Source organism: Camelus ferus, chromosome 24 (assembly GCF_009834535.1).
Source record: "Camelus ferus isolate YT-003-E chromosome 24, BCGSAC_Cfer_1.0, whole genome shotgun sequence".
NCBI lineage: Eukaryota > Metazoa > Chordata > Mammalia > Artiodactyla > Camelidae > Camelus > Camelus ferus.
Window position 1 is genome coordinate 13554266 of NC_045719.1, and position 288358 is coordinate 13842623.

Below are 288358 nucleotides of genomic sequence, written 5' to 3' on the forward strand. Positions count from 1 at the left end.
AGTGAAGGGAATCATTCAAAAATGTCAGCTGTACTCTTACTGCTCACCTAAGCCAGATGTTATTCTGGTCCATCTGTTCATACATTTTCTGCCACAATATGAAAAACAACTGGGGACTGTGAGGTGACGTAGTAATTAACCTTGTAAATGACATTAGCAGCACAAATGAATCCAACACTCGGTTTTGTGACTTTCATCAATTAGCAGCAATTAATCTTAGTTGTTTTGCATAATCTCCCTTTAATATTTTATAATTTGCTTAATGGTGGATGCTGTAAAATCACGGTTCTTGGCCCCACTTTTCCTGATATTTAGATTTCTCTTTGTGTTATAAGGAACGTTGCAAATATCACTCTTTGTTTGGAATTGTTTGGAACAATACTTTTTATTACCTTATGAATTATCTTTTGCTTAAAAAGCCATAATGGTTTCTGAGTATCCACTGAATAATAGTTATAAACAGTTAACTTTTTGCTAGCATTTTATTACTTTGAGTCCTTCATAAAAACCTAAAGAAAAAACTCTTTGAAAAGATTTTGAAACAATATTTAAGGGAAATTTTTTTAAGTTACAAAAGTAAAAAATTTGATAACTGAATAAAGACACAAACTGACAGATTTAAGAACAGATTAAACACAGAAGAAGAAAGAATTAGTGAATGAGAATTAGTAATTTGAATATGAATTAGTGAACTTGTGTGTGTTTAAAATATAGACAATAAAATATAAGTAAGATATGAAAAGAAGCATTTCAATTAACCTATAACAAGAAAAAAGAAAAAGAGAGACATTAAAAAATACTGAGAAACTTGTTAATGAGTAGAACATAAGAAAAATGTTAAAAGGTGTTCATACTGAATGAGATATATTTCAGATAAAGAAAGGAAGACATGAAAATATTTTGGAAGAAATAAATGTAAAACTTGAAACTTTGGTGAAAAATATTTATTTATAAATATAAGAGGATCAAGCATCTTAAATATAAAGAAAATGACACTTCAGCACATCAGAGACAAATAGTTGAAAAGAAAAACAGAAAATCTTGTACTGAATCAGAGAAAAAAAAAGATATGGAAATGGGAACAAATCTATAAATGCCGGTTAACTTTCCACTACAGAGAAAAAATACACCAGAATGTTAATTTTAAAAGCTGAAAGAAAATTTGAAAAAAGACCATAAATACATTATTGGGACTAAGATATTTATATTGAATAACCTAGAGATGAACACTTCAAGCTTTAGAGCAACCACTAATGAGAATAAGAGAGATAACCAGAAAAAGAAATGCAGGAGATAAAATGTATTACTAACACTATACAATTAACAAAAATGGAATTAGGAAAAGAGGTACAGAGGAACAAAATAGTCAATACCCAATGGCAACATTAAACCCAAACCTGTCAATAAATATAACAAAAATACATTTAATAAAAGCTCATTTAAGAGCTAGATAATCTCAGTTGTATAGAAAAGCAAGCACCTATTTTATGCTCTTTATAAGAAACCTAATAAAAATAAGTGAAAATAAATGTGTAGTACAGTATATAACTGAAACACTAAATAAAAAACAGTTACAGAGCCTACATCAATAAAAAGAAAGTATATTTCTACACAAAGATTTTAAGGAGATAAAAAGATATATGATTGTAACTATTTTAAAAACATAATAATATTACATGCATAAGCATTTAAAACATCATTTAAACACACGAAGACAACAACTGACTGAGCTAAAGATAAGAATAGGCAAACCCACACCGAAAATAGATTTTAATGTTTTTCTTCCAGGAATTGATGACAAGTGAATAAAGGCATCAGGAAAGATGCTAAATATCTGAACATAACTATCAAATAACTTTTTATTGATGATTGTATTTTTAGAATATTTCCCTCACTACATATAGAAACCAATTATTTTCAAGTGCACATGGAACTTTCCCCAAGATAGACCAGATGCTAGACCATAAAACTAGTTGCAGTAAAAATCAAATAATTAAATTTTTACAAAGCACATCTCCAAACACAAAGGTATTAAATTAGAAAACAATAGCAGTAAGAATTCAGAAAACTATAAACCATTTGAAATTAAGCAACACAAATTTAAATAAACAACAGCTAAAGAAATATTAATAGGAATTATAAAATACATTACATGGAATTACAATTTTTAAACATACTTAAATGTGTGATATAGCAAAAGTTATTCTTAGATGGAAATTTATAATTTTGTATGTATATATTAGAAACGAAGAAAGATCTTAAATCAGTAATCTAAGCTTTCCCCTTAGAATTCTGAAAAAATGAAGAGCAAACTAAACCAAATGCAAGCAAAAGGAAGGCTATAAAGGATTAGAGTAAAATTCAGTGACATTAAAAACAGAGAGAAAATAGATAAAATCAATTAAGCCAAAAGTTAATTTTTTTTATAAGATTAAACAGAACTTGCAAAGCTTTTCCTAGACATACAAAGAAAAGAAGATAGAAAAGACAGATCAATAACTGAACACTGGTATACACAATGACATGGATATACACAGTGACAAGGGTAAAACTGATACAAATGTTGATTGAAATTCAGACACAGGGGTTGGGAGTATAGCTCAGTGGTACAGCACATGCTTAGTATGCCTAAGGTCCTGGGTTCAATCCCCATTACCTCCAATAACAAAAACAAAAACAAAAAAAATCAGACACAGAAGAATATTTATGATTCCAAGTATATCCTTTTTAAAAAGTAAAGCTTTTTTGAGGATGTATATTTATTAAAAAAAACACAAGTGACAACAGTTGCTATCTTTGTGGGGAGGAGTGAGTAGTGACTAGGGGAGAATGAGAGTGGCATCTGTAGAGTTGATAATGTTCTAATTTTGTTTTGGGTTATGGTCATATTAATACTCACTTTTTAATAAATCAAAAGGTCCTGAGCTGCATATTTTTTATGCTTCTTATCTATATGTATAACATTTCACAATAATAAAAAAAATTTTAAAAAGAAAATTAATAGTTTATACTGAACAAGTACAAATTGTCTTCCAAAGTAAATACTTTCTCTACTTAGACTCTACAGCTGTAAAACCAATAACAGCTGTGTGTACATATTGACTCCAAATCATTAATCTCCTTTATATAGCCACATTTAAAATAACACCTTCAAGTCCAATGCTAACAAACACAAGGCATTCAATCAAAGTTAAGACATGTGTGCATGCATACGTTTTGAGAACACATTCTTGGTTCAATGTTCTTTTCTAAACTAATGACTATAAACCATTTGGCCATTTGAAGAATGTTTTAATGAATGAATTTGAACCTATAAATGTAATCATGTTCAAGTATTAACTGTAGAGAGATTTTTATGTGTTTGTTAATGAATAAATTACCTGTCAAAAACCCAACAAAGACTAGAGAGTCAAAGTCTGCTTCCAAACGGAAGTTCAGGGTTATAGGAGGAAAATTTTAAATAAATTAATCAAAATTAACTGTTTACATTAAGAATAAATATGATCAATATTGCTGGAAATGCCTGAACATTAGCTGAGTACATAAATTTCAGATCATTACAGAAAGCAAATCAGATTGAGTGAATAAATCTAGTGACTCCTATATGTTCTGAGGTTTAATAGCGTTCATATATTGAGAGTCAGACACTATTCTTGCTGTTTTATATACATTATTTCCCAAACTTAAAATTTCATGAGAGAATTTGGAATCTTCTATCATATCTAAGGCAACAAAGACTCATAGGGGAAAATCTGTCATTTACATACCCAGAGTGACAGGACTGAGATTTGAATCTAAGTCTACTTCAAAAGGCTTTCCACTGTCTAGTCCACCTTTATTATCACATTCCATAGTAATTTACATATATATATGTGTATGTGTGTGTATATATATACTTGAGGTACTTTCACCCTTGTAATTAATATTTTTAATATAAAATGGAAATTCACAGCAATCTCTAAGGTTCCAAATGTGCACTCAAGTTCTTCTCCTTCCACAAGGCAATTTCACTTGAACAAGTATTTACATTTTTCTCCTTCCTGAATATTCAATGAGGCAATTTATACCTGTATAGTTACACTAGAGGAGTTTAAGGCTAATTTTTTTCCCTAGTGGTAACTTGATAATACTTCACTTGTATACTCAAAGCCAACAGAGATTTGTGAATCTCTATGTCTGTTCTAGTACATTTTATTTCAAGGGCTGAATTGCCACTTGGGTAAATCACTCTTAGTCCTCAACAAGACAAAATAGAACAGTATTTGCTCAAAAACCTCACAGCCTCCTTTGTGGTTTATGAAGATGCTTTGCAGAATATAACACCTGCAGTGGAGAAAAAGTCAACTTAATTCACAATGAGCCTCCTCCATGTGAAAGAAGAACCTCAACAGGAAGGATGTCTGGTTTTTTTTTCTTTTTTTTCTCTTTATAAATCAATTTTGATTGAATCTAAGAAATAGACATTTAGCTAGATAGCATGTAGCTTATCACAAGTCTTATGTTCTAGTCATCTGAAATAGCCAATGACTATGATAATAGAAATTTCTATAATTCACTTAGTTATTCCTTCATTTTAGTAAAGACTCAGTGTTGAAACTGGATTATACTTTTACTGGTCATCTTTGATGATAGATTATAACTTACCACATTTAATATAGTAGGGATAGTTCTCCTAGGTTCTCTTTGGCTGCCTACCACATTTCTCTCCTAAAGGCAGCTCTTAGCTGAGAGGCAGCCCTGGGTAGGTTTTATACATTATTTCCTAATCTGGTCATGATTGTTTACATCAGAGAAAGGAAATTTGACCCAAAGGCATCCAACCAGACTCCATCAAGAAACCAGAGAAAAGGGTTATCTAAGAGCTTTGGCTCACAAGTCTGATTCCCTATCTTGGTGAATTTGAGTAAGAGATAAACTACATGTTATCAGGAAGAGAAACAGAAAGGCACTTAGAAACAAAGATAGAATTGACAACTGAGTCACATTAATGGTCAACTACTACAGTTGGAGGAAAGAAATAAAAATACTTCTGAAAGCTCTAATTCTGGAATTTTCTTTAAGCTACAATTACAACTTAAGCTTCAGTTACTTTTAAGATACATGGTTTGTCCAAAAGATTTACTAGACTTCATGATGTCTCTTTTTATAAACAGATGCAATAATGTCAGGTTATGTTTGGTGAGATGAAAGAAATACCAAGGGTAAAATGATGGAGAGTTAATAATTGGAGAGTTGGGTATTGGACTTATTTTAATATTATGGCCAGGGAAGATCTGAAGAGCTGATATTTGAGATTGTACTGATGGATGAGAAGCACTGAGATTATATGCAGGAGGAGGAGAAAACAAGTATAAAAGCTCTGGAATTTGAAAGGGCTTGGGTTATATAGGAAAAATAGAAGAGAGCAATATGTCTGCAGAGTGGTGATCAAAGGGCCCAGAGTATCAAAGGTGGCTGAAGAGGTAGTTGGAGGCTAGATAATACGGATCCTATTTAGGCCATGCTAATAGGTTTTTATTTTATTTTAAGAACAATGAGAAGCCACTGAATGATTTTAAGAGAAAAAAATAGCAAAAGCATGTCTAGCTGCTTTTTATATGGTTAAAGCATTTTTCATATTTATGTAACTTCATTTCTATACCTAAATTGACAATAAATATAAATACAGATATAAAATAACAGCATGGCTCTGACACTTAGTTAGAAGAGACTGTGGAAATACCTGTTTGGGTTCTGGGAAAGTTCTCCACTGTAGTCAAAACAGTTCTGAACTTCCATTGATCTGACTGATTGGCCCAAACCAAGTGCCACCATGACCACAGAATTTCACTGGCCATTTTCTTTCTAGGATTCTACTTGTGACAATTCCTCAATACGTCTATACATTTTCAAATTTTATTTTTTAAGTTCTAATCACTTTATTTCAAATGCTCTAAGTATTTATATTTTCATTTACCTTCTTGTGAAATTATGACAATCTGGGCATGTGATTATGGTCTAACTCAAGTGCCTTGTACTTCTATCCTCTGTAAATTCTAATGTTAAAAACTTTTAAAAATTGAATAAATTCAGAAATATACCACAAATTCCAATAAAAACCTCAGGGGATTTTTGTAATAATATAGAAAAAAACCATTTTTTAAGGTTATCTACATGAACAAACAAAGCTTGCAAAATTAAGCAAGAAGTTTATATTAACTTAACAACTGAAAGAATAATATATGCCTACAGTAAAGAAAGTACAGTTGAATATTTGTTAGATTCATAGATAGAGATATTCTATTGGTATATACAACAGAAGAAGTCACAAAACAAAAGGATTGAAACAAACAAAATTTAACATTCATTGAACAAATTTATTGATCAACAATTATGCATTGTTCTGAGTGCTTGAGATTCAACAAACGTCATAGATTGTGGGTATTGTAATGGATGACAATTAGATATTAATATTGAGAAAATAAGTACAAATAAAGCAAAGAAATCTGGGTCATATTTTTGGAAACAAATGTCCCAGCATTTTACTTCAGTCCACTCTTCTTGCTTACCCCTGAACTCATGGGTGTCTGCAGAATTCTGTCCATGGCTTTTATCTACCTTGGCTTTCCACTCTGCTGGTGTTCACTTGCGCTCAAAAAACCTCCCCAACGTGTTGCTGACGTGCAAATCTTCCTTTCCAAATCAATCCTCGCCTGAACTCAAGTGGTTTCGTTCTAAAAGCCTATTGGAAATCACTCTATAATCACAGATACCTTAAAGTCAATACATCAGACAGTTTCTCTTTAGGTCTCTCCTTCCTCAATAGCTACCTTTCATTTCTGTGCCTTCATTTTTACTAACAGTGTCATCATTCAACCATTTTATCGATCTAAAAATCAGAACGTTTTTTGAATTGTGCCTCTCCTTTATTATCTCCATAACTGATTCTTCTTTAACATTTGACAAATTAGCAGTTCTAAAGTCAACTATTCCATTCCTTAATTCATTTAATAAGTAGGTACCAATCACATACTAAGTTTTAGGCACTGTTCTAGGTTCTGGAGTTATAGCATCATGAGCCTATAATCTAGGGGGCAGAGAGACAATAACCAAAAAATAATATAATTCAGATCTATACTATGTTTGAAGATTATTTTTCATAGTATATTCTTAAGTGTTTTGTAAAATCCAACTTGAAGATGCCAACCATGATATTTTCTATAAAATTGATGGTGCTGTGAGAGCAAACAACAGGGAGACTGACATACTTTTGGGGGGTTCAGGAAGACGTGCCTAAAGAAGTGATGAAGAAATCAGGATGATAAAGAGGATTTAGAGAGATTTAAGATGAGTATAAGTTAAATTGTTTAAGATGGAAGGAATAAGCAAGATCATTACTCTACTTATCACTCAATTTCTTCATCTTTAAAATGGAAAAATAACAATAACTGCATACTGGTGAGTTAATATATATTAAGTACATGAAAAAAGTATGGCATGTGTATTAGCTTTGTTAATTTTTATTAATATTATTATTATTAAAATATAGTTTGAAAAAGCCACTATGCAGGATATCGTGAAAAAATTGTGTGTGTATAATTTCATTAATTGATCTTCTCTGAGGTAAATAAATCTATACATTTTTAATGCTTTTTGAGCCAATCATAAAAATGTTTTAATTGGACAAGTGGAAAACCCTATTAACCACAACAGCCTAAGAACAGGGCAAGAACAGATACTTTCTGAAAAATGTTTTTTAAAATTCTACATTGATATTTGTAAAGTTTCAAATTAAATCACACACACACACACACAGAGCAAATACATGTATATGTATTTTTTCCAATCTGGTATTACTTGCAATTCTGCTACAGAGATAAGAACTTGGCCTAAGGCTTTCTTTTTAAATAATAGTTATGTTCCTGGCCTGTCCATCCATTGGTCTGCCTGTCTATTGTATTAGAGGTCTGGATGAATTTATTTATAGCCATAATCTTTTCTTTGGATAATAGCTAAAGCTAATGGTTTATCATCTGTACAACCCCGACAGTCTATCTTTCCTGATTCCTTAGGGTAGCTATCCCCTGTACCTCATCACTCTGTTGGATCTCTGAACAGACATCATCCTTAAAATCCCATTTGTACCATTTGGATCAGGTCAGGAAGAGTAATAGCTCTAATCTTCTTGGAGTGATATTATTAATCTTTAGCAGGTGAGCTCCAAGGTACTTTCTCTAGCCTACACATTTAGAAAGCAGGAGCTTTAGGGCGGTAATGAATAACGCTAAAATGGAAGCCTGCAGCATGAGGGGAAATGATTGTAAGATTAAGCTGTCCTTTAGGTTTGTACTTAAACCCTGTTTACTCTGTTAAATCAAGAGCTTTGAGAAAACTAAAGAGAAGTATTAAGTGGTTCTCCATGTGAAGTCAGTCAGAATATTATTCTATTATTAATGCTATTCATTTTTTAACAGAGACTGCATGAAAATCATAGCTAAATAAAGTTAAGTAGGCTAATATGCTAAGACAATTACAATGACTTTTTTTTTCCTGCTTTTAATTTGTTCATAAGTCTGTTTCTATAACTAACCAATAAACAAATATATTTATAAGCCAAAAAAAATAAAAGTTAACTCTTATTTTCCTTCTACTCCCTTGCATTCAAAAACCTCATGCTTGCTGTTCTAAAGCCATTTCTTCTACATACAACAGAAAGCAGTGTGTCGTCTCTCTGTATATACCTGACTCTCACATAGGGGTCAATTCTCAATTGTTAATGCCTCAGATATTCTTTTTTATGTTATTTTTTATAGATTGTGTATGTTAAATATTTTGTCTTCAAATTACAGTTTTAGGCCTCTATCCCTACTAAGAAATCTTTATTTTCAATTTCCTCCATTCAGTGAGTCATCACAGCATATGATGCTGGAGCAAGTCCACATATATAGGGTGTGGTAGAAAAATGTCTGAAAGTTTCAAGGTACTTTTTTTTACTAGACTTGTAAATATTTGAAAGTAATTGAAAATAAATTGTCTTACCAAGCTATAATTCTTTCTGCCTAGTTAGTGAAATGATATAAAATCATTTTGCTCGTGGACAGAATTATATTTCTATAGTGTTCTCATGATTTGTTAATTCTGTAGTCAGATTTCCAGATTTATCAGCCATGATGGTTACATGTATTTTATAAACTATAAAAAACATCTTCAAGGCTAGACTCCTCCCTTTGTTAGGCATGAGTGAATAGTCTTAAAGAATGATAGAAAAATCCAATATATTACACATAATATCAGTTATAATGACCATGACTAGATTTAATTAGTGTCTCTGGGCCTTAGTTTTCTCATCTGTAAAATGGAGATAATAATACTTCTATCTTTCAAAAAACAATACATTTATTATACTGCAGACATTGCTCGTAGTGCTTTACATTAGTCCTCCTATCAACTCTACCAGCGCCATTTTACATATAAGGAAACCGAGACACAGACAAGTTAATTAATTTCTCTAAGCTTACGATAATAAACAGTGTTTTATAATCCAAAAGAAAAAAAACTGAAGCTCTTAGCTAACCACCCTCTTTGCAATTGGGCAGCAAATCCTTCCTGGAGAGGGATCTGAGCATTGCCTTTTCTTACCTATCGTACCCACATAGCCTTTCTCAAGTCTCCCTGACTTTCAAGTCTTTCCATCATCTAGTAAAGTACAGGTGTTCCTTAGAAAGAAGAGCAGTAGGAGTGATGATCTTGAACTCTTTATTCCAAGAACTACTTAAGAAAAATTGGGATACCCTAATTTCACTTTAAACAAGCAACATTTGGTTTTCCTCTGTAATAAAAATGAGATTCAAGACCTAAGCAATATGTAGTTAATCTTTGTACAACATTTCTTCTATTACAGCAATGCTTATTCTATATATTTTAAGTATTTAGAAACAAGAAAATTACATTACCCAGAATCATCTGTAATACTTGTTCTAGTCATAGATTTACAGATGCATTAAGTATAGAATTAGATTACTAGCTTTCAAAGGTGCATTAGTCAACCACTTACATGAATTCAGAATTCCCCTTTCAGTGGATTAGAAAGCTATATTCTAGAATAAATTTAAATAAACAGTAGTGTCTTAGCCTCTCAGTGCATCCTACTGAGTTATCTGAAAAAATTAGTGATAACTTCTAAAGGTGACTGTACCTGATGAAAGTAAATAGCAATGGCCTGAAATGCAATTAATTAAGCCCTTATAGGAAAGAAAAAAATTCAGATAAAAATACAGGGAATTCACTCAAGGGGAAAGAGATTTAGTAAAGAAAAACTTAAATAAGTGTAACAGGATTCTCATTGTCATTTCATTTTCTCAAATTTTTTCCAGATACTCCAAATCTAAGAGAAATACAGTAGGTGCCAAGTACCCTTATATTTTAAATTAGGTGTTAGGCTACCTCTGGAGATGTTTTAAGAGAATATCAAAGAAATTCTTCAAATAAGTGATCTCCTCCTTCCTGGTTTTAAGGAACAGAGAAGAATCATGATAAAGGTTCTTTTGCAAGGAGTTGACATGTTGTACATACTATTTTTATCTCCATGGAGGAGGCAAAAGGAGAGTGTTTCCCATAACCATAAGCCAGGGAGAAGGCCTTCAAGAAAGCCAACTACTTGAAGAGTTTTAGTTGGAGGAGTATTAAAGATAGGCATGAGAGATTGTGGCTAAATTGGACAGAGATACAAAGCAGAGATGAGAAGAGGTTCTATACTAGGAAAAAGCTTACAGACAAAGGAGATCATGAGGAACACGTAGTGGAAAACAGGTTGGAGCCACCGGAGAAGGAACATTTCTAAGAGCATCATCTGAGGTTTGTAAAAGAACACAATTACGAAAAGTCACTGAGTCCCAGGGAACAAAGTAGATTCGCAGGGAATAAAGAAAGCGTCTAAAGGAGCCATATTTGAGTCTGAAAAATCATAGTTGGAAGATACAAGAATATTTCCAGGAAAAACATCAATTGTCCATAAAAGAGAATTAGCTGTATGTACCAATACCAAATCACAAAAGTCACCAGCGAAAAAGACTGTTCGATTTTTTTTTTCTTTAATATTACCTCCCCATGAGCACGACACTAAAGGAATCAGAAGCAGGAGCTAGGTAACAGGTTAGGAGGTAATGGGCTAGGAAGTGAGCAAGGGAAATTGAGGAAGTCACTCCCATCTTTCACTGTGGCTTCTAAGACTTGAAGATACCCACTGTGAAGAATAGGACAACTTCAGTTAAGTTTAGTTTAGTGAAAGAGTTCTGATAATTATACTGAAGACAAATTTAAGAAAAAAAATTTAAAATATGTATTTGTTAAATGACAAGCATTATGAGGAAAGCCGGGGATCCTGCTCCAGCTTTTACCAATGAAAGTTAAATCAATAGCTCACAAAACAGATTAGAGGCTCTGTGGGAAAAAGAACAATGCTGAATTACAGTTTTGACTTACTGAGTTCCAATCATATAACAAGCTAGATTGAAAGTTTTAAATCAATTCATCAAAAAAGTCATTTAAATCAATAATAATCAGTTTTATCAAAGTTACAGTGGTAATGTTACTAACATTGATAGTTGGTTGCAATAAAAATTCAGACAAATTTCATGCAAAGCCATTTTGCAAAGCCTTTCAAAAATAATATGAAAACAGAAGAGTTCCATTTTTAGAAATGTAATCTGAGGAATAATCTAAGGAAATCTTTAAAAGTGCCAAATAATGTTCATCATGGTGTCATCTTTGAGAAGAAACAGATTGACCAGCTGGCTTGCAGTTTATTTACCAGCAGGTTATTCCCAGGAAAGAAAGAAGGCAGGTGACCTAGGTATAATCTCTTGGCATTACCTTAATGTGAAATAAACCATAGATTTATAAAGTAACTTCCAAAATATAACCAAGATTTGAATCAGTGGAAAAACACACATTGCTCTTGGATAGGAAAACTAATGTAAAATATCAATTCTTTCTAGGACAATGTATAAATCTCGTGTACATTTTTTATTTAAATTTCTTCCTGGCTTTTTTGATACAATTACTTTAATATTTATATCCTCCTTTTATCACACTGTTTAATATTTTTATAGTTTCTTCAGTATTGTAATATTCCTTTCAGTAGTCTCCTCTGATTCTTTACATAGTTTCAGGGATGGTGTTTCTAAAATGTAAATATTGTCATATTGATTCTTGTGCAAAATCCTTTAGTGCCTCTCCAATTTTTCCTAGGCAAAGCTTCCACTTCTGGCAAGAAATTCAGGTTCTCCAGGACTTAGTGCTGACTGCACCTCCCAGCCCATGTGTTGCCCTCACTCCTGCAGTGCATTTTGCTTCATGCACACGCTGTTCAATGTTTAAATGTGTTATGCTCTCTTTGACTATAATGAATATTCCTTACCCAATTATCTGCTCAGACAACCTCTCCTGCTCTTTTAACAATCTTCTCAAAGGTTATTTCTGTTATAAAACGTTACCAGATTCCACATCTACCTTATCTCTTATGTAGGATCAACACTTTTCCCTCACCATAAATTGATACATGCTTCTAACATAGTATAATGCTTTACTACACCTACATGTTTTCATGTCAGTCTTTTTTGACTAGACTGAATGGTCCTGTTTTGGTATTTGTTTCTTCAAGCAGGTGGTTTATATATATATATATCAGATTTGTGATAATTGTTGAGTGAGTGAATTTATTGTTGAAGTTTCAACCCCATGGTTACATTAATTCTCAAATAGAAAGTATATATCTGAAATTCCATTCTCAGATCTTTTGTTGCCATAATATAATTACATTTCATAATCATTTTTTAAAGTACTATATGCAGAATTCTGTAGTGGATACTACGATGTACTGTCCAGATCCCCTTCTAGAGTCCAGCTGCTGGCAAATAGCTCTAGGCTCTGAGACTTATTTACGAATTGCCACTGCTAAGAGAACCTTCTAACCCAAGGTTAGGTGCCCTTCCTGGGAGCACCCCAGGAAGGACCCAATTCCTTCTCCATTAACTCAGAACAACCCTGAAGGGCCAAACATGTTTCAGAGCTAACCTTGGGGTCAGCAGAAGTCTTGCAAGAGACATTGCCACCATTCCTTCTTTGACCAAATCTGACTTTTATCTCTTTCTTTCCAAAGATTTTGGTTTCAAGAAAAGAATGCTTACATTTCTCTCATGCTTTTGTCCTACTCAGAATCTGCTTTCAGAAAATCCCAATCTGAAATAGATGTGTAAATTGATCTTTTGAGTAGCAGAAAGAAATTATTAGCACAGGTATCTTAATTTCTTTTTTCGTGCAAAATATTGGAGGACATTACATTACACTGCTAAGATGCAGAGTGACACTGGTGTTCACACCCACACATGTGGCCATGCATCACACACAGAATGAGAGATACCTTCAGAGAAGAGTGAGAGTTCCAAACACCGAGAGATTTTTACTGAGAACTTCACTCATCGGTATCCTTTCAGGATACTGGACCTATTTCCACTTATGTGTACACGTGTTGAGTGGATTTTTGGATTAATTGTATAACTTCAGCTAAACTAGCACTTATAAAATGGAAAGATGGCTGATAAAGACACTTGTAAAGAAAGAAGTCTGATAGCAATTAATGATGCAAATAAAAGCTAGTAATATTGAAATCACAGAAATCTCTTGGCCCTTGGAAACAATTTACTTTGATGCTAACATGGTGAAAACAACATCAGTCTAAATAAATGTGTTAAGAAGTTAAGCAATTAAATAACACACTAAATAATCAACTAGGTCAAAAGATAAATCACCCTTAACGCATTATGAAAATCATTAATAATTTTTATGTATTATTAGAACACAACTGAATTCCAAAAGTTTAGTCTACTTTACGACCATAAGTTCTTAAGTCATTATTCCTAGAGTAGAGAGTTACACTCCCAGACTAGAGAGCCACACGGAAGCTGTGGCAAATTCAACGCAGAAGAAAAGACCTTCCTCATGGGATTCACCCCTGCTGATTGGCACTATATTATGCCAGCCTTAACAAAGCTTCATTTAAGCTCCACCTTTACCTTTCTTTCAAGAGCCTGTGTAGTTTACATGCAAGTAGTAGCAGATGACCTCAGAATCTCCATCAAGACTCGATTCTCATAACTTCTGCCATTATTTTTTGTGAACTTTTAATCATTACTCCCTTAAATATCATTTTCCTCATACTACTCAGGACACTGAAGTAAATGTTCAGATTAGCTTATATAAAATTCCCAGCCCACTCCACAAAGCTTCTCTGCTTTAATTACTTCCTATGCAATTTAAACATGCTTCTTTCAACTAAGCCAACCAACTGGCTTTTGCTTTACCCAAGGTAATCATCTTAATACCCAATGCTTGCTAGCTCTTTTCACAATATCAATGTGTTTCTTTTTATGTTATATACACTATTTCCTACGCCTTCATTATGAATATGGAACCATTGCCTTTTTTTTGCAAGTAAAAATGCCATTTCAAAACAATTATTCATAAAGTATTGAAAAAAGTCCTTAAACTATTTTTAATAATAAAATTGGCTTATTTTGGCCATCATTATGAATATGATAAATTTTTCAAGTTGTAACTTGTAATGGAAAAACAAAAAGAATGCAGCACAGTCAGCTGTGAGTTTAGGGAGAAATTTCATGACCATTTATTAGGCTTATATTGTTTCATAAATAGTCATTTGGAATGCTAAAGTTGAGGGATTCTATACTTAATGCCATATGATGTTTGTTACATAGATTTTCATTCCATTAATACTTATTAATATTTGTAATATTTGATATATAATTAAATATCATAATTTAAAAATATTTTGCTTTGGAACAAATATGACCTTAAATATATTATAAAACAAATTTTAAAATATATCTAAATAGGAATAATAAATGAAAGTGTTTATCTCTAGATTTTCTCATTTAGAAACAAATTAGCTGTGACTTTTTTTTCCTTTTGAACACTCACTTTTAAAACTAAGGGCTATATCCCACTTATTTTTGCAAGAAAATATATTTTAATATGATGAAATGTAAGCTAAAATATGATTCGAAAAAGAGAGGTCTCTGAACGTAGAGGTTAAACATTGGAGGGAGGCCTTCTAAGTGAGGGTGTTTTTTTATTGCCTTTAAGGCAGTTTAAAGCAGTATTTTGATATATATTTTTAATATTCCTTTTACTGAAGTAGGGGACAGTATAAGAAAGTAACATAGTTTCTTGAGAAAATGTTTCCCAGATTAGTCTGTGTATAGACATCCTTGTTTCTTTTAACATTCCTTCTACAACAGTAACCTTTTACTTTTAACCATAAAACAAATATTCAAAAGCATAGAGGACAGAAAATTCACAGGTTGATATTTTAACTAGTTAATGTGGTTACTGTTTATTTATTCCTGAAAATAGGAGTTATATGATTTAGCAATTCTGTAGAAACAGATTTGAAGTAAATCTTATATATTAACTAGAGTAAAATCTACATAAAATCAGATTGACAGTGAAAATATATTAACTTCTAATATATTATGATACTTAGGGCATTTTATTAGATACATATTGTCAAGTTGAACATAATTTAATAGTCTCTCCTAGGACATACAACTAACAATTAAAAAAAACCAAATTTATTGCCATTAGCCAATACTTCTTCTAAAGTTCCATCTGTATTATTTTCATTCTGATTATATCATCTTCTTTTTATTATTTTCCTAAACATCTCATTTTAAAGTTTTTATAACTTTGAGCTCACACTTAAAAATGTGTTTTACAGTATTTTGAATATATGAAAATATATTTTAATGTTAGCAAATACAAGCTTTAGTACTGACAACAAATAACATAAATGTTACCATTCTTGTTAAGGCCACTAAATGTTTTTATTCCTAATGTATGTTTATAGTTTGGTTAATGATATAAGTATCATTACCATTTTCTTCCAAATGTTTTCAAAATCATTTAGGGATATTTTTTCCAGATGGTGTTATACAGAGCTGTTACAACCATGATTCATCTTAACGTTAAAATTCCTATGAAGTAATAAGTTGGTTATAATGTTTCAGTAGTTTTGATGTGTTCAGGGCAAATTTTCTACTTAATCCCTAGCTAAGTATAATAAAAGAGAACAATTCACATCGCAACAATTATATAATGCTCTTTAATTTTAAAGTCTCACTCATATAGGTTTCAGGATCTTTTCTGGTGTCTATGTTAGATATTTGTAAGTATTTCATTAGAGTGGAGTTAGAGACAGAAAACCTAGAGAAATTAGAAGCATTTCAAGATCTGATCCCATAGTCACTGTTTTAACACAATTACATCAAATATAAGAAAATGATGTGCTTTTCCTTCTTAATGTTAAATTCAGCAGACACAGATGTCTGCAATTGTTTCTTTCCCTATGTAAGAACTGTTTATTCAAAAACATATTTAAATGTTTATATATAATAAACACTGGCTATAATCTTACACTCAGGATCTAAAAAGTCAAATCTCTATAGCTGATTTATACATTAACTTAGTAAAATGAAATGAGAAATACAAATCTTTAATCAGAGAATATACTTGATATATGCCAAAATCAAATAAAAATAAGGTGATTTTCCATTATCCAGGATAATCAGAAATCAACTGTAGTAAATAATGCAAAATGGTAAAACATTTGTTTAAATAACATACATGTAACACATTTGCTTAAATATCATTTGTAGTCCGGTAGTCTGAAACATTTAATCTTGCAAACTTTTTCCTCTCTGTTCCATTAGTGTTAAAATTCTTTTTTAATGGTCTGTATTTTCTCAACTGGTCCATGAAATTGGTCACTTTTCCAAAATAGCAGGCTTTTTCTTTTTCTTTTTTTAAATAGAATCTGACGCTAAAACATTTCTCTGTGACTCATCCACTAATAAACTATGTTAGGCATATAATCTTTCTTTGTATAGATATACAGATCCACAGTTTTCTAGCCAAACCCATTCTCCTGTTTCCTTTTCTTTTGTTAGCATTAACTTTGCTATTTGATTTTTTCCTGTAAACATAGTTGTCCTCAATTCCAGTCAACATTTCTCTGCATGCCGGAGACCCTGTCAGTGTTCACTTGTATCTCCAGGTTATTAACTCAGAAAATTATTTGGACAAATTTAGATCTCTACAGATTAGTTCACAAACCTCCTTTTGCTCAAACAACTTGTCCACTGTGAGTCATTTCTGGGGCTAAGATTTGTCTATGGCTTCAGTATTAAGAAACTATATATATCTGTATGTATACTTGACTATAGTCTGGAGCACCTCAGTGACATTTTTTTTTTCTTAGACTTTGTTAGTTTTAGAGAAAACACAATCCACTTCAGAGCACTTAAGAATGTCATCTTTAAAACAGAATGTTTTCCTTTAAAGTTAGCATTTGCTAAACACTGAATGTGATTCATCAAAATGATAAAATGTTAACTCTATTCATTTTGATGGGGATTTAGAAATGTCCTACTCCAATGCAGTGTAAAATTTAAGTATATCTATACACTTTGTATATTTTCCTTTGCACTCTTACTCTTATCATAATGCCAGCATCATAAAAAGACAATGAAAAAATATAACTGAACTCTTTTCAGAAAGAGATAGGGACACTGTCTAATACAAAGGTACTATTCTGGGAATGAAGGGAACCAAGTTTTAGTTCTCACTCCATCATTCATTAGCTCTGGTTCTTTGTAGAACTCAACATTTCCGAGTGTCAGAGTCCAGATCTGTAAAATTGGGGTCCTGGAGAAAGATGATCTCTGAGACTTTTCTAAACACACCATTCAATGTTTATGACTTTTAGAACAAGTGAATTTGCAAAAGGAAAAGGCCCAGCAGTAAAATAACTAGCTAAGACTCTAAACAAATATTTTAATCATATTCTAGTTTAGACTTTAATTTTCAACCATTTGAAGTTTCTCCGAAAGGTAAAGAATCTTTTCTATTTTTCTCTAAAAATGCTACCATGTCAAAAACCTAAACAAAAATTGTTTCTCTTAATTCTAGATTCTGTCTTCTTAGAATTTTTAAGCAAAAATAAAGTATTACAGGCTTGTGAAAATCTTTCTTTTATTATACATACTAATATGTGTGTCAGTTTTTACTTTTGTACTTAAGCTTGAAGTAATAATTTTTTAAACCAAATAGTATCTATTATGATTTTGGTCAAGCCTTCTTCACAACAATCAGTTTTGGGTCTTCTTGCTAATTGGCGAACTGGGTATTTACTTGAAATTTATAGATTTACTGATGTTCTAAGAAGAATGGGTTTTTATAATCATGACTTGAAAGAGTTTAAACGTTCAAAACCTAAAAATTCCTCTTAAAGCAATCAGCATATCTTACTAAAAAGATTTAATTCTTTCTCTGTCCTGAAGAGGAGTGAGTACACATTTGTATTAAACAACTGAGCAGATGCCATTATTGCTCTGCATATTAAAAAATCCTCAAAGGAATAATCTTTCCATTAATCCTATAATTTAATGCAACATAATACTGCAATAATTAAAATGCATTCTGTAAAAAATATTGTACATGTAATTCCTAGATTGATATTTTTAAAGGGAAAATATTGAAATAGGGGATATGGTATGATACATACAAAAAATATTCAAGAAAAATGACCTTCTCAGGTCTGAGAACAGCATTGTAGATCAGGATCCTTTCTAAATGTTTCAAACTTATTTTCTTATTCCTCAGTGAGGGATATTAATATATACTTATTTTAAAGTATACTGATTTTTTGAGAGAATATTTTTGGAAAAAAATTAAGCTAACATATTGATAACATTTCTCCTTGCACCCTGTCCCCTCACCAGTCTGTTGTAAGTGGAACAGAAAGGTATATTCTTTTCTTCTCTTTGGTTCATGACCAGGGTCTGGAGCAATCCAGGTAAAAGTTCATTGGCCAAGTTTTTCTGAACCTTCTCTAATTTGGAAATTAGCTGCCAAAATAACATTGTAGATGATTTACTCATCTATTTACAAAACTCAAGAGTTAATAAAGACACTAGTATAAATGTTTAAAAACTTTAAAGCAAAATAATAGATTAATACTAATTTTTATTTTATAATGTTACATCATATTTATCTGTTTTCTTTTTATTTTATATATTTTTGAATGTTTTATATTATGGATAACTTCAAACATACAAAAAAGTCAGACTGTAACAAACCCTTATTCTGCATCAGATCCAAGTCTATCCTGTACTACCTATAGTCCCACACTTTCTTCCCCCATATTATTCTGAGACAGTTTATCCACTCATCCATCAAATTTTGGTATGCACTTTAAAGAAGTACTCCCTTTCATTAGCTTAAATGTAAATAATATTATCATGTCTGAAAAAATACAATTCCTCAATAGACCAAAAATACAATTCCTCCCATGCTTACTGTTGTTCAAAATTTTCATTCTCATAGTTATTCAGAATCAGAAAATATTTCAAAGTCCTCTTTTCCATAATGAACATGATTTTTATATTTAACTTTAACCTTCTTTTTTTTCCTATATATTGTCATGTAAGTCTCTTGTTACTTAGATATCTTCCTCCACAAATCAGTTTACAAATTGTAACTTATTATTCAATATATAAAAAGGAATTGACTACAATAATATGTATAAAAATTATGGTAGACACTTTATGAAGAAAAAGATAGTAAGTCATATAACCTCTTAGAAATAATATATATTTTTAAAAAATTTCTTCCTATATATATTGAAATTTTTGTGTTAGGGCACCTAATTTTCACCTAATTACTGTCCTAATTCACAATTGTTTTGGCATCCATATAAATTCCTCTGAAACCTTTCCCAGGGGTTTTTGCTGCTCTTTATTCTAAAGTAATATAGACAAAATTTATTTTCCCAGAGGTAGAAATGTATTACTGTAACAGTGTAGTACAGCCAAATGTGACATTCAGAGAAAGAAGGAAGCTATGGTGGCAACGAGAGGTTTATATCTTGTGCTGATCTTTGGAGCATTTAAGATTTGAAAATACTCTTCCTTATGGTGTCCAATGATGTTAGATTTCAGATGCAGAAAACTGCAATATATAATGGGTCTTCTATTATGCTCTAGGCTGTAACTGATAGAGTTTAGTCTACCACCTTTTAAATAGTTTGAATTATATTTTCTAAGAGCATTTTTTTCTTATTTACTACTGTAGGCGAACCGTCTCTGAGTTGTTGGTTTCCCACTCCTGTGGATATAAGAATTGGACTTTATCTTCATTAAATTTGTACTGAATACAGATAATACATAAGGCATTTTAAAAATAAAACTCTATGGGACTCACAATATTGTTTGTGGCATAGGAGATACTTATAAAAATATAAAATAATACAGGGCTCTGCATAATATATGTATCCACACTGGTTTGAAATTCATAAAATTTAAAGAAGTTGGACATTATTTAAGAAATTGAAGAATTTATATTTAAACTTAATTTACAAATTTGAGACTTTATTTAATGAATTTTCAATCAATATTATTAAAACACTGGGATCTTTTTCACTGGATTTTAGCTTCTTTATAACCAGTTGACAAATTGCAGCTTTTGTTGCCCAAACTGACCATAATGTGCAGCATTCAGTAGATGAGTAAGTATCCACATACCAGTCATTCACTAAACATTTATTAGTGTCCACTTAGTACTATGAACTTAATCCTTATAAGAATTTTACAGTCCCATTGAGGAGTCAAACTGAACAAAGATAACTAATAATAAAAGTCAGTAAATGGTATATTCAAGATATATGTACTGGGTTTTGGGAGTGCACATACTTGAACCTGTTTCTAGGGCACATGGGACATAACCATAAGAACCAGAGGGTGTGAACAGTGATTCATCAAAGCCCAAGTGCCTCATAAAAATCTGAGTACATACATAATATTAGAGGTCAGAACAGTACAGAGTATCTAAAATGTACTCAAATATCCATAATCAGAACAAACAGAGGAGGCAAAAATTGATGGCTTTCTCAAGGAGGAAAGAAAAGGAAAATGGAATGCCATTAAAACCTCACACCAGTCAGAATGGCCATCATTTAAAAGTCCGCAAGTGACAAATGCTGGAGAGGCTGTGGAGAAAAGGGAAACCTCCTTCACTGCTGGTGGGAATGCAGTTTGGTGCAGCCACTGTAGAAAACAGTATGGAGATTCCTCAAAAGACTAGGAATAGACTTACCATATGACCCAGTAATCCTGCTCATGTGCATATATTCAGAAGGATCCCTAGTTCAAAAAGACACCTGCACCCCAATGTTCATAGCAGCACTATTTACAATAGCCAAGACATGGAAACAGAATAAATGTCCATCAACAGATGACTGGATAACGAAGATGTGGTATATTTATACAATGGAATACTATTTAGCCATAAAAATGACAACATAACGCCATTTGCAGCAACATGGATGTCCCTGGAGAATGTCTAAGTGAAGTAAGCCAGAAAGAGAAAGAAAAATACCATATGAGATCGCTCATATGTGGAATCTAAAAAAAAAAAAAAAAAAAAGAACATAAATACAAAACATAAACAGACTCATAGACATAGAATACAAACTTGTGGTTGCCAAGGGGGAGGGGAGTGGGAAGGGATAGACTGGGAGTTCAAAATTTGTAGATACTAACAGGCATATGTAGAATAGATAAACAAGATTATACTGTATAGCACAGGGAAATATATACAAGATCTTGTGGTAGCTCACAGTGAAAAAAATGTGACAATGAATATATGTATGTTCATGTATAACTGAAAAATTGTGCTCTACACTGGAATTTGACACAACATTGTAAAATGACTATAACTCAATAAAAAATGTTTAAAACAAAAAACAAAAATACAGCTATGTGGCAAGTTCCTTATGTACTGGATTTCATTGAAACTTCTCATCAATATTTGAGGCTAGGACTTGTAAATCATTTCCCCATGCTCATATAATTAATACTAGTCTACAGTATATAGGAGAGTAAATCTTAGATGTTTGACTAAAAAATAAATGCCATTTTCATGATGTCATTTTTCATCCAGTAATCATACAATTAGCTAGAAGGGAGTTCACTGGAATTAATACAGAAATAAGAGGAGAAGAATACAGAGAAAGCCATAGGCTAATCCTTGAACTCAATGCAGCTTTCTATCTCATCCTCAATTGCCTCATCTCTCTCCTTGGAGATCCAGTCTTGATCTCCTGTGTTTAATGATGGTAATTAAGAGCTGGCTGTCTTGAGAGTTATTTAAGATATGGAAGCATCATAGTTCTCTGCCAGAGAGACAAGTATTATTGGGAGGCTCAAATGAGGGAGTTTAAAAAAGGGAGTTGATAAGTGGGTGGTGGTGTCGGAAAGTTTTAAAGAAGAGAAGATCCATAAATTAATTCAAAAGAGAGAAAAAGATAAAGCTCGAAAGGGGAAATATACTAATTTCTCAAGCATATCTATGAATTAGAGACCTTCAAATTAATACATATCACATCGTCAGGTAATAACACAGGCCAAGTAAATCTTTTGAGCATATTCTTTTATTCCTACTCTTACTGAAAATCTGCTTTTCCTGTGGCAGAACTGTAATTCAATTCATGCTCTAGTGAATCCCCTCTCTAGGAATGTTATATAGTGACTTTCCCATAAAGGGCTCAAAACGTCTGTGGGAATTTTATCTTATTAGTTCTCACGTCCCTGTAAGGCAAGTGGAAAGAATTACTGTCCACATTAAATAAACTGTCAAGCTAGGACACTAAGTATTTAAATGGTTATGAAGACCACAAGGTTACAAAGATCTTTGAGAAGTACTGAAGATATCCAACTTGATTAATCCACTAAACACCCTACTTCTAACTTTATAAATTCATATTGACTTTTTTACTCCAACAAACATTTGTCAGTAAATATCTACTAAGTGATCAGATTTAAAACCACTGTTCTCTTCTTTCCCTATCTTCACTGATTCCACGATTTCTGTTTTATACTTGTAGCTTCACATAATTATTGTTTGTAACTTCTTTCACTCTTTAAAGTGGCCTTTTTTAAATGATAAATTACATAGCAATCTAGTTTTAGGGACTTGGCTTGATCAGTGATATATCAGAATTCTAGAAGGTTTCTACTGAAAATTAAATTCAGATTCAGGTTTAGTTCAAAATCATGGTGTCTTTACAAAGTTTGATTAAGCACAAAGAGATAGAATACTTTACACTAATGTACTATTATGAATATTTAATATTATAATCCACATTTGATTAAAGGATAAAAATATAAGTAGATAAACCTAATCTAGAATGATTTATTTCCTTTATTTCTATTTAAATCATTTCACAGCCTCTTCAATCTCCTCTGGTATCTAAAAGTCAATGAGCCAGGGATTCTACAGACCATTGGCAAGTGCCCATCATTCTTCACAATTTCTGAATAGGCGGAATGATTAATTCATTTAAATTTATTGCCCAGGAAATATCAGAGGTGGCAGATGCTTTTCTCAATTCACATTGAGAAAATCACATAAAAGATCTCTTAGCTTTTCAGAATCCTAGTTTACTTTCCTTATGTATGAAGGAGGGATATCTGTAAAGTCAAATATTGTAGCAAGAACAATACAATACAAGAAAATATGTGATACAGAGTAAGACTTGAAATCAGCAACTGCCATTTTATTAAAATATCAAAAAAAATGAGATAGGAGGCTTCAAGGGTGAATTCTTTGTCAGGTTCAAACTGGTTTTATACAGGGCTCACTGAATCTAATTTTAATATATTTACATCTTACCAATTAAAACTATTGACTTTTATTAAGTAGTAAACATTGTCCCCAAAGAATCCAAATGGGGACAAAATTTGCCTACATATGTAAAATTAAGAATGATGTGAAGCCAGCTGAGTTCTCCAGGAAGACATAGTCTATAACATTGGCAAGTCCATATATTTCATACATAGGAGGACTGTTTTAATCACACTGATGTTAAGAAATAAACATGACAATAGTTTCCCATTGTATATTTCACAATATGCATTATACTTTAAATTATACACATGAAAACATATTCCCTGCCTTTAGCAAATTTTAGCACATGGTATACTGGAGGATTTTACTTTATACACCTTGGACAAGGAAGAAAACTAGGCTACTGAAGTCTTTACGAATGTAAGAGTCAGACAGGAATATTCCATTTCATTCTTCAGTGGTAGTCTTCCTCTTGATGTGTGGCAGTAACATAGGTTAGGATAAAAAGGAAGACTCATGAGTTAGCCTTCCTCACAAGGTTCAAACTCCAATTATCAGAACTGATTCTGCAGAAATACAAACTCATTTCACATGGGCCACAAACAGTCATTGGGGTTAATGACTTTTTTCCATTACTAACCTTACTCAAATCTGTACTGGTAACCTAGAAGTAAACGGCTGTATATGCCAGTATAAATTCTCCAATAGGTTTCACTAGTTTATATTTTAAGCATATTATTTATAATAAAATATACCACCAAACTCTTGAAATTTTGATTTCAGTTTTAAGCTCTTTTAATTATTAGGTTTAATAGGTAGCTATTATTAATATACATTATTTCCCAGAATTATATATATGTGTGTGTATATATACATATCCATGAATTTTCCCAAAAGATATTTCAGATTCTCAATCTTTTTTTTTATGGTTCTGTAGAATTACAGTCACTAGAGTCTACAGCAGAAAGATAAATCCTCCACCTTCTTAAATAATACATAGGATGCAGATTGTATATAGTGATTAAGTCTGTTTTATTGCATTTTTAATGGTGGTGAAGCCATTTTCTTCATCAGATATATATTACAGATGTAAATTGTGTTTACTCCCACCAATGCTGTTAGTTACTAAATATAGCTAAGCGTCACTCTTAGTATTTCTTTCAAGTTAAAAAAAAACATAATTTTTAAATGTAGGTATCTTCTGAAGACAACAGAAAAGGCTATTTGGAATTGAGATTTAATTTGTTCGTGAAAAAACTTCTCCTCCTCCTCCTTTTCTTCTCTTCCTTCTCTGCATTTTGGTGAGTGAAGTGCAAGTACTACTCTCTTGTTAAAATTATTTGGGGTAAACAACTCAGGAACAGTCTCATTGTCATTAACTATGAGTTTAATCATTTCTGGGATTGAGGCATTTATTTATACAGAGGGTGGTGCATGTGTGTGTGTGTGTGTGTACTTAAATGTGTATCTTCCTAGATGTTGTAAACAGAAAAGGGTTCTACTAGAGATAAGTCTATTTTTCCAGCACCATCAATAAAAGCACATAATGGCAAACTGTAGGCAAAGAACATCCTTTCCATTCATAGACTAGCCTCTCTAAAAAGTTGTGATGTATTGTTAATTTTAAAATGTTTTAAGTTTCCTTCAAGATCATTAAGCTTCTGGAACACCTTAAAAAGCAACTACAGATATCTATAGTACGGAGCAACTCTATAAATGAGACCTCTCCCACTTGAAAACTTTAGGGCCACTATATCTTTATGACAGCACTAACTCAGAATAGCAAGGTTAAGAAGAGAAATTGTATCTTTTGGCATAACCCCAAGTTACATCTAGCTTTTAGAAAGATTGCTAGAGGGACCTATCAAAAAAACCAAACAAACAAACAAAAACCAAACCAAAAAGAAAACCCTCCAGAATTCTAAGAAAAATCATTGGATACTTCCTAACATGGCTTGATTACCTCATGTAAGATGGAAACAAATGAACAAACCAAAAGAACTATGGTCACAGCAATGACAAAACAAGTCAATGCAAATATCATACCTGCATATGCATATCTGTATGCTGGTGTACAGCAAAACGTAAAATTCGGAGTTAACAGCTTTTTATACCTCACATTTTGGTAATAGTTTACATTTATATCCTTATGTAAACTGAAAAATTATGTATCTGAAAGTTATAGGCTCCTTATGGAAATCACAGTTAGCCCACCTTTGTATATACTGTATTTAAAAACTGACAATTCTGTTTTATGTATACTGTTGTTGAAAATTCTTTACATAGTCTTGGTACTTAGAATAAGTTTTGCCTTCCTGGGGAAAAAAAAAAAAAAGATACGTGGAAGAAAAATATGGATGAGCTCAGAGAAAATTATAGCACTATTGTACTTGGCTACCTCAGCACTAAAGTTGACTAAAACAGATAAGAATATCATTAGTCTGATGAAAATAATAAATATTTAATTAGGTTGAAGGGAAGCAATAGCAATCAGCATAGCAGACTGACAATTGGGATTCTGTCAGAAGATTGTCTCTATTACTGGAGAGTGACATGGAATCTGGAACTGAATGACAGCAGATGGCAGAATATAATTTTGCAAGAAACATATCTTTAAATCTCTAATTAAGCATAATGGCAAGGATGAGTAAGGATAACCTGCTAAGAAACAAGGGATGTGTGCTCTTATTCCAACTTTATCTTTCTTTGGGATGTTTAAGTAAATTAATTGTACACCTTGAAATAAATTAGGTGTTTGTTTAAACTTGCATTTTGCTAAAGCCTTAAACTGACAGAATTCTCAGCTAACTCTGCCAATAATCAACTGTTTTACAATTAAGCTGTGTACACAATTGTTCAATCTTCAAACTGCAAGAAAGAAAAAAAATAGTATTCACTGGAGTCAAGCATATTTTATTGTAAAAATATTAAACGGAAACGTCATGAGGATAATAACAAAAAGGAATTAGTTTGTTAATTTACCTAAGAACTGATTTTTAAGAGAAAAGCAAAAAAAAAAAAATTAAAATGAGAGAAAATACAAGCACACAAAATTAGAAATTTCAAAGGTGAAAAAGAGAAAAGAAATGACAATAATCCCCATTTATGTAGACACTATAGTTCTTCACAAAGTAATAGGAAATTAAATTGAGCAATACATAAGGATGTTATACATCATAATCAAGTGTTCTTATCAAAATCACACAGGTTGATTTAAACAATAGATATAATTCACTAACTGTCAAAATAAAAGAAAATAGGTATGATGATTGAAATGTAAGAATAAAAAGCATTTGAAGAAATTCACTATCCAGTCATGATTTTAAAAACATACTCACACAAAGCCAAAATCTCAACAAATTGGAAATCAAAGGGAACTTTCTTGACCTTATTAAAGACATCTATATCCTTCCTTACAGATAATGCATAAAGCCTGAATATGTTATTCCTAATGGCAATAACAAGGCATGAATGTCTACTTTCACTACTTTTCTTCCCTATTACACTGGAGGGCATAGCCAGAAAAATAAAGTAAAATAATTAAATACTAAAAGATTTGAAAGGAGAAAATAAAACATTCATTATTCACAGATGGCATGAAGTATCCATAGAAATCCTAAGATATTGAAAGTTGTAAACAAATTCATCCAGTTTATATTATACAAGGTCAAAATACAAATATATCAATTAGACTTCTGTAAACTAGCAACAAATAATTGAAAATAAAATGTTAAATTATCATATATGATAACTTGACATGTGAAATACGAAGGCCAATATAACAAAATATGTTTGAGATTACTCCATTGAAAATTACAAAATGTTAGAAAGTTACTTATGAGATAATAAATAAATGAGCAAATATAATAATTTTATAGCACAGAAAGTTCTATATTTTTAATATGTTAATTTTACGAAAATTCATCTATAGATTTAACAAGATTCCTTCAAATTACCAGCAGGTAGTTTTGTTGAAATTAATATGGTGACCCATGTAAAGTGCCTTAACTCCCCAAAACAATTTTTAAAACAAGGAATAATGTTAGAAGACTTCTGCTATCTGATTAATGTGGGGCACATTCTACCATATGCAATTATAACTCAAAAGATGGTTTGACAATTGATGATGTGTAGTGGAGCAATAGTCACGTTTAGGGTTGTTATCTTGGGTAGGTGAAAGGCACTGAGATCCAAGTGGTGGATTGGCTTTAGAAAGAAGTAAATTTATCCATTATAAACACAAAGATATCAGAGTAGGTAGGTATGGGTTAAAAAGAAACTATTATAGGATTTTTAAAATGTCTTTATTTTAATGAAATGAGACTGACTTTGGTGAAGGGGTAAAGGAAGATTACCAAAAGGGGATATGGCACAGTAGAACTATGAATTAACAAGAGAAGTGTAGACTAGCTAACCAGAACCAATTGTCCACTTGAACTTCAGAGGTCATGGACTTAACATGAAATTTATCAGCTGGCTGCATCATAGCCACATCGAGACTGTAGGTACAGTTCTGGAGTAAGGAGACATTGAAAAGTAACCCAGGTTTAGCGTACAGTTTAGTTACTGTTTGTGTTCAGGTGAATAAACAGAGTACTGAGAGAACTGACTTTAGAAAGATGTACAATTTATCCATTAAAAGAAAAATTGAGGCTATAAACATGGGAATGATTATACTTGTGAACTACGAACTATACAGTTTAACTTGGCTAACAAAGGAAATAGTAACATAAATGAGGTCACTGGACAAGGAAAATTTGTTATGGTCAATAGGTGGTGCATCTTACTGCAGTTCAGCTGGAAAATTAGTAAAAGTAGTTTTGAAATATAGGCAATGAAATACAGTAGAATATTTGAATTTGAAAGCGATGAAAATGACAAAGTTAATTACAATTTGATCTGTGCAAGGTTATGGTTCCAAACTAACAAGTTGGATGAATAAGGAACTCATCTATCCCTTCTGTGCTTCCGTTTTTTCATCTTCCCATTTTCTCACATTCTCCTCTGTCCCTCAGTATCTTCATATTATTAGCATAATAATTCTGCTTAAATCTTAGCTCTTTTGTGATGATGAAACAAAATGTGGAATGTAGGACACTTTGCACGCTGTCAGGTATCTTGTCAATGTTCTTAAATGTTAACCATGTTTTTTAATCTTTCTTCTCCTCTATTTCCTCTCCATTCCACCTTCTTCCTTCTTCTTAGTATCAATACTAGTATTATTATATATTATGGTGCCATTGTTACTATTTTTTATCATAATTATGCTACTCTTCTGTATTGCTAAAAATTTGGCAAGGTTTTACTAAATTTATAGTATAAGCCAATGTCATTACACAGAACACATGTTTGGGATCAAGGAAATATATTTATTTTGCTTTAGTATACTACAACTGCTCATTTATTAGCATTGCCATATGTGCACTGCATTTCTATAATGAAGATTATTCTTATAACTAAGGGAAAATATTACATAATAATCAAGGACTACAAGTGATATGGACTTGATTATATTGAATATTAATGATTTTTTATTCATGTATAACAGTTAAAAATTATAGAAATATTAAAGGAACATTTGAAATGCATTGTAAATATTTGGAGTAATTAGAATTCTTGCTAACTCTTTCCAATATTATAATGTGAAGGACATCTTTTGGAGTGACTTCCATTCATGAACTAGATACTCATTGATAAGTGTTGGCAGAGGCAATATATTAATCAAGATATTAGCATAAAACAAAATGTATACTCAAAAGAAACTGATGCACTAAATTTAATGAGGTAGCAAGGATAAATTAATGTAGTAAATATTTCCATAAGTGTGGTCATGAATAGGTAAACTAACAAGGGGCAGTGGGATGCAACAACATGGAATCTTTAGAACTAACAGGACTGAAGTAGCAAAGAAAGGATAATAGTTACAGGAACCCAGTGAAAGGTGATGCCTCGTTAAATACTTCCAAATAGGAGCTATAACACTCGGGGAATGTAGCAACTGCCAGAAGTGTGTTGAGGTAGGTATAGGAAGGAGATGATAAAATCCCTGAGCTCTTCACTGCCCTCTGATTTCTTACTAATGTCTTCACTGGCCAACTCCAACAAGAAACCAACATTTGAGATAATCCAGGAGATGAAGCTCATAGCTGTCACTTCCAGCATAACAGAACAAGGCAAAGAAAGGCAGAGGGTGTTACTGGGGCAGGCAGACAAACAAGACACATTAAGACAATAATAATCTTTCATCATTCAAAAGCAGCATGCACAGAATTTTCCAAAGCAGGCCCATACCATTATCATGCTTTACCTTTGTTATTCTAGGAAGCACACTATCTTTATTTGACTAAACAATGTTATATGCTAATTATATCTCAATAAAATTAGAAAAAAGTACATATCAAAACTGATTTATAAATGTCTCTGCATTATAATCTTAATCTAGAAAGAGTGCCTGTGATGGACAATACCCAGTATACTATATACCTAACTGTTATTTGTTCTTTGTCAGTGGCTAAAGGACTGGCTACATGCAAAGGATATGCAAGATTAAAGATTGGTATCAGTATGTCAGGGGGAGGCTAATGTTGCACATTTCAGTATAAAGCCCAGCACATGAAAATACCCAAATCCATATAAATGCTCATCAAAAAGTTCTTTACTGAAAAAGAGTTCTGTTTAATCAGTTAGACAGGATGACCACTCTGTGGCTGGCAGTCCTCCACCTTCTGACTACAACCCAGTGTTACAGTGTGTTGCTTACTGTGGTCTGTATAAAGTGGGCATGGTGTAAGACCGGAGGCCATGCACAGTCTGGGCAGCACAGCTATACCCTAACCAAGTCCTCCATTTTGAGCATTAAATTCCCTTAAAATAGTAATTAACCGCATGCTTAGCTGTGGCACCATACAAAAAGGAAACCTGCTCTCCGGGGACAAATTAGTGCCATTATCTCATGTTTTGCCTAGCAATTTATTCTTACAGAATAATTACTTAATAAACTTTTGCATTTGGTTTCACTAACCTTTATGATTCTTTCAGAATCATCATTGATCAGTGCATTTCACACTAAATTAATTCCAGCCAAACAACTCATTACCAGCCAAAAAAGAGGAATCAATGGATTGATATTTATGGGGATTCATTAGTTCAATCTCAATACAGCTGCATTGATAAAATGAGTTATTGATCATTTTTATATGGTACTAGTAGAGAAACAATACATTTAAAGCCCGAGTTATTTGAAAAATGAGATACATGTTCCTAGCCAGGTATCTACATATTGAGCTTCCTTTCTCATGAGCCACATAAGTGCTGGGAAATCAAATTGTAAAGTGAGTACCTCGTATCAACTAATGATGTACTGAAATATATTGCTTCTTGTCCCTTTTATTCTAAGTTCTTCGGGTCTGGAAGTTTTCGTCTCTAAGAAGATACTTCCTATGCTTGCTCCTAGTTATTTCTGACTGATTCATGTGAGGAAATCAGACTCCAAAGCTGACACACGAATTCTCCACTCCAGAACTTGGAACCTGCACAAAGAAACCTGGAGACCGGGAATTGCTGAAGTTGCTTTAGGTCTATGGCTGTGCTCAAAAGGAAAGATGCATCAACTACTGATGTTGTTGAAGTTCTGGTACAGCTTATCATCTCCCCTTCCCAAAGCTAAAACTGCAATATATTTAATGAAGCACCTGATGATCTTTCAATAAATACATATTTTGCCTAAGGAAATCTTTCTTTTACCTACATCAAAAAGAGTCTTAATTGACAAATAAGGAGAATATATCTATATTTTTTTTCCATTTAAGGAGTTCTAAGTATTCTATCAGATGGAGAAAAAAAAAGATTTGCAAGGTAGAAAGTGTTTTGCAAAGTAGAAAAGTCTAATAAAATGCTGTTTATTACATTTGTTGTATTAAAGAGCTCATGTTTGATAATCAAAACAAAATAAACCACATTGGCGTTCCATATTGTTATGATAAGAGATAATTTAAGGAAATAACATATAAATCCCACTTAATCATATGCTAACAGAAGTAATCAAGTAAAAAGATAGCACATTTGATTTTTTGAAAAAATGATTTTATGTATCATGCTTAAATAACATCAGGGTAAAATTTAAATTGTTGAATTGTATGCTAAATGCAATTGCAGGATAGTTTTATCAAATAACAGCAGGAATAGATGTTACTTAATAATATTGACCAGAAGAAAAATGTTAAGGCTATGAATAAATATATGCACACATATGTACATAAATACGTACATGTAAATGTAAAATGTTCATGTACATGTTCAATTTCATTTAGTACTCAAAATAAATCTACCAAAGAATTTATTACCTACATCTTATAGACAAGAAAATATCACTGGAACAAAGACTTACTTGACTAAAACTTTTTCCCTTTAACACAAATGAGTTTTTGCAGCAAATAACAGAATAGGAAATATTAATAGTAGCTAATGGTGAATTTAATATAAATATAATAACAAAAAGTAAAATTGGGGATTACATTGCCATTAATTAATGTTGAGATTCAACTAAGAGACTTTGTTTTAGAAGTAAGTTGATAAAGATTTCAATACTGGTCTAAGTCTTCAGATATCAAGGAGACAGTTGGATGTGTGTTTAGTCATTTAATAGGGTTGACAGAGTTCAAGAGATATAGCCAAATATTGAAAGAAAAGGTTGTCACCAACATAGGCTATTATGCCCTATGATTGTTCATCTTTTCATTTATTAGCAAATGTGATTCTCTTGAAATCTTATCTTTTTCCTTCATTCACACAGCAAAATGTGATTTTAGAAATCTTTTTTTCTCCATCACTTCACCCAATAGCTCAAATTTACTAGAAAAAAAATCCATCAACACTACAGATTTCCCACACTAAAATTGTCCCCAGCTTTAGCTGATGACCTCAGGGCCACCCACTCTTTTGTTTATACTGTATGTGACTTTTCCATCCCTGACTCTTCATAATCTTCACTGTTCTCTTATGTCTCCGAACTATTTAATTCCTATCTCATTTTTAGTAACTAACATTAATTTCTATTTTTGCAATAAAATTGACACTATTTTTACTCTCTTTCTTTACTCCCTTGCATAAAATCTTATCTAAATTCCAAGTCCCTCCTTTCTCTGCATTTCAGAAGATAAGGGTGCCCCTTATGTTTCAGATGTGTTGGAAGTTAGGGAAGAAAACAAACAGAGCCTTAAAGGAAGATGGTCTGGGAAAGCATGACCAAATGGGGATTTGGAATGTTTGTAAGCATGAAAATAATGAGAAGAATAGGAGGAATTAATACTTTGCTAAAGTTTCTAGGTGAAACTCTTTGAAGTTATTTGTGCTTCTGAAAATCTGTGTTCCAGATGCTCATATAACATGGAAAGTGCATTAAAGGCAACAAATATTTATGTAAAATATATTATAACCAACCAGTATTATCAACTCTCAAAGTTCTCATGCCCTAAAAAAATTAATGAAAGAATTTATATTGAACAGAGCATTTGCTCTTGGAGAGACACATAGAAAGTTGTCCATTTAAATCCTTGCACTTCCAAGAATCCTCCCAGTGGAAGTCTTGGATCAATATCACTTGAAGCTACCAATTAATTCCAACTTGATTAAAATTTAAAATATGGGAGAGAACACAATTCTGGTGTGACATTAAAATCAATGTCTTTATTGATGTGAAAACAAAGAAAGTGAAGCTGGCATTATTTGTTCTTCCTTTGGGCTTTTTCTAGAACATGATGAGACATTCTCTATGAGTATATTATCTCCTCTGTCATCCACATATGTTGCAAATATGTTCTCCTAGATATCTCACTGTCTAGGATATAGTTTAAATCTTGAATTAGAAAAGCAACTTTGAGATTAAACAGTTCAGAAACTATTCAATATTTTACCTGCTTTTATTATATGCGATGCTATATGAGTCAGGGTCCAAAGAGAAAAACAGAAACTCTCCCAAGCATTTGAATCACAGATAATTAAAAACTTCAAATTGTTAACAAAACTTGGCATTTGTTTTTCTCTTCCACTCACATATAATCTTTGTTTAATACATTCATGTGTCTGCCTTCATAAAAATAATCTTAGTCTCTCCCCAAAAATGGATATACAAAGTCTCACTGGTCTTTGTGTTTATCTCAGATCCTGGATTCCCTGGGAATAAGAAATTCTGCCCATCAGATTTTAATGTGCCTCCTCGAGATTTGGTCAGGGTTCTTTAGATGTAGATTTACATTTTTAGGTTCCTTTATGTTTCTGCCATTAGTGGGTTCCTACAATCTTCTATTGTCCTTTATTATTGAACATTGAAATATAAAGGGACATAAAAGGATTTATATATAGTTCTCCTGCCCCTAATGATTAACAGAAACCTAATTTTCCACCTTGCGGTAATTACGGGATTTGATCTTTATAGTCAGAAGTGTTACTTCTATTTTTTTCTCTGACTATGGGTTCAGGAGCATAAGAGATACACAAAATAAGTAAAGGTGATGTTAAGTTCTATAAGATGAATCAAAGTCACTGGATCTATGTATAATGTGGGAATTAATAACTATGGAGATACTGCATGAAATTTAGTGGCACGGCTCCTGTAATTTCATAGAGAATTAGAAGAGTAAAAAAAAAGTTTTACTTTTAAAATCTTGTGGACTAGCCACAGAGGCATATGTCTTCATGGTTTTTAAAAGGTGGTCTTGGTAAGGCCCCTGCCTTTATTTAGGTAAGGAATTGTTCCCATTGAACAATGAGAGCAGGGAGGTTCCAGAAACTAAATGATTCACTCACAGCCTTGCTGTTAGTAAGTAACAAAGGAGACAAATAGACTTCCGCTTCCTAAAAAACTGCTCTGAATTTTATTTTTTTATCTTGTTAAAAATATACGACTTGTTTAAAATATAATTTTCCCTATGCTGAAAAATATATAAACACATATAAAGAAATAGATAATATAAAGGAATGTGTAAAATAAATTTAAATCATCTGCCCAGCAATAAACATGGTTACTATTCTGGTATAAATCCTATCAGTTATTTTGACTATACTGTGCTTTGGGTCTGGCACATGGATGGTTTCATACCAGCTTTTAGTGTTAAGTACATCATGAGCTCTGACTTAAGTAACTTAATAGTTTTCTAAAAATAATTTTAATAGGTGCATGTATTTGTGTAATTAATGTTAGCTGACACAACCAACAAACCCTTAAACCTTTGTGGCTTACCACAATAAAGACTCACCTGTTTGTCAGTTAGGTACAGTCTGATGGTATTTATCTGGCCCTCCTGCTTGGGGGCTGTATCATATGGAAGACTTGGCTATCATAGTGGGGATGAAAGCGATCAAGGGACATACTGTCTCTTACCTGCTTCAAACCAAAAAATTCCACACTTCTGCTCAAAGGAATTTGGCCAGAGCTTACATCACCCCAACTTCATTACACAAGAAGCTCATAAATATAAGGAAGTACATTAAACAGCTGATGAATACTAACAATGTCTGCTAGTACATGGCATTCAATTTTTGGCAATATAGATCCTACTCTTTTCTCTTTGCAAAGTGTATATATATATACACATATATATATATGGCCTCTTATCATCCTTTTTTTAAGTTGTCTCCTTCTCTTGCTCCCCTAAATTCCACTCCAAGATCAGCCAAAGTACATATTTTAAAGTTATAAATCAGATGTCACTCATCTGTTTGAAAATTATCTAAAGGTTTGTCATAGTACTTTAAAAACTCAATCCTTCTTTTTTTAAATGGTCAATAACCAAGACTGGAACCTCCTTATCTATGTGACTCCAACTCATATTCCTCTGCACATAGCCTTCCTGCTGTAGTCACATTGACTTTTATTCCCTTCTCACATACACCCTGCTAGCTACAGCCCTAAGGATTTATACTAGTTTTTCTCTTTATTCGACATGTTCACCTCTTGACTATTACATGGCTTGCTGTTTTTTGACACATCACACAGAGAATATATTTTTCTGCCAAAACTCTCTGTAATCTAATAAGAACACTTAACATAGACAATCACCTGCTATCACATCATCTTATTTGAATTCTCCATCAATTTGTTTTTAGATTTATGATTCTGGTTTTCTAAATTTCTTTTCTGTAGTGATTAACTGTAAAAAGCAGGCTCTTATTCTGTTTTTTTCAGGATGAATCTTTTGTTTTCTAATTCTGTAGTATTAGATTCAATGCAACATAGTTTTTATTATTATTATTATCTTATTGTCCTTGAAAATGTGAAAATTAGAAGCAAAAAAAAAAAAAATGTAAACTTTACAGATATAGGAACGAAGCTGTCCAGTCTCAGTAATGACTACTTTTCAAGAAACATAATGCAAGTCAAAAATAATTAAAAATGAAATTCCAACATATACTTTCTTTTCCTGAAAAATATTAAAATTAATATCATCTATAAATCTCAATAGTACTTCTATTAATACCACCTTTTCAATTTTCCCTAACTGTCCTTGCTCTGATTCTGTTTCTCATTTTTAATTCACCAAATATCTTTTTCTCCCTATTTATCTATATACTTCTTCCTTTGTTCTTACAACTTTTTATGTTCCTGTCTTCTCTGCTCTGATTCCAACTGTGTGCTTTGAAAAATCTAAGACACTGTCTGGAAAAGGAAAATCATTTTGAAAATGCAAAAAGAAATGTGTTCTGCAATTAGCATAAAATTCTTGGAGTAATCTTCAAATGTCATCTTTTGTTTCCTTATATCATACAGCAAATTCTTTGATGAATCCTGTTGGCATTACTTAAAACATCCTTTAAAATTTAGAATAATTTTAGATTTACATAGAAGTTGCAAAGACAGTTGAGAGAGTTCTTGTATACCCCTTCCCCTATTTTTCTAAATGTTAACATCTCATCATGGTACATTTATCAAAACCAAAAATCATTAAGACAAGACTGTTAATTAAACAACAGACTTTAATTGATTATACCAGATTTTGCACTAATGCCATTTTTCTCTCTCGGGATCCAATCCAAGATCTCACATTGCATTTGGTCATCATTTTTCCTCTATTTTCTAAGATCTGTAAAGGTTTCTTAGTCTTTTTGTGTTTTTCATTAATTTTGAGGAATACAAGTCAGATATTTTACAGCATATCCCTCAATTTGGGTTTGTCTGATTGGGTTGGTTTTCTCCTGGTTAGACTGGGGTTATAGGTTCTGGGGAAGAAAACCACAGAAGTGAGGTGCCCTTCTCATTAAATCATATTGGGATGCAGTAGGGTACCACAATCAGGATTTTGTCTGGGCTACTACCATCTTTCTCCTAAATCATTGTACTATCCTCCTAACGGTCTCCCTGCTTCCATCCTTGTCCATTATAATGTATAAACAAAATAGCAACAAAGAATCTCCATTTTAAAGGATTGTCAGATCATGTCACCCTTCTACTCGAAGTCCTCTTAGAATTTGCCATCTGACTCAGTAATATGTGTAGGTGTTACCTTAGTCAAAAATGTGCTCCAAATCCCTGCTCCTCAACCTCCTGACTCTCTGAATGTACGTTCTCATCCTTTCTTTTTCTCACTTTACATCAGCCACGTTGGCCTCCTTGCTTTTATAGTAAGCTTCCACTTCAAAAGTTTGAATTTGCTCTTTTTCTCAACTACAGATGCTCCTCTTTCAGAAATGCGCATGGTCTGTACGCTCACTAGTTTATGTCTCCGCTCAATGTCACCTTCTCAGTGATATCTTCCATGACTCCTCTATTTAAAACATCTCTCCCCGACACTCCTCTCTACTTTTTCTTGCTTTATCGTTTTATCATAAAACTTGGCACTTTCTGTGTTTACTTATTTGGTGTTTTCTATGTCTCTCCACTAAAACATAAGATTGCTGGAAGGGTGAATTTTCATTTGTGATATCTTCAGTGTACAAGAAAAATAAAGCTCAGAGAATATTTGCATGGACTGGGAGAGGAGATGTTGAGTTTTGCTTTATTTTGCTTTGTTTTGTTTGTTCTCTGCTCATTTAACTTCCCCTCATCTCTAAATCTGATTAATGGTTTCGTATGTATAGGTCCAAGTCCCAGTATCTCCCTTCATAGAGCACTCCTGCAATAATCTGAAAGTCTCCGAGCTTCTCTGCTTGACTCTCAAACATTCTATGACTAGAAATTATATAAAACTAAAAGTCCAACCATGCAGTGCTCATTTTGTTTTCCCAATCCATTTAAACCACCACACAACGCTACATTAAAGAAGTCCACATATTACAAAATGAAATGTGTCCCCTGCCATCCTCTCTTCTTCATTCACTATTGTTTCCTCAGAATAATAGTCCGAATAATTTTTAGAGTCAAGCAGAGGAGTATATTAGTTTATATCATGTCTTTGCATGCCTGTCTACATGGGCATATGCATCTGGGTGTGTTTTGTATTTACAAATATTTTCATGAACATTGGGGAAGTAATACTAAAGATGCTATTTTAATTTTGATGCCCAAGTATTTTTAATGAAAAGAATATAGTACATCCAGAAGTAAATCTAATATTTGCAAGCATCTAATCTGGTTTTAAATGATGCTCGGTAGACTGTAATTTAAAGTTTGAGCATTTTTAATGACATAAAAGATACTCCTCTTTCCTATAGGCACCAAGGTAAAATAAAGCCCAAAATATGTTATACTGAAAAATTGTTTTTAAGCAACAAAAATCTCCCCAATGAAATCATATTAGGTATATTGATACTGTATTGGAAAATACAGAAAGCAAAGGTGTTCTGTGTTAGGTAGGTTGTTCAAATGACTTGACTATTTAAATGACATTACAGATTAAAGCTAACTGACACTCAGAAAATGACACTATATTGAATATAATCATAATTTGATTGGTTTTTAATCCCAGAATAGTGTTCTGCAGGAAATCTGAGGAAATACTATAAAATAAATTTGAAACGGAAGCTGACGTATATGATGTAGAAAAAAAAAAGTGCAAAATAATAAGGACACAGTTGACCAGTTTGGATTGCTACTTAAAATCCTCATCCTCCCTTCTCCTTTTCCAGCACGTGCTGAAAGAGCAGCCTGCCAATGTCTAGTGCGGAGTCGTTTTCATCTGCTCATTTTATTCCTATTGCCAATTATCCTTAATTATTGAAAACTTTTTTTCAGAGTGTAATGGTGGCTGAAATGGTAGTATGCTCATTAAACTGAAACTTTGGATAGAGCAATAGATTCTGATAAGCACTGGTTTGTTATAGTTCTGAAATTTCAAGTATTCCTTACACTATTAACTTCAAATTCATACTCCACAAAACATTTACTCAGAATTAATAACTATTATTTTTAAGCCAAAGTGCCCTTGTAAAATGTCTTAAATGATAAAAATGTAACAATAATTTAAATTGGCATCCGTGAAGGACAATCAGACCCAGAGGGTACCATTAGCCCTCACGTGAAAGCAGCAGATCTTTCGATGGAAGCAAAATCCTTAACACGTTGCCACTAAATCCTTTGTTAGTATTCCCCTTACTATAGAAGTGTGTTCTGTCCATGTTCCAGTAGACTGCTATCAGCTCATAAAAGCTATGACAAATGATAAATCCATACACAGAGCATCCTGGAGGTTAACGATTACATTCTAGATGTGAATATTCATGTTTGCCTCCACTTACACTCAAAATACAACTAACTATTTCCAGAATTTCCTTATGGCTTCAGGTTAGTGTTAGCCAAAAGAGACATTCTGCATTAGATTTAGAAGGTCAAGTGCACGTGTGTCTCTATGGTAATGGGCAGCAAGTTTTCTTCTACGAACGATCCACAGCATCAAGGTATAAGACGATGGAAGGCAGTTCTAGTATGTCCTTGCATGTTCCAGTTTACCCTTGTTCTTCTGCACATTCGGCTTTGCTTCCTAACTGCCATTCCAGTGGGCCTTTAGTGTCTTCAGGCTCAATATTATATGCAGAAACGCAAGCTTGCAGTGGTTGCTCCACCATTTCCTACAATTGTGGAAGGTCCAAACTCTATAAAATTCTTTGTTAAATATCAATAGTAGTTTGGCTTCTCTGATCAAAGTTCGGCTGATTTGCCTGTCATCCTCCCTTTGTTGGGAAGCTACCAGAAGGTATGCCCTACCGGCACAAGAGAATAAACATAAGGAAGATATGGAATCCCTATTTTAGGGGATGCCTATAAAACCCTCTATTTTATCATTTTATAGGTCTCTATTTCACGAATGCCTTAAAACTAAAGCTCTTTCTAGAGGAAGACAGCATAACCAAGATAGTAAAAATCAGTCAACTATGATTCCAGGTCTATGACATATTTTGATCAAGTCATGCAGTTTCTCTCTCTCTCTCCATTTTATATATATATAAAGTTTTCCCATTTGCTCTTTTGCTATCAAAATAAAATTTTTAAAAAATTAGCTCTATAAGCATCTCTCCCATTTGAATTAAACACAGATTTTTTACTCTTGGGAGGTGGTGGGCATTTGGCAAATCAACCCAGACAATGTGATATGTCAGTATAAAAATTTATTTTTAAGCCAAAAACAGAGTAAGTTGATTTATCTGGTTATTCTTTGATTTCACAGAAACTTTAAAGGTGTTAATGAATGTTACCAGTGACTAATATCTTATTCCCAGAAGCACAAATTCCCCAAAGAAGATAAAATACAGTTTTTTGTTTTTTTTTTTTAGGTTGGAACTGAGAAGGCAGAAGTCCATTTCCCTCTCTTAAACATTAGGTTTTAAAGTTTTCAGAATTTAATTAATAAATTCTCCAGCAACACCTGAAGCTCACTTTTGAGATGGACGAGTGTTATGTCTTCATTTTTATTCCCCACCTTTATCTTGTTCTTTCCTTGCTTTTCATGCACTTTTCTTTCAGCACTTCCAAGTCTCTTCAGACACTTAGTGTTCAGCTTTGTGTCCTGCTGAGCTGAAACTTTATCCTAAGTTTATCTCTGCCTGCATTCCCTATACCCAACAAGATCAAATTTCACAGTATTTCATCTTCCAGGCTTTTCATGATGCTGAAATTTTCCAGCTCATGCTTAAGCCTCTCCAAAAAGCCAGATCCCTCAGTAATAGTTTCCTTTCTGCCTTCAGACTCTTTTAATAATTTTTTTCATTATAAGGGTGCACATAAAAGCTCAATAAAGTAAATCAGTCATTTAATAAACTTTGTTTTAGTAACTACTATTTGCTACGCACTGTTCTAAGTGATGGGAATACCAGAAACTCATTTTTGGACATGTGCTATAGCATTTATAAATGCTAACAAATGCACAAATATGAATACCTCTTTCCTTTCACATTTCCTTTTACTTTTTTCTTATTTTTATTAAATGTTTATTATTCTAGAAAGTAATTAAACCTTGCCTTTTTAAAATAATCTTCTAATTCAGACTGATATCTCACAACACTCCTTTCCAATAATTAGTCACAGTTATTCTGACTTTACAAGTAAGAATATGATATGAGAAAATTCAATTGGAATATTCCATCAAAATGTGAAATCAGAAATTGACATACTGTAACTGTCTATACTTCAAAAAAAGAAAAAATGTGAAACCGAATAAAGCAATTTTAGTGCTTTAGCAGATTTTGTTTGATATATAACTGGAAATATGAAACTAATTCTGCTCTTAAATAGCACATTGTCAAAGGGTTATTTAAGGAGACAGATGTCCCAAGAGAGACCATTCTTAAGAGTAATTTTAATCTCAGATCAGAAAACCAGTTTTTCCCCATGGTATTTAAATATCAGGTTTTTATATTCAAAAGTTTCTGATAATATAGAATAAAATGCTCAGAATTTCAGTTTTTTAAAGGAGTGTCTATTAATCCTTGTGACTTGACTAGCAATAAAAATTCAACATTTCTCACCTTTAAAAACCTCACAATAGTTTAAGTGTTTTAAATGTAATCTCTGTATAAACTCTTTCCAATTTCAGGTCACTCAGTATAACATAAGGAGATTGTGTCACAAAGTTGTCCCTGTTAATCAAAAGTAACTGAAAATAATATCTGACTAGCAAAAAAATGATAATTTTTTATGAAATCATTAGGAAATGATGGTTACATTTTAAAATTATGAACAAAATCTTAATTTGTATTCAAAATTATATCTCTAATTATTTTCATAATTCATTGAATGACCTCAGAAAACTCCTTTTATTGCTTTTGATATGCTATTTGTTGATCAAATAAATAATTGAAAATAATTAAGCATAGCTACTCTCCACGCATTGTTGTGATGATGTTAGACATTAAGCCTCTAGTTATACTCACACATTTATTGAAAGATACATACAATTATTGTATAATCAGATTCTTTCATTTTGAACACTTGATATATGTTCATTAAAATACATCAATTTCTTTTTCTAAGATCAACAGTGTTTATATGTGTGGCTAGTACTATGAATGTGTTCTTCTATTTCCTTTTTTTTTTCATTTTCGAACCATTATATTTGATCTTGCAGTCCTATTTTCAACTATTTAATGCTAGTGTTTGATTTGAATCCAGACTCACTGAGCTTCTTATTCTATTTAATTTGAACTCTTTGACCACTTATTTATTCATAAAAGCTTACTACACTCTGAAGCCAGCAATTTGCTCATTTCTTATAAAATATAAAATATATGAAAAGATTACAATTAGTTTAGTGTTTATATCCTGCTTATAAAATCAGTTTTAGCTTGAAAATTTCTGATTTAAAATATAACATCAGAAGTAGACATAATTGTATAGATATCTTAAAGATCAACATACAATTTGCATTTGAAGATCTGAAAAATTTAGGGCAATAAAATTAGCAAGAAAAATGATACTAGTAAATGTTTGTTCTTGATTTTTTTTTAAAGGAAAGAATACATTTCAAAATGGGAAAGAAAGACAATGAGAATAGTGGAAGAGGAACAGAAAACTTTTCTCTGTGGGTCATGGTTTTAAAGAATGGTAGGGTAAAAGGATAATGCAATGATGAGTTAATTGTAGTATAGTGAAAGGCAGAGCTAAGTTATGAAGAACTTTGAATAATTAAATTAAATCAGTTGGACTTAGTCTCCTATTTGAAGGGCAGACCATACCTTTCTTTGTCATCTACTTATTTGATTCTGTTCTTTATTTATATAAAAATACATAAATGTTTAATGTAAAATTTTTCACCAAAATGCAAAATGAAATAATGGACTTGGGAAAATCAATGAAAAATACGATAAATGCATGATTGATTGATATTCACAAATAAACAAAAGATAAACTGAAGAAATATTTGATGTCATAGGCCAGGAAACAGCAAACTCTTTTTTTGTAAATGGTCAAACAGTAAATATTTTAGCCTTTAAGGGCATTCTTGTCTTTAGTAGTCAACTCTGTCACTGTAGCAGGAATGCAGCCATGGACAGTATGTAAATGAATCAGCCTTACTGTATTTTATAAAACTTCATTAAAAAAAAAAAAAAAGGCGGGAGGCAAGTGGGATATGGTCTTTGTGTCAGAGTTTACACACCAGTATTTGTTGCAGGTAAAGAGATCATGCATTTTGGGAACACCAATGCTCATTAAGCACAATGAGGACAAAATCTACATCAGAAGTTTCTACCTTAGAAAAATTTAGTAGTTCTTACAGATCTCAGTGGCAACTTCTCAAAGTTCCAAAACATTTAAATTGAATGTGACTGAAAATTTACCTATTAAACAATGATTAAATTAGAAGAATTATGAACTGGTCTGGAAATTGGAGTTCACCTGAAAAAAAGGTCTAGTCGTTCTAATGACAGGATAAGAAGATACTGATAGGACAGTATGCTATCTCCCATGCCAGTGTGCTGAGGTGAAATTCTGGTAAAATGGACTGGGTATCCTGTGATCCTTTACCTGGTGATAAAACCACATGTTACTTAAGGGTAATGAAACTTCTTTAAGTACAATAATGTGGAAAAATATAAAATTGAAATTTTAAATCTTTAATTAGGTAGAGCTCCACTTAATGATATGTTTTAAATACAAGTTCAAAATGAAACTCAAGACAAAGTGATGTGAATCAATGATCTATTGCTACACTCATGGTCAGTAAATCATCCCAAAGCTCAGTGCCTCAAATCAATAAGCATTCATTTAGTTCACAAGTTTGTAGTTTGACAATTTAGGCTGCACTCATCTCATCATTAGATTTGTCTCCCCCATTTACTTCATTATTTAACAGGCTATCACTGTAAGATTCTCATGATGAAGGCAGAGGAACATGAAAACAAGTGGAAAGGCATATATGACAAACGACACAGATGTAGGAAAGGGCAAGGAATTAAGGCTTTTGATTTGTCCATTTGGTGTATTTTTCATAGGTTGATGTGTATTTTGAATTTTCTGCAAACATTATTGTCCAAGTAGACTGAGTAGCTTCAACTTCTGGAAATCAGTCTCTGAAATAAAACTAAAATAATCTCGTTCTGGCCTGAATTGCAGGTTTACTATAAGAATAAATTCAAAGTAATATAATGATTTTCAGTGAAAGTGATAATAAGTGATCTCTAGAAACAGAGGAAATGCATTTCAGGATTAAGCATTTACTTTGATATTTTAAAGCAAACTTGCATTTTTCATTTAGAATGAGGATACTTTGGAGATCCAACTGTTTTAGTATTTGTTCTGGTACTCTTAATACTCTCACTAAATTACTTCCTATGAAAAAGTTTTGTGTATACCAGACCACTGGAAACTTTCTGATCAAAGACAAACACTCTAGTGATGTTTTAATAATTCTATTATTAGCTTATACAGAGAAAAATCTAAGATTCCCTTTTTTGAAATGAGAATAAGATTGCAATTTAATTTAATATCCTACTCATCATCATCTTGGTCTAAGGTTCATTGTTAATGAAAGTCAAGAAAGAGACTGGTGGGATGTTTGAATGCTGTTAGAAAAATCAACACACAGTGCACCATATGCATTCACATTTATATTTGATCCTTTATACTGACAGCTAGAACAATCTGGGTTTTGTCAATAAAGTTAGCACATATGATTAAAGCACACGTGGGATAAATTTTCATGATGCTGCATGGGGTTTTAGCCTTGCATTTGTCATTAAAGTCATTAGAAGTGGAATTGCTAAAGCCTTTCGTTCCTCTGACAGTTTCCTCCCTATGAAGCATATAAAGGAAGCAACACACTGTTACTATTTTCTTTTTCAATTAAATAGTTTGTATGTGGGTTACATTTCAGCCTTGAAGATGACAGATCCTATTCTAACAGGTAACAGCATTCCAATTTGACTCATTATATACAAACATGCACATATACACACCAGATTCAAAATTATATGTCTTCAGAATAAAACCTCTTTTATGTAAATGTCCAATTTATAGACAGTCATTCAAGAATTCCAGACCACTTCCAATGCTTCCACTAGAATCAGAAGCACTTAGCATTTGTATACAAATTATGCTCTTTATATGCTTTGTTTTTAAAATGCCTGTGTAGATTGGATTTTAAATGAGTAACAGAATATTTAACAATGAAATTGCTTTTTTCATTCTAATGGTAATAGTAATTGGGCATATTACATTATTTCAGTGTCTAAATTATATCCTGAGAATACATGAGTTGTTTTGGATCAGTAAGGTATCAGTTATTTCATTAACCTTATGTTTTGTTACATTATTTAGAATCTGACAGAGCTCCAGGCACTCCAGTCTCTGTCTACAAGACCTCAACCATCTGAAGCTTCACTTTACTCATCAGTAAAATGGCAAACTCAGTTAGTGGGTAAATTAAAGGAATCAATATACAAATACTTTATCTTATGTCTATCACAGAGCTAGCACTCAATGCATAGTGATTAATATTAATATTTTTGTTAATTATAATATTCTGTTATTATCATATGTTAAGTCTAAAATTCACATAATCCCTGTTCCCTGAAATTTGAAGGATCCTATTGACACTGAGATGAGGAGGACAAAACAGGGAACTGTAGGAGAGGCGTCTTCCTGTATTATACTACAACTTGTTCCATGTGACCTAAGCCACATGATTAAATGAGTTTAGGGAATTTACAAAAATTGATCCTGTGTATCAATATGTTTTAGCAGAATTTAGATGTGAAGACTTTTTCTAACTAGCTTAGATAATTTGTCCATACAAAGCATAGTAAGAAAATTGTTACATTTCAGAATAAACTTTGGGTAATTATAACAATGCAAGAACAATTTAGAAAAAGCAAGTAATCCATTAAGGTCATAAGACTTAGTGCCATCTACAGTGTCTGGTTTAAAACCCCTCTGTGCCCCTTTTATAGTCTGTCTCTTTTAAACTTCTCCACCCTCATCTTTGGCTGATTTTAAGTTGTTTTCCTGCTTGTGTATATTCATTTATCTTTCTAAAATGACCATCTTCTGTTTTTCAACCTGGCAAAGAAAGGCAATTCTTAAAATCTCAGCTCAAATCTCATCTCTTTTTTCAGCTCTTCTTGGCTATAATGCAAGGAATAGTTATGACTAGGTCCTTAAGGTCTCCCATTGTTACCCAAATACAGGACTATCAAAGCACCTGATAAATTTAATCACAAATACTCATTTATAAATCTGTCTCCAGCTTGAATTTAGATTCTCTCAGATAATGGTTTTTGCCATATTTTGCCTGCTAACTTTCAAGGTGGAAAAAAAAAGTTTCATTAATGAATAATGAGTTCCCAAATAATGTATCTCTAATTTCATGACTGAGGGATAGTTCAGCTCAAAGTGTTATTAGTTGCAGCAGTCTAAATTTAAAAGGCACACAGTCAAATTACTATAACCTGACCAGGTTGTTGAGGTGGAGGGCATTCAACAAGGCATAGTACTGGTTACAAATAAAGAGGTATATCATAAAGATAACAAAATATGGAAGTACTCCTCTAAGGAGTTAAGGTATAAATCATCTTTAACAATTATTTAATTTAATTGAACACTGGAACATTCATTTGTCTCAGCGAGATCAGGGAGGTCAGATCCCTAGACTGTGTTGTAGATCTGCTGCTGGCATTTAATTTATTTCAACTAGTATTTACTTATCATACACTCCATGCCAAGCAGCGAGTGCTCTATAATCATGGACTTTTCTCCCTGAAGAAAGAGTCCCCAGCCCATATAAGAATATACCATAACTAGAAAGGGTCATAGCAGTCATCTTTCACCTGCAACCTTCCTTTTTTCTTTAAACCACTTGTCCAGATATACTGACATTCAAAAGAGTCCATGTATTTAGAATACACAATCTAGTAAGTGTTAGCAAATGTATACACCCATGAAGCCATTACCATAATAAAAATAATGAACATTTCTGTTACCTCCATAAGCTTCAGCATACCCTGTTATAATCCTGCCTTTCACTTCCCCCCGTTTACTCAGTGACTATTGGCTTTTTGTCACTACAGACTAGTTTACATTTTCTTGAGTTTTATATGAGTGTGCTCATACTTTACGAGATCATTTTCACTCTTTCACTCAGCACAATTATTATGAGATCCATCCATGTTTTGGTGTGATGGAGCTCTTTCCATACATTTTACTTGTAAGCATGTTATAAAACCCAGTGTACTGCAACTTTAATAATCAAGTATCATTTAAAGAGATTTAAATAATAAGAAAATAATTATACATTGATCAATGTGGTGACACTTTGGGGCTCTCTGTGTCTTTGTATAGATCCAAATTTCTGTCATGTGCCCTTTTGATTTTATGCAAAGAAGTTCCTTTAATATTTCTTGTAGTGTGGGACAGCTGGGGAAGAATTCTTTCAAAGTTTGCATAACTGAAAAAAAAAAAGTCTTGATTTTGTTCCTATACTCAAAATATATGTTAGCTGGGTATCGGATTCTAAATTCATTTCTTCTTTCATGTCAGAACTTTAAAGATGTTGCCCCACTGTCTTCTTTACTGCATTATTTCTAACAAGAAATATGCTATAATCCTTAAGTTTCTAAAGTATCATTTTTTTTCCTTTTAAGATTTTCTTTCCTTATGATTCATTTGGACAATTGGATTATAAGATGAATTCTTGTATTTTTCTTCATGGCCCTTGTGGATAGAATTCATTGAGCTTCTTGAATTGGTTTTATCAAATTGGAAACTTTTTCAGACATTATTTCTTAAAATACACTTTTTTCCTCTCTCCCTTTGGAAACTTCAATTACACATGCTGAAGTTAGGAAATAAATGTCTAAGACGAGCCTGTTCCAATCTTCGGGTAGCTTCCTGACGTACATGTGCTCATCAGTATGCAGATGAGTATTGGTGGAGATCCTTATTATATTTGTAGTTCTTTGAATAGCTCTCTTCTGCAGTTTTCTATAGTGCAAACTTGAGCTGGCTAAACTTTCTCCAGATTTTCAGTTCTGTTTCATTGATTTAGCAGTCTGCTTGGTTCCAGGTGAATTCCTTCTCAAAATGCCACATACTGTAAATACTCTTAAGGCAATAAACTGGAACAGTCACAGGACTCATCTCATTTCTTAGGAATTATTGTCCCTTGTTGCCTGATGCCCAGTGTGTTGAAAACCATTGTTTAAAATATTCTCTGTGTGTGTGTTTTGGTTTTTTAAGTGTGTGTGTATGAGAGGAGGTCAGGGGAAATAAAACTAGTCTGTGTTACTCTATCTTGGCTGGAAGAGGAAGTTCAAGCATAACTGTTAAACCAGCTCATCACATGTATACTCAAATTTGGTAAGACCAGTAGCAGACACATCAGTTGTGCTGTCGATAACCATTCAAATATAATTTATTTTATACAAACTTTGGCTTTACCTCTGATTTCTCATTTTAGGGCTTTTAGAATGATAGATAATGTTATTTTTTCTGCCTTGACAATCTAAACACTCTCAAACTTTAAATCTCATGAGCTCTTTCTGCTCCTGGCAACCTCAGTTATCTTGCCCCACAGGAGTACCCACATACTGCTCTCGTTATATAGCACTCTGACCACCTCCCAAGATTTCCCTGAAGAATGCTAGCACATAAACATTCCACTATTCTCATTTTACAGATAGAGAAATAGAGAGAGAGAGATAAAACAACAATAAGAAAAACAACTCAGAACCAATGGGTGGCTCCTTTCACCCTACAAAGACACTTTAGGTTTAAGGAATAATTGTTTTAATTCATTTGTCTTATTGCTGTTTATTTAAAATTACACCATGCTTAGTTTCCATTTGCCAAGACGCGACTCAAAGAATTTTGATTCTCTTTTTAAATGCAAGGCTCACAATGTCCAAAGAATTTGTCATGCTTCACTAAATATATTAAAGAGAAAAAAATTCAAACATTTAAAGATAGAACTAATGTTCCTCTTTGATAGTTCATTTTTAAGTGCTTAATTATTCACAAAGCAGAATCTGAGATAGGAATAAGATGATTATTATCTTTGGATAAAAGCTATGCCTATATAAAAATTCAACAGAGAAAGTATATTAGGGAAACCATTGTTCATTAAAAACCTACTCCAATCCTGGTATATTTCTACATAGTTTACATATGATTTTATGTTCACAAGAAACCTGATATCCAGTAATTACTTCTCACATTTTACTGGTGAGGTGGTTTAGAATTATTATGTATTCAACAAATACTCTTTGAATTTCTACCAAATTCAAGAAACTGTGCTAGACACAAGGAGATTTAGGTTACCTAATAGAATTTTCATGATGCATACGTAATTCCTGAATTTGAACTCATACTTAACTTTCTGTGTAAAGAGCCACATCACAGACATTCGCTCTAATGTTCATGAGCGATGGAGTCTCTCACAGCTACTTACCTCTGCCACTGTGCCATGAAAGCAGTCACAGGTAATAATATAATGGAATGAGTTGACCATTTCCAGTAAAACTATTTCAACAAAACCAAAACAGAAACAGGCAGTGGGCTAGATCTGTCCCTTAAACCATTGCTTGCTGAGCCATGTACTTGACCAAATTTAAACATGGCAATTTTTAAATGGACTTCAGGGACAAAATAGCTCACATAAATGTTTGAGACTATCACTACTAAGAATATTCAAAATAATTAAATGGGTTTTGTTTTGTAGTTTATAATGTTAAGAGCCAGTGAATAGTGTTTTAAATTAAAACCTTTTCTAATGAAGCTACTTTTATTTCTCCTCTGAATTTCATTTTAAAAACACTTATTTTGATACAGTTATCATTTTACATTGCCTAATAAAAACATGCGTTTTATATATATATATACACACATATTTATACGCATATATATACACACATATTTATATGCATATATATACATGTAAATATACAGACCTAGATATAGATACAGACTGATAGGGATACATGTATTTCCTAGACAAGAACCCAACTCAGAGATGACAGGAGAGAATTATAAAATTTTAAGGAAAGCTTAGAAACAGATAAAATGAAAAAAATTACTATATTTGAGAGCTCTGTTTAAGAGTCACTCCACCCACCACTGCACATAAAAGTTTCTCATTGCTGTATCTTGCCCCTAGCCTGACTTTTTCATTTCCGTATGTGTTTGAAAATTCCAAAAGTGATTTGAGAAAAATGTGGACAGTTTTCATTTCCCTAAATTATTTCTAAATGAAAGTTTGCCTCCCAGATCTTGCTATATTTTCCTTTAATCCCACTACATTTGGAAGAGCAAAATGTTTTATTAACATGTTTTCTTTTAAAAAATTATTGAAGCTCAATGTCTTGGTCAAAACCTCACAGAAATGTCAAATTATGCATTCACTCTTCCTCAAGATTTTGGTGCTGTTATTTGTCTCAACATTCTTTCTCTTTTTCTCCACACCGTTAATGAGGCATTAAACACAATGTTAGGGCACTGACATAATTCTACAAAATATGCAACTCTAATTGGCAGATTTAATTTTAATTGGAAGAACAAATGCATATTAGAAAATAAGCTGAAAACATTAAATGTTGGAAAATTGACCAGAAGTATATAAAATATTACTGGGCAGTTAAATTTAGAAAAGATGTTAAAATAGGTCCTCAATGTAGACCTATTAATATGGAATTTAAAAAATGGCATACTTCAATTATTAACAAGACATGAACATTTAACTACATTTGGTGTGTAGGCCTGAAAGGGCTGGTACTGAAAAATGGACATACTCATGATATTAGATAAATGTTACTAATATGCATTTAATAAAGTGGTGCTTATTATTAAATTATGAACAAAGAGCTTATTTAGAATCCAGGAATATTAGACAAGATCCTCAGCTAGAATGTGAGTCTGTGTGAGGGGCTGAATTAGTTTCCTATTGCTGTTTGAACAAATTACCACAATTGTGAATCAACACAACACAATTTTATTTCCTTACAGTTCTGTAGTATACAAGTCCGACGTAGGTGTCACTGGGCTAACATCAAGGTGTTGGTACTGTTGTGTTCTTTCTGGAGGCTCTAAAGGAAAATCCATCTCAGTGCTCTTTTTACCTAAATTTTAGAGGCTGTTCTCACTCCTTGGCTCCTGGCCCCCTTTCTCTTTTTTCAAAGCCAGTAACATTAAATCTCTCTGATGTTTCTTCCATAGTCACATTTCCCTCTGACTCTCTTGGCTGCCCTCTCTCACTTTTAAAGACCCTGTGATTGCATTGGACCTGCCTGGAAGTCTATGATAATCTCTTATGTTAAAGACAGGTTATTAGCTTCCTTAATTCCATTTGTAACTAATTCCCATTTGCCTTGTAATATACCATATCCACAGGTTCCAGAAATTAGGATATAGGCATCTTTGGGGGAACAATACCCTGACTACCACAGTGGAGGAGGGAGTTGCAAAGGAGCAGGGTGAGGAGTGGGGTGAAGAATAAAGGTAGTTTCTATTGCCAGAGGACATGACATTTTAAGACTGAGTTCCCTAAAAGACATAGGGGAAAGGTAGGAAGCGGGGAGATTGGTTGAAAAAGCAAAAGTGAAGACCCCATCATTGACACAGATCTTGAGAAGACTTCCAGAGTGGATTCTGGGCACAAATCGAGAAACTGAGTTTTAAAGAGTTTAAAGAGATAAACTTCATTCATATTATTTTTTTAAATAAAATATGGCATGGAAGGAGTACGGCATAACAATTCAGAGCATGGACTGAAACTATGTCACTTTTTGTACTGCTAACATGACTTAGTTTTGTCATCTTTAAAATGGTTCTTAAAAAAGTACATCTGCCATGGCTTTGGCGTGGAGATTGTATATGCCTAGGTCCAGGCATGATGCAGAACCCAAAGTAAGCACAACATATTCAACAAATGTTAGTAGTTTTTATTATTGTTTCTCAAAAGTATTAAGTCAAATATACTAGGTTGGTATCAGTGAATAATCTGGTGCTTTTGAGTGCTTATTTGAGTTTAGTTTCCAGGATTAAAAAAAAAAATCCTATCACTATATTTTCTTAATATTCTCCACCATCATTTAGCTAATGAGGTATAGATGCTGAATGAGTGGATGCTCTCATACAGTACGCTTTTTTTTTCTTTCCCAGGTAAATGAGATTTTAATGCAAGGGAGCCATGCAACTGCTGGAAAATGTAATATAGGCTAGATAAGTCGAAAGCCAATGATATTAATGCAATAATTGATAGTGAAAAAATGGTAGGGTTTAAAAATTGGAGGAATTGATGTGAAAAAAATGGCTGTTGTGAATGTATGAGATCTAGAGGAATATGATGTAGTGAGAGACGGGAATGTTGGTAGCAATGAAATTTTCGAGTAGTACAATCATTGTTGAGAGCATGACCATGGGAAAGTATGACTATGCAACTAGATTGTTGCAGGTGAGGAGGTTGATAATCTGAGGAGAAAATGTGTTAAACACATATGTGCATGTATTGAAACATCCATAAATCATGATAAGGCAAAAAGAGGGGAAATCATGATGCAGGTGCTCGAGGCATTAATAAATGAAGGGAAAGAATCTGTGGGGGAATATTAATAATGACAGTTATAAGTAAGGGTAGTAGTAGATAGAGGATGATGGTACAAATGTCGGAGAAATTGGCTGTTTCTGAGGAAGAGGGAAGATGGGTGCTTTAGAAGTCAAGTCTTTGGAGACAGACATAATTTCAGAGATAAAATAGAAATTCTGCTACTAGAAATGGAAAAAACAAACAAACAAACAAAAATCCAATGCCTTACCTAGTAACCAGACTAACTTAAGGCTGAGTCATCTAACTATTGAGATAGGTTTGTCACTTTTCTTGGAATTTTAGATTATGATGGCCCTAGGTAAGGATCTTATAAGTCCCATTATGAGGACTAACAAGAGTCCAGAAAAGAGAACCAACTACATAACATTCCATTCAAAAGTCCTCTATATTTTTTGCCCAAAACATAAGACTTTTAATAGTAAAATATGATATCAAAATACTTAAACTTATTATGCTATTATTAATCATTATTTGTTGACCATTTATTGAGACATATGTTTCATTATATTTCTAGACTTTTAAAATCATTCTGCTTGAAAACCCTATTCAAAAATAAAATTCTGTCTAAATAAAATATGTGATTTTGTATAAATTAGAAAAATTTTATATAGAGTTTTCAAATCTAATGCCCCCAAATAGTGGTTCTTTTTTTGACAGAATTAAGTTCTAAAACTTAATTTTAATTTAATGAATTGGGCTAGAAATAATAAACCACTATTGAAATTAACTTTACATAGAAACATTTGATGACAACGATGTAAAAATATCATCATTTAACTGTTTCTAAATAAAAATAAGAACTTGCTAAATAATCTATAAAACCATGGCTATTTTTAAGCTCATTAGTGAGGTAAGATTGCAAACTAATTTAGTGAATTTAAATCCAAAGGAAGCTTTATATCTATTTGGAGAGATGAAACCCACACTGCTTTTGTTTTTGGTACAGTAATAGAAAGACGTGGTTTAACATAAGGGCTATATGCTCTTTTTTTTCTTTCTTTCTTTTTTTTTTTTTTACATATATCTCTACTAAGTGCATACAAAACATTTAGTGGCAGGCAGGGGAGGAGTACCAAAAAATGCTCCCTCTGCATCACTGGATCTGCTGTAATCTGAAGTAGGAGTAGGAGACCTGGGAAAAATTTTTCTACACTCTAGCACTTACGCTGAGAATGAGGCAAAACTTCCTATCACTAAAGGAGTGGCAGAAGACTTGACAGAGATTCCTTCTGGGTCGCAAGCCTCCTACTCTGAATCCAGAAAGAAAGAGCCCAAAGAAAATCTCCAGAAAGAATATGTAATATTCTACATATACATAATTTAAACCACTATTTCATAGACTAGCAATATCTTTCCATTTAAATATTTAAATTGTTGGTGACTAAAATATTTATATCATTTCTGAGATTTTGTGTGTGTGTGTGTGTGTGTGTGTGTGTGTGTAAGACAATTTCCCAATGAAAAAGAAAAGTACCAGCAAAGCACATTATGCTCAGAGCACATGAGTGAGGATGAAAAGGATTATTTGAGTATCTGAGTGGTGAAAAGTACGTAAGAAACTCCACAAGATTGTTTTGCCTATAAACTTACAAAGCATGTCTATTTCCACAGACATTCTTGAATTTTGTTAATATTATAACTACTGATATTCTCATTTAAATTAAATACGTCTATCAACCTATCAGAATGAGTAAAGAATGACAGAATCATTTTCACTGTTAGTAAGACTGACTAGTTGACTTTATAGTTTTCATATCTTTTTGGTTAGTAATTATTCTCAGTTCTTAGTATGTAAATAACAATTTTCACATAATTGTTCTATATAACAGAACTTTGTATTTCACAGTATGATATGCACAATTGTTAAAAAAAGTCAAGAATATTATAAACATAATTACCCCTCAAATGAATATAATATTTACACAGTCCACATGCACATAATATTTATCAAAGGAAAATCAAATTACAATAATAATTGGAGCACTTCCTTTTGGGTTCTTGGCAATTCCACTTGTAATCAATGTGACATTAAATTATATTAACTTAGCAGAATTTTCCCAAAGAAACAGTCCAATTCTAATGCTGCATAGGCAGAAATCTGTTACCAGAACTTCAGAGAAATATTTTCCCTAGATTTTATTCAACTGTATTTAAGAAAAACTGAAAGCAACACTTCAGCCAGGAAATTATATATTAATATTTAGGTGAGCCATATAATATTAAGACATGCAAAATCAACACAAGAGAAGTTTGACAGGTTCCAATATTCAGAATTGATCCTAAAGCAAATGCCTATTGACAATTCTGTTAATGAAAATGGGTAAAACTAGAACTCCTCGTTAACTGCTGTGGAGAGAAGAGGTGGCATGAGCGCCATAAGGGAGGAGGGAAGTAGGGAAAAGTCCTGATAGACCATTAGCTCCCTCATTTTACCTGTTACTAATCTTCATGAGGGTAAGGACCCTGATCTTAGTGAAGGAGCACGTATGTTCTCCTCATTATAAGAGTAGGTGCTGGAGGATTCTACCAACTGGATTCTCCATTTTACCTGGGAAATAAATGGAGTAACAAAATAGAAAAAAGAGCCTGATGGTCAACTGGTTGGATTTCTGTGAGCGCAGACTGCTATGGGGCCATGATAAATCCCTTATTAATAGTCAATACATAGGTGATGATGCTCAGGCCACAGGTGGTCTGGCTGGATTGCCTGGCGGTTCCTGGACACCTTTCGGCATCCAGAAAGCAGCAGCATCAGGCCAGCTGGGAAGTGACTTTTACTGTTCTGCTGGGGTTATATGGATTCTGTAAAGAAGGGTGACAAGAAGAAAGGCTGGCTGCCATCAGTGAAGTGGTGAACAGAGAGTACACTAGCAACACTCACAACACATTCCTTGGCCTCAGCTTTAAGCAGTGTGCCCTTGGCACTTAAGGAGGTCCAACATTTGTTATGAAGCAGACGGAATGCCAGATGTGCAAAAGAGGTGAAAATAATCCCACATCAAATCACAACAAAGAACAATTTCAGAACACTGGGCAAAAGAAAAAGTGATACACATATCTGGAGAAAAAGATGTGTTATACGGAGGTTCAGCAACCCACACAGCTTCAACTTAAACTTCAGTAGCCCTGGAAACAAGGTATACTAGTAAATCCTTCAAAAATGCTGATGACAAATAGTTTCAAAAACCAAGTTATTTATTCAACCAAATAACCATGTCTTAAATATGTGCTTAAGAAAAACATTTTCTCTGGAGGATGTCTCCCACCATAAGTAAATAAGTGATCTAAGTGGAACTCATGACAGATCGAGAAAACAGATGATCCAACACAGGAGAGAGGTCCAGGAAATATCTGAATGATTGTTGAAAAAAGATCTCAGGAGAGTCTCTGTGCATCCCGTGTAAGTGGCAGCACTCTCATGGGGTGACGCACAAGGCTTTCATCAATTTCCCTTCTGACTTTACAAAATAGTTTAAGTTTTATGAAGCTACCAGAAAGCACGATCCACTAAAACAAGGGATAAACCAAAACAAACTGGAAGACATGAGGTTTAAAAACTCGGGAATCCAATCCAAGAAACAGACCAAGGAATATAAGGGTACATCAAAAGAATATTCTAAGATATTCATTGTTCATCAGACCAAGAGAGCAACCAAACTCAAAAGGAGTTTGCTTTGGGAGACCAAGGCTGAGGAGAGTGAGAAAGATCGGTAATAGGAAACAATGAATTTCTTTAAAAAAAAAAAAAAAGAAAAGATGAAAAAACTTAGTGTACATTTAACTTTATAAAAATAGGCATGATTATGTTTACTATATTAAATTTTAAATAAATTATGCAATTATGTATTAATCTGAAAATTGGAGAAAGCTTGGTAAACAGTTTAAACTTGATAGGAGAGGAAATTAGCACAGATAGCATTTTCATAATTTCATAATTTTAAATCAAAATGTTTCATTATGCTTTTTGAAAGTATTAATCTTAAAATTTGATTTAAAGCATTATACAATCTCCTTATATTATAATTAATAATTTCAATTCACATTTGTTTATATATATAGATTATATGTTATATATAAACTCAGTCTCAATTTTCCCCTGGTTTCATGTTAAATGTCTACTAACTACCTAAGTCCTATAAAATCAAAATCAGCATACCTAACATTAAACTCAGCTTCCCAGCTCCCAATTCAGATTCTATTTTACTATCATTATTATTTTATTTTTAAAAATCACTCAATTTTATTATTTTAATATTAATTTTATTTAAATCAGATATTCCATATTTATCAATAAGAACTTCTGTAACTGCCTCCAGAAATGCCATACTTGCTGTTAATTTTGAGCCTAGTTTTCCAACTTTTAATGTTGTTTATGAGTCCTTCAAACTTTCTAATAAATTCTCATTTTGCATCATGTTGGGAAGTCTCTGCTTCTTTTTTTTTAATGAAAGAATTTTCATAATCCTGACAGAGTTAATATTCTAAGGTCCGGTTTGTTCACTGAAATACATTGCATACCATGCCAGATGCTCTACTATTTGGTCTTAACTTGCCTCTTAGGTTATGTGTCCTATTCAGTTCTCGTTATACTCTGGGATACTCATAAATCCCTAAAGACACTATTTATTAATAGCTGCATTTCTAGATAGATAGATAGATACCTTGATATATATGTATTTATGCTGTAACAGTATGAATACCTCAACAAGCAATTCTCCAGTGAAGACATACAAATGGCCAATAGGCATAAGAAAAAATGCTAAATATCACTAATCATCAGAGAAATGCAAAACAAAACTACAATGAGGTATCACCTCACACCAATCAGAATGCCCATCATTCAAAAGTCCTGCAAACAATAAATGCTCGAGAGGGTATGGAGAAAAGGGAACCCTTCTGCACTGCTGGTGAGAATGCAGTTTGGTGCAGCCATTATGGAAAACAGTGCAGAGATTCCTCAAAAAATTAAAAATAGAATTACTATATGATCCAGCAATGCCACTTCTGGGTATATATCCAGAGGGAACTCTAATTCGAAAAGATACATGCACCCTGATGTTCACAGCAGCACTATATACAATAGCCAAGACATGGAGGCAATTAAACATCCATCAACAGATGACTGGATAAAAGAGTTGTGGTATATTTATACAATGGAATACTACTCAGCCATCAAAAAGAATAAAATAATGCCTTTTGCAGCAGCACGGATGGACCTAGAGGCCATCATTCTAAGTGAAGTAGTACAGAAAGAGAAAGGAAAATATCATATGATATCACTCATATATGCAATCTTAAAAAAAAAAGGAATAAAAGGACACTATGAACTCATCTACCAAACAGAAACAGACTCTCAGACATAGTAAACAATCTTCTTATGGTTATCTGAGAAAGAGGGTGGGAAGGGATAAACTTCAGAGATTGAGATTTGCAAATCTTAGCCAATATATATAAAAATAGATTTTAAAAAGTTTCTTCTGTATAGCACAGGGAACTATATTCAATATCTTATAATAACCTTTGATAAAAAGAATATGAAAATGAATGTATGTAGGTATATGCATGATGGGGACATTGTGCTGTACCAGGAACTGACACATTGTAACTAACTGTACTTGAATTAAAAAAAATACATAAATTTAAAACAACAACAAAAAAACAGTGCATTGCCAAATTCAATTCTTATTTTGGACTCAAAAGTTAACTTCTCCATAATACTTTCAAAAATCAAACCACATGAATTTCTGTAAATCCATATTTGTACCTGTAATATGTATTTTCTTATTTTGGGTTGTTTATAATTATTTCTACTTGAGTATTCTTTTACTCAGAACAGGGATAACATCTGTATAATTTTTTATCCCTTACAGTGGCTGCCATAATGCCTTCTAGAAAGTAGAGACTAAACGATTGTCCCTTGAATTGAACATTGAAATTACATAACTATGCTGAGGTTAGTTTCTATTTCTTTTCTTTCCTTTTTATGCAATATACATTATTAATAATAATTACTATTATTATAAGTGGAAAAACCCAAAAGCAGTTGTAAAATTAAAGAATGTGAAGACAGTGATTATTTTCATAGTTCTGCCAGTCAAATTCCAAGCAATATAATTGCCTCCCTTGGGTCCCCAATAACCCACAGGATGTAATGTTTATAATAATAATAATAGTATGTTTTAATAATGATTTAGAAACAACATAAAAGTGTGAAACTAGTGATTGGGGTTTGCATTCTAAAATTAAAGAGTGTTTTTATATAATTATTAACACTGGACAGGATTTATTTATTTTTCTACCAAATCAATCACAAACTGTTCAAGTTATTGCTTTTAAGATTAACTGCACCAGATTTTGAGATATGTTTTTACAAATACCTTCAGTATGTGCATAAGGGTTTATTGGGAAAGGAAATGTGTTTCTCATTTATGCATACTATAGAGATTTCAAAAATGGATGATTGCCAAAATTTCTCATTGGCTTAGAAAGCTCATAAAACTTTTGATGTAGAAGACACTGTAGAGATCATCCATCTCAACCTCCTTCCCTTATGAACCAAGGAACTAAACAGAAGGAAAGTGATGATTCTACTGTTCTCCTGGAGAGGAAGCTATCAGATTTCTATTTCAGAGATTAAGTTTATGAACATTCTTAATAGCATCTGTCTAGGTTGGACCTACATGAGGAAGAATAAATAATCAGGATTATAAGAGAAGGGGCATGCTCAGTAGTCCAAATCAGCACTTTCAAGAGGGAAGATTCCTGTCTGTGTTTGAATGAAATAGTAGCTGAGGAAAAGTGCAGGGTATATAGCAAAGGAATCTCTTCTTATAGTTGATTTGACTTGGGCTTCTGCAGTGGGGGGAAGTAAGGGGAGACACCACGGCAACAGTCCTCCTCCAGCTAGCTAAAGGCTTGGGAAAAGATGAGATATTTCATAAAATGAAGACACTGTTAATGCTGAGAAGCTTTCTTTTTTGTTTTCTTTGCTGAAGGGTTGCAGCACAATTATACAGGTTTTAATTTCACAGTAGAAGAGTCCCTAGTGCTCCCTATATTTGTCCAATAAAAGCAAGAATTTCTGCCCTTCTGGGACTGGCTTATTTCACTTAGCATAAGTCTCCCTGAGTTATCCATGTTGTCACGTATGGCAGGATTTCCTTCTCTTTTTTCAGGCTGAATAATATTCCAATATAGGTATATACCATATTTCCTTTATCCATTCACCTATTGATGGACCTCAAGACAGACGTCAAGTAGCAGATCTCACTGATACAAGAGCCTAGAAACAAAGTAGCCTCTGGCTATTAGGAAGATATTTTATGATTGCCATTCTGAACGTTTTCTTTTTTTTTTTGCTTGTATTTATATTAAATCATTGAATAAGTGTGTGTTTTTGGTGTTTGTGTATGTATGAGTCTTTACATGCATTTTCTACTTTTTCAGGTAAAATTTTTATATACATACAAATAATATGTTCTGTACCCATACAGTTTGCATTTTCACAGTTTGCATTTCTATAGTATATCATATAAATTACAATGATCTCACTGAATATCAGAATATAATGGCCTTTCCTTTCAGAAGCTACCTTTTAGCTTATAACACTTAAATAAAATAAAATTATAACATACCTCTTTTTCTGCATCCAGTAATATTTTTTCTGTTCAAGAGAAATTATGTGAAGACTTAAAACTCTAGAATCCTCATAGTTTCATACCAATGATTCTTTACTTCCTGTTATTATTATTATCATATATGATAATACAAAAATACTGTAATTTTAGATTATTTTTTCTCAGTCAGTGGTATTTGGATATCTCATGAGGGTTAAAAAGAGGAGAGGTGATGCTCTCTGATTCATAGAACTTTTCTCTTTCCCTCTATATTTTACAACTTGGATAATGATTACTTCTCTAGTGAACACTGAACAAAGTAAGTCAAATATTAAATTAGCCATAATTTAAATTTAAATTTTAGCATCTCACACAAATCATGACTATTTTGAAAGGACAGTGTTTTTAGTCACATTTTAGTATATACTTTATTTTTTTTCTACTTTGAGATTGCTTGAGGCTTCCTCAAATAAGGATAAAAAGACATGATTTGGACATTTCTCTTCATTTTAGAAAATAATAATCTAAATAAATAACATTTTGATTAACTATGGTATTGATTCTAATTTTCTGAAAAATTCTTAATAACTAAAAAGAACCTTTGTTACACGGTCACAGGAAAATGTGAATCCTTTGACATAAATTCTTCATATATTCGTTAATTTAATTAGACAGATTTGACGATGATGTGTGAAAAGAACAATGAATATGGAATGAGAATAAAATATGCAAACTACACTATGTTATATGCTAGCTTTGCAAGCTTTGAAAATTACCGAAGGTCAGTTTCTTCATATTTAAAATGTGACTAAAAATAATTGCTTCAGTAATTGTTGAAAGAATTGAATGAAATAACTGTAAAATCTCCAAGCACAATGATTGAGATGTAGTGAGTCTCAGTGGACTACTTTCCTTGAATTGGACTTTATAGAAGCTAGCTTTTGGGTCATTTTTGTGTCCTTGGAAGGATATTAAGTCTATGTATAAATTTGTGGTATAGGTAATTCATACAAGACTGTAATATTGAAAATAATATAGTCATTTGTTGTGAAATAAGCACTATTCTTTTTCTAATTCATGGAAAAATTGGCAGGAAAATAACAAACTTCAAGGGAAAATGTTTTTAAAATTAGTCAGTGTGATTTCAATGCTGTTATACTTATTTTAGAAACCAAAGAAATGTTTTATAAAAATGATTTAATACAAGTTACTAACGTATTTCTTATCAATTTAGATGCAAACTTTGTTAACAAAATTTTAGTAAGTACTTGGAAATATATTAAATTGATAATATGTTATGACCAAGTATGGTTTATCCAAGAAATGCAAGGTTGCTTAAACATTTTAAAATCAAGCAGTATAATTTTTCTTATCAACAAACTAATTAAAAACTGTTTCTATCCAGCTATCTATCATCATCATCTATCTAATATTAACATCACCATATATATAGAAAAAGCATTTGACAAAATTTGACATAGCAATCATTCAAAGAAATCTCTTCAAACTAGGAAATAAAGGGAAATAGTTCAGCCTGATAAAGTGCATCTGTGAAAAGCTGCAACTTCCAGTATTCTTAATGTTGAAACATCACATTCATTCTCCCCAGATTAGAAAAAAGGCAAGGACTCCATTCTATATACTTCTATTCAGCATTCACTGGAAGTCACAGTCAGCCCAATAAGACAAGAATATGAAATAAAATGCTTATTAATTGTGTTAATTCCTATGTAAAGGCCTTCCGATATTTAATCTGGATTTTATTCCATCTGTGTAGATGGTAATTCTCCATTTATTAGATATTTTAAAATTTTTCTTATTAATAGTTTGCATATGGAAGTACAAAGGACCTAGAATGGTTGAAAAAATTTTTTACAATGTAGTACAAATTTCGAGTGTACACACGATCCAATTTTAAAATTTACTGTATATCTAAAACTTATAAGACAATATAATATTAGCATAAGAATAGACATTTAGGTCATGAAACAGAATGCAGAGTCTAAAAATACACCCACACACTGAATTAATTTTCAAGAAAAGTTCCAAAGTAATTAAATCTTTTTAATAAATGGTGCTGGACAATCAGAAATCCATATCTAAAAACAAAATAAACTTTTACCCTGACCTCATATCATGTTAAAAAAAATTGGCTTGACATGGTTCATAAACCTAAATATAAAACCTGAAAAAATAAACTTTTGGAAGTAAATATCAGAGAAAATATTTTTTCCTCTTGAGTTAGGCAATGATTTTCACACATAACACCAAGCACATAAAATACAAAGGAGAACTGTGATAAATTGGTCTTCATCAATATTAAAAATGTACACTTTAAAAGACACTACTAAGAAAATGACTAGAAACATTTGCAAAGTACATATCTGATGATGAATTTATATCCAGAATATATAAATCATGTTTAAAATCCAATTTAAAAAAAAACCTTAGTTTGTGTTTATCTTTTTATGAGAAAAAGGTTTAAACAGATACTTAGCAACAAAGCATAAGATGCTCAATACCAATAATTATCAGGGGAAAAAAAGGAGATAATAGTACATATTCTTTTTACTGGGAGTGATTTTTTTAAATGGGGGAAAAACATCCCAAACACTGGCAAAACCAAGTTCTGGTGAATATGCAAAGTAACCAGAACATAAAGAAATTGCTGGCGGAAATGCAAGTTACAAGTACTTTGTAAAACATTTGGCAGTCTCTTACTATATCACACTAACAATTACCATATGACCCAACATTCTCACTTGTAGTCATTTAACAAGAGAAATGAATACATAAATCCACACAAAAACACATACAAAAATGTTTATAGCAATTTTATTCATAATTTACAAAAATGGGAAACAACCCAAATGCTCATCAACGGATTCACGGTAAACAAACTCTGGTAAAGCCATACAATTGAATATTATTCAGCAATAATAAGATTTACTACACTACAGTGATAAGGATTAAACACAAAAATATATTGCTAAATAAAAGAACCCACAGACAAGAAGTAAATTCTGAATTACACCATTTATACAGAATTCTAGAAGACAAAAATAATATCAGGGGATACCAGGGACTGGGGCAAGGAGAGGAACTTGACTGTAAGATGGAATTAGGGATGTTTAGGGAGTGATGAAAATGTACTATGTCTTGCTTATGGTACAGGTAGCCTGTCTCCATATATTTGTCAAAACTGATCAGAATGTACAGCTAAAAAAACCCCCAAATTTAACCATATATAAATGATCCTTCTATAAACCTGAATGATTAAAAGTAAAAATAAATTTTAAAGTATAAGCCATAGAAACACCAGTCAAAACAAATCTAAGAGATTACATTATATGAGATAAAGTGGACCTCAGAAAAGGATTACAGGCAGGCACAAAGAAGATGATTTTATAGTGAGAAAGCAGTCATTCAAGAGAACCAAAAAAAGGAGTAAAACAGAAATGAAAATACTAAATAGATAATAGAGCTTTAAAAAAAAATACGAAGCAAAAACTGACTGAACTGAAAGAAGAAACAATTATAGCTTGGGATCTCAAGGCCCTTTCTCAAGTCTTGGTAGATCAGTAAGAGTAAACAAGACTTCAACAGCACTATAAATCCAACTGACCTAACTGGCAGTCTACCTAACAAGAAGAGAAGACACATTGTTTTCAACTGTTCGTGAACATTCATCAGGATAGAAGTGATTTTTTCCTAATTTTTCTAATAATTTGGGGAAGTTCTTGAAAGCATCTTTTTGTTAATTATTTCTAATTTAATTAAATTTTGTTAGAAAGCATACTCTGTAAATTTAATTTGTTTAGACATTGAGTGAGACTTCATATTATATATGGTCCAGCATTTGCTCTACATTGATGAATATTCTGTGTACTTAAAAGGAATATAAGTATTTTGCAGTTTGGCATTTGATGGTGTTGATCACTCCTCTATATCTTTGTTTGTTTCTAGTGGTTCTGAGTGGCTTCTCAAAATTGTTTCAACTTATGTTTATGCTTTTGTCTATTAATCCCTTAATTTTGTCAGTTTTCTACCTTTATTGAAGATATTTTTGCTAGATGTAGAATTCTATGTTGACAATTTTTTCCCAGGACTTAAAGATAGCATCCATTGCTTTCTGGTCTCCATTGTTTGTGTTTTTTTTTTTTTTTTTTTTCTAAGTAAGCATATACTGACAAAGGCAAATCTCAGTAGTTTTATGTCTTCTAGGGTCCACTCTTCTTCAGCTTCTGCCTTTATGAGTCACTCTTTACTCTTTAACCTCCAAGCTGTTATTCTTATATAATTTTCCAGAGTTTATATTGGTTGTCTGCAGGTAGGTTAATCACATCACCTGATTCCATCACTACTGAATTGGATTCACACTATAGAAACTTTGAGTAAGCAACTTAAAATGTTTTAGTTTTTTAAAAGTGTAGATAAAATAATGATGAGACACAATTTCTCTGAATTAAGAGTCACTTTGGAGCATGCTGCTGTTTGTCAGTAAATTTTTAGTAAAATATCGTATGGCTTTTTACATGTTTGGGTGGTACTAATATTCACTAAGCATTCAGGCAGGTTTAAACATCTTGACTGTAGAAACAAAGTGTATGTTATAGCAGAATAGAAGCCAAAATTGTTGTGTTATAGTGTCTTCACAGTGGATTTTTGAATATGTCACTGTAGCAGAATTCTATGATGCATAATACGTTAAACCAGTAATTAGTAGTATATCAATTTATACTTCTCAGGATTCAAAACCTGGCCTTCGGAATGGAGGTCATGAATAGTGGGGAAGAACATCTCGATTTATGGTGTTTGGATACAACTAGGAAATGAACAAAATACTGCAGTTCGATGTGAACTGGTCAGTAGATGTCGTTGGAACTCATTTCGTGGTGTTTCATTGAGGAACACAAAGGAAGAATAAAATGTACGGATGACAAATATGCATCAAGTACAACATGAGATGGGTTCATACACATTGTATATTTATACAGACTGTGTATTTATTCCTATAATTTAAAAAAATTATAGATAAGAAATCCAGCATTTATTGAGGTCAACTATTTACCTCATGTGACAGAGTTTCTCAATGGTGGAACCAGAAAATGAGTCTAGGGACACCTATCTCAAGATTTCATACACGTTCAAGGCTGTATGCACTCTGGTGTCTTTTTTGCAGGGTCTATGCCCTTGAAAATAAGCATTCTCAAGAAAGGCATGCAGAAACTCAAATATAACAAATTGCCCTAAGTTTATAGATGGCAAAATAGTGAAGAATAATATTATAGCATGTGGTTCATGCTGGGTCCTACTGATAGGATCCACAAAGAGATGGCTAAAAGCAAAGTTTTTAAAAGACATCTATTTTCTTTTCTAGATGTGTCCAAGATTAAACACACACATTTAGCAATTTCAGAATTTTTGTGGATTTTCTTTGAGCTTTCAACCACTGTATTCCAACAAGAAGACTTTATTAGACAGTCCATCTGTAATTGATATTGCTATTTTTAAGTGCTAAAGAATTTTGTTTGAAAAACTTCTTTTATGTTATGTAAATACATAGTTATTTATTATGGGTATATTCTATGACTCACTAAGATGACAATACCATAGAGAACAGGGGCTAACTCTTGTTAACACATTAAACACTTAAAAGGTACTCCTTCAACATTTCCTAATTTTAATGATAAAATATTTTGTCGCAGTTTTAGTATGTAAATTATCCTACACGTTTAGGAGCCCAAAATTTATAGTTTAACTTTACTTTTTTCTTATTTTTGATATTAAGTTAAACAAAATATACCCTTTTAAGTTATTTCTGTTCCAAGGGTATTACTATGATATGGTTTGTACCTGGATTTTAAAATGCTGTGGTAGAATAATGGATTTCCTTTCAAGCATGTTCTTAAGAAGCAAAATCAATGTTGTGACTATAATCCATTAAATTAATACTGGGTCTCTTTTCTGACATTCCAGTCAGTATTTACATACGTTTACTACGTTACCACGTCTTCACAGGTTCATGTAATTGACTACCCAAACTGCAGCATTTAGGGAAGCTTTTTGCACTTGGCACCAGAACAAGTTTCTAAGCTCATTTCATTTGCCACTTTTGAGAGCTAGCAGTCAAATCATGTCTTTTCAGCATAAGACTCTAAGGAATTATACAGATAAAGAACTAAAAGGAAAAGCGAGTTGAAAAGAGTCCAAAGCGAGCCAGACTAGAAGGGGATACAAGCAGCATAGAAACAGCAGAAAGCAGAGCTTCAAAGTAGGACGTGTGGAATCTCACGGTACACACAGATATCAAAAGAAAAACAAAGGCTGAACATTTTGGTATTCACCTACCCTTCAAAAGGAAGCCTCCAGAGAAATTGGAAAAAGTATCTGAAGCAATTGTTATCTCTGAGATTGAATTTGTTGAAAAGATGTAGATCGAGATGAATAACAACATTCTTTCAGAATGTGATTCCACTCTCTACGAAAAATGCTTCATAAACAGATAGGCATATCGTTTTGTTTTCATGAAGGAAGCTGTGATTTTGAGGAGACTGGGGTAGGATTTTCAGATTAGAGACAGTGGCAGTGTTTCCTCACTTACATAAAAAGGCACCTGTTATAATGGGTTGCATTTAATGTATGGTTAATTAAAACTGTGTTTCGTTTTACACATAACACATAAAACTTTGCTTCACAAAGATCATCAATCCCACCATAAGTCATCATTTTCATTAGTTTGTTTTGTTCTTGTTTTTTTAATGGAGGCACTGGGATTGAACCTAGGACCTCATGCATGATAAACATGCATACTGCCGCTAAGCTATTTCCCTTCTACCTGTTTTCATTAGCTTTAATTATTATTTGTTAAAACAAGTTTTGAGATACTTAAGCCAATCTTCATACCAAATCCCCTTACCTGATAGATCTATAGATCTCAGTATAGAGGGCACTGTACTTTTCTTCTTGAATGGTAAGGCAGCCTTCATGTGTAGTTAGAGCAGTATTGAGACTTAGTATCAAAATGGATATTCTAACATAACTTTAATTTAGAATTTATTTGTATAGTTTTATGTTAGCCAGGGAGTTGGGTAAATGAGCCTGAATACAAAAAAAACAAAAACAAAAACAAAAAAACTCTTATTCAGGAATCAGAATAATGGTTTGTGTCTGCAGACAGATGTCATCTGATAAAATCACTTCTTTTAAGTGGAGTATGTTTGTCTTATAAATGAAGTGATCTATATACTTTTTAAAGTCATGGGTTACTCAAAATAAAACAGATATGTCTAATATGCTGGCATTTCTTTCTGACACAGTGGATTTCTTTATTAGCAGAATATGTATAAAAACCATATTAGGGCATTAAAGTAAATTACAGGAAGTTTTCTGAAAGAAATCATTTAATGGAAAGATCAGATCTTGTAGTATTTCCCTAATTAAACACAAATTTTTTTCATGTTAGTTGGGGCCAGCATGTTAATTTAAAAACAGAAGTGCCTCTCCTAGGTGGTTATATATCTTCTTCATTCAGCCTGAAAATTACACATTGGGAATTAAGAATAATGGAGTCTGCTGCAATTTTTCAATGATGAAAATATGTCTGAGACTCTGCCACTGGCCAAGGTGAATCTAACCTCCCACTTGAAACAATCCAAAAATGAACAAAATATCAGAAAAAGCGGTTTTGAAGACATCAGGCATCAGACAGGACATCAGAAAATGAAAGACAATCATCACTAACATATGAGAAACAAATAAGTCCTAAAATTGTATCAGCTCACTTCCTTGAGTTTCTGTCCATTGGTACACGAGAGGAATGCCAGATGAAGCCTGGTCGATATGCTACAAGTAGGAGATGGGCTGAGAGAACGTGGGCACCAAGACATCTAGACTAGGGACCAAGTCCCTCCCTGAGAGAAAAGAGCTGCACAGAGAGAAAACCCAGAGACCTGAAGATGGCCCCAGACTCCTTGAGTATACAGTTTAAGATTAATCAGTTAATCATGCTGTGGGGAAATAACCTAAGACAGGGGGAAAAAAAAAACACCTGGGAGGCGTGGAGGGGACAGTATCCTAGCACTCACACAGGACCCGATTCTCTTGGGCTTCATGATTCACAAGATGCTGAATGAATGATACAGAAAAGCTTAGTTAACAGTAGTGAGCTATGAGCTTCGGTCTAACCTAATAATATTAAAGTGATATATGAAAGGATCAAACTATTTCCAAATAGTATGCACAGGCAAAACTCAAAAATTGTGATAGGGATACAAAAAATATCCAACAACCAACAAAGTATTGATAACATTAGGCATATAAACAAAATAGCAGGCATGCAAAGAGGCAGAAAATGTAATTAATAATAAGAAAAACCAATCAAGACAGACCTAAAAGTGACAAATGTTAGAATTAGAAGGCCAATCGCATTAACCTAGTTTTTGTAACTAAAATTTTTAAGTTCAGAAACTTAAGTAGAGGCAGAAAAGATATTTTAAAAACACACAAATTGAACTCCTAAAAGATGAAAATTACAGGGGATCTGATGAAAATTACACTGTAGAAGGTTAACAGTAGACTGGACACTGTAGAGGAAAACAAAAGATTACAGAGCCAGAAAGTAAAGCAAAATAAACTATCCATGAACTATTGAAAAAACTAAAAGAATCAGCAGATTGACAACTACAAGAATGTTATAGAAAGTCTTTCAGGCTGAAAGGAAATGATACCAGGTCAAAATATAGATTTACAGAGAGAAGGATAGAGCAATGGAAATGTTAGTTTTATAAGTAAAGAATCAATGTTTTTATTAAGTAAATTTTATTAAAATATAATTGAATGCTTTAACAGAAATGGTAATTCAGTATGGCATTTACAACATACATAAAAATAAAATACATAACACCAGTAGCACAATGGGCAGGAGTGGTGAATTGGAAATATGCAATTTTAAGTTTCTTATGCTATACTTCACTTAAAGGTAGACTATGGTAAGTTATACATGTATACGAAATCAACTGCTGAAATGACAAAATTAAGCTATACTGACCAAGATGGTCTTAAGGTTTTCCTCAGTTTGGCTAAATTTTAGACAGTTCTCTTCCTTAATATAAGTCCCTCTCAAATGTAAATTCTTTTTCTGCCATTTCAAGATGTAAATATTCTGCCAGTATCTTGCCTAGTTTTTTCTCAACTGAACTATAATTGACTTACAATAATAAATTAGTTTCAGATGTACAACATAGTGATTTGATAACTTTATACATTATGAAATGATCACCATAAGTCTATTCACAGTGTGTCACCAAACAAAGTTATTACAGCATTATTGACTATGTTCCCTATGGTGTATATTACATCTCTGTGACTTAATTATTACATAACTGGAAGTCTGTACCTCTCAATTGCTTTCAGCTATTTTATCCATTCCCTCCCCCATCCTCTCCCTCTGGCAACCACTAATTCTCTGTATCTATGAGTCTATTTCTAGCTAAGCTATGTTTGTTCATTTGGTTTTTTTTTTAGATCCCATTTATCAGTGAAATCATATGATATTTGTCTTACCGTGACTTATTTCACCTACTCTCTAGGTTCATATATGTTGCTGCAAATGTCAAGAGATCATTATTTTTCATGAGTTAGTACTATTCAGTGGACACCATGTGACTCTGGGTTCTATTTATAATTTCTAAATAATGCTGATTTTTGTTCTTATTGTTGTAGCAGGCAGTCAGCCTGGCTAGGTTAACACCAAATGTCCCTACTAACAGTCTGCTGGCTATGCTTCTGAATACCCAGTTTGAAACCTGTATTTCTTCTTAAACTGTACTTCAGTGTTCAAAGCTTTTTCTATGCTGATTCAAGTCAGTTTCATATAACTTTTACATAAGTGAAACTATGAGGTGAACACAGGTCTTGACACACCTGGCTTTTAATTTAGAGCATCCTTTCTCCGGCACCTCCTTCTTGTGACTCTTCCTGCTCCTAGTCTATGTTTCCCAGTGGTCCCCTTCCCAAGATTCTGTCTATAACCATAGTGTTTTAGATTTCTTCATTCTTGCCAGAGTTCTATTCCCCAAGGTCTGTCACTATCCTATTGTTTAGAAATGAGCAGGTCTCCTTTTTGCCAGCATTTGTTTGGTATAAAAGCAAAACAAAACCCTATATCCTCACAATTCTGTAAGACTCATGGAAAGACGTGCTGGCTGCAAACCTCTATAGAACACTCCTTGAACTTCCTAGCAGTTAAAAATAAAAAAAGAAAAAATATGTAAGAGTCTAATTTGCAAATGTTCTGTTGATACTTAGCATCTATTCACTGAAATATATTATTGTTACAACCTGAGAGATGAGACAAGTTGCTCCCCTCTATTGTCTTAGTTTCTTATTTGTTAAACTTCAAACTATAAATATTGCTGTTGTATTGTGATCAGGTTCGGGGCAGGCCACGCAAAATATGACATTTTGGTATATTGATTATTTTGAATTAAAGTCACTTAAGAAACAGCCAGTGAAAGAAGGACTCTGACCTTTGTTCTCCTGAAAGCAAGAAATAAATTTTCCATGTGAAGGTATCCTCCCTATACAAAGAGGGTAGAAGGCATCCTTATCACCAGAGATAGAGAAGTCAAAGCCAAGAAGGCTATATAAACAAACTTTGTTACTTCTTCATTAATTTGCTATCTCAACAAACCCCTTTATTTTGCGAAATCCTCACAAATAATTGCTTTTTTGTCTAAAAAAGTATAAAAGCTTCCTGCTCTAGTCACTTCTTTGGGTCTCATATTCTTATGAGATTCCTGCACATACATAATTAAATTTGTTTTTTTTTTTCCCTCCTTTTAATCATTGTGTCAATTTAATGATTAGACTAGTAAGAAGAACCAAGAGGGGTTCCCCTCCTGAGCAATTGCTTTCCCTCTCTGCAATGGATTTGCTATATAAATTAGTAAAGTTTTAGGAGCAGGTGACAAGAAAACTACCAGCACAGAAATACTATTTTTCTACTCATTACAAACTATAAGAATATTCAGTCAACTAGCTTTTCTTCTCTGTTTCAGTTACAATATTATTTCTATTTTAAGGACAACAATATTGATCACTTGATAACCTCAGTCATGCTGGAGCAGTCAATAACTTGGTTGAAAACCCATTAATGTCTCACATATAATGATTTATATCAATACCACATGAAATAAGCAGGTAATTTTTTCTGATTTCTAAAACTTGAATCAAGAAAAGAACGTAACAACAACAACAATAATACATTCAAGACATTAAAGGTGCTCCCAAATCTCCTTCAGTAAATGTAAAAATGATTTCTTCCATCTCCTTATTCTCTTCTTATTAGGGTCTGCTAATCATTACATATCAGTATCAAGATAAATTTAAAATGAGTCCTTACAACATTTTATTGCTTTCTGTTTTGCCTAATTAGTAATATGGCATGAGGGTTTTTAAATTGTTTTATTACTGTGTTTTAGATTAAGTAATGATTTGGGAGATAGTTGGAGAACATGAATTCTCTTAATAAATTACTACTATAGATACATATATTCTACCTTCTAAAATCTATTTACCAAAGAACTATTGTGAAAGAAAAACACTTTAAATTTATGAGTGTGTAATATGTAGCAGACACTAACACACACATACAAAAAGACTTAATAACACATCATTTTGTAAAAGAGCTACTTACCTAATATTTCCCACAATGAACAGCTGAACAGTTTTGCTTGTCAGGGAGATGCAAGCATTCCATCTTGTCTAGCTGTTTATTCACCTCAAAAATCTTAAAGAAAAATTTTAAAAATTGAGGTTATTTAAATTTTTAATAAAGAACAAGAATTATACTAGATAATTAATCATAAATATATAAAACAATGAAACATCTTAGTTTCATACATCTACAATGAACTCTGTAGCAGGATTATGTTATTTCCTTTCTCTCCATACTAGAAATCAGAAAGAGCTCGTACATGTGGGTAAGAGAAGTCTCTGACCTGGACTGGTTTGTATTCCTCTTCATTATGTTTCTGTTGATATTCTCTCACGCCCTCACCATTTTCTGCCAAATTGTCTTCCCTTGAAATGATTTTCTGAGTGCGGTTAGTAAAAACATCAAGTTTTATACCCTAGCTCAATCAGATTACCAGCTGAGTGATCCTGAGTAAATTATTTAATCTCTCTTGACTTCAATGTATAGTATCAATGTATATCTCTCTTTGATTACTATGGTAAAGGATAAGAGAAGAATTAAGTACACCCTCTACTTTTCCTTGCTAATTATAATCTATATTTACCATACCTCCAGGATTTATCTACCTATTTTCACAACATGTTCTGAAAGATTGTCAAGGAAAACACAGTAAATTGAGAATGCATAGTGCGTATTCTAGATCAACTATTAAGTAAAGGCTCAAAGAGATACAGAATAAAACCAGTATATGAGAAAGAATGACATACTAAAATATATTAGATTGTCCCAAAGGAAGAAAAAATAGAGAACAAAAAAGTAAAAAAAAAAAAAAGAAAAGAATAAACAAAATATAGGGAACAAGTAACAGAATGGTCAATAAACTCAAACATATAATTTAAATGGAAAACACCATCTAAAAAGTGCTATTTTTTCAAATAGAACAAGAAAGCTTGACTTAAATATATGATGCTACTACAGATATACTTTAAATATGAAGCTGTACATATATCAGAAGTGAAACAATGGAAAATTATATTCTATACAAACATTGTGCATAAAAATAGTATGCTCATATTAATATCAGGCAACACAGGCTTAAAGAAAAAGATTATTTTGAATAAAAGGTGCATTTTGTAATCCTTAAAGGGTCAGTATTTCAGAAGGATATCATACTACTAAATTTGTACACAGCTAATTAGAGCTTCAGAATATCTTCAGAACTACAAGGAGAAATAGACAAAAACACAATTTTATATGGATATACCTTTCTCTAGAAATCATCATAACAAATAGACAAAATCCTCTGAAAATTAGGAATAGAAGGAAGCTTTCTGAATTCGATGAAGTATACCTTTGAAAAACATTAGCTAATACCACAATTGATAAAAAAATAGTAATACTTTCCTCCTATTATGTAATGATAACTTTTATATTTCCCCAAGAATATGAAAGCATATGTCCACACTTGTACATAAATTATCATAGAAGTTTGATTGCTAATAGTGAAACTCTGGAAATAACCCAAATATTTTTCAGCAGGCAATTGGGTTAAAAAAGTATGGTATATAAAAATAATTATGTTGAGTGAAAGAAGCTAGTTTTAAAAAGTATATACTATATGATTCTACTTATACAATTGTCAAAGAAATGTTCACTAATGCATAATAATAGAAAATCAGTTGCTGACTGGGGATGGGGGCATGAGATAGAGACATGTGGCAGGAAACTTTTGGAGATGACGGATATGTTCATTCTCTTGATTGTGGAGACAATTTCATGGATGTGTGTGTGTGCATGCTCAAAGTTTAATTGATAATAACCTTTAAATACATGCAGTGCATCATCTGTCAATTATACCTCAATAAATATTATAAAAAATAAGAATAGATTTACAAAGAGTGTGTAAGATCTATAATTATAAAATACAAAATATTTTAATATAATAAAAGACCTAAATAAATGGACACATATACAATGATGAAGGAATGGAAAACAATATTTTCATGATGGAAATCCCTTCCAATTGATCTCAATGAACACAGACATCTCAATGAAATACAGACTACTTTTTTTAAAACAGCACATTGTTTTTAAAATTTATATGATAATGCACACTCAAAACTAATATAATATTGTAAGTCAACTTTGTGTCGATAAAAATAATAAATAAAATTATTTTTAAAATATGAGTAATCATTGTTAATTAGATAGCTAGAAGCCTTTATAGATCTTTGTAGTTTAATGATAAACAGCCTATAGTTCTTAAACTCCACTATGTAGTTATTGGATAAACATCTATGAATCCAAATTTTACCTAATGACATTTTTTCATTTAAAAAACGTTGTCCAACTTGCTTTCAAGAAAAAAAAAACGTATTTTGAAAAAATTCCGTTTATTTTCAAATGCACTTTTTTTTTTTAAAAAATACATCTTTTTGCAGGAATAAAATATGTTTTCTACATAAAATAAGAGAAAATGTTCTTCCTTTAGTAGTAACATTATTAGCCAAGGAACACTTCAAAATAACAAATCACTGACACAAACATTTCTAAAAGAAACAAACAGAAGTATGTTTTGAATTTCATCAAGATTTTAAAAAACTGGAGTTAGGAACAAAACTCAGTATTAATTTTCTAATGTTCTTGTTTTTTAAATGAGACTATTACTTTTTGTGGCCATCTAAATCTCAGTAATTCTTTCTTTTAATCGTATTTCTTTTTCTCCTCAATAGCTGTATATACAAAAATATATGGAAAAGGTGTTAGAGTTTCGTATTTTTTATTCTATACTAGAAAGTTCTCAGAAAGGGTTGGAGGATTCAGGTCAGGGCAAAAGAGGTCCATCCATCTCCCTGCTCCTCCCACTTAACTACAACTATAAGCCCTGGAAAGAACACAGGAAAAAGCCGAAGGAGAATACTAAAAGGCAAGTGGCTTTTACTGAAAGTAAACTGGTTTTGTTAAGGAGATACCTGAGAACTGGCGAGACAGCAGAGCTCGAAGAAGGCAGCCCAGGCCTGGCATATCCCAGTCTCCAATCCGGCAACAGAAGACAGACCAGGTCCGCGGGCTCATTTCTCTCCGGGGTCAAATACGACTTCTGCTGACAACCAGGCGACTCTGCAGAACCAGCATGGCTGAATCTACCGGAATCCCTGCTCACCATCGAATACAGTAAGCGAAGGCAGAGTAGTTTACTGGATTTCTTTAAGAGGATTATTCTGAAAACTTTTTCAGACAATTCACAGATGCCCGTTTCTTCAGGCTCAGTCACTGGAGTTTTATCAGTTTCCTTTACTGGTTTCACGTTTCCTCCATAACCATGGTCCTTGTGCTTTTGTATTGTGTCTGCATGTTTGAGGATGTAGGCACCTCTTCCAGTCTTTACAGACTGGCTTCAGCAGGTAAACCGGTCAGCCTTCCGGAGATTCTGGTGGTGTCCATGGCTGGCTTGCTGCTGGAGTCCTTGGGCAGGTAAGCTTGGTGCCTCGGTCTGCAGGTGGGCTGGTCTCATTATTTCGCTCATAGGGACCAGTCTGGAGCTTGGGGTCACCGGGGCGGGCCTGGCACTTGAATTTGTTGTGATAGGCCTAGGATCTTAATTCGGCTCTACAGGGGCCAACCAGGCACCCGGGACCAGAGGACTGGGCCTGGCCTCTGAGTCCACACTGGTGCACACACAGGAGCCGCAGTAACCCAAAGGTGCCGTAGGGGATCCCGGCCTGGAAACTCCTGAGAGCCTGGTGCTGAGGAAGCCGCCTGGGGCCACAGAAGCATCTGTCACTACAGGAGCCAGGGGCCCCGAGTGAGCTGGGGGCTCTCCTAGAGCCTGGAAATGAGGAAGCCACCGGTGCCGTGGGAGCCACCTGGGGCCGCAGGAGCTGGCAGGTGCCGGGGCGAGCGGAGCCCCAGTCCACGGGAACCCGCGAGAACCGGGTGCAGAGGAAGCCGCCCGAGGCCTCGGGAGCCGGGAGGTGCGCGGGAAGCCGCAAGCCTGCGTTCGTGGCAGCTGTGGAACTTGGTGACATAGGAACAGCCCGAGGCCGCGGAACCCACCTGAGGCCACTGGAGCCGGCGACGCCGAGGTGAGTGGGGCCTGGATTCGCTGGAGCCCACTGAGGGCCTGGTGTCAAGGACACTGGAGCGGGCGGGCGCCCGGGTGGGCTGAGGGCCGGGCTCCCGGGAGCCCGGGAAGCCGCCTGGGGCCTGGGGGCCGAAGGCGCTGAGGAAGCGGGAGCCGAGGGATAGGATGCCGCCTGGGGCCACTGGAGCGGGCGGGCGCGGGGCGAGCCCGGGGCCTGGGTTCCGGAGGGCGCGCACGGAGCTACGTGGAGCCGCGGGGTTGGGCCTGGTGCTGGGGCGGGCGGGCCTGGCGTCCGCCTGCGGCCGTGGAGCGCTTGCTTTGCTCTCCTCCCTCAGGGAGCGCGTCTCTCCGCGCGGGAGACCAGGTTGGGGAGGGGCTGGGACCCCCCCGCCCCATCCCGTCCTCAGTGAGGCCTTTGTGTTTCTGATCTTCACCAGGTGCGAAGCCCCTCACCTGGAATTCTTCTCTCTTGTGAAGGTATTTCATTTTCACGTCCTGATAGTTGTTGGACGCTTCTGGGGGGAGGATTGAAGCCTCAAAACTCCTGTGCGGCTATTTTGGTCCATTTATTTGTAGGTCTTTTATTTTTGAGGAAAAATTTTCGATTTTATCTAAGTTATGTTGGCAAAAATGTGTGCAGACGAGTCATGAATTATCTAGTGAATCGTTGCTTGATGTAGATTACATCACCTGTTTCATCCCTAATTTCGCTTATTTTAACTAAATCTCTGTTTTTTCGTCAATCTGATAAAAACTAAGAATTGTATTGGGTTATTTAAAGCTACTTTGGTGTGGTTGTTTCTGTCTTTTTAGTTCATTTGAGTTTTGATCTTTATCTTATTGTGTCTGCTTTCTTTGGATTTATTTTGTTGTTCTTTCCCCAGCGTTTTAAAATGTGCCTCTTAATTATGACTCTGCAAGGTTGGGCCTGAACAGCCCCTACAAAAGCCAGTCATCTCAGTCTAAGTGGGAATTTCTGTCAACAACAGGCATCGAGTTCATTAGCATGACTCCCTCTAAACCAATTACCTGCAGTCTTCTCCCTCTACATTCCCAAATCTCATGATTCGGGACATGAAAGTTTGGGTGTTTTCTTTGAATGGGGCATAGAAAAATATTTACAGAGAAAATATTTGTCTATTTTTACCTTTCACTGAAACCTCTGTTCTTAACGTAGCTTTTTTTTTTTTTTTAAATTAAGGATAAACATTTGAAATTACCAATTAAATTTTGTGCAAAACTGATACGATTTTTTTTAACGGATTTATGATTATAATCAATTCTGTATTAAACTTCAGACCTTTAGTTTCTTGAATAATATATCATTTGGATATGTTGTATTCTTCTTAGTCTCAAATTGGTAATATTTATTTAAAATTATTCCTTTACATGTGTAAGAGAGACATGTTTCTCTTGTAACTCAAGCATGATATATCGTTTTTTGTTTTCTTTTTGCTTTAACTGGGCATTATCTTTCATGAAAATAAGCCTGTGTTTATATGATAATGAGTGTAGTAGTATATATTCACCCTTCCCCTTTTAAATAAGGAGAGGAAATTTTTCCAGACAAATACATGTATAGATGTTCATCACAGTGTATATTCTGGTTTGTATTTGCATTTTCCTTGTAAATCTTATTAAAATACATTTTGTATTTATTCCATAACTTTATTATGTTTTAACCACATAGGAATATTTGCTTAGTATTAGCAGATCAATTACTTTATTTAGAGCTTCTAAGACTTTTATCTTTCTAGTGATCGTTTTGTTTGCTCATACTTACTAAGAGAAGTCTGTGTTTATTCAGTTTTGATTGTTGACATGGGGGCTTTTAATGGAGTAAGTTATTCCTATTTAAATTTTTCTGGCTCAGAATAAAATGAGAAGGGAAGTCTGCATATTGCTATTGATATAATTTTTCATGGTTTAGAGGGAAAGCTAAATGCAGCCTGAGTTAAAATAGAACAAATATTTTGCCCGTAAGTGCCTTTCATGTATATTGAAAATTAGGGCAGTGCCCTGTTTATTTACAGGGATGAATATTGTCATTTAAAGTTATAACAGTTTCACTCTCCATATTATGTGGTCTGTAGCAAGTGCAGCTAGGAATGAACACCATGAACTGCCATTTTATGTTTTATGTATATAACTGGGAAGACCCAATAGAACCGAGATTTGGTCTCATCTAAGAAATTAAATCTAGTTTTTGCATCTTTTGTGTCTCTAAATCATAAACCATCAGTATATGCTTCTTAAGTTTGATTATTTATTCTTTAGTTCATTCACTCCTTACATATTTATTTAGTTCCTTCTATAGTGCAGGCACTATTTTAGGAAATGAGTATATAATAGAGAACAAAAGAGACATGATTATAGAAGAAGTTCACTGTCTGGTTGTACAAACAAAAATTTAACATGTACAATCAAACCAACAAACATACACAATAAAGCTATGAAAAGGTGTAAGAATTACAAGAATAAGGTGTTAAATAATAGACAGTTGGGAGTCATCAGGCAGCGTCTTTCATTATAGATTAAATTTCTATTCCTAGAAATAAGGTTAATAAGAATGTTCTTCTTTCCTCTCCAAATGACTGAGTCTTTATAAAGAAACTTCATGGAAAAGAATTATGAATAAGATATAAGTTAACTTTAACATTTTCTCAATTATTCTGAAGATCATACAAAGAAGAGAGGGTAAAAATCTTAGCAAAAAAAGAAGTAAAATTGTTAATGTCTCTAATCTGTCTAGTTAAGGTGTGGTGGTGAAGGGAATTAAAATTGTTTTGATAGTCTCTGCATCCTACAGAAAACTGAGCTTTTAGCCTTTCCATTCAATTAAAAAAAAAAAAACTTACTTCCTTGAATGTCTTGGCGTTATGACAATTTCAGCACAACCCAGTGCACACTCTGTTGTCTAAGGCTGTCTTGGACAGATGGCCATCAGGCTTCTCAGACTACTCGAATGTGGTCTTAATGGCCATTAAGAGTGGCCAGACATTCCAGGACTAGCCTGGCCAGGCTCAGGTAATTAAGCAGTCTTCTGTAAATATATTACTAAGCATAACTGCTCTTTTCAATTTCATCCACAGTTTTGATGCCTAAATTCAAACTACTTATTTATCATCAGATTGCTCCTGATTATAATATAATATGTAATAAATGGTATATATTCATATAATATGATATGAAATAATAATAAAATCTAATGCTTTAAGTCCTTAGATAATTTAGAGTCTTATTAAATTTGAAATGTTATTGGAGGGGTTAAGATACTAAAAAGGATTATTTCAGAAATCTCGACCAAGAGTTCAGCTGTGTCCTTATTTTTGATGGATAACAAGTGATCAAGCTTGCAAAGGAATGGAAGAGAAAATATTCTAGGCAAAGGGAATGGTAGCAAAGAAAGTCCTGTTAACAAAATAACTTGGCAGATTTTATTTACCACATTCTCTTCTAAACTAGTCATATAAATTCAAGTCTCTCATCAACTGAATTTTGTTGATTCACTTTTATTTTTCTCCAGAATCGATGCAGAATTGTACCCTATGTTTATATTCTTTGAATGTTGCTGTGAGAATTTTGAGGGTGAATTAAATGGTATGTTTACACATAATGCTTGTGATTACTTTTCTAGGTGGAAGCAGTATTACCTCTTTTAATGTTAGACTCTAGAGGGAACCAGAGAGCATATAACCTTTACTTTTCCTACGAGAATAACTCAGCAACAAGGCCGTGAAATATCACAGTGATGAATAGAGAATTTTCTGAGACTAGAGAGATGGCTCTTCTCTGTCAAAGTGTTCTTATACAGGCTGAGGGGCTGCTTGCACTTGAAAGCAGTCACATTAGACTTCCACTTCTTCCAGGCCTCACAAAGACCAACTTTCCCTGGGTTTGTTTTTTGTTTCATTTTGTTTTGTTTTGTTTTCCCTTGGACTGATCATTTATCACCAACAAAATAGAAAGTGAGTGAGGGCTTAGGAAGGAACTAAGAAAGTTGCTGTTCAACTTTTTTCTGTACTAGACTTTTAGTGTGGCATTCAAGGGCAAATTAAGACTTCCACGTTGTTCAGCCCAAATTGCAAGAGTATTTATTTATTTTTTAAGACAAAATTATCACAGTAAGCGAAAGCAAACCTTTGTTTAGTCTTGTTCTCTGTAGAACATTTCTTTCAGTCTGTTGGTAGCAGTTGGTAATACAAAGTCAGTTGTTATTAATTTTCTCAAAGATGAGTTAAAACTATTTATGTATCTCCTTATGTGTTTGCTGTGTGTTCCCCATCCTTCTCCCCAATTTAGTTACGCACCATATTCCCTCTGCACTCTTCCCTTTAAAATTACTATCTGTTACACATCTTTAAATATTTCTTCTATTTGAATCGTAACTACATTTTTTATTACTCTTGGAAACTGACTTGGTTACACAGGTAAAATTTCAAATGGTATGAAAGTTGTAGTCATGACTTTTTTTCTTTTTTGATAGGCTAGGTAAATCTGTAACATAGATAGTTCATTTGAGAGCTACCCCCAGACATGCTAAGCATACTCAGAGACTGGCAGGGGGCCAAACAAATTACGTCTTGGTGACTCTGTCCTGTGAAACGTGTGTGTTTGGTTTGGACAGCATGATTTAAGTTGGGGATTAGGAGGGAAGATCAAAGGTGGCTCAGCATGGTCCGTCTCGCCTACCAGAGTTTTGTATTGAGTCTTGTGTCTAATTTCTTGGGGAAAAAAAAAGAAAATTATTACTTTCCTTCTATTTTCCATGAATTGTTCTGTGCATTTATTTGTTTTGGGGACTTCAAGGGAAAGAATGGGACGTGAATGAGTATTTCTAGGTTAAATGCTATATTATAACCTCCTAATTAAATTGAATCTATAATATGCTATCTTTAGCCAAACTAAATTATTTCTTCCTGGGATGTATTGTGAGACACTTCACTGTATATTTCCTCTTATTTTTTTATATCAGAATAATTTGTCTAATTTTTCTTTTAAAATCCTATCCATCCTTAAATGTATACCTAAAGTTACATCACTTGTGTTACAATATTTTATAGTTTATAAACAGTTTCTTATGAAGATCTCATTTGGGACGGACATTCAATGCATAGGGTAATTGGAAGAACTTTGATTGGGGACGGACATTCAATGCATAGGGTAATTGGAAAAACTTTGAATATGGGTTCAGAAAGCAAGATTGACTAGATATGCCATTTAAAACAGTATGACCTTAGGAAAGTAATTTATAACCCTCTTATATTCATCTTTGTTCAGCTGTATATTTAGCTATACAGTAACTCATTTTACTAGGTAATTAAGTGAGATAATTTATGTGTAAGCTTTATCATCAATAAAATATGTTTTATAATATATATAAGTGTATATAAATTTATATGAATATTTATATAAATACTATTCAATTATTAAGTAGAGCTGATATTATTCTCACTTTACAAATGAGAAAATAGTGATTAATTTGTCCAATATATGATAGTATTTAGGTGCTACTGCTAAAAACCAAGTTAAATCTTCTTAGTATCCGTTATGCCCAAGCCCTTAAGCAGAAAGCATGACACAACTTTGAATCCCCATTTTTCTATATATCTAATAATCTTTCTTGATTTGTAAGGTTTTTTTTTATAGTTTGTTAAATACAAATAATTTTATAGTTACTCCTTTGTCTATCTATACCAGATTGTAAGCTCCCTTAAGTATTTATGAAATCTTTATGTTACAAATACTATGTGCCAAGCTGAGGCAGCACAGAAAACTGAGGCAAAGCATTAAATAACTTATATGAAGTCACAAAGCCAGTGAATGGTAGACTTGGGGATTTAATTCCAGTAGTTCATGTGTTCTTTATACATGTTTATACTGCCTTTCCAATAACAGCTCACTCATCTTTGAATTTTCTAAGGTCGTCAATCAGTGACTGTAATTGAAATGGATGGAATATAAGGTTAAATATATATTTGTTAACAATGATCGTCATTAGAGACCCAATATTAAGAATTATCTCTATAGCATATTATAAGATTAAATTACTCCTTTAGGAAAACGTATATTCAACATAAATACTTAGTATAACTGTGCTATATCTAATTTTTTTATAATGTAATAATCCAGTTGGTTTATGGCAAATTTTGTTCAATTTACTATAATATTTGATTTACTAGAACAAGTTTTCAAAACATGATAGAAGAGAGATACCTGTAATAACGCAGAGATTTTCTAACCACTTAGTTTTATGGCTGAAATCAACAATACTGAATTATTTGCTGGCACTAGGAAGGGAAAGGAAAAGGAAGTCTTAAAAGAAAATATCATTAGTCAAATTGAGCATAGGTAGTCACTGACTTATTTTTAACTATTCAGAAAAAAAAGTACAGAAAAATGTAAATATAAATACTTATTTTGATAAATAATTATGCAGAATAATTTTAAATGTCTTAATATAATTTATTTTAGCATGAGAACATCTCCTAATTCTTGAAGCTCAAACAAACATTCAGTGACTGTATATGCTCCAACCTAAAACTAACACTGAAGACTTGCATTTAAATGCCCAAAGCCCCATGATCACTTAAAACTCTAATTGCCCAAATCTGAATTCAGCTTCTTTTCCACAAAATTATTACTTCTATTTTCTTCTCCCCAGCCTCCATTTACCCCTGGGCATCTACTGAGTATTCAGTTATGAATATCAGAAGCCCTGAAGAATCAGTCCAAATTCCTTTCTGTTTTTTTATTCACCTTTTTTTGATTTTTTTTTTAAACCTGGTCTTTTGGAATTTTGTTTCTGAATTTGGCTTCAGTCCACTCTAGTATTCTATCTCTGTTTATATGACCACTTAGCTCAGCCCCTTATTTATCTATCATCTCAATCTTTCTAATCTATTCCTAAATGATCTCCCTTTATCCAGTCTTGTCATTTTTAAAATGATCTTCCAGGTTGCATTAAGATTCATCCTTCTTAAATAAAATATGGCTATGTTATTCACTCCCTTGTTTAAAAATTCTTAATTGCTCCCTAACTACTAAAGGGAAATGTTTAATCTTTGTTGTTTGGCATGAGAGCCATTAATGAAGCGACCTCAGACTGCCTCTAATTCAACATCTGCTGCTTTATATCCTACACTTTAAATTGTAGTTTTCAGCACATATCATGATAGGTTCATAATTTATTTACAGTGCTTCTTTGATTGAAAAAGATCTTATCGCTGTTTTCATCTGGTTAATTCCCCTCAACCCTTTATAATAATGGTCATCTGTTATTTTCACCACAAAAGTTTTCCTGAACAGTAATGGCTAGAATAATTTTTCTTTTCAATTATCTTGAAGTACCTTGAATGTAAGCATAGCGTAACATTGGCCAGAATTTAATGATGTTATCTTTTCTTTTAAAATGTTAAATAATGTTGTCTTACCCACTTTATTGGGTTCCTCTAAGAGACAAATAGTATCCCTTTAAAGACAAGACCTTGGACAGTGCCTGAGTATAAGTGATACGCAGTAAACATTGGTTGAACTAAAAGATAATCGCATACTTCTGTTTTCCTATATGAACAGGATATTCTACTTGGGCCTATGCAGTAATTTAATACCAAGCTAAATTTTTAGTGAAGAATTTCCTGTCACTGATACACAAATTAAGATTTCTGATATTTCATTTGTATTAATCTGTATTTTAGAAAAAGATTATGAGAATAATGGACTACATGTGATATACTTACAAAATATATAAAGTTTATTTTTAAATATCAAGAAATGTAGTCAATGTGCGCATACCATATATGATACATATATCATAAATATTTGATATATACAAAAACACTTGTTGGAAATACAGTAAGTATTTTTAACAAAAGAACATAAAATGAGGGGGAACATGCCACAGGGTTTATTACTTCTCAAAAATAGCACCCCGGGCCAGAGCCATTGAGAGAATTTGTGTTAACTGTAACATTTTAAGTAGAGATAGTTAACTTCACAGCTTTTTCTTTTTTTTTTTTCGATCTTAAATAAGTTACTTTTTGAAAGATACATTCCTCCCTTGAGGATAGGATGTAGAATACTTTAAACTGTACCTGATTCTATTAAAAATAAAAAATATATTAAAACATGTTTCATTTTTCTCTTGTTATGAAAAAAAAATTCCAAGCATGAAGGTCACTTGCAAACCAAATATTTGCAGGAATGACCCATCTAACCACTAAGGACTCTGTCTTGATATAAATGAGCACCTTAAACCATAAATTGATGTTTTGCAGAGAGGTATTGAAAAATAAACTGTTATAAAATTGTCAGCAGCTGACAAGCAGAGAACTGATTCTGTAATTTAGTGAGAAACTAAAAAGATCAGAATCACATTTCTGCCTTTTAACAGGCCTTTGGCTGTTGCACAGAACCTGCTAATAACATCGTAGACGGGAAGGAAGAAGCAGAGGTCATAAGGCCTACCTTATAGTGCTGGGGAAATGGATGTGCCTATTCTTAGGCTGCTGTAAGTCCTAAGAACAGAAAACTTAAACATGTACTGGCCTTACTCTGAGAGAATTAATCAGATGAATTCAGACAAAGCATCTTGCTGTGTGTAGAATAATTAGTTTAGCTGCTAAGAATTGCACGGTGTTTTGTTTACCTAACTTTTTATACGGAAGCACAAAACAACACATATTCTCTAGCTTACTATTAGAACTGGATTGAGAAGAATTAAACAATCATTTGGTTTTTACATATTTTTTTACTGTAGCCTATTTATGAAGGCATCTCCTACATGTGTTGGATATCATATTTTTTGTATTTTTTATATTCATGTATATATTCAATATTCCAATAAGCTTCAGCTGGCTCCAGATCTTAGATTCTAATTCTCATCCTGACACATGATAGTTAAGTAAGTACTTTTTATCTTTTTTGACCTAAAGAAACACCAGACTCCTGATGTTGTTAGTTAGCATAGAAACACTATCAGTGCTGAAGAAAAACATGTAATTATGGACATTTAAAGAACTAGAATACTCTATATGAAATACACAACAACACATATGATTCTCCGAGGGAGATGAGTATCTGTCAATTTAGTGGCCTTCCTCAAAGAAGATGACAATAAATAATCATAGTAGTAAGATTTAGTAGGTTATATATCTACCTACAAAGGAATGATTAATCTCTTATGGTCATGTTCTCAAAGTACAGCCTCGAGATTATGGCGTGGAGACACTGTAAATGCTGCTGATTCCTATTTTGCTTTAATTATGATTGTTGTTCATTTTAGGTTGACAGCTCTCCTCTCCCAGTTAAACTTATTGCTCAACATGTCCTGTTTCCTTTGACTCACTTTCCTTTAATACATTTTTTAAAAAAATTCAGAGCCCCTTCTGAATTTCTAATACTGCACACATTACTGGGAACTATCTTTCAAACAATAGCCATGAAGTTTTCTTTTCTCTGGTGGTTGAGATCTTCCCAGATGTAAATTAATATTTTAGAGGCAGGAACTATAACTCATAGAATACCAGCCAGTAGAACCAAAGGTTGAAATGTTGGGCTTGAAAAATAGTGGTAATATAGTTTTAAAATGTGAAAGTTTTATCTAAGCATTCAAATTAAATTGTACAGATTTAACACTAAGTTGACTTGTATTGCTGGCTTCACAGCATTTATTCACATTGTGGCTAAAGGATGTTTTCCCAAAAGTTAGGTGCATATCAATCTTTTGTAATTTGCATTATATTTTTAAGGGACTATTTTGTTTGTTTGTTTGTTTTTGACTGCATCTTTTTTATTTTGCGTATTTCATTTCAGAACAAAACAAACAAAAAACCTCCATGATACACAATATCCAAACCCGATGTCAAATTTAGGAAGAGATAGAGCTTGAGGCCCTTGTATCCTGCCTTTGGCAGAAAGACAGAAGTAAAACCACTAGACATCAGAGGAGGGAACCAGGTGGGTTGGGGCCACTCGGACTGCTGCTGGGGGAGCCATGGGGACACTATACGGAGGGGACAAAGTCTGCAGGTAGAAACTCCTCCTCCTTCCATGCGAGAGGCATCCTCATCACCCTGAATGTGGGCGGGGGATGGATCTCACTTGGAGGTGCAGCCCTGGGCTTCTCTGCTGTCACTTCATCGGTGCCCAGGGCTAGCTTGATCACGCGGTAGATGCGGTTTGGGTAGGACTGGGGCTCCTCACGTGAGAAGCTGGAAGCCAGCAGAGAGGTTTCAAACAGCAGCACCACTAGGTGCATACAGAAATAAAAATAATTATATGGGAATATTGGACACAATTGACTTCTAACAAGTAAGAAAACCAAGGAAAATTTACAAATTCCTAGAAAGAGAATCTACTTAAACTGACTCAAAAATTAGAAAATCTAAGCAGAGCTAAAAATGTAATTGAATATGTAATAAAAAGAAAACTCTCCACAAAGAAAAGCCTAGGAGCAGATGGCTACACTGGTGAATTCTATCAAGTATTCAAAGAAGACTTTTTTTTTTTGGCTGTTGCCTCATGAATATTTTTAATTAAAGTATAGTTGATATATGATATTATATAAGTTACAGGTGTCCAATATAGTGATTCATAATTTTTAAAGGTTCTACTCCATTTATAGTTACTATAAAATAGTGGCTATATTCCTCGTTTTGTACAACATATTCTTGTAGCTTATTTTATACATGGTATTTTCAACCTCTTAATACCCTATCCCTGTATTGCCTTCCCAATTTCCCTCTCCTGACAGGTAGCCAATAGTTTGTTCTCTGTACCTGTGAGCTTGCTTCTTTTTTGTTATATTCACTGCAAGTAGAAACTCCTAATCTACTTCTCTTTTCTCCACATCCTCACCGACATTTGTTACTTACATTCTTTTTGATGATAGCCATTCTAACAGATGCGACGTGATATCTCATTGTGGATATGATTTGCATTTCTCTGATAATTAGTGATGTTGAGCATCTTTTAATGTGCCTGTTGGCTGTTTGCACGTTCTCTTTGGAATATTGTCTATTCAGTTCTTCTGCCTATTTTTAACCAGTTGTTTGTTCTTTTGATGTTGAGTTGTATGAGCTGTTTGTGTATTTTGGATATTAACTCTGTGTTGGTCATATCATTTGCAAATATTTTCTCCCATTCAGTAGGTTGTCTTTTCATTTTGTTTATGTTTTCTTTGCTGTGCAAAAGCTTTTAAGTTTAATTAAATCCCATTATTTTATTTTTTACTTTTATTTCCTTTGCTTTAGGAGAAAGATCCAAAAAATTATTGCTATGATTTCTGTCAAAGAGTGGTCTTTGTTTTCCCCTAGGATTTTTGTGTTTTCCAGTCTTATATTTAAATATTTAATACATTTTGAGTTTATTTTTGTATATGGTGTTATAAATGTTCTAATTAGAAGATGTAACTCCAGTCCATCAGAAACTTTTCAAACAATTAAAGTTAGAGAGACTAGTCCCAATTCATTCTATGAGACTTAGTTTTAGCCAGATACCAAAACCCATCAAAAGAAAATATAGACCAATTTCCCTTATAAGTATAGACACAAAAATCTTTAATAGAACACTAGCAAACCAAATTCAGCAACACATAAACTATATTTCACACCATGGTAAGTGGGATTTATCCCAAGGATGTAAGATTGGCTCAAAGTGTGATATTCAATCAATGTAATATACCATATTAATAAAATAAAGGACAAAACCACACAATTATCTCTATAGGCATAGAAAAAATTGACAAATGCCAGCATCCTTTTGTGATTAAAAACTTTCAACCAGGAATAGAAGGGAATTTCCTCACCCTGATAAAAACTATATATAAAAAACTCACACCATCAATATATAAAATGGTAAAAGGCTAGATGTGTACCTTGGAAGATCAAGAACAAGAAGGGGTGTTGACAACTGCCACTTTAATCAACATTTTATCATCTCTCCTTCCTAGCTTTACACTTTTGAAAAGGCCTAGAAATAACCACCCATCAAGTAGCAGTGACCAATCCTAGGGATCAGATTTTGGTCTTGCCAAAAAGCCTTGTTTCTAAAGCTAACTTTGCAGCTGTAAAACAGACTGCTGTTCCTTCACTTTCGGTTTCTAAATCTTAAGCAAAATGCCTCATGAGGCTAATGCTAACTCATAACTATGCAGGGAACAGAAAAATGATGTAAAATAGCTCTAGTCTCACTAAATTGACATGATATAAACCCACCACATACAATGTCTGTTGTTGCACATGTGGGCTATGAAGAATCATAAGGGAAATTCAGATAAAAGTCAGAATAAGGGTTATGTGTGGAAAGCAGGAGGATGGTGTGATTTAAACAGGGTAAATAAAGGAGATTCTGAAGTGGATAGCAAAATTCTGTCTTGAATTAAGTTGTCATTACAAAGTGTTCACCTCATAATATTATTCAGTAATCTGTACTGTTGTTTCAAATGGTTTTGTATATCTATGTTTTATTTTGCAATAAAATATTAAAAAAGAAGAGAAAAGATTAATTTTTTTGAAGTACCAGTGGAATATTCAAGGAGGCATCACGTATAACTAACTTTACATATGTTTGGAGTTCTAGTGTGACGTTAGAGTTAGAAATACAGATTTTTTAAGAGTACGGAGTCATAGGAGAGTGAGAAATGCAAAAAAGAAACTAGAACTAAGACCAAAGCCATGGGGCAGGCAAATGAAGATACTGAATATAATACTGAAAAAAGAAGGAAAGAAAAAAAATAGCTGAAGGTACTATTTATGGTGATCTATATACCAATTAGTTATTGTTACATGAAAATTTATACAAAAGTGTTTTCTGAAATAATTGTCTCATTGTGAGTACATGTGGTAAAGAAACAGACACATGCGAGCAGGTTATATGCTTTCTAGCAGCCAACAAGCTCTTCTTGCTCTAAACATTCACAACAAATGTCAAGTTTGTAGAAAAATTATTGGAAATGATCTTTAGTTTCCCATAATATGTCAAATTTGACATTTTGGTACACCTTTCATTTTACTCATCATTTGCCTGTTTTTTTTATTAACCATCACTTTCTTGTTTTATGCATCTACTAAGGATCAGAAGCTGTGGCATGAGAATTTGATCAGTTTTTGTTACATTTTTAAGCCCAGGAGAGCATTTATTTTAAAATGAATGTTTTGAAGTTTCAATTTATTCACTCTTAAACAATTTCTTTTTACTATTTTAGGCTTTTTTGTTGGTCTCTTTTAGTGTCCATGGCAATAATTCCATTTGATTCTCTGAAAAGCAACACAAAATTTTAATTGGCATAAACTGTACTTTGAATATTTATACTTTACTCTCTTCAAAGTTGAGCAATTCGTTTTATTATAATCAAATGTTTAGTTTAAAAAGCTGAATATCATCACTGTTAACTAAAACATCTATCCTAAGAATAATTTTCACTTAGCAAAATTTCATAGGTTTGATGACTCTAAGAATGATGAATAGGGTATAGACTATAGCATTAGACAAAGCCAGAGCCTAGCCTGTTTATTGCAGCCCTGATAGCCCAGTGGAAATATCTGCATCTTAATTCAGGTGGGTATTTCCTTATTATCATGGACTATAATCAAAAACAATGATGAAACTTTAAATGCATATTAAGTGTTCATTAAAACACAAAACAAAAATAAGAGCTGCCTTCCTGAGTGGATCAATTTAAATCATAGTAATTGCAGTAAACATTGGTCTTGCACGTGAGAAAGCAGGACTAAAGGCATTGTTTTTTGTATATAATCATCAATGTTGCTATGCTCAAAAACAGAGCAAAAGAAAAAGAAGCCTGTCATCAAACCATTTTTGGAAGGATTTCTTCAGTCTTCTATATTTTAACAGCTAATCATCAAAGCCAAGTATATCTTTTCTCATCCATGGAAAAGGCATGACAGGGACAGGAAGAGGTGCTGTCCTACCCAGCACCACCTGAAATCTGCCATTCAGTATAGACTCATAAGCAATGTGAACTCATCTTACTATCTCCATACCTCATCTAAAGCATGAGCTTCAAAGTAATACAATAGTCATACATTTTGGTCATAAAAATGGTAAGATTCCAAGTTGCTCACTGCTTACCAGGTTTTACTAAAATGAATAATGTCACATTAAAACTCAAAGTTATATATAAAAGTTTTCTAATTAAAAAAAATCTGTAATTTTCAGAGGACGCTAATGAGGCACTCAAGTATAAACACTTGTCTAAAGCCGCTCGGTGGTTCATTTTGGAACTGATTTGTCCTAGTATATCTTTCTCCTCCCTTTATGTTTAATGGCTCTGTGTCTTTGTATTAAAAGTGTATTTCTTATAGGCAGCATATACCTGGGAATTGCATTTTTGTATAATGTGAAAATCTCTGTCTCTTAACAGGTATATTTAGAACATTCTCAGTTAAAATAAATTTTAATTTAGATGGATTAAAATATACCATCTTGCTAGACATTTTTAAACCTGTTTAAAGGTGTTACTTTATTATCTTCTTGCTTGCATGAATCTTGAAGAGGTCAACTGTAATTCTTATGCTTACTTTTCTGTCAGTAATAATTTTTTTTTTCCTTTATCTGCCTTTAATGTTTTCTCTGACTTAGGTTATCAGCTGATTGACTATGGCATGAGTAATTTTTTTTTAATTTATGTTTTTGTTTTGATGTTTTCTCCCTTTGGTGTTCTGTAAGATACTTGGACATATGATTTAGAATATATCAATTATTTTTTAAAAATCCTTAGCCATTATTTCTTCAGATATTTCTTCTGACTTTTTCCCTCTTTGTTTTCCTTCCAAGTTTCCAAGTACGCATATGTTTTATATTGTTGTACATTTTTTAATACACTATTCTCTCTTTTTTCTCCACTCTCATATCAACCCATAATTGATGTTTAGCACTTTTTAAATCATCCTTGCCTGAATTTTCTTGTTCAGTGGCATCTGTCAGTGTTCTGATTCTGTTTCTAATTACAGGTACCTGTCTTTCGATTTGAACCTAGTTGTTTGCTGTCTACAACTTCAGTTCTCTCATGTGTTCAGAAATATCATTATTTCTCAGTTTGTTCAGCCATTGTCTTATAAATAAGGTTAGAAGGAACTCTCTTTTCAGTTCTCCATAAATGTTAACAGAAACTGAAAATATTTAACAGGTGGAAAATTATATGATGATTTAAAAATAGAACTAAAAAGAGAAAACTGAAACACTATGGCAAAACAGAAGTAATAACTTCAGAAAATAGCTCCCACATCTAAGGCTGGAGGAACAAAAGGAAGAGGTCAGAGTCATTAGAACCTAAAATCTTGGAAAAGTGGCCCCAGGGATACAGGGCTCAGCTCAAGGGGTAGAGGGCACTGCTTGGCAAGTGCTGTTGTCTGAGGAGCTCAGAAGTACCTCTGTGGTGCTTGGACTCAGACAATTTAGGATGAAGCCCCAGCTGACTAACGCTTACAGGAAATTGAAAACAACTGCTGCCATTTTAACTACCTATCCATGGGGAGTGAGAACTGTTGCTAGGGTGACTCTGAGAAGAACAGTGAGCAAATTAGATGTATTATGACCACTCAAACTCCTTCAGATTTTCAGTGTCTCTCTTTCTAGTGTTTGCTGTTACTGAACGAAGCTTATAATGAAGCTAGCAAAAAAAACCAAAAAAAAAAAAAAAATGCCTCACCCCAGCACCACTAGTGTATTGAAAGTTAGGTATGACATTGAGAGAAAATAGCCCAATAATCAGTACAAAAATACCTTTGTATTATATTAAAAAGTAGATTTATGCTGTTCTAAATTATTATATGACAATATAGATTTTATTTGTGTAAAAATATATGTTAAAATATTTTACCTTGTTATAAAATACTTTTTTTTTTTAGTGGCAGGAGTACTTGGGAGATTAAAACACACACACACACACACACACACACACACAAAGAAAAACTGAGAAATTACTAGTTGTATTTTACATTTTGATTCTTCTCTTCTTGCTGTTTAGTTTGATTTCATTGTTTGTTAGTTCACCTTGATAAAGGAGATGTGTAAACCCTAGAATCTACAGATTTGAAATTTTAAGGCTATTAGAATGACCTATCCACTTCAACAGATGCAATTTCAAAGGGCAGGATTCTCCATGGTGTGATAAAGACAGCTTTGGAAAGCATATCATTGTAAAGGAGTAAGAATCTTGGGGGGAATAGGGTGAATAGGGATCCTGGGTTTCTCGTGGTGCCTGACAAAATGAGGAATGGAGGACAGATGAGATTAGTATTGATGGTCACAAGATACCAGCGGGGTGAGGTAAGAGTGGCGTGAAAGGCAGGGTGCTCTTCCAAGTAATAATTAGTTTTGCCCATGGAGTCATGGAGGCAACAGGAGGATGATCTTAAATGGAGCATCCAGAACTCTCAGGCTCTTTTCTTATTACAAAACTATGCAAAATCACACCTGCTGATAGCAAACATAAAAGATGAAGGAGAAACTGATCAAACAAGCAATGCATAGACACCATAATCTGAGGAGCATAACTAAACCAACCTCAGGGTCTGAGTTTAAAAAGGGGAATTCAATGGCTCTGTGAATTTTGGGAGAAAAGAGTTTGCTGAAGCATGTTACATAGAGGCTTATAAGAAGAACCAGGAATGATAGATACTAAAATTTATGTTAGATGCATCTGTTTGAATTTAGGAGAGAAAAAGGATCATGAGGTATTGCGTACAATAATTATATGAAGTGATAATAGCAATGAAGATCTACGGCTATTCCTCTCCGTATCGGGAACCAGGACTTTGTGTAGGGATTTAGCTGTTGCACATTGAACTTCGGAAATGCTTGATTTTTATGTGTAGTTTTATGAGGCAAATTGCTAAGTAATATGGCTCACTCAAATAAAAGATTGCATTCAAAGAGCTTTAAGTAAAAGAGAGCAATGCATGCAAGTAAAATTGCACTTTCAACAGTAGTGATGGAAAAAGAAAAACCATATCTGATAATGCCTTTTATTCTTTCCTTTTGAAAAATGAATGCCTAATTTTACTGCATGCTTTTAGTACAATATGTTAGTCCATGAATTTTGTAGAAGATGAATCCATAGGAAATTATCAGAGCAGCAATTTAAGTCCCAAAGCCTAAATTCAATAGCAGTTGTACATGTATTATTTCAGCAAGCAGTACCAGATTTTCACAAACATGCTGACTTATGATGACCAAAATGAGAAATGAATAACCAGCAATGGAGCCTGGATAGCAATAAGTGGAAGTCGGCAGATGGTGTGTGAATATCATACTGGCACTGGAAAATAACAGAACAGACAGCCATGCTTATTCTGATGACAGATTGACTGCCTAGAAAAACCTTGAATGCACTTGTGGTGTTTTCCCTAATGTTTTAATTGGAGGCATAAAAGTTCATATTAAGCTCCGTACCAGTTAGAAGTGATAAGTCAAATTCAACTTATTGAAGGCTTTGTGTAACTATTTAATATGTGTGTGTGTGTGTGAGACAGAGAGAGAGAGAGAGAAAGAAGGGAATCTACAAACTGAGTAATTAGCATAGAAAATAATCTATTTTTACATCATTTAACAAATACTAATGGTTTAGTGGATGCCCTTTGTAATAAAACTAAGTGACCTCAGAAGAGCATGAATATTATACTATTAACTTCATATTATATACTGCTTATGATAAAATGTGAAGTTTAATTATTTTCAAAGAAAATATAGCCACTGCAGTGATATAAGCAGAAGCATTGTTCATCTCTACCTTACTTCAAAAGGTTGTATTAAATCACTGAAACAATAGCTATTTTTATACTGTAATGATGTGTCAGTGTGTCTATATATTTGTAGATGAGTCAGAGGCAAATTAAGAAATACAGTCTCCCCAGATAAGTAGACATCATAATGCTTGGATTAAATGATCAATAACAAGGAAAAATATAGTAGGAACATGAGAAATTTACCATGTAAGCAACATGTCAATAATATAATTTGAAGATATGATGCACAGAGGTATCTCTCAAATTTTTAAAACATTGTCATTTTTTTTCAAAAGGATTGTTCAAATAATTATGCAAGAAATTCTTGACTTTATACATTTATTGTATAAGGTCTCTTCTGACTTGTGCAGGTAGACTATAAATAAATGAGGGAAGAAAACAGATCTTCAAATGTGATCAAACCATGATAGACTGTCAGTATTATATAAAATGTGTGGTTGGCAATGTATGAGTTTGCCTACTTGAAAAGCAGTAAATACCCTTAGTTTCAGTTTATTGATCCACTCACAGTTCACAGAAATTGTTTGTGAAAAAGTCTAATTCACTTTCCTATATGGATGTTTAGTGGAAATTTTAAAAGATTTTGAATAAAAATTATATATTCAAAGTCTGAGTCAGTTTTAAGAAATATTTGCCTTAAAATAAGTGGATAATCTAGTATGTTTATTACTTTGATGAATTACATAATACTTAAATTTCAGCAACAAATATGTTTTTTAGTGTCTTACTGGGAAAAATATGGTTGTGAAATGTTTAGAGATGTTTTGGCAGAATTCTCCTCTTTCAAGGTGAAAATTGTGAAATCTAGTCTGTGATCCCAAGAAATATATATTTGAGTAATTCATTTGACTAATGTGTTAATGCTTTTTTGATCCTGTACATGGAATTATATGCATATCAGCCTGGTCGGCTCTACAAAGCCAATTTGGAGATAGAATGAGGATGCTCAATAGTTGACCATAAACTCCTTTCTCAGTGTTTCTTTTTATGTACAATCTGTAGATAGCATCCAATACACTTGAATCTTATATGCAAGAACTGCCTTTTGGGGAGTTTATTTAGACAAAGTCCAAAACGGCAAATTAAAAGTAAATAAATAAGACAGTTTATTTTCTAGAGCAAGAATAATCATAGTATTCATTGTTCACTATGTACTACTGGAGAGATAAAGTTATTAGCAAATGCTGTTATCATGTTATCACTCTCACAGTTTAATAAAGAAATGAATATTTTGCAAACAATATCTAATTTTGAATCCAGCTGTCTAATTGCCTTCATATCAGTTATAATTTCTGAATGATAATCTATGTCACTTTTACTGACTATTGCCATAATTGAGTCAACAGCCACATGTATTTTACTTAATTTCAAATTAATCTCAGATGTCACTTAGCTTTGATATACTTGACACATTTCTTATAGGAATTGATGAAACAGAATAGTCAATCCTTTTCCTGTTATTGAGGAAAAGTGAAAAGTGATCTGTAGAAAGTTCAGTCATATGAATTACTGTGGAGATGTGCTAAAAAGAAGGTCAAACAAAAGAATATTCTTTTGATTATTAGAATTTTAAAGTAGTGATGGGATCAAGGGAATAGCCTCCAAACTGAAATCAAGTGACTAAATTCTGCGAGTAACAGAAAGGCCCTAAAGGAAATAAATTAACCCCAGGATTGACCTTTCAATCAATTCTCAATCAGGAATAACATCTATCTTTTTTAAGTGGGAAAAATAATTTTTTAAAGAGGAAAAAGAGGAAATGGAATCGGCAATTAAGAGGTAATAATGCTACATCAGATATTTTGGTCAAATTATTTATCCTATGGATAAAAATAAAGCTTAGTATTAAAAATGAAATGTATAGGGCCACATTTTGATTATATATATGATTATAACTGTATATATTATATAAATATTATATATAAATACATATATATAGTTGTTTACCCTCATGATCGTGTGGCTGACCAAGAGTTGCAGCTCCCTGCTGTTGCCCAGCACCATGAGAGTTTCGTACTGCATATAGCTAGCCCAGGAAAAGATCAGTAAGTTGGGCCCATCTGAACTTCCATGCTATTTGATAAGCAACCATCATCCTGCTCACTTCAGATACTCACCTCCCAAACATTCCAGTTGCCCAGAATGCTGTGTCCCCTAGCCTAGGAATTTCTGAATATTTTTATTTTTATCTTAACACCTCTCATCAGAGACAGATTTTCAGTGAAGCAAATGAAATTTGTTTCATAGTCCTTTACTTTCAGTGGCCTCTTCCTGCGAGTACCACTTTGTGCTTACATTGAGAGAGATTCTCCTTCTCCCCACCAGCTGCATCCCAAATTGTAATAGCTCAGTCCCAGTAATATTTGAATGCACTCATGCCTGGCACAAATGGGGTCTCCAGGACCCTATTCCAATGCTACTCAGCAACATCTATTCTGGTTATTTAGTGCTTGATTTTGAATATTTTGAGGTCGTCCATTTGTCACACAAAAAATAAAAGCAAAGTAATAACACCACCAAATTCAACATAATAAGTACCTCTAGGGACAAGGGAGGAGGATTGAATTCAGGAGGGATTGTGGGTTCTTCAGAAGTTCAGATAATATTATCTGTCTTTATATAAATTGTTGGCACCTTAGCATTTGTTTCATTACTCTTGAAATTATGTTTGTCTATTACATATTATCTTTTGTATAATATATTTCATGATTAAACATACATAAAAATATAAGGTAAGGTTGGAATCCTCTGATAAGAATTAAGCGGTCCAAACAAGAAGTGTCTAGAGATACGTCTGTGCATGAATATATGAATTTGAACTGCTTATGATTCAAGTATCAAAGCATCAAATTATCTGCAAAAGATATACAAATTATAACAAATTTTTGTTATGAATAAGGTTCCTATTTTCTCTGAGTATGGTCACCTATCCTCTTATAAATGAGGCATTTTTAAGCTGTTGCAACTTAGTTTTGCTTTGAGAAGAGGCAAATTTCCATAAGCAAGATCATGGATCACTTTCTTAAAAATACAAATTCTAAGCTAGTTCCAAGGCCAAATATATAAGAATATCTTAACTGGCCATGTAGGAATCAATATTTGACAAGATTTTTACTTGATTCTGATGGACACTCAGGTTTTAGAGTCAGTCTATGTTATTTTTGTGAAAGATTACATTTTTCTTCCTTATTACATCGTTATAATACTTTCAGTTTATTTACATAATAGTACGTCCTGGCTCTTATAGAGTTGTATGTTAATCCAAAGGACTGACAGTTAAGATGTCTGTTATATAAACTCTGTTATATAAGCCATTATATTAAACTCTGAAAAGGCTTAAACATTTTATACTGGTCATAGTATAATGCAACTATATTTTAGATTTCTGAACTGTTTAGAGACTATTAAGATTGCAGTGAAACATTTAACAGTAGTCATATTATTCTAGCTTTTTAAAAATTTTACACCATATTGTGCTACATATTATTTACACAACAGCATTGAAATTGATGATGTGCTTGTTTTATTTCAACAAAATCTCCTAAATGAAAATAATTTATAATAAAAATATTATGTGAAGTAATTGCCTCCAAAATTACTCATTATTGCCTTTATCACATTACATGCATCAGAAGCCATAATCATTATCTCCATTTTCATTACAGAAATATATTCAGTTTATACCTTGGCATTATTCTGATTACACAAAGTCCCATTAAAATTGGTAATGAGTAAAACTGAAAAGGTACAAATATTCAAGCTGTATGCATGTGGTAGCTTTCTTTAATGGAAGTGTGTTCAAAATGTGTAGCTCTTGGGCCTGGGATGTTTGTACATGTGTTCTGATTTGAGAGCTAGTGTTTTTGTGTTTCCATTTGGCTTGAGACTTGGCTGATATTTTATATGAAATTAGATTATTGATAAATAAGAAATTACTGTAGATGTTAAGGGAAGAGATATACATTGATTTCCCTCATTTTCCCCCCAAAATTGTAAACCACCAGACCTATAGGTAATACAGATAGATAGGTTTAAGAATCATTAAGAAGACACTCTGCCTTCTGAGAACTCCAGAAATTTCTGAGAAAATGGATTTGCATTCAGAAATGTTAGAGCTACATATACCATGTCAAATATGAAGAGAAGTTTAAAAAGATGGCTTTAGTTCTTTATATAATTTATGTTTAAGGAAAAATGATGATGATTTTATACCAGCATAAAATATACGAACTTTACCTTTGAATTTAAAAATATCTTGAATATACATATTTGTAGTTTTTATCATTTACAGTTTTTTAGGTAAAGAGAGTGAATAGTTTAGTGTATATTTTACCAGAGTTCCACAGTATTGGACTAAACACATTTCCTCTGAAATACAATAAATACTGAACAATAGCTTGCAAAATGAATAGACAAGTTCATGCACTCTAACTCTCGAAAATATTTTAGGGTAGTTCTCCAAGATCTATTATATTGACTGTTTACAAGTTTATCTTCGAGCAATCAATTAACTTGCAAATGAGCTAGGTGATTTATGCCAGTTACACTGCATAGATAACTTCTAGTTGAATCAGACATCAAACATGTGGTTTAATATGTGAATATTATGATAGATGAGCTAACCAGTTTGACATGCAGACTGTCCAACCAACACCCATATCATGACTATGTAGTTATCTAGGTACATAGCTCTATGTTTATATAGTTTACAAAATGCTCACATCTATTTCCTGACTTTTTCAAAATAAGGGACCCAAAGTTAAGCAGTTTTGACTTAGACTACATCAAGTTCATAAGAATTAGCAGACTTAGAACTAGGAACTGGGATTTTTGTCTTTAAATCCAATGTCCTTTTTACCATATGGGAACTGATTAAATATAATTTTAGATATGGATAATGAAGCCATATACACATATAAATATGCACACAGATACATGTCAATAGAATTACATTCAAATACTATGATGATACTAAATTTATCATATTTAAAATTATAATAATAGAAGTGTAAGTGAATGCTAACACTGCTATTTTCTACATTTTACTTTTTAAATATAAATTAGTTACACAGTCCATATGTTTGAAGATATTTTAATTGATTGAATTATGGTTTCCAATAGCTATGTTTTCTTCCACAGATCAAATAGAAGAATATCATTCCATTCAATATTGATACTACTGACTTCATTTCTGGATAGTCTACATTGAGAAATGTCACAGGTTTTGGTTTGTCAGAATATAATGCTAACATCAAAGAGGAAATGACAAATGCAAGGAAAGTTCCAAAAAAATTGCAATACTTTACTTAATAGGGAAGATTTAGGAAACTGTGATAGCTGATTTCAACCATTTTAAGAACATTCATATGAAAGAATAGGATTTTTTTTCTATATGTCATCAGATTGTGGCATTGAGATAAGTAGTTAGACTTCATGAGATGCCATCTTTTTGGCCTTAAAAAGTCCATCTAGAGTTTTGGATGCTAAAGTACTCAGGCTGTATAAGCAGATGCTCACACCCAAAGGGAAGTTGAGTCTTCATTTCTGCCGTTACACTTGATGCACATGCTAGAATGCTATACTTTGTCCTCTGTATAGATTAGATCTAAGTGGGAGGATTCTATTTCCTAGAAAGATTAACAGAACAAATTTCCTCTGACAGGCTGTTTCCTTACAACCTGAGAAGTCTTTCAGAAACTGAGTTTGGAATGCAAAGACTTGTCAAAGGTTAACACCTGTGTAAGAGTTAAAACGAGCAAAGATGACCCAGTAGGAGGAAGCTGACCTGACAGTTTCTACCAGCTCAGTGTGAAGCTTCAAAGCAAAGATTGCCCTTTTTAGAAGTGTCTCATGTTGGATGGAAATGGTTATTTCCCTAAATGACTTTCTCACTCCTTCTCTGGGAGCTACTCTAAGAAAAATGTGTCATTGGCACCATCATTTTCCTTAAGTATTCTGGTGTAGCCACCCTGAAAAAAGTGGAATGCAAACCTTTGGAATGATCTTGGCTTGACAGCTAGAGCAAACCCAGAAGGAACCAGCAGCTGACAGCCATCAGCTAGCCGTATTCCTCTAGGCTAGGCCAGCTTGCTTTCTTCAGGGCATCCTAAGAGCACATGTCTGTGTCTGCCACACCATACCCCCAACCTGCTCCTAAAACAGCCTTCCACTTTGCAGAAACTGGCAGTTGCACTGGGTAAAAATCTTGAAGTCCTTATTCACTCCTCTCTTTAATGTCCCGTATGCCATTTATCAGTAAATCGTGCTGGTTCTGCCTTTAGATTCTGTTCCTGTCTCACCACCTCCATACCTACTGCCCCAGCTCAAACCATCATCATTTCTTTTGGATCATCGTGATAGCCTCCTTACTGGTCTTACTGATTACTACAGTTTGTTCTTTACACAGTGTTTTTTCCCTTTTGTTCTCAAATCTCTCCATATCCTTAAGACATATCTTTCATATACTCAGACTCTTCAATCGTTTTCCTTCTTAAGCTAAGTGAAACAAAACCCTACATTATCTAGTCCTCTCATCGTTGTTATTATTATTAACCTTTATTCTGATCTCTAATCCTCCACTTATTCTGTTCCAGCCTTAGTATTCCTTACATATACCAGGCACTCTTCTGCTTCAGGGCCTTGAACTTGCTCCTTCTTCTTTCAGACTTACTTAGGTCTTTGACAGAGTGCCTCTCTTTCAGAAAGTGTTTCCCTGAAAATTCTATTGAAAGTGCAATCCAGACCATAACTCCGCATGGCACTACCATTTCTCCATTCCTCTTATTTTTCTTCATAGAATTTAATAATTTTCAGTTACTGCATCTCCAGGACCTAGATAGACCCTGGCAATTGGTATGTTTTCAAAGGAATATTTGTTGAATGAATGAACTATTAAAAAGTATCCTTTTCCTACTTTAGTCTCTCATAGTAATAGGAACTGAGTATTTACACATTATTTTATATGGTTATCAGTAAAAGACTGGGTAGGCCTGGACCCCAAAGTAGCCAGAAGATTATTAGGAACAAAAACAACATAAAAGAGGTCCATAACATAAGAAATGTAGCTCAAACTAATATTTATTAAATGCCTATTCTATAACAGGCACTTGTCAGTTATTGAATTTCTGAAACTCTTACTGCCCTTAAATAGGAGTTTAATATCACCTGATTTACTGATAGAGCTAGGTTTAGAAAAGTAAAGAACCTAATCAAGTTTCTGTTTACCTGGTGAATGAGGATTATCTTTCCCAAGCCCTTACTATTTCGACCACATTATAAGAATTAAATACAGCAATCCTTTGTCAGGAATTATGCAACAACTTCATAAATTTTACCAAAAAAGTTAAATCAGTTTTCTAGTCTTATAGACCTTCTATAAATGTGCATGGTTTTTAATCCAAGCCTTGATTTAAAGACATAATTCAGTCTTTAACATAGATTTTTAAAATTTAACTCTTTACCTCAGATTTTTCACAGAACAGCACCATTAATTCATTCATTTTCAAATCTATCACCCATCCATCTATCAATTAATTCATTCATGCATTCAGTCATTTATTGTGCAATTCCCTGATGGTTCATTTGCAAGTAACAGAGACAGAGTTTCTCCCTTCATGGATATAAACATGTATAAGCATTTTATATAAACTAAATGACATCAGTATTAAAAATAACGTTTTAGGATCAATGGGTACCCACATCATGAAGATGCAATTCAGTTTAGAAATTAAAACATGTACATAAACCCCCACAAAAACCCATATACACACAAGCAAAACAATGATAACATCTTTGAAGAATCTGTTGTTTTGATGAGGCAAATAAAGAACTCTAGGCTACTCCAACATGAATAATATGATGAGGAGCTAGAGTCAAGGAAAAACGGGGCATATTTGAAGGAATATATTATGTTTAGCTTAGGTTTTCAAGCTAGTGTATTTTATCTTGAGAGAATTTGGAAGCCACTAAAATATTAAGTAGAGAACTGAGTTATCAGAATTGTATTGTTGAGAAATTTACTCTTCTGGTAATGTGGAAGAAGGACTGAAAGGGAGAATATGCTGATGGGTTCCACATGCCCTGATAGCTGACTGAAACTGTTCTCACTAGGGTTATCAATGATCTACGTACTGCTAAATATAGTGGTTTATATTTCTCATCCCTTCTCTTTCTTGACTTCTCATTATCACCTAATACTTACATAGTGGTGGAAAGTAACCAGCAGGACAGAAAGGTTAAAAACTGATGTGAGAAACAGAATAAAAAATAAGTAAGGCCCTAAATGAGGCATACTGGGATGGATTCAGAACCCAGTTAGCAAGATTTTTTTTTTGATAAAATAGGAATGACAGTGTCATGGGAGAAAAACAGCTTTAAAAATGTGTATTTGATTTGAATGGGTCATTTTGAAGAATGGCATTGGACATTGATTTTTGAACCATATGTAGGTAAAACTAATTGGATTGCCAGGCAGTACTGGACCTTGAATTTATACTGACACAAATTTTGGTTATCATGTCATTTCTTTCTCTAGATTCCAACCAACGGGTGCAAGAGCCGAGTCCTGAACGTTGGAGTTCATACCCCATTCTGGTTTTGACAGATAGGTGCAGAGAAGGGAAGACAAGGTAAGAGTTTGTTTTGTCGACAGAAGGGTGACTGAAGTTTGGGCCACGGCTTCTCATAAAGTGAAGAGGGATTGATTAGAGTTAAATGGGTAATTGTTAAATCCTAAGTGTTGTCCTAAGTTGCCATGTTTACATACAATGAAGTGAAGTTGATATTTCATCAAGTATCTAAGTTTCAACTTTCTTTTTGAAAGCAAGTTTATGTAATTAAATTGGTGGAATTGTCCAGATTAAGCATGTGTTCAACCTATGTCATTCTAGAATTTTTCAGGCCTCCTGGGCTGCATTTAGTACTGGTTTTTGTTGGGTTAGCAGAATGTTAAAAAATTTTTTTGAAGTTTCAAAGTCTTTAGTTCCAAAACCTCAGCACAACTATTGCTTTTGCACTAGTCTTTTTATTTATAAATGAAAATTGTCTAATCTATAATGACATTTGAGTTTAAAATGCAAAAGGAAAACAAGCATACATTTTAAAACATGATATAAAAACTCAGAAATATCAAGATAAAGTATCATTAATTAAATATGCCTCGTTACTCATATTGCACATTTTCTCATGACATATATTTTTAGGAGAATATAAAATATCTTTTAACAGAGCATTTTCTAAAGTTTTTCCATAAACTTAAGAAATAATGCAAATGTAACTATTCCTTGAGCAACTGTAACCGATCCTTAGCGTGTGCTCATAAGGATTCTGTGATCTTTCAATGACAAAGAAGTGAGAAATCTAAATATCTTAACTGCTCAGTGTTAAGTATGCCTCTATGTTATATATTTGTCTTCCTCACCCACTCCAAATTTCACACCTCATTTCACATTACGCTATACACTGGAATAGCGTCCTGATTAATGTTCACTCTTTCCCTCTGTCTGAAGTTATTTTTTTCCCCCTTTTTTCTTCCCTCTTTCCCAGGCCCATCTGTTAAGTGGCAAACCCACCTGCTTTCAACTTCTTTGTCTTTTTATTCTCCTTAGCAATTTCTATAGCTGCTAATAAAAACTCTCTCTGTCAGAATTGGAATGGTGAGCTCAACTGAGTGAGAATTCTAATGTGTTTGACCTGTCCTTTGTATTTCCATATGAAAGCCAGAGACTCCTAAATAATGTTAGGAGTAATAAGATAATTGAGAATATCAAACATAGGATTTATCTTCTCAAATCAGTAGAGATGAATAGAACTCTGAGATGTGCATTTCTGATTTACAACTTAGTGTGGAAGAATATATGAAGACATAGCACTGAGCATATATATTACATACTGTTTTTACATAGCTCAGCTAAAGGATAAGGATAGAATTTCACTTTTCTTAATGACAACAGCCCAGCCTTAAACGTATTTTGGAGGATAATTCTTAAAAATCAATATTTGCAGTGTACATTGTTGACATACATTTTGTGTTATAGATTGCAAAGTATTGAATTACAGTATTTCCATTTTCTGTTTGCTTGACGTATGCTTTTTCTGTTAAAACCATGAAAAAGTGACCATCAATTTAAGAACTGTCATTTTTTTCCCCAACATCATTTATAAAAGTTTAAAGATAGTAACTCTACCTTCCTGAACACATACACATATGCTCTATTGAATACCATAAGAAAGGTGTCCATAGATTTTATTTTTAAAATTATAAAATTGCCAAGGTCATTTTTTGTTGCGCTATATCCATTTAGAAGACTGATGCTTCTCAATAATGACTTTGTAGTTGATTATAAGGTACTAGTTCCATTTAAAAGTGACCATTATACTGTCCTGTTGTTTTGTGTTTTTCATATAGTAGGTCTCATGTATACCCTAAAATATGTTGTAAAGCTATCTGAAATAAGATATTTTCTTTTGTTAGCTCCATGTAATTGTGTTCTGAAGATGACCAGATATAAAACATATTTATTAATTCACAATAAATTTAATACATTGATAGTTTACATTTTTTTAATATGTAACCTGCAAAAGGAGGCTTCAGTGACAAATCCTTCCCATATAGATATTATTATTTCCCTCCTCTGTGTTCAAATAGACTTCTGTGCTTCTATGATAGCATTTATTCTATTTCTTGTATTAGGGATATATGTACAATGGCCTGCATTTCAAAGTATATTTTAACAACTTAGAGTTAAGGGATAGATTTGTTTTCACCTTTACCTATGCTATAACACTGAAACAGACTATTAATACATAATGATATATTATATCATTACATATTTATTGAAGTAAATACTTAAGAATACATTAGTCAGTTTTTTAAAATTCTAACGTGGATTTAAGAAATAAATTTTAACTTATTTTATGTTGAGTTTTTTTTCATGTAGGAGCTGTGATAGTATAGTACATTAGTTTTCAAATGTAAAACAGGTATAATTATTATAGAAAATATATTAATCACTATGGTAAGCATAACAGAAAATCATATTTTAAATGTATATCATATATTAAAATAACATATAAGTTACGATTTTGGTTTAAGAATTATTTAGTGAACTAACTCTCAGCTACTCAGGAGTTTTTCCATTAAAAGAATCATTTCACGTTTGATAGGTCAAAGCTACCATTTAGAGAAACATGCATTTAGCTTACAGCAAAATTCTGAAGCTCTCCCGGTGAGAAGTACTGACACATAAGCTGTGAAATGAAAAGAAAACTGCACTCATTTGCTTTAGCCCATAACGTGAGAGTTCAAAAGGAAGGAAGCACTTCTCACTATGAATAAATGAAATGCGTTGGGTTGTTGGAGGCAGTGCCAGGGGATTTGTAAAAGCAAGTACACAGAACCTCACAACTATTAGTGGTTAATCCAAAGGTGTTTAAATCAGCAGTGACTAAATGGCATTATCATTACATCAGCAAAGTGAGCTGCAAGGATAAACACCCTCGATTCTTCTGTGGCAAATGATTTCTGTTTAATGACTCAAGTGTATAAAAGTCCTCAACATAGTAGTTGTTGCTCTAGAAATAAGTTAAAAGAAGCCCTTTTTTTTTTTCCTGCTAAGAGTACTGTGTCTACCGCAAAGTCATCAGTTCGAAAGACAGCATGAGGTCTGAGTTTTCAATTAAGAAAACTAGATACTGAGGCAACGTAGGGTTTGCACCTTGCTCAAACTCTCAATCAAGCATAAGAACCTAATAACCATGGAGTATATAGACATATCTGACTCAATTATTGAAGCTGAAAATATGGATCAACTTAAATTTCATGAATTCACAACAATAATCCTAAGACTTAGAAGCAGTCCTTTAAGTTTATTGCCACAGATATCAGAGAAAACATTTGAAATTTTTTTAATGTCATAATGGTTATATATATATGCAGTTCCATGTGGTTCACTCTAAGTATGTATTTAGAGTTTATGGAATTTCAGCTGCAACCATTCAAGTAAGTGTGAAGAAAAATATCCCATTTTGAAGCATACTGATGTATGAAAATATTAATCACAAAATAAACTACAAATAAATGCAAGAATGAAATACTGTAAATATTTTTAGATCTCTTCAATGAAATAAGTGGGTTATATATTAAAGTTGAATAAAATAGTATAACTCTTGTCAGTAGAGTGGTATATGTGACTGCTACCCTTAATAAAATTTGTCACTCTGTCTAATTCAGTGTGGTGCTTTCTAGGATATTCTTTGCTCACTTATAAATTTGAAAATCCACATCATTTAATTACTCTCAGGGGATCATATGTCATTTTTTTTCAGAACTTTATCTCAAATGTTAATTAATTCTCAACATCAGTGCATCTTCCCTTTGGAAGATTTTACTACTTCAGCATTACTCAGAACCTTGCAATTTTTACTTTCTTCTTCCTTTTTTAAATGATCATTAGTGAGTTTAGTACATTTTATTAGTAAATCCAAAAAGAAAGAAAAGATGTAAAAAAGAAAAGTGGATGTTTCTCATTGTATTCAGGAGTCTTGTATAGTGTCTGTGTAATTTATTCAATTATTGAGTGCCTAACATAGGGCTAGTCTTTGCAAGTTGCTGAGGATACAGGAGAGAAAGATAAAGTCCTTTTCTCCATGGATTGTGTAATATAATTAAAACAAGAGCTAAAATTTTCCGTTGTTACACTTACCAGAATTTCCTTAGCTTCATTATTAAGAAGGAAATTTTAAAGTCCTCTTAAAACAAAATAGAAGTCAGTAATATCTTTTACCTATTGACAGTCCCCTTAGGTTAATTTACAAATGGAAATTGTAGATATGCTCTCGTAAGGCAGCACTTTGGGATATACAATATGATATTTTATTTGATTTGATATTTGTCAAATCTGAGGAAGAAAAATATATTCTACAGTTGTTTTTTAAACTTGCATTTTTAAGTTAATACTTTAAATGAATGTTAACTCTACCACAACATTAGATTTATGCCAAGAGTGTTTATTTATCTCTGTCCTAAAGTGCACCCTTAGTCTAGTAAACCATCCTTAGTCTAGAAACTGAATGAATCAAAGATGATCATGTTACCTCTAGATACAGAATCAGGAGCTACTCTTTATTTTAGGTTTTTCATTGGCTTTCTGTGGTAAGCAATGTACGGCTTAATTCTGCGCAGTCTGGAAAATCCCTAGAGATGGTTACGTGTAAATTGCTTGTTTTCATCTGAGAAGCAAAATAATGCCAGTGAAGAAATGTTACCATTTATGTTCAGGGAAAAGAATGGGCAGACCTCTAAATTGCAGAACTTTAATGCTAGCTAAATATTTAAATTAAGCAAAAGAGGTGCTGCAATTTAGTTTCAAACCTGTGTGCAGTAATTTACATGATGCTGATTGATGGTAAATATATGCAGTGGAAACTTGCTAAAAATCACCATGTGCTTAGAACAGTGCTATTAACTTTCCATCTGCTGCCAATAGTTTTGAGCAAGAGAGAGGAAGTCTTCGTATCTGTTTATGCACATTATCATCATAAACATTGTGGTTATCTTCATCACTGTCATCATCCTCATCCTTATTCTTATTTTTATCATCCACAAAGCTCATTACCAAGCATTATTTTGATAATCATAACTGTATTAACTCAGATTTCACAAGTGAGAAAACAGATTTTTTATGGAAGAGTGACACTTTAAATAACTTACCTAAGTTGTTGCATGGCAGTTGGGATTCGAAACTGTGTCATCTGACTTCATAGTTCACGTCTCATGTTGCAAAAATCATCTCATTATGACTTTAAACATAACTTTTAAAGGAACAAATTTCCTAGGTTTCTCATACATTGTAGAATTATTACAAAGAAACTCAGAAGACTAAGTTTTCACCTAGTTGGGTTGCATTGCAGGTGATATTTTAGAAGAAATGTTTCAGAGAGAAAGATGCTCTTAAACGTGAAAACACAGTTAATTGGATTTTGATTGTTTATCTGAGTGAGTCGTACCACAGCAAAACCGTTATATCTGTTCCACTGCTGGTTCCCCAGGGAGCCACCCCCTGCATTTATGCCTTGTAGTGTAGTTCTCGCACACACTGATGCTAAGCTTAGCCACGTGGCCTTCTTTAGCCAGTTTAACAATCATAAGCACTACACAAACAGAAGCTTGATAAACACCTGCAAATTTGGCTTATTCTCTTGTATTACAGTCACAGGTAAAGAAGTCCAAGCTATCTACATGCAGGGAGCACATGTAGAGAGAGATGTGAATGATTATCTGTTTGGATTTTTTAGCCTAGCCAAACCCACCATCTGAATGCAGCCCAGTGAGTCTTATCTACCTTCATGTCGAGCAGAACTGTTCAGCTGAACACAGCCAACCAATAAAATAATGGGAAATAATTAATTGTTGCTATTATAAGTCATTAATAAATGGGCTAGTTTGTTGCATAGCAATAGTCAATCAAAACACAGAGAATCTTATTGACTAACTTTGTCAGGAATCTTATCTCAGTGGGGGAAGAAAATTTATATGAACATAGTAATATCCCATCTGACCTTATGAATATTCCATTCATATAATTAGTAGAAGCTGGGACAAAATGTATAAACAAGGGCTTTTTAATTCTAAGCTGTTTTATTAATAGAAATATCATTTATTACATTATTACAGCCAGTTTTTTGAGGCCACAATCAAGGAAAGGATGGTTTCTTTCCAAATATCTTTCATATATATGTTTTATGTATTAACATATGTATGTATATTTTATATATATACACCTATATGTATTTTATTGCCTAGGATATATATAAATGTCATTTTAATTAGTTTAGTTAATTAATAATGATTTAATGTAATTAATATAGAGGAATTTATATTTTTTCATTTTTAATTCCATTCTGATGGCTTTATGTTTTAGTTCAACTCATTTATATTAATTATAACTAAAGTAAAATTCAATCTTGTTTTCTATTTTTAATTTATTTTTTAATTTTTTTCTTTTTTCTTCTATCCATTTTTAACTGAATTTCTTCTGTTGCTTTTATTCTTTGTGTCATAATTATTCTTAACTGAAAACCTGAGCACAAGTTTCACACCTCTGTTGATTCCTTTACAAAGATCTATAATTAATATTTTTTACCCTTTGAACTCCGTTTATTTCCTCCTCTTCATTTTGATATTTTTTAAGATTTTAATTATGTATTGTTATGAACACACTTCTTTTTCTTTGACCTTCGGTTTTCGCTCTTTAGACGTCAATAACATTTTCTATGGTTTTTGGTTACACTTACATCCCCCATTTCTTAAGCTCATCTCTGGTGTTTGTGTTTCTCCTTATTTAAGGTGTAGCACTCTAACAGTATTGTCTACATGAATTATTTGTTGACTGTTTTGCTGTGTACAAAATTCAAGGTTAAATATTCATTTCACTCATTATTTAAAAAATTAATTCTCTGTTTACTTTTTGCTTCCAGTGTTGTTTTTAAGAGCACTGATACATTTTTTCTTTGTAAGTTACATATTTTTCCTCTTTAGAAAAATAGCCTTTAGAATTTTTTCCTTTCCTTTGATAATTTTGAATTTTTTTGCAACATGTCAAGATACGAGTTTATTCATTTGTTTCTTATTTGACTCTGTATTCCCTGGTCTTTCATTTTTCTTTAATTCTGGGAAATCTGCTGCTATTGTACCATCAAATGCTTATTACTGTCCATTTTAAATTCTTTGTCATTCTGGTAAACTATTGTCTTATTTTATTCCTCATAAAATTTGTCTTTCATATTTTCTGTAATTTTATGCTTTTCCTGTCAACTTCTGGAGTTCCTCAATCTGATCTCTAAGTGACTAATTTGCTAAAATGAAGCTTGTTGATGGTGGTATTATTCTTGTTTCATATTCCTCATGTCTTTCTTGTCTCAAGAATAGTTTCAATTTGAGGCCTGCTTCTTCCAATAATTTTTTTTTCAGACTGTACATGTTTTCCAGTGGCTTCGGTTATGAGGGGTGTGATTTTTTATCATAGTCATGCTCCTTGAATTCATGTATTTTGCCTACTGATCCCATGCTTCTTCTCAGTCTGGGATGTGCATTGTGGAGGGGAAAAGACCAGGGCTTGGTGTGTCAGTCAGCTTACTTCAATGAGAGGGGAGTGAGTAAGTCTCAGGATAGTATGCAAACCTCTTGGAGACTCGCTAAGACAGACTACATGAGATCGGACATTCTCTGTTTGCAAATCCAAAGCAAACTGTCTTCCCACAATCTAACTTGAACCTACACACTCACAATATGCCCCAGTTTTCTCTTGTCCCTTTTGAATAATTAAAGAAAGATAAGCTCACACACAACCACATTATATTTTCCTTTCTTTTCTATATTGGGTCACATAAATGCAATTTCTTTATTCCCATGTTATCTCTACAGTGGCTTAATAAAAGTTGTTATTTTTAAAATCAGATGACTTCTTGTTTAACATATGGTACATCTTAGTTATTTCCCTCCCTGAGGAAGAAGAAAAATAATTTATTCAGGCTGATCTTTAATATGACTTGCAAATTCTCTGAAGTAGCTAACTATTGGCATTCTAGTTCTGTAAACTAACTATGCAACCTTATTGGGAAGTTTTGATTTTCTATTATCTCTAGGATTTCAATTGTTTTTATTTAGTCAATTTCTCAGAATAGCTTTGCAGATAGTATTGGTGTCCATTATCATTTTCACAAGGCAGAAGTTTCTAGAACATATGGCACATTTCAATGACATTAAAAACTAAAGTGTATGGGTTAGCAAAAGTTTCTGTATGAAATTTAAGATTTAAGCTTATTGAGTCTACATTCTCCCTTATTGCTAATATTGTACAAGAATCAGAACGGATTATATCCTATACATGTATGAGGGGGTACTTAAGCTGTGACTATTTTGCAATTTAATGCATAGAAGAACATTTAGATTGGTTCACAATACTAATTACAGCATTTCCGTAGCTTATAAAAATAGGGCAGTCAAAAAAAGAAAACCTTAAACAAAAAACATAAATAAATAATACCAAGTTAAGCCCTAAATTCTTTTGTTTAAAAATGTTGCTTTAGGCTGAGAAAACAGTAAGATCTGTACTATTTCTGTAGCCAGTGAGCTCCTCATATATATTAACTCCTGATAATTTACGATGAGATATAAAATATATGTTTTTCTCAAGGGATTTTTAGTATATTTTAATTTGTAAAATTTATGTATTTTGAAGCTGGAAATGACCCTGAATATTACATGGTCTTGAATTCTAAAATATTGAGGTTCAGTGAGGCCAACTATGTTTCTCAGCTGAAAAAGAGAATTTGGTGGTACAACCAGAACTAATACCTTGGACTCCTGACCCCCAGCCAACTGTAGTTGCTATGTGTCTGCCATCTCCCCTACCCCGCCATCACCAGATGAGGACGTTCTACTGATAACTAAACCTTTGTCTCAGTGTTTTTTTTTTTTTTTCCAAGTCAGAATATACAATAGGCTGGCATGTAGGAACGAATCTATCAAATAGTTTATAAATAGCTGAGAATCAAGATTAATTTATATCCTTCAAAATTAAAACAAAGAACAGCATGAAGTAGAGTGAAATTAATTAAGATTTAAAATGCGTACTTACAAAGGAAATTTCCAAACTCTGATAAGGAGAATTTGCTTCAATCTTAGATTTCTTTATAACCACAAAATAGAAATCTCTAATGATAATGACCACAAATGCTCATCCTCTGTGACTCTGCCCCTGTTTCTGAGTTCTAGGAGGGCTCATGGCTTCTTCTATCCTTCCTATGTAATGATGAAGTTTCAAATTTTGCACCACTTGCAAAGTTAATTTGTGTGCTTGTTTACCACTTCTGCCAGATATTTAATGAATATCTTTCATAAGACAAGATCTAAAACCATTCTGTTTCTCACAGCTCAATTAATTTTATCATACTTAAATTTTAGTTTTAAATGTAGTTGATAATCGAGGTATATATACAAACTTTATTTTTTACTGAAGATTGCAAGGTGCCTGTTAACATAATCCCCATATTTTAAACCTTATGTGTTTTTTCCTAATTAAAAAAAAAAAACTTTTCTGCCAAACTAAGGGAATAAAGACATTAATAGGAAACTGGGAAGTTAGTGGACTTTGAGGATTTGATGTGCAAACATTGTGTATAATAAAATCATGGAGTAGTAACTTTGGAGAAAAATAAGACAATGAAAAGTCTGCTGCTAAAAGCTGTACCCAAGGTAGCTGGGATACATGTTTTTTTCCCAAAATTCATTTAGTCCATATCACTCTCCCTAATCTCACTTGATTCCTTCTTTGATACCTGATCACCTTTAAGCATAATGTTTAAAAATGCAAATTCTGAATTTAATTTTGCCTGGGTTCAAATCCTAGCTTTGTCATTTACTAGCTGAATATTAGGGAAAATTATTTGTGCCTCAGTTTCTTTATCTCTGAAATGGGAGGAACATTAAGTGAGGATATCCTCTAGAAAAGTTCCTAATATGTTGGAAACACTCTTTTAAGTGTTTATTGTTGTAATTATTTGTTTTTATTTTGTCTTCTTGGATACGGTGGCTTCTTTGAACAGACATTAATATTTTCCAATCAAAACAACCCAGCCAGGTATCCTGATCTTCAGCAGCCTCCAGAGGGCACAGGCTAATAAGGTTCCTCCTCATTATTTCAGTAATGATCCATTGAATTTCTAACACATATTGTCAATCAGCCAATAAAAGATCAGTAAAATAGATACTTAATTAAATGACTATTCATTTTAGCTAGGATGTTACTGTTCATTCTTCAATTTGATTCTTAGTTTTATGATCCATCACATGGCTAAAGGTGAACTTCCAAATTGTTTAGTAATAATTACTTCAGATTCTCTATTTTTTTGAGAAATGATTAGCTTTCTTTTTAAAAGAGCTGCTTTTTTCTTGGGTTTCTTCAATAAACTCTGATTTACCTATAGAGATAAAGCATCAGTTGAAGTTTCCGTTAACTTTTACAAAAAGATGATACTAATAGGAACATCTAATTTAAGAACATAATCCTTCCTAGGATTATTCATTGCCTTTTCTATCTTGGAAACACTTATTAGAACCTAATCCTTGGGTCATAAGTGGAGATGGGAGGTGTAGTTACACAAAATATTTTAACAAATCGTACATTATAGATGAGAAATTAAAAGAGATGGTTATTCAGATATTTGAATTTGTGTATATATACATATATATATAATGTGTATATATATATATATCTATCTTAGAATTTATATATGTTCAGAAATATGGTATAAATAATCAGAAAGCTCTAATGATTTAAAAACATAAAGTATTTTTTCAACAGTCCCACAACTGGATCCACTGTTGCAAAAATGTGGCAATAGTATTACAGGATGAGTTGAATCAGTGGACAGTATATGACCAGAACAGGTACTAGTTCTTTCTGAGATTTGCTGATTTGTGAAACAGGTTTTCTTTCAAGTAGAACTGATTCATATTGAATTCCATGGGCATTTGAACAAGTACTCGGTTTCAGTAGGAAGTCCTTTTAAAATTGCCTGAATAGTTGTTGAAAAACAGAAAAGGTGTTCTACAAGTTTGGTGAACTAAACAATACAATGAAACCATTGACCAGTTATTTCTGTAGAGCATATATCTTATAATTAAAAATCTAAGCTGAAATTTTGATATAATTATTTTCTACAGGAAGTGACACTAAAGGCTGTAGCTTTTTTCTTAGAATATATATGATAAAATAAAATGAATACTTATAAATGAATGAACACTAAACAAAAAAAACGAAAAAGAAAAGAAAAGAAAACCCTGAATTTTGGCCAGTTGGAACAAAAAGAGTTCTAAAATACATTCACAGAACCATCAGAATGATTATGACTCAAGGGAGGAGGGGATCGTGGTGGTAGAGTGCTCACCTAGAAAGCACAAAGTCCTGGGTTCAATCCCCAGTACCACCATTAAAAAAATGAATGAAAACCTAATTACCTACTCCCCAGAAGTACACAGCACTGTATGTTAATTATATCTCAATAAAACTGGAAGGGAAAAAAGGAATGTTAAAAAACAAGAATGATTATGATTCATGGGAAATTCATTAGCATGCTACTCTGTCATTGGATGGGAGATGAGCCTTGATCATTGGAAATTTCCATACTTGTTCTCTTGGAAATTTTCAAAAAGCCACTTTTTTTTTTCTTTTAAGGTGGAGAAGCTATTAACAAAAATAGTGATGGATATGTTTTTTTTTCCTAGTTTTTGTAAAATCTTAAGAAAATTTAGCACATTAAGATTTATTCATAAAACAAACCCCGTAAGAATGAAGGGTGTATTCTTTAGAACTGAATTAAACAACGCTTACATTAAGCATCTTTGGATTGATTACCTGTACATTGTCTTTATACTCTACCTATTTTCAAACATCCCTCTTCACCTCCACCATCTCCCCTGTAACTGAGTAGTTCACCCTTCTCTACTTAAACCATTCCACTCTGACCTTGACATTCCTACCCGTCTGATTTTATATATTGCCCAAGGCTGTATGTTAGAAAACACATGCATCTAATTTCCTACAAGTCATTTCTACCCATGAAGGAAACTTTCAGTCTTGTATTTTATCTTTTTTCAGACAGGGTTATTGGTTTTCCCTATAACAGGGAAGACAAAGAAAACTCAACTTACCTTGAGTTTGAAGCCATGATAGTTTTTTAAAAAATAATATTTATAACTGCCACAGGCTAAACATCTACATAATCAATCCTCAGGAAGGATGAATTCTTTTAACATAAGTTGAAATATATGATAAAGTAAAAATTGAACAAGCAACCAAATAATGAAGGAAAACAGACTGAAACTATTTTCAAACACAATGAAATACAAAGTAAAGTAGTTTTGGTAGTTATTTTATAATAATTTCATAGATTTTAAAATCCCTTTACATTATAAAATTAATTGTTCCCCTAATTCTATATTGAAACATAGGGTAAACTGGAAAGAAAATCATACTTCCATTTTTAAAACTAGATTTTGCTCCTAATTTTACTAAACAAAGCATATATTTATTTGTTTATTCACATAATAGTAATTTGATGATCACCTAATGTACATTAGTCAGCAAATTGTTTACACATCTATGCTTATTTTCTCATCTGTTAAAAGCAGCAATTTTTATATAGCAGTTAATGTGTTATATGACATATGTCATGTAATAACATCATATTACTTGCCAAGTAGTAATTTGTATATTACAAATATTTAATGTTGATATAACTTATAGTCATAATTTAACTTACTGTTTTTTCATCATTGAGCCAAAACTCATGCTATTTTTTGTTCTTCCACCTCCTATTTGTTAATCAACCAAATATAAAATTCTCAGGTGGTGCTGAGTGCATACAACCATTGCCAGAGGCTGAGAGGCTATTGATTTGATAGTTGTTGTTTTTGGATCAGTGTGAGTCTGGCACTTCTAAGGACTTTTTGCAGCCAACCCATCTTGGCTCACTGGGCAAAGTAAACTCCCAGGCCAATAAGAGAGACCTACTGAGTAAAATAAATCACTTGAAATGGCACAAAAGCAAGAGTTCTTTTCATTTTTCGGTCCCAGATTGTGTAGGTCTTCTTCCATCAAACACATATGCTATCGTGGGACCACAGGTGACAGAAGGATCTTTAAAAGCTGCAGTGAAAGAATAAACAACCATTCACTTTCTTAGGTGAGACTATAATGTCAAACAAAGAGGAAAAAAAAAATAAAAAGGGAGAAAAAAAAGAAGTGGACTGTTTTAGGCCTACTGACAACCTTTCTAATTTAATTAATCTTCCATCTCATGAATCTAGATAGGAACAGCATATACACTCTCAGATTGTTTATTTAAATTACATTAAAATATGCTTTAGAATTATTAATATGTCAAACTATGTTTTTCCGTATATAGAAATACATATATATACATATATATACACACACACATCTGGACTGTGCCATTGCTTAACTTAAAGTCATTTCATACTTTTATCTGTTCTCAGTGTGACTAGGGAATAAATGCTTAGAGATATGTTTCTTTAAAAATTTGCCTGATTTTAACATGCTTATTGATTTCTTTTCTGAAATTTCATTGGCATACAGAAAGCTTATGCTTCTGAAATGGTAGAAATTCTTTATTAAAATAGTTAGGTGTGGTTTACTTAAGAATTTGCCCCTGCCCTAAAAGATCACCAGTTATATCAAAAATGCAACTGTATGCAACTTATTTCCTGGGACAGACTTAGGTTTAGGACATAAGCTCATTAAAACTCTGTTGAACTGAATGAATTTACTATTTTTAAATTAATGAACACATTTTCTTTGAATTCTGTCCATTTTGTTTATAATTTGAAATATTTGCCAACCTTCCAAACTGACCAGATGAGTGTAACAACTGGCTGTGTAATTACAATTTGAGTAAAGAAGAGCTCGGTATTTAAAAGCAGAAAATTCTCCTCCACCATAGCTCTGTGACCTTGTGTAAGCCAGCTCCCCTGAACCTCAGTTGTTTTTTCTTTATCCACGTAATTGGAATGATGATATCATCTCCATAGTTCATCAGGATTATAATGGTTATTCTCCTGGCTGGGATTTTGAACTATTGGAATAAACTTTGACGCAAGAATAATGTAAGTCTATTGGAAAACTCTTGTAAAATACCCTTTATGCTTCTCTAGCACTTGATCTCCTCAGCATAGATATTGTTTTTTCACCTCTTACTCATTATCACTGACCTCTTTTGGAGCCTCTCCAGACATCCACATGTCTCTTAAATACTTTGGTTGAGAAGTGGAGGTAATACTATTCTGAAATAGATGGAAAAATTTGGCTCTTCTATATAGAAAGGCAATTACCTCAGCACAATATTTTTAATATTGCCATTAGTGATTTTTTAATATCTTAATATCATAACAAAAAACTTTTTAAGAGTGTTATATTAAAGTTCATATCATTATTCTGGTACAGTGGCAGTTATACATAAATTTTCACTATGAAAGCAACACCAGAATGCTGGTTATTTTCAAAAAGAAAGGGCTCACAACCGTACAATTTTGTGGAATCACATTAATTTTTATGAGAAAGTTTTGTGCGAGAAATCATAAACTCTGAGGGTAGAATTGAAAGCATCAGTGAAAGTCATCATTGTGATGACCAGAATGAGGAATCACAAATAAGCACAATTGCAAGAATACCCATGTGCTACACAGTGGCTTAAACGGATAGATTGTCCTGCCATTCCGTGAAACAGAAAACACCTGAAGAGGATTGATTCTGGTAGGAAGAACATGAGTTCAGACTTAGATACACTGAGTGTGAACTAGGTCTGTGGCTTCAGAAGGGAGGTGTCAGTTAGACTTCAAGTACTGACAGCATGGAGCTCAATGACTTGGCCTGGAGACTAGTACACCTGCAGTTAGAGGGAACCCACTGAAGTCAGGCTTGTGAATGAAGTTCCCCAGAGAAAGAGTTATCAAATGAGAAAAGAAGAGGATCTGAGACCAAATCTTTAGGAAACCTCAACATATAAAAGACAGATATGGGAGAATGAGCCAGCTAAACAGGTACAAAGTAACAGGAGTAGCTAGGCAAAAATCATGAGTGTATTCAGTTAGTAGTTTGAAAAACTGATCACGAAGAAGAGGGATAAAATGAACAAATGCCCTGTTACAAATTCAATCAAACACCTACATTTAATTTAAACAGTAGAAGGATTTTGGGGGCCAAAGCACTATGGGCTAGGGAATTGAGAGATGCAAGGTACATTTTAAATGAATGAGCAGGGAAACTTCTGGAATGGTTGGATGAGGAACAAAACCCTCACACAACCATCAAAGTTAAGAGGAGTTAAAACCTCTTCTTACAAAGCAATGATAAAAATGGACACAATTGTCAAAAACAACTACTTTAGAATTCTTGAAATTGACCAAAGACATACAAAATTGAGAAATGCTTATTCAAGTCCTGAACTTCTATAAAATAATGGGGATTTCTGATGTTTTAGCATGAGAAGGGTCTTCCACTTCTTCCAGTACCGCTCCTTTCATGGAGTACAGGGCAGGGCATGAGGACCTGCCTCTCTGCTGCCAAAGGGCCTGATTTGATTTGGTATGGGAACTTGGAATAATCTAGGCCAGGGCACACTGTTGAAAATAATAGAGAAACAATCCAGGAACAATAGCAAATAATGTAGGGTGGCCAACTTCACACCGAGTTCAATGCCATACTACAGTCTGGGGGAAGCAACAGACCAGTGGACCAGCCGTACATTTAACAGACGTTCTGGGGAACTTGTCGTGGTAAGACAAGTAGACTCGACTTTCACATAACCATAATGGTCTTGATAAGCTTTCACATAATGAGGTGGTCTGGAATGTTGTGGGCTTACGCAGGATCCCTGCAAACTCAGGAAAGATCAGAGAAAGCCCTGGTTTTCTCTTTGTCTTTGCTGACTATTAGGCCTTGAGCATAAAGAAATTAAATGCTGGGAAAGGTTTGTAAAGACCTGTAACTTTGAATATGTTTCCACAGATCTGTCAGCAAAGAGTAAAGGCTATTGGTTTAATGATTTTAAGTACAACTGCTTACCAATCATTGGCTGACAACTAAACTGTGTTGACCAAAGAGGGACCCCTAGGAAGCCTGGCTTAAAAATGAAAATAAAGAAAAATAATAATAAAAATTGAGCAGAGACTTTAGTGGCCATTCATTTAAGGGAAGACATGCTGTTTTGAATTATCCCAAGTGAACAAACAAAAGAAGGGTTAATTACAATCTAGGGCTGAAATAATATATTACCTACAATGTTCATTTTTTTAGAAAAGAAAAGAAAGTGAGACTAGCAAAGAAACAGGAAATTGAAATTTATGCACTTGAAAAAAATGTAACTGGAAGTGTCACTGATGAGGGATTTACAGAGAAAGAATTTAAAGAAGCTATTATAAATATGTTTCGTGAACTCTATCTAAATATGCTTAGGAAACTCGATCTCTATCTCTCCATAGCATATAGTGTCATTTTAATTTTACTCTCTTGGTTGAAGCAGCAATCGTAAGCCCACCCAGAGTCAAGGGAAAGCAACATAGACTCACCTGTCCATGAGAAGAATGCCAGAGAGAGAGATTTAGCAGCCATGTTTTACAGCCACTGCAGCCTGCCCTCTAATTGCAATTTATTTACTCTCCTTCTACATGTAAATACAAGTTTCTCCTTCCAACACCCAAAACGCACTTCAAGTTTCATTCCATTATAACATCAGACTTAAGGTTATGCCAAGGATCTTATCATCTAAATGAAGTCCAGGTGCAGAAGAGGTTCTTTGAGTTTGGTTGCTCAAGTGTGATTTTCAGTGTGAAAAACTGAGAATTAAAGAGATAAGTCATTTATCCCCATGCTCCCAACAAGCAATGGTAAGACAGATGTAGGAGAAGCGTAGTGGACAAGCCCATACACAAAGGGAGGATTTGGGAGACACAGCCGCCACTGGTCAGTATCAATTCTGAAGATAGCCAGGCAGGCCTGCCAGTTTCTTGATTAAGCTTAGTGCTGTTCCCTGAGACTGTTTTCAATGTGTCTACTATTTGGGTGTGAAGAAAGGCTTAGAAAAACTGTAGACCCAAGCTAGATTTTAATGAGTTTTTTAATAGACCAGCTTAATTACATGTGAAACGAAATAGGCTGTTACAAAATACAGGCTTATATGTAAGATGAAAATGATTTATCAGATGATAGACTGGGTGGTGGTCAGAGCTAGTGTGGTTGCTCAGTAACACTGAGTACTCCGCTTGTTCCAGCTTCTCTAACACCATCCTTAGAGTGTGTACATCCCAAGAAGGACCAAAAACACTTATAAAAACATAGAAAACACAAAACTCACATACATAATAAATAACAACCTTTTCTCAGACCCATTGAAGATAACTCACTGATGATATAAAATAAAATTGTGTTTTCAAATAATATTTAGTTGTATGGAAAACTGACCCTATTAAGTTAAGTGGGAAATGAATATAAATTTGCATTTAGAATATAATCTTTACTAAGCACACAAGTATACACATACCTCTTCACATATGGAAAAGAAAGGAAATTCAAGTCTCTAAAATTTGCAGCTGTTGTTCAATGAGCTAGGAAATTGCATGGATTTAATTTTTTTGAAATAAAAATAATTCTAATTTTACAAGCCCTTTAGGCATATGTAGATACTAGTTTTAAGAGACATTATATCCTTTTGCTTAATTGATACTTTGGCAGTAATATAACTGATTAGAAAAAAATAACTGACAGGTGTAATTTCAAATTAGTCTTGTGCGTTTTCTTCCTCAGATGGATTCCTGGAATGCTTTAATGGTGGATGACTGGAAGCAAAGTCTTAGTCCTGGTCATGGACATCATTTACATCATTGCTTTCTTGCCCTCCTGGTTTGGTCACTCCTAATTTAAATTACTACATTGGTGGGTTGAATAGTGACCCACAATATTCATGTCTACCCGGACTCTCAGAATATGACCTTAGTTGCAAATAAGATTTTTACAGATATAATTAGTTAAGAAGAAATCTCATTTGATTAAGGAGGACCTTAAATCATTGGTGCCTTTATAAGAAGAGGAAAGGACATATGTGCACAGAGGGTGGAAGGTCATTTGACAATACAGGCAGGAGTTGGAGTGATGCAGCTGCAAGTCAAGGCAAGTAGTATATGGAGACACCAGAGCTAAGATGAGTCAAGGAAGGATTCTTTCCTTGAGCTTTTAAAGGAAGTGTGGCCCTGCTGATACTTTATTTCAAAGGTCTAGACTGCAGAACTGTGGGAGAAAAAAGTTTTCTGTTATTTTAAGCCATCCAGTTTGTGGCAATTTGTTATGGCAGCCCTAGAAAACTAATATAATTACCTTCCAGAGAAAGGAATGTATTGTATTAAAGTAATCTGAGATAAATAATATATAAGAAGTATTATATATATAATATTTACAATATTACTCACATAATGTTTAAGAAAAACATACACTTTGTGATGCAAAAATACAGATTCCTTTAAAAAAAGGTACTAAAACTGCTGATCAAAGAGGTAATATTTAGGAAAGTGTTTTGTTACTTACCAGTTGCTACATAAATGTTAGTTATACAGAAGTTTATTCATTTTAGCTTCTGACTCTCTGATATAAATAAGAATGATTTAATTTTCTCAACCCACATTTTAAAACTGTCATTAGTAGAGATATAAATAATTTCACATACTTTACACAATTCATCTCAATGAAGGATGAAACCTAAAAATTTGAACTCATAAATCAGGGGCAAGGCAGAAAACATGCCACTGACTAAATATATGAGAGTTCCTCTTAGCTACATTTTTTTCCAGGGATGCAGACTTAATTACTAAATTAAATAAATCCCAATTACTTTTGAATGTTTATAATGTAAATAATTACAATCACAATTTGGGTACCAATACACTACTGTACAAAAATTTATGTTTTCTTTCATTTATTTAGTTACTAGTTCTTATTAGAAAAGAACAGTGGGTTATTTGGAATCTAAATTATGTTTCTAACATGTTCTGAAACATAAGAGAAAACTAATAAATATTGAAATAGTACTATACGTCAAGTCAACAGTGTTGAAATAATAAATATTTATTGAATTTTAATTTAATATATGCAGGATCCCAGAACATGCAGTGAGAAAAAAAAATATGACAGCTTGCTCAGCCTTCCTTTCTAATAAAATAGAAATAATATCTTCCTCATGAGATTGCAGTAGGATTAAATGAGATACCATAAGAGTATCTGTCATTTGCTTATTGATTCATTCCCTTCCTCCTCTGTTCTGTTCATTATCTCATGGGCTACACCTCTGCAACCTGTGTGCTTCTCAGCTTCCAAGACTCTTTGCTTCTAGCTAGGCTTGGCCGGTAGCAGCCCTGGTGGGAGACTAGAAGCTGAGAGTAGAATAAACTAGGATATGCCTCCATCTTTTCCTCTTCAGTCAGTAGCTTCAGAAGTGCCTCTGTCTTCTGGGTGGTTTCAGCCTCCACTGGGCAGCAGCAAGTTCTGTGGATCCTGATCAAAGAAATCAAGTTTAGGAAAATGTCATTATAGTTACAAATTGCTATGCAAAATATTAGTTATACACCAATATATGAATTTTAACTTTGAATTTCATCCATCATGTAACTTGGGAGCATTTATTTCTCCCCTCACCACACATTCTAAAACCAATCATTACTAATGTGTGATTTTTCCAGGCCATTTATAATTCTCATCACCCTCTCCTTATCTGCTAATGTTCTTTATATATATATAAATTATTATTGATAGAATTAATTCTAAAACTTCAGAACTAATGTCAAAAATTTAGCATCTTAATCAATTCTCAATATGAGTAGAAATAATGTCATTAATATTTAAGCAACATGTTTACCCTCCTGTTCCATGATTGTATCCTATCCTGTTTCCACTTCCTATTCATTTCCATTTTTGCTGTTCTTTCTCTTGCCTGTAAACTTTCATTCCTTGCTTATAAACAAGAACTATTGCCATCTGTCCTGCCAACTTAGCAGGGTTTCTGTAAAGGCAAAATAAGCATCTGCATCTATTAGTGTTTTGTAAACTGTAAAGAATTATTCACATATTAGTGTATCATTTTACACCAGCTCTTCTTTTTCCTTTCCCCATGTATACCACTGACTTTTCTCAAGATTTATTCTTACTGGTTTTTGTTTTGTCCTACCAAGTATCTTAGATTGCACATTAATTTTATGTGGATGAATCTTGATTCTCTTTCGAATTCCGGCATGGTTGGCAACTATCTACTCACAATTCTTACCTGAAATTACTACCACTACCTCATTTTCATAAGGTCCAAAAGCAAACTGCAGTATTGCTCAAAAATTGATATATTGGGTTCCATTTCTGGCTAAAATACTGGCAACTTTTTACTCCATTTTTCTTATAAACTTTAGCCTTACCTTCAAATACCCAGATTTGTTGATTCTTCTTTCAGAATGTTTCATTTGTGCTTTCTTCCTTTTGCTGTTTTCAGAGTTTTGCTATCACTACTGTTGATTTTTCCTTTTAACATTTATTTTAAGGACTTACTGAATGTGTCCAATTGTGTTGCACTTAAATCAGTCAAGATCAGTCAGGAAATCATGACAGATGTTCATTAGTTCCATGTGGAAATTTAAAATGGGATAACAGGTGTGGGAAAGCTGAAAAGACAACAGAAATTGTTGACACAGTCCGGGAACTAGCAACAGCAGGATGCTGTCACCACTCTGAAGGCTGGAGGGAAAAAAGGGAACAGAGTTCAGTCCTGTTTTATTAATATTGTGACTGAAAGTACTGAATTCAGTTGTGGGCATCACATTATAAGAAGGTTGTTAAAAGGTAAGAAGAGAGCTATTATGATAGTGAAATGGCTGGACAATGTCAAGTGAATAATCGTTCAGAGAACTATAATCATTTTGCGTAAAGGATAGATGGAATGGTGGCAACGGGAAAGAATTATCAGTCGTTAGCGCCAAATACTTGAGCAATCTTAATGGAAATGCATACTGTATTTTTGTATTATACCTAAGAGCGTTGAGAAGCTTATGACATTAATTTTGGTAAATGTGAAGCCCGATTTTAGAGTAACTGATGCTGTCCCAAAATATGCTTTGCCCTGAAAATAATGAATACACTATCACAAACTTGATATTAGAGTATTCCCACAAAAGTTGACTTTGAAGCTAAAGAAAAATGTTAAGATTGTGAAGGAGTAAAAGCAATTAACTTAATAAGTTGTTGCCAAATTTTAAAGTTTAAAATTGATGGGGAAGAATATCAAATGTCAGGGCAAATTGAGTCAAGATTTTCACATGAAGAAAATTAAAAATTAAGATGATTCTGGGGGTTTTTTTCCGACTAATAATAACTTCACCAATGACTTCCATGAATGCATTTATTTATGCATTTATGTGTACAAAACCAAGTTGGCAAATAGCCATCGGTATAGATCACGAAAGTTAAGGAGAAAAATCAGTACAGGGAAGGAACATCAGTGTCAAATGAACTTTCGCAAGCTCAAGAAGTAGCCAAATATGCTTACATGCTGTAGTGACAGAGTTTTGCACTAAAGAGAGAAACAAAGATTTTACTGTAAATTGGGATAATTAGGTGATAGAATTGACGCAAAGATGAGTGTAGAGACCTAATCATCCAGTCAAAAGAGAGTCAATAAGGACGAAGGATGTGGCTGGAGTAGCAAGATTCAGGTCTCATGGGTCTTAAATTTTCCCTCCATAAACAGGGCAAAGAAGGCAAAGTTCTTCCAATTTGCCATAAATAATATGACTTTCATTTGGCTTCACTTCAGAGTTTTCCTGGGCTTTTCAGCTTCATTTCACATCTTGTCCTGACCACTTACATTCCTCAGGGACAGAACGCAAGGAACTTCATGGAAAAGGCAGATTGAGGAGGATTAGACATGCTTTCTGTAGACGTATGAAGAAAGGATGGGAAAAAATATCTGTATATTCACACCCTGAGAATGTTAGGAGGAGAAGAGTAAAACTGACTTGAGCCTTCAGTAAATAAAGTTATTTCTGAGAATGGCGAAGGTGGATGTGATTTTGAGTTTGAAGAGAGCATGGGTGTTGGAAATAAGCACTATAAGAAGTGCATATAGTTGAGTAAGAGGATTAGTGAGCATCACTCAGGAAATGACTGAAGATAGAATGTGTAACATTGTATCAGGTCAAAATTTCATGTTTTGCCACTTCCCCCTGTTAAGATTTTTCATGTCTGTATAAGTGATAAAGAATGCAAATAAAACTGATAATTGAAAAGCAGTCAAGCTTTATTTATCAATACTAAAACTATTTCCTCACAGAATTTATTTTAGGAAAGAGTTGGGAATAAGGGAGTTTTGAGAGGTTTGGATAAAGAAGGACTAGAGAAGGAAAAATACACAATATAAAGATGAATTGTGATTTTAAAAAGGGACAGTTCATGTTAAATAGATTGTCAATTCTAACATGCAATAAGTTACATAAACACACATATTATAAACTAAAAACACAAGGTCATATTCTAAGGCAAATATGAAAATATTCTGATTGCTTCATGTTCCTCCCCTTCAATTCAGGGAGTTTATTACAACAATTTAACAGTAAGTTTGTAGATTGCTTCAAGCAAGCTTTGGTTCTGATAGACTGTAGCAGGGTTGACAGAGAGGAAGTTGGAGATATTCCTATCAAACTGTGTGAACAAAAATTAACTTGATAACTTAGTTTGCATAGACTTTATCATCCCCAAGAACATTTCCAATGCATATAGGCGCATCTATTAGACTCATTTAGATTAATTAAACTTCCTTTTAAAATATAATTGCCCAGTAGTACATCTTGAAGCTTTTTCTGTATGCTCTGGGGAAAAAAAATACTCTATTATCAAAAGTAAAAATGTTAATTGTTATTATACTTTTGTGGTCAGATTTGGAATTTTGAAAAAAAAAACTTTATTGTGCAGTATATATTTTCCAAATGATTCTTTGAATATAATACTTTTTAGAAAAATATTAATATTTAAATGTGTGTATATGGCATATTCTCTCTATATGTATATGGGTTTGTGTGTGTTTAGAAATAGTAATGTGACTCATAAAAGGTATTCTATATTGGAGACTAATTCAGAAAAACATAACAAAAATGTCAAGCATTTCCAAAGTTTTAATGTACAATGATGTGGCTGCAATCTGGATGAATATAAAGTGTAATCAAAAGTGGACTATAAATACAAAACAGAAACAGACTTATAGACATAGAATACAAACTTGTGGTTGCCAACAGGGCAGGGAGTGGGAAGAGATAGACTGGAATTTCAAAATTGTAGAATAGATAAACAAGATTATACTGTATAGCACAAGGAAATATACACAAGATCTTATGGTAGCTCACAGAGAAAAAAATGTGACAATGAATATATATATGTTCATATATAACTGAAACATTGTGCTGTACACTAGAATTTGACACAACATTGTAAAATGATTATAAATCAATAAAAAATTTTAAAAGTGGACTAATGGACAAAACAGCAGAGGGTGTTCAGTAACTATTTCAATAAGCATGGAGGAGCCAGAAGAAAAGAAGTCTGTGATTCTGGGAGAAGAATACCTATTCAAACTTTTGCAGGGCAAGGAGACTGAAATAATGATCAGGTTGATGTTATCCTGGTCAGCAGCTGGTGCAGAGTTGAGAAAAACAATGAAACGGAAGACAAGGCAAAACTAACCCACTCTAGAAATATTATCTATCATGAGCAAAAGCACAGTGATTAGAAATAGGAAAAATAATAAGAATCATGTTTAACAATAGTAATGTTTGCTTTTCTTACATTTCTGAGTCTATCTATAAAGATAAAGCGATTTTAACTAATTTAATTTAGAGTCAACTAATTTAGATTGATATAAAAGATGTATCAGTTTCCAGAAGTCTGAAAATCGCTTTATCTTTGTAGATAGACTCAGAAATGTAAGGAAAGCAAAAACAGTTAAATTAGAGGAAATGGCACAGTAATTTTTGTGTTCAAGTGATACCTGCTTATGCTCCAAAACTGTGTGATTACCTAGAACCATGGTCATGCACCAAAAGTAAGAAGTTCAGTGTTTTAAACTTGACAATAGTTGTTATGTCTTTAAATGGGCTGTTTTCTAAAAGAGCAGACTAAAGTAGGAGGAAGCCCTTTCAAAACTTATTAAAAGAAAAACACAATTATAGCAACTTCTGTTTAGACTAGAAAGGCTAATTCCAGAGATCCAAAACTGCCCTGTTGGCATTTATCTTGAAAATGTCAGACAGTCTGTTATGAAACAATATGGTTGCCTGTGTGAAGAACTATGTTCATGCCAAAGCAGCTAGTAGGCAGATCATTAACAAACTGTATAAACAGAGAAGCAAAACGATGGCTCCCCTAAGGAGATAAAGTATTTATGTATCTTGGCTCAGAATTCACTTGTTTTCAGCCCAAAAGGTAGTCCCATACAAAGATACCATCTGTCCAGTAAAGTAAAACAAACTTTGGGTTTCAAATGATATAGACTACAACAATCCAAATTCATGTGAATGTAAATGAACATCTTCTCTTACTCTAAAGAAAGGAAAGCTGTTTTACTTGTGGCAATTTGTTATGTTTTTAGGCTCACCCAGAATGAACAGACTACTACAACATGTTAAAATCTGTGAATATAAGGGAGATTGCTGAATCAGAAATTAATTAAATATTCCTGCCTTTCCATCCTAACTGTCCAATCCAATTAGACCTCAGTGCAGAAGATTAAATTAATCTTAGTCCTCTGTTCTTGGCACAATATCATCATAAGCACCCACCTGGACCCTCTAATTGACTATTAATTTGATTTTATTCATGTGCAGTTCTCCCATCCATCTCTCATACTACTGAGAGCCATTCAAGTAGACTTCATTCGTTCATGTAAAATGTGTTTAGTAATATATGTTTTATTAATACACATCAAGATAATTTGTACTATATCTCATTTTTTTCTTTCTTATTTCCTTGAGACATATTTTTTAAGTTCAATCCCTGTGACTAAACTTTTGTCTAGTTGATTACTTTTAACTTTATTGTATACTATGATATTTATCCTCTACATTTTACCTACTGTCCTTCCCAGTTACCTAGATTCCTACCATACACATAATACCTGTCACAAACATTATCATAAAAAGTATTTTTGTACACAGTCCGTAATTGATCTATGCGAGAGAAAAAACATTATATATGATGGAATTTCTTATTCATAGGATAGTGTATGAGATCATTTTATTTTTAGCTTGCCTGTTGTCATATTGCTTACTAAAATGACTGCAACTTCTGAAATTCCTGATAGGTAAATAAATATTTGTACATATCAACATTCCCACAGACAAATAGCATTATCCAGTTGTCTAAGTTTAGCAAATAAGTGTAAAAACTGTCAAGTGTGTGCTTAATCTCTCTTTTTCTATCAATTCACTATTTTCCCTAATTAGTAATAAATATGGTCATCCCTTCATATACCAATCTTGTGGTTTTATTTTTTAGCAAATTACCTAATTGCCAAATTGTACATGTCTTGGTATTATGAAGCTTTAATGATAATTCTAAGGGAATGTTGATTGTACGTGAATACCAAAGACAGCATCATTATTTAAAGTGATGCAGAGCCAAAGGGGATGCCTTGCCTGGTAGTTAGGAGTCACATTTCCTGAGTCAGTACCCCTATCCTCAGCGCCTTACTGCTTGTATCATCTTTAAATATTGTGACAGTGTTTTCTCTTTTAAAAAGTGGGCATCCTATTAGTACCCACTCCGTAGAGTTTTGGGGAGATTAAATTAAATAATATACAAGAAGAGACTAAAAACAAAGCCGAATTCTTGTAAGCACTGAATAAATGAATATTTTAAGAACAATTCCCCCTCTATTTTCCATTAATAATTTTAGATTATTCTTATTCTGTACAATTTTACTACATAATGTTATTAAGTAAATTAAATATTAATGAAGGGACATAAATTACATTTACACAAGCTTCAGATATTCACATCAGCCTCCTTTGGCCATTTTGCTATGTAGTAAATATTCTGTCTTTCTTTCATAGCTGAGTTGAACAGCTTATATCAGGATATAAACTGAGAAGCCTAAAACACATTTGCTCAGCATCCTCCCTACATGTGTGAGATGTTCTGATTAGATGTTTTTATTTAAAAGGTTACCAGGGCAACAGATGCTATCTTAAAATTTAACTAAATAATGCTTTCTACAAAGGCAAACATTTGTAGATTCATGCATCTCATTCTCCTTCCACCCTTGCTTCATTTATCTTCAGCTGTTTTTTAATCTATAAGCAAAATCTTAGTTGCAAAGGTTAATGTCTCTCTTGTTCCTAATTAGATGAAATTTGCCACCTCTAGCTATGAATTTAGTTCAAATATCTCCACATCTTATGATGCTCATAAAGTAAATGAGTTTAGGAAAACAGTATAAAATTATGAACCACCCTACAAAAATCTGTTTACATAATTTTATGAGCAGCTGTTGAAATTCTAAAAAAATAAAATAAAGAGTGCACTTTTAATCAGGGTGAAGACTTTTCCCTCAGCATTAGTAAAAAAAAAAAAAAAGAAAGAATAACTGAGAAAACTTCGTCAAAGAAACATATTTTAAGGCCAAATGCTTAACAGAAATCCAATTAGGCTGTTGTCTCAATGGCAAGGGTTTGTTTTAGAGTTTTCATTTCAATAGAGGTACAATTTGTTACACATTTAATGTACTCACTCCTAATTAATTACATATTAATGACTATTTTGAAAATTGAAATATTTTTTCCTGACAAAACTAAGATGGAAGCTAGAATATGAAATTCTGAAAATTGAAGTCCTGTGACCGGCCAAATCTCATGATTTAGCTGACCAGGAAATATCCTAATGATCATACAAATACTTTGCTGGATTTCAATATCTGATCATTTTGGTACTGGTTTACTAACTTCAGTAAATCGTTTGGAAACATAGTCCTGCAATTTAAATTGCATTTGACTTGTTCTGGATAGCAAGGGATATTTTGAAGATGTATATTTGCTTGTCATTAGTTTTACTTTTTCTTTAATTTTATTTATTTACTTACTTACTGGTTTGTTGCTCTTCTGTAACCAGCACCCCCCCTATTAATCACTTCCTAAATATTATTGACATATTTCTTATGTATTAATGATTTATGTTCTCCCCTTTTATTTAGTGCTGTTTAATACATATGTATAAGCATATGGATTTATGCATATATGGGTAGAGAAAAATACAACTCAGTAAGGTAAAATATTTGAACTAGGTGATAAATAGAATAAAGTTAAAAATGGAAGAGAAAAGTATGAGTGAATTTACTAGGAAAAACTGTATGCATGGCAGGGTTATATAATATTGTAGGTAAGAGCATAGATTTGGAGTTAGACAATGTTAGGTTTAAATTTCTTTTTGCATATATACCTGACTTTGGACAGATTAGTTCTCTAAGCTTTGTTAGTCTCAAATATACATTTATATATCAGTACTTGCCTCACAGAGGTGATGTAAAAAGAAACAAAACAAGTTATGAAGTGCCTAAAAGCATTTATATCTGTATCTAGAGAGTAGTAAGTGTTCAAATAAATATGATCATGATGATAATGCCTTATGCAGTTCATATAGCTTTCAATTTTATTGTGACAAACACTTGAAAATAGTTATGAGACCTTCTTTTTTCTCCATGAAATTAAATGCAGCCATAGCCCTGGTAAAATACAACTATGTTCAATAAAAATATCAACATTCTCTAATGCATTCTTACAAATAACTCATTGACAAGTATTAGAAGACTTAGTACAATTAACATCCTTTGCTATAGGCTGATGGCTAAAAGACATATTGCAATTTTGTAAAAGAAAATGGGAGTGGGTTTGGAGGGAAGGTTTGGAAGAATAGAATGTCTTCTAAATAGTCCAAATAACAAATTGAATAAATCCAGAAAGTCATCATAACTATGTAAAGGAGCGGATAAACTAGTTTTGCCTCTTATTGAGATTTGGTATATGCAAGTGGCTGAATATTTTTGAGATTACAGTTTTCTGGTAATCATTGAAACCATGTTACAATATTTTATAATGCCAAAGCATAGGATTTAGTGTTAATCAGAAAGGATAAAGTAGGCCTAATGATCTCCTAATATTTACAAAAATGCCAGTTTGTGTGAATTTAAAAGTAAAGTGTCACATCTGTTTGTCTCTGCCTCCCTCTCTCCCACTATCACTTTTCCCATTCTCTCCTTGTCCTTTATTTTCCTATGCATGGAGAAAAAACAAACAAATAAACAAATCCAATAATGGGTAAACGGATACTCCCAGAATTATAGAATGTTCTAAGAGGCTCAAGTGAAGCCTATTAGACCTCCTGGCCTCATAAGTTCTGGGAACCACTGAAACCCATTCAAAGAGAGGTTAATGGGTTTTGATCCAATCAGTTCTTCCAAGATCCTTTATGGTTGTTCTGAAATGGCATAACTGGTTCACAAGTACCTCATGTCAAATTGAAGCTGTTTTCAGTGCCAGAGGGAAAAAATCTTAGGGTCACTTGGAGCACTATTAAACTGCGTAAGCTGTTCTAGAGAAGGAGGAGAGAAAATCAGAATTCCACGGGAGTTATGAATTGTTGTAGAAAATTTTGAGGTAGTAGTAGCTAAGTGTTCATGGTTTATTGTGAATTTTATATGAGGACTATGACATGAACAGAAATCTTTTGTTCCTGTCAAGAGGAGGAATGGGTCCAAAGGGATAGACAAGAGTCACACATTACTGAATGTAGAGGTCAAGGGTGTAAATTCAGGATTTGAATCACAATATCCTGTTCATTACCTTTGAGAACTTAGTTACCTAAACTGTCTCCCAATGTTCTCATCTGTAAAATGAGAGTAATATAGATAAAACACATAGAACAGTGTCTGGCACAAATAAATTACATGTACGTGTTTGTTCAATGTGCATATGCTATGGTCTGTATTCTCATGTATTATCTTGATGAAATTATTCTAAAAGTCATTCTCAAGTAGGTGATTCATTTTCTATAATTCAAACTGGAGGTTTGGACTTTGAGGTTTAGAAAATTGCCTAAACTCACAGTAAACTAGGGTTTAAACTCCAGGTTATCTTGATTCTCGTTCCAATGCACTTGGTTATTGCTGTTGTTTTGTTTTGTTTAAGCTGGAATATACAGGCCCTGTGAGCTGATTTTTTTTTTTTTTAACATAAGAATAAGCATCTGTATTTTTCCTCCAGTGATACACAAAGGCTGCTAAACTAGTTGGCCAAGATATCTCCAGAGGGGGCCTGGAGGAGTCACGATGGGGCAGAGAGTAAGCCTGCTTGTGTAGGTAAAAGTGAATGTTACGGCTTTATTCTTGCATGCACTTTAGAACTCTTGGCTAATACTTGCCTCATGTGGTTGTGGCATTGGAAACATACAACCCGGTTCCAAGTGCTAGCCCATAATGACTTTGTTTAGTAGTCCCTATGTTGGAATCATGTCGGTGACAATTTCACAATAGCTTTGTAGCACTTAAAATGCTAGGAGTTCATGTGTCTGTAAAAGGAGTTTCTGAAAAAAATCACTGTGAGCAGAACGTACAGAAATAATTGTCTTTCAGTGCCTCAGGCGTGCTCTCACCAATCCAATTTTAGAGTAGAAACAAAACACAGAGCAGAGGGGTAATAACAGCTATGTTTTAGAAGATGAGGCAGAAATGTTAGATGATTTGGGGAATGTCTATAGATTGAGGGTTTTTTTTTTTTCCCCAGCTAGCCCCAAGGGAAGAAAAACATGAAAAGAAAAAAAAAATGAGATGAATATGAGTAACTGTCATCTCAATAGGCTGAAGCCTGACACCAAAAAAAAAAAAAAGTATAGCATTAAAATCATAAAAAGTAAATAAAATGAATGACTGTCTAAATGGAGATATACAAGAAGCATCACTATATACATGGCATACTTCTGATTCATAAATTATAAGGAGTACTCGTATAGTATTAGTTATTTTTTAATACAAATTTATTTTTTCTTGAGTGGAGCTTTATCAATTCATAATTTTTTCATGAAGCATTAGTAAAACAGTCAGAAAGCAAGTAAAATATGAAATTGATTGATATACTAAGTTTATGATATGATATCCATTGTGAAAAGTCAAGGTTATATACTTTTTAAATTTAATTTAAATATAATATTGAACATTGAGGTTTCTATTCAGATGCTTTTTATTGAGAAAATTCAATTTGCAATCAAATCCAAGCCTACTAAAATTTTTAAGAGTTAATCTGTTTAGATTTTTAAAGCCTTGTGTCAATAAATAACAGATTTGACTTTTTTCCCCATTAATGGTTGCAAATTATTTCTCAAAAATAATCAAGTTGTTTTGGATTTTATGGCAAACTGAAAGGTAAATGCTAGGAAACTGCACCTATAGCATACAATATTAAATAAAATATATATTAATGGTGAATATTTGTATAGTAGATTTTACTTCTGAAATGTTTTTGAACCATTTATTTGTTGGTATATCAGTAAATGTTCCTCCTATAATCAGCTTTATCTCTCCACAACATCACTTGATACATTTTACTTAAAGAAGATTTTACTGAGGTGTGAGTTTTATCCTGTATGATTCATTTAATACTCCTTTGAATGTTTTCTCCTTAAGAAACTGGTAACTATAATTATGTTGATGTATTTGGTCTTAGATAAGTGATAGGTCTTTTGCATTCTAATGCTACAAAACAATAAGCTACTGGAATGAAATGAAAAATTTTTTAAAACGTCAATCAGTGCAAAGCTAAATATCTATAGATATATTTGATACAATAAGTCATTCCTTCCCATGTAAAATGCTTATTATTTAATACCTACCCAAAGGTGTCTAGATATGCAAGTGTTGCAGAGTAGACAAAGCTACCATACTCCACTGCCTAGCTAGGCGAGTTCGGATGTGTTTATAGTGTTTGGCACCTCACTGTCTGCATTGCTGATATGCATGGAGACTTCTTCTTGTGTCTTATTTTATTTTGGAGGAGGGGTGGAGGCCGGAAGCCTGGTGATTCTGTGGCTGACCCAGACACAAGGGATGTGAGTTTTAAAAATTTGTTCTCTTCACATGGGTTTGAACCCTTCTGTTTAGAAGCACCGGGCGCAGAAGCTGAGAGAGCTATTTATTTTTATGCAATATTGGTAAGTGTGGGAAGGGGTTTTGGCTAAGAAAGACTTGGAGAGGTGCTAAATGTAGGGAGAGAGATTTTGGAATCAGATGAAAAGGAATGCTGCAAAGCTGGGAGTAAGGGGTGAATCTACCAATCTCTATATGTTGCACAAAAGTGTTCTGGTGCTGGAAGTAAAATTTTTCATTGTTGTTACTGAATTCTAGAAATCTCAATGTCCTCAGTCCCCTTAACTATCAAAAGGATATAAAGGGAGTAATAGAACTTTGTTTAAGTGTTGCTCCACACATTACAGTGGAGCGTGTTAGGTAAAATGCCCAGAAGAGTGTGTCCACTCAGGAATGTCAGGCATTATTTTATTACAAAATTCTGTTTTATTCATGTTAGACTTGTGAACATGCTGAGACTTCACCAAAAGTATTTGTATGGTTCTCCGTCTACACAAAGAAGTTGAAGAAAAATATCTATTAGAAATGTCATAGTCCTGTGTGGGCAACAGCGACCTACTGATGAAGATTAAGAATAATTAGTAGAGAAGAGATAGTTACATGTTTGTTTATTGTCTAATTAGTGCATAGGAAGATTTTTTTGCCATGTCCAGAAAATATCTCTTCACGTTCTTTATTTTCAAATGTGGCTGTCCCTGGCTAATGTCATCTGCTCCTGTGTCAACATGAGGATAAGTGGAAGTGCTACTGTTCCAATGCCATGTGTCTTTGGAACATGTTTATATTGCACCAATATAGATCTTCTTTCCTCCCAGTTTTCCAATACTAAGTATTGAATTCCATTCATGTAATTTTGCATGATGCTGTGTTATCCGCCAGACCACCCGTGGACCCTGGTTTCCAGTGACTCTCAAAGGGCATCACTGTGCTTCATTGATAATAAACACATATGAAAGTTTTATTTTGAGTTCATAGAAAATGTGGACAGTAATTTGTTTTTTGTTTATGTTGCACATGAGTAGGGTTTTTGCTGTTTAGAAATTGGATTATCTCCCACTTCCAGCTTATACTCACTGCCTCTATTTAGCATTCCTTACAAGCCCAGTGATGATTTTTTCCTACTTCTTATGAATTCTAATAACAATTTTGAACCACATTTAAGGTATCTGTTATATACTATATTTAGTACTTTTAAGATACTTTCCCTGATTAGGATTTTTTTTAGTGTATTGTATGTCCTATATATTTTCCTCTAACATATATTCAACATGCATCGCTTATTCAATAAATGTTTACTGAATTTCAAAACATAGTTTATTTGTTCCCGATGTTAGGTAATGTCATACAACAATGAAATAATAGCATATTCTGTTTTCACTTATACTTACTAACTGCTGAAATAGATCACCATCGCGTTTCATCTGCATCATCAAGAAAGATGTCTCTTTAGTCTAGCAGATGCCTCAGTACTTTTCCCTGGGACTCTCAATGTCTGTTTTCCCTAAACAATTGCATGATTAGAACTTTATCCGATTAATTTAATGTTTTAGTTTATGTTAAACTATAATTAATTTCCCCTTAAACTCTTATTAGCACTTAAGACATTGCCAAGAATACATTTGAGATCATTTCTGAAAGCAAAGTTCAATAGGAAAAGTAAGAAAAAATGTTAGGGAATCAGTTATCCAGAGGAATGTAGAAAAACTTTAAATGAAGTGGATAGTGAAGGTGCTTAGGCTAACCTTTGGCCTCATTCTCAAAGATTACCCTTTTAATCTAAGTGTTAAGAGAGTTTGCTTTGCCTTCTCTGTACAGCCCCAAATCTTGAATCCTAAATATTTAACATGAGTCTAAATAGGGGAGAAAAAATTATAAAGACTTGGCAATTTTATGGTAAACATTTTCTAAGAAGATTTTCTTTCTTTTTTTTTTTTTTTTTGTTGAAAGGGGAAATAATTTTTACACCTTATATAATGAAGTACAAACTGTAAATTCATTAATGAAATACATTGTAAATCACTTCTCTTTCAACATAAACTCTGTTCTCTTTAGTTATAAATCAGATTGTTTGCCACATATATTAACTTACTGACTGAACCCCTAGGTCACTTGGAATAGTTGACTAATTATTTCCTTCTAATAAAGAAATTGTATTCATATTTAGTCCTTCTGACATATAACAAAATATCTTACTTTGATATGTTTGGCACAGAGATAAATCTATCTCCTTTTTCTCTCTTTGTCATTTTAGCAGTTGCCTTTAAAAATGTACTACAAAAACCAGTCATGTATCCTAATAAATCTGTAATGTGTTATGTCTCTGGGATCTGGGTTATACAGAGTTGATGTCACCATCTCAGTCATGTATAACTAGCCTTGAGATAAAATTTATAAAGTCTTCTCTGGCCCACTATTATTTATGTAGATCTGTTGGCCTAGTCTGTCCAACTATTGAAAGAAGAAGAAAATATATTATACCTGCAAAGTTTAAAACTATATTATGGCTATAGGGAAAGAAAACTGATTAGTGGATTATCACTAGGAACTGAGGGTAGGAGGAAATGGACAATAAATGCATAATGGATACAGGGTTTTATGTTAGGGTAATAAAAATATTTTGGAAACATAAATTTGGAACTAGGTAAAGGTGATGTTTGCAAAGCATTGTAAATGTACGAAGGGCCACTGACTCATATAGTTTAACGTGGTTAATTTTATGTTATGTGAATTTTACCTCAATAAAAAGAAAAAAAAACTATATTATGGGACTCTCAGCCCAAAACTTTCAAAGGTTTTCTGACAAAAAATAGTGATTCGCCTATGTGTGGACGTGAGAGGATCCATTGTAAGAGTTCTATTTCAGTGTTTTCTTGTCCAAATCTGGTCTCAATCCAATTACTAGTATTACCATCATCAGCCACCAGTGCATTCCTATCTCGTAATCTGCATTTTCTTTTTGTTTTTTCACCCCATTACTTTAGTCATAATGTCCTATTGCTCCTAATTCTCCTTATCTATCTCAGTGAATGAATTTTTCTGCAGTCTTCACTTCTGAATTTCGCAGATCAGAAATGAGTGTTTCACCTTTGACCTTTCCCGTTCGTTGATATGCAGAATAATCGTCCTCAAAAATATCCATGTCCTAATCTCCAGAACCTGTGAATATGTTAGTTTAAGTGGCAAAAGAGACAGTGAAGATGTGGTTAAGTTAAGGACCTTGGGAGGAGGCAATTTTCCTACACTATTTGGGTGAACCCAGTCTAACCCAGTCCTTAAGATCCAGTCATCTTTCCCAGCTGTGGTACGAGAGGGAGATATGGCTATGGAAGAGGGTTCAGGAAGTTGCAACTACTAGCTTCAAAGGTGGAGGAAGGGGTTATGAGCCAAAACTCTCTATAAGATAGGAAAAGTGAAGAAGTGAATTATCCCCAAAACCATCCAGAAAAGAACACAGTGCTGCCAACACCTTAATTTTAGTTCCGCAAGACCTGTGTAGCCTCTGATCTACAGAACTGTAAAATAATAGTTTTATGTTATTTTAAGCAACTACATTTCTGATCATTTATTATAGCAGCAAGAGTAAACTAATACATCTTTTGCTCTCATAAGATCTGTGATAAATGTCTCCTTATTTTTCAGATATATTTACTTTTTCCCACTTATACCTTTACTGCCTTGTTTCATGATTCATTACGTTTTTGGACCATAGCAATAAATTCATAAATACTTCTCTTTTATTTCTAAAGTCACTTTAATTCATTTTCCACACTACAGTCAGAATTGCCACGCTAAGAGACAAATCTGAGCATAAATTACTAATAAATCCCATCAATCATTTCTATTACCCTCAGGATAAAGTCCAATCTCCTCATATGTTTCACCAGGCCCTTTATGATCTAGTTCCTGATCTGTTGCTTTACCTTCCAATGATTTATGGTCCAAATATACAAGAAGTTCCCACAAAACACCCTATTTTCTCCTGCCTTTGGGTATGTAAGAATATTCCCTCATTTACACTACCATCTCTGCCTAGTTGACATGTATTTATTCTTTACCCATCAATATACATGTTGCCTTTTTTAGGAGGTCTTTTCAAAGAACTCGCAAAATTAGGTTTCCTATTACTATTTGCTCCTGCCCTCATTGCATCCGTGATAAGCTCAATCATAGTATTTATCAGTCTACTGAATGGTGTCATTTAGTTTTAACTTGTAAGTATTTTTCGCTAGACTATAACTTTCTTGATTTTTGAATCAGCACTAGGTATCCAAATATAATACATAAATTAATGAATAAATGTAGCTATTTACCTTTTGCCAAGAAGGATGCATATATGTGCATGTACACCAGCACTTTACCATTTACCTAAGGTAATATCTACCTTACTGTAACTTTACATTGACAGTTGTATGTTATAGTATGAATTTAATCAAAATATTACTATTAAGAAATAATGCCTACTGAATGATGTGGAGAAGGCCCTCAGAGTATTACCTGGTGTACGTTTAACGTATTCATTTATGTTTACCCCATTGCATCCAAAATAATGAATCTGGTGGCTTCTGTCTAAATTGTAGGCATACTGCCTAGGAAGAATGAACCAGATTTTAGAAGTTTGCCTTGCAAATCCAAACCTATTAAGACACAGAATGTCTCAGCGTGTCATACAGTAATGCAATTATCAGTGTCATTAATTATTGCATTCTAAATTGCCCTTTTAATCATGTTTTAAAAGAGGAAATTATGATTACTTTCTGCTCTTTATCATTTATCTCTTCTCACTGTACTTGAACAAGCAATATATGAGTCTGAAAGAATAGTTATAATGAAGCCATCAATGAATATTTTAGTTAATACATTTAAAGTTCTCCAGAAAAACCATATGAATATTGAAAATGTTAGGTATATTAGCCAATTCTTGAGCCTGCTAGTTGCTATTATTATGTTAACAATTCAAAGGCCATTATATAATGTTATCTTAACTTAGAAAAGTTTAAAAGAATTGTTATAGTGACTTTTAGGGTATATATCATTTATACAATTATGTATTATGGGAAAATAAATAGAAATGCAAACTCAACTTTTGCTTCTGAAGAGAAACATAAGTACTCAGTGACTTACTTACATATAGTATATTTTTCAGATGTAGTAGACTAAAAGTCCAAATAAACTTCTAATTTAGATTATTCATGCATTAGTTATTTGCCCATGAGTGTATCTTACTTTAAATGGGATATAGTTTATTAATTTATAAAATGAATTTAATATTTCTTCCACCTCCCTCTGTCATAGAATTAAGAGAGTATATTAAACAAGATAGGATATTATACAACCCTAAAATTATAACAATTTGGCATTATTATTAAAATGAAAAATATTCAACTATGACCAGGGTGAACACTTATTAACGTAAATAGGTAATATAAATTATTTGAAAATAAACAATGTTTCAATTTAAACATTTTCTCTAACAGTCACCAAGTTAAAACATTTCATATCCCAATTAAACTATCTTATATGATAAATTCATTATGTTATCAGTTGTTGCTTTTGCATCATCTTAAAATACTAAAACCAGATTGCATTGATTATATGTTGGATGGTGATGGGGATAGAGATTATCCACAGCATTGTTGTCCATGTAGTTTGTATTAAATAAACAGCAACAACTTGCATCAAAGACAAATGAAAACAAGAATCTTGCCCTCAAAGATATGACAGTCAAGAGAGAAAAATCAGCGCTTTCTTAAATTCAAAATATCTGGTGCGTTATAAAGTTATAATTATTGTATTATAAAGTTTGCTATGACATATGAAAGACTAACAAATGAAATTCAATATGTATACAGTGGGCATCGTGAACTTTCATATGTACCAAGTTCACTAATGAAATAATTGTTAGGATTACATAAATTAAATAATCATCTTTCATACATAAAAAGGATTAAGGATCAGGGAAATTAAGTAATCAGTTTGTACAAATTAAAAAGATTGAAGCTTATGGGAAAGGATTTAAATCAAGAGGTGACAGACTCTTGCACCACTCAAAAGACGTGAAACAGAGCTGTGGTCCAATGAGAAAGCTCGTTTGCCTAAGGAACACGATATGTGTTTAAATCCTATTTCTCAAATATTACTTATATGACTGGGTAATTGAGGGAATTGCCTTGAGTTTTAGGTTCCTGTGAAATGAAAAATTAAACATCTACTCTACTGGGTTACAAAACTTAACTAAAACTTACAATTTAGTATATCAACTATTAAAAAGCTGTATGTCTTCTTCAAGAAAGAAAAAATGTAATAATAAAGAGAAAGCATTTATTGAATTTAATAGGGGATTGAAAATTACGTATTACAAATACATAATGATTTATAAATATGAAAAATACAGATGACTAAATTGAGAATTTTTAAATAAAATAATATAGTCTTTAAAAAGAATGATAAAATATCAAGAATAAGAAAAATTACAGGATGTTACATTAAGAGAAAAAATATAATAATTAAAAAAATTTAATGGAGTAAATCTTACAGCTATTTCTGTCCCTTCCAGACTGAAGAGACAGAAAATTCAAGGTCCCAAAGTGGGCTTATATCTGGTGTGTTCAAAGAAAAATAGCAAGAAGGCAAGTGTGGCCTTGTTAGGGAGAAGGAGAGAATTGTAGGAGATGAAATCAAAGTTAGCCTGTGGTCATATTAAGGTAGATTTCCAAGGTCATTGTAAGGATCTGGGTTTTTGTTTAGAAAGAAATGAGATGCTATTGAGGGATCTGAATAGAGTAAGGACAGAATCTTTCTAAAATATCTCTTTTCCTGCCAAATAGAGTGAAAGGAGTCATTCAGCAGGTATTACAATGATTCACCTGCAGAAGATCAAAGCAGCACAACATGTCAGGAAGGGAGGCTGTTGCAAAAGCTGCAAGAGATGAGAATTTTGACAAAAGCAGTGGCTAATTAGGTCTTAATGGTCAAATACTGAACGCATATTTTGTTTAGAATGAATAGAAATTGCTTTTAGCAATCACCCCAAGCCTTTCTCTCTTTTTCTTTTTCTTTCTTTCTTCTTCTTTTTTTTTTTCTTCCACAACTGGGAGACAAATGGCATTTATTGAGATGAAGATTTGGGAACAGTAGGTTTAGGATATGAAGATATTGAGGCTAAGTTTGGATGTTACTCTTGAGCTAGTCAACTATGGCCAGAGAGTTGGAGTCGGGTGAAAACATAGCAGTTTCTAGGGAAAACAAGTAGATGAGGTGGAGAAAATACAAGTTGTCAAAAGCAAATGAAAGAGGGAGTGTGATTCTCTCAGAAAGCATAACAAGTGACAAGGCAGGGGGAAGAATAGTTGCCACCAAACCCTGAGCCCTGTTCTCATCTGTGTTCCAGCCTCATGTGTGAACAGACCTTTCTCTTTCAGATGTTGTTTTTCTCTGACTAATTTTTGTAAGTGTCAATGAGTCAAAAACATTAATGACAAAGTAGGTATAAATTGTTGGGGGACACTTGGCGGGGCCAGTGACGCGGGTTTGTGAGAAGAATTTACCGGAAAGGGAGAAGTTTATGGACAAAGGAAAGCTTAATATCTGTGCTGCGGCAGGCAGCAGTGGGCCACACAGGCAAGAGGCGCCCACATGTCCACCGAGTGTCAACGTGCATGGTCTTTACTGAGGAGGGGGCTGTGGACACAAAGAGATAGGGGAACAGATTGCTGATTGGCTGTAAATGAGGTAAGGGGCTTTGGTATATGGGAGGATAGAGGATTTATGACTCCAGTAAGGTGGAGACATGGGCAGACACAAGCAAGAGTGGAATTTATGACCCCAATAAGGAGAAGTCATGGGCTGAGAAAAGTCAGGCTGAACGACGTGAGGCTAGTCATTTCCCATGGCTGTTAATTCTGCTAAGACAAACACATTAGGAAAGGGTGCACTTTGTTTTTGTTTTTGGTTTTTGGTTTTGAGGGATTGCAGGCAGACATCTGAGAGCCCAGGAAAGAAAGTCACAGGGCCTCGGCAGGCACCAGTTGGCACTGCGTCAATTATCAATGGACTGTATCAAATTATGACTAAATTGATTGAATTCAGGCTTATCAGAGTCACAATTGGTTAATTTCTTCAACTTATGTGCATTTTTTAATTCGAAGTACTGCAGACAATAACAGAAGATTATTCAATTTGCACTATTATTCGTATTAGTCTTTTGAGATTCTTTTTAAGATCCACCATGTACACACAGTTCCTCAGCAACTTGTTGTTTCTAGAGGATTCCAGAGAGGGAATTATCTCTGAATTACTACAATTTTACCTGGATTTTTATAAAGATAAGTTGTTATCAAGCTGGTTTTAAGTTTTAGACGAGGGTTCTATTAAAATGCAACACGCTCCCTCAAAACATACATTTATCATGTATATTTAAGTTTTTAGAACAAATTATCTTACATAATACTCATTTATGTAATGAGGTAAAAATTTGATTCTGAGCTAAAAATTGCATTCATAACTTGTACATGATAATTGAAATAAATAAAATTCTATATTCTTTAGATTTTATGAAATATTCATGTTCATATTCAAAACAAAAACAGATAATTTACTCTTTAGAACAATCTCTTTGTGATGTCGGTGCCATTTGATTGCTTTTTTTCCTTTCAGCTTTATTTCAGATTTTACAGATAATAAATGAATACAATTTTTCCATTCATTTAATGTGTCTTGATTCTGTTTTCTAAGTTTTCTCTGGAACTTAGTTTTGTATTATAGCAACTAAGTCTCACATGGGCACACATCTGGTGTTTAAAATCTGATCTACAATGACCTCACATCATTTTTCAAGATTTATTAATCTCAGATTAGAGTGCTTAAGCCATATACTTAAATGTCATATACATTCTCAGCCAGACACTCTTGTCTACTCTTAACAAACTAAAATATTTAAGAATTAATTCAGGACATTTCACAAATTAAAATTTGAACTATTTGGAAGTCCCGAAACACATCTTGAATTGGCTGATTTCCAGGTACTCTTCTAGCATGGATGTTTCTGATCAAAATGCATATATCTCTTTCCCAATATTTTTAACTGTATTTTTTTTCTTTTGATTTATCTGAATTTCATGTTAATCAACAAGAAAAGTAGAAAAATAAAATTTTGTCTCTCAAATGTTCTCATTTTCTTTTAATCTGTTACATCACAACTTCAAGCATTCAGTAAATAATTTCTGTTAAAAAAAGACTAACTTTGAAAGTCTTCAAGAAAAAATAGGAATAATTTACTTGATTTTTTTGACAATGATTTACTTTTTTTCACAAAATATAATAAGAATGAGAATTGTTATTAAATTTATGTAATGTAGTATTAGAATTCATCTATGGCTATACATTCCAGTAGTTAATTAGATACATAAAATAGTTAATAAACATAAGTGTATTGCTGATGATAACATATAGAGGTATCACTTCAGTATTTCACTGAAGTGTAATTAGTATAACGAAGTGAATTTTTCGTAGACACTAGGAAATAAAAAAAATACTACCTATAATGCTAGAATATAAATATGATTTATTATTTATATAAAGGTATAGGCTATTGTGGTGAAAGAAATAACCTTTGTGACTGACAATATTCAAGGTATATGCTACCTAAAATAGAGTATTTCCTCTTTTCCTTCTAAAGCTTAATTAGATACTGTAACTGCTAATATGTATCCAGTGCTCTGTCCCAGGTAATCAACATGACAAGTTTTCTTTCTCCTCTCACTTAATTATACAGAAATGAGATTTTCTGTCTTCGAAGTTTCAGACTTAGGTTTCTACTTCCACAGAAAGATCTTTTCAAAGTATAGCCTGTTCACAGTCATCTCGAACTGTATTTGCACAGTTCCAAATTCTGGAAAATAAGAAAGCAGCAGAGCACATTTAAAAGATTACTAGAAAATAGTAAACCAGAGGCTTTTATCCCACTTTTCACTAGTTATGTTTGTGACCTTGGATAAACCCCATAATCTGCTTGAGTCTCATATTTCTAAGCTGTAACATAATGAATTATCATAAAATTATCTCTACTACCTCTCATATTTTAATATTTGGGGATTTCTAGCTCATAAATATGCTGATTACTGAGTATAAACTTTTTCTGAATGTCATTTCTGATATATAGGAAAAAATTAGAATTTAATAAAGTCTTCTTCGGAGCCCCTTCACAAAATTGCCCTTCCAGTTGGTGTTCTTCTTACTAATCCTGTGTATGGTGAAACAAATTAAATATTGGCCTGATGTCCTCTTTCTTAGTTAACTTCTCCAGTGGTCATGAATCAGTGGTGGCATGAGAATTCACGTGATGGGCATGCCTGCCTAAGGACCCAGGCAACGTTACTGATTTTTCTGGATTTGCTGTTTTACACAGCATAATTTCTCCGAACAATGATGGAATCTTCTCTTTGGTTTGTGTTGTAATGACTGGGGTACGAAATCTCTGATTAATTAATCTTGGGGCATGCCAAGTTTTTACCAAGGGAGCATAAATCCTGTCACACAGTTTCTGATTATAAAAAAAAAAAAAGACAGCATGACATGAGGAATGCATATAAATATATCCGTTGATTTGACTTGATGGTCCCAGACACTGGAAACTGTTTCTCTAGGTTAAAGCAAAAAGCATTTACTCTATTACACTTCTGTTTCTGTTTTCTCTCAGATAGATGTTTACCCTTGGATAGGCATAATCCTGGGAAGCCTGCTCACAGGATGCAGTCCAACAGAGTTAGATGCATCCCAATGAAATGACACTGAGGCGCTCAATCACCAGGTGCTAGAAGCTCCTGACTAATCCACTCCTTTTCCTGCCTTCACATGCTCTTCTGACGGTGATATGGACCACAGAGCATAGAAGAGCACAAAACACATTCCCAGAAAAAAAAAAAAAAAAAGTAGGTCTTCATCAATAACAGACTTTTTTCATAAGTAAAACCAAAAAGGAAATTTTTAAAACTCACTTTATATTCCTTAGCTTTTCCCTAAAATGTTATGTTAAGATAAAGGCATTTTAGAGCAGTGGTTCTCAACTGGGGACATCACTTAGAAATCACATCTCTAACTAGTTAATGATTCTAAATTCCTGAATGTAGAGATTCTTTTCCAGTGGGTCTTTGTGAAGCCCTGGATTCTGTCCTTTAATCAGTATCAGTAGGTGATGTTGTTGCAAATTTTGTGTGAACAAAAGCTTGAGAAACAAGGCCTTAGACAAGTTCACTGTATATGGACTACCATAACCATGCTGTTTGTAGACAATTCAAAATGACATATCTTGCAAATATTCTGTGGAAGAAGTTGCCCAGTAATACGATCGATAAATTTACACAATTTATGTCCACTTAAGAAATGCTTCTTAGGATTGCAGTCACACCTTTGTGGTGTTTGCCAAGCTCATAAGAATTGAAATTTATTACCTAGATATTTTAATTTTAAGCTAAATAATGAGTTAGTTTTCCTGTGATTGAATTATGTAGGGAATTGAACTTATACATAGTTCAATTATAAGGACATATTTCTCATTTTATTTCTATCTAAAGAACCAGAGTCTCCTGCTCTCTTATTAAAACCATTTTACTTCTTTTATCTTGGGTACTAACTTCTTCTGTGACCCCTTTTCTGTTTTGACTGTTATGGACCAAATGTTTTGTGTTCCCCCAAAATGCATAGGTTGAAGCCCTAATCCCCAGTGTCACTATATTTGGAGATGGAGCCTCTGAAGAAGTAATTAAGGTTAAATGAGGTCAATAGGCTTAATGTCCTTATAAGAAGAGTTAGTCACTCTGTCTGTCAGTCTCTTTCTCTCTCTCTCTCTCTCTAACATATGCACAAAGAAAACATCGTGTGAACACATGGAGAGATGGCAGCTGCCTATAAGCAAACAGACCTTAGAATGAAACCTACCTTGATGGCACCTTGATCTTAGCCTTCCCTGCTTCCAGAACTGTGAGAAATAAATTCCTGTTGTTTAAGCCACCCCGTCTGTGGTGTTTTGTTATGGCAGCCCTGGCTGACTAATATAGACTTTGGTACTGAAGAATGGGGTGCTGCTGTAACAAATTCCTAAAAATGTTTAAGCAAATTTGGAGATGGATAGTGAGTAGAGGCTGGGGAAAGTTTTAAGCTGCATGCTAGATTGCCATGAAAGGACTGTTGGTAGAAATATGGAAATTAAAGGTGATTCTGGTAAGGGCTCAGAAAGGAAAAGAAAGCTAGAGAGAAAGCCTCCATCTTCTTAGGGAATATGTTAATAGTTAGGAACAAAAGGTTGTTAGAAATATGGATATTAAAGGACATTCTTGTAAAGTCTCAGATGGAAATGAGGAACAAGTAATGGAAAACTAGAGGATAAGCAGTATTTATTGAAAAATGGCAAAGACAGTGGCTGAATTGTTTTCTAGTGTTTTTTACAGAAGATAGGAATCTTTAATGATGAAATTTGGCATTAGCAGAGGAGATATCTAAGCAAAATATTGAAGGTGCCACTTGGATCTTCTTGACTGCCTGTATGAAATTTTGAAAGTAGAAATAAGTTGAAGAAGAAGTTGTTAAACAAAAAGCAACTGAAACTTAAATATCTGGAAAATTCACAGCCTGTCCATATTTCAAAAAAAGTGAAAGCATGTTCTGAAGACAATACCAAAGATGTTACTGGACTATCACTAGATAAAGAGATTATGTGACTGTGTGAGCAGACACACTGCCAGTTTGAACTGAAAGGGACTGTACAAAATGAAGGAAGGCTGTCCGATATTTTGGATCTTACACAAGGGGACTATAGAATTATCTGGCTGCAAACACATGCTATTCTTCAAGAAAAGGGAAGAATGATCTAGAAGGTAATTCAGAGATCATCAGGGACAATGACTCAGTTTCTGCCTCTGTTCACCCTCTGCCCAGAGCCTTGGGGCCGAGACCCACACCCAGTGTATCCAGAAGTTAGGGCACTGAGACAGGAGGATTGTGCTCAAGCTTTGCAATCTAATGGGTTTTGCCTTGCTAGGTTTTGGACCTCCTGGGACCTGTCACCTCTTTCTTCCTTTCTGATTTCTTCCTTTAGGAACAAAAATGTGTATCCTATGTCTCTCTTATCATTGTACTTTGGGAGCACGTAACATGTCTGATTTCAGAGATTTGCAGATGAAGAATTTTGTTTCAGGAAGCTTTATCCCTCTGGTCTCGCCCATGTGTGACTTAGATGATGTACACATGAAGCTTTGGACTTCAGAGTTAGGAATGAGTTAAGACTCTGGGGACTACTGGAACACAATGAATGTATTTTGCAAACAAGAAGGACATGAATCCTGGAACAGAATACTTATGTCTCCCCCTAAATTTGTATGGTGAAGCCCTAACTCCTAGTGTGCTGTATTTGGATACGGGATCTCGGAGGAAGTAATTAAGGTTAAGTGAGGTCATAAGTGTAGACCCCTGATCTGATAGGATTATTGTCCTTAAAAGAAGAGATACTAGAGGACATTTTTTTCCTCTCTCTTTCTGTGTACAAAGAAGAGGTCATGAGAGCACACAAAGATGGCTGCTGCCTAGGAACCAAGAGAAGAGACCTCAGAATGAATCCAGGTCTGCCAGTGCCTTGGTCTTATACTTGCTTCCCAGCCTCCAGAAATGTGAAAAATAAGCTCAAGTGTTTAAGCAACCCAGTCTGTGACATTTTGTTACGGCAGCCCAAGCAGACTGATACACATGCCCTTCTGTTTGATGTATGAAGGCCGCAAGTTGTATTGGAGCTAAAAGAGTTGGAATTTTAACTGCAAGATATAAGTCTTCAGGAAAATCTTCCGATAACCATCTGCAAAATTTATGGTGGCTTTTTATTTTTTTTAATGGAGAAATGTAACTTATTCTGATGATATGGTGGCTGCTTTCCCCAGGAAATGAATATATGCACATAATTACAATGATTTGTTGTAGTTGTGTGGGGGAGGAGAATTCCTGCACTAAGATTGACTTACCTTGAGTCAGTCCTTACACACTGTAAAGATCCTTACACTGCATGTTCCGAATGCTTGATCAAATAATTTGCATAAGATGGCTTCCCTGCCAGGTGGGCTTCGTTTAGTACCTCAGAGTCTGATGTTACTGCGCTGTTTTACTGAAGAAAGCACCATGCCAGTGAATGTGTTGGATACAAAGATGAGAGAGACAGAGTCCTGCCTTCAGGAAGTTTATACTCTATTTGAATAAATAAATAAGATCCTTTTGGATTTGCCTATTTATTTATTTATAGTGTACCTTCTAAAATCTAGCTAAGAACTATAACAAGCAACTTTAGAAGTAAAAAAGAAATGATGTGAAATATAAAGGTAATTTTCCTCTTACAAAAATGAAAGAGAGAACCAATCTCTAAAGATTCCGTGTCCATGTAGATAGGGAATAAAAGTGAGGTCATATAACACTGCAAATCAGAATATGTACCTCTTCTATGAGACAGTGTGCTTACCTGGGAACTGAACACCCAGGTTTTGCTGCCTTCAAACTGCTCAGAGTCACAGAACACTGCATAGGTGATCATATTATGATCATGTACCTAGTTTGCTCTCGTGTCAGCTCTAATTCTGTAATCTAATACCAATCACTCTTAATTGGTAAATCAGTACAACTCCAGCAGACTGATCTCACAACTATCCCTCTGCAGTGAGGTTCCTTCTCTTCTAACTGACTGATTGATATCTGAATTTGTTATATGTAGATCAAAAATCAGTTTTACTAAGTATTTGCAAAATAGTGATGGGTTTGTACCACTTAGAATGGCATTCCTAGTGTATTTAAGATATGACACAGTACATGAAGCCAACAAACCTTATTTATTTGTATGGCTTAAGGTTAAATTTTTAATTAATATTTTGATTTTTTTAAATTTAATTCTTACTTTTTATTGAAGTGTAGTTGATTTACAATGTTAGTTTCAGATGTACAGCAAAGTGATTCAGCCATACATGTATATATATATATTTTAGATTCAATTAATTGATTTTTTTAGAATACATGTCTTTGACATCTCATGTTATGGACTGAATAGTGTCCTCCAAAAATTCATACGTTGAAGTGCTAACCCGCAGTACCTCAGAATGCAACTGTATTGAGAGACAGTGTCTTTAAAGTAGTAACTTAAAGTAAGGGTATAAGGTGAGCCCTAAGCAGTATGATTGGTCTTCTTATAAGAAGAGAACTGGACACAGACACACACAAGAGAAAGTCATCTAAAGACACAGGGGTCAGGTGGCCATCTACAAGCCAAGGAGAGAGACCTTCAGAAGAAAACTAATGCTGTGGACACCTTGTTTGCAGACTGTTAGCCCTCAGAACTGGGAGGAAATAGATTTCTGTTGTTAAGGCATCAGGTCTGAGGTGCTTTGTTATGGCAACCCTAGCAAATTAACACATCTGGTAAAACGAGCTGAAATAAGTCTGGGACAAAAGCTTAACAAGTTGTAAGAAATACATCAAATTAATGACTACTTTTAGTTCCAGTTAAGTTTAACTAGAGCTTCTTATAAATTGACCTCTCAAAGGCCATGCTTTCAAAGGTAGTAAACTAGAAATAAACAAGTGCCAAAGTGGAATTCCTAATGACTAAATGGAATAATTGTGGGGATATCTAGTGATATTAGATTTCATTTAAATTAGACAAGACAGCAGATAAAAGATTAAATATATCACATTTAATGATGTTTATCATTCTGTATTTAATTCTAAACTTACTAAAATCTTCACTGAAGCTGCTCATTCTTTGATGGGGAAGATTACTTTTCATTAGAGATCATTACATAACTTTTCAGATGTTAAGTGACTAAATTGTTGCTATTGTGGAAAATTCTATGCTAATATGATAGAGAAAATATTTAAAATTATTTTTCCCCAAGTAGCTTCCAAAATAGTGGTTATCACAGTTTCTAAATGCTAAAATCAGGTTTGGGGAAAGGATGGTGAACACATAGAAAGGGGACAAAGATAACAACCAAAATGACCTTGTTGATCCAGGATAATCTTGTGTAGATCTGGGCAAGAGTATTTAGAAAAGAACTTTCTTGAGGGCTATGTGTGTGTGTGTAAAGAAATATTAGTTTTGTTTAACCAGTTTTTACAACTGAATATTTACTCTATAAAAATTTTACAGATTGTATAGTTTATGTATAGTTCAAACTACTGAACCAATCTATGTATTGGTTACACAGATGTAAAAATACCTTTTATGAAAATGTATATAGGTATGTATATGCATGACCAGGACATTGTGCCATACACCAGAAATTGACACATTGTGACTGACTGTACTTAAATTTAAATAAATTTAAAAAATTTTTTTAAAGGTTTAAAAGCTCAGGTAGGTGGAAAAAAAAAACTACATCAATCGATCCAAGGTAAAAATGGATTTACACACTGAACATCTATCTCTAAGTACAAACTTCTAAACTGTACAAAAATAAGGTTTGGATTTTACTTTATTCTTCATATATTCAATATGATTACAAGCTCAAGCTTTGATATCTATCTATGTATCTATATATATAGTACTGAGATTATATTTTATAACATGAATTATGGTCTAGGTTGAGGTAGAAAAAAGCTGATATTCCCACTTCTATATTGAAAATTGACTTGTAAATTTTAGGAAAATCATCTTGCCTGCTTGAGACACATGCACTAAACCTACAACTTAGAGGAAGGATCTTAATGTGGTTCTTTGAAAAAATGCTTCTAGAGGTAGAGAAAATTCATATTATTTGAAAAACAAATACATCCTATACCCAAGAAACATTTATAATATGAATTTAAAATTTAAAGTCAGGCAAATAAACAGTAATTTTAGAAGTAATACAACTTTTTTTTTTAATTGTAGATACTGCATGATTAAATATTCAGCAGGATAGATTTCTGATGTTAGCTACTCAGGATTATAATGAGAATATTATCAATAACTATGAGACATTTTAAGGAATGAAGTTTTTATGTTTATCATGGAGCATGTGAGAGTTTGTGCATATTTTATCACTAATATATTCTAATACTCAGTCCGTTTGGCCCCTCACCATTAATGAAGGAGACCTAATAGAATTTAAGTGGTAGAGTAATAATATTACTGAGTTTTCAGTAGCAAATCTCATAAGTGGAGACTCCAAAATATTCTTTATAGTATCTAGTTTTCTTATATGATTTTTTCTGATATTCTCTTTTGGGATAAAAACATTTCCTTCATAATCTGTCAGGTAACTATTTTGGGAAATTAGATCGAAATCATCCCAGACATTTCAACTATGTATTCTAATGTTAAATTTATGGTGAGTGTAGGAATACCTCAAAACAACTGTTCATCAAAACTTTACGCTTGTACACGCAGCAACTTTACATGGCATGTAAGGCAATACTGCTGCTACAAGACTCAGATACATTGAAGCCCTCTGTCTTTTATAGGACGTATTACTGAGAATATACACAGAGAATAAACAGAATGCTTAGACTGAATATACTATTTATTTTAAGGAATACTGAAAGATTTAATAGTACTTTAAAACATATTTAAGTTACTGTTTTCTGATATTGGTGAGGTAGAATGGACAATTAGGGTCACCAAATAGTCAAAGGTCCAAATTAAAGAATTTTATCCTGTTTTTTCCTTACAAAAACATTTTGGTGGACATTTTTCTAATGCATACATAATTGTGTGATAGAACAAGCATCAGATTTGCCATCATACTATTAATACAAATGAAAGCAATAAGACATATGGACCATTTTAATTATGTATGGGCTAACTTGGGTATTGTGAAAGCTATTAGATGAGTGAAGAGAAAAAAGTCTTTGAGGAATAGTAAAAATTATTAAGTTAATGTCAAATCTCATCATTACTAATGTACATGCCAAGTCAGTTGTTAGAAGGAAGTTTGAAACTTGAAACCTTTGATTCTATCCTGATATTTTTTCCATTGTAACTAAAAATACAGTGAAGATCTACAAACAGCTATAAGAATTGATATCCATTTCCAGCAAATTGGCTTCATGATGGTCTGTTAACCCTTCTCATGACTTAACTCTTTTCTTCCATGTGTATGAGTCTTACACACTGCATTTCTGAGTAACTCACCCTTGCCTTTAATCTATTGTTGAGTAGAGAAAACTTCTATGGAAATAAATAAGATATATAAATCACACAGTATACTATACTGACAGCTTCTCCACAAACACATATTTAGAGACTACTGAGTTGAAAAATCCTCTGGAAAATAGACTACATGATGCTAGATTTGCTATTTCACAGTGGTAGAATGAGTTAATGTTTCCATAAGCATATGAGTGAATAAATGAATCTATCAATAAAAATATGAAAGTAATATATTTTATTTATGTGACAGAGGAAATTACTCGAAATCCTACACTTAAATTCTAACTAAAGAAATAATTTAAAAATTAAGATGAATTTATTTTCATCTGATTTACTGTTTTCCATTTCTTCAGGGTGAAAATGTTTAACAAAAGATAAATCCGCATTTTTTTTCCAAATAAAAAAGCACAAATATCAAACTTTATCCACCTGGAGACAAGATTTTACAATTTCAATTTTATATGTACAGTATTAGTTTTCCTTTGAGATCATCCTGAGGAAAAACTAACCTATTTTCTAAATATAGTAACATGATTAGAACCACACTTTCCAGTTTCTATGCATTTTTTTAAGTTATAAATACTTTGCCTCAAGTTAAGCAAAGCATACAGAATGTGTTGGATTACTTCTGAATATCCATCAAAAATAGCCACTAAAATGACACTGTACACAGAAATCTGGCTATTTATCTATATTTTATATGTCATAAATTATAAAATCCATCTCCCATGTAACTGAAGATTTAAAGCTAGATTTCTGTTATCTGAATATAATTATTCCTCAAGATTTAAATGACCTGAAATTTTAGTTATAAAAATAATCTGATAAGTTAGTCTTAATAACATTGTATATGAGGAATAAATTGCTGGCACATGCTGTTTACAAAATAGGAGAAATCCTTATAAAACTGAGTTAGAATAACTGGATTATTCTAAAGTACACAATGCAAAAGACAAAGCCCCGCTATTACATGCCGAGGGTTCTAGTTGTAAGATGGTATTTTCATTAAACATAGGCTACCAAACCAAGAAAAATGACCAAATTTGGCTACTTTTTCTCTTTATAAAGCACCTCATCCCAAACTATGCTTAAAAATCAGAATGTGTTATCACTGATGTTCTTTTAAAAATTTTCCTCATTTAAGTATTTTAAAAGTATGTGAGTTTAATTGGACAATAGCTTAATGTGGTCATGTGTGTATGCTCTTAGAAAATGCTCTTATTATTTCCTGGGCACTCAAATTTCCATTAGCAAACACCAAATTTTCATTCCCTACTCCACAATGTGGTAACTAAAGAATTATATTCAACAGCCCAACAAATCAGATATTTTAACTAAACATGTACAAATGTCTAGAGACTACCTGATTTTATACATTTACTCTTTGAATTGATTAATTTTATCCACTTTAACAATGACCCTTTCACATTCATGAAGTTAGTATGAGCACGGACTCATCTGCTTTACTTTCAATTATGAAACACTAAGTTTGCTCCATCTGCCTCTTCTGCCTTTCTATAAATGCTGGTTATATACTATTTAGGGGGACGTGAGTGTGCTTTGCATCATTTAGACACTCTGAGCATGCTTCCTTTGCTACATTGAACTCCTTCTTAAATTCTTTTTAAAAGTCAAATTCAGAAGAAAATTCACTTTTGTCTTTAACCAAATTATTCCACTGCTGAAAAATTTCATGGGCTGTTTCTATGTACACATAGAAGAGATGAAAGGCATCAAGATGAATAGTCATCTTTACTCAGAGATTCACTATTTACTCTTCCAAGTCGACAAGCATGTCTGTCAGTGGCCTGGCCAAAACTGTTCATGTTATAAATGGGTTATTATAGCACCATACCATGTCCTTCTAGTTCCAGGAGCTGTAAACAGTGTCATGATTAGAAGCTGGTTAAATTGCCTGCCATCAGTGAGGCAAGCTTTATAACTAACTATCTTTTGTCCAATGGACTTTTCTCTAGCTGTTCATACACTTTGTGTTTTCATTTTTCCAATGTGTTCTCATTAAAATAGTGTTCTCTTTGATTTTTGCTTCTTAATTCTTGCATCAAAGTTTTGGAAGGGTTTACATGCAGTATAAAGCTTGTTTCTCTTATAATATTTTTCTAACTCCTTCATATGTTTATTTTATAAAAAATCCAAGGTATATTTTACTAACCCTTATGTCCCCTCTTCATTTTGGACCTCAGAGTCACAAAATTGGATTGTAGTATTAAGATAGTGGTATAATTCCTTCATTGTTCTATACTATGTCTGGCTTTTGTTTTTATCGTATAGCATTGTTCATTATGTTTTATCTACAATCTCACTGTCCTCTGTCACCAGTCATTTATTCTTTTCTATTATTTGCATACATGATATCCTGTGTCTTACATTTTTTCATAGAATACAATATATATTAAATATTTAAATATTGGTACAGGCTTATCTAATTTCTTTCTTGTAACTGCTAACAGCATCGCTTGATTCACAGTGCATAATGCCAAATTCTCTTAAAACTCAACTCTTTCTTTTCACACTAAAAATTCAGATAAAACTGACCAAATCAATTTACCAGATATCTAACTCAAGAGCACAGCATCATTCTTCACACAAAGTGCAAGCAAACAGTTTTATTCCTGTTTGTGGAGCTCAACCTTCTGCAAAAGTAATTAGGTCTATAATTAAAAAGCTATTTGGAATGATTAAAACTCTGTTATCTTGTGACATTTAAAGACAAATGCAAATGTCAGAAAGGATGAATTCATTAAAATTTCTATTTAAGAGAAAAAAATTGTGGATAGAGGCTGTTATTTATTAAAATGTTACAGTTTCAGGGAAGGTTTGATCTGCAAAGAAAACACTGAAGGTGGAAGGTATCTTTCTGTTGCATTGGATACAGCAATCTGCTGCTATTCACAGATAGTTATTTCGGGGGTTATTGTAACCTAACAACTCTAATGTCACAGTGTTATTTCAAAAGTGATATTCTTCTGAGACACTTTTTCTCTTGCAGTGACTTAGAACTTGTTAACCTACCTAGTTCTGATTAGCCATGTATACACGTTTGTTAAACTATCTAGCAAGTCATAGTATGTTATCAATCTAGATTTTCAAGCTGTGAATTCAAAGGCTAATTACTTTGAATGAGGTGGTCATTTCTTCTTGCCCCCCAGAATTGATAAAATTAGGGGAAATGTTTTTGAGGGAGTAGAGGACTGCTGGGCAACATGCTATTTAATGATCATTTTTCAAATAAATGTGATTTAGGAGCAGTCTGTTGATGATCCCTAGCCACTTGTTTTGCATTATTTTAAAGAAAAACAACTATTCATGAACAGGTGAAATTAACTTCTAGTGGTAGAAGTTATTGAATATTATGTTGTTCTGTGTATGACATTTTTAAATCATATCTTTCTATATCTTTAGAATTTCTATTCTCAACACATTGATATATATAGAATAATGAATCAAATTCATTCAGCATATCTTTTTTAAATTGCAGATAAAATTACAAGTGGATATGTGGGGTGATATTTGAAAATTTTGATAGAATATAAACTCTGGTAGTAGTTGGAATTGAGATTGACTAAATCATTGTTCACCTGTGAATGTCAGTTTCCTCATTAGTAAAAATAAAGAGATTAAGAAATATGATTTCTATATAAGATCTAAGGCTGAAGATCTATTGTATTATTGAATCCATAGTTGGCATAACTTTATGTAACTACACTCAAATAATTCTTAGATATCTCATTATTTTGAAGATTTTTCTGATAATTTCTTCAGAGTAAAAGGATTTCAGAAATATGATGCATTGCTACTGAGCTTTTTTAAAAAAATTGTAATTTGAGAGTCAATTTTTAAAGATATAAAGCACAATATTTATTTAAAAAGTGAAATTATCTGCAAATACAACATAATTTGATGCATTATACTGTATTTGAGAACTATTTCCACATTTAACCCAGTAAAAATAACTTAAAAAAATTTTTTTTTTAGCCTTTCTTATTGGTGTGTGTTGTTTATGAACCTTAACTACTCAGCACATTCTATTTGGTTTATTAGTCAGTGATGTCTTTCAGTCTGTTTTAATATTACCAGAGTGATCAAAGAAGCATATGCTTTGGATGCTGTGGTTCTGCTTAGTAACCAAGCTAACCCTAAATCAGCTGGCTCAGCACAATCCCAACCTGGCATTTTTCATCATTTTTTGCATCCTTGATGTTCAAGGTGACTGACAGCTTCTGTATGTCTTTGACTTCACAATATCATGGCCACTGAAATTAAAAAAATAAAAGAGTTCCTTATTTCTATATCAAGTAATTTCTAAGACTGAATGATAGAGTTATAGACCTCACAAAGAGATATGATCATCATTAGAACATGGTCTGAATAAATTTATATAACATTCTATTTTTACACAGTGACTTAAATACAATTTATCCTCAATTTTTGTAAAAGAAGAAAAACTCTCACATTGTTTTCCAGCACTCAGTAGAATCAGTGAAACACAAACATCAGTTTTCAGAAATTATTTTCTACTAGCATATTCTCAGCATACGATACATATAGTTGTTGATTAATAACTGATTTGTACATGCAACTCAAATGAACTTTTTTCTAAAGAAGCATACGCAGTTAAAGTCTTTTTTTTCCCCTGATCACATAAACCAGTAGGCAGTACGATATACCATTTGCTGGTAATGGCAGTTCTTAGGGGAAGCTGTTAGCTCACAATATGGAATTGCAGGACATATGTTGTACTTTGTACTTAGGCAGGGAGACCTCAGATGGTGAGCGGAAAGTGCCTGTGGGAGATCACTATTGTACATTATAGTAACTCAAAATCTTTAAGACTTGGCGTGAAATAACTTCTACGCACACTGCAGTTGTGAGCTAACACACTGAAATCCCTGTCATATCCAGGTAAAATCAAGGCAATCATGTGGTTAGGAGAGCATGAGATTCATCCTCTCTATTCAGGATCAGCCACAAAGAAAGAAAGACATGTCTTTTTAGAAGATTTTGCTTTGATACAAGATAGAGTCTTACAGTCAGTAACTCAGTTTAAAGAGGAGTCAGTAATTACAAAAGGAGTATCCCATCTGTCTGTTATTAAAATGTGACAGATACTATGATTCCTGGAAATGGCCTGTTTAGAGAAAGATACTCAATTTTCTGGCTGGAATATGTTCATCTTTGAAGATTGTGTGTCTAAGATATCAACTCAGTGTACTCTGGCTTTTGACCAAGACGCATCCATTAAATGTTTTGTCATTTTAGTGTCCAAACTCTTTGGTTCCTAAAATCAATATTATAAGAGGCCAGAGTGTATTAAAGAAATGTGCGTTTTCTCTTAGCTCACAGATGGAGTACCCAAACACCTTCTCTAAGTGTCCTGAAGGCAGTCACACAGAGTCGCCTCTTTTCAGTTTGGCATATCACCCAGTTATTTTTGGCGAGGAAAGGCTAATGCTTTTCTATGCTAGAGTGGAACTTATTTAACATGATATAAACAGTGGGAGCAAACTCTCTTCAGTGAGCAAGGGCTGAGTTGATAAAACCTTGGCATCATTTCAAAGAAAATTTAAAAATCTTGAATTTGTTGATTTTTGAATGTTGAATGGCAAAGGACAAAGATGAGATTCACTTGGTATGAAGGATGAAGGATGAAGGATAAAGACCTCAAATGTGAGTGTAACAGTTTTCTGTCATTAAAGACTATCCTGTCCATTCCATCTGTACTTTAATTATAGCCAGAGACTGAAAACTTGCCTAGTAATAGGTAAAAAATATATAATGTGTATTTTTGCCAGGCTTTATTCTAAGTATGCTACATGTATAATTTCTTTTCAATTTTTGTCTCTGTGAATAAGATATTAATAATATCTATATTGTATTGGTGATAAAATTTGGAGAGATTATTTGACTTGCTTAAGGTCATGCATGCATCTAGTACATAGCAGGATTGGGATTTGAACACAGGCAGCCCATATTCCTAATACCATGTCACTAACCCTCTAATAAAATTAGAATTGGTCAAACATTTTGCAATCTCAGTACTCCTATGTTATGCCAATATTGAGGCAATTTAGTTCAGTATATAAAAGCAGTAATATCACAAATAAGGAAATTGTTTCAGTATTACCCTGATGCTACAATAAGCTGAGACAAGATCAAGGAATATAATCAGGAGAGTGAACATTAGACAACAATGAAGTCTGAGGTTCAGTGCAAAAAGGAACACCCCTACCTGAGCCCATATCAAGATATGTCCTTTTATCAGAATCCTCACAGGATTCTGGATTTTGCCTTCGTGGCACTATTCACAATTGAAATTATTTATAAAATTATTTGTATAATAATGTTCTTACCAAACCAAACTTGGATCCACTCACCCATGCACTGACACCAGGTTGTGAAGGAACGTAGTGTTTATTACAGATGCCAAGCAAAGAGTACTAGGTCATTCTGAGCTAATGCTCAAAAGATCTGAACTCCCCTGGTGAGTTTCAGGAAAGAGATGTTAAAGGCAAGGTAAGGGAGAGAGTTGCAGGGTATGTGATCAGCTCATGCACAATTCTCTGATTGGTTGATGATGAGGAACAGGGTCGTGTCACAGAAGTTAAACCTCATCAATCCTCAGGCTCCAGCCCATCTGGGAACTACGGTCATCATGCAGTTAACTTCTTCCATCTGGTAGAAGTTTTAGTATCTGTGAAATGACTCAGGAATGTGCATCAGACACTGGTATCTGTATACTTCAGAGAGGACCTAAAAATTCTGGTGGATGGCTGGTTTATTGTTCAAAGCGTTACCCGTTCTCCTGGCTCAGTTGTTGTTTTGTTGTTTTGTTGTTCCTACATGTTTGTTTGCATTCTTTCAATCATTAATTCTTAAGCCAGCCTTTTGTGACTCAAGGGAGACCTGGGAGACTAAAGCTTTTCTACAAACAAGAAGCAGGTAGAGGGCAAGTGGGGGTTCTGTCCTGGGAAGGCCTCACAGGGTTCTGCTCAGTTACAATGTCTATCTCTCTGCTAAATTGTATCCCCAGGTATAACACCATGCCTCAAACATTATAAGTATTTGACAAGTCTTTTCAAAGAAATTGCAAGTTGAATGCTCAGGAAGAGAGTCTAAACAGAAAGAAAACTCAATTACAAATGATTCCTAAAAGAAGTTTTGAATTGTAGTGATGTCACTTGTCTGCTGATCTTTCACCGTGCTTTGCAACCTAGCAGGCTATAAGAGAGGCTTCTAAAAGCATCAGTCTCTTTGGAAAATATATGCTTTCCTAAGTTTTCCAGGTACTTTGATTAGAAACTAATGACTGTCTTTTATATAACAAATTAACTGTGAACACATAGACCAAGTAAGAAATGTACTGTTAAACCGATAGCATGAAATTCTCTACGTATATACGTATTGGGGGAAATAATTCCATTTTATCTTATGAATTTCAATTGTTCCATCAGTAGATAAATAGATAACATACATTGTGGTATGTACATACAACACAATATTAATCAGCCTTAAAAAGGGAAGAATTTCTGACACGTACTACAACATGAATGAAACTTGACATTATGCAAAGTGAAATAAACCAGACACAAGAGAACAAATGGTGTGTGACTACACTTACATACTTATATCAGGTACATAGAGTAGTTAGATACATAAGTATGGAAAATAGAACGGTGGTTACCAGGATCGCAAAGGAGGAAATGGGGACTTGTTTTTTAATAGGTACAGAGTTCCAGTTTGGGATGATGAAAAAGTTATAGAGATGTATGGAGATGATTGTACAACAATGTTAATGTAATGAATGCCAAAGAACTGTTTTATCAATCAGTTATGAAATTATATTTTGTTTTGAAACATCAGTATGAGAAGTCAATAATAACTTTTTTTTTTTACTAAAGAGCTGTACAAATTTGGCAACTAATGTTCTTGACCTTTGTCTAACTTTGTATTTATTTAAAATAGAATATGAAATTTTTAAAATAATCAAAAGTATGTAAAACATTTGAACACAAGTCGACATACACACAATAGAATATTATGTTGATTATATCAATCATATCAATGTTAATATTTTCAATACTCATATTATTGTTATAATAATTTTACTGAGAATGCTATTTTAGATCTTTCCTATAAATGCATTTGTACACTGGCAAATGGAGGAATTAAGAGTCTAAGTCCGGTCATGAGTTTCCTAGGAACAACTGTCCATTCCACTAATATAATTGTGAGAACTTAACAAGTATTTCAATATTCTGTGCTTCAGTTTTCTCATTTATAATATAGAAAAAGAACACTTACTACCTCATAAAGATGATTGAGTTACATATATTAAACCTATAAACTTGTGTGGCATATATTTTGCTCAAAAATCAATGTCAGGTATATTACTCTTGCCCAAATACATAATATTTGACATCATACTGAGTTTGCAGACTTCAATTTCAAAGTATTTTAAAATAGGTGGTTATTATGTAGTTATGTAGCAGTCTTCACAAGTGTTCAGAGGTTACCTTGTACAACTATTTTCAAACCATTTACATGGTTAAGATGATAACAACAATTTCAGAGCAGAACTTTTAAATCTATTCAAAATCACTATGGTGCCAAAGAGAAGTACAATTTTTATAATAATAACATTCTTTGTAAACCACTGTTATGAACAAATTGATCTAGATTTGTAATACTATTCTGAAGTATAAGATAAAAAAGGACCGTATAAAAATTGACTCAAAATATTCCACATTTAGTGTTTCCCTGAGAGCAAGAAGAGAATTGTTAACTAACATTACATCTCATGTTTACCTCATACATTTATGAATGTTAATGTTAACCATGAAATAAAGAAGTCATTAATAATTATAAGTATGAATTTCTAAACAATATGCTTATGTTCACACACAACAAAAATATTCTGTTTTGTGAGTCAATATTCCAGACATGTCAGAAAAATAAAGTATGCATATGGTTCAGAATTGAACTTTATTTTAAACTGAGATGGTATCCCATAAATAAAGAGAAAATAAAATGTCAGTAAGACAATACTGAGTATTCAAATGTGAGTGAATTTCTCCAAGATAACATAGATCATGGTACATTGATAGGCTTGTGCTAATAGCCATTCACAGTAGATGTACCTCTGAATTCATGATAAATAGAACTGGAGCTACTTGATAATTTATATTTAAATACTAGGAAATGTAAACTAAGTCCTTAAACAGATTTCTAAATAATGTTCAAGTATTTTAATTCTCGAGTTAGTAAATATGCTACATTGATGACTTAATTTTTAAAAAGAACATTCTAAGAAAAAGTGTATTTATAATGTCAAAATTCTTCTTTTTAGGGCAACTCTCTCTTGTTAAGCAATATTCTTGATATGGTGTGCACTGTGTGAAAATAAGCCACTTTTAAGGTAGCTATAACTTTGTTTTATGTGTCAGTGTTACTGGTAACTTTGACTCAGATTTGAAAAAGTATTTCAATCGTAACCATGGAGTTATTATATTTTTGTATTATGTCAGAGTAAAAGGAAGAGAACAATGCACAATTCACCAATAATATTAAGCCATAAATGTATTGCTACAAAATACTATTTGATGTCGGTTCGTGCATAGCAATTATAAAGAACTCTAAAGAAAAAAATGTAGAATGCAAAGAAATCAAATGGCTCTGATAATAATGCTTTCTGGAAGAGTGGAAAGACTTTTCTCATTTATATGAACCAAACAAATAATATTAGTTTAATTTCAAAGTCTGAATTCAAAGCATGATTGGTACATTTTAATCTAAATAAGACTCTGATAAAATATACTGTGGCAAAAACATTTATCTTCTTATTTACTTGTTACTTCTATATTGTTCTTTTTTAAAATTTCTTTAATTTATTTTTTCCCAAACAACTATTTGTTAGTTCACGAAGGTGAACATACAACTGAACAAAAGAAAATAAGTATAAAGTATAGATTTTGTTTTAAAAATATTATAGGGAACATTAGAAAATACTTCTCTAAAGATATAGAGAAAACTCTTCTTTATGAAGACCCACAAGGAAAATTCCTTTCTGATTGAAGTGTTAACCAGTTGTGACAACAATCTTGTTATTGTGGTTTACAGATTGCCCTGGAAAACCTAAATCTAAATGTGCATTATGTCTAGCACATGCACAGAACTTGTGACATGGTACTTGCATTCTATTCTTACACTTGCTACAATCTTGTTACCTTATTTCCCTACAATTATTTTCCATTTAACTAAGATTTTGATCCCTAAATCAGAAGAACTTTTTTTTTTCTTTTTGCTAAGCCATATTCTTCCTTTGTGGGATTTAAATATCTAATGGTCTAGCAAAGTTAATGCAAAGACAAAAATAAGAAAGTAAGCCAAAAGGTAAGGAAGGTGTGAATACAAAAAGTTGGTTAATGACTAAAAACATCTCTTTGGCACAAGTAGAATGCATTTTGGATGTGCTGCTTGAGTGCATAACCAACAATAATTAATTTAGTTATAGCAATTTTTTATAACGACTTTTTTTAATGTGGAATTGACATTTAATTTTTTAACATTTTTTATTGGTTTATAATCATTTTACAGTGTTGTATCAAATTCCAGTGTAGAGCACAATTTTTTAGTTATACATGAACATATACATATTTATTGTCACATTTTTTTCTCTGTGAGCTACCATAAGATCTTGTATATATTTCCCTGTGCTATACAGTATATAACGTCCTTTTAGGTATGCTTGTGTCATCAAGTCAGCTTATGAACCAACAAGTCAGGAATGTCATCTGACCTTACCGACTTCTGTTATAGAGAATTTAAGAGCAGATGGACTTTTGAGGGTGGCTAAAGGCATAGAGGGAGAGTGTATCTTCCAGACACTGTTTCATATTAAGAAATAAACAACCTGAGGCAACTATCAAAATATAAGTATGGTTCTATTATATTCAGTTTGTTTTATGTGTTGAATTATGCTTATTTAATCTACTTACATCCTTGATTGGTCCGATTTTCACAGAGAAGGAAGTTGATGTGGGTACTATAAAAAGTATCAATCTTTCTAAATCCTGTCTAGCCTTTATATTCATAAAAGCAAAAGAACTGACTGATGTAGAATTCCTAAGGTTCAACTGCTGAGATTTGATCACACATCTTAAAAATTGCATGAAAATGTATAAATATTTTCCAGTTATAAAATTCTTCAAATTAAGCCATTTGTTAAGTAGAAATAAAAAAAAAAAGCTTGTGTAATTTAAAAGAAAAGAAAATACCATTTATGAGAAATGAAGAAACTGCTTACTACCTTTTGAAGTGTCTCTAAGGAAGGAAAAAGATCAGATTTTCTCTCCCCACCATACTGGATTAAGTTAATTTAAAGGATTGATCCTATTTTTCTAGTACCGTAATAGCTATAAACTCTCATAGATTAAAAAAAAATGTAGTTTTAGATATGTGTCATAAACTCTTGTTAAATCTTTTTTTTTTCAAAATTAGAAACCTGCTAAACATTGTAATAAATGCTGTCATTAAGAGTACTTGCCTCCTCTTACATTTCATATAACACTTCATATATATTTTCTCACCTAGAACTTTCTTCATTTTGGGGGGAGGGTAGTTAATTGGAGTCACCTGGAACTTAATGTTTTATTGCTGACCAAATAAAAGATAAAGACTGAATAAATAACATACATGGAGATAAATCTATAATGTATCTGATGAGTCAGGTACAGTAAATTATAAGGCAAAGGAGAGGTCAAGAATTAGGGGAGAGTACATACATGTGGGGAAAGTGATAATCACTGAGGAATGAGAAAGATGACAGTAGTGGTTGATGTCGGTGTTCATGACGGCTGAGCATGCTCTCTGCAGTGCAGAAAACACGTAAAGAAGTGACTGAAATCACTTGAGAAGAACTTAGTGACATTTCTCTTAGGAAACCTATTGCAGTTCTCTGATAATACAGAAAAGGTTCAATTGCCTAAATTTGTTCTAATCTAGAATAGTCTCAGAGCTGTTAACTAATCAGAATATAACATTTCCATAATGACACTTTATAAGACCCATTTTCTACCTTGCTCCTCCTAAAAATTAAATTACAGACATTTGGCAATTTTCTGAGTGCTTTAAAAAATCCTTACTCTCTTGTCTGGCTATTTTAAGTTTTATTTTTTGGACTAGCACTTCCTGCCAAAGAGAAAAAAAGAAATTAATGAGAAAGGCAAAGGACACCTAAAAATAAGATCTTATTTTCTTTTTAAGATTATTGACACCAAAGGAAAGGCTGTTTTAGTTTAAATTTGCTTTAAGTTGTTTTTGTTACTTTTTATTTTTTTAATGTAGTAGAAATACTGACTTGTCTCAAATTCATTCAGTGAAGGACTTGGGGAAGTCCTACCATAAAAGTGGAAACTTTATTTTGTTTCTCTATGTGGGTGGACTTTAGACACTGACTAGCATTGTTGAGCCCTCAGAATTTCCAGCTGTGTAATTCTAAAAGCCTGCAGTAGGCTTAATGTGTGAAGCAGTTGATTACATTTGATTTTAGTTCCCATTTTATAAAGATTTATATGCATTTTATTACAAATAAATTTACCTTGGCCGTATTGTATTTAGCAGTTACTTTGTCTATAAGAACAAAATAAAGTTCATAATCAATTAAATTCAAAATAATATATATACTGAATGATAGGTAATGGAAATCCTTAGTACCAGCAGCTCTCTATTTTAATCCTGTGCTCTTCTGGCAAGTTACTCTTTGTCTAAACAATGTATTCTATTTCTTGTATGTTATCTTCTGAAAGCTGCGTATTTGACAATTTATATTTTTAAATATATATATTTTTAAATATATATATATATATTTTTTAAAATTCTAACTTAGGTTGAAAGGACATGATGATGTTTGTATGCATAGGTAGCATACCATGCATAATATGGGGTTTACTTCCTGCTCATGACTAAATAAATGTAGGAAATCTTATGTAAAATAGGGCATATGATGAGATAGAAAACATTTTGAAGTCACAATGGTCCTGGTTTCAAATCCAGTATCTAACTGAAAAAAGGCTGAGTATAAATGGTTTCCACCAATTTCAAAAAGTTGAATATTTCAAACTCAAGTTTATTATTTAGTGAATAAAGTATTATTTGATGGGTACAGAGCTGAGGTTTTACAACTTGACAAATGTTCTGGAGATTGGTTGCACAACAGTGTTACCGAATTGTGCACTAAAATGGTTAAAAAGGTAAATTTGATGCTATTTATATTTTGCCAAACTAAATATATATATATAGATATATGTATAGATGTATATACATATCTATGTGAAAGAAATCATGAAAAATAAAATGATTTGAAGATTTCTTTAAAAGTTGTAAGATGTACTAAGTAGTTCAACCCATTGTTCAGTATATGACCAAAAGTAACTTTCCAATGTATTATTATTTTTAAACACTTAGAATATTACTTTGGCACTGGGTCCTCATCCCTTAGACATTAAAGCAATCCTAAATCAACTGTTACATTGTTTGTATTTCCATCTCTGTGCTGGGGAAGGGAGCTAGTAAAGGCTGAGGTGGAGGTCGGGGACAGAAACTTGACTTTCACTTTCCATATACTAACATTTTCATAGTAAAGTTTTCAGTAAATATTTGTTGAATGTAATGTAGATTCAAAATGACTTCAAGTGATGTTATTTATATGTAAAAATTTTGATATTTCTGATTTATTTTTGGATTCTCCCTCTTTTCCTCTCCCTGCATCCTTCCTTTCTTCCTCTTTCTCTCTGACTGTAATTTTTGCTACTGTATAGCAGAAAGAGTTAAAGGATATATCTGCTTTCCAAAGTTAATTCAACCTCTTGTTTATAAATAAAAGAAACATGAACATGAAAAGAGGGATAATTATGAAACAAATAATTTCAGTTATTTTCTCTTTTAACAATAATCTCCCACCTAAGAAAGAGACCTGTATGTGACCTTAAAAGTGGATGATAATGAAGTTTTATTTGCTATATTACCTCCTAAGTCTCAACTGTTATTAGTGCAAAACTATGCCAACTTTTCCTAGGTAGTATATGGCTACTAATTCATTTTCAATAGAATATTGTATATTATGACTTCCAGCATGGAGTTTAATATCATGTTGCTTGTTCTCTCACAGTGAATTAGAAACGAGAAATGCTTCAAGAAAACTGAACCTAGATTAGCATTTCAGGTTTCAGATAATCCTTAGTTTCTCTTTTAAGGCAGCATGTAGAAATAGTCTTCCCTTCCACTTGCCTCTATGTGTTCTTTCTCTATCAAGGTTTATCTTTTTGCCTTGCTGTGTCCTTTTGCTTCTGAACCTCAATTCATAGAAAAAAGAAATATTACTTTTTTCACCTTCCTGCTCTTGTGTACATCATGCTTCTGAAGTTACTTACCACTCAAGCAGCATGAAGAAAAATATCATTTTTAGTGAAGAAGAAAAGTAGGTTTCAGAGCAACTCCAAGATACCAATGCAAATTAAATGAAAATTGAAAGAGTTAGATTTTTTTCACATGAATAGATATTTTCTTACAGAATAAACACAGGGCTGCTTGAGTGGAAAAACCACTGTTTGGCAAAGGACAGGAGAAAAGCTGTCCTATTTTACATATAAATGAAACAGTGATTTTTAAAAATATGTGTATTGAAGTTACAAAAGCAATTGGATATCGGAAAGAAATCCCGAGCCCCTCCCACCAAAAAACCTACCTATCTAATTAATGACTACATTTTTCTACTTATTGGTGAAAATTTTTTAAGAATAAATTTGACATATCCTTTTTGCAAAAATTAACAAGATCTAAAGTATAAGTTAAATTTTTGCCTTGCAAAAAGGGATAATTGAGAAAATAAGTAATACTAATATGAGTAATATTTTCAGTATCTAAATTATATAAAATTTAATACATCAGGGGGATGTATTTCATTGTATTTCTGTAGAAGTGTTCTTTTTGAGAAATATTTCACATATTTAATAGAAATAATATTAGCATTCTGAAAATATATTACATTCAAGGACACACATGCGAATTCCTCACCTTACAGGCTATATTGATACATCTCAAATAGATATTTTATTTAAATACATATAACTTAATGATCTAGATTTCATAGTCATAGTCCATTTTTAAGATTTTTGAAATTTTGTCATTTATTACTGAAAACTAAAAAATTTCTGAGTTCTACTAGCTGTGTTTTATTAATTTAACTTTGCACATGTGTTTAATGAGAAGCCTGCTAGGTCTTGTTTATTTTAATTAGAGATTGTCCCCAAGTAAAATGTTTATGATTTGGGGGTTGTATCTAAAATTAAGGAACTCCTTTCTCCTGTGTTTTACCCAAGAAGTTTTATAGTTTGAAATTTTGTATTGAGTACCATCACGTATTTTGAGTTCATTTTTATATAAGTATGAGGTATGTATCCACATTACCTTTTCATTTTACTTTAGTTTATTTTGCATACGGATATCCAGTTGTTCCAGCAGCACCACGTATTGAGAAAAATCATTCTTTTCCATTGGATTGATTTCCATGTTGTCAGAAATCAATCGACTACATTTATGTGGGCTTATTTCTGGGCTCTTTATTCCAACTGTTGTTTCTATTTCTAATACCGTATTGTTTTGATTACTGTAGCTTATGGTGAAAAAGAATAAGAAAATAAATATATGTATATTTATGTATACCTTAAATACATACTATTTTATTTGTCAATTATACATTAATAAAACTGGGGAAAATAAAGTTTAAAAAAAGAATAGCAATGCAGAAAATATAATGTTGAGGACATCCTTCTCTAATCCTTTTGAGCACTTTAGTCATAGCAGTTTCAAACTTTACTCCATTTTCAAAGCTAGCCCATTCATGTCAACAAAAGTGTTGGAGCCACATCTGGAGAAAATGAATATAATATGTATGATTTCTCTTGTTTCATCTCTCCCATCTTCAACTCTGTTTTACTCATCCTTACATTTGTTACATTTGCTTTAAATTCAAAAGACTCAGTCCTTAGGTCCAAAGTTAATATCTCCTCTCGCACTCTTGTCACCCCTACTCCCTTGTTTTTCCTTGAATTCTTTAAAAAAAAAATCATATTAGGTTAGAATTTGTGTGCTTTTTTAACTCTGCTTCATTCCCAGTGCCTAAGTCAGCATTGATGTCTATATCAGTACCTACACTACATTTATTATGTGCTCTATACATATGAGAGTATTCCTCTTTCCCTCTCTCCTATTTTTAATATAGGACTTCACAGTTTTGTTTACTTTTCTTCAGAGAGTCTCAACTTTAACTCATGCTTCTCTTCTGCAGTATCATCTCTTCATCCCTCTTTCTTATCACCCTCTTCTTGTTCCCTTCATTCCACTAAAATGTTTTTAAAATTATCAGTTACCTATCTCCAATTCAATGGTCTCTTCACATTTCCCCTGACTTTTTTGTTATCTCTGCATAAAAAGTAAACAGTTTGCTTTTTAATTTTTTTAATCCTTGACCTACAAAATTTTCTCTCTCTATTCTTCTTCTACCTCTTGTATTGTTCTATCTCAGTATCCTTGTTGACTTCCATCCTCCTGTTGTTAATCAGATGCTCCCCAACATTCTCCCAGAGTTTATTTTATTCTATTTATGCATTTTTCTTATGACATTCCATCTACTTTCATAGCTTCACATGTTTTAGAAATGACCGTTAATTAACATCTATTACACTGTAGCCTGTACTAGGATGGTGTGTTTATCATTTCATACAAGGCCCACACAATCTTACATCAGGAGGTGCTGATTTTCACATTTTAAAATAAAGGATATATGAATGCCAAATGGCTATGTAAAAATGGGCTAAAAATCAAAGTAAGTGTATCTGATCCCAAAACACTTCAGTTACATCGCACTATCTCCCTTCTTGTATGTAACAGTTTATTCTGTTTTGATTGTTTGTTTTGTGTATGTGTGTGTAAATACATGTGGATTTAAAGTGCTAGAAATGGGAACACTGGAGCCCCCAGGGAGAATTTCTATCAGGTGAGATAAGTCAGGAACCTTGTAGGAAAGTTTCCCATTCTGACACTCCTGTGTTTTGACCCTGGAATCTAATTGGGAAAGAACCATAGAGATCAAAGATATTTATGTATGTTGACGTCATCTTCTAAAATGGCCTTCTTTAGATGATATCTGTGATAATTACGTTCAGAACTCCCCAAAATGCCACACAGGGTTAACTGTGTTGAATGTTCTGGGTAGTTGTTTCACATTCCATAATCATTCTAGAAAGAAATTTGCCATACACCCATGTCACATTTTCTATCATGAATGAATTTAGGTCTAGAGTTTTTAATAAAAATTTAGACATCGTATAAAGTCAAAACTAGACCCAAAGGGCTGATGACAATCTCTCCTTGAGTCAGGAGAGCAAAATTACTGAATTATAAATCTAAGCATTTTTCAGTGGAAAGTGTTATCTGATTCCCTTTATTAAATAGTTTCTTTGGGGGAAGTGATTGATGCGCTTTCTTGGACAACAAATACATCAGAGCATTTAGCAGAGTAAATTGAATGGGGATGGACTGAGAAAATAAGTCACCTTCAAGCACTGTTGTTCTCCAAATGGTTCATACTATTTATAATTGACTCTGAAAACATACATTTGTGTAAGATAAAATGCAGCCATGAATTAAGATAAACATGGTTTATCCCCTCCTATTGTGTCTTATAATAATCAATACTGATACTGAGATTTGAAAAAAAAATACTCACAAAAAATAGCAAAAGAAAACATGACCTTGAAGATGAAATTTTGTTTTTCTTTTTAATGCCATCATTAAAAAAGGATATTTCAAACACTCATTTTGAATGTAGTATGGGTATAAATTTAATGTGTTTGCAAAGAGAAAAGGCAGTTCAATGTAATAAAAAAAGTACACCAGAAATCAATCATCTAATTATTATGAAGTCTTCTGATATCTCAAAACCCTTGCGAATCTCGCAGCTGAGCTACCATGCTGAAATGCTAATGTGTGAGTTTTCCTATCAAGTGCAGAAGGAAAAGGTGCAAGATTATTTTGGTCCTCTCAGAAATCAAGGCTTCACACATCTGACAACACTTTAATCAGGACACCAAAGCAAATGTAGAACTGTTTCCATTTTTAGTTTCACAACTCATTTGTTAGTGTTGTAAAAGAACAGCGTGTTATATGATAACCACTTGGTGTTTATTTTAGGTGTGTGTGATTCTTTATGCGGAAGTTTCCTGATGCAAAAGCGTAGTTACTCTTTATACAACCATCTGGTTGGTGATGCCTCAGTGGAAACTTCCTATAATCTGGCTTGAAGTCAGAAATATTGTTTCAAAAAGTTTCCTGTAGTTTAACATCTAAAGATGTTGTTCTAAATGTTTATTTTAGATACCTATATATCTACTAAATTCAGGAACACTGTCACCTTTAAAATTCAGAACAAAAAGAGAAAAGGATAATGTTTCCTCTTCTTTTAAGCTTTGGACTAAGAATATATAATAGCCAAATATTGGACTAGATGCCTTAGAGAACTAAAAGATGAGTATAGTCCAGATGGTGATCCACACTCTGTCTCCTGCCGGTAACATCCATTACCAACCTTCTAAATGTTAATCACATCTCTCTTCTCTTCTGGCCACTAAATCTCATTTACTGTATTTTTACATACAAATTGTATCTATTCAGGGTGTACCACGTGATGTTTTGATATACATATACATAGTGAAATGATTATTACAGTCAAGCTAATTAATTATCTATCTCCTCACATACTTACCATTGTGTGTGTGTGTGTGTGTGTGTGTGTGTGTGTGTGTGTGTGTGTGTGTGTGTGTGTGTGTGATGAGAGCCCCTGAGGTCTACTCTTGGCAGATTTGTAAGATACAATACAGTATCACTAACTGTAAGCACAGGCTTATCTTACATCTCTAAAACTCATTCATCCTGACTAACTGGAACTTTATGCACTTCGACCAACTCTTCCCTATTTTCCCCACCTCCTCGTTCCTAGTAACCACCATTCTATTCTCTGCTTCTATGAATTCATTTTCTTTTCCACATATAAGTGAGATCATGTAGTATTTTTCTTTCTGTGTCTGGCTTCTTACATTTAGCATAATTCAGGAAGCAAGAAAGAAAAAAAAATGGTGAGTAATTCCTATTTTATTAGTCTAAAAGATCATTTGAAATCTTTTTGAATTGTACAATTATTTGCAAAGCTGCTATATGTGGAGAAAATAATATTGACACCTTACTTCTAACTTGTAAAGTGAATTACCCCTATGCTAAAGGTGTCATATTTTACCCAGTAAAATCAGTAAGATTCCTAAAACTAGAATCTTTTGATTACAAGCTAGAATATTGACCATATCTTAAGAGATTTTCATTTAACTTGAAATTCACTTTTGAAGCAAGATGGATCATTTGCATAAATTAAGTTTCCTTCTGTGGTTCACATAGTTAATGTTTCTGTTGATTTTCATTCTGTGATTCTGCAGTATTAAATTTTTTCTCAGAAGGTCGTTGTGGCATTTCTCATATATGCCCTAGTTATTTCCAAAATATTAGACTGCATTAAATTAAGAGGAAATTTTATTTGAAGTAAAAGATTAGTAAGATAGCAAAAGCATTCTCAGATGTGAATTTCTAAAGTCACACAAAAATAGTCTCTGACCTGCTGTCCAAGAGCCATAAGATAGTTAAAACATAATTTAGGAGAAGTTGAGAGGAAATCTCAGTAAATTCTTCCATTACTTCTCTTTCTCACCCCTAATTCTGTTTCTTTCCTGAATTTTGTTTCACCAACAGATCTACAGATCAGTAAAATTTAATATCTATTTGTTGAGTTCTTGCCTAAGTTATCTGTATATGATAAATACTTAATAAATATTTATTTATTTTGATTAACTTTTCTTCTTCAGGTTCAGACTTTTAAATCCAGTTGTGAGTGGTATTAAAAGACTAAAATGTCCAGGCAGGAGAAAATGCAGATGCAATCATATCAATTTGGGTCCATCAGTGCTGTAAAATTAAAAATAAACTTTTGTGAGAAAAGTAATGTTGATAGTTCATCCCTAACTTGTCAAAATGTTTCTGCTGTCACAGTCATCATCTTGTATTTGCCTGCATTTTGTGCATTTTATTGGGTTTTTTTTTTCCAGTGTAGCTCTTCTTTCTGAATATTATTTGTTTTTCTAATTCTTCAAATGAGTATTTTTTCACATGTGTGCTCTGTGGGTATATTTTCTTTGTATAGAAATTTTTTTACGATGGGGAAGACTTCTCTGGGGAAATACTTTCTTTAAAAGATAATTTCAGTAAGGGGGGAGGGTATAGCTCATTGGTAGAGTTCATGCCTAGCATGCATGAGGTCCTGGGTTCAATTCCCAGTACCTACATTAAGTAAGTAAATAAATAAACCTAATTACCTGCCCCCATTAAAAAAAAACATAAAAAAAGTTTATGTTAGTAATTATTTTTACTTGTTGAGCTTCTCTAGTGGACTTCTTAAATTCAATTTATAAATATTCTTTATAAAAAATAACACCACTATGGGAAAATTTAATGAGTAAAATAAAAGTAGGGTAGAATAACAGTTGTTGCCTGAATAGATATAGAAAACTCTAGCAAAACATAGAATCCGTTTTTTTTTTTTTAATTTTACAGTCTTTCTATCTTGATTATCTTTCAACGCACTAGTATAGTTCCTATCACTTAGCTAACACCAAGGGACTGTGGCATGCAGACTATTTTAGCATAAAGCAACACTGAATCTCCTTTTCCATGCTTAACTCTATTACTATTTCTGAAGCAGTAGTATATACAGATGAGTATGCAATATGCAAATTTCATGCCCAGCAATATGGGTAATGTATAATTCAATTTTCTCCATTTTTATCCATCAAAATGAAAACACTGCTTATACAGCCTTACTGTTGATCATCTTATTCTAATGTTTGTTTGTGTCTCTTTTGATTGTAATCTATAAATCCTATAGATTACAAATTATGTTTGCAATTCTAGTCCATGAACAAACTGTGAAATACGCAGCTGGTGATCATTTAGTAAATATTTGTAGAGACAAAATACACATGTATCTATGAGTTCACACAAAGCGTAAATTCTTACTAGATGTGCAGAAACCAGTTCCTTAATAACTGATTCTCTGTCTTTCTTCTTAACTGTGGTTGGTCAATCTGTAGAATCCGAATACCCTTTTTTCATAATGTCAGTATTACATATCTATTGCACAGTCATTTAATATCTTCCCAGTGATGTGTCAGAGTAGGAAGAGGAGGCCAAAATAAATGATAATTGTCTGCCCTGGAAATTATGCCTTACTATTTTATTTGTGTGTATGTGTGTTTTTAGTATTACTTTGTTTCAAATAGAAACTACAATAGTTATTGCATGCTTACTGTTTCTAAAATATCATATAGATAAATCTGTATACTGATCTATATATACGTATATATATCACTGACCTCTACCGCCTCAATATTATTTATAAACATTCATTAAATACACAGACAATGGTGAAGTTTGAGGTAGGAGAGACCCAATTTTACAATTAATTTTGTACGGAAGCTATAATACGCTAATAGAAACAGTGAATTGCCGATTTAGTAACAGTTTTTTAAGTTAATGTACAATTTGCCTATTGGTTAGTGGAAGTTTTAATAATTTTCTAACCCTTTGAGCCTCTTCCACATTCCTAAAACTATCCATTACCTCTCAGCAATGACATTTCATGGAGTGGAATTTTTAACTCAAACAAAGCCATCCTGATTATGAATAGGAGTAGATTTTCCTCCCCCGACCCCCAAACTCTTGGAAATCGAAAGAGAAGAAATGAAATGTGCCTTGGAAAATTGAATGAATTGTCAATTGACCAGTAATTCTTGTGCTGCTTTCCAGAGGGCAAAATGAAGAATTCTATAAGGCAGATGAGGGGAAATACACCATAAAATTGGCGTGGATTCTTTCACTGGATAGGAAAAAATGTGTCACAGACAAAGAAAAGAGACTTTGGACTTGAAATATAATGAAAGTGATTTTTCTGAACAGACGAAGCAGATGGCATTTACAAAAGCATCTAAACTTTGTGAATAGTGTAGAGTTTTCTTTGGTTCTCTCCTTTTCAAAGAATATAACACTTGAGAAAGCAGTGAGTCTGGAAGTTGATTACCAGGCCTTCACCCCTGTGGAACCAGCTCAGATTTAACCCTTGCTACTTGTAACTAACTGAGTTTAGTAAATAACCATTATTTCTAATGAAAATAATATAGCCTATATTTTAGGAATAGTACTATGTATTAACTTAAATAACTGTTTTTACAAACCTTATGCTAAATCTAAGACAGGACAAATAACAAATCAAGATAGAAATGGAAAAGTTTTGAAACTCTCTATAATTGACCAATCCTTCCAGTAAGTAAATGATGTTTTCAAAATTCCATTAACAACATCCCACATAAAGCAGATGATTGATAAATGTTGTCTCCGATACGTTTGAAAAATATCAGACTAATTTGAATATCAACTATAGGGAATGCAAATGGATAGCAGTACTCCTGAGGCATAAATGCAATATTACTTTAATATATGCAGCATTCAGAATATGAAATTCCTGGTTCATATAAAGACAAGCCACTAATGATGTATGTATAATTTTTCTGTTGTTTTAACTAAGACCATGGGCTAACAACAAACAGGAAGAAAGTCTCAGATTCATTGAATTTTAGAGTTACGTGTCCTTTTATATTGCTCAGACCTCTACATTTTACAGATAATAAATTTGAGGCTTTAACAAATCAAATACTTACTTTACATCCTATGACTAATAAATACCATACTTTGGAATAGTAACCAATTTATAATTTCCTCAGTTACGGCATTCAAGATTTTACTTCTTGCTCTATATTTTTGTCCAGTAGGCTTATATACTTCCATCACTGCATTTTCTGTCAAAATGTTGATTATCCCAAGTTTTATGTCCTGCTCTCATTTCCAATTTGTCATATATTTTAAAATATCTATCATTTCTTAACACACCATTTCCTACACCTCTACTTTATACCCCTAGTTTTATCTAGCAACATCCTAAGAAGGTAAAACTCTAGAAACCAGGTTAATTTGAGTCATTCAAATTAGTTCAGCTAAAATTCAATTTCTTGATCAAGCTTGGTCTGCCTGATTTAGATTCTCCTCCATGTGCTTCTGTATCTATCTGTCCTTTTCTTAAAGTAGCATTTGTCTCCCTGTTCATATTTTATCTCTTCTTATAATCATTCCCACCTACCAGGACTAATCTATAGAAAGGCAAGGATTATGTCTGTCCTCTCTAATGCATTCAAAAATTAAAACATTCCCAACAGTAGTTTGGTTCCTGATTTTAAAATAACTTAATCTCTAATACAACGTCTTTCCTTGTACAATCATGAGTGAAGTTTGGCCAGATAACCCCACCTTTAAAAATTAGGCCATTACACACTAAAATTTCCCCTAAGGAAATACATTAGATCTCTAGAATTTATTCACTGTGGATAATTGTAACTTGTGCCCTTTAACAATTTATTTGTATATAGCATTACTCATTTACTTTGGGTATTGATACATGAATAATTTTAAATAGCTTTATTTTACATTTATTTATAATACCATTTAATCCATTTTATTTATTATGGATCTTTCTAAAAAATTTCAGTAGGTATCAATTACCATTAATCCAAGTTTAAGTATGATTAGAACAAAGCATAAAACGTCACATTAATTTTTACATTGACTTTGAAGTTAGTAGCATACTGGGAAAACAATTCAGATTTTCTAGTTTCTTCTTGTTTTAGTTTGTGATTACCCAGAAGCTGACACGGAGATAAGTAATGCAAGTAGTTTTATTTTTGCAACTTTTCTCTTAAGGAGATAATCATAGTAAACAGTGGCAAAAAAGTAAAGAAATGAGATTAGAAAAGGAAAAAAGTAGAACATAACTCAGAGGTCTCCCACCAGAAGTGCAGTAGGGCTAAAGTACTTATATTCCATCTTCCATGAATTTTTCCTTCAGGTCTGAAGGGAGTGGGGTCAATGGTTAATGCCACCTGAGAGGAAAAGAAAGAACACCTTTAGCCAAAGAAATGGAGGTACTGAAAGCTGGAAGTCAGATCAACACACACCAAAATAAAAAAGCCGAGGGGACATGGGTGTTTGCTACATTCATCATGCAGTACTTCCAGGCAATACAAAGTGAAGCACCATAATCCATTTCTAGGCTGCAAAACCGAGAAATATTAACTGCAGTATAAAATATTTTATCAGACTTCCACTTCAGGTCGTGACGGAGATCTGTGACTGGATATACCCTCCTTCTGTAAAAAGCTGAGAATCAGGATGAAATATATAAAACAATTGTTTTTAGACATTGCACACCAGACTCTAAAGTACTATGATCCTGAAAAAGGAAACAAAGGAGGTGTGTCCTCAAGCAGCACAGGGCCCCAGTACAGAGAGGCACATGCTAAGTACCACCATGGTCTTAAGGAGCTGAAGGAGCTGGAGTTCAGGGGGACTGACTACCAGAGAGTTGGAAGCTATTTAGAAAAATCATGAATGGGTCCCTTTGAATCATTTTATGAGGCAAGAATTACCCTGTACCAATACTAGACAAATGTATTATAAGAAAATAAAGCTATAGATCAATAATCCTATGAACATAGATGCAAAAAAACCTCCATAAAACTTTAGGAAATCAAGTGCATAAAACACTCTGACCAAAAAGTGTTATCACAGGAATGTAAGGATAGACTAATATTAAAAACCCCAAATGTGATTATTAACAGGAATAATCCTCTTACTATTCCTGTTCATAGAATAAAGAAGAACAAGCATATGATTATCTCAGTATACACAAAATAATACTTACAGTCAAATATTCTACCCACAGCAATTTTCCCTGGGATTCAGTTAATATTTGTCACCATGTTTTCTCAACCACCCGGGAGTGAAATATAGCTACTGTCATGTGGAGTCCTGAGAAAATGTTTGATGATAAAAAGAGGTTCTCATATTTTCTGAAAATAGCTAGAAACTATTAACCTTGTGTCTGAGTCCAGTTCGGCTTGGTATAATTGAATACCTGTAGACTAAGTGGCTTATAAACAACAGAGCTTGATTTCTAACAGCTCTGGAGGCTGGAAGTCCAAGATGAAGGTGCCAGCGTGGTCAGTTTGTTGGGGAGGGACAAGAGAGCTCTGGTGGTCTGTTTTATAAGGGCACTAATCCCATTCATGATGGAATTCTCATGGACTAATCGCCTCCCGATGGCCACACCACCTAATACCACCATGCTGGAGATTAAGATTTCAGCATGTGAACTTTGGGGAGACACACTTGGCCCCTGACATCTAGCCATGAGATACCACAACATAAAAACAGTTTAAGAAAGTCTGCTGAGGAGAAAGGTTGAAACCAATGACTGATGGTCCGTTAACTGTTATCTCTGAAGTTCTCTTCAGGTAAAAGGTGAACACCAGTGGGACTGAGCTCAGCCATGGTGAGAGTAGAAGAGTCTTGTTTCCCCTCCAAGACCTCCCCTACTCAGTGACCATGCCTTGTCTCCATGTTTGCCCTCCCCACATGCCTCATTCCTCAGGCACCCAGCACTGCCCCACAGGTGGGGGTCAGTGATCTCTCTTGTGGCCATGAGACAGGTCTGGGGTTCTGCTTTTATTGGAGTCAAGGTTGGGGACCTATGGTTTCTGGGATCACTCTTTATTGATAAATTTAAAACATAAGAGCAGGAATTTAAACAGCAGTAAGAGAAAAAACAAGCAATCCTAATGGTCAGTTATCAAAATCAAGATCTCTAAATCAAAGAACCTAGGGTGGGGTAGGGTGAGGCAGCCTGGCTTTTTATCTAGTCTGGTAGCTAGCAACATATTATTCAATACAGCTTTCTTTCAAGGAGATCCCTCTTGAAAGTGAGTGCCTAGGCAAGAAAAGTGTGTCAGACCCTTGCATCATAAAAAGAAAAGCCAACTGTCAGGGCTTAAACGGCATGTGTAGTTGCCACCACTGGGTATGAGCTTGTAATTGCCCACTCCAAATCAATTCCACTCATTTTGGCAACAAAGGTTCTGGATTTATCAGGCCAGCCTTATCCTGGTTAAACCGCTGTGCCACCTGAGCAGGGGATTAGGAAGCGTCTCCTGGCACGAAGCCTCAGACTCAGCTGTTCCTACCTACGGGTTCAGTGGTTCTTTATGAACACCTCTCAAGTGTTGGCTAGGACCTGAAGATCTGAAAACCTGTTGGTGGTAATGTAAAATTGGACAATAATATTGGCATTGACTGGGAAAGGGAATAAAGGAATCATTTAAAATGCTGAAAATGTTTTATATATTGATGGTGGTGGTTACATAAGTATATGTACTTGTTAAACCTTATTAAAAAGTATTTGTAAGTGAGAACAATTTATTATGCAAATTAAACCTTTGTACAATTGATTTAAAATTAAAATATTTCTTGAAGACTTTTTGTAAGACGCTACTTACCAGGCCGAAGATGTTCCCTTCTACTCTTACTTTGCTAGGAGTTTTAAATCATGAATGAATCTTGAATTTTACAAAATTCTTTTATTCTGGATTTCTTGCAATTCCTTAATGTAGTAATGTGACCAATTACATATATTTTCTAAATTTCCAGTTGTAAATAATTGCAAATTTTTAGTAAATATTAAGAATACTGCGAAGAACTCATATAGCCATTATCCACATAACTTATGGCTAATATTTTCCAAATCACTTCATTATGAACCATTTAAAAGTTATGTATATCATCGCTCATTTTCTCTAAATACGTTGTCGACTGAAATAAATGCGCAAGCCTAAAAGTTGAGTTGTGTTTTATTTGGCGGGAGGACTCGAGCTGGGATGACAGCCTCTCAGATCGCTGTGAGGGACTGCTCCAAAGAGCTAGGATATATAGCTTTACAACAAAGACCAGGTAGTTGGAACAATAAAAGATTACTAGTTATCTAAAGAAAACCAGGCATCTCAAGTTAAAGAATTTAGTGCTTTTCTATGTATGGGAGAAAGGAAACATTTGGGCTCATTGAATTCATTCTTTTGACAAGCATCTAGCTATTTAGGGCCAGTATCCTGTCCTTTCTTATTCTGAGTCCTCTCAGAGGGCACCATTGTGAGTGGCTGCAGAGGCTGGGCTGCAGGCTTGTCTTTACTTGGGGGTGGCAGCAGCTGCTGATGACTTGATGGTTTCAGCATTCTCTGTTTACTGATACACTTTGCAGTATTTTTCATTCACAACATCAATGTATATTTCTAAAAAAATAAGGATATTGTCTCACATAATCCAGCACAATTATCAATTTCTGTGTGTTCATTTCATCTAACTGTCCAGATATATTTGCATAAAGTTATTCTACATGATTACTCATTATTAACTATTATTTCTATTATTTTGACTTTCCTCTTAGTTCATTAACTTCTGCATTCACTTTACTATCTTCTTTCTTATACTTTCTTTGATTTTTCCTCTTTTTTTAATCATTAGAAAGTAAGTATAATTAAAAATAAAACAATGATAGTGTTGACCTAAAACAAATAGATGACAGATACCTTTCCAGCAAACATGGGTTTATTCAGGACCAACAGAGAACTGTAATTCAGGATCTACAAGCATGGAGAGCCACAAGGTAAGGGAAGAAGAACATTTTATAGAGGGATGAATAAAGATGGGAAAGCAAGAGTAAACAAAGGGACTGTGGTTTTTCCTTGGTTGAGTCCTTGTCACAAAAGAAGAGGGGTCTTTTTCCTGTTGGGCTCTGCTGTCATCACAGGACATATGAGCTCCCCTTCTGGCCTCAACTCTATTTAACTGAAGTTTCTATTAATATTTTCATTTACAGTTCCACCTTTTGATCAAAATCTTTCTCTGAAAGCACTGTTGATCAAGAGTCAGAAGTTCTAGTTTTACTTGGTGTAGGGTTTCATGTCAGAGGGAATGTGCACAGATTAGAAACCTACTGAGGTCACATTCAAGTAACAAGGAAGGGTAGGAGGGAGAACTCTTAGGCACTTTTCATCTAAAGTTCCTGTTGTTACCACATGCAATGGGTTTGTCACTTGTGCATAGCCAATGAATACAACAAATGCTTTTGATTAAAGCAGAAGAATTTATTACTTGTAACAAGAGGGGGACATAGCTTTCAAAACACTGTCTCCTTGAACAGTTGGGTGGGGAGTTTAAGCCTGGGGGCCATGTGTATTCACAAAAGAATATACATGATCATCATGAAGAGGCAAAAGTTATGCAAAGTTTTACTCTAGGTTGCCAAATACTGAAAGAAGTAGGTTCTTGGTTGGTTGTTTGCACTGTGGTATCTTATTAATTGGAATACCCTGTAACCTTTTTGGAATATTTAGTAACTGGAACTTCCTGAGGCTTAATGGTTAGTTTTTGCAAAACAAATCACTTTGGTTTAACCCCTTCCTTACCTTACTGCTGCTTAACTAGCAATATGTTATCAAGATCATAGACATTAAAGATCACCTGAAGTCTTCTACCAGGCCTGGTCCAGCTATCTTGGGAAAACTGCCTCACCAAACATTGCCTGCTTTATTCCAGGAAATCTGTACATTCAGGTCACCAGATAATGTGCAGGTGCAATCAGGGCTTGGTGCTTTCCTCAGGTGTGTCATGTGAATGCAAAAGTCCGTCCCTTGAGTTTCGCAGCACAAGGATTGGTAGCAGTGCCTAATATGGGCCTCTCCAACAAGGTTGAAGACAGTTTCTTTTGGAGGTGTGTCTTCCAATAGATGAAATCTCCACGTTACGAGGTGTGATGCTTATGGTCTTTGTCTCCTGACTGTGAAAAGACTGTTCTGCCAAAGCAATGGTTATTTTTAGTAGAAACATTAGGCCCGTGCAATATTGGAGTATCTCTCCTTTTATCAGTCATTGATCAAAGAAGCAGAAGCCAAGTGCTTTGGGCATTGTGCTACTGTTTCAAAGGGTGAGAGTTCATGAGTTCCAAAAGGGATAGATCTGAGATTTAGAAGGACCAACAGCAATACTTTGGGCCAGGGTATAAGGAGGGCCTCTACAAATTTTGCCAATTGAGTCTTAATAATGCTGTTAGTGTGTTCGACTAAACCAGAGGTTTGAGGGTGGTGAGCACAGTGAAATTGTAAAGCCGGCCAGATAGTACAGACTTCTTGAAACACCTGACCAGTAAAATGGGTTCCTCAATCTCTATGAAGTTTAAGAGGAGTTCTCCAGGTAGAGATAATCTTTTCTAAAGGACTTTAGCCACAGAAGAAGCAGTCTGTCTATAGAAGAAGGCTTCAGTCCAGTATGAAAATATACAGCCCATGACTAAAGTATATTTATTTCCACGAGATGAAGAAAGTGTATGAAACCCATTCTCCATTTCCCAGTCCTCAAATGGTCCATTAGGCAGTTTAAAATATCCAGGAGCCATAAAAATATGCTTCCCTGGGTTGTAACTTGGATGAGGGGAACAAGTGAGGTAGGCACTTTTTGCAGCCTTTTTAATGTTTTCCCATCAGTATTGATTCATGAATGTTATCATTTTGTCAGTAAACCAATGGTTTAGGGCATTCCTTTCAGTTTAAAAAATTTCTGAGCTATTACAGTTCAGTTTGATTTTTAGAAAATTAAGTTTGGGGATTTCAAAAGTTTTCCATATTAATTTTCAGAGTATTAATCTCTGTGATATAAAATTTATTATCAAGAATATAGTTTTTTTAAAAGCTGAATCTCTTTTGAAATGGAGGTGTTCAGATTAGATCTTTCTTTAGACTCGTGTACTCATTCCTCCAAAATCTATTATATGCTTTCTCAGCATTAGGGAATAAAGAGTGACATTTAGGGCTAAGATATGCCATGCACAACCAGATGACAAAGTTCTCATTCATATATTGCATTTCAGGGTTTTCTTATAAACATCAATCTTAAGCTGACATTCATGCCCACAACGATTTGCCAAGGTGCTCTTTTAAAAGCAGTATAAACCTCAAGGTCATTTTCTTCTAATTAAACTCTGTCCCTCAGAAATTTTATTGAAACGCTTTTTTTTTTTTTTTCTCAAACTGCGACTTGCTGAATAGAAAGAGCACTCCTTTCAGGTCAAGCTTTGTGCACTGTGACATATTTACCGATTCTTTGTTCTACAGCTGGCCTTTCATTACCTAATGCAATGCGATAGGGCTTAGATAATAAGTCCAGTATATCTAAATGTCCTTAAGTCCAGATTTGGTGGTGAAAAATACGACGGAAGTATTCACTCCCCTTATGTACTATCGATTTTATTTCCTGGGGTTTTCCATCCCTTGCTGCATAGTCATGCGTTTTCTCATTATGTTAGTCCTGACAATGTCCGTACCAAGAATTTGTGACTTTTAAGTATTTCACAAGAATTTTTTCTGAAAGTCAGTTGCCAAGGAAGAACTGTAAATATATGCAGATGCCCAGCTATGGTTTTTCTTTTAATGTGATAATTTCCAAAAGAGAACAGTGTGTGTCACCAAGAACCTCATCACCTAGGACACACATTAAAGCATTTATTAAATCGACTCTTTTTAGCCTAAATACATGTAACCTGGGGTATTCTTTCTAACAACAAAAGTTTATTCAACATTACGAAATTGTCTTGTAAGTTATAATTTGTGATGATATCGTTATTTTATAGGGAGAAGTAAGCAGACTTCAGGAGAAAATTTTGAAGAAAAGTTGAGGAAGCAAGAGGGAGTGAGTAAACAGCATGATCAGCGCAGTGTGAGAGGAAATGTGTGTCACTGTGGTCAGCTTATTCTCATGATAAGCTATATGGGGGTCTTGTTCTGTAATTTAGTGTTTGCTCAGGCTTGGTGACAAGCTAAAGGTCAAGGAACTGTGGGGAGGAGAGAATTTTGAATGAGGTTTGGTCAAGACAAAAGCAAAGGGTAAGAAATAGGCAATTGTCAACACTTGGTGAATCAAAAGGTGTACAATATGATGTAAAATGCTTATGCTTGTGTTAATTAAAAGAATTGGAGGTCAGTATTCTAAATATATGTTAGAATTCATTCTGTTCCACTGAAAGGGTCCTGGGGCCATGGCCAACTCAGATTTTTTTTTTTAATATGGCACCTCTCCTTTTATCTGTGATAGGTACTCACTATTTCATAAATCAAATAGAAATTTAGGGAAACTACAGAACAATTAATAATTAATAGTATCCTAACTTCAAAATGGTACTTGTCAACATAAGAAAGTTTCTAAGATATTTTCCAAGTATGTATCAATAAATTCCAGACACAAGAAGAAAAAAAAAATCATCTAACTGAACAGTCTGTCAAGAATGATGGAGCTAAAAATATAGTTAAAAATATAGAGCTTTACTCTACTGATTGTGATTTAATAATTTTTGAAAGGTTCTCAAGAGCTGCAATAAAACAAGTTTTGATTCAGGCTCAGTAAACACATGAAATCGGGGTGGGGGTGGAAATTGTTGTTTTAGTTGTTTTGTGTTTTCATTTTACCAGTGAAATATTATTTCAATTGAGACATAACTGTTGATTTACTTTCTAAAATGTGTGATGTCCTCTATTGCTTCTTATTCACAATTAGAAATAATAATTTTTAAAATTTGAGAGCGAGATAAATTTTTATTACATTCTATATAAAATGGTAGTGAAATCCATAGAGCACTGTGACTTGCCCATGGCCCCAGAGCTAGAAAGCAAACAGAGCAACGGCCCACACCAAGGTAAGCTGAGGCCTAGACCGCTGTAGCCGCATTACATCACACTGCCCTTGTAGGGAAGCACGACCCTAGCTGAAAGCACCAAATTCAAGTTCAGAAGTTTTCAACATCAGATCAGGTACTCCTTTCAAAAAAGTTAAGTTTGAAAGTCAAGTTCAGCAGCCTACTCGTAGGCTTAGTGTATCACAGACTTAATATTGAAGGAATCTGATCTAATTACTCCCAGATATGGGTTGTCCCTTCTAAACTTTTTTGAGCTATAAATATATTAAAATGGAATCAGAGGTGGATTAGATTTTTCAAAGTGATCATGATCCATACATTTTAATACATATTGAATATAATCTTTGCTTTATGTATCAATTGTCTCATTTAGTCAACACAATTCTCTCCAAGTTATATTTTATTATCTCTTTTTTAATGAAAAAACCTAGGTTCAAGAATTTAAATTGTTTTTCCAAAGCAACATAATAATTGGCCAAGCTAGAATTTAAAATAAGATATGTCTAACTCAAGAGACAGTGTTCTTTCCACTTTGCAACACTACCTAAAAACAAACTGTAGAGATAGCCATTTTTTAAAGCATAAAGAATTCCACATGATTGCAGGCTATTATGATGTCTATATTTCTAGGGAAACTTAAGTTTCCCTCCTTGCCCCTAGTGAATATATGATGGTTTCAGAGTAATGAATGTACTTTCTTTATATTTCTTCCTGATTCATTTTTAAGAACTTAACAAAAATGATCATAAAGAATAAAGTAGGAAAATTATTTATAACGAGTTATAGTAATATCAATAGACCTATACTTTCTAGTTTAAGATAATTGCGATTTATGAGGTCTGGGGGCTTTCAGATGAGATATAATTCAGACAAAGTCCAATGTAGTCTTTCATATTCTTCTATTCAGCTATTTCTTATTAATTAACATCTTTAATATGAAAATAATTGTGAAAGAATATTCCTTTCAGTGTAAGTGCCAGCTATTATATATGTCAGGATTTTTAAATCACTAATACATAATAAAAGGCAAGAATGTTAATGTGAATTAAATTCATTCTTTCCTGTGTTTGGACAAGCAAATAAATTTTCCCAATTAAAATTTTTAGAATATACTACAGGTGATTTTTTTCTTTTCTAATAAAGCCCTGATGATTGAAACTAAGAAGACTCTGATAATTGATTAACTTTTCCCACCTAAGGAAAACAAATTAGTAGGTTCAGTAAACTAATAATAACTGCCTGTCCCAAATGGTTTCATTTAGCAATTTTAAATAATGAGCTTTAAGTCATAGATTTATTTTCTGCGAAGATGCAATGATTCATAAGGAAATATGGGAGGATAAAAGAAGCAAAATGAAAACAGAGCTAAATGTAGGAAATTTTAATTCATTTCTCCAACAAATAATGTGTGTTCGGTATGTAATTAAATATTCAGGATGCAGAGGTCAGGAAGATGAATCAGGTCCTAGCGCAGATAGCTCTTTGATGAGTATGTATCTCTGGGAAAATTGAAGATGCAGGAATAAATGAAAGAAGACAGAATAAATGACTACAGTGCAATGTATATGTTACAAATATGTATATAGTTTTATAGAATATAGTAGGAGGGATTCATGTTACTTTCAGAGCTCTAGTAATGTCTTCAGAAGTGGGAGTGGGGGCTCCTTTTATCTGGACCTTGAGGCTTGTTTGTCCCTTAGAGAAGTGAGTAGTTAATGGTATTCATGCTACAGAGTCCAAACTCTTTCTGCTCGCCTCACAACAGGCCAATAAATCAAGAGATGATGTGTTGGGCCAAGGAATAGCGACTTTATTCAGAAAGCCGGCAGACCAAGAAGATGACAGAGTAATGTCCTGGAGAACCATCTTCCCCAAGTCAGAATTCAGGCTCCTTTTATACTAAAGAGGGGAGGGTGTATGCTTGGTTGTTGCAAACTTCTTCTTGTAGGAATTCTTTGTTCTTGGAATCTTTTGTTCTTGCAGTTGTCCACATGGGTCAGGTCATGCTGTCCACGTAAAACCCCCAATGAAAGAAACATTATTTTCTATTCTGCAACTTGTTATCTTTATATGAATGAAAAGGTGTTAACATCCTTAGAGGTTAGAGCTCTGAGAACGGGTTGTCCTGTATATTTCAGGCTGTAGACAACACTCTTTTACAAAAGCTGCAGAACCAGCAAGCATAAGCTAGGAAACAGAGCACAGAGTTAAAGCCACAGGAGCAGATCTAATATGGAGTCAGGTTTGTTCTTTTCTGTTACGTTCAGATTGAAGAAAGAGCAGAAGTAAGACCCTCAGGAAGTGGATCTTAAGGTAGAGGGGGTGTGTGTGTGCACAGAATCACCTCCTAGGTAGCATTTTGGAAGTGTATAGGCATTGTTTTAATACAAAATGCATAGTGTAATTGTAACTTATTGACTGGGGGTCTGGGTTGACAAATGTGCTGCACGTAAAGAATTGTGGCATTTTCCATGTGATTAGTGAATGTCTTGCTGTACCTTCAGGTAAATGAATATTTGTGTTAATCTGAGATTATATATTTAGCACTTCACATGTGAATGCAATACTTCTTACATGGTTTTTAATTTTTTAGGTATTCAACTAGTATGTAAACCAAAGGGACATAATAATTTTTAAATTCCTAATTTTATCAAAAGTTGCTCAACATTTTAGAACACTGCATAACTGAGCGCAATGTAGCACTAAACAGTTATATAACATATTGTACCAGTGTACATTTGTGACTCTGGTACTCACAGTGATTCTCCATATACATGCATATAATTTCTTTCAATTTTGTTGTGCTTGAGTATTTGCATATGTGCGATTATATATGTATTAAAATTAATTTTATTTTCTATTTATTTTTGATTATATTTATACCATTACATTGATTCTTACTACAATTATATTTAAGTTACACTTAAACTAATTTGAAGATAATAGAGTGTTTAAAAATGTTCGCTATAGAAAAGTTGATTACCATTGACTTAGAGCACTTACAAAGCTGAGTATAATCAGGCAGCTTTCAGTTGAGGATAAGATGACACAGTCTATTTTAGATAAGAATATATTTACAATAATGGTTAAATATATATAAAATTCATGAAGGTGGAAATCAGGAAGCATCACTGGAACCAAGACTATCGACTCCATATCTACTCTGAGCCTGTTAGGTTGAAACAAAAAAGGAAAGATGAGATTACCTGTGTTTTTTACTTTTATACATGAAGGAAGGAAAAGGTACAACTCTTCTATCTTCCAGAATTAATGGCAATACATAGTTGGTAGAATCTAAATCAAATCTGGAAACTTAGAAACAGAGCCAGTGGGGAATTCAGTTTTTATTCAGGATGTCTCTGGGACCACCTAACTGTTAAGACTCTATTCTTATAAAAGAAAGGGGGAATAAATATTATATGACCAATAGCTGTCTCCTAATTAGATTAACATTTTTATGGGAAAATTTAATTAAGTTTATTTTTGAAAGACTTTTCCTCCAAGCAATATCCTTCTCTATTTGTCTCCATTGCTTAAATCACAGAAACCAAGGAATACTTATTATTTTGTCTAGGAAAAATGAAGCAGGAAAATATGCTTACAGCTTGCTACACTACACAGAGGAGCAAGAAACGATGGCCTTGACATGTGTTTTACATTCTGACCTTATATTCGAAGTAACAATGTTTTGACAGGACACATGCCCTGCTGGAGAAGAGATTACCACACTTCTTTCTGTAGGAGTGATGGGTTTGAATACTTAGAAGTAAAACAGATTCCTAAACATTCTTAACTAGATGTTAATAGTAAATTTGCATCTTTGATTCATTTGCATTTTTTGGAATCATTTAATTTTAATATATTTATTTGATGCAAATTAAATCCAACTTTCTATTTTGCCTAGTGGTCTAACAATATCCTTCCTGAGATCCATTATAAGGCAAAAACAATGCTGCTCAGTGTTGCCAGCACAGTATCCTTGAGGCATTCCATTTCACTACATACAGGGGGAGGAATAATTAAAGATGGTGAAACAACAAGGGGTAACAGCCTAGAACAAAGTCAAACTACCATAAGAATCCTAAATGAGACATGTCGAATAATGAGTTGACTGCAAAATACACATTTCTACGAAATGGTATCAGGTGACTTGACCTCTGTTATTATGAAAGATGGCAAATTAAAGCACCTTCATGTGCGATTTGGTTGTAGCCTATTGGCTGATTCAGGTGTTATCACAGTGTGAATTCTTGTAACATTCAAATGCCTAAAACCCAGATGTAAACTCCCAATAGCAATGTGAAACATTGGCTAGTTACTACCTTAATGGTTTAAGGATTCTATTATTATAGTCTGTGGGTTACTTTACTCTGCTGAAACATAGGTTTTGTAACTACAAAATACTTTCATACAGACAAATAGAAAAGGATGGATAAATTGGTAACTATATTTTAACCAGAGCTAATAGTCTATAATGCTTGTTATTATATACCTTAGAAATCAATATATCCTCTAATTTAGTGGACAGAATATATATATGTATTCATTATATTTTGAATAAGCAAGATTTAGGTCATATAATTACAGAGAAAAAGTGTGTATTTTGTTAGCCCTTTAAAATGTGCAATTGACCCTTGAACAATACGAGTTTGAACTGTGCGAGTCCATTTATATGTGATTTTGTTTTCAGTAGTAAATACCCTAGTACTACATGACCTGAAGCCCACCGTTGGTGAATCCGCAGATATGGAGGAACAGTGGATACTGAGAGCAGGCTCTACCCAGAGTTTCAACCACACAGCCACCCTAACACACAGTCCCTGGCACCCCAGTTGTTCAAGGGTCACTGTATTTAGTGAGGATACTTTTCTTTGATCCTGGTTGAAATCCAAGATAGTCTCCTTGAATTTTCTGGACAGTCTTAGGTATTAAAAAAATTCTGTAATTACTATAAGCCATAAAATATAGTGTCCTCTGAACTTTATCATATTTCTGAAAAAAAGTTTGATATAAAGTTTCTGGTTTACTATTTTCTAATCTGTTTCTCATGAATATACGAAACTGTAAAGTTGTTAGGAAAGAAAGTGTAGCATTACCAAAATGGATCTCTGCTGTCATTTGTATAGGTCTCCAAAGATATCTATAAATGTGTTCTAGTATTTTTCACTTAAAGCTGAGCCATTGAATGAAGATGTACTGGGTACCAATGCAGAAGACACTGGCTGAGGCTTTAAGGAAAAGAAATGAAATAGAAATAAATTCTTTGACAAAGCAGTATAGATAAAGAGATAACACAGTACACTAGAACATACTGTATGACTGCAATATTTGACATTCTTGAAAAGTTAAAAACTATAGAGATTAAAAAAATGTCAGCAGTTGCCATGGGTTGTTGGAGCGATGGAAGAAGAGATAAATAGAAGTACATGGGCTATTTAGGGTAGTGGAAGCATTCTATATGATACTGTTAATGATTAATACTGGACGTAATGCATTTGTCGAAAGACAGAATTTTACAGCACAAAGAGTGAACTAATGTAAACTGTATTTTAGTTACTAATATATCAATATTGGTTTATTAATTGTAATATGTTTTTCACATATGAAGTGTTAATAGCTGAAACAATGTGTGCATGCAGGGTATATGGGAACTCTGTACAATCTACTCAATTTACTATAAGCCTAATACTGTTGTGTAAAATAAAATCTGTTAAGTAGAAAAATAGATCAGAAAAAATAATTAAGGACATTGAAAACAAACAAACAAAAAATTAGAGGGAACCAATAAAACCAAAAGTTGATTATTTGAAAACAGTCAATAATATTAAGCCTATCAGCAAGTCTAACCAGTCTCTTAAATAAATTGAAGTTAAAGTTAAAAATCTTCTAACAAAGATAATAGCAGGTAACACATCTATGCTTAACATGTCTAACAAATATTTAGGAATAAAATAATATTAATTCCACAAATCTCTTCCAGAAAACAGGAGAGGTAGAGTTTCTTCCCAACACATTTATGAGGCCAAAATTACCCTGATGCCAAAACCAGACAAAGACATTACTATAAAAGAAAACTACAGACTATCTTTCATGCATATAGACAACAAATGTCCTCAACAAAATGTTAGCAAGCAATCCATTTGTATACTTATCACATCCAAGTTCTGATCATCTCAGCATATGCAGAAAAAGCAATTGCCATGTTTCCACATCCACTCAAGATTTAAAAAAAAAAAAAACTGTCAGAAAACGAGAAACAGAAAAAAACTGCCTTTACCAGATGAAAAACATCTAGAATTTGACAGCTAGCATCATAATTAATCATGAAATATGCAATGTTTTCACCCTGAAATATGGAACAAGGAGAGGATGATTTCTCTGACCACTGCTATTCAACATAGTCTTGGAAGTCCTTGACAGTGAAATATGGTAAGCAAAGTAATTAACATACATGTGAAAATTAAAACCTTTATTCACATATGAACTTAAATGCCTTTGTAGAAGTTCCAAAGAATCTACCAAAAAGTTTCCAGACTAGTGAGTGTGTTTTGCAACATCTCAGGAGACCAGTTCAAAATAAATTTATACATGTATATACATATATGACTATATATACACATATACATATTTTTTCTCTATTAACATCTTTATAACTTGTGATATAATTTTAATGATTGTTTATAATTTGTGTTATTGAATTCCTAGACTATTCAAAAAGAAAATATATATAAATTATAAAACATGACATATATTTCAAAATAATCAAATGTATGTTTTTATTTCATGCACTTTTGAACTGCAAATGATTTTGCAATTTTGTTGAATACTTCACTTTATATCTATTTAGTTTGTTTTCAATTTCAGACACTGATAACATTTCACACATGTAATTTATTTTAATGGCTGTCATCATCCTAAGTAATTCTGAGTCTTTAATTTTTATTGAAAAGTAATCTCAGACCTGAGGTAAAAGGACTCTCATTCTCTAAGGCACTGCAGGTCACAGTGTGAACGGTTCCGCTGCTGTGTTACATCAGCCCTTCCATCTTAAGGGCATGTGCTGCAGTGTGCTCAGAGTCCTGGAAGCCTATGTGTAGTATAAGAAGCAAAATCAACGGGTAGAAGCAGTGACTCATTAGAGACTGTAGCCATTCTGCATATGAACTTCTCCCAAAATCTAAACAATTTTATTTCTTTTCTTAGCCCTTCTTACTCTCCCGTACTCAACAATTTTGTCTTCATTCAGATACAACAATTCTCCCTTTACTATGAGATCATTTGCTTTCAGGTAATGATGCTCAACTGAGAAATTATAAAGAAAGTGCTTAGGAGAAACTTTCTTAGAGTCATATTTGAGTTCCAGTTTTGCCACTATTACTATTTGTGTAACCTGTAGCAAATTTCTTAACCTCTCTGAACCTACTTCCTCATCTTTGATGCCAAACTCGTAGTTCTGAGAGTTATACCAGATAATGTGGGTAAGGGGCTTAACACTTTACCCAACATAAATACTCAATTAGATTATTATATTTGTGTTTTATTTTTTGTTTATTATCTGTTAAAGAGAATTACTCTTGAGGATCATCTGTGCTTTAAAATATACTTATTTGATAATTATGAGAAAGAGGTTACTAAGTATTTCTAATTTTCTAAAGTGAGAGCTGACGTCTATCATTTTTAATACTTCCTGAAGGGATAAGAGTGTAGAAGGTAGCTACACAACTGTGTATGTTTTTATTTTAATAGCTTTAGGGTATCTATTGTGAGGAAAATATTTGATTTTCCAAATCAAATGAATTACGTCAAACCTGCCATCCTCTACTTTGCACATACTAAACAGTAATCAAAGAAATACAGAAGAAAACGATGTAGAAACAAACAACAAAGAGCAAACTGCTTAGTATTACACTTGTAATAAGATCATGAATGAGAATTTTCCTTTTAATGTTAAGTTTTGGCTGAGACCATACCCCAGGGAAAAGTGCAATTAATAAATACACTTAAAAAAAAAAGTGAGAGATTTATTTTCTTGCTACAGAGTGAGAACAAAAACTAATGCAACCCTTTCCCATCTCCCAGCTCTTGGAATTATAACAGTACTTTAAATATTATGTAAAGCACAGGGAAAGATTATTTAGATAAGATGTGTAAGTGGAAAATTACACTTCCTTCAATAAGAGTAGGATGTTCTGGACCAACTCTTCAATGGGGAACAATTTGAAAACCCTATTAAAAATATTTCTAAAGGTATCAGAATACTACCAAGAGAGTGAGAATGTTAGAATTACAATCAAGGAGCCAACAGTAATTGGCTTGACAGAGGGGCAAGCCTGGTATTTGATACCGTATTTTATTTTAAAACATTTTTTTAAATTCCACAACTGTGAAACATATACAGAGAAACTGAGTAAACTCAACAAAATCACATGACTGGGAAAGGGAGAGAACAAAACAAAACGGAATAGCAGCAAAAACAACAAAATCCCTCAGCACCTAATGGGAAGGAGGTGCCTTGGTAAAACTTCAAGCTTTCACACGGGAGCTGAAATACAGGTGGCCCAGACATAGATGGCCTTAAGCCAGCTTCAAACCACCTCAGTTACACAGTAGGAAAAAAAGATCTGGTTTATTTGTGCTTTCTAGCAAAAGAAAAACTAACGTATTGAGTCTCAAATTATTGCTAAAATTTTTGAAATAAAAAGACTTAACCAAAAAAAAAAAAATACAGAAAATAGATAGTAGAAATACTCATAGGATATCCAGAAAATAGTTTTATCAGACTTCAGAAACAAGAAAACAATGCTTAATATGCCCCAGGAATTAAAGTGGAGAAATTCATCAGGCCATTTAAAACTATTAAAAAGAATCAAATGAAAATACTTTAACTAAAAATAGAATAACTGGAATTAAGAACTAAGTGAATGAGTTTAACAGCAGAATAGCTGAAGCAAAAATAAATGAATTGGAAGAGAGGTCATAATAAGAACTGTTAATCAGGGATATAATCAAAAGGTATTAATACATAAAAATTCAATCTCAGAAAGTGAGGAGAGAAAATGAAGCAGAAACTCAATTTCAAGAGATAATTTTCTGGATTTTCCAAAATTAAAAAATAACACCAAGTCATAGAAGTACTATAAACCCTAAGTTATATAAACAATGTGTAATTAAAATAACAAGAACTAGTGATATAATAAAACTCTGACAAGCAAATAGTACAATAAAATTTTAAAAGCGGCTACAGATTAAAAGATACATTACCTTCAAGAAACAACAGAAACCTAAAAAGTAACTTTAGAACTGAAACAATGGATGTCAGAAGACAAAATTTTAACATCCTTAATAGATTGAAAAAAAACTATCATCCTTGAATAGTAAAAAATTAATAAAATGACATATAACTATCCTGACAATAACAGGATAATGATGTAATAAAAATCAACTAATTCAAAAGAAGACTCGTGTGGGGTTTTTTGGTTATGTATTCAAGAATGGAATTGTTGACTCATAGGGTACTTCTATTTTTAGCTTTTAAAGAAGCCTGCACACTTTTCCACTGTGGCTGCACCAATTTACATCCCCACCAACAGTGTACAAGAGTTCCCTTTGCTGCACAACCTCGCCAACATTTGTTATCTGTGTTTTTTTTTTTTTTTGATGATAGCCATTCTGACAGGTGTTAGATGATATCTCATTATGATTTTGATTTGAATTTCCCTGATAATTAGTTATATTGAACATCTTTTCTGTGTCTCCCTATATATCCTATTTGTTCTGTTTCTCTGGAGAACAGAAACTAATATGATGTTTAATATTTTAAAACAAAGATTTTCAGCTTAATGGTGAAAGTAATAAGAAATATGAATTTATTAGATACAATCAAAATTTTCATTTATTTTCAACTTTTAATTTTGATAACAAGTTTGCTATTTAACATTCTGTGATCTCAGAGCGTTGCTTTTTTTTATGACCCATAATAGCAGGTTTTGTCATAATATTGAAATTGTTTCACTTCTCTTTAAACAGTCATCCATCTGAGACCATCAAACACAATATGAACTATCAGCATGGACAGAAATTCTGGTATTGTTAAACCTTCCCTTAAAAAATATTCCAGTTGGGTGAGGAAATAAAAACATGTCTGATTTTTTCAGTTAAATCAGACTGCCATCTATTTGGGACTAGAGCCCAATTAGAGCTTGATGAAAAATTCTAAAATCACACTAGTGCCACTTATTCCAGGTGATTACAGCGTTTGGAACTTTTTCAATGTAAGTTCAGAGCCACCCAGGGAATTTTTGCCAAGAGTAAATCTTTTTAATAAAAGGCTTAGGGTTCCTAGATTCTTGTTAGGGTGTCTGAATCATTTGTTTTTGCTTCTAATTTTAGCTGTGGAACTTATCATTAAGCGAGTCAATGCATCCTTGTGCTTTGGATTGTGTTCAACCTCCCACCTATTCTTATGTTTTAAAAATGTCTCTGTGGCCCTTTGTTTTTCAATCAGAATTGGTGTAGCATATAACAAACACATATCAGTTTCTTATTGCTTTTATTTGATGTGTAGTTAAAACACATCAAAGTGCTAATTTAGAATTTTAAAAATCAGACAGCCACACTCTCAATCTGCAGTTTAACACTGGAAAATAAGTTCCAATTCTTCCCCCACCATTGAATCAAATAAAAGGCCTTTGACTCCGTGTAAGCATGTCTTTGACACCTTTCACTGCACGATGATTGTCTATAATTATTCAGGCCAGTTATTGTGCTATCATTGCCATGGGTTTCAATTAAGCCAGGTGCTTAAGAACATACAAATTTAATGTGTTATTTCAGTGAATGCAACACTAGACTGTAAAGATGACAAAGAACTCCTGAGCCCAAATTACCCAAGCTTTAGGGAATGTGTTTTATATTAACAGAGCAGCTCTCGTAGCAATATTTTATTCTGAATAGTATAGTAAAAGGTAGCTGGCATCATCAACTAGTGAGTTATTAGGAATTTGAAGAGAGTTTTTAAACCTCAAGCTAGAGAGCAACCACAATTCCATTAAAATAAGGGATTGAATCAAAAATGTTCCCATCACCGCTACATTGATACAACAAAATAAAACCGTGCTAATTCTTCCCATTAATTCCTTGATTATTGGCATTGTTGAGGTAGACATATTTCTAGAAAACAGAAACATATACATCTCACATAATTCAGCCACTTAGATGATGTATGTTTTTGAAAGTCTTTTCAACCTCAAATGAAATAATTGAGAATGTAACATACGTATGTAACATATATACCATATATGATATATGTGTATATATATATATTTATGTGAATATACAATATGGCACACTGCAAACTATATATTTACAGTATATAAAGAAACATAAACATAAAGTACTATATATTCAATAGTTTCTATATATTCTTATATATATATAATTCATATATATGCATGTATGTAGGATGCCATATTTGCATTCACAAATAACGATTTAGCTTAGGAGTATTCCTTTAAATAAGCTTATGGCCTAGTGTCCAGTGGTTAGCAGGGAAATTAACAGTCCTTCAATATAATTTAGAGCTTATGGTTAAAAATAGGAGACCAAGAACAGGAATACCTTGTGACTTTCTGAAATCATACTGAATTATACTAATTGGATACAAATAAAAATATAGAAACCCTCATACAAAGAAAATGGCAAAAGAGATAACAACAGCATTTGGAAGCAGGGAGAAAGATGGTAAATGTTGACTGAAACAGTAGTTCTGAGACAGGGAAGGTCTAAGGCACCAAAGCCACCAGAAATAGCTTTGAGGCCAAATTCTTGAATGACTCCAGAAATCAACAGCCATAGGAAATTTTGAAAGCGGAAGGTGAATAGGTAGGGAAAGGAGGGAGATGCAGACTCATTTCTTCAATCATCTCGTCTAAGTGGGTATCCTCCTTTCTTCTGAAAGTAAAGGATTAATTTTGGAGAAAGTGAATCAGAGTGACTAACTGGATGCCACCAGGCATATCTGAAGATGCTGGGGTTGCTCTACAAAATATATGTCCCTTGTATGCTTCTTTGGAAAAGAAGGAGGATGTCTTTCCTCAAACAAAAGAGTAACCGAAGAAGTAGAAAACCTAAGATGCAAGGAACAGAAAAGTCGTTGGAGAAGACAGAAAAGGACACATCAAGCTGTTGTGAAAGGGAGATGCTGGAATGGCATTTGTTCATTAGGTCTGCATGGAGGGAAGCCAATCACCTTTGGAGCATGAAGAGGAGCACCTTAGGAGAGTGTCCTCAAGATGCAGATGTTTCAATACTCTGAATGCACGATATTGAAACATTATGGGATCATAGGCATATGGATAACTAATCACAGTAGAAAAAGTACATTAATCATGAATTTCATGGAAACAAAAAATTGTGTAAGAAATAATATGTGAATTTATCATAATGCAAGGTTTAGCTATAACTGTTATTTTCAGTCATGATAGTGTAAATATTTGTATTTGTTTTCTTTCTTTTTAATTGAAGTATAGTTGATTTACAATGTTATGTTCCTTTCAGGTGTACAGCAAAATGATTCCGTTATATATATATATTTCTTTTTAAGACTCTTTTCCCTTATAGGTTGTTACAAGATATTTTAATTTGTTTTCTATTGCCATATAACAAATTAGCACCAATTTTAACTTAACACATACACATACACAAATTTAGCTTAAACACATACACATTCATCTTACAATTCAGCAAGTTAGGAGTCCAGGCAAAGTATAGCTGGGTTTTCTGCACCAGATGTCAGGCAACGTGTTGGTGGGGCTGTATTTCTTTCTGAAACTCAAGGTCCTTTCCCAAGTTTATGTGGTTGTTGGCAAGATTCAGTTCCTTGCGGTTGTGTGATTAGAGCCCTGACTTTATAATGGCTGTTGGCTGGAGGAGACCCTCAGCTTCTAGAGGCCATCTGCTGTTCTCTACCATGTTCCCCTGCCCATAGGCAGTGCACCACATGGTTGTTCGTTTCTTCAAGGCAAGCACGAGAGTTCCCTCTCTACTTCATTAATACAGAGTTTCACAAGGTAATCTAATCAAGAGTGGCAGTTTACCTGTCACTTTTCCCATATTGCATTGATTAGAAGAAAATCACAAGGGGAGGGGTTATATATGGGCTAAAGATTATGGTAGCCAGTTTAAATGTATGCTTACCACAATGTTTAATGTGGATTTAAATAAAAGTTGTGAAATGACAGTATTGGAGGAATAGAAGAAGGTAAAGTAGATGGATGCATATAAGATCTCATAGATTCTTCATATTCTGGCTGTTGGTAATATCTAAAACAAAAACACTAAATAATATTAACCTGAGAAAAATGCTGGTGAATATGAAGAAAATATCAGAAGAAATGTGTTTAACCCCTGTTCTGCATATATATTTGAGAAGTGAAAATTAGGTCAGAAAAAATATATATATAAGTAGCATTTGAACTAAATAACAGCTATGGATCTGAGAGAAGAAAGCAGATATTAGAAATACTGAAGGAAAGATAGGGGAGAAAGAAAAAGAGTTAATTTATGCTTCAGTATGGGGTTATAGAAACAAAGATGATTAAGCATTCCAGGGCAGATTTCTGTAAGAATCATGTGAGGATCTGCAGAAAATGTAATACATATTTCTGTTGGTTTGTTTCTAAGAATATTTTCTCCAATATATGTAAGTTTCTCAAAAAATAAACAAAAATCAGTAAGACAATTTGTCAGAAAACTATGTCTAATAAGATAGTAGTATTTTAAGAGAAGCTTGTTAAATTAAGTTTTCAAGTGATTTGATTTAGTCAATTATTCAATAAAGGAAAATTTAAGATTTTAATTTGACAACCAAGTGATATGAAAACAATACAGAAAAACAGAAAATATGATGTAAGGGATTAATATTTACCTAAGAAATTGACATTAGTCATACATGTATCAGTTGAAATATTCCTGTTAAGAAGTTAAATTCCAGCCACATTATCAGCAAAAATAAAATTTTGTTGTTGTTGTTGTCAGAGGCCAACATTCCAAATGATAAAATAAAATAATTCCAAAATAATAAAAAATCCCCCCCTCAGAGAAAGTTTTGTTTCATCTTCTATCTCAAGCAAGACAGCTAACATTTTCCCACGTATTTTATCTTCAGTTTTTCTTGCATAACAAATAGATCAATCAATGGTAAATCATGACGTAAGTTGTACCAAGAAAAACAACATGAAATCATCTTGTCTTGTAGACATTCATTTTATGAATAATGAAGAGCCCTCTTAAATCTGTCAATAATGACAGGGCAGAAGCATTGGAAGAGAAGGAAGAAGAGAAAAAGGGCAATATAGAAATAGAAAGAGAAAGAATTTCATTTACTGCACTAGTATAGTGAGGTTCAAATACTAAAAAAAAAAAAAAAAAAATCAAATATTATAAATTTCCACATCAGTGTCATCAATAAATCATGAAAGACAAAGGAATAAAACAAAAATATATGAGTTAAAACAAAGATAAGCCCCCCAAAACAAGCAAACAACAAAAAACACTGATGTAATGCAGTTTAAAAAAAATGGCTTCTGGGGAAAACAAAACAAGAAAACAGCAACAGTAGTAATGGCAGTGTAGTCTACAGAGTGTATCCCTCAGGACTGGAACAGAGGGAAGACAGAGCAACTTCCTTGAAGGAGCGAAGCACTGCATTTTTTTATCTCTGTGAGAATCTGGAGGTGAGTGAGGGAATATTAACCTCTGCATACTTGTTGTTCTAATAAGAGTAAATGTACATAAAAAAGACATTTGTTTTCAGTACCACGTATAGACTTTAGAATGGCTATGTTTGTGTTTCTTTTGGAGGACCGTGTTTCCTCTTGATGGATTCCAGTTTTCAAACTCTATATAGTTGAAACTGTGGCTTTCAAACCAGAATCAAACCCTATTAATGAATAATAGTAAATACTGAAATAAAATACATGTATACACAGGAAAACATAACCTATTAATTCCAAAAGTATTTTAAAATAAAATGGAACTTACGTCTTAAAAGTCAAATGATCAGATGTCCTGGTAAATGAACATGCTTTCCAACGCTGTTATTAGTCTTCCACCATGCTAAAATCGGATCATCCAAGTTTCAGTGCAAGATTTAAGAATATTTAAAGTGACTGGGAGGTTGGTAGACTTATGAGTAACTTTATAGTTGGTTTTACGTGAATGGTTTGTGAGAAATGGCATAAAACTCCCATTACTTTTCGATTGTAAAGACTAATGGCAGAAGTATAACAGAGAGAGGGTCAGAGGTTTGGAAGTAAAATGGAACTCAGTAATTGTTTTTAGGCATTAATGGAGTATCAAGGTTTTTGGCCAATTGTGACCTCTCTGTACTGAAGGCCAAAGCTATCTTAGATTAATGTAGTTTTCTGATGCATATCATTTAGAAGACAATGACATGTTTTTTCCACTGTTTTAGGGGCAATAGGTGCTTACTTACTAACATATTTAATATGTCCATGTTTCATTGCAGAACAGACTTGAGAAATCATTAGTATAGAATAACACCTATTAATAATAATATGAATTATATGTATTATGCATAAGCTTGAACAATATATGTTGGTCATTTTCCAGTGTTGGTCAGTTTCTAATACAATGAACACACCATCATGTAGTTTACTATTTTGAAAACAAACATGATTTTTTCTAGAGGAGGAAAAGACATTTTTAGTATTAAGATAAAAAAAGATAAAAGCAAGAAGTTTATGGTATTTTCCATTACAATTCAGTAAAATAACTGTATTGAACTCTGCATGAATGAGAAAATAACTAAGATGAGATGTTTGCCAAATTTTTCTTTAAATGATAAAGAGTCCTGTTTTTCCCTGCATTGTGATAAAATGAACTAAATGAAAACAAGTTATTAAATGCCTAATGTTTAAATACCAACGCATCAATGGTAAGAAAAACAGGTACAACAGATAGAAAAATGTTCCTAGCCAAACTGACTATATAGTTTCATAGCAAGATTAAAAAGAAAATTCAACTCAAATATGAAGTACCAGCTTTCTGTCATTAACATGATAAAAAAGTGAATTTAACTTCATGGGTAATTTGACACATTAAGAAAATGATGGCAAAACATCGGTGTCTTCACTGCTGCTCCTTCCTGAGATGCAGCAACTATTGATCATCACGAGTTTGCAGCTAGAATTTTGCTTGAGTCTATGGATCTTTAAGCATTATTTTACCAAAATGAAAGCATTTTAAAAGGAGTTTTCAGCATGTTTGTTATTTTCACTTGATTATAAATTTTCATGTAAATGTAAACATTTTTAAACTACATTATACTTAAGAAAGCTAAAATTAATATGATAATATTGATATATTCACTGAAATCAAACCAACATACTGAGTTTTCATATTGAAAAATTATAGTTTACATGTTTTTATGTTATGGTTACGTTTACCACAATATTAAGCTTCATAAAATGCATACGATTTCTGATTATGTTTACCTTCAACAGTATTTGATCATTTATAACTTGGAATGAACATCAATCTGCAAATAAAAATTTCTCATAAAAAATAACTTCAGACAAAATGATTATTAGTACCTAAATAAAGAAAGCGATCAAGTTGGTTTAAGTTGTCATTTTAAACTAATAGGATAATACAAATACATTTCAAATAGAAAAACTACTCATTTAAACCTTGGGCAGATGCATTTGAAATTACCAAAATATTAGCTTTCTAAGCTTTAGGCTGAATATGTCATTTTTTGAGTTGTAGGCAAGTGTGCTGCACCTAGCTAACCAATCAATTTAAACTGACATTTTGTTAGAACAGGAGTATTTGGGGAATACAAGATGAACACCTTTTCATTCTTACTCATAAATCAATTCTATTCTGTGCACAAGACATAGAAAATCCTTTAGCTCAATTTATTAAAATGCAATTTTAACAAAATAACTGCATTTTCTTCTCTCGCCCAAGATGTTTGTGAAAAAGTACACTCACAGTATATACTAAAAATTTTACTGTAAATATGTATATCTGCAATAGGAATGGCTGTAAAAAAATTTTTACTTCAAAAGTGTGTGTAATTTTTTAGAAGATGTTCTTTGTTTTATAAGCAGGGCAGGTGGATAACTTGCAGGGAATGTAGAATGGTACACATATATGTTTGCATGAAGCTTATTTTAATCAGTAATGAATCCAGTCAGTCCTTATGTAAAAATTCCAGAAAATGTATGGCGAGGCGGGAGATGATATGGTATTCATTTATCTTCGTGGTAGTTGTATTTGCTCAGCAGAAGGGTAATGTATGCTTGATCTTGACAAGCTGTTTGTGTTTTGACCTTATTATTTTAAGTTTTGAACCATTTCAGAGCACTCTATTGATTACTGAATGACATACTTAGGCTGAAGAAGCTTTCACTATGTTTGTAGATAACCTCCTCAATTGGACTTTCTAGCAGGGCGGTGTGATAGTTTTAAAATTTATGCCCACATGTTCTTTAATACTCTTCTCCTTCAAAAGGCAAAATCCAATTCCCCTCCCCTTTAGTGTGGGTAATACTAAATGACTCACTTTTAACCAATGGAATGTAGTACAAGTGACAATGTGTGGTATCTAATATTCAGATAAAAAGGGCATCACTACTTCCTTCTTACTCTTTCTATTGGATTCCTTTATCTGGGGTACATCACTTCTGTTATCTTTAGGACATCCAAGCAGACCCATAACAAGTCCTGTGGTCTGCAGCACAACCGTACGAGTGAGCCACCTAAGAAACTGAAAATCCCAGCCCCAGTTATCTTCTGGATGGTACAAGCCCAGCCAACACCTTAATTGAAACCTCAGGAGTTACCCAGATCCGGAACCACCCAGATGGGCCACTTCTGGATTCTGAACTCTCAGAAATAGTGTGAGATAATATATGTTTGTTGTTTTAAGTTTGGAGAAAATTTGTTACACAGAAAATTATGTATTACTTTATTCAATTAACAATTAGAGATAACAACATGAATCTCTTCTTAACTATCAGTCCAATTGAAATAAGAACTTGTATTTCTTCCCAGATAATAAAAGGATCATAAATCATTGTACCTCTAGTTAGCTCCTTAAGTCATTTGGTATTTTTGCTGTGTATTTTTATTCTATATACTTCTAACTCTCACAAGATGAAATAATTAGTATTCTTGCTGTTTAAGCATCTACAACATATCATTAGAGCTATTTTGGTAAAAATTTGACATTAAATAAAAGCAAAATTTAGTCCCTGTTATAAAAACTATGTGTTCTAGTAGTGGGAGTCCCCCATACAAAAACAAAAGTGCAATTAACAATTACAGTGGCTTTATTTCTGCAGAGCAATTTTTTGGTTTTGGTTTTGATGTTGTGGTGGTGGGTTTTTTTGGCTGTTGGCTCTTTTTATATTAAGATCTTTAATTTAAACAGCTTATTAGTCATTTGGAGAAACTCGTATTTAATGAACAGTACATTTTTACTTATGTATTTACTGACAATACCTATTACCCTTATAAATTATAAAAATTTCACTGTGAATAGCATTTTGGACATTTTCTCCTCAAAATTCTCAACTGAGATCCATTTGTTTTCAGTCCTGTTACATGCATTTCTCTTCTCCACACTTCAATACTTTTCTAATTGTTTCAAATAATGATATTTTACTTTTTTTGTGACTACTCAGTGCATTCTGAAACTCTAGATTTGCTTTGTGTGTGTTGTTTTCTTTTATGGCTGTTGCTTGGCTTTCCTTATGTCTCAGACAACCTTTATTTTATTTTGCTTTTGATCATTGCATTATTCTAATTATCTCTTTTCTTTATTGGAACACTGATCATTCAGAGGTTGGTTCTGCATAAGTTACCTTCTATCTGTTACTGTGTCTCAGTTTTTTTTTTTTATCTGATTCACTTCCTGTGCATTCTGAAACCTTCTTTTAATGTTTTTCTCATACATTAAATTTAATTTCCTTTATTGTCTTGTCTATATTTTATACATGCAGTGAAGATGCTATGTCCACAGCAATTATGCTTTGTTGCATTTTCTTTTTTCTCTGCTCTTTGCTGTCCCATGGTAGCCTTATGTTTAATAAAGGCAATTGCCTTCATGAAGATTTTGTGAAAAGGAAAAACATGCCTCTTACAAATGTCTCATCATCAAGTTGTGTTTCAGTAATAGAACTCCTATTGCTGTTTGCACTTAATTTTACCTACTGGGCATGAACCCCAAGAGTATGACGTACATTTAATCCTATCTATGTGTTTCAGGTAATGAAATATCCTATCTTCTTCTAGTAGTTGATAATACTCTATTATAGGATTCCTTTTTAATAATTATTCCCAATGACTATTTTTCTTTTATTTTTTTAATCTGGAAGTTTATGTTGGAAACAGTCCATGTTCAAGTCCAGTCTACCTTCTGGAGACCACTGTTCTCAATTCCTATAATTTACATTTGAATTTGAAACTCCTCACATATTTTTACTATACCTTTGTTAATGTGTTGCTTCTTATACAAGTTCTAACTACAAATCCAGAGCCTCCAGAAAGCAAATTGATGCTCTGGCAAAATATATCTATGTATATATTTTATTTGTTTGCTACTTTTCTTCAGTGTATGCCTCAGTTTTACATTCCCTAACTTGTCTTACAGCTTAACAAGACCAAAGTCATCTTAGTTGTCCCACATCTTTGCAAAAGAGTCAAAATAATGATGGGAACATCTTAGACACTAAAAATATACTTATAGAGTAAGAGGATGAATGCTCTTCCTCCATTAAATGCTAGGTTGTGATAGCCTATGCTGAGCTTCTGTGGTTTGAAAGCATATAAAATGCACTCATGCAAATTAAATATATTTTTTAAATGCTCATAGAAAGCATGTTAACGTCACTTAACAAGCAAAGATACAAAATGCTGTAAGCCCTTGTCATTAAAGTTGGCTAGTCATACGTATATTAACTGTATAATGATTTTCCCGTTCTGAAATACATGCATTAATGGGCTGCCCAGCTCTATCTTATTTATTCATTTGTTTCCAGTTGAACTGGAGAACACTCATTTTAATTCTAGGAAACCTTGCAAACATGTATTATCCCATGAATTGTCAGAAAATTATAAAAGTAAGGCAGTTTTTTTGTGTCTTTTCCTTCTCAAGCTTCAGTTATTTTGGCATATTGATAAGAGGCCTTTTTTTTTTAAACATCCAAGACAATAAACATAAGGATTACCACTAATTATAACACCTTCTGGGGTCTATTTGCCTGTTATATTGTTGTCATAAGCTGAGTACAATCTTGCCCACTTTTTTTGACACTTTGTCATCTGAAGCATATTTCAAAATGTAAGTATTCCTTCTTGCCCTGGAAAAGTTGTACAGTAAATACAACTGTTTTGACCTTTTCAATATTCTCCGTTTTGACTGGCTGTCTGTTCCAGTCACAGGTTCTTGGGGTGGTAAACAGGGGAAAGCTGGGTATGGCAAGCAAATCAAATTACAGAATACTAAAAAGGTCATAGGAGGATGGTTTTAACTTCAAAGAAGATAAGAGATAGGGAAAAAACACAATGTTTGAAAAATGAGTAAATGAAAACTGATGTGTGTTCTTAACAAATAACTAATTAAACCCAATGTTTACTAACATTTAAAAATTATTTTTAGACGTCATCTGGAAAGTCAGTAAGCACGTTGTTTCTACAAATTAATGTAACTAATTTTATTTTCCTTATTATTAATAATATATCAAATCCTCTTGAACAGGAAACCTTTACTGCTTTACTGTAGATAGTATTTAGCAAATGACAACTGCATAATAGTATGAATTTCCTTCCATCCAATATGCCTTGAAATATTGACTAAAAAGCTCAAATAGAAGATGAACTTTACTTAGTTTATTCTGCCTGACTGAAATTTCCCACAGTTGGGTGTGTTTCTCTCCCTGCTACATGAGTCTCAGAGGACAGATCTTTTTATTGTGCTGTTACTTTCATTGATGGATAGCTTCTCAAATGTTAAATACACTTAAACAAAAATCAATTGTACACATCAATCAGAGATGAAGCTTTTTCAAAATACACATAGGAATTTTGGCTGAATGTCTCCAGTAATGTGACTTCAAAGCATTACACAGGTGTAAACTAATGTGTATATCTGTGTTGCAAGCTGTCATCTAGAGATGAAAACACTGCTTGTCTTTTAAAACTATGGAATGGTGTGGTAAAGTTTGGTAACCTTTTTCTTATTAAAAATGTTCCCTAAACTTTCCTAGCCAAGGGAAAGATTCAGTTACTTAATTCTAATCAGTTAGCTCTCAGCTCAGCACATTATCTCAGGGAAGCATGTTGATGGGGCCACCACCATCTCCAGTACTGTTTGTGCCCAAGCCTAAGCTGGGGGGATGCAAGGCCCCAAAGTAAGCATATACTTTTAGATACAACCCCTTAGCCAGAACTAGTCAGTACACCTGCCCACATGTAAAGGGGCCAAGAAGTGAAATACTGCCATGTAGTTAGACCAGGGTGCTGTAAATACTCTGTTAGCTGTGTTAATCACTACCTTAAGAAACAATGAAAACATGGGAAAATACACTCTATGTTTAGTAGGTCCACCTTTTTTTAATCCCAATCATTACAGCCAAGTGAGTTTTGAAATTCACTTTTATTTTTCTTTGGATTTTAGCAAAGTTATATGGTGCAAATAGCTGAAGGGCTTGTGGTCATTACAGCTCTTCCTCGACTTACAATGCGGATATATCCTGAAAATGTTGTTAAGTTGAAAATGCATTTAATACACTAAACCTACCAAACATCCCAGCTCAGCCTAGCCTACCTAAAAGGTGCTCAGAACACTTACATTAGCCTACAGTTGATCAACATCATCTAACACAAGGCCTTTTTAATAATAAAGTGTTGAGTATCTCATGTAATTTGTTGAACACTGTATTGAAAGTGAAAAACAGAATGGCTGGGTACAGAATGCTTGTGAGTGTATCAGTTGTTTATCCCTGTGATCATCTGGCTGACTAGGGGCTGCCACTGTCCAGCATCACAAGAAAGCAGCTTCATAGGCCATAGCAACAGGCTAGGAAAAGACTAAAATTCAAAATTCAAAGTATAATTTCTACTGAATGCATAAAATTTTTGTACCATTGTAAAGTGGAAAAATTGTAAGTCGAAGAATCGTAAGTCAGGAACTGTCTGTACCTTCTTGAGTGTAGCCTCCCCCGAGTGTGGCCTTTGTAGTTAATTGGTAGATGCATACTGCTGAACTGGGAATATCTGACTAGGGCACTCATCACCCCTAAGGTGTAGCTTAAATTAACTTTCACACTTAATATCCTATCCTGTGAAATGCCTGAAGTTACATCGCAAATACAAAAATAAATTTTTGTACATGTGGCCTATATTTGGAATCAATCCATCAGAAGTTAGAGGAGCAGGACTCAAGACAGCCTAGGCAAAAAGATTAATTTAATAAAATATTAGTATGGCTTAAGGAGTGCAAGGATGGTAGTGAGGTTGGGGATTAGGGAAAAAATAAAACTGGGAAAGCAAATATTATCAGAATTAGCTCAGTCTTGTAGTGTGGCTCCTCTTTGTAAATCATTGGTTTTATTATTCATTTATTCATTTATTCGCTTATTTATTTTGCTGTCTAATTTGCATACAGGCTTCTTTTCTTTTCTGGTCAGCATGATTGGATATGTTACCAAAAAAAAAAGTTTAAGCACACAAAGACTCAGCTTCAAATCCAATTTTCTTGAGTAATGTCCTGATGTAGGTCTGTAAGTCCAGGCCATCAGGCTGTGCTCTGAGGAGCTGGGGTCAATTGGTGGTGTTATCCTGGTCAAGGATTCACCCAGGATAACTAACTGCATCCCCAATGATGGCTAAGTTGGATGGAGTCACAAACTAACATGAGCACACTCACTGCAGTGAGTTTACAGAAGCTTTGGGTCCCATACTGGTGGAGTAAATACCATATTACTCTGCAGTGCACATTTTCTGCTCCTCCTCTAGACTATTTGTGCTAAGATGTTATCGAACATATCTCTAATTGCTGTTATCTATGAGTTCCCCACACATACTAAGTAGTAAAATATGTTTATTGAATAAATAATAACATTTTAAATATCCCTGACATGTTATTTACAAACATCAGAAACATATGAAATCTGTTTATTTCCATCTGAGTCACTTTATTCAGTGTTTTCTTTAATATAAAGGCATAAAGTCCCCTCTGTAGTATATGCTATCACTTGCTAACCTAGCATTTGGTTTCTTCTCCTTCTTCTTTTTAAAAGAATCTCTATTTTGCTCAATTGGCCACTCTTAACCCTACAAAGACATTATATATTTTAGTGACTTAAACTCCAGTCCAGAGGGAGGTCCTGATCAGTCTACACAATCACACTTACCTGTAGCTAATGTAGAAACAGGCCAACTTGAATCAGAATATAGAACAGAGTATTACCAAGATAAATGTTACTATTTAAAGGTAGGTATGTTTTCTATTGACCTGATGCAAATGAAAAAATAACTTTCATCTTATGGCTATTAAAGAAGTCTCTTTTCTTTCATATTAGACAAGAAAAGAGCCAGTTGTGCTAGTTTCTGCTAATATCCATCTTATAAACATGGAAACAATGAGACTAAGGCAATGCTGGCATGAAACACAAAGTGAAACAGAATCACCAAGAAACAGAGACAGGGAGAACCCAGATTTACCATATCTGATACTTGTCCTTCTTTTGAATGCCCTGCTGTATGTGATAATGTTTCCATTTTTCTCCAAGTCTATTTGAAAAAAGTCTTTTTGTTCTTCATAGCTGAAGACAAGCAAAAGAATGCATCCTCCCTAAATGTCTATTTGCCTTTGAGGTATTTGAAAAAATAAAATGGCCCAAGAATACTTCAGTATATGAAAATATGTATATTAGCCTCTAATATTATTTATTCTGCTTAGCTTAATTCATAGATGAATTGTTACTTCCTTTACCAACATCAGTTTTCAAAGTGTGTTGTGTATGAATAGTGTAAAAAAAGATAATGACATACTTACTTTTTCAACCAAGAAACCTTACCTATCCAAATTGTAAAAGATCCTTATCTTTTTAATATAACCAATAAGAATTTATGTAATTAGTCTTTGACTCAGATTACCATATGTATTTCAAAATAATTGATAGGGTTTTATGGATCCTTATAATTCAGACTTTTATTTTGTCAAACATCTGTTCTCCATAATCATTTCATTTTAATTGTCTGTTCTTCTCTCAGAAAAGTATGCATCTTTTAGGCATTTTTTTCTATTTCGGGCATGACCATCATAAGTGCATTATTATGACTTTTGTTTCTAACAGATTCTACAGGGAACTGGACTATTTAGAGATTTTTTTTAATTTAATAAAGCATGAAATAGTAAACAATAAAAAAGGAAAATCGCAAATTCAATTCAGAATTGTTATTAAAATTAGCATTGTACCCTTCCATTTATGGGTAGGCTAGAAGTGGGAACCAAAAGTTGTTTAGCACACTTTGTTTTGCAAATCATCTTTAAATACTCAGCAATGAAAACCTGGGTCTTAAAAGTTGTCATTACACCCGAATATTGGAAGCAAAAGTTAACCAATGAATATTTTAAAGATAAAACAAAGGAACACTATAGGGCAATTCTAAAGGCTGTGCAACATTGCAGGACAGAATGGGAAAGTTTAAAAAGAGCATTAATTGAGATGGCTGGAAGAACTAAGGCAAGCAGAGAGGAATTCCCCTATTTGGAGTACAGCCAAGATTCTGAGGTTTGGTTGAGCAGACCTTGAATATGTGAGGCTACACTTGCCCTCTCTCAAGATATAGAACTTATATAATTAAAAAAGGCTGATAACTATATTCTAAAACACTGACTTAATTCAAGTATAAAGTAAATAGAATAATAGCTGTTACATTTCTTCCAAAAGAGGAGCAATCAGCCTGAATCTTATATATGAGGATCATTTTAAAACATGTTTAAAGAGTATACATAAGTATGGGTAACATTAGTTAAATGTTGGCCCTCTAAAACAACTGGATATATTAGAATCCAGTGCAACCTTTTATTTTTTGTGTTTTTTCTTCCAGTTTTATTGAGGTATAATTGACGTATGGCACTGTATATGATTAAGGTGTACAGAATGATTACCACAATAAGTTTAGTGACCATCCGTCATCTCATGTAAATGCAACATAAAAGAAAAGGAAAAAAAATTTTTCCTTGTGATGAGTACTCTGAGGACTTAACAACTTTCATATAACATTCAGCAATGTTAATTATATTAATCATGTTGTACATTACATACCCCATACTTATTTATCTTATATCTGGAAGTTTGTACCTTTTGATCACCTTTGGGACCATACAAAGATATTGCATTATTATTGACTATATTCTCCATGCTGTTCATTTCATCTTTGTGATTCATTTATTTTGTAACTGGAAGTTTGTGCCTCTTATTTCCGTGACCTGTTTCATTCATCCTTCCCTGCTCTCCCCTCTGGCAACCACCTGTTTGTTCTCTGCATCTCAGACTCTGTTTTCTGTCTTGCTATGTTTGTATATTTGTTTTAGTTCTTAGATTTTATATATAAGTGAAATCACACAGTATTTGTTTTTGTCTGAGTTATTCAATTAGTATGATACTCTAGGTCTATCCATGTAGTCTCGTGGCAAGATTTCATTATTTTTATGAAATATTATAATATCCCATTGTGTGTGTGTGTGTGTATGTGTGTGTGTGTATATATATATATATATATATATATATATATATATATATATATATTCATCTTCTTTATTCATTCATCTATTGATAGGCACTTAAGTTGCTTCTTTATCTTGGCTACTGTGAATAAAATTGCAATGAAAATAGGAGTGCATGTATCTTTTCAAACTAGTGTTTTTGTTTTCCTTGGAAAACACTTCTATGTTTCAGACTGACTGAAATAAATTCATATAATTATGTGTAAATATTAATCACTTCAATTCTTTACTATCATATTAAGATATAACCTAAATGCTTAAGCTTCATTTTTTTCTAATGAAATACTGCTTTTAAATATTATTTAAGTGGTTTCTATTATATACTATTTCATACTAGGGTGCATTTTGTAGACAAAATACTTATATTTTCATAATAAAGATGACCCAACACTTGATATTTATTGAGCAATACATTCTCCGTGCTCAACTAGAGGGGGAGAAAAAATAAAATGGGGACTAATGAAATAGCACTGCTATCATCTCTCCTTTGGAATAGTAGACTTTTAACCTTACCACTTAACAAATAACTTGACCACAAGTTTGTCAGACATGAATGTTGTTCCCAAGTTATATTTTTCTACTCAAATATCCATCAAAATTCATTTGTATTAAGTTAGCTGGAAAGATATGCTGAGTTGCTCCTTTAGAACAAGAGTTAAGTGTGCAGAAGAGAAAACAATATAACAGAGTGCACATACGCTTGCCAAATGTAGACAAGTAATAATGTAAAATCTGATACGTTGTCAGTTTTATCATCTTTGGAATGCCTGTGATATAAAAAAAAATGCTGAGCTTTTCTCTTTTAGTTCCAACAATTTAGCAATCTGGTTCTATTATCAAGGGAAAAATTAATCTATGAAACATAAATAAGCTTGGGGTAAGCATAAATAATTTTACCCCATTAAGCCAACACTTATTTTGATCCTAATTCAGCTGTAGTCACTGGTTGAACTCGTCATTTCTTGCAAGATTTCCATCTCCAGAATCAAGAACTTTGAGTTTCCCTTCTTTGATAAGAATCCTTGACCTCCCCAAAATTTATACTGCTTTACCCCATTACGTTTGCTCTGCAACGTTATATTTAATATCTCTTCTCACTGTCTCCTTTAAATTTTTAAAGATCTTCCATTGCTTGAATTTATATTATTTGGTACTTTTTTTTTTCTTTCATTCACTTACACATTGTTCATTCAACAAATATTTCTGTGGGGCTAGGCACTTAGCCAGGCACATTGAGCCTGACAGTAACTAAGAGCATGTGTCTGCACTGAGAGTTTGCCTCATTGACTGGAGAAATCATCCCAACACGGTGACCGGTGATACTTAAAAAACACCTGTTTTATAAACGGCCACTTACTATTTGTGTGTGTTTGGCCTGGCTCATTTAATAAGTGCATGTTGAATGGAACTCTAAATGACAGTGGAAATAAATTATTTTTATAAAACTCCTCTATTATCATTCAGGAAATATTTCTCACTGTTGGTACCATGAAATTAGTAAGTTGAAAATCTTAACTGTAACCAGAGAAGACAACAACAACAACAATAAAAAGCTTGGAGGTTTGAGGAGGATTGGAGACAGGGAAGTGTAAAAATTGGACAGCAGAAAGAGAATAAGAGAAAATCTTTGCTGGTACTTTTCCTGTCTCATGCACAGGAAGGCAGGAAAGAGAGAAATAAAAGGGAAAAAAACTTGAAACAAGTGGCAGATAGTGAGAAAACGTAAAGGGAAAAATGTCAGTGTGGGCTTCTGATACATGAGACATCTTGGTGGGAGGTTTACTGGGATGAGCCCAAGGGACATGTTTGCAGTCATCAGATCCTGGTAGGGAATCTTTTGTCAGCTTTCAGAACAACAGCAAAATTTATCCTGGTGTCAAAGTGGAAAAAAAATAAAGACCATGGAGAAAATATACTGATTGCAGAGTAGGAAAAAAAATCTAATTTGTAAAATTTTATTCTGGAATGGAATGAGAACATTAAAACAAGAATGTGTTTATTTAAAAAAATACTCTGAGGAAGTAAACATTCCAAAGTAAAGCAAAGGTGAATAACAAGTGACAAAAATAGCAGGAGTTAAAATATTTTAATTGAAGGATGATATCTGCATTGTCTTCGGTATTATGGATAAAATTCAGAAGTTCTTTATATGTTTACATGGGAAATAATAAACATTAATAAGATATTATGCATAGATAACAGTGGCTTCTATAATGAAGGCACTAAATTTTTACAAAAGCTAGACAATCATAGTAATAATCGAGAACAAAATTAAAGGGAGATGACATGCCTGGGAAAAATAAAACGAAACAAAACAGTCCTTGGATTGAGACAGTTAGAAACCCCACTCTATCTCTCTTCACTTGCTTGATACTGGGGAAATCGCTTAAACTCAAACTCCTAATTTTTTTAACGGGAATAATGATGTCACTTTAATGATTAAATAAAATAATATATGTAAAGTGCTGGTTTTCACAAAAGAGACTCCATTAAAGCCACCATGGATGACCTCACAGATTAAGCACAGATGTGTTATTCATAGTACACTCAGATATAGCAGCCCCAGCATAGTTATTATTATTTTCTGAGCAGCCATGAGAACATAGAGTAAAAGAGAAGACAAAACTGAGTAATATCTGTTAAAATAAAAATTAGTCAACTTCGAAACTTTGAAAGTTTTGCAAAATAAAGCTTCTTACAAGAAATAAAGGTAAAGCAAAAGAGAATGAACAAAGCAAACAATAATTAAAGTGTCTTAGCATAAAATAGCAAAGACAAAGAGAAAATTACAAGGCATGAAAGTATATCATGTTTTAAAATATAAATTTCAATAATTTTAAGATTTGTATTTGAAAATGGATTATTATTTTGAATAGTAAAATATAACAAGCATGAGTGTTTGGAGTCACAAAACAAACAAACATATATGGGAATGGGAAGTAACTTTTATCACTAACTTAATATATATACAGACATGTAAATACACACATACAATAAAGGTATTGAAAATAGGACATTCTTTTGGATCTGATTGTCTTATTGCTAAACTCTTTCCATTTCGTCCAGTTTGCTTAAATTTGCCTGTATTTTTAATCTTCTATGATGATAAGATTACTTAGAAAATACAATAAAACAAATACTTTGACATTATAAACGATGATTGCAGGTGTTTGCAGTGCTGTTTTCATTCCGAAGAAACTATTTATTCTAACCACATGAGAGAAATACAGATGTCTAATTTGCTAGGTACGTTGTCTGCTATTCTGAGAGAACTTTGCTATCTGCGATCTTTCTCCCCTTAAAATATTTTAATTCACTACTTTCTTTTTTACAGTACTGTCTTCTATATTTAGTTCAGTTATTAAGCAGAATTAAATTAATTATGAAATACTGATAGAAGGCAACACTATGAATGTGAGGAGAAAAGGCAGAGAGAGGGCTAACTTCAGCCCAATGTATTCCTATTCCCCCTCAGCCCCTGGTGGAAACTGACATCAACTCATAAATGAGAGCCAGTGTTGTAGAAACACTTATTTCAATGACAGATCTACCAGTGATAATAAGAGAGTCATATGTGCCTGTTGCCATGCTAGTATTTCTGGGATCATCCTCCAAATAAGCTTCTTATTCTTGGTCCTCATATCACTGTCAGCTTCTGAGGGAACACAAACCAAGCTTCATATAAGTTTAAAAAAATAAACAAACCAAAAAGATTGGATTGGATATATTTACTAGTCTTTGGTATATGGATGCATTTATTTAATTTAAAAAGATTTGTATTTATTTTTAATTTAATTTTGTTGTCTGTTCTACCAGTAGCTATAATGAGTATAAATTAAGCAATACTTGCAAATCATAGAATTTAATTTAAAATAATGCAGTCATTAAAATTATCACTGTAGTAAGCTGTGTGCAACTGAGTAACAAATCAACTGGGTGATGGATTCATTAAGATCATTGCTAATGACTTCTTATGACAAATACTCAAGTAGTGTTTGTTTTCCATGTGCCTTTCTCTTCCACGAGAAAATATTTGTGTATTATTTATACAACAAAAAAATTAGCATCAAAACTAATGCTGTAATGTGTTTTAAAAACATAAACTTAAAGAAACACCATCTTGAATTCCTCAGTTGGGAAACGCTATCCATAATGAATGCATCTACAAAGAAAATGATAAATAGAATGGTACTTGAGGCAAAAAACAGTTCCAAAATGTATTAGCTGTATGACAGGGCAGTTCTTAACTTGAAGTCCTCAACTGTAAAATGATCAGCATGATAATATGAATTTTGCCAGGTAATTAGTAAATATAAATGAGATGATATATGAAGTTCTTATAAAGATCTTAATAAATATCTGCTCTAGTGAACTTTCAATAAATAGCTATGGCTCCTGTTATTCTAATTATTAATTTTAATATTATTATTAATACATATAGGATGGAAATCAGGAAAAGAAGTTTAATCACTTCACTATTGTGGAATACAAGAGGTAGAAGCCAGAGAGAAGTCTTAGATTCCTTAGCCAGTGCAAACCTGAGAACTGCATTTATTCCAGTTCAAACAATGTGCAAAGCATGCAATGTACCCAGAAAGAATTATTCACATCCTCTTGAGAGGGATGGACATATCAACTCTCTATGTTACACATCTATGTGATATATGCTATTAAAAATATGAAAATGCATTTGTCATACATCTATTCATTAATATGGTGACAGCTTGGTTTTATTATAATGTTATTGTTGAATTTTAAATTCAATCACTTGTCTACATTCAGATATCTCCCATTAGTCTTAAGTTCTCAAAATCTAACTACAATTGCACAATAACTGGTGCTTTATGCCATAAATACTGCCATATATATAAAATCTGTAAGTTTTGATAAGATTTGGGCAACTAGGAGATTGTTTCCATGATATCCGTTAGCCAAGACACTAATGCAAAATCAGTGGCTCTTAAGCATCTTTAGTAGTGACCCACAATCTGGTAATCTGTACATCATTCCTCCTTAAGCAGCAAAGGAAAAGCTTCCCAAGTAGTATGGTGATTTTAGAGCAGTGCTCTAGAATTGTAAATCCAGTTTCAGATTATTGTTTCTTTATTTATTTGTATAAATATTTTCTTGACTTTGATCATGCTATATTACTGCTCTGAGCATTGGTCTTCTTATCCATAAAATGGGAAGGATAAAATTACTTCTTTTTAAAAGCTGTTATGATTTTGTGTGTGTGTGTGTATATATATGCACACATTTAGCTGAAAGAGAGAGAGAGAACAGATATATGTTGGAAGAGGTGGGGGCACTGATTCAACTGAGATACTTTTATTTGATATTTAGATCATTTAAAAGCTTTTTTAGCTTTCTTATAAGGATTATTTTAACCGAATCATTACTGCTTTAAAGATTTTGAATAGCTTTTTTTTTTAAGTTTAGCCACATAACCTAGTCAGGAATTCTGGGGCCCTTGAACACTGCATGATTAGAAATAAAATGATAGAAGCATATCTGTATCATTAAAATCATATTTATTATTCAACATAGTCTTGGAAGTCCTAGCCACAGCAATCAGGCAAGAGAGAGAAATAAAAGGGATCCAAATTGGAAAAGAAGAGGTAAAAGTGTCACTATATGCCGACGACATGTTACTATATATAGAAAACCCTAAGAGGTCCACACAAAAACTACTAGAGCTGATCAAAGAATTCAGCAAGGTAGCAGGTTACAAGATTAACGTTCAAAAATCAGTTGCATTTCTTTACACTAACGATGAATCAACAGAAAAAGAAAGTAAAGAAACAATCCCCTTCAAAATAGCACCCAAAGTAATAAAATACCTAGGAATAAATCTAACCAAGGAGGTGAAAAAATTATACAGCAGAAAACTATAAACCATTGATGAAGGAAATTAAAGAAGACTTTAAAAAATGGAAAGATACCCATTCTCTTGGATTGGAAGAATCAATATTGTTAAAATGGTCATACTGCCCAAGGCAATCTACAGATTTAATGCAATCCCTATCAACTTACCCAGGACATATTTCACAGAACTAGAACAAATCATAATAAAATTTATATGGAACCATCAAAGACCTAGAATTGCCAAAGCATTACTGAAGAGAAAGAAAGAGGCTGGAGGAATAACTCTCCAAGACTTCAGACAATACTATAGAGCTACAGTCATCAAGACAGCATGGTATTGGTACAAAAACAGACATATAGACCAATGGAACAGAATAGAGAGCCCAGAAATGAACCCACAAACTTTTGATCAACTCATCTTTGACAAAGACTATACAATGGAATAAAGACAGTCTCTTCAGCAAATGGTGTTGGGAAAACTGGACAGCAGCATGTAAAACAATGAAGCTAGAACACTCCCTTACACCATACACCAAAATAAACTCAAAATGGATCAAAGACTTAAACATAAGACAAGATACAATAAACCTCCTAGAAGAAAATATATGCAAAACATTATCTGACATACATCTCAAAAATGTTCTCCTAGAACAGTCTACTCAAGCAATAGAAATAAAAGCAAGAATAAACAAATGGGATCTAATGAAAATTACAAGCTTCTGCACAGCAAAGGAGACCATAAGTAAAACAAAAAGACAACCTACTGAATGGGAGAAATTTTTTGCAAATGAAACCGACAAAGGCTTGATCTCCAGAATATATAAGCAGCTCATAAGACTTAATAAGAAAAAAATAAACAACCCAATCCAAAAATGGGCAGAAGACCTAACAAGCAATTCTCCAAGGAAGACATACAAATGATCAATAGGCACATGAAAAAATGCTCAATATCACTAATTATCAGAGAAATGCAAATCAAAACTACAATGAGGTATCACCTCACACCAGTTAGAATGGCCATCATTCAAAAATCCACAAATGACAAATGCTGGAGAGGCTGTGGAGAAAAGGGAACCCTCCTTCATTGCTGGTGGTAATGCAGTTTGGTGCAGCCACTGTGGAAAACAGTATGGAGATTCCTCAAAAGACTAGGAATAGACTTACTGTATGACCCAGGAATCCCGCTCCTGGGCATATATCCAGAAGGAACCCTACTTCAGGATGACACCTGCACCCCAATGTTCATAGCAGCACTATTTACCATAGCCAAGACATGGAGACAGCCTAAATGTCCATCAACAGATGACTGGATGAAGAAGAAGTGGTATACTTATACAATGGAATACTATTCAGCCATAAGAACTGACAACATAACACCGTGTGCAGCAACATGCATGCTCCTAGAGAATGTCATTCTAAGTGAAGTAAGCCAGAAAGAGAAAAATACCATATGAGATCGCTCATATGTGGAATCTAAACAACAAACAAAGCATAAATACAAAACAGAATAAACTCATAGACATAGAATACAAACTTGTGGTTGCCAAGGGGGCGGAGGGTGGGAAGGGATAGACTGGGATTTCAAAATTGTAGTATAGATAAACAAGATTATACTGTATAGCACAGGGAAATATATACAAGATCTTATGGTAGCTCACAGAGAAAAAAGTGTGACAATGAATATATATATGTTCATGTATAACTGAAAAATTGTGCTCTACACTGGATTTTGACACAATATTGTAAAATGATTATAAATCAATAAAAAATGTTAAAAAAACATATTTATTAAAGAGAATATCCAATGCACCTATAATCAAAAGTCAGTGATACACTGTGTGTGGATAAACGTATTTTGTTCTGTAGTGTACCAAATGCAAAATAAGTCCCTTCGTGTGGGGCTACGACATTGGCTTCTAAAGCCAAAAGTTATTACACTGCATTTTAATATAATTCATCAGAGCTTGGAGAATTGAATTCATTTTAAAATGCTTGGTGCTCTTTTGCTGAAAAGAGTGCTTAATTTAATTACCCAGCTCCAAAAATAGTGAAAAATTTTACTGACTTTTATTGGAGTATGAAATTCTCATCCTGAGGACTCCTTGTAGAAACCACATCTTATTATTTTTATATGCATCATTCTTCCGACAATAGAACATGCCAAGCAGTCTTCTTGTTGCCTGTCAAATAGTTCCCCTGATGTTTTGATAAATTTAATTACAGAAGTTGCAGGTCAATGCTGAGAAAAGTTTCTAAATGAACAATTACCAAATTTACCCAAAGGACTCTGTGAGGGTAGCAAAAACATGTTGAGTAAAATTAGTTATTAGAAAGTTGTTCAAATATGTCAAAATAGCATGCTCAACTCAGTCTTTGATCTGTTTTCTCCAGGATGTATGTGTGAAGATGCACCCGTGTGTTTATCTCTTTTCCCTGATAAGGCTTTATGCTGACAAAGACTTGGAAATCAAAACCAACCATTAAAATCAAATGGCTCTGATTTATAGCTGTAAATGACTCATTATGCTTTTGGCATTGAAATTATTATTTAAAATTTTGTCATTTAAAAGATATTTTAACTTTTCTAAGACTAATTCTAAGAATAGAAACAATAGGATCATATCTGTTGCAGAGTAGAGTCTAAAACAAGATGTCGTTTCTCCCAGCTCAGCTCTAAGACTGGATTGTATAAGAGCAAAAAGGACAGACTGTGTGATTCTACGTACCACCAGGATGTCTCAAAACAAGAACAGTGCAATTAGACAGGCTTCTGATCATTTGGATAAAATGCCCTTTAGGTCTCTGACTTTAGTCATCTTTTTGGACAGTGGAGATCACAAATTATTTTTATCTCAATTGAAAATATAGCCCCTATAAAAGAAACCCACCCCTCTGAGTGTAACTTGATACTTTATTTCAAGACAACAAACTAAATATAACTTCAAAAGACAATGACTAAAGCTGACAAATATTTTCTACATTGTCACATATAATCACCTAGTTTCTCACACTGATTTTTATTTTCCTGTGTACTGTGCCAACAGATGTTAATGTGGTATAAATGAACATGTCAATTTTCTCATGCCTATGTTGACAAGTGTTAAAGAATTCAGCTTAAGATGGACACGCTATCTGATCATTACCTGTCTTCCTCTTTTATATCAAGTTATCATGTTGCCCATCCAGTGTTTGGTGTCCTATCACAAGGTAGCATAGGGCACAAAATCAAAACACCAAAAATGTTATTCTGTCCACACCATCTCTGAAACAACTCTTTCTGCCCTCCTTTTGAATGACTGGCAGACCAACAAACCTCTTCTGTTCAAGGGCAAAGGGAGGGAGACAGGAGGCATCTGTTCTCCAGGTGCAGAGTTCTTGTCTATTTTGATTTATTAGAAGAAATTCTTTGCTGCTTTAGTACTTATTATTACTGGCAGGAAACTTTTTAGAAACAAGGCATAATTAAAGCTGGTAAAATACCACCCTTACAGTGTGCATCACATCTTCATTCACAGCATGTATTTAAGTTGATTTTAGCAAATTGAATGTGTTATATACCTGAGTGACCCTCATCAAATGGCATCACAAGGTGACCATACCGTTGAACTGCTTTTCCATGGTAACTGGCGCAGGAGCTGAACTACAGTTTCAGGATAGATCTTAATAAAATAAATCATCAGCATCTAAATGCATATTCCAAAATCACAGCACTCCCCGTATTCCCGCCTATATTAATACAAGACACTCGGAAAACCACCTGGTTGTGAGACAGCATAGATGCCATTCCAGGCTGGCATGCTGCACTGCACTCTGCAGGAAGAAGAAAGAATGCAACTGATTTTTTTTCCTGTGGGCTTTAGTATTTATGGAATACCACTGTTTATCACAAGGTGCACTGGTGTTTCTGTGCTGTTGTACAGGGGGAGCAGGAAATGAGGGAGTGACTGAAAATGGACATGAGGTTTCCTTTTAGAGTGACGGAAATATTCTAAAGTGAGATCGTGGTGATGACTGCACACCTCTGTGCATATACCACTGAATTGTACATTTAAAAATAGTGAATTTTATGGTATGTGAATTATACCTCAATACAGCTGTTCTAAAAAGAAATTCACTTAAGAAAGACTAGTCTTATATTTTTATACTCTTTATCAAAAGTAGAATTTTAACTCTGTTTGAATTAAGAGAAACTGTGATGTATAAGTGAGAAATTTTTAACACACAGTGTCTTGTCAGTTCAACTCTTAACTTCCCAAGATGGAAGATAATTAATGTCCACTCATATTCCATCCAACATGAATCCCTGCTGTTACCATACAGTCGAGTAACTAGAAGATTCTTAGATCTGAGGAGGAAACATCTTAACCCAGTTGCAGGGAGGGAGGTCGTTGGACATTCTACTTCAAAGACTGAATAACCATCAAATGTGGTGTACCAACCTACGTGCTCACATTAGAGCCCTTGTCTCTTTGGCAACAGTGCAGCTAGAAGTTAGTAGATGTGAAAGAAGAATTATTTCTGATGAGATATTTGTGACACTCAGCTGCTCTAATTAGCCTTACAGTACTAGTTTCTTATAGTGGACAGTAAAAACTCTCCCACATTCCAGATTCTGTGTGCATTCTCTAGTCAAATGTGACCTATATCTGCATGTCTAACTAATTTATAATGTGTATTAAATCTAAAACTGTTAGAAAAATTAAGATTTTTAAAGTGATCATCGAATCTGAACCCTTTAGGTTACTATAAAGAAATCAGAAACAAAACCAAAAAATGATCTCCCACACTTAAAATTTACTTAGCAGAGATGTCAGGGAGTGATATTAGGTTTCAGAGTTTCTCTCCTTCCCACATTATCTCAAAGCAGTGTCCCTTTTAGCAACTCTCTCTTCCTAATTCCTCTTAATCAGTTGAAATTTGATATATGTTACATTCATATATAGATTTTTTTGTTGTCATTAATAAAGCTATTTGAGAGCCATGTATAATTCTCATACCTGGTGTACATGACATTTATTAATCTATAAAATTATAATAAAGTATATTTTATGAATGAGGAAAAGGACTTAAAGTGGTTAGGTATTTTACAAATAAAAAACTGACCCTCAAAGATATTAACCAATGTTTTAAAAGTCACAGCTTTTAGCTCCCCAAGAAGTAGAAATTGTACCCCATCATTCAAGCTGTATAGTTGGAAAGAATTCTACTTACTATACTTCACTAGCCCACGGACCCCAGAGAATTCTATGTCTACCATAATTTAATAGAATTATGAAAAGGCATTGTCTTGCTTGTTTGAGGATGTTAGTTACAATTAAGAACAAGCTTCAAGGCATAAGCTGTTCCCCTATGACTATGGAGAGCCAAGTTGGTACAATGATGAGAAAGGAAGTCATGCAAAGCTTAACCTTGCAAAATTGAGTGTTCCAGGTTGATTGACTCTGAAACATCAAAATTAATAATAGAAAAATTTTGTCACAGTAGGTACTTGTTTATGAAAATGTCACTGTATGTACCATATTGCTTTTGCATAATTGTTGCATTTCAGGTTTGTTCACTGAACAAGCTAATTCAACAGACAAGTTGTCATTAAATTTCTCTAGTGGGAGGCACATAAGATTTACAGGCTTTTAATAGTTCAAACGTTTCATCAGCTATCATTTTTAAAACTGTACTGCACATATTAGTCATTTACAATATGAGAGCAATATCTATTCAAATATTCAAAACTATTTTGAAATCTGTTTCTTAACCCTTCATTCACAAGTAAAATTTTAGGGGGGATTTTAATAGTATTTTAATTGTGCTTTCTTATTATTACTGTAATATTTGCCCTATAACATACTTCTGGTGGTGGACATTCAATAAACACTGAGCCAAGATAAATCTACTAATACTGTGTAAGAATTTCAAATTAAAGCAGAATAAGGAACATAAAATAAAGCACTCTGTTTTGATTTTATTTTCTGATTTCTTAAAATGAATATAAAATGTTCATGATCACCATTTAATGTATTTAAATTATGTATTTGTTCCTTTTAACAACCTAATTTATAGTAAAAATACATTATTTTCAACACACATATTTATTAGAAATAATTAGCAGTCATTCCCAACATTTAGAGAGAATGGTATATAAAGTACTTTTAAAAAGCTCTCTATATATTTATATATAATCAGCAAGTACATGGCATATTATTTTTGAATTAGTCATTTCTGTGTACATAGCCTATCCTTTAAAAGATTTTAAATTAATTATTAGTCCCTTTAAAAATACTTCACCAGGAAAAAAAATTATATTTCAAGAGCTCATTTTGGAATATGGCAACTTAATTGCTGTTCACTTTCCCTCCAACTTCCAAATCTAAATTATCTCTAAGCCAAGAAGTTCTGGTGAATATAAGTGGACTCGGTAAGAGTTAGGTCATAGGTTGTTTGGGCTCTGGAAAGAGAAGTGGGTGCAGTTTCCTTCTTCATGGGCTGAGGAGGCCCCACGAATGTTGCACTGGAGGCCAGGGCAAGGAATACAGCACTGATGTTGGGGTGAGATGGGAATTCAGCTGCGTATGGATCTGGCAAAGGGAGTGGAGATTGATTTAGTCACTGACAAAGAGAAGGCCAGATTGGATCCTAATTTGGAAGCTAGGTGAATGCAAAATCCACTGAGAAAAAAATGTATCTCCAAATAACAGTCTCTCCTTGTGACTTGATTCCAAAGGTCCAGAGTCCTTTTTGCCTTCCTGGAATTGTACCATTGCATAATTCCTGTTTTTTTTTTTTAAGTTGAAGTACAATATCATATTAGTTTCAGATATACAACATAGAAATTCAAAATGTTTGTACATTATACTTCTTTTAAAGTTATTATAAAATAATGGCTCTATTTCCCTGTGCTATACAATATATTCTTGGCGCTTACCTATTTCACACATAATAGTTTCTACCTCTTAATCCCCTATGCCTATCTTGCTCCTCCCTATTTCCTTCTCTCCACTTGTAATCACTAGTTTGCTGTCTGTATTATCTGTGAGTCTTTCTCTGTTTTGTTATACTCATTGGTTTGTTTTTATTTTTGTTTATTAGATTCTACATATAAGTGATAACATAGAGTATTTATCTTTCTCTGTCTGACTTACTTCACTAAGCGTAATACTATCTAGGTCCATCCATCTTGTTGCAAAAGGAAGGTTTTTGTTCTTTTGTGGCTAAGTAATATTTCCATTGCATATGTATACCACACTTTCTTTGTCCATTCATCTATTGATGGATGTTTAGATTGCTTTCACATTTTGGCTACTGTAAATAATGCTTCTATGAATATTGGAGTGCATGCATCTTTTTAAATAAGTGTTTTAGTTTTCTTCAGATATATATAAAGATATATATATTATATAAAATCTATATATATCTCCAGCAGTGGAAATGCTGGATCATATGGTGGTTCTATTTTTAGATTTTTGAGGAACCTCCACAATGTTTCCCATTAGTGGCTACACTAATTCACAATCTTACCAACAGTGTACAAGAATTCCCTTTTCTCTACTTCCTCACCAACACTTGTTATTTGTATACTTTTTGATGATAACCATGTTGACAGGTGTGATGTGGTAGCTCATCGTGGTTCTGATTTGCATCTCTGATGATTAGCAATGTTGAGCATTATTTTCACGAGCCTGTTGGTCATCTGTATATCTTCTTTGGAAAAACGGGAAAATGTCTATTCAGGTCTTCTGCCCATATTTAATCAGGTTGTTCTTTTTCTGATAATTGAGTTACATGAATAGTTTATAAATTTTGGATATTAATCCCTTATTGGTCATATCATTTGCAAAATATTTTCTTCCACTCAAGGTTGTCTTTTCATTTTGTCAGTGGTTTCCTTTGATGTCCAAAGCTTTTAAGTTTAATTAGATTATGTTTGTTTGTTTTTTGCTCTTGTGTCTTTTGCGTTAGGAGACAGACTCCCCCCCCCCCCCCAAATTACTTCTATTTGTGTCCAACAGTGTTCTGCTGATGTTCTCGTCTAGGAGTTTTATGGTTTCCAGGCTTACATTTAGGTCTTTAATCCACTTTGATTTTATTTTTGTATATGATGTTAGAGAATGTTCTAAAATTTACTCTTTTACATGTAGCTGTCCAGTTTTCCCAGCACCACTTATTGAAGAGACTTTTTCCTCACTGTATATTCTTGTCTCCTTTGTCATAGATTAACTGGCCATAAGTGTATGGATTTATTTCTGAGTGAGACCGTGAACATGTAATGGAAGGAGGGTTCTTTATTCTGGAAAAGGTTACAACAAAGACATTCTCAGCTGCTTCTTGATAAGCACTTGATCATCATCTGCTTCACTGCTACAGATGTAGAGAGATGTTGGGAACTTACTCAGAACTCTTTTGAGAATGGCTGAAATTTTCTGATGCACTTCTTCCCCTCTCCCCCGGGATCTCGTTTATTTTTTTTAATTACTTTTTTTTCTTCTTTTTCTGTTTTATTAGGTAGAATTATTAGAGTTTGACTGCACATACACATTATATTGCATGTAAATACATATGTACAGTATACTGCACATTTTTTAAAGTTTACATATATATAATTATTGTTTCTAAGAACAGATTAGAGCTTTAGCTTTTTAAACGTACATAGTTATCAAAGGGAAAAAGCCAACTACAAAATAAGAATCAACAGAATGCAGTAGTCCAGTCATAAAGGACAGTCAAATGTGCTTACACATATGATGCACTTTTGCAAACCAACTGCTTAGCTGCTTCAGGCTGAGTGCCTGACTGTTTGCTTCCCTGACCTTCCTGCTACAGATGGTCTGATCTTTGATACCTTCCTTGGACCTTCATTCCTCCAGCTTTTTCAATGTTCAAGTAAACCTTCATTCCTATGTTCTACTGTTATTCCCGAAATACATAGGGTGGGTCTGTTTTCCAGGTATAACCCAAAATATTATACCGAGTGAAATAAAAGATCCAAGTGCATCACCACCCAATCATGGTGGCACCCTGACTTGAACTTTCAGCCTCCAGAACTCATATGCAGTGAGATGTATATACACACACACACACATACATACATATATATATATATATATATATATATATATATATATATATATATATGCATTATGGAGCTTAAAAATTATTTTGAAAAATGTTGAGTACATGAATTAAGGGAGAGGAAAGTTATTGTTGAGGCCCAAATCAATGATCTGAAAACAAAGTGCAGAAAATATCACCAAGAAAACAATAAAACTATTGAAATATAAATAATAGTTTAAAAATGAGACTTGGAGGATATTTCCAAGCAGACTAAGCAGTTCCTAGAATGGCAAGGATTAAACCACTACTCAGAGAAAAGTTCCCTGGTCTTTATAGAGGATTGCAGTTCAAAAGGTCACATCAAAATCCTGTTAAATTGGAAAATGTGCATACCTAGTCATATACTGATAAAAGTATTGAATTATAAGGATAATGAAAAAAATTTTTTACTTTCTTCCCTGTGAGAAAAACAAGAGAAAAATGTATTTATTGTACACCTCTGCCACACTGTAGTAGCATCTTTGTGCAGTTGTGGGGTATTTTTGGTTTTGTTTTTTATCTTTTTTTTTCTCAAAGATTCTGCCTCCAAGGAATGTTTACCTAGCCAAGAGCTCATTATTGGCTTGTCCTGGCCAAAGAAATCATTCTTCCCCAGTATTCCTAGTCCCAGACTAGACTGAAGAAGAAAACAATCATAATTTAAAATATAAAAATTCTCTGTGTATCCATCCAGGATTTTTAAATTAAGCCTTACCTGATTTATTTAAAAATGAATAATGATACGGAAATTTTAGAATACGACGTTCCAAGAAACCAAAGATTCTTCTCTTGCCCCTTTATTCTCTACTGAAAAGGTGTTTGTATTTATTTATCTTAAAAGGTATGTGTATTTGTTTATTCATTTGTTTGTTTATAACATTTGATATGAGTGTGCTGTTTTTATCCCTCTGCTTGTGAGATTTCAGTCCTTTTGACGTCTGACCAGAAGTAGACCCTCTGAGTAGAATAGTAAAACATGGTTTTGCCAACAGGTTCCTCTACTTAAAGGCAGGGGTGGAAAGGTAGTCCTCACACACTCTTACTCTGTATCTTAATACAGGAAGAAGAGGGGAAAGAGAGATCATAATCATAACTCCATTATGTCATGTGAGGTTTATTAGACAACTTTTTGCTCTTGGGTACGAACATTAAAGCCTTTTTTAAAGCAATGGTTTAAAAAGGGATTTATGACAGAAAGTCTGCCAATGTAACATGTTCTCTTTGTATTGATGTGAAATTTGTATTTGTGGTTACATTTATTTCAATTTAACATAAGAAAAAAGAGAATAAAATGTAAATACATTGTCATATTACCCTCATTCCATTGGTCTCCTGTTTGTCAGTGAACTTGTTTTATTCAGTGAAGTATGTGTGAAAGTGATTTGTTTTCCTTCAAAATAGAAACCTTAAGATCCAGGGCATATTTTGACGTTTTTTTCTTTTCTTTCCTCCTCCACAATTTCATATAGATACTTTTCAGTCAGCCTAGGCCCCCAGGTAAAGTCAGTGCAGAGAAAAAAATGAGGCCAACCCTCGATGGACGTTTACATGAGTGAGAAATGAACTTTTTGTCTTTCGTAACTAAATCAGTGCTCAGGCCAATAAAATGAAATATGTCATTCAATCCATAAGAACTGCCTTTATTTCTGGCATCTCCTTTTATTTTATTACTAATTTTTTTCCTACTGGTGAGACTATATGCATTGATGTCATTAATGCAAACCAAGAATTATTCTACTTGCTAAAATCATCAGTGGAAAAAATTTGAGAGATACATTCCCCCCATTGTGACCTGGGAAGAGGTAGATGTTGGAAGTATTTCAAGATTTAAATCTATCAGATTATTAAACTGTTGTGAAAAATTCATAAAGGTTGTTCAAACAAACTGTTAAGACTATTAAAACATGTTTCATCTCTACTAAAATGCCAATTATCTAAACATTGTTTAAAGTAATTGCCTTTAATTTGCTCTAAAACTCTTCTAAAATATTCACTGCTGTCAGCTGGTCTAAGGGTCTATTATAATGCTCTCCCTCAGATGAATCCGTGGCAATCTGTGTACTAGCTGCCTAACCCTAAGTTTCAGAATTGAATTAGACTGGATTAATCTCAGGGACTGTAGGTCTAACATAATGACTGTACTCATGTCTGACTGCCCAATGCTGTAGATGTGTCAGAACACAGGATAATACAGAGGAAATGACAGGACCCTCACTTACCCACACTTTTCTCAAACTTCCCATCTAAACGTTTCTGCCTCTGAGGTCAGAATATTTGCAACAGCTACGAGAATGTTAAAGAAATCTATTCCATCTATTTTGACTGTTGCGATTTCAAACTATATTTTTAAATAAGAAAGTTTTATTTGATTTACTTTTTTCCTGTCAATTCATAATTGCCATAGACGTTTATCAGTACATTTGCATGCTTATGACAGAATGGTGTATTGTTTTTATTGCTAAGATTCATTTAAAATTGTTTCAAACCAGGAAATATCTGTTGAAATACTAATAAATTATGATTCATCTACTAGGGTCTGCTTGTAACTATACAATCTTTCAAGGTAGTCTATAATTTAATAAGAATAGAGTTAATTTGAATTGATTATTGTTTAATCCATTGTGTTCATCTGGAGGGGCTGTATCAAAGACATTAAATTAGAGGCATCTTTTCTTAAAGACATCTTGGAAACTGGCTTTTCTTACAGAATATGTTGGCTGAGTTCCTGTAGAGGAGAACTTACCAAAAATCCAAGTCACTTAAACAAAGAGAAAATGTTATTTTTATAAACAAACATCTATATTTATATATATATATTTGTAAGTACATATATATACACATACATACACATATAAAATTGCACAAATATGCATTTTTTGTTGTGATAAAAAAGAATTCAGAGTTCCAATAGAAATCATTATTTCCTTATCACTGCTGAAAGGGTGCAGCAATGTGAAACCAATTTACAGGTTATAACAATAAAATGAGCTGTCAGTGCCAGAGTAGGGAAAGAATATACAGCCCCTGGCTTCAGGGACTCAGCAAGCGATTTTCATTGTTGTTTCCTATTTTGGGATAGTGGGGAGAAGGGACAATTTTATAGTCTCTGCAAAATGGAAGGATAGCTCTCAGATGACCCCTGGCCCTTTACTCATTGCTGTGTCTAAGCATATGCTACAATTTTGCCTCCAAATTCTGTCAAACTAAGACTAGGCTATTCTCATACATTCAAGTGCTGGAGAACACTGGATGTGCTGCCACCATTACCTGCTGGTTGTCGGTACAAATGTACATAAGAAAGAAGCACCATTCAAAACAGAAGTCTGGAGGAACGATAACTAGTCCGATTTATCTTTTGCTCCTGCTGTCTCTTTGGAGTGAGAATCAGCGCTCTTCCTTTAGCTACAAAAAGTAATCAACCTTGTATGAACACATCATAGGCATCTAACTGTCAACATTTTAATGCATTTTAATGGTTCTGTCATCCACAGATACTTCTGGTTTTTTTGTTTTGGTTTGGTTTGGTTTGGCTTGTTTGCTCTGATGTGTCCCCAGAGGCTCTTGCCATCGGCTCACGCTTTATTTTTTAACAAAGACGGAGTGTCACATAGCCCTGTGGGGAAGGACTGTGCCAGGTGCTTTTGACTACAGGTTCCTAATGGCAGCACTTGAACAACTTTTGAGTTGAGGTCATACAAATGGACTGAGTCAGAATATTCAGAACTATAGTCTAGAAGCTGGTAGGCTCATGAACTACTCACACAAGACTGAGAGGGATAAGAATTAATTACATAGGACTGAATAAACTGGTGAGGGATGATTGGAGGGTTTTTTTGGGGAATACTGTTGATGTTTAATGTTTTATTTTCTGGGTGTATAAGGAAGTTGTTGATCTTTCCTTTTAAGTTATCTGTAACTCATAACAATCTAGTTGACAGTAACTGACTCCTGGGAGTGGAAGGTCAGGTTCTCTGTCAGCCTCTATTGACCCATAAGGAGGGCATTCTCATCAGATGGGCTGGCCTGGGGGTTCAGGGTCACCAGAAGGCCTGCTTTGATATGACTCTGGCTAGAAAAGGGAGGGGCGCCTGTTTAATGCTCTCTACTAGGCGTCTCCTGACATCAACCCAGCAGAGAGGGAAGGAGGTGCCTTTTTAACTCAGGGTGCTGGTGGGAATCCAGGTTTCCCACTTGATCTCAACAGGCGCCAAGGTGACGGCTTGGTACTGCCCAGCAGGGATGGATGTGACAGACAAAGATTGAAAGTGTAGACTCCTCACTGGGCCTTGCTGGTGGGGATGGGGGTAGAGCTATATAGTTCTTGCTGTGGTGTTTGCCTGGAAGTATTCTGTTTTGCTGGATTGCCCTTTTCTAGGTCCTTCGGCTAGAGAGAGCGGGAGTTTTTTGTGGCTTTTTGTGTGTGCTTGTGTTGTTGTTTCCTGGTTGTCGATTTCTCCAGAACCCAGTCTGGAATATACAAAGCAAAACATAAGTAAAAAAACACACACAAACAACAAACCCTAGAGAACACATCTTTGTATTGTTCCTTAGGTCTTGAGATCCCTAATCAGCCTGCCTCCTTTTCTCTACTTTTCAGAGTTCTCTTATTTTCATACTAGTTTATAATGTCCAGGGATTTTAGTGTTAATTAAGAGAAGAAATAGGGGAAAATATGTCTACTTCATATTTCCACATGAGGAATTCCTCGGTTTCCTCAATTTCTTATTAAACATTTCTGCTCTCAAAGCCTCACTAATCCCATCAACTGCTTGCTATATGCAGCCCAACACCATACTTTTGTCCAATTTATTCCCCAAGCTCTATCCTTTGGCCTCTTAGCCGTTGATAATGACCTTTCTATCAGTAGGATCTCCATATGTTTTTATGCAAATTAATTTAACTTTGCAAGGTTTCTTCTCACTTCTTCACCATCAACAACAGAATACATTACATCAATTACAAACCTAGTAACATAAATCTAATAACCAACCACAGAGTCCTTTTTAGAAGACAGAGGGAAAAACTGGCAAAGTTTTACGCATTAAATTTTTTTCCCAGTTGAGCCTCATTTTTTTAATCAATTCAAAAATATGAAAAATATGTCAGGCACTTTTAAGAAGTTGTCTATTTATTTAAACCCTCCAACAAACTTGAAATATGTACATTATTTGCATTTACATATCTGTTTGCTTATATATGTATTATTTTGTGCATGCGACTCCTTAGGAATAGTGCCAGAGCTAAACTGTGTTATGCTAGATAGATTTAAATAAGTTACAAAAAAATATTCCTATGAATTTCTCCTAACATAGACATTTGGTGAAGTTTGTAACTTTACACTTAAGCCCTTAGAAAAGTGACAATTCTGTGTATGTGTGTATGTTTACTGATGAAAATATATTAGCTGAACATTACCAATAAACTATTGTAATTCATTTTTCATTATTTTTTTCTTCAATATATCATAATCAAATTTAACTGTATAGAACAGAATTAGGTACTGTTTGAAATTATTTTTGTGTAAATTTTTGTTAAAGTGTGTTAATTTGTTACCTATTACCAAAATTCAGATTTAGATGTTGAAACCAATTTATACTACTAGAATAAATTCTTAAGTGAATGTTAGGCCAATTGTACCTCAAGAATCCTGGGCTTCTATTCTAGGGGGTTATTATTTAAACAATTTTCCTATTAGGAGATAGAGTCCTTAGTGATTAAATCATGTTGATTCTTCCTGGGATGTGCATGACTGCATTAACACTAGATTGTACTGAGCAAGCTTGAAAGGGTTAATGCAGTTTTAAAATCGCTTAACTTTCTCATAAAGTAAAGCAGTTTATGCTACTTGAGTGATTACATTCATCTAAGGCAGAAAAATATCAGCTATATTTAAAATAAAATAATATGCAAAGATTTTTATTAGAGCAAGATGCTAATAAGGGCTTGCTGATTAGTTCTATGGTTAGAAATGCCCTCTGTGATTCTATATTGAGAATTAGCACTAAGCTAGTGCCAGAGGGGAAAAATGAGTAAGGTATAGCCCCTTCCATAAACAAATGTTCAGTCCAACATTTCTTGAGATACTTCAACCTGTGAAAGTTAAACAGTGACTAAAGATCTATTTTAAGCTTTTCACAAATATATTTTATTCAAATCCTCTGGGTACATTTTTGGGTGATTTCTTAAGCTACTACACTGTTAATCTCCATGTACAGAAAAACTACTTAATTTTTGAGTGAAAATAAACCTGGCTACTACTCATACTTCAAATCTTAACTTTTTAAGATTTTCTTCATATTTTTAGAATTTTTTAAGGATTTTCCCTAAAAAACATTAAATAAAGTAGATGGAATATCTACTTCACTTTCCTTCACAGAGATTTATATTTCTTTTATAGCAGAATGAAATTGTCAGTTATATATATATATACATATATACATATATATATATGTATATATATATGTATGTGTACATATATATAGCTTATTTATTTCTGTTTTTTTTAATGTATCAGTTTTTATTTTTATTATGTATCCCCCACTGGACCATAAGACCTTTGATTATAGATACTCTGTCTTGTTTGTTTACAGATATATCCCCAGAACATTGAACAGGGCATAGCATCCACCACTAAGTGTTCAATAAATAGACTGTAACATCAAGAAAACAGGGGAAAATATTTCTCTCCTTTAAATTTTAAGCAGATTGAATTACTTCAATGTTTTGTTTTAATTCACCTAGCAATATGATTTCATGCCAAAGCTTCTAAAATTGGGGGGTAAATGAGATAAAATATAAAGAAAAAAGTAATGCTAACCCATATTTTTATGGATTGCCTAAAGCTCCCTTTGGACAATTTCTTTTATCTTCAATAAGTATTTTTTGTCTGAAGGAATAAGATTTGAGAGGCAAAATGCAAATACGTTTTTAATGGTCATCTAAAGATAGTAAATGTTTTATGCCATGGCTGCTAAATCAATTGCTTCTTCTCATGTTGACCTATTTCTCCCCTTTTGGTTAAAATAGTCTCTTCCAAATTTTAATAAATGTTTCATTAAAGCAGTTAAATATTGCAAGAAAGAAAAAAAAAGTAGAGATATTGAGTTACTGAAAGTTTTATAAAATATTTCAATGTAAGTTAATATGTCAAAATATCAACTGTTTCAATTTTAGATTAATTTTTAGAAATAAGATTTATATTCTGCACTGAAGTCAGGTTTCATGGTTTCTTCACTAAACAACTTGTGAAGACTCTTTCCCTACCTCTGTCTGCTAATATCAACACCGTGTGCAGTATACTGAGTTTAGTTCAAGAGTTATATTGCTGGATGAATGTTTAACTCTATACATTATTGTCAAGTGCGTTATTTACAAATCAGATTCAAAAGAGTCACAGATCTTACTAAACTCTACTAATAATTCAAAAGATACAAATAATCACTTGAGTCAGCAGAAACATTATTTTCTCAGAGAAGTCGTAGACTAGGAATTACAGTTCTTAAAAATGCAAATAATTTTTTTCCCAGATTCAGACATATTTTGCTTTCAGATTTAAGATATGCATTTCTTCTTGAACAATATGTATATGCAGAGGCATTGCTCATATGGAGGGAGCTCTTTTACTTTTGAAACATTCCTGTTATGTAATTCATTAATTACACAGTTTATTTAACTAGCCCCCATTCTCCAGCCAACCATAAATTTTAGACTTACATACAAATAAAGTATCTAATCATATCTGATAGTTCCTGCTAAAATCATTTCACAGATAGGAACTCAGTTATTTTTCCACTAGTAGTTAATATTAGCACTTCAATCAGGGGGGTTGGTGAGGAATGGGGGTTATTACATTAGTGTGTTTATTATAAGATTTTCTTGAAGTCTTTTATTCCCTCTTATTGTCCATATCTAAATATAGAGCAAATGTTTTACAGGACTGCTGCTGATACTTCCCTTCCACAAAGGAAGCACTGGTAACTATCTGGGGCTAGGTCTGAGGATTTTTGTTTTCCTAATTTCTTGAAACAGCCAACATATAAAGTGTGATTAAGAATTGCCTACTTTGCTTGGGTGCTCTAAAAAATTCCAATTTCCTGTTCTTGAAAACACATGCATAGAAATTTCTACCTTGTTTTGTCTTGTAAGAGAGATTAAGATTTTCTCTACAATACCAAAACAATATGTTCAATAGAAGTCAGCCCCCATACACAAAAATCTGTTCTTCTTAAATAATGCTGAGTAACCAGATTTTACTGCTGTTTAATTCATTTTAATTATCTATCTACATATCAATCTACAGATATATCTGTAATTCTTTATCTATATATCCATATCTATCCTAAAGACCTTCACTGGTATATCTTTAGATAATCTTTGAGAAAAATATAAACAAATACGTATTGAAATTAATACCATTGGGATTATGAGTGCTGTTATAAAATTGCAGAAATAAGGAAATACCTTTTTATGCCTATCAACAGTAATTTGATTTTACTCTTATCAACAACATTCGAAATCTTTCACATGAAAACTAAGGTGCCAACTCTCCCATCTCTCCCTATGCTGTTATTGTAAATAGATAAATGGTGTATCACAAATTATCATTGTCTGTTCCTGTTCTTTTTTTCAGTTTGCAAGGACTTCTTTCATGTAATCACTTACTTCTCAGTGCATGTACAGGTTCAACAAGAAGAGTTTATACAACACTGTCATCTTGATTTAATATCAAATGACTTTCATGCCATTTGTTTCTTTTTTTACTATTTTAAAGGAAAAAATGCAGTCCCTGCTTCTTCTATATGCATTATTTCTAGTGTACTGGCAACTCATATAAAAAGCAACCCTAGGGGGTTGACTTCAGAGATGATTATTTCCTCCTTGTGATGGTTTGTGTGATAGAATGTGTCAATCTAAACAGCAAGCGACTTTTTAGAGTATGTTTTCAAGGCTGCCCTTGAATGATGGCTTGTGTTAGAAGGTTTCAAGACAAGACAGTTTTAGGACAGGACAGCTTTAGGAGGTTTTATTTATTTATTTTTAAAATTTATTTAACTTTTTTTTAAAGAAGCCTACCTAGCGTAACTGCAGGCTAGAGATTTGAATGAAAGATTTCTAGAAGGAATTGGCTTGGACTAGAAGACATTCTGCACAAAATTCTTAACTAATTTGAAAATGAAAGGTAGCCATTTAGAAATAACCTTACTTAACTTTAGAATTAACTTCCCAGCCTGCATTTTTATTGAGAATGGAGTTACTGGAATCAAGGTTTGCCAGTAATTCCATTTTTGGGGAATGACATTATTGGAACTGAGGTATGGTACCCATAGCTCTTTATTCCCCTAAATAACATGATGAAGTAAGGGAAAAATATGAAGGCTAAAGAAATCAGGGACCTCACAGATACAAAATCATAGCCTGGACTTTTTTTTTTCAATGCTTTCTGTTTAATTACCATCTGATTCTCACTCACTGTGGTGTATATTTGAAACTACTACTCAAACCTGAACTTGAATAAAAATATCCAATCACACGTGTAAGTTAATAATTATAAGAAAATTGCTCTGCTTATGTCATACAAAAATACTGCATGAGTTTATACTTTGTTTTCAATAAATAGGTCATTGGGTTTATTTTTATTCTTTTGACTGGATATTCATATATAGGTGAACACAGGCTTTATTAGAAACTGACATGTCTCATTTAATTGAATTAGTTACATATTATCAAATAAATAACAGATTCTGATTATGCCCAAGTCTTTATATACATTATCTTAATATTCTATGGTAGTTCTAAAATGTGTATAAAAATTCTTTGACATTTTTCACCATGAGTGGTGAGTTCTATGTCATCTTCCCTTGAAGCTGGGCTGGATTTTGAGATTTTTCTACAAATATAGTGTCCTATAACTGACAGTATGTGACTTCTGAGATTGGTTATAAAGATGATGCAGCTTACACCTTTACTTACGGTAATACTACTTCTTGAATTCTTAGGCCAGCAAGTAGGCACTCCCACTGCCTTGATACCACCGTGTTGTGAGGAAAACCAAAAGGCACCACTATGAGAGATGAGCATAGAGTCCTCAAGACTAAATAAGAGTCAGGGAGAGAGACAGAGAGAGACAGAGTGAGACATAGAGAGAAAGAGATGTTTGCAAGCTTGCAGTTGCTCTGGTCCTGATCAGTTCAAGATACAGTCGCCATTTTATTGCAGAGTAACTCTTAGCCATAATAGTGCAATGGACTAAATGTTTATATCTCCCCTAAATTTGTATGCTGGAGTTCTAACCTCCAAAGTGATGGTATCAGGAGGTGGGGCTTTTGGGAAATGGTTAGTTCACAAGGACAGAGACCTCATGAATAGGATTAGTGCCCTTTTATAAAAGCTATCTTAGAGATCCCTCGTCCCTTCTGTGTCACATCAGGTTACAGAGAAAGGACAGCCATCTAGGAAGTGACATCTTAGCAGGCACTCAATCTGCAAATGCCTTGATCTTGGACTTCCAGCCTCCAGACCTATAAGTAAATTTCTGCGTTTATAAGCCATCCAATCTATGATATTTCTGTTACAGCACCACAAATGGACTAAGACACCTGGTAAATCTTTTCCTCAATTTCAGACCCACAAAAGCTGTTAGAGGTAGAAAGTGATTGTTTTTGTTTTAAGCTATTAAATTTGAGGGTGATTATTCACCTTTAGAAAATCAGAAGATCGTTTCAATGTACTTGTGACAAAGGCATTAGATATATGAGAAAACAAGGCTAAAATATGTTTCAGTGTTACAATAATTACTCACTGAATCTACTAAGTGAGTAATTATTAAGTACCTATAAAGTGCCAAGCACTATTAACATTCAAGGTTAGAGCAGTAAATAGACAAATTGTCTGCATCAGGAAACACGTCATCTAGTAGAGAGTAATCACCCCCTGCCAAAAAACAAAAACAAAAACAAACAAAAAAACCACACACAGAAATAGAAAAAAGAGCAGGATAAGCCATTTTCTTTAAGGTGACAGTAGTGGCTCATATTAAGATGACATTGATTTAAAGGTGATTTCAAGAGCACTTCAAGTATTAAAAATATAGCAAATAATATCAGAGTTTATGTAAAGAGCCCAAAATTAGAGTCCAAATACTCTAACTCCAGTTACTCTACTGCTTTAAATTTTCCGTGGGAGCAACTTCTTTAATTCCACGTAGTTTTAAATTTACATAAATACAGTTTGGAATAGATATTGCAACTAGCCTTCTTTTTTTTTTTCCCAAAGGCAATCTGCTGTCTCTTTTACGTTATCAAATGCTTTTCGAAAAACTTAAGTACACTAAACTTTTAATATTTTCTTTAGTCTTGAATAGAAAACAAAATCATGTATGGTGGCACATGTGCTATACTTGGCCGCTTAGATATTAGCAAATCAAGAAGCAGTGATTATCTGTTAATTAAGTGCAAAGGAGATGTCAGCAGTTCAAATGGAACACTGACAATCCTCTTAATACATCTGCCAGCCTACTTGAATTAATCTAGAAAAAGATTGTGTACTTATCTCGGACTTAAATCACAAAAAGCACATTCAAAATCATGTTAAAGACAATAATTACATGCACGACACTTGAGTTGCTGAAGAACTTTCCTCTCATTCAGAAAATTGTTACCAATTGCCACTGTTGCTTTTACATTCCCTCCAACTTATTTAAATTGTGTGAAGCTGCGACTGACAGTTAAAATAGATTTCAGTAGCATTAGCTCCAATTTTGGGAGATTAAATGCTGAGGATCAGAGAGTGGAATATTCTGATTAGGTATATTTACCAGACTCTTTTAGAAGATGAAATGTGGGAACTTAAAAACCAGAGACTAAAGTATGTGTTTACTTTTCGATGTTACAGTGTCTTAAGAGTAGATCATGTTTCTAAAGTGAAATTGCTTATGTTGCTGCCTAAATGAGAAAAAAAAAAAAACTTTCTTGATGATTTCTGTTTTCAAATGAAAAATTAACTCCAGTGACTGAACATCTACGAAATGAATAAGATTGGACCATGCCTTTCAGAAGCTTATAGACTGGTAGGGGATACCCATACATTTGTAAGTGTCTATAAAGGAAGGACTGCTAGAAATGATCAGGCAAGTGACAAGGAAATGTCTGCTAGTGGTACTAGTGTATTCAGAGAACATCAAGTATTCTGTGGGTTATAGTGTTAGGCAGAGTGTTACTCTCGTAGAATATGGGGTTAGAAAAGTATGCAAAATTTAACTGATTTACAGCTAAACTGGAGAAGCTCTATCTTTATTTTTGGAAACTGGATGTCGGGTTTGTTTTTTTTTTTAACCCTAAGCCAGGTAAATGGCTGTAGGCATTATGATGTCCTATTTACAGTCCAGAACTTTCCAGGGTCAATTAGTGGTCTGAATGCCCTCCCCACCTGCCTCTCATCTCTCTCCTCCCTGTGCTTCATACACATTTCCTCCAATGAATGTTTTTCATATGTTATTTCTTTTTGATATCTGCTTCTTGGAGGACTTAAGATCATACACAGACACACACACACAAACACGAAGACACAGTCTAATAGAACATAGAACTAGATGATAGATAAAATTATACCTGGCACCTGCATATTTTTCAAATACAGGAAAGCTTCTAAAATACAGAGAACAAGGGGGAGGGTATTGCTTAGTGATAAAGTGTGTGCTTAGCATGCACAAGATCCTGGGTTCAATCCCCAGTACCTCTGTTAAAATAAATAAATGAAAATAAATAAATAAACATAATTACTCCCTCCCCCAAAATACAGAGAATATTTGGACTTCAAAGCAGTTAGATCTCTTCATAGTACACTTTTTCTAATGTAGAGAAGAAGTAATTCCAGCATAAATCTGACCAAATGTTGACCTATTTTGAAATATGTCACACCCATTTATTAATAAGTGTGTATTAGGTAGGTATAGGATCAGGCTCCAGAGATACCACATTAAATAAGAATGGTTGAAACTTGTCCTTAAATGATATAGTCTAATGGAGGATACAGATAAGAAAGGAATATTGTTATGTGTGTTAAATATGTGCTAAAGTAGGGGAAGTAGAAGATACTGTGAAAGCACTGAGGAAAGGCATTCAACCTGGGGACAGTCTGGGATAGCTTTCTCACAAAGGTGACAAATTCTTGTTAGAGGGAGAAGCAATGTATGAAAACCCAGAGTCCAAACAGAGGATAAATGGTTTTGACAATCTGAAAAAAATGTACCTTATTTGGAATTAAAAGAAAAACTTCAGATTTGAAGCCAGAAAAATAAGCAGTTTGGCCCCATATTCCCACATTTCATATAATGTGGTCAAAACAATAATAACAACAATAAAAGAACAGAAACAAGGAGAAGCCATTTAAGATATTAAGCAGATATGTTCAGAATTTTTTTATATTTTATCTCACTCTGCTCCAATGGGAAAATGTATTGAGAGCACAACTCAGGGGTAATATGGGTATAATATCTTTTTAAAATTCTGCTCTTGAGAAATCAATAAATATGCTGGATAATATATAATAAACATATTTTAAATGCATAGCTTAGTGAGAACTATGAGTGAACATGCAGAATCTTAAACATCCAAAGTAATAAAAGTAAGCTTAAAAAATCCAGATTTTAGATAGACATAAAAATAGTAAAATAAAATAACCCAGGTTTATTAACAGAATACTAAGAATTTGATGTTCCTATATTAATCTCAGAAACAAATAGACTTTAAGAAAGTATTATTAGGGGGAAAAAAGCATACAATTTACCAGAGAGAGAAAACTAAATTTGTATATGTCAATTAAAATTTTTTGATATATGTAAAACAAAAATGGACTTATATACAAGAATAGAGTAAAAAACATCCATAATGAAGGACTACAGAATAATTTAGCATTCCTATCCCAATAACTGATAGATCAAGGAAATGAAAATGTTAAGTGTTCAAAAAATTTATTAGCATGATTAATTAACTTAAAGTAATAACCAACTTGTATATAAGCAAAAGCCTGCATCCAATGCTGATAGAACCCATATAGTTTTATTTTTTTAAACAACTTTATTGTGGTATAATTTTTGTACAGTAAACTACACATATTTAAGATGTACATTCTGATGAATTTTAATAAATATATACATCTATGAAACCACTGCTGCAATCAAGATTCCTAACATTTCCTTCAAAACACATAAGCAACATGAATAATTTGATAATATATTAGATTGCAAGTAAAATTTCAAAACATATAATAATATGATACAGACACTTTTTTGTTCTTAATGCAATTTAGACTCAAATAATCAAAATGTTAATTTAAAAGCTGAGTGAAAATTAGAAAAAACGCTTCTAAATATTTCAAGTGTCAAAAAAAGTAATAAACATATACATCTGAAAAAATTGAAAATTCTCTTATTTGTTAAAAATGGTGCACATCTTAAGCAATACTTAGAGAGAAATGAATTAAATTTACTTACTTTTATTAGAAAATGATAATGAGCTAAGCATTCCATTTAAGAATTTAGAAAATGAACAAATAATAAAACCAAAAAGAGACAGGTTAAAAACAATTTAATTATAAATATAAAGTTAAATGTAAAAAAACTTAAAAGATATAAAAGAGCAAAATGATAAAGAACTAATTTGGCTCCTTAAAAAATATACACACAACTTGGGCAAGTTTGATTAGGAGAAAAGAAAAAAAAGTTTGAAAAGGGAGATATTAATTTAAAACAACAAAGAATGAACTAATGAAAGAATACTACGAATAACTTTGTGATAAAATGTTTGAAATTTTGTGTAAAACATAAATTATCTGGAACTATATACCATCCAAACTGCCTCAAGAAAAAATAGAAATTCTCAATTGTCATTAAGAAACTGATTTAGTTGTTTAAAGTAATGCTGCAGTATAACCACCAGTATGAGAAATTTTACGACTTAGATCTACCAAAGACTTCAGGCATAGATATTCTAATTTTATTCAAGTAATAAGTTTTTTATAAAGTTAGAAATATGCTTAGCATACAACCCAACATACCCAATCCTAGCTATTTACACAAGAAAAATTAAAACATATAGGCATATAAAATATTTTATTCAAATCTTACAATAATACCACAGTGAACATGAAGTGCACGTATCTTTTCAAGTTAGTGTTTTTATTTTCTTTGGAAAAGTACCCAGAAGTAAAATTGCCGGGTCATATGGTAGTACTATTTTTAATTTTTTGATGAACCTTCATATTGTTTTCCACAGTGGCTGCATCAATACAATTCCACAACAGTGCACAAGTGTTCCATTTCTCCACATCCTCTCCAACACTTAACTATTTTTTGTCTTTTTGACAATAGCCATTCTAACAGGTGTGAGGTGATATCTCACCATGGTTTTGATTTGTATTTCCCTGATGATTAGTGATGATGAACAACTTTTTATGTACTTAGTTGGCCATCTGTTTGTCTTTGTTGGAAAAATGTCTATTCAGATCCTCTGCCTATTTTAAATCTAATTGTTTGCTGTTGAGTTGTATGACCTATTTATATATACTAGAATTAACCTCTTATCAGAGACATGATTTGCAAATATTTTCTCCCATTCAGTAGGCTGCCTTTTCACTTTGTGGATGGTTTCCTTTGCTGTGCAAAAACTTTTTAGTTTAATGTAGTTTCACTTGTTTAACTTTGCTTTTGTTGCCCTGATCAGTTATTTAATGAGGAGAAAAAGTTGTTTTAAATCAGAACATCAGTTATGATATATTTCTCTTTTAAGAACATGAATTGAGTCCTTATAAACCGAGCATTTCATCTTTATAAAGTACTGAGTAAAACAACCATCTCAGACATTGTTTTAGATCAGCATTTCTGCAAGTGCATTTGGCAGAACTTATTCAGAGGGATGTAATTAGTGCCGTGTAAAAGAGACAGCTTGTGAAGATATTTTGGAAATTGTTGGGTTCTCTAAATTGCTGAAGTACACTGTAGATCTCTAAAAGGGGTAATATCCCAAAATGATTTGGCCAAGAATTCTTTTTTCCTGAACTTTTCTGAGGACTAGTATACTATGTGTCATACCTTTAAAATCTATTGTGATGGCTCTTTACTCTTAAGTTTTTTCCTAAATGTCACAATCAATTTCTGATGCCCAGAATGGGCAAAATAAGCAGAGCGACATTTATTACAAGAATGTTGCTTGAAAACAACTCATTCCTGTATGTACGTGTGAGTGACAGTTTCAATTTAAAGTCAGGATTTCTGTTTGCAATATACATGATCTATTTTACTATAAAATGATATTTATCAATTATTAATGCACTTAAATGTCCTGAAATTTTTATTTGAGAGTAGATACTTATATATTCATATATGCATATAGATAAATAACGTATTTCTAAACAAATACATGGTTTAAAGTTATTTTCCTCTTTTGTTTTATTTTTCAAAAATTTCCCGGATTTTTTGAGATATACTTGACTGTGTGAGTTTAAGATGTACAACTGATGATTTCATACGTGTATATGTTGTGAAATGATTACCATAATAAAGTTAGTTAACAAATCCCTCACCTCACGTAATTCCCTTTTCTGTGTGTATGTGTGAGAATTTGTGGGACCTACACTTAACAACTTTCAAGCATATAGTGCAACATTGTTGACTATAGACACTATGCTGTACATTAGAGCCCCAGCATTTATTCGTCTTACGGATGGCAGTTTGTACCCTTTGACCAACATCTCCCCATTTCATCAAGTCCCATTCCCTGGCGTCCACCATTCTCTTCTGTTTCTACGAGTTTTGCTACTTTAGATTCCAGGTGTAAGTGAGATCATACAGTATTTGTCTTTTTCTGTCTGACTTATTTCACTTAGCTTAATACTCTCCAGGTCCATCCATGTTGTTGCAACATGGGTGTGTATATATATATATATATTTTTTTTAGTATATAAATACATATCTATATATCTGTATCTGTCTATATCTGTATGTCACATTTTCTTTGTTCACCCATCGGGGGAACTTAGATTGTTTCTATGTCTTTGCTATTTTAAATAGTTCTGCAATGAATGTGGAGATGCAGATATCTCTTTGAGATAGTTATTTATTTCCTTAAGGGGTATATCCAGAGGGAGGATTGCTGGATCATATTGTAATTCTGTTTTACTTCTTAATGGAACCTCCGTACTGTTTTCCATAATATTTGTAGCAATGTATATATTGGCTGCACCAATTTGTTTAATATATTTTTGGTGCTCTGGTTTTGGGTTTATATACATCTACAATTGTTATATCCTATGGATGAATTGAACCCCTTATCATTTTCTAATGACTTTATTTCTTATTATAGTTTTTGACTTAAATTATGTTTTATTAGATATAACTAGCTACCTCTGCTCTCTTTTGGTTGCCATTTGCATGGACTATCTTTTTCCATCCCTTCACTTTCAGTTTATGTGTGTCCTTATAGTCAAGTCAGCCTCTTGTAATTTGCATATGTCTTTTTTTAAATCTACTCAGTCGCTCTAAGCCTTTTGATTGGAGAGTTTAACTCATTTACATATAAAGTGATTATTAATAGGTAAAGACTTACTACTGCCATCTTATTAGTTGTTTTCTGGCTGTTTTAAAACTCCCTTGTTTTTTCCTTCTCTCTTGCTGTCTTCCTTAATGAATTGATGGTTTTCTGTGGTGGTATGTTTTGTTTCATTTCTTTTTATCTTCTGTGTGTCTGCTGTCATTTTTATTCTGTGATTATCATGAGGCTTATATAAGATATTTTATAGCTCTAACAGTCTATTTTAAGCTGATAAAATTTTAACTTTGATTTTATACAAAATTTCTACACTTTTACTCCCCCACGCATTTTGTTTTTGATGTCACGGTTCACCTCTTTTTATATTGTGTATCCATTAACAAACTGCTGTGTGATAGTTATTATTAATACTTTTGTCCTTTAACCTTTATGACAGAGTTAAGTGATTAACACATCATAGAATTACAGTATCAGGGTATTCTGAGTTTTTCTAAATACTTACCTTTACTGGTGTGTTTTATTTATTCATATGTTTTAATGTTACTGATTAGCATCTTTTCACATCAGCTTGAAGATTTTTTTGTAAGGTAAGTCTTTTGGTGATAAATTTCCTTAGCGTTTGTCTGGGAAAATCTTTATCACACCTTTATATCTGAAGGATAACTTCATTGGGTGAAGTATTTTGGGTTGGCCTTTTTTTTTTTTTTTTTTTCCTTCCTTTCAGCACATTTTAAATACAACATCCTCTTCTTTCCTGCCCTGCGATGTTTCTGCTGAGAAATCCAATGATGGTCTTAGGATTCACTTGTATATGGGGTTTTTTTTCTTCTCTTGCTGCTTTGGAAATTCTCTTTTGTCTCTGATTTTAGAGTTTTGTTATAAGGTGTCTTGGAAAAAATTATTTGGGGTAGAAATTCTGGGAGGATCTATGAGCTCATTAATTTTGATATTCAAATCTCTCTCCAGATTTGGGAGTTTCGCAGGCTTTATTTTTTTTAATGAGCTTGTGTCTTCTTTTTCTCGTCCCCTTTTGGAACTCAGATAATGTGTTAAGTGTTTCTTTAGTGGTGCCCTTTGTTCACATAGGCTTTTCTCACTTTTTTCATTCTTTTATCTTTGTTATCCTCTGACAGGATAATTTCAAATGACTTGTCTTGTATGCTACAGATTCTTTATTTTTCTTGATCCAGACCAATGTTGATGCTCCCTATTGCATTTTTTGTTTCGGTCATTGTATTCTTTAGCTCTAGAGTTTGTTTGGTTCTTTTTTATTTCTAATCCATCTGTTAAACTTCTCATTTTGTTGTGTATTTTTTCCCCCGGTGTCATCCAATTGTCTTTCTGTGTTTTCCTGTCATTCACAGAGCTTTCTTAAAATACTATTTTGAATTCTTTATTGGAAAAAAAAAACACAGATTTCCATTTATTGGAGTCAGTTACTGAAAATTATTGTGTTCCTTTAGTGGTGTTATGTTCCTTGATTTTCCATGTTTCTTGAAGTCTTGCATTGCTGTCTTCACATCTAAAGAAGTAGTCACTTCCTGCTCCAGTCTTCACTGACTTGTCTTATGAGAGGAAGGCCTTTGGCCGGCCTGTTAGGGATTTTAAGGCTTTCTCAGCCCTCTTCTGTGGCTACGCCCGCTCTGCACTTCTTATTTCCTCTTAGGGTGGGAGCGAGTTTTAAGATTTTATGCCTTCTCTACATCCTGCAAAGCTAGTTCAGACTCTGACAGCCTCCCATGTGCTTGCTTCCCCTAGGACAGTGCTGCACTTGTGTGCTTCCCCCAGTCTTTCAGAGTTGGGCCATTATTTCGCATGTGCTCACTAGCTATCTGCAAACACTGTTCTCACCACCCTTGGGGGTTTACACAATGAGCTGACTATGGGGTAGGGTGTGTGTGGGGGTGAGATATGTGGAGAGCTAGGCGTGTCACTGGGCGAGTTGGACGGAATCATAGACAAGGCATTGCAGACAGATTCTGGGCAGGCTTCCTGATGGAGTTCATGAGGTGGTTAGTAGGATCCACGTTTCTTTGACGCCCTCGAAGAGCCCTGACTGCTGGGATCCATGCCAGTGCCTGTCCCACAGTTGTGCAGCACACCTCAGTATTCTGGATGGGATGAGAAAGAAGCAGGTCTCTTTGGCAACACCCTGCACAGCTGGGGAAGCTCAGTACTCATTCACACGCTCTCACTTTCTCCCACTGGAGAAATCATAAGCCAAGACGATCTCTCTTGGCACTGAGCTGTGCCATCTTGGCGGAAGAATGACACAGGTGAAATGAAACTCTTTTACCTTCTTAACTATGTCCAATCTCAGATTATTTTAGCTTCACGTGTGTGCTCGAACTTCTCCATTGGACTCCCAGACTTTCACAAAGAAGATGTTCTTTCCAGGGGAAATGGTAGAAAATTCCTATTTCTCCAGTTTGATAATTTTTTCTCTTTTCACTGGTTCAAATATTTATTTTTGTCAGAAAATACAATGTGCATAAAATTTCCTGATTCTGAAACATCAGTTTCTTAGCAACCACAAAGCCAAAGACTCTTTTTGATATCCATTGAGATATGCATCAATAGCTTAAAGTTTCTTAAAATAAAGAACTGATGATGCATGATAAATGTTATGAAAATTTATTTTACAATGTGACGATTAATCTGTAAGATAAACAAATCTTTTGTCATAGTGAGATTCTATCTTTCCTAAAGTAGATTTATTTCTGATTCACTGCTGCTTCATTTCAGATTGAGCCAAATCCAAACACTCTTGAAAAACCATTTGGATTTCTCCTATAGCCTATAAAATTGCCTGTCCTTACTGTACTTTGAGAGTATAAAGCTTGAACACCCAATTCTGAGGTTCTATAATTTTTAGTATTTGCTTAACTTTACCTTAAGGAAACAGTTTAATACTGGATTTGAAACAGTTTGTTGGAAAGACTGTACAATCAAAAATGGTCAGAGTGGGGAGGAATAAGTTACCCTTCTTTGCCCAGTTTCCTGCAGGGTAAAGAGACTTACAGGGCATTTTTACAAAAGAGACAAAGTGTGACTGTTGACTTCTAAATATTAGGAGGAAAAAAGGAGGGATGTGAGAAAAAAAAATCTAAGGTATAGCTCCTTGACTTTGTTTTAGTGTTTGTTAGAATTTTACTGCTAAATGATAAATGATAAAGTTGTTTTCAATCTGGGTAGAGTGCGACACTGAATGGTTCGGTGAAGCTAGTACATTTCTTCCACTTTGCATATTTTCAGAATCTTTTAGGAAACACAGAAAGGGCTTTCCACATCAAAATATTGCCAATTTTAAGAAATCCCTTGTTCCTCTGGTAGGATTGCTTTGAATAGGAATTGAGTACCTCCATCTACTCATCCTCAAACAGCATCCTTGAACTCACAATGCCTCAGTAACTGTGTTAAAGAAAGAAAAACAATCATAGAACAATATAATAAAAATGGCAATTTTCCCTTAATAATATTCTTACTTTTTTTCTTGACTTCTTAAATAATATTTTTATTCCCCTTTTCCTTGAATTATCTATGGGCTTAAAACCACTCATAGTAAAGACTGTATTTCCAGACTCCCTTGCAGTTAAATATGTTTGGTCCTTTTATTAGGAAAGCAGTGTGCCAGCAAGCTTTCCATGAGATTTCATTGCTCTGAACTAGGTGTTACCATCGCCCTGCAAAGTACAGAAAATAGAAAGAGTCTAATGCTCCAGCTTCCATAGTGGGAGGAATCAAGGAAGAATGAGGCTTAAGAATATTGGCTCCACCATGTGCCGTTTATTTCCAACATACTAATCTTCCAACTAAAAGAAGACTGGGATGCATGTGGACTTTGCTTAGATTAATTTTATAACCTCTTATAAGTAAATTAATTGATTTAAAGAAGTGATGTATTCAACATATGTTGAATATGCATGGTAAATTAAGTGAACAAAAAATACTGAGATTATAAAAGCATCTTGTTTCATAATTGGAAGATAAATCATCATAGCCGTATGGAACTCAGTTTAAGTGGCACTGTACAATAATGGACCAGTTCATTTGTGCCAAACAAAAGTAGAAATGATGCAAAAGTATATGTAACAGTGACATCAATTATATGAAAGCGTTACCAATATTGCTAATATAATTGTGGACAGATGATTCAGGTAGTTTTTCGGCTTTAACAACATACTTTTGCTTTGCTGTAAGTGGAAGTGTCATTAATTTCATGTGAAAAATATGCAAGCCTTTTCAGTGACACATGTTCAGCCAGAAGACTGTTCTCTAAGGAAATATTTGCCATGATTAGCTATTCATTGAGTGTTAGGAAATTCACTCTTTATTTTGTTATCCTCGGGAGTTCAAACACGTGTGTGGTTTTTCAGTTTAGGTTAGATATATTCTGACTTGGTTTAGTAACAAGAGACATTTCTTGATATAACAAAGCTTCATGAAAACTTAAAATATTTTATGCCCACATTTATTGAAATTTTATACTTATTTTATTATATAAATCTTTTTTACAAGCCTTAGTAAACATATAATTTTGGCAGCAGTTGCCTACTTGGGAGGTCATGGTGGTGCTTAGAATGTCCTGGCATGACCATAGACGATCTGTAGAAATTATGGCTCCTGGTATAGAAGACGACTAGAACAGAGAAACAACTATTATGCAAAGGTGGTTCATGTTTTCCTGTCAGATGTCCCCTCTTATTTTTATCTCTGTGTGATTATATTTATAATCTGTGTGGGCATATGTGTATGTGCAGACATTATTTTCTATCAAAAGTGATCTCTCAGAATTTTACTCTACTTTCTAGTCTTCATTGGTTGAGCGGAAAAATAAAATTCCTCGCTAGAAAAAAAATTGATGAGTGTTCCTCACCTGGATTTCTTTCCCTGGTAGCTCCGGAAAGAAGCCACCGATTTTGCTAACGTTGAAACTGACGCCCAATATTAGGTATTCATAAAATATTATCTTATTATCCTTACTGACTACATTCTAAAAATTACTCTATAAAGAAGATATTTCTGTTACTAAAATGGTTAGAAAGAACCAGAGAGAATTTTTTTCCTTTGCTTTTGTATTTTCATCTGGTAATATAGTCAAACTCTTATCAAAATTACAAATATTAGTTATTTCTCTCTTATAGCTTTGAAGCAATGAAACAAACAAACAAAAATTCCAAAGAAGAAATGGGAGACTTGTTTAATCCGACTGGCTTACTCTTGTCATGCTATTAAATACCGAAGTTGCTGAATAGGGACTTTGCATTTCCATGGCTTGTCTTCCTCAGAGGGCAGGCAGAATAGGAAATGAAGGGGAAAGGGGAAAGGAAAAGAAAAATTACTCAAATAGATATTTTTCACTTGCACTTCTGCTGTGTCCCAAGAAATCTAAAATGATCAAATGACCTAGTTTTCAGAATAAAAAAATAAAAATTGCATAAATATGACAACATGAAACAGACAGAGGACAGAAGACAAAGGACAGAATTCTTTAGTTACAGATATTTTTATTTTAACAGGGAATAAACATGTAGAAAAGATTTCTATAATTCTCTTATAATTAGGCAGAGGAAATGCTAGAAATGTCGTACCATCCTGCAATAGTCCCCTAGTCATTTCTCACCGCAGTCCCACCTTTAAAAATTAGCATAACAGTCTAGGGAATTTAGAAGTACATAAGTTGTCTCCCTTGCCCAGCTCACACTTAAGGCTTTGAGAGGATTTCATAGTTATGGATAAATATTGAGCTGGCTTTTGCTGTTCATCAGATTATTAAAAGGAGATGGCTAGCACCATCTAGCTGCAACACGTACATGATAAGTTTAACCTTGAGTTCTTGGCCCAATGTAGGCACTCAAATAACATTCAAAGAACTTGGGACCATGTTAGCATTAACATAGAAGCACCTACATGAAACTACATATGTGTGTGTGTGTGTGTGTGTGTGTGTGTGTATGTGTGTATGTATGTGTGTATATATATATAAAATGTTAGCTTGAATTATAGCACAAAAGCTTTGCTGTTATTGTTTTTAAATTTTCTGAAGTCTTCAGTGAGCATGGGAAAAAAGTACCGACTGTATATTTTGCCTCAAGCTGAGCAATAACTCATTTTGTTATAAATGCAATTTTTCTTCCGTGAACTATTGTTCATGACCATACGCCCACAAATACAAATGCCCTACAATCTTGAAATTCTCCTGGTTACAGTTAATGTATTTTTCCAGGCTAATATTTCCAGAATACTTCCTAGATCTTTGCAAACTGTTAACATTTTCTACTTTAACATCGTGTAAATTAGTGTCTCTTTAGAAAAGCCAAAAGACTCTTGCAGTTCTCCTGTGTAACTAGGAGAATAAGGTACTAAAAATATATATAGCAGGTTCATTCCTTTGAATCAGCCATTTGATGACAATTTGCCATAAATTCCAATTGCATGTAATGTTATATTTTCTACTCTCTTAAGATTGAAATATTTGTTTTCCTTATAAGCATAGTGGGGATATCAGAATAAAAGAGAAATACAGAAAAAACATATACAGACCATTTCTTGTAGGTAAAATGAAAGCTAACACTGGTGTCCAATGGCTGTTTTTATTCATGACACAGGAATGCATTGATGCTAGTAGTTCACATGAAATGACATGGTTCAGGAAAGGAGTGTGTTTCACTAGGATAAATAGCCTGCCTTGAGTGAGTAGAAAATCCCGCAACAGAAACTTGGCAAGAATTTGCCAGTAATGAGTTAGTTCAATTGAAAGAGGGATTTAGCACTGTTTCTTTTCCAGGAGATGAATGATTAAAAATGCTCCCTACACCAGGTGCTCTATGGTGCTCTTGACCTTCATCCCCGTCTATGTTTGCAGGTGTTCCTCCAGTTTTACAGGGATAAACACTGTCTTTCTATGTCTCCACAAGGTGTAATTTTAGTGGCATGCATTGTGGATGAGTGCAGTCACTTCTCTTGCCATTACAGCTAAATTTTCAACGAGAGGCTCCAAAATCTCATCCATAAAACTTGGATGCTTATCAAGGGAACTGAAAGAGATGCCAGCATTTGTATATACTGTGCATTATAAGTATGAGACTGTAATCTGATATTTGCATTCAAGTGGACTTCGAGAGTTTAAATCTGGTAGGATATGTAAATACTCAATTTCTTATAATGAGTTTAAAGATTAAAAATGGGGAAAATAGAATAATTTTATTTGAATGACATTGCCTTTGATTGATATACCATTAGAATCTGAATTATAAGTGTGAGCTCATATGTTGTTACACTAAAACAATGTAAGTTCATATGTTCCTCATTGTGGTCGTGGCATAGAAGATGTAGGGTAGAAGAGAGAGAGAGCAGATTGTCTAGAAAGAAAAACATAATGACTTTACTGTACCACTGATGCTAGGAACAGGAGAAAGGACGGACTATGACTCTGCCTCTGATGCTGACCAGCAAGTAAGAGGGAAGATATATTGCAGATAGAGTAATCCCAAACTTGGTTTGCCTTTGTTATTTATCTGTCTATGTTACCTATCTGTCTATCTATCTATCTATCTATCTATCTATCTATCTATCCACCTTAAGAAAACTTCTGTATTGTAAAATACTGATTACTATTAGAGAGGTTACATAAATTTATAGAAGCTAACATATACTACTTTTCTGAGTTGCTAACATATACTACTTTCACATTTGTTCTTCTGTATCTGACTTTGGTAATTCTGGACACTAATTCTGGTGGGTGTTAATTGAATCATGTAATTAATTTGGGGAATTGAAGTAGAGCAGTACTATGATAACGTGAATATACAAGAGCCTGTGTGATACTGTAATCAAGGACTTAAAAGCACACGCAATTAAAAAAAAAAAAATGACACTAGTAAAGCAACTATATAAAGGGTAAAGAAATTCAGTTAGCGGGGTCCAAACAAAAAAGGCAAAGAAGAGATTTGAAGCCAAGCTTTGAAAAACAGCATTTGTTTTATTTAAAATTTCATTTTATTATTTTTATTGAATTATAATTGCAATACATTATTACAGTAGCTTCAGATGTACAACATAGTGATTCAGTATTTTTTATACACTATGAAATGAACACCATGACAAGTCTAGTTACTATTTGTAAACATTGGTCTTTATTTTTAATCACTGTGGCTTATGACTGTACTGGGTCTCTGTTTTTAATATGATAATGCAGTGTTTGGGGAATTATTTTACTTTTCAGATGGTTGGCGTTATAGTGATAATCACAATAGATATTTCCTGGAACTGCATGATTTGGACTCACTTTTAGGATTTCTCTACCCAAAGAGCCAAAACAAAAAAAAATGGACAACTCAAAATTCAAATTCAAGTAAAGTAAGTACTAGTATATTAATATGTCTAAATATTTAAGTAATTAGAAAGAATACTTATAAAGAGGTTTTAATAACGTGGACTTACTTAGGAAAGTAAAGAAAAAACAGACTTCCTAATTGTATACAAAATTTTATAAATTCTTTATGTGTATAGAATAATGTCAATGATTTTAATATATTCATAGAAAAGTGGATTAAAAAACTAAGCTTATGAGATTTTAGACTTTCAGTATTTCACTTATATAACCAGAAAAACTCATTTTAGTATTTTTTTAAACAGACTTTATGTTTTAGAGCAGTTTTAGGTTCAAAGCAAAATTGAGCAAAAAGTACAAGGAGTCTTCATGTATCCACTGACTCCACATATACACAGCCTCCTATACTATCAACATCCCAGTGAACCTACAGTGACACATCACTGTCACCCAAAGTCCATATTTTATACTAATATTCACTCTGGGCATTGTACATTCTATGGGTTTGAACAAATGTATAGTGACATGTATCCTCCATTATAGAATCATATAGAATGATTCCACTACCCTCAAATTCCTCTGTAGTCCACCTTTTCATCTCTCCCTCCCCCCAACCCGTCTCCATAATTTTGCTTTTCCAAAATGTCACATAATCCAGAGTGTCATATAGTTAGAATCATACAGTATGTGATCTTTGCTGATTGACTTTTTTTTTTTTCACTTAGTAATATGCGTTAAATGTTTCTCCATGTCTTTTCGTGGCTTGATAGCTCATTTCTTTTTAGCAGTGAGTAACTTGCCATTGTCTGGATGTACGTGAGTACTCACGGCTGATGCACACTGCCTTCAGTATTGACATTCAGAGTTATAAAATAGAAGGCACATGAGCTACTCCTACAGAAAACATAATGAGAGTTTAAGCTGACTCCAAAGACATCTCAGGGCTATTGTACACATTGTAGTTACAGTCCTTCCTTAAAAAAGAAGAATTTTTCAGGGAATACCCACATTTTATATAAAATGTGTTGTACTGAGATGTGCAAAACCAAAAATTTTTTTAAAGTGTCATGTATTATAACCAGAATTCTAAATATATATTAAAACTTCTAATTATTTTTCATAAAAGCATCTCCTGTTTGTGGACCCTAAAATCCGAAGAATAAGCATTTTCACAGGTGGTTGGAAGCTTTAAGGTAAGGACCATAGACCTGTGTCAGCTGTCCCCAGAGACAGGACCTGGGGAGCTTGACCCTGATATTTCCTTGTCTAGGAGCTCCTTCAGGGTGGTGGCTGGATTGTACTAAAATAATTGAATCTATACATTTGGCTGCACTTGTTTTCTCAAAAAAAAAAAAAAAAAAGGTGGTTATTGTTTTGTTTTGTTTTGCTCTGTTTTTCCTAGTGCCCACAGACCACAACATCAGAAGGCAAGTTTTATTTAAGTTCCATTAACACAAATTCTGCCAAGTTGATCCTGTACAAAATGCCAAAATCCTTACAAAATGCCAAATGTAAGATTTTTTTCTTAACAGTCCCTTAATATTCCTTCAGCATAAACCTTTAGTTAAAAAAGGAAATGAAATATCAGTGTTACGGTAACCTGTACTCAGACCTTTGACTTGAACCAGCCTTCCACTTAGATAAATGTGGCAGAAGCCAAGATGGTAAAGCTAAGTCATTTTATCAGATCTGCATCTGGGACTAGAGCTCTGAGAGTAGATGGTTTTTGGTACCACCCTGGGAATCTCTAAAATTGTTCATCGAATGTAGTAAGTTAGAAGCTTCCTTGAAAAAAAAATATGAATGACAGTGGTAGCGGTTTAGGGCAATGGAAAAATTTTAAATAAACAGTTATAGAGCTGTAAAGAACTGAGCTCCACACGTTTACTACAGGAATGTCTACACAGCCTTAGCAACATGTAACTGAATTCACTTCCAAGCAACATGGGTTCCAGCAGGCAGTGCTGCCACACAATAGCTCAAAAATAATGTTTAAATTGGCATGTAGGGAAGAGAGAATCCAATAACACAAAAGGCAGTTTAGAAAGGTGTGTATCTTAATCTTTATTATGTAGGAACTTCAAATCCAATATTGCAAACTCAGAGTTGTCTTATCATATTTGGAGGTTTAGCAAGGCATCCTTCCAAGGGTTCAATTTGCAAGATGACTTAAGGGAACTACAGGAAAGAAAAGGACCAAAAATATTTGGGCTGTTGGCTGCATCCTGACTTCATGGGACTAAAATCCATAAGCCATCCCTTTAAAGTTTTAGTCTGTACAACTATTAGAGGATAAACTCTTCTAAAGAAAGAGAAGTGCTTAAGAAATTTAAGATCATCACAGAAATAATGGTTAGAGTGGGAGGGTGGAGGGGATTCTGACTCAGATTACCCTCTGGCTCTGTCTGTCTCGTCTATGCCAGAGCCTTGGAGAGCGAGGACTGCATTAGAGCAGTAGTGAAGAGCCTGCATCACAAAACACCGTGAGCATTTTAGAGGTCAAGGTATACAGGTCTGTGGCCTAGAAAAGCAACACAACAAAGGCAGGATAGAGAGAATTCCTCAACACCAATTGGAAGCAACACGGCAAGGTACACACCAAGCCATACACACGTGACAGCCAGGAAGACCTGCCCTTACCATGGCTTTCCCTGCCCCATTTCCAGAAGAAGATGACAGGGGCTAAAAAAAGTTTCTTCTTTGTTAAGAACTCCTCACAGAACTTAGGAAGGCACTATATTTATAATTACAGTTTTATTAGGATAAAGGATACAAAACAGGATCAGCGGAAAGAAGAGATATATAGGGTGAGGTCTGGGAGGATACTAAACAAGAAATTTTTCAGTTCTCAGGAAACATCGCCCTCCTGGCACAACAATATATGGTTACCAGCCAGAGAATCTCACCCGTGCTCAGGTGTCCAGAGCTATTATTGGGGTTCCAATACAGAAGTATGATTGATTGAATCAACTGCCATGTGACTGAATTCAATCTATAGTCTCCCTACCCAGAGGTGACGAGGTCAGGCTAGTATGACGTTGCTCAAAGCTCCAGCACTCAAATCCGGTCTGAAACTATTCACTGGCCCACGATGAGCTACCTTGTTAGTATAAACTCGGATGTGGTCCACGGGGCCCCCTATGAATAACAAAGACACTCCTATTGCTCAGGAACTTGATGGGAACCAGGATTAAAGGCTAAATAGATTCTTTATTTTACATTAACTCATTTAATGATCTTAACAACCCTTTGAGGTATGAACAATTACAGTCACAATTTTACACAGCATAAGGTAGTTAAGAAACTTACTCAAAGTCCACGCAGCTCCTGACTAGAAAAATCTGACTTAAAAAAAAATTCATATGCCCGAATTCTATCTTTGAAACTCTATCCTTCACACAAATGTTGACTACACTTTGAAGAGAATTAATTCATTGTTCAATGTTTTAAACAATTTTATAATTGTCTGTTATCTCTGTGCATTTTTATAGATTGATGTCACATTTCAGTTTGTGACAACTGAAGGTAAACCACCCTTTCAAAAGAAGATAAACCATCTTTCCCCATTACAAAACAGTCAGTCCCTATATCACATGAGAAACTACAAAAGTTTGCGGGGGGAGAAAAAAAACACAAAGCTAGATAAACGTGGGTTGTCAGTGGAAGTGTTATCAATATCCCAATACTTACTGACAATGCAGTTTTGAGCTTAGTATTGTAAACAACAAAAAAACATAACAAGATGCCTTCCTTCATTGGACTTAGGATCTCGCTGAGGATATCAAGCTAACAACACATGATACAGTCAGCACACAGTTAAGTGTGTAGCTGCGTTGTACTGCCCAAATGAAAAGCACCGTGGGAACAGAGGGGAAGGAGATGACTTGTGCAGTTTCCCTGTTGCTGGTAATCTTGGAATAGCTGAGGTTGGGAAAAGCAGATAGTGTACAACTGCACAGCCCATCAGGAGCTGAAAGGAGGCGTTGAAAGGAGGCAGTAAACAATTTGCTAGAGAGTGGTAGAGCGCCATTACTTCAAATAAAATGTGGCTTTATGAGAGGCAGGGATGACGAGTGCTTTTGTTTGATTGTCTCCTTTGTTTTGTATTTCCATCTGCTCTGACCCCTCACGTCTCTGAAGGTCTTTTATTCTTCCCTGTACATCCTGATCATCTTCTAAATTTTCTCTAATGAGACAGTTTTGCCTGCTCCCACAGGACTATTCATCCTGGCTGGAAGATGCGTTGCATTTGCAGACGGTACTAACGGTCAACCTGGCAAGTGTTGGCATTTATGGTGGCAGTTTCTCTTCATGACACCCACTGTAGGGAGTGATTCCCCTGAACCTGTACCTTTTATCATTTCTAACATCAGGAAGGATGCTGTTTGCAGGGAGAGGTGAGAATTGATGGGAAAGTGATTTATAAATTATTTTTTGTAGGAATCGATCTTGATTTTCATCAACTCTCTGATAGAATTATGTAAATTGAATGTGAGTTATCTGAAGTCCTCCAAGTTTTAAAATTAACATAACAAAGCTATAGTTTAAGCAGTGAACACCTATGCTAATAATGTATATATTCACATAACACAGCTGAAAGATAAAACAAAGTATCTCATTACCATGCCTAACTAACAAAATCGTGAATGTTATATTAGTGTAATTATGGGCATTCTAGTGATTTTCTACATGGGATGTTTTCATAGAGAATATGAAGATGAATTTTATGCTAATTCTTATAATAATTTTTAAAATCCTCAACTAGTGGTTCGAAGTTGGTTTTCTCATTGGTTTCTACTTTATAAGTGTGCATTTATAATTCTAAAAACTATGATAATATTTCTCTGTAATTTGCACAAATATTTTCTTTTTTAAAGAGATTTTTCCCAATTTACTCAACAGATTGTTTCAGTTGTTTCTTCTGTTTTTTTATACTCTTGACTGGACATCTGTTTACTGCTTATATTCTTGACTGATTCTTTGCATTGTCCTTTTTGACATAACTACAGGGAACCTATTCTTTAATGCATTCATAGAGACTAAGATTATTAGGGAAGAGAGCACAGTACATTTTCTCTTCTGAAATAGGTGTTCTGGTAGCTAGTCACTTTATAATATTGCCAGATGAATGTGAATACATAGAAATGGAAGACTATTAAAAAGAGATTTCCTTTGAATGACGGGACCAGGAAGTTTTCAGTGACATTATCAGACTTTTCCAAAATGTCCAAAAAATTGCTTAATGTTTAAGTGAAGTTTTCCACTTAATATCAAAAATGCCTCTCTAAAACAACTTTCAAAGAAAAAATGTTAATGATATTATAGGTGCAATTTCTTTAAATAGCACAGAGAGCTACTGTATTTATAAATTGTTATTTCCATCCAGTTGTTTGAGCAAGTTTTACTAGCACTTAACAATGTGTTGCTGCCTTAATGGCACAAAGCAATGGTTTGTAATTTTGTGAAGTTTCTATTGATAAATCTGTCATTTACCAGTGGTTAGCAACTAATTTTCAGACATTTCTAATGCAGAGCATATCCCATTAAGTTTAAAAATTCATTAACGTTTCTATGCCAGATGGCACAAAGTAAGAAATGTTTGAAGTACGCAGCAGCTAAAACTCTTAAACATATAATAGCTTAGCTGGCAATTTGTTCTATATATTGCATATGAGAGCACCACAAAGTGCTGGCTACATAATACCCATCTGTGAATATATTGAATTTCTAAGAACCTAAGAAAATAGATTAGGCTTGAAACAAATAAGACTATAGAACCTTTAACTTAATTCTCCAAAGTTACAAGGCACAACTGCATTTCAAACTGGTTGGAAACCCTTAGAAAAATGTAAACACTAAGCATTTAAAAATTTATCTTCAGAAACCAACTGGGTGATCTGCCTTGGAATGAAAAACCATTGTGGGGAGAAAAAGTATTTTTGCTAACATTCTATTTAAGAGCAAGTACACTTTTGAATTAGAAGAAACAAAAATGCTGAATTTCAAATTTAATGTTATATTTTATAGGCTAGATTTTAAATCTGAATAGTAATTCATTTGAGTCCACACTGATTATATTCACCAAAAAAAAAAAAAAATCTGTTTACACATTGCGATGCACAGGTTACCTCTATTGTCTGGTTGAGAAATATTGCATATCTAAGAATTGTTCAATGATTTGAGAATGAATTTTTCACTCCATGAATTATTCAGGTCTCTTTTTATCATAAACTAATAAAAAGTTTGCCTTTTAACCCTGTATTACTATGTGAAAATATCCTCCTAAATTCAGAATATGTTCAATTGCCTTAAATCCTCTGTTTTGCTAGAAAAAAAGTGATAGGTATTAAAAAGCTCCTGTGTTTTAAGTGGAGCCAATCTAATTTTGAAAATGAAAGTTTCTTCATCTATAGCAGGAAAAAAAATTAAAATATAAAACAATTTAACTGTCTTCTTATGTTTCAAATCTGCTAAACACATTTTTAAATTTTATTTCCATAACAAACCTATGCAGTAGATTTTATTTTACTAGTTTTATAGCTGAAAAAAAACTGAAGCTTAGGGAGATTGTATAACTTGCTCAAGGCTGCAGAGCTAGTAACTTGAAAAATTGAAATTGAGAGCTTGGTCTAATTCCCAAAAGGTGATTTTGTAAAAATGGTCTCCAGAGTTGGATTGTCTGATCTAGAATCTCAGAAGACAACGATGAGCAGCTTCTCCTAGGGCAAGTCACTGGGCAGAAATCTCTAGAACTGTGGTTCAGTTTGAACCTATACTTCATAAGGATGTGGTAAATACCATGAACTTATATTAAAAGAAAACTCTATTAGGCTTCTTTAAGGGGAGTCAATATTAAGGATATCATAGTCCTGATTGCAGGAAAAGAACATTCACCTAAAAGTGGCTTTAAATATGTCAAATCACAAACATATGTTGATGTATATGAATATTCACACTAGTCAGAGGGAGATATAATAAATTTACTTTCAAACAGTTGTAATGAAGAATTAATTGAAAGTCTGTGGGAGTACTTGGCTTGCTAGCTTGAAAAATAAGTATTAAGATTTAGTGAATTAGAAAAATTAAAAATCTGCATTATTTTCTTAGATTATAGGCTTAAAACATAAGCTATTTATGAATTTGTGAAAAATCTGTTATGGTAAGGAGTAGTGCAATTAAGTCTTATTTACTTCAATATCTGATTATAATACTAGCATGTACTAATACTAATACATAGTATTATATGTAATATTAAACTAAGGAACCTTAGGAGTCTGATGTAGTATGTAAATGCCTGTTTCATGCAGTGGCTTAGCTAGACTTTATTTGGAAAAATTCCCAATAGCATAAGTCCTGTTCTTTCAAATATCCTAAATTCACAATTTAGTCCTATCCCATTTATAGATGATGCAAAAGTAACCTCAATCTGTATCAATATAAAAAATTTACATAAATGGATAATAAAAAATTATTTTGTAACTCAGGCTATCTACATATTGGTCAGATCTTACAAAAACCATTTTGGTAAGATGTAGAAGGTCTATATGAGACTACCATAAAATCTCAGTTTGGAATATCATCAAATCATAGATAGTTTGATCATTTCATTAATTACTGTTATGATCTCATGATTGATTTCATCAAGACAGAAAGAAATGAAAATCACTTGTAAACAAAAAAAAAATTTTAATGATTTTGATTCAATAGAAATATTTCTATCTAATAAACCAGCATCCAATTCATGAACTTGACAAAAAATTTCCATGTAATTATTTCATAAATATTCCTGGTAGATATTTTCCTTTCCCAGAATTCCTGAGAATAACTAAAAGCGCACAATTTTTTTTCAAAAAACAGAATGAAACATAACAACCAACCAATCCAACGGAAAACTTACACTTCAAAGAAGGATATCATTATAGTTATAAAATATACCATAAAAATAAATACAAAACAGTTCTGTTCTCCTTTGTTGCTCCTCTAAGAGGTACTATATTCCTTTATCATGGAACTATAGTAGGTTCAAATAGTAACTTAAATATGTTATACTGAATTTTTATAACAATAACAATAAAAAAAAACCTCATGGATATCTTTGGAAATCCCACTTCTTTTAGTAAATAATTACTAACTTCACTGAGGTAAAACCTTTGCAAGCTTGTTATGTTTGATAGTTTAGAATGAAAGATATTTTAAGATATTTTTAAATCTAACACACTCTGAAAAATAAAAGTGAATACACAGATTTATTTTTGTTAAATGATAGAGTTTAAATACATAGGAAATCTTATTCAGTCAGCTGTTCACATAACTAATTAAATAAAAATATTATTCTGAACTAAAACATACCTAAAACTTTTAAGAACCCTTAGTAGTTACATTTATCCCTGGGTGAATTTTTTTAATTAATATTTAGAGGCAGATCGTATTTTCCAAACTGTCCTCAACAGTATTTTTCACTCCATACGCTCTTCCAGTGCTTGCCGTCCCCACCAAGAGGAAGAGTCCATTCCCCTCCTCTTCTACATGGGGGCCTTGTGGTGGTGATGTTTTTGTAAAGATTGAACCTAGAGCCTCAAACTGTCCTCTTCAGCTGGCCCTTCACATTCTAGTCACAGCTGTTCTCCTTCTCTTTTCCATCACCCCACTTTCCTTTTTCTATGAAGGTTGAAGCTAATGATCCAGAAGAAGACGATACTGCTAGCTGGCTTCCCCCTGCAGAACCGAATATTGCCTTAGGTTCATCCATGTCAGACACGGGCTGAACTGCCTCAGTCATCATCTTCGCTTTGGCTTTGTGTCAGGTAAGTGCGTGCTCACTTGTGCAGCACTCACTCTTGGATTAATACAGCGTGAAGTTTCTCTCTTAAGCAAATGCAGTGTCTTTGTATTTTACTTCAGTCCCATAGTTATCACTACAATTTTTCAGTTAAATTCTTCTTAATATAATGGAGATAGTTTTGTGATTTAGTGGGGAGTTTCAGTACAAGGACTATAGAATGAAGCGCCTAAACAACTTTTCAAAAATACAGATGTCAGGACCAAAATCTAGACCTACTGAATTATAATATCTGAGGGTGGGTCCTGGGCATTAGTCAGCTTAAATAGTACTTTCAAGTGTTATGCAATGCTCATGCTAGTTAATAGTTATCTTTTGGAGTTATCAATGCATTTGAGGATTTGAAAAAACCATGAATTTTATCTCTCATGAATGTCATGGATCTAATTGTGGAAGGAATTAGTTTGGTAGAATGTATCATAGTCTGTGTGTGTGTGTGGGTGTGGGGGGGTATGGGTGTGTATAAAACATATATATGTATAAACTATATATATAAACTTTAAAAAAGAAGCAGTCTTTTAAAAATAACCTTTTGAACTGACATCCACATGATATAAAATTAATTAAATTAAAAAGAGCAATTCAGTGGCATTTAATACATTCGCAATGTTGTGCAACCACCATTTTGTTTACTCTTAATCACCTTCTTCACTGATGACGGCTTGTCTTCATTTTATTCAAAATAATTCTTTCTGCTTGACTTTTTTCATTCTTTTGTTCTTTCGTCTCTCTGATTAACACCGGGTGTACCTGTTCAGCATTTCTGTGTCTGGCTTAGTGTCCAGTCACAGCCAAATGCACACGTGTAATACGTGGATGTGGCCGTGGCTAAAGTGAGTACCTGAAGCAACATCTTTATGAAGCAGATGTAGGGACACACGTGGTTTTCTTTTCAGAAGCAAAAGGCTAGGGGAATGTCTAGGAATCGTATAGGAGAACTCCCTGACACAGAAGAGGCCTTTGTTTTACCTACTTTCTTTTTGCCCGGATCATCAAATATGTGCTAGAATTCTTCTTGGAGGACTCCTTGTGGAGACTGGCACTCAACACTTTGCATTCCAGTGTTTCATCTCACCAGAGGAAATTCATGATCAAGTATGAGAGCCCACCCAGTCAGTTACAGCAGAAGTTACGGGTAGAGAGTCATGTCTCCTGCATACTCAATCAGACCTCAAGAGCCAGAGGCAGTTTATCAAAGTGCAAAGGACCCTGGAGTGAGAGGGAAAGTGTTCCATGCTCCAGCCTGAGCTGTGGCTTCACTAACTGTGCTTGGCTTATTTTTCCTGGATTTCTTTTTCCTCATCGGCAGAATGGGGAAGAAAGGTGTTGCATGGTAGCTGTGCTGATCATGTGTGAATATTCAAGATTGCGCTTTAAAAAGGGATCTAGCTACTCACTATTTGAAACTGGTTTAAGTACTTGATGTTGTAGTACCTGGTGGTGGGAAAGTCGGTTTATACTGAAAGTGTCCCATGGAGAGAAATTTCCCTCCTAACAGAGCAGAAGCAGATTTGCAGGTCCCAGTGAAGTCCTCATTGTTTTAATAGACTTAAAAATTTTTTGGCTGTGTTGGTTTACAGAAAAATTGAACAGAACTTACAGAGAGTTTCCACAGACCCCATTAAACCCAACTCTGGTTTCCCAGAAAGCAAACTGTTTTCCCAAGTGGCTGTACCATTTTGTGTTCTTAACAGTAATGAATGAGAATTCTTTTTTCTTCACTTTCTTGCCAGCATTTCATGTTTTCTTTCTCCCTTTCTTCCTTCCTTCCTTCCTTTCTTTCTTTCTTTCTTTCTTTCTTTCTTTCTTTCTTTCTTTCTTTCTTTCTTTTTTTGGAGTTTAGCCATTCAAATAGGTGTGAAATGATGTCTCACTGTTGTTTTAGAAATTGAGAGTTTTTAAAAGATTAAAACAAAAAGTAAATTTAAAGACAATTTGGTAGTTCCTTGCAAAACGAATCAATAGTCTTACCATAGTATCTAGTGATCACACTCCTTGATACTTAGTGAAATGAGTAGGAAACTTTAAGTCCACACAAAAACCTGCACAAAGATATTTGAGAGTCCTTGTGTGCATACTTAAGACCTCTTGTGTGTTCAACTGCTTAAGGTCAGAGTTCTATGATTATGTGGCAAGCTTCACACTGATCTGAGCTCCAATTATTATTTCATTGAGGCTTTTCAAAGTTGAGTTTATTTTGTTTCCTCAGGAATGAATTTTCCAGGGACCTTTTTGGTTCTCTGAACGGATTTTTATTTTTCCTTGGTAGAATAGATTTTGAATATTCCTAATACCTGTTTGTATTGTCTGTACGCTTGCCCAGAGTCCTGAGCATTGTCTGTTTATAAAAAGAAACATGTATTGAGAGGATGGGCAGAGGGACAGTAAGTTCATCCTTGTGCTAGCTCCTGGAATGAAAGAGTTTACAAGGTTAAATTCTCAAACTCTTGTGTTTTTGACAAATTTTTTTTTTAACTATTTCAACGCCTTACCAAGGGAAAATTCTCCTTCAGCCCAATATGCAGTAACAGAGACCAGATTTGCCTCTCACTAGAAATAAACAAAAGACAAAAAACATACAAAGCAATGATTTTAAGACATTGCATCAGGCAGTGAAGGACACTGCTCCCTGACAAATGAGACGTAAATGAGGTGAGTCCTACGAATGTGCCAGCTTACTGCCTTGAGGGAATTTCCAAGAAGGGGAATAAGGAGGGAAAATACAGATAAAACTCAGTGGATCATCTAAGGTGATGGATCTGAGAATCCAAAAAAGAAACCATCTAGAGTTCGCAGAGCAGAATATATGAAAGGAAACTGCTACATAGAAAGAGAACTCCAGAGATCTTCAAAGGCTTCACTATAAATATTCAGCCGAGTGCAGATCAGTGCCCAAGGATGAGGTAACTGCTCAAGGCCAAGAAAATAACAACTCAACAGGATTAGAGTTAACAGTGGCTGGCGTTGACACAGGGCTGGGAAGAGTGCCTGTTGCCAACAGATGGATGGAAAAATCTCAGGATTCACAATGCACTGGTCAGAGTAACAGCGAAGGCTCTTACCTCAGGATTAGAAATAATCGTTATTAAAACATGTATTCTCAACAGGGGTAATATCACTTCCAAGGGGTTAAAAATGGTTTCTTGAGAGTCAAGAAAAACCTTAGATCTCACAATGTTTTATATACTCTAAATGGTCACAGTATTTAAATGGGAATACTGTGTATTTGTGGCATTAAAATTTCATGAGGGGAGGGTGATTTGAAAAAAATATCTAAAAAGACTTGCTAGAGGATAATGACAAATATTTAAGAAACATTGCTGACCTCTGGTCTGGTCTCAACTAACAAATAGTAAAAGAAAGCCTAGAGAGATTTAAACTGTTTTACGCAATTTGACTGCATTCCACATTATTATTACACATTAATAAGCCTTATGGCTTAGGGGTATTTATAGGAATACAAAAATATCTAACACCCAACAAGAAAAAAAAGATTACCAAGTATGGAAAATAGTAGGAAAATGTAAAACTTCTGCTCTTTGAAAGACACTGTTAAGAGAAAGAAAAGACAAGCCACTGACTGGGGAAGAACAGTATGCAAATCACATATTAGATGATTCTGATATCAGATAAGTTCTTTAACTTATATTTAGAATGCATAGAAACTCTAAAACACTGATTTAAAAAAAGCTAGTATCCCAGTAAAAAATGGGCAAATTATTTGAATACTGAACTAGATAGATAGATAGATAGATAGATAGATAGATAGACAGACAGACAGATAAAGGATGGCAGATAAGCTAAGCACACGAGATGATCCAATATCACTATTAATTTTTAGAGGATTTCACATTAAAATGGCAAGGAAAGACCAATACATGCTTGCTAGAATGGCTAAAAATGAAAATACTAGCTATATCAAATTCTGAGGAAGATGTGAAGGACCAGGGGTTCTAATACAATACTGGTAGGGAAATGAAATGCTAGAACCAGTTTGGAAACCAACTTGAGAGTTTACAGACATCAAATCCATACCTACCATATGCTCTTGCCTTTCTACTCTAGGGCATTTACCCAATAGATGTGAAAACACATGTCTATAAAAAGACTTATACATAAGGTTACCAGGCATTTTGTAAATACAATTGTGTCTAATACGTATTAAATGACTTTGGTTTGCATCCTGTACTGACATTGTCAAGATACTCTTAAATAGCCTGCATTCAGATGTTTTTTGATAAATCACAGAAATTCAGCAGTTAAAGCTACTTTTTCACTACTTTTTCACTACGACTTCAATTTATTTTTAGTTTTTAAGTTTATAAAGCTTGCAATAATTTAACTCATTTTATGATCAGTTATGAGGAATTATGCATAACAGATCCATGTGTTCATGAGAGCATCACATGTAGTTTTTCAATTTTTGCAATACTTGGTATCATCTGTTTTTTTATTTGTGTATTTTTGCAAACCAGACTGATGAAACGTATCAGTTTCATGATGAATATTCTGAACAGTGGACATTTGTAAAGAGAGAAAATTTTCTTTTGAAGCAGTTTGTACATTTGCAATTGTTCACTCAATTTCAGAAATCATGGGAAATGAGATATAAACCAGCATATACTAACAGCTAAGCATAAGAGATGTATGATTTCCTCAGCTAGTACCAAAAAAGTGATTTATATAACAGTTTTTGTTAAGAGAAATTCAGATGAAGGAGATGATCATAGAAAAAGATGTAATGACTTCACAAACTATCCAACATCATCAGTCTTTTAGCTCAAATGATTGTTTGAACATACTTCTACCAGAAGCATTTTCTGACTCCAGAAAGGCAAGCAGATTTTCAAGTGTCTGGACAAAAATTTTAAAACTGCAATAATTAACAGTTATATTTTGTGCTTTTATGTTATCACTGTGAGTGCAAGTAATCACAATGCAAAAAAATCTGATTTTGCAATATTTTGTCATGAGAAGGCTTGCTTATAAGTTTATTGCGAGTAAAATCTCTTCCCTAGATACGACTTCAGAAGCAACAACACATTTTTGCAGATACTCTTTTATTACGTTTAGAGTTAATGAGAAAAGTCATGCTGTTTATGGTTAAGATAATATAAGTCCAAATTTTGTGGATACTTGCACAAAGGTACAAGTAATGTTTATTCAAAGTTGAAACAAGGCATGAATGATTCTCTTGAAGATACTAGGTGTCCTAAATATTATGTATAATGATTTTCAAACAGTATCCAATGTCTTCTCTATTGACATTGAAGTAACTGTCATGAAATATTACTCTTACTACACTTATACTGTTGGAACTGAGGAGTTATGTTTGTGCTTTTTTTGGTATTCTGTAATCTTGAATTCTCTTGTGTTCAAAACTCTGCTGGCTCTCTTTAATCGATGCAGGTGAGAGAATCCTCAGTTTATTTGAAGTACTGGCATCGTGCTTTAATTTCTAAAGTCTCCCAAATTTTTGTTGAGTTTTTAAATAATCCATCAAGCAAAGCCTATTATTTTCCTGTAGTTTTTAACATCTCTTTAGCAACAGGATTATGCAAATTAAAAGAAAAGCAAACTGTGTTATTGAAGCACACCATTATTTAAAAGAATAGTTAAGTGAATAATGATTATGGCACTTGCTATGACTATTTTGAAATGGATTTTATCTTTTAAACAATGTGATCATTTTACACGGATGTTCCTAAATACTCTTCTAGCATCGAAACAAAAGGAATCATCACATGTAGTGTTGGAGAGAGGGGAATAAAAATTGATGGCACTGTTCTTGTTTTGTCAGTAAACAATATTTTTAAAAGGCTTGATCAAGAGATGCAATGGAATCGTGAAGAAGGGAACACAAGTTATGGCATAAATGATAATGTGTGCAACAATGATACTGTGTGATTTATACAAGTCAAATTTGAAGATTAATTTTCAGAGTTGTTAACTTTATGACAGAATATTTACTATACCAGCTCCTAATGCTAATGTTTCATGAATTTTCTCATTATGAATATTCAATGGGCAAAAAAAAAAAGAAAAATAACTTAGATATAACCACCTACAATGAAAATGGAAAATAGAATATAACTGCAAGGAATTTTTATGCAAGTTTGAAAAAAGTTTTTAAGGAGAATGAAATCATAAGAGAAATAAAATTTTTTAAATGTGTAGTTTTGATAATTATAATTTATTTCAAATAAACAGAATCATCTTTAGTATAGTACAATATTATTCTTTTATGTCAGTGTACATAGATATAGACAATTAGGAATAGTTCAGATTTAACTGGGTGCCTTGTACTTTTATTTACTAAATATGGTAACTCTACCTGTACATGAATGTTCATAATAGCTTTATTTTTAATAGCAAAATCTGTAGGCAACCCAAACATCCATTGTATTAGCTCACACATGCTGGCATAACAAAATGCCACAAACTGGGTGGCTTAAACAATAGAAATTTATTTCCAAAATCCATAGTGCCAGCCAGTTTGGTTTCTGGCAGTTCTTCTCTTCCTGGCTTGCAGTTGGCTGCTTTCTTGTTGTGTCTTCACTTGGCCTTTTCTTTGTGCTGGTGTAGAGAGAGAGGACTCTCTGATGCCTCCTCTTATAAGGCCACCAATCCTATTGGATCAGGATGCTACCCTGTGACCTTATTTAACCTTGATTACTTCCTTGGAGGCTCCATTTCCAAATACAGCCACATTGGGAATTAGAGCTTTAAAATGTCAATTTGAGAGGAATACATACGTTGTCCATAACATTCATTGATAGATAAATGAACAAACTGGTATATCTACACAACACAATGTTGTTCAGAAATTAAAAAGAAACATTTATTGATACAGGCTATAACAAATGACTCTTAAAATAATCATGCTGGTAAAAGTCAGACAAAAAAATTCATACTGCATTATTCTAGTTGTATTAAAGTCTGCAGGGTGCAACTAATCTATAGTGATACAAGTGGGTTGGTGGATGTCAGAGGATGAAGAAGGAGGATGTGAAAGTGTGGAAGGCAGGACTTATCAAGGAGCATGAGGAAAATTTCGGGGTGTAGGTATGCTCATTATCGATATTGTGGAGTTTTTTTGTTGATGTGTATTTAATATACAACAATGAAACTGTTTTCTAAAATATTTAAGAGCTATTGTCAATTCCAGAGAACCACCGTTAGTGTTGCTGCCTGGGGTCTGGCCTCCAATTGGGAAAGACCGATCTTTTACCAAGTTCCGGAGATGCAAGTGTGTGTACAAGCACCATCCTCTGTGCCTTGTACTTCTCATGAGGTTTTCTCAGTCAAAAAGTGCACCTCTCCTTTGCAAAGCACCTGCTGACTTTTTCTTTCTTTTGTACTGTGAGGCTAAACCATGTGATTCTTTCTAACGGGCACAATTTCATCAAGGATTTGGATTTGGAGTAGTCACTTTGAAGAACTTTTGAATGTAAATAAGATTATTTATTTGAGAGATGCTTTAGAGCAAAAAGAGAAAAGAAAATCAGACTACGCACTTGTCTGCATTCTTTAATCAGTATGAAGAGGCTTCCAAACGCAAGTTGAATTCAAACATTGCCTCACTGAATGATTTTTTTATCTGACACCAATGAAAATTATAACAACTTAAACCTGCTTCATTTGTCAGTACTCCCAAATCATGGTCCCTTTGTGTTTTATCTGCACCTTCCTTTTTTTCTCCTCATTCTCCTTCTGAGACAGTTACTTCAATGCCTCCTAGAATGCAGCTTCCACAGGAAGATTTTAGTCATTCTGTAAACTTAGATCCCTGTGCCATTGTTTAAGACTTCCTAAACCTTAGGCTTTAAAAAAAAATTGTTATTTAAGAGTTTAAACTTATTTTCAGCTCAGACCCTCTAAACCCTATCGATGACTTCCAATTAGAATACCTGAGGTGATACAACATTTAGGTTGAGAAAAAAGTAATTGTCACAGGCCTGGATATGTTTATGGCCTTGACGATTTCATAGGTGTATACTTATGCCCCAAATCATCAAGTTGCATATATTAAATATGTATAGGTATTGACAGGTCAGTCATACCTCAATAAGCAGTTTAAAAAATAAATGAAAGCTACTAAATCTTTAAGGAACAATTTAAAAATTAAAGTAAAGAAAACTAAAGTATTTATTTTTAATTGAAAATTTACATGTTATGTGTATATAATGTGCCCACAAAATCTTCACATGGGTATGTATTAGTTATAATACATTTAATACAGGCAAACACATTCATAAACAAATGGAGAACAAATGAAGTATACTGATAAAAAAATATACAACTAGAATTGAGAAGATCTGAGTTCTGTTGTTAATGCTGACATCTGCAACAGGGGAAAAAGGATCTTTCATTTTATTTTTTTCTAGTAGAGCATAGTTTGTGAAATGATGAGGGCATTTTATCTGCTTGCTGTGACCAGTGTGTGTACACATAAACCTTAACAAGACTACAAGTATATTCCAGAAGGAAATAATTTAGTTATGAACTAAGTAACAAAACTCAGAACTTCAAATGCTATGGTCTTAAATATTAGACCAGATTTAGTAGCTGCATATCTAAGATTTTTCTACCTGCTCCTCTTCAGTACAGGGATGACTGGCTGCTCAACACACTCCTCCTCCCTTTTCTCCTTTCTTTAGGCTGTGTACAGTGAAAATTGTCTTTACTGTATTTTTGTTCTCTGATAATGTAATAAGCATGATGGTGCCTTCTATTAGTACATCATTCCAGTCTTGCTGGTAATTTTGTACAGTATAGTGTATGAATTGCTGTGCTGCAAAGCCAAACAGCTGCAAAATGTTCAAAAATCATTGAAGTGTATAAAAATTGCAGTATCTTTAAAATCAGTAAAAAAAAAAAAGTTCTGAGTTCTGTCTGACACTTGAAAGCCTTGTTATCATGATCAAAAAAATTTAATATCTCAGTACTAATATTCCTCTTCTCAAAAATTTAGTAAAAGAAAATAATAACTAACTCTACCTTGATTTCCCAAAGTTGTTTTAAAATTATTCTAAATATGAAAACACAAAGTTTTCAGTAACAAATTATGTAACCCTATGCAAATGAAAGATAATAGTACTATTTTAAGTGTGCTATGAAGAAATGGCACTTACATAGCTTCTGTTTAACCACTAATCATGATTATAATCATTCTTGAAAAATAAATAATATTTGTGTATTTCTTCCCTTTTGCAATTTTTTGTACTTAACAATTTTTCTTCTTTTAAATTTTCACTTAAAATTCTGTCTTATTTTCTGTTTCTACAGGCTAAAACTTTAATACTCATTCTAAAACCAATGACGGCTTTTTCTTAACGTTTCTTAACGCTGACCTTCTGTACCTACACTGAGAATTCATCTCTTGAATTCTCAGGCATTTTTTCCCTTTAAAATTTGTCTGTCTTTCCCTTTACTATCCCCAGTGATTTCTCTGGGGCTTGCTTAGGTCATCTTCTAGTGTCTAATCTTGTGAGTTACCTCAAGAACTACAAATTTGTGTGGATTCCTTTCGGTCTGGATTCCTTTCAATCCCAGGAAGTCTTATTCTTTTCAATTTCTTTCTTCTCCTTGAGTGTTCACTCCTGACCTCTCCCATTGTGTGTCAGCCCACAGTGAGCTCTTATTCTCTGAATTCTATTACACTTAAAATCAGTGTGTTACTCTCTAGCTCTTGATTGGTCTCCTCTTATTTTCTCCAGGTCTTGGTGGGGAAAGACACCATCTTATATTTTGGTTACCCTTCTAGGTCCTTAGCATCACTTTGCTTATGGATTTTGCACAAATACTAGGTGGTTGATTGCTTGAACTAACTTGTTATTTATACTTCTACACATATTGATAGCAGTTTCTTATAACTACCTAATAACAAGAAGTATAAATTTATAGACACAATACACATTCAATTTAATATAGGTGCAAGCTTACTAAAAGTTAAGTAGAAATGAATAGAATGTCAGCTACGTCATAAAGAAATGTGTTCTTTGCAGCTGGTTTATGCAGGAGTGAAATGCTATCTGATAAGAATATTGGATATTCAATAGCTGGACAAAGCTAGAGCCGTAGAGGGCAATCAAATGAGTTGTAAAACTCCCATTTATAAGAACATATAACATATACTAAATTATCTATAAACCACTACTTAAACTTTATGTTTTAAATTACTTATTATTCTCCTTATAAAGATTTAAAGTCCCCTTTGATCACGAAACCCAGTCCTGCTCCTTGTCTCATTACCCACACAAATTTACAATAGAGTGTGCTTTTCAAAATGTGATTATCAAATTTAATATCCAACGTTATGTGACATTGGAATTTACTTTCAATTGAAACTGGCAATTACTGGTACATGTTAGGGAAAGGCATGTGTAAAAATAAGCTCCAGTACTGAATTTAAATTTTTATATGTGTTACTAGCAAAAACCTTAAAGACTTAAATACATGACTGAAACAGAATCCAAAGCAAAGATAAATTTTACAAGCATGTTTAATATACAAACATGTTTGTTACATAAGGTGAAGTAAACTACTGAAACGTTTTAATTTACGTTCACTTTTAGGTCTGGAAATACAAATAGTAGCCATTTAATTATTCGTCTTTGCCGGATTCCTGAAATAACTGCATTTATTGGGGTCTATAATTGTATCAGCCTTACAGATGAGAAAACTGAGGCACAAGAAGTTTCAGTAACTTATTTACCAGGACTTCGTAATTGTTGTAAAGATTAAGTGAAACTAATGAACATACAATAATCTAGCACAGACTGTGGTACATAGTTACTTCTCTTTCATTATCATTCAGTGCCTTTTGCTGGCCAATAGTTGACTTGAACAAAGACCTTGATCTCAAGCAGGTGAGAATATTATGGGATGAAAGGAAAATACAGAAATAATAGTAAAATTATATAGAAAGTGAAAGGAAGGGAATTGGGGAAATACACCAGTATATTATAACTAACAATTTAGAGAAGATAGAATGCTGATAGTATGTATTTGTGTCTTTTACTCTTTTTTTTTCACCTAAATTATTTTCATCCCTTCCCTCACATGAACAGCTTAGCCACAACCAAAGCCTCTTCAGATCTTATGTAGTTCTCTATAGTTTTTTGTTTAGTGAAATAAAATCTCATCAATTATTTCATTCAGCTTCGTCAGAGTTAACGTATTGAAAACCTCCAAGCATGGTTGGAAAGAGCCTATTTCTATTAAGTGTGTGTTAATTAATAGAAATAGACTGATTTTAGTGTTGAAATAAATTTTTGACTTACATAACCAAATGCTTTTTAGTAACATGTTAGTGACCAAAATATTAATTAGCAACAAAATCAGAACGTTAAGTTTGTTAACTATTTCAAGTTCTCAATAAATAGGTTTATAGATATGATTGTGTCTGTATTTCTTAATTCGAATTTCTTAGATTCAGATCCTAGCTCTATGACTTACTGTCTCTCAGAACATTGGGCATGCCAACCACTCTTTGCCTTAATATTTTCATCTATAAAATAGGCATGAAATTAATTATCAGACCCAAAGATTTGTCATGAGGATTTGGTAAGACAGTATGTGTAAAGTACTTTGAAATGTTCCTGGCACATCACTTCAGATCAAGAAATTTTAATTTTTTTCATTATCATTACTAATAGTATTTGCTTAATAACTGTCAATAACTGTTTTGTGGCAATAACTGCTCTATTCTGTAGCTAAGAAATTTGATACCACCACAAAATCCGGGATTGATAGAGAGTTTTCACTCAGAAAAGTAAGTTGTTAATCGATACTTTATTTTTCTTGTAACTTGTTTCCTTTTTTTTAGATTGAAAATACACAATTTTGTAAAAGGTTGCTGCTTATGGATCTTTATATATTAGCTCTTTTTGACTGGGGCATCTTTTTTGCCTTAGGCATCCTAGCCAGTTACTCTATTCTTCCTTAAAAAAAAAAAAAAAAAAGAGCAAGCAGAGCTCTTTCATGTGGTTCATCCTAAACTAATGTTAATTAACTATGTGACCTCTTTCCCATTCCAGTAAAAATTCTACATTTTCTCAACCAGCCTTGCAACCTATAAACCTTCTTGCCAAACTAATTTCCCACATTTTGCATTTCATACCTCCCTTGGTTAAGTTTCAAATATACTTCATGTAAATAAAATTTATACACACACACACACACCTGATTCTTTGGTTTGGGTTTTGGTTTTTTGGTGTTTTTTTTTTTTAAATATAGACATAAAGATAATTTTTTGATTACTGAATAAAACCTAGCAAAAATTTTAACAACAGGAACAGTTAAAAATGTTTGATGACAGCACATTACATCTTATGTGTCCAAATTGTGACACATAAGTTGTGACAGATGGCATGATACTCTTGGAAAATTTTTTTATTGCAACATTTGGGGAAAAGACCTTAATTTTACATAAGGGTCATTCAGCAGAACAATTTCAATTTTCTAGTTTCATTGGAGATAAGAATCATGATAATGTTATTCAGCTTGTGAGTGTCATGGCCTGTCTCATTTGTAACCTCCCCTCATCATCTTTTCCATATTTACTACAGAGTAGAAGGAAACCAGACAATGGGTGGAATTGAACATGACATGTATTCAAACTGTATTGAGGTTGTGAAAAATAACTAGTAGAAGTAGAACAAACTTTGTTTTTCCTAATAGATTCTCTACTTTTGTGGGGGATCATTTTAATTAATGTATAAAGTTCCAGTTAAACTTATAAAAAAATCTTTAAAACATTTGGCAGAGTGATAATTTATAGTAATCCAATTTCTAATCATAGAAGAAACAGAGTGTTTTTTATTATATACCGTTATACAATCTGTGCCATTACATCCAATGCAGTGATACGGAGCACACTTCAGCAGCCTGGGTTTATCTGCTTCAGTGCAAGATTTCACACATGACAGATTGCAAATTATTACTGTGCAGCTCTATCATACAATCAGCCTCCATTATTGCATAGTAACCACATAGAGCTATATTTTAAGCGGACTTCCAAAAACAAAACAAGGCAAAGCAAAAATCCTCATTGAAACAGTTTTTAAACTAGAAAGACAGTACAGTGTTTTTAATATTTTAGTAATTTATTTAAGAAAATCTTGGATTTGCAGTAGCCTATTCTAAATATTGTTTTAATCTCAAATACACACAAAATTTAAATTTACAGATAAATATCTTTACTTGGTGAGGGACTGGGTGAGAGTACCCCCCCCATGTAAGATTCTAAGCTGCTCAAATCAAGACAAGGGCTCGTTTAAATCTACATATGTGGTTCTTGATCTCCTAGTGAGTTTTTACTTATATGGATTATATAAGTGAATCAGCTCATTTCCAAACCAGGTGTATAACAGCACTGCAAAGAAATAGAAAGTGATTTGTTGGGAACAGGTTTGTTCTTAGAAGAGTTTGCGAGAGAACTCATTGGAAGAGTTTGTTCAAGCTTCTTCATTCATCTTTCCATGATGCCTACCGCCCCCCTGCTGACTCATCACAGAAATAGACCATTATTTTCCTTAGGGGAGATCTACACAAATGCTTTCAGTAATTAAGACTAATGAGATACATACATTAATTAAGACATTATATTGTATACTTCTTTTTTCCCTCATTACTACATGAAAAATATTTCCTTATCTGAGTTCTGAAATGCCCTATCCAACTTGCCTTTTGTGTTCTCAACTGGCTTTCCAGTATCCTCCCATTGATCCAATAGACCAGTTTATGTTATAAATCCCAAGTTAATGAAAACATAATTAGAGGAGACCGCTTGAAGCGTGAAGAGCTTAATGTTTTAGGACAACTGAACAAGATTTATTTGATAAATCAGAAATATATTTTCATTGCATGTGGGTGTTTCGTGGTGTTTCAGTTTTGACAGCTTCTTGGACATGATCTCTTATGGAATAAAAGTTACAAATATATGCAGTAGGTGTATGTACCTGACATATTTTCACATGACTAGTGAGAAAACCAAACTAGGCATGAATTAATATTCATAGTTTACTTCAGATTTTTAAAATATTGCATAAAATAGTCAATTAAATATTTTCTTTTCTGATCACTTATGTCATTTTCTAGTAGTTTGAACCGACTGAGGAAAAAAAATTAAGCTTCTTTTTTATAATGTAAATGAGGATTGATGGAAATTTTGTTCCCCCAACACTGATTAATCTGTAAAATGGAGCTTATTTCAACCACACTAAAGAGTTGCTATAAAAAGAAAATATTATTGAAATTTGGGCCACAATTCTGTGTTACAGAAGAGAAAGTGTTCTACCAAATTGCTGCTCACACTTTCAGTAACTGGGGCCCAGAAGGAATCTGCACACACAGTAATATTTTAGTAAGACTTCTGAGGAGTCAGTCATCATTTTTAAGTTGAGAACATAACTATGTATTCTCTCTTCACTGTGAATTGCCAACCACAAGAACACTGTTTCATTAACTAAATGAAAATAATACTTGTTATTGACAGTGGTCTTTGAGATCATTTATATTCATAATGTCCCTAACTTCACTTGGAAAGCCTATGAGAATATGTTATTAAAAACATTGAAACAAAATCTCAATCAAAAAAAGGATAGTAATGCATTAATAATTATTAACTTGTAAGTAAAATAATTTTGCTTTCCTTGTATTTATAATTAATTATTCCATAAGAATGCATATCTTATAAATTGCAGATTTTAATTAAGACATAATTAACTATTAACAAGTAAACACTCCAAATTATAATACATAAAAATAATTTTTATTTAATTAAGTGATATTTATTATATTCATTGGTAAGGGATTATAGAGATTTTAAATAAACACATAACAAAGAATTAGATAAATGTTTATTTTTATATATTACAATTATATATAAGTACTACTTATTTTTGTTTAAGCAAGACATTTATACCAATAAGCAGACCATTACTATTTCCCAGAGGCAAATATTTGAACCCTACCACATGATACAACACACTGTGATTCAATTTTTTCATGAAATTAGGAGTTATAGCACTGAATATTCCATGCCCATAACTGAAAAGTTATGCCCAACTTAATGAATTATTTTGGAATTGTCCTGAATAGAAAAGAGCAGGGAGGACTGATGAGAGGAAAATCTACAAACTGCAGTACTTAACTGAACTTGGATCTGCTCGTCTGGGTGCACAGCAAAGCCAATCGACTGACATGGGATTGTGGTAAAAGAAAGCACAGGCTTTCTTGCGGGGAACCCAACAAGGAGAACATGCAGCTCATGCTCAAAAAATCTGAACTCCCCAACAGCTTTCAGGGAAGGGTTTTTCAAGGCAACATTTGGGGTGAGGGTTGTGAGATGCAAGACTTTATTATGTTTGGCTGGTGGTGAGGTAGCAGGATGATTTTTCAGGATTCTTAATCTTTAGCCTGGTTCCAGCAAGTCTGGGTTCTACATGCTTGCAGTCAATGTGTAGCCATTACCCTCCACCTGGGTGGGGGAGGTCTTACTGTCTGCGAAACAGTTCAAAGATATGTGTCAGACAGTTGTGTATATTCCTTGAGAAGAAGCTAGGTCTCTGTTTTATTGCTGAACTACTGTTGAAGATGTCATTACTTTTCTTGCTTGACTGCTTTGCCTTTGTTTCTGCTTTCCCTCACTTCCCTAATTGGTCACCTGCTTGAGTCTGCTCTTTGGAACTCAGGGAAGGCCTCAGAGACTAAAGCCTTTTTCTAAAGATAAGAATTGGGAACCTGGTGGGGATTTTGGACCTGGGAGGACCTCACAGGGCCCTGCTTGGTTTCAATCCCCCATTTTTTTTTTAAGGGAACAGGGACAGGATAAGAAAGGGAATATAGTTTTGGTTAGAGAGGCTGGTCATGAACTCAGAGGGGAACTTAGTTTCAGGGGGATTCAATTTCACTTATCCCAGTATCTCCCTCACAATGAGCTTTTTAAAAAAAATACTACCAATTAAGTTTGTTCTACTCAAATATTGATTACAAGATTGTGTGTGTGTGTGTGTGTGTGTGTGTGTAAAAGGAACACTTCCAGGATATCGAAAGTGATTAATCTACATGTTTTCTTTCTAGATTCTTGTTATTGCAAATTATTTTAGCATTTCAATGCATGCAGGAAAATAAATGTATGTTTACTTTACTAACTTCTTTTTTTCCTGAAGAAAGGATAGATAATAAAACTATAATCTGCAAGTAGGCACATAGCTTTCATGACATTAGTTTCAAATTTTTACTTATTTTTCAGAATATAAAAAAAAATGAAATGTAAAATACCCTTGAACCAGAAATTTGAATTTGACTCAATAAATATGCTGAGAATTCAGAAGTGGAGGCAGAAAGTGTTGAAACACATTTTAGAGCAACATGTTATTTTTATCACCACTATAGTTAGTGCTGTTTACTTAGTAGAATTTTTAAAGAAATCCTTTTTAAGCACCAATATACACATTAAGAATACTGGATTTTAATATGGCCATGATTTACAACAATTGTATAACCTTCATAAGTCATTATGCCCTATGATGTTTTATTTCTTTATCTGTAAATGATAATAAGGGCTAAATGCTTTTGAATGTACTTGCTGTTATATATTTCATTGATAAACACCAGTGGGCTTTCGTAAATAGTCCGTCTCCTAAACCCCATTCCCGTAACTTGGCATAATCTGAATAACCTCATCTACTCCTCAGAATAACCCTATGAGAATGGCGGTTATCACCATCTCACCAGTGAGGAAACTGAAATTCAGAAAGGGTAATAGGCTAGGTGAAGTTCATACAGATGATAAATGGTGGAACTAGATACCTGCTTATTATGGTGGGAGACCACACTGTCAGTGGAAAAGTGGCTTTTTTAAAGAGGTTTTTATAGACATTTTTCTAACAACAAAGAGTTACATAGATTAATTATTACTGTCACATTTCAAAGGTTGTTTTATAGTTATTTTCTTTGTGAAGATAGAAATATCACTGTATACTCAAAAATTTAAAAAGTAAGTTTGAAAAACAAATACATTCGGCAAATTGTTCAGACTTACACATTTAAATAATAAAGTATACCTGTTAATTTGCACAATAGGTCAACAAAAGTTTAACAATTAATTAATTCAGTGCAGTAAAAAGAGTTCTTGGTTTATTTGACTTATTTACGTAGATCAAATTGATGAAAATCGACTAATGATTGAAAAAGATTCACTATGGTTTTCAGAAACTAAAGTCAGGATAGAACCACCCCTTCTGAATATATAGGCTTTGCTGTCTCATCTCATAGAATTTCTCATTGTTTAAATTATTTCTGTCGTTTAATGGATTTTCACTTAAGAGTAGAATCTCATTACACTAAATTGCAACCAACCTGAAATTTTACCTTTTAAAACAGTCTTTTCTCATCATCCCTGACTAATCTTCTCTAAATTTCCACTTCATTTGCAATTCTCTTCTCGGTCATTGAGAATCTCCAGAATGAAGTCCAGTTCATTATATGCCTCATTATCAATATTACCATAGCACTGTTATTGTCGTTTCCTCCAACGACCTTTGATGTCTTCAATTCCGTCTTATTCATAAGAACCTCGAAAATGCTACACAGCTAGATGATTTGGACCCTTTTCAAAGCACATACTAATTTTATTCTGATAGACAATAAATCTCAGGGGTAAGGGGGGAGGAAACGTAAGTTTCCCTCACCTTTCTAGGTTCTTGGCTGAAACCCTCGATAATAAAAGACAGATTAACAAGAGAAAAGCAAACAGAAATTTAATAACACATACACCTCCTGTATACATGGGCGAGACCCAGGAAAACTGAGTAACTCCCTAAAATGGCCCAAGCCAGCCATGACCCTAAATACTATCTTCAGCTAAAGGCAAAAGGAAGATGTTGGGTGTGGGGACAGTCTGTCAGTTATGGGAGGTTATCAGGCAAAGCACAGTAAACAATAGTGTGTTTGTTATGCAAATTTAAGTATATGCCTTCTCCTTTGATAAGTTTCCAGAGATGAAGTCATCCTGTTACAGAGAGGGGACATATTTACAAATGGAGATTTTCCTTACAAATTTAAATGTCTCTTACAGAAGGATGACTTATGCTTGATTTTCAGAGCATCTCCTGTGCCTGCAGTTTCTTAAAAGTAACCATCTCAAAATAATCTTAATGCCAAAGATACATATTTTGGGGTGGCAAATTCTGCTCCCTTTCAGTGGGCCAAGAATAGCACTGAATTTGGAGAGGTGATTTTTTTTCCCCTTATTTTCTCCTTAGTGCTAGAAGAATTTAAATAAAGGGTTAGGTAGTTAGGTAAGTGGGGGCACCGGGCAGATAGGTGGAGGAGAGGAAGGATGGTCCAGAAGATGGCATTATGCCCGGCTCCAGCATAAAGGGACTTACTTCTAAATGAGTGCCAGCAAGAAACTGGTTAAAACCTGACAGCCACGACTGGGGGGTAGCAGAAAAGACTGAACACAACCCAGTGCTCATTGTATTATAATTAACATTGCAGTTTAGCACACACACACACACCCCCACCATGGGTTTTTCTGTGTACACCATCGGTAAGGACATGCGCAAAGGGACCAAACATGACTAAGCATTCCAGGGCCAAGAGCCATCAATCAATCAAAAGACCATCTCTAAGCGAGGGTATAAGAGAAAGGGGAGGCAAAACCCTACATTTTTGCTCCCTTGGATCAGCCCGCCTCTCAAGGAGGTGTACTTTTTCTTTTTTAAAATAAATCTTTTGGAATCTTTCCCTACACAACTCTCTGTCTCCCAACTGTAAACTTGTCTCTCAGGTACGACAAGAACCGGGTTCTTTACCTTTTGGAGTAACAAAAGTGTCTATAGTTTTTGTTTGCTTCCTTTGTTTGGTGTTTTTGGGTTTTTTTAATGCATTATCTAATGGAAATTAAGTGTCCAGACAGTTCTGAGGGTTTACTTCGAGATAACGTATTCTAAATTTCTATACAACTTATTTCTTTTTTTAAAGTGTTCTGTTATCATTACCAGTTTTAGTAATTTCACAATAGACAAGCAAAATAATTGAACTCTTCTTACCCAAATCACTTTAAAAATATTTAATTTGCATGATCTCACCAGCAAAAATTAAAATACTAAGCTTGGATAGATTTTTTTTTTATTAGTCATGTCAACATGTTGCTGATCTGATTACAAATACAGAAAAATAAATGAGAGTTGCAAAACTGTATAATTGATGGTACCAAATATTGTGTTGATACATTTTTTAAAAAGGATTGGAAGTGTAAATCATCACCATTATTGTTTGAATTACCTAGTTTGTGTAGTCATACTCCTCATGAAAGCCAGTATGGTATGAATTAGATTTCCAAACTGTTCAAAACTCAGTATGACAGCATTTACAGCAATCAAAAAACAAAACAAAACAAACAAACAAAAAAAGTTATCATGTTATAAAAAAATATCAAAACTTTCTTCTGCATTATGTTCTTGAACTGGAGAAAAATGTAACCCATCATCTTCCTAATAGAAGTATCTACTTACTGGCCTTTTTACACATTTATAAGACAAGAAAAAAGGACAGACCTGAAATACCACATTTCTAAAGTAAATTTTGACTCCTAAAGAAGACATTATAACGTGTTCACGATAAATTTAATGTTTTTAGTATTATAATTATGTTGCTCAAATTATGTGCCATCTACACTGATAAGAGCGCCTTCCCATTCTCTTCTGGTTCACTAAACTTCGTGACCATAAGCTCCTGACCTCTCTTTTCTTAGAGCATTTACTATAGAAAACTTTGAAATGTAAATTATTTCTGTCCTTTTCATAATATAATATTCTACAATACAGGAATGTCTTTCTCTAGCACCTGGGACCATCCTTTTGAAATGTAATCATTCTAAGGCCTCTATCTCCCATTCTCACTTTGATAAGCACCAATTAGCAAACACTGGTGGCCTAATCATATAGGCCATTCCTCCTCTAAGATCCCCAGTACTTTTCCTTTATCCACCTGGAGTTTAAAGCCCTTCTGCCTTTTGTTAAAGTGGCATTGAGTTGAATCTCTCTTCTCTGTAAAAATTTTGAATAAATTCTTCCTTGTCATTTTTAACAAGTGTCAGGTGTAATTTCCTTTTGACAGTTCAGTGATTAATTGATTAACCTGAAAGTTTTATTCCATGATCATGCTATATTAAATATTATACAGCACGTGCTGAAATATAGATCCCCATTCGTTTGTATTGTTCATCTCAAAGGTAACACTTTGATGAAAAATCTCCAGAGCCAAAGCTCAAGGAATTCTGATTGAATCAGAGCCCCAAGATGTATACACAGCTCTCTTCACAGTTTTCCTCTGCTGTCTCTTATGTATTTGGTAAACCACATACGGTTTTACCAGGAAAATATTGCTTGTATTAAAATCATATACAAAATGCTCTCTGTACTCCTGCAGTCTTGCTTTTTAAAAAAGATTCTGTTTATTTCAGATTTGCTGTTGTAACAGAACACGTTTCTGATGTGTTTTACACTTTACATTTTGACTTCACAACAGGGAACAGCTTATTAGTGGGTGGCAGAACTGGGATCCAGGCATGACTGAGCCAATATATATGTATCCGTTAACTTTAGCTCTTTTTCAGGCTGGAATGTATTAAATGAAATGACTTGGAAGTCACATACATGAAGTAAGGGAGGAAACATTTGAGAAGAGAAAGGAATGTAAGCTTCCAGGTAATGATGGAAATCAAAACATGGCACTTCATATAGTATCCTTTATGAATCACAAAAATACCTAAAAGTCTACTCAATAAAAATAATCTTTATAATGAAAATAAGCCAGGAGTGATGGTGTTCTTTCAGATGTTTTCAGATTCAGAAATCATTTTGAACTAAAATTAGTCAAACATGCATTAGAACGACAATATGTTTTAAGGCCAAGGGTACTGCTTCTGAATACCAGTTCCATCATTCAACTGTGAATTTTTTTTTTTTAGTGTTATTCAAATTACCAAATCTTAGCTGAAAAACTGGAAATAAGATCTATCTCAAAATTTCGATGATAAAATTAGATAATGTTTGCAAAGTGTATATGAAACCTCTGCTATTCCTGATACATTGAAGTATTTAATACATAGTAGTTCTCTTCTCTATGTTTTGCAAAACTATTTCCGTGATCCCAAACATTTCCAATATTGGCCATGGTCTAATTTCCAATTGCTGCTGTAACAAATTAATTATCACAAATTTAGTGGCTTAGGACAAGAGAAATTCACAGTCTTCAGACGTTAGTACATGGTCAGCTCTTGAGGATCATTATACTGCCTACCATGGACCAACTTAAAAAAAAATTAAGAACTTTTGAAAAATGTTATAATAATTTATTAAAATAAAACAAATGAAATGGAATTCCCTTTATTCCTGACAACTCCCCTTCAGTTTGAATACTTAAGAGAACAAGGGGTGCAATTATTTTTATTTGTGGTAAAAATATCATACTAAGGGATAAAAATAGATTTTTTAAATTATAAAAACAAATAAGCTAACAAATTTAATACAAAGCACAACAGAGTTTTTAGAGAGCTAACATATAAAAATTATGCTAAAATAAGGGAAGACAAATTTGTTTCTAAAGGCATTTCAATGGAAAAAATATGCAAATACTTGCAAAGATTTTCTGATTAGTACAATGAAAGCCAATTTTAAATGTCTTAAAATTGACTTGCAGTAGAATCTTAAAGCACTCCAAATTCAAGTTCTTTGGGGAATTTTCTCTTCACATGATATCTCAACAAAGAGAAAAATGTGTACAGTAAGATTACAGCAGTATGTTTTTTTTTCACAGATTTATGGTAAGAAATACTGTGCTAGAAAGTATAGATCTAGAGAAAGAAACATGAACCTGAACATAATCTGAGCTTTGTATGTGATGAGTTCATGTGAAAGCACATACTTGTAGCTGTAGTTTCCAAACACCATCCTTAGTTTAGGTCTAAGTTAAGTTTGCCTTAACTGCAGCAATGTTTGTTTCTCTCAAGACTTGAAAAGACCTCACTTGTTGCCCATTTTAACTTTCTCTAATCTCAACATCCAGTATCCTATTTAAAATTATTCCTATTGGGTTGTCTAAATGTATATTGAAGCCTCAATCCATCTGATGGCCAAAGGTTACACGGAAGTCAATTAACACATAATCAAACATAGCAGAAGAAGAGCATGCAATAGAGGAAGTATGATGGTTTATACAAAAGAATGAGCAACTTATTCTGCTTATAAGAAATTAAAGGGAGCCTATAGAGAATGCTTACACAGCCTTGAAAAATGCAGAGAGGGATAACAAGAAAGGATGAGGAGGCTACGTCAGGAAAAACAGCAAGTTCAAGTTCTCAAGGAGATGGAAAAAAACATGGTACCAGGACAAAAAGCTATTTGGTAAGTCTAGAGCAGAGGGTCAAGAGAGCAACAGATGTGAAATGTGTGTAAAGGCAAACAAGGGGAAATAGCAGAGGGACTTGTGTGAGATGCTGTCGAGCTTAGATGTAGCCTTTAAGGACAGGAATAGTAACAGTGGGAACAGTCTGGAGGATAAATTAGAAGTAGGAATTTGAGCTCTTGGAGTGAAAATAACCACCTAAGAGGTTCTTGGCAATTGCAGGGGGGATATGGAATGGAAAATAGCTTCAGAAGATGATGTTTTTAAATACAATGCTAAATTTAATTTGATTTGTTAGATTGGTAACAGAAAGAATAGCATGTAAGATAACTGACAGATCCCTGTCTTGGGAGAATGGCGATTACACTTCCTGAGTTAGCAAGCACTAGAGGAAACGCAGATTTGGGGGGTGGGTTAGTACTCGGTTCTAGTGGAGCTATGTAGAATAGTGAGGTATTATGAGGGCTTCCCACTGAAAATGTTGAATCCAAAGGTGTTAAAGGTCTAAGCTGGTCATGATGATTAGGAGTTATCAGTGTTTCTATTAAAATAATGAATGTGGATATGATGGTCTAGGAAAGAAAAACTACAAGAAGGCTGAGAATAGAATTTTGAAGACCACAATACAAAAATGGAAATCATTGGTACAATAGTAGCTTTAGTTACAGTAAAACTATACTCTGAGAGAGCAACTATTCTACTTAATATCTTTTTTTAATGCCTGTTTTAAAACTGCATTGTACAATTTAATAAGCAACCTTCTAGAATTAGGCAAACCAAATTTGAACTCACACTGAAATCTCTATAAGTACAAATGTATACATTTGCAGGATATACAAAGATTGAACACAGCCATCAAAATACATCCCTCAGAAAGTATACAGAATTTTCTACACCTACTTACTTTTCAGTAACATCCCTGCTTGTTAGATTTCAAGACTAACCCTATTTTCTTTTCAAACAAGCATTATCTGTGTTTACATTAAGTATCTAAAAACATTTTTTTAATAAAATAGAAAGCTGAGATGGTAATTTATTTCTCAACAGTTCACCCCTTAGATCTGATGTTTGCGTATCACCTAAAATGCTGCTGATGGATGTGAATTAGGACCATTTTGTTCTTTTATTCTTGATTATATTTTCCAGAAGGTTATTTTTGTCAAATTTTGGCTTAAGAAATAAAATCTTAGATGTAGTAATGCCTTTTCTATTTCTGTTAATTTATAACTATGTTTTTAATATTGCCTTCATTTTTTAATTAAAAATGTTTATAGCTCTTTGAGTTCTATCTTGAGTACCTAATTTGACATTCTTTGCCTACAATAATAATGAAAACTTTACAGATGATGATTTAGCTGTTGCCTATTATGTTTTCATCTACATTATTCAGTTTTTTTTCCTTAAAATATCATTAATTTATAGCTTCTGTATAGATGTTAAAAAATTCAGTTTTTATTAATGCAAATAGTCTGCTGTGCCAAATTGAAAGTTTGCTTTGAAACATGCTTTTGGTTTTTAACTTACATAGTTTTTTTTTTTTTTTTAATGAAAGTATTATTCTGGCCAAATTTTTTTTTAAGTTATATAAATAGATCATTGAACATATAAATGGAGATGTAAAATGTAAAAGGTGAGTAAGGATGAGGATTTCCCTACCAATTAGTTAATATGTTGATTGGACTGACTAAATTCTCCATTTTAAAATTTAGATATTCTTGTGTAGGGTAAAACAAGGATACTGTGCTAAAACATGCCAATAAAATTTGAACTCTATTGGCTTGTCTTTCAGTGGCTAATCCTGTTTTTAATTTCATGCCTGTTAATTTGGTGCATCCAAGTTCAGATTTGTTCAGTATTCATCACTGATTGTGCTTCTCTTCTGCTATTTTTGCCTGTTTGTCAATATCGTTGTCTTTTCCTTAGTTGGGTGCAGATCTCGGTAACATGTATCTTTAGCTTTAAACTCTTTCACATCGTTTCATTTTAATCTAATTCTTTAGAAGCGGGTATTTTCCCAATTTTCTATTTTAATACACTCTTAAAATTTTGCTCCCTATGAACAGAATTTGAACCCCTAAATTTGGTACTTTTAAATAGTAATTAAGCACTGTTACGCTATGGCACTCTCATTCAGAATCGAAAGATTGGTCCCCTTTCCCCAAACACTGTTTCCAAAATTAATAATACTCATGTGTATCTTATCTTGCTTTTTCAAAAAGAGATTGTGTCTTATTTACTATGGTACTGCAAGTATTTTTTTTCTAGTCCCATGAATATTGCTGCAAATCCTCTTTGTGATTTGCTCAATTTGCTTTGTTTTATAGTTTAAAACAAGCACCGTCATAAAGTGGTGTAAGGTTTTTATTCTTCACCAAAATTTAAATCACCAGTTATTCTCTAATACTATAATTGCCAAAGATAATATCTTCTTTGTAAACCTGGACATTTTTACTTAATTGCTTCCACGTTTATAAAAGACATAACAGATGATTAATGCCTGGCCTACTGTGGAACAGGCTTTGGAAATTACTTAAATAACTTTCAGTTAATACCTTGGGCCATAATCACTAATGGCTTATATAACTTGCAAATGATTCAAACCATTTTTTTCTACAAATATTTAGCAAAATAGTAACAAAAACATGCCTCAACTCAAAACTGCCATTTATTTTATTGAGGGCATTGCATAACTTAAGCTAATTAAGATTGCTAGTTTTAGATAAATCCATTACTGAGCTTCCCTTTGGCTCTGGAAATAAATGATCCTCAAATAAATGTGCCAGAGAAAACTTTAAATGACCCAATTTAAAGATATCAAGCTATAAAATATGCCTCTCATCTGCAAATATAATTTCTATTGTCTCTTTGAGTTGCTTTTATAGTGAAAAATGGAATGGCATGATGTAACACAGGCATGAATGGTCAATGACATAAAATTTAACTTAAAAACTATGACAATTTTAGAGGTACTTGTTATGAAGATACTGTAACGTTTAACACTTAAAGTTTGAAGGAATAATTCCAGTTAAACTAATTGACTTTGCCATGGATCAGGAATATCTGATTAATACTTAACTTTTTATCTTGATAAGTCATATGCTTATCTGTTAGGTGTCATAGCATTAATGGCAAAAGCTGAACTGTAATTAAAAAAACACAGGAGAACAAGGAGATTGAGGATTATAAAAGTGATATAGGTAAGAATGTCATGTGCAGGTCATATTTGCTTCTCTTCTGTTTTTTATTACTATTCTGTACAGGCAAAAGGACGCAGTTTGCATTTTGCCAGAAAAAGCCAACTTGCTGTTATACAAATGCACAAACTGTCTTAAAAAGACAGAATATACAAATGATTTGTATTGAATAGATAGTACACATTTTTTTATCAGTAGTTCCACTATCTCATACTTCACAGTTTTCATAAACTCCCCAAAGCACTGCCTTATTATTTTGTATTACTTATTTTTCCTGCCAGAGAAAAAGTAATCTAACAAACTAATAAGCTAATTTTTATTGTATTTACAGATTTTAAATAATGATGGTTTTAAGAGAATTTGCATTAAACAGTTGAGACCAATATAATGATTTGCCTCAAAAAATGACTATAATGGAAGAAGTACAGGCACAATTAAAATAAACAGGGAAGGTGTTTTATAACTGTGATTATAAACATTTAAAAATTATAAAACCATTTGGAGGAAAATTAAATAATCTCGTAATTCTAGTAACCAGAGATAAGCCCTATTATCATTTTGGAATATTTTCTTCTATTCACATATAGATGATCCCTGAGCACGAATATTTTTACTTTTTTGTTATTTTATTGGGCAAAGAGTAAAAAATATATTCAAATGCTTTATTTCTATCAAAGTCCTCTGTCTTAAGTCCCCTGGTTACCTTCGCAACTGTGCCACTAAACTCCTATCCATCAGGGGAAAAAATGAAATTTTAAAATAAACCCTTGATATTTGAATTCTTGTCCAATATCTAAGATAGCCTATTAGTCTCTATTTCCCCATGATATCTTCTTCTTAATTCGCTTTGCTTTGCCGTCCATGACTCTACCCTTCAATGCTCTAGTCCCTTTAAAATCATTATTTCCCTTGTGTTCTCTGAAACAAATAAACAAGCTCTGGCATCTTTTAGCTCTAGACAGAGGTCATAAATAGAGTTCTCCTTTAAGGAGCTGCAACCTGGAAGAGTTTTCAAATGAAATCTGTGTATTCTCTGGGTTGAGAATTGGGATGAAGATCCTGCTCAGCATCAAAGACCACTTTGCTCGCATGTGCTCCTCAGTGGCTCGTGCTCCCTGGATAGTTACAAATCTCAGTGCCACGAAATGTCCAGGTCTCCATCCTGACTGAGACCGGACATCTGGTCTGCAGTTTGCCTTCATCATCCTGCATATTCTTCCATCTCATTCACCAGAGAAAAGATTTCCTTCTTTTTCTACTTTCCTTAAACCTTGGACTCCATCTTCTTTCCTCTTCTGCTAAGACAACCTGACTTTCAACCCTTAGGAGCCTCTGAGACACCCAGCTCTTTTGGACGTTCTAATGGAGAAGCATGATTCCCTGGGTTGATGGTAGAGATTGGCGAGTCATTGTCATTCCCTTTAAGAAACTGGAGTATAATTGGTAAGACAGTGCATGCTGTTTTCCAAACTAATACATTCTCTAATTTGGTGTGCTATTTTTTTCATAACAGGAGTTTCAAATTTTTATTTTTTTTTTCCTTTAGCCAACATTAAAGTAACAAAGTACTTTTTGAGTTCTCGTGCCTAGTTCTTAAATGCTGATTGCCTTTTTTAAAAAACTCCAAAGCTGAATGATATTTTTCCTCTCCTGATTCAAAGTCAAACCTAACAGCTCAGAATAATTCAACTACGGTAAAAACAAGTGATTAAACCAAAGATGACACAGCCAGGAACATGGAGTGGGTTTAATTCCACCACGGAGTTCTATGGAAACCAGAGGTCAGAGCTCTCTTTAACAACACATCCCAGCGCAGCACTTAGGAAATTCTTATTTCTCTTCCAGTTTGACTAGTTCCTTCAGTCTCCCTAACTCTCGCAACATGCTTGAATTGAATAGAAATGTTTTTCAGTAGATATGTTGCTTCAAGCATTCAAGTCTTTGAAGGGATTCTCTTTGCAATTTCCCAATATGGTTGGAAAGCAAGTTCCTAAGAGCAGAAACATTTTAACTTTTTCACAGCATCACTTCATCAACAGCTTCACAGAACTGATGCTGCTGCTTGACAGATAACTCTTTGTTTAAATTGACAGTGACCTGATGGCAATAAATATAAGAGCAGGAGCCATTAATATGGACAACTGCATTGACAGTGTTTATATTACAGGTCATGTGAGGTCAGGGCAGCACACTTCCAGGACTGGCTGCCACTCTTGTCCTTTGTTTCTTTTTCTAAGAAACAAATGGTTAGGTTTTGTCTTTTCCACCCACCTCTTTCCTGTGTTCTCAAACTTTTAAAATTTCCCTCCATGACTGGAAAAAATATATAAACAACTTTAAGCAAGACAAAAAAAAAAAAAAAAAAAAAAAGGAAGGCATGAGAGAGAAAGAGGTGAGGGAGAAGAGGGAAAAGTTCAGAAAGACCTGGAAGTTAAGCTGAGGTGTTGCCTCTTGGATATTCTGGTTGTATCTAAGATTGTGTCGTTGCACTGTTTTGCATTTCTTTATATACTTGGTCAGTTAAAGTCAAGAAAGAATATGCCCATTATTCAGATATGCATTGGTTTGCAAGAAATGTTATTCTGTCTGGGTTTTCTAATCACATACTCTTTGATAGGTTGTGTATAAAGCCTATGTCCCAGTATGGTTCATGAGTGGAGTAACAATATGATCTTACCAGGTGTTGATAATATCAATTGCATTTTTGAAAGATTTAACTTGAGCCAGTTAAGTATTCATCCCTAAAAATAGCATCTCTAACAAGTTTTTAAGTATTTCACTCACTTGAATTTTTTTTTTTAAAAAGCTGTGTATTATTTGATCCCTGGGATGCTTTCTGCAATGGCAGATGTCTGGTAAGCATATCCGTCAGTCTAGAGTACACACTTAATCTTTTCCCCAGGCATATTAACATAATCTTTCTTTGAAACCAGGAAGTGTGCATTAAGATTGAGAAAAAGGTTTTAAAACTATTTTGTTGGAGGGTATTTCCTGCAGTTTTGCTCCTGTGAGCCTTCACAAAACAAAACCACCAGGGAGAAAAATAGAAAATGCTAATACATTCATACAAATAAAACATTCAAATTATGTTGAAGATAGCAATTTTATTTTTATAAACTTAAAGTGATAAAGTCACTTTATATTATCCTATTATTAAGATGTTTTAATAGATTAACATGGTTTTATAAATATGTCCCATTGTGAAAAATTTGCTAGTGAGTCATTTTTATGGATAGGTGCTTTTTTGTGCATTTGGGGCAAAACTGGAATAAAATGTTTGACATAGAAGGGATATATAAGTGTTCAGCACATACTGTAAACATGTCTACTGTGGATTTTAGAGTAACCGGTAGGTGAAAATAATAAATGTAGCTAACTATTAACTAGTACTAGTGGCTCTTCTCTGGAAGATAGTTCATCTGATCAAGCATTACAAACGACATTCTTTGAATTAGTTCACTTCTAGGATTACGAAATTTAAGAACAAAATCCAAATGGTGAAAATGTCATAAAGCAAAGTTTGATACTGAGACAATATGTTGTTATAATACTCAGTTAAGAATGCCATTGATGTATCGTGGGCTAGCAATTGTTTTTCTTTCCAATTCAGAACGTTTTCATTGAATAGTTGG